The sequence below is a fragment of the Oreochromis aureus genome, linkage group 16, assembly GCF_013358895.1.
Source record: "Oreochromis aureus strain Israel breed Guangdong linkage group 16, ZZ_aureus, whole genome shotgun sequence".
Classification (NCBI taxonomy): Eukaryota; Metazoa; Chordata; class Actinopteri; order Cichliformes; family Cichlidae; genus Oreochromis; species Oreochromis aureus.
In genome coordinates, this window is record NC_052957.1 from 34,792,669 (window position 1) to 35,081,026 (window position 288,358).

General features: G+C 42.0%; 1 protein-coding gene and 2 long non-coding RNA genes across 3 annotated transcripts; 2 read left to right on the top strand and 1 right to left on the bottom strand.

The window, feature by feature from the left end:
* The first annotated feature begins 377 nt into the window (after nucleotides 1–377).
* On the top strand, nucleotides 378–1,941 carry LOC120433425. Its single transcript, XR_005608551.1, has 3 exons — nucleotides 378–418; nucleotides 510–578; nucleotides 1,539–1,941. It is a non-coding gene; the product is annotated as an uncharacterized LOC120433425 (long non-coding RNA).
* A 55,148-nt stretch (nucleotides 1,942–57,089) lies between these two features.
* On the bottom strand, nucleotides 57,090–182,141 carry cntnap5a (contactin associated protein family member 5a). The gene is made up of 24 exons (XM_039600461.1): nucleotides 181,810–182,141; nucleotides 155,265–155,375; nucleotides 148,195–148,388; nucleotides 135,598–135,745; nucleotides 122,959–123,162; nucleotides 122,378–122,562; nucleotides 119,709–119,852; nucleotides 112,949–113,216; nucleotides 108,775–108,918; nucleotides 108,485–108,650; nucleotides 104,595–104,701; nucleotides 101,339–101,458; nucleotides 98,257–98,457; nucleotides 94,268–94,424; nucleotides 91,318–91,445; nucleotides 90,320–90,490; nucleotides 88,439–88,657; nucleotides 82,403–82,642; nucleotides 76,129–76,350; nucleotides 69,001–69,134; nucleotides 64,630–64,717; nucleotides 64,336–64,530; nucleotides 62,584–62,658; nucleotides 57,090–60,125 (listed from the first exon to the last, which is right to left on the bottom strand). Exons 1-24 carry the CDS (start codon nucleotides 181,880–181,882, stop codon nucleotides 59,929–59,931), a joined length of 3,891 nt encoding a protein of 1,296 aa, XP_039456395.1. The 5' UTR covers nucleotides 181,883–182,141; the 3' UTR covers nucleotides 57,090–59,928.
* LOC120433705 lies at nucleotides 90,448–92,808 on the top strand. Its single transcript, XR_005608709.1, has 3 exons — nucleotides 90,448–90,567; nucleotides 91,262–91,404; nucleotides 91,924–92,808. It is a non-coding gene; the product is annotated as an uncharacterized LOC120433705 (long non-coding RNA).
* Nucleotides 182,142–288,358: the final 106,217 nt, after the last annotated feature.

A 288,358-nucleotide genomic window follows, 5' to 3' on the forward strand; every position in this document is an offset into this window, starting at 1 on the left:
GAGCCCCGGCTCCGACAGTCTCGGTCGCTGTGTCTTTGGGCAAGACACTTCACCCGTTGCCTGCTGGTTGTAACCCAGGTCCTAAAATCATCTCAAACAAAAAAAGAAGAAAAAGTAAAAAATGTTATGTTCATTGTTTCTGTTCTTACAGTCCTTGTTTAATGAAAGTGAAACAAGATCAGTATATTTATTTAAACAAAAAAGGGACACAGATTTATATATTTGTTTTGGTTGAACAAGGGTTAAGTTTCTCCGGGGGTTGATGAGCTCTGATGAGAGCCTGTTTTACTCCAGTCCTCGCGTGTCAGCCAATCGGTGAAGCTCTAGGCAGCTCGTCCCTCCTTAGTACCAGCTCCCAAGTTTTCAGTCTCTTGCTTCTACAGCCGAACAGAGCACACGGGCTAAAACTTTGTTATCAGTAAGCTGGAGAAATTAATCTCTAACAAGTTTTAAAAAACCGTTTAAACTGATATTGTTCACAAAGTATGGTTTTGCACTTGTTGTCGTAGAGGGCAGAGCGAAAACGGAGTTTACCAAGCTGTGGCGTCACATAAACGCTGAGCATCCACTCGACAGCGGTAAGCTAAATGTGGCTAATCAGACACGTGATGTGCGGAGTGTGGGTACAGTTGTTGGGTGTCTCTGAAACGCACTGTTGGCATGCTAGTTAGATCGTTAACCAAGTCATTAACCTGGGAAAAGCTGTAAATGTTTAAAGCAGCTGAAAATAAGTTTATGAGAGGCAGTTTATGAGAGAGATAATTGTAAGCAGACTTTATGCTGCTTCCTGCTTAATTTTTTGATGTCAGTCAGTTGTCAGTTTACAATGCTCAGTATTGAATACTTGGAGGTAATTTTTAGTGTATTTCCACTTGTACTAGTAGGCCTATGGTACAAGCGGGATTAAGCACACCTATTTTAATACTTCTATTCGTAGACTGAGTCCTTGTGTTTACATGTTATTGAAATTGATTATTTGCACTTTGTTCAGTTCTGATAAGCGTTTGTGTATTGCTCCATTTCCTAAAAGGGGTAATATACTTATTTATTTGTGATTATATATATGCAGTGAGTTTATACCTAATGGATGCAATGAATGTTTACCATGGAAGTGAATTATATGGCGACTATAATTCCTGAATGTTTGAAGCCTTGTAGATAATCTTTAACATTGCTGCAGGTTACAACTAAATTTTGAATACTGATACTGTGAACTTTGAACCTTGATATTTTAATGTTGTACAACATGACTGAACTGATGACTGAGTTGATAGCTGATAGAATAGAATAGAATAGAATTCAACTTTATTGTCATTGCACATGCACAGGTACAGGGCAACGAAATGCAGTTTGCATCCATCCAGAAAGTGCTTTAGCCGTGATATAGATATATTACAATATAAATTAGCAATAATAGAGATGTGTAAGTATATTATCTGAATCTGAATAGTAATTACTGCACTGTGACACTACTTTAGTTTAATTTGTGAGAGTTATGCTTAAATGGTTCGTGACATATATTTGACCATTGTTTATAGGTCAGGTTTTTATATGGGACGAATCCAAAGACCAGGTCAGCGTTTCCAGATCCCAGTGTATTCCAGTGTTCACTGGACGGTGAGCCAACCCAAGATCCTAGGGCCTGATATACATACACACGTTGATGGACTACAATCCTCTACTGTACAAGTAGTACGGTAGGACAGACAATTACACACACACACTCCTCATTGGAAGGACTCTATTGCAATACACCCGTTTGTCATGGGCCCCACCGGTACCATTTGGACTTAAAAAAGACTAATTGTTTAGTTGTGCACAATTTTATTTTATTCTATTTTTTTGCTACTTTGGGGGAAATTTTTATACTTGAAGTTCTGTTAAAACCTCTTGTAATACTGTGTTGTTTACAAAATTCTTTTAAAAGGCTTAACATCACTAAAGTAGTTTATGGTATTATATGAATTAGACATTAGAATCCCAGTCCTAGAGTGACGTGCAGCTTTTAGATGCATCCCTACTCCAACACAGCTGAATCAAATAGTTGATTACCAATTCGGCATGCCATCAAGTCTGGCAAAGGCCTGATAACGAGCCATTCATTTGATTCTTAGGTGTGCTGGAACAAGGACGCATCTAAAAGCTGCAGGGCAGTACCTCGAGATTACTGGGATACCAATGACATTAGACAGAGGTAGGTGACGTGCAGCCTGCATGGTGATAAAATAATAAAGATTATGAACTGGTCCAACACCTCTCAGATACTGTGGAGGAAAAGACTCTTAGATTTCCTGCCTCAGATGTGGTCAGGTACCTGAGATTACTGGTACCAGTGACTTTAACAGTGCATTGGTCGAACCTCAGGTAACCGTGTGGTTAAGATGATTTCTGAATATTGATCTTGAATTAACAAAGATTTTGAAACATTGTTATTATTGAAGTTCTAAGAGGTGTGTCTGAAGAACATGTAGCTTTGGGAGACACATTTGTCTTTTCTCTCATAAAAACCCAACACAATGCTCAGATTCAGACTCAGAAACAAGCAGCATCTGAAGACGTCTGCAGTAAAGTTCTAGCAGAGGGAGGAACCAGTGTGTTCGGTCATATCCATGAATTCATGACTTTAAAGTATTTATCACAGTATTAAAAACAACCTTCATATTCACAGTTAAGCTTGTCCAGTTACTTTCGATCCTCTGAAATTGTGGGATCGTGTATAAAAATGGCTGAAATTCCTTAAAACTTAATGCAATTTATTTATTGACTTAACTGTATGACACCCATCACACTGTATGACACGAGCTGTTCAAATCAGTATAAAATCAGTGCTCCGGATCTTAATGCGAAGAGGTGTTTGAAATCAGAGACATGGCTAGACAACAACATTTAGTGTTTATGGCCACCGCTCCTTTTTGATTGGCTCTGGCGATGCAGACTTTAAGCTGATTTGCTTTGATGTGGCCAGTTGGAAGGACGTCACCATGCATTATGCTGACACACAAGACAAAAACTTGAGTACTAACAGCTCTCTCAGCATTCTCATTACAAAGAACAGTGGCCCCCAGCGTGACCCTGTTCTCTGACCTCCTGTGTGACACAAATGCAGCACTTGCTGACAAAAAGAAGCGTGATGATGACTGAGGCATACTTGGGGCTTTGTGGGATGTGCCACATCTTCTTCTGTGTGTTCAGCTGGATTTTCAGTTTTAGGAAGTGGATGAAGTGATGAGGAAGGATTTTGTCTTTGTGTGGACAAACACATCAACTGTTTTCAGCTGGACAGAATTCAATTCATTTTTATATCGTGCCAAATCACAACAATAAATGTGTATCATACTGTAAGGTAATATATGTATAATAAGGTAATAATGTATTGCAACCTTCCAATGAGACATTGAAGACCCGTTCAAGTGTTCATATGACTGTTTATATTTCCTTTGGGGAGACTGACTCATTTTAATTTGTTAAGGGTTTGTTTGTGTGTGTCATTCCTGGTGTTAATGTAAGCATGACTGAGTTTTTGTATTAGTGCTACAGCCTGTGGAGCTCTTACCTGTCCAGGGTATACTCCACCCGTTGGCCTGTTACGAGCAGCCTCTTCAGTGGATACTTGAGGGTTCCCAAACAGTCAGTCCCTATAGATCCCCATGTTAAAATGCCTAACATTAGCATGTTTACTGCCTGGTACAAATAGTTGTTTTGGTCACTACAGATACTTTCTTTCTTCGGAAGAACTGTATTAGAGGTGAACTTTTGATACTGGAGTTAGGGGCGTAGTTGCTTTGACTGACACTTGTCCTGACATAGGTGACTGCATTAGAAGTGGAATTTGGTTGGTGCACAATTTTCTGACGAATAATAAGAATTGTTGTAATATACAGCACATCCTGTCCAATACATTTGTAATTAGTCTTTCCTTTGTACTAATTAGAAGCTCAATGCTCATGGCTCATAAGATAAGATAAGATAAGATAAGATAACCTTTATTAGTCCCACACGTGGGAAATTTGTTTTGTCACAGCAGGAAGTGGACAGTGCAAAAGTTATGAAGCAAAAATTAGAATAAAATAATATAAGAATAAATACAGTACACAACTGTACAGAATAGAATAAAATAAAATACTATATACAGTAGAATAAAATAGAATAAAATATACAATGAGATAAAAATAGAATACAAATGCTATATACAACTGAGTAAAAATACAACGATGCCAGAAAAGATTATTGCACTTAGTATTATTGCACATTTGTGGATGTGTGTGTTTGATCAGTTAAAGGCTTTATTGTGGAGTCTGACAGCAGTGGGGAGGAAAGACCTGCAATCTCTCCGTCCCACATGGGTGCCACAGCCACTGAAGGAGCTGCTCAGTGCTGTCACAGTCTCATGCATGGGGTGGGAGATGTTGTCCAACAGGGATGACAGCTTAGCCACCATTCTCCTGTCACTCACCACCTCCACTGGGTCCAGAGGGCATCCTAGAACAGAGCTGGTGTATCTCTTGTTATGGCGAGACCATTATCCACCATAACAACAGTCAAACATCAAAAGTTTAAGACCGCTTGAAAAATGGCACAAAATCATATTTTGCATGGTTGGATCTTAACAAAGTTCCAAGTAATTCAATTCAATTTTATTTATACAGCACCAAACAACAGTCGCCTCAAGGTGCTTTATATTGTAAGGTAGACCCTACAATAATAGTAGTAAGAAAAGTAGAGCTTCAACATGCAACAAGAGGAAATGGGAGTCAGAAAAAACTTTTTGTTTGAGCAATTTATTGAAAACAACACTTAAAGTGAAACAGGCTGCTTTACAGCTGATCAGAAGTTTAGGACCACATGCCTTTAAAAGGGCAAATCTGTGCAAAAATGTGGAATCATTGTCATTTTCTGTCTGGTAGTCACACTGTCATGATGCTCTGATGGCAAAGGCAAAAAAACTTTGACCCTTTGTGAAAGTGGTCGGGTTGTTGAACTGCATAATTTTTCAATTCAGTTCAATTCAGTTTTATTTATACAGCATCAAATCACAACAACAGTCGCCTCAAGGTGCTTTACATTGTAAGGTAGACCCTGCAATAATACATACAGAGAAAAACCCCCTATGAGCAAGCATGAGCAGGGTCTCTCACACCGCGCCATCGCTGCTGAGGTGGGACGCAGTGGAAGACCCAAACAAATTTCACCAGCACTGAGCCAGAGGATCCAATTGTCTTGTAAAAGGGTGTCAAGAAGTTCCTGATCTCCATATCAGCAACACAATCCCAACCATCCCAGGGACACAGCCTCCAAAAAGAACACCTGTGAGGAGTTAAAGGGTTGGCTGAAAGACATTGACAAGACAGGCCTGCTGAGGAAATTCAAGGCATGGATCTATCAACACAGAATTGTGTAAAGGGTATTGTGTCCACTGCTGCTGCTCGAGGAGTTCCCCATCGCCATCATCACAGAACTGAAAAGGAGATTCAGACGACGTCTAAGGGGATGGCTGGGCCTACCGAGCAGCTGGAGTAAGGTTTTGGTCCAGGCTGTCTATGATGCTCTTCCTAATCAGGTTCTGCAGTGCTGGCGTTTGGCTCAAACACCATCATGGTAAAATAAATTGGTAAAGGGACCCTCAAGACCACTACAAAGACCCCCCTTAGACCTGACATCATCACAGTGTCAGAGGCAACAGGAACATTGTCATGCTGGAGCTCACCGCAGCATGGAAAAAGCCGAGGAGGCCTTTGAGTTAGGTATAGTGCAAAGAATTACATGGTGACTGCCACAGGCATGCTGGAAGGCAAGCTTCATGCCTGTGGAGGTATGGTTCAAAGCTTCTGGAGGGACTGTACTGCAGTCGGCATCGCGGCCAAAAGGAAAAGAATGACCATCTCTGGCAGCACAGAGGCAGAAGAAAAAGCTGGCTCTGCATAAAGAGAGTAGATTTATAGGAACGTGCTGCCAGATGAGGCTTGATCAACCTCAGCTGGGTCACCTGAGCAAGAGTGTATAAGAAAGTATAAGAAAATAATTCTCTGAAAAGTCTCCGCCTTTTAAAAGCACAATTTTAAATGTTTTCCACAAGCTCAATAGCAGCCATGGTTACAGTGTACTGATATGTGTTATTATAATGTTATATACCCCTACACTGTCAGCTGGAAAATCACAGACCTCAAGTCTACACTTTGCTCAGAGATGAAATTATTTTCATTTGACAATACGATTTTGTAAAGATCTACTTACATTTGATTAATGCAAAAGAAAAACAATAACTGTAAATTAATTTTCTATATGAAAAGTTGTTATCTGTCAGTCACTCTCAGAGACAGCAGTATAATAAGCCAGGCCACTGATTACATTAACTGAAAAAGTTGGGAGCTAAATGTGAAGAAAACAGAAAGTAGTTCTTAGGGCACTCCAAGAGTTAAAAAAGTAAGAAATGAGCTCTTGGCTGACCTGGACTGTGAGCAGACAGACAAGGTCAGGTGCTTGCCAGAGGCTGAAAAGAGGTTGTCTCCTTGCATGCCCAGTGCCAGAGCATCAGGCTACTGAGACAAAAACAGTGTGAATAATTGACAGCACAGCAGCCTGGAGCAGTCACACTGAACTAATGGAGGGTGGAAAACATGAACTCTAGGGAAGGGAAGTAGGCACAGAATTCTGTCTGGTATAATGCAACACTGAGGTCTAATCAGTAGTGACATTAAGGAGTAAAAAACATGGTTTTTTTTTTAGAATGAAGTAACTCTGCAGACACTACAGACTAAACTGGAGGCAGGAATGTAAAGATATTGGTGGAGAACAACCTACAAACTGAGGAGTAAACAAATGAAATGTGACGTGCTGCTGGAAAACACAGAGTGTTCATGCACATGTTCCCTTTACAAGTAGTTACCCAGACGGCAGCAGCTTCACACAGAACCCAAAGGACACCACACAGAGGTCGTGTGTAGAAGCTGACGCAACATGAGCAACTTCCAGGCTGGACTACTGTAATTCATTATTATCAGGAAGTCCTAAAAACTCCCTGAAAAGCCTTCAGCTGATCCAAAATGCTGCAGCAAGAGTCCTGACAGGGACTAGAAAGAGAGAGCAGATTTCTCCTGTTTTGGCTTCCTTCATTGGCTTCCTGTTAAATCCAGAATTCAAAAAATCCTGCTCCTCACATACAAGGTCTTAAATAATCAGGCCCCATCTTATCTTAATGACCTTGTAGTACCATATCACCCTATTAGAGCACTTCGCTCTCACACTGCTGGTGTATTTGTGATTCATAGTGTTTAAAAGTAAAACAAGGCAGAGCTTTGAGCTCTGCCTCATATCTCCCTGAGCGTGGCTCTGCCACAGGTTTATTCCTCTTATTGTAGGGTCTTTACTTTACAATGTAAAGTGAACTGTTGTGATTTCGCACCGTATAAATTACTGAATATCAAAAAAAAAAAAAAAAAAATCAGACCCCTCATGGTCTTTATGAAAGGCAGCTATTCATAAAGACAGAGCCTAAAACTACATATTTATGAGAATTACAAAATGTTGTATTGCAGATGCACCGTGCACTTTGTACCATTAACTGATTCCTCTAATGCATCTGCATGCAGAGGTCCAGCTCTGGCTTCATGACAGTTTTTTGTGCACAGTTTTCATGCCAGCTGTTTCACTTGATGTTTGGGTCATGTTTCAGCAAGATAAGCAGGGTTACTCTCCCCAGCAACACTTTAAAGTTCTTCCTCGGGGATCCAGAGGCATTGCCATGAGATATGTAATCCTTCCAGCGTCAACCCCGGGGTCTTCTCCTAGCTCCACATGCCTGGAAAACCTCCAAAGGAATGCACTCAGAAGGCAGCCTAATCAGATACCCAAACCTCTCTACCTCCCTTCTATACTAAGGAGCAGAGCAGAGAGCTCCCTCAGGATGTTAGAGCTGCAAAGCTGGGGCCAACCACACTGTGAAGCAAACCCATTTCTTTGCTTGTATCCACAACTTAGTTCACTACTGGAAGAAAAACTGGAAGACTGGACGAAGAAACAAATATAAGTCAATTCATCTATTCTACTTTATTAGGAGCTGTTCCATATTTATACAGCACGTCACAACAGGTGAACCAAAGGAAGTCTGAGTGTATCAGAATAGCTGCTTGGCTCAGTAAACAATAAAATAAAGAAAAAGATCCAGTCAAAGACGAAAGAGAATACGATCTGCTTTTCACAGTAGTGGGCTTGTTGCTTTTTCAAGTAAAAATGAGGGAAAAGGCTGCCATAGTTTAAAACTTTTTAAGTGACCAAATACAAAATGTAATCTCTTCTAGTCTAAGAAATGACACCGCCAAATGATTCCTGCTGGGGGCTTGCATGATTTCCAGTGTAAAAGGACACGCTGTGGGTAACGACAGAGAGAAATCACCAATGTTTCATTTCAGTTGAGTTAAATCAGAATAGTTTGAGGGAACTTCAAAATTAGCAATGAATGGACAGAGTGTGATATCAGTCTCAATGCTTTGAAAAAGTGTTTCCAGAGTCCTGTTAATGTTGAGTATGACCAGGAGGAGTGGGCTAAAGGACGGACATAAAGGCCTTTCCAGTGCCAGGAAAACGTTTGGCTAATTTGGCTTTGTGCAGCACCTCAGATCGTATTAAGTCAACGATGAGGAAGACTGGATTTGACGTCGTAATTTGACGTCGTCCCACCAGGAGTACCGAGGTGTCCAGCTCACCCTCCCACTGTCTGATCTGAGTGAGCAGAGAAACTGGTACATGTCAGCCCTGCTGAGATTCCTGGTTTCTCTCAAGTGTTTGATTACTCGAAGTGCAAATGAGGAAATGTGCAGCAAACTTGAAGATAGCAGAAAAAAATGATTATATTTAAAAGACAAACTTTCAGAATCACCAAATGTGTCAGAAACAGTTCTCACAATCATTTTTTTTCACTGCAAAAGGTAAAAGGAGAGTCCAAAGTGAGAAACAGTGATTATTACCCAATAGAACAAGATTATATAATTTACCATATTAACAAAACTGTGCCTGTGTATTTAGTGCTCACACAAAACATTGGGTTTGATATTCAGCTTTGAGCTGAAACTGGCAGGGGGAACATATCAAAGCTACCTTTGAGCAGGATTCACACCATGTGAATGTGTTCATATATTTTTGTATATTTGCTGCCAAACACTGAAACATCAAATTTGGCAACAATCGCACTGTTTAAGGAATGATTTTGTTAAAAAATGAGAAAGGAACCAAAATGCCAGCAGGACATCAGTGACAGGAATCATTTGGTGCATTTTTGTAGATCTGCTGTAATTCCATCAAATCATTTGAAAACATTGTTTTTATTTAACCCCTGACAGAATCATAGATGTTGACTCAAACCTTCAGATGGCAGTTGAAATGGTATTTACTCCTATGTAAGCTTTTTTTTTTCTGTCTCTCTTTTGGAGACAGAGTATTTTGATAATTATGTTGATAATTGTTATGTTTGTTGTTGTTATTGCTTGTATATAGTGTCCTTGAGTGTTTTGAAAGGCACTTTCTTAAATAAAATGTATTATTATTATTAATAATTGATTTTGTAGCCTTGTTACATTCCCCTAAAGGGTCCAGGTGGTGAGGGGAAGTAACAAAAAGTGTCCGGGTCAGAAAAAGGAGACAAGGAGGCAAAAGGGTTAAATTGAAGAGTTTTATTAAAGTAGCTCAACTAAAAAAGACGGACAAGCCGCTATCACCATTTAAGGAAACAAAACAAAACTCAAGCGTTGGTCAATAAAGTAAAAAGTCAGTCAAAAAGAGAGCAGCTCACTAGCTGCAACCACACAGCTGGCACTCTGGCCCAGAGCTCACCTTTCCCTGGGCTTAAATACTCAGCTGTGTCAGCTGTGTAAAAGAAAGGTGGCACCTCAGGCAGAAGAGATTGTAGGACACGCCCACACAGGCACCTTCAGGAGGAGGCCCTGCTAGGGCCATAACACCCCCTCCCATAAATACAAACCCGTGGTTTGTCAAATGGTTTTACCTATTGCAATAACCAAAACAATTAATCAAGTCATAACGTTGCACCACCAAAATTGTAGGCTTTCCACCTACCAAACCCCATAGCAACGGTTAGGCATTGCCTGCGGAAGTTGCCAACCCCATCTCAATGGGTTCAAAATACTGACTGAGGGTGGCCGCAGATCCTCAAAACAATGTCCCATGTGATAGCCAGGGCTTTTTTGAGCCATCACATGTGAAGAACACAGCAGGCAGCCAGAAGACCTTACTGGAACAGTTTTCAGGTGGTTCCTCAGGTCAGGGGTACAGGCATGTTTGTTAGCAAGGGGTGCAGGTCTGAGTGGTGGTTTTATACATGATCTGTCCCCCTGCAAGTCATTTTGAGGACCTGAGAAATGGTCAGCCAGCGGCAGCTCGGGGTTAGTTGTCCTCTTACACTGAAAACAAAACATGACACTACTGAGCAATTATGCTCCAAGTGTAGCCTTTTACTAGACCTGCCAACTTCTTCAGTTTGGGAACCACGACTGGCTGTTCTCAAAGCAGGCCCTTTTTGCTTTGAGCGGGCTTTCGGTTTGAGTTGCAACTTCAAACAGTTAGCAACAAGGTGTCCAGGTTTGTGGCAGAAGAAACACAGCTTTGCTTTGGATCTTGAAACCACAACTGCATTAGCCTTGTTAGTTGGCCCACTCTTACCTCTCCAAGAGGGACTATGGCGCACAGGGATATCATGTCCTACAGCATTTGTTTTATGAGTTAGCTTAAACTCATCTGCCAGTATGGCAGCCTGCTGTAAAGTGGAAACCCTTTGCTGACTTAAATAACAAGCAATAGACTCAGGAACAGAGTTTTTAAAGTCCTCCACCAGCATAAGCTCACGTATGGACCCCACATCGTTAACCTGGCTTGCAGAACACCACCTATCAAAGAGCTTTGCCTTCTACCCAGCAAAGTCAAGGTAGGACTGACCCTGTGCCAACTTCAAACCTCGAAAATGCTGCCTATAGGCTTCCGGTACAAGTTCATAGGCTTGGAGGACAGCACCTTTAATCTTCTCATAAACTAGGCCGTCCCACCTAGACAGACCTGAACAAGCTTCCTGAGCCTTACCCGTCAATTTACACAACAACATCACCCCCCACACGTCTTGAGGCCACTGTAATGCAGTTGCTATGCTTTCAAACACACTGAAAAAGCTCTCAACACTGGATTCACAGAAAACTGGAACCAGGTGGATATTATTGCTTGCAAGCGAGCCTCTAGACACCTGTGCACTAATAGCTGTATCATCCATTTTGGGGGCTGGAGAAGGGTTAGAAAACACACCCTAATTAAGACACTACCACACCCCTCTGCCAACTTTTCCTCATCCTTAACCGCTGTTACTCCTCCATCCCTCAGAATTGGATACCCATACTCCCTTTTTATGCCATTCATCCTTCTAATCATTGACCAAACACTGTGTATTTTAGTCTCCCTCCCAACTGAGTTACAAAAACCTCTCCAGAAATCCCTCTTTGCTTTCTTAACAGTTTGTCTTACTTTAGCTTGCAACTTTCTGTATCCAACAAGATTCTGAAAATTGTGATTCCTCTTTAAAATCTTAAAAGCCCTATTTCGATGTTTAATCACTTCCTCACACTCCTTTGTCCACCAAGGTACAATCCTCTTTTCCCTTCCTTCTTCTTTATTGCCCTACCTGCCGCCTCTAATACTGCCTTACAAATAGAAACAATTAAATCATCCACCTCAACATTCATATCGATCCTTTGCAGTTCTTGATCACTAATTAATCTAAATGTATCCCAATTAGCATCACTGAAACACCACTTCTTGACACCTTTTATATCCTGTTTCTCAACACCCAGTTTTACCTCAATCATAATAGGATAATGGTCATATCCCTACAGTAGTCTCTTTCAATATCTCCCATGAACAAATGCCAAAGCTGCCAATGAGTCCGAGTCGACACAGTAATGTAAGATCAATGGCTGATTAACAGTAACCCTGTTCTAACATTTACCCAAGTGCCCCTCCTCGCCATTCAAACATACATAATTCTTTTTCTCCATCAATTCCTCAATCACCGCCCCATTCCAATCATTACTCTTTACCTCCGTTTTCAATGACCGAAAACGCTGTGTGCATTAAAGTCCCCACAAGCCAGATTACTCTCCCCTTAAAAATACCGCATCAAGTTCCTCCACTGCTGATAGTTTGTTAGCTGGATTATAAATCCTGTTTACCACTCTAATGCTGCCAGTTCCTCCCCATATTTCAAGAATGATAAATTCTAACTGCCTTCCTGTAGCTACAACTCTATATTGGATCCCTTGTTTCACCCCTGTTCTAATGTTTACACATCCTCCTCCATTACCAAACATCCTTCCTATCCCATCGGACACTATCATAACCTTTAATAAATCATTCCAAAATGTCGGTTTTAAGCCCCACACCAGATTACTCCTGTACATAGATTATTTCCACTGGTTTCTTTTTATATTGTCTAATGAATCCCTTAAACTCTTGACCATTAGCTATCAAACTTCTGGTGTTCCACTGTAAAATAATCATGTCATCCTCTCCCCTGAACCTTCTGCTTTCCCCTCCCCTCCAAGTCTTTTATTGATATGTTCCCAAGAAACATCTTTAATGCCAAAAAACCTCTCTGCTCCTTTAACAATGATCTTAATTTTCTCTGTTTTGTGTTTGACTTGGTCGGTGCAATTTATAACATAGGCAATGAACAAAATCATCTTCTCAACTGTCAGTCCTGGGTTAGTTCCATGCGGTTGCACCAGTTCCGATGACCGGACTCTTCCTGTTCCGTCCTGCACTTTCTGAACCCTCCTGACAGCCTCTGCATAACTTATGTTATGAGCTACTTTAACCTGCTCGACTTCCATGGCCTTCTTCCTTACCTCACACCCCCCATAACTTACCCTGTGCTGCCCCCCACAGTTACTGCATTTCTCCTGTACATTATCCCCACATTCCTCAAATCTGTGCTCACCCCCACACTTGGGGCACCTGTTTCCCTTTACAAACTGCAGCAATGTGACCGTACCTTTGGCATTTATAGCACCTGAGGGGCGGCGGCACATAGGCTCTAACAGGAAAACTCATGCATTCTATTTTAACCCTATCCGGCAGAACAGCTTCCTGAAATTCCAGTAAGACTGACAAGCTACTAACCCTCTCCCCATTAATTGTTTTCAACAGTCTTTTTCGTTACTGACCTCACCACCATTAATACACCGCTTAAGTTTGTCCAGATCCTCGTCCACCGGAATACCTGTAATCACCCCTCGTGTCACTTTATTTCCTCCCAAGATCCTTCTCTCTGCTACAGACTTCTTACAAATGCTTTCGGCACCCAACACCTTATTTTTCTGTTCTTCTGTCTTAACCACTATCAATAAGTTACCATCCCTGAGAATTTTGGCCAGCTGGACTTCTCCAAACTTCTTTTTCAACTCTCTGGACACCGCTATTGGGCTCAATCGCACATCCTCATCTTCCGACCTGAATTTCAAGATTACTTTAAATTCCTCTCTCACTGTCTTTCTCCGCACCACCCTAGACCCTTCATCCGAACTGCACTCTTCAACACTCCATTTACTGGACTGCGCCACCAACAAACAAGCATCCTCTTTCCTGCTTCTCCCTCTTCCTGATCTTCCCCCACTAGAAACTGGGGTCCATTCACCAAAGTCCATATCATCATCCTCACCCACCTGAGACGCCATTCCAGCCAGTCACATACCAGTTTATGCCAACCACCAAAGTCTGTGATCCAAATTCGTAATCCAAAGTCAAAAGCAATTCACTCAAACCGAAACTCTCCCACTCGTCTCTCCCAGCTGATAGTTCTGCCTTCCGCCCACTTTCACCTCTAGCCGTCGACAGGCCACTCCTATTTTGGTTCCAGCAACTGGTCCGTCAGCTTCTGGCCCAGAGCTCACCTTTCCCTGGGCTTAAATACTTTTAATTACTGATGTGAGTCAGCTGTGTAAAAGAGAAAGGTGGCACCTCAGGCAGGGCCTCCTCCTGTTGTTGTTATTGCTTGTATATAGTGTCCTTGAGTGTTTTGAAAGGTGCTTTCTTAAATAAAATGTATTGTTATTATTGTTATTATTATTATTATTATTGTTATTAATTGATTTTGTAGCCTGAAAGAAGATTATTTTGTCAACAGTAATGTCAGGATGTCTTAGATAAAATAGCCAGTAGGTTCCCCGTCCTACACTCTAGAAACTATGCTGTTGTTAATTTTTTAGCTAAAGCGCTAACTGTTGCTTTGTTACCATTTTGGTAAATTGTTACTTTTGATCTGAATATCGTTGTGGATATTGCGTTATACACGGATGTGTATTTATATTTGAAATAGATGATAAAAATGTAATCAATGTTAGAAGCATAAACACACACACACATATACACGCACATGTGCGCACACACACTCGTTTTCATATCTTAGTGAGGACATGTTATTATGTTATTGACATAATGATTTCCCAGCTGCTTACCACCAGAAATGAATGCCTGACTCTGACCCCAAACCTAACTGTAACTCTGACACTAAAACCACATTTTGAGGGGGGACATTTTGTCCCCATATGGGCTGTTGGTCCCCACCAGTATAGTAGCATGACAATTTTTGGTCCTTACAAAGACATCTAAAGATGGTATACACACACACACACACACACACAAATACAGACACACAAGTGAAAGTATACACTTAGTATACTTTCTGCCCTCTTGACGGGACCATTTAGCCTCGTCACCTTCCATTATTATTTACACAGGTGTATCCTAGGCTTGTCCTTCTTAGAGGCAAACTTGATGAACGATGTAGTTTCTGTAGTATCTTCACCTAACTTAGGAAGTCTCTCACATAATAAACATAACACAATTAATCATAAAAATGTACAAATGTAAGTTAAACTTAAGCCTCCTTCATTCTCCACAAAAAATAAATTAACTAGTCTTTGAAACATCTTAAATAAGGAGCTCAACAGTCTACATGAAAAATAAATCATACATAGCCACCGTAACATGAAACCTTTGGAGAAAGATAGAAGTACATATTAGAAGTGTAGCATTAGACACCAGACTACATCCCAAACCAGCTTTTCAATATGCTTTTGGTTTAAGCATCTTCACTGACCAATACTGTTCACAGAGATCTCCCTTTCTGTTTGTAAAGTGCTGCTGCTGCTGCAAGGGTGTCAAAGCAATGACAGTTACCACTGAGTGTGATGCAGAGATGGGCAAACATTATTCCAGCATTATGAAGTTTAGCCTTGATATCTTTGAATGGCCCGGGTTCTGTGTCCTCTGTCTATGACCCGACCCAGACAAACACGCACTCCTTTTCCTGAAAGTGGTGGAGTCTTATGAAGATGGATGCTGAGGCTGTTTTTGAATAACCTGTAGAGCAGGTGTAATGAATGCTCTGTGCAGCTTTTTTTTTCCTGATTCAGTTCAGTCGCCTCGAGGCATTTTATATTGATAAAGTTTGATTGTAACAGTCTAATGCAGCCCAACAGCATCAAGAAAGGATAGCATCCAAAGATGTAGTAGGGTATGTTTTCATTTCTGCTGCCAAACTCTCTGGATGATCCCAGGTTTGCACACTAAATATAGATTTGTTGTTATATTTTTAATATATTTTTAAGAATACCCCATTTGGAGTGATGCTGAAACTCACTGATCCACCTCACCAGGAGGACATCGGGATCTCATTCAACCCGGCAGCAGACGTTTTTGTGAATGGTTGTACTGTTAATGAAGGACCCAAGATGCAGGCAGCTTTCAGAGGCAAGTGGGTTTTATTAGGGAGGTGAAACAAAGAGAAATGCAGTGGGCATGAAACAGAACGTAAGGATTACCTAAACTGGAGAAAACTAACAACAACAGACCTGAAATAGAGAAGCAGGGAGCCTCAGGGAAACCACACAGGAAAACACAGGGCTTAAATACACACAGGGCAATCAGGGAATGGAAGACAGGAGGGAGACACGGCTGGGATTAATTGGACATAACGAGACAAGGGGAAGCGAAACTAGAAACACTGTCAAGAGAAACGGACCTTCAAAATAAAACAGGAAACACACCATCAAAACTCTAAACATGCAAACTTAACACAGACTGGGGAGACAGACCATAGGAACATGAAACGTGGAACAGGAGAGCACAGCGTTTGACCTTTTAGAATAGAATAGAATAGCTTTTTATTGTCACTGTTACAAGAACAGTGAAAGGCAGTTTGGCATCTCTCCATGTGTGTGAGGTACACAATAGCGTAAGTATTTACACAATGACAAATTTACATTTACACAAGAAAGATATGTACAAGTTATACATACACCTGCAAACATACACGCACATACATATATGTATATATACATATTTGCATCCATACATGCACACACACATATTTCACATACACGCTTACATCTATATACATAACATACTGCCATCTAACTAGCAGGTGCATTGAGAGGTGCAGATCAGTGATATTGCACATTGAGTGAGGGTGGGGGTGGGGGTGCTGTTGGAACTATACTAAATAATGTTATAATAAATACAGTTTAAAGAGGTAGGGGTGTTGCAAGTGTAGCAAGCTTTATTCCATTTATGCATCACTACAACAACAGCACAGCCACACGTTCATGCATAGAGCCCAGTCTAACCTGCCTATTTAGCAGAAGTCACACATACACAACAGCGGCTTTGTACATTTTATAGTTTCATAGTTTCATTGTAGTTCATGTTTACATGCACTGCTTGGATTGTGACAATTGTGAAATCTCTCCATGAATTTGAAAGCTATTAAAAAAGCTCTCCAGCTGATTAAAAAACCGGTTAAACAGGTAGTTCCTGACTTTCATCCCAGCCACTTCATATCTGTCTACAGATGACCACCGTATGGGATGAAGGCCATCTTTGGACAAATTCAATAGAATAACTTTATTTGCATAAAAAGAAGAGGCCAGATTCTGACTTTTCCCAACCACTTTTACCTAAAGACTCCATTGTTTTTTGTCCAAGCTGTTAACCTGTCGTTGTGTAAAGATATGCCAGAGCACCACCGGGTAGCAGAGCTTTCTAGAATATGCTTAAAATTATGAAAGAACATGTTTTAGCCCAAACCGCCATCATCTAACTACAACTAAAGAGTAGTTTGTGCATAAACGGAATCAAACAGTGATTAAAAGCTAAGATAGAAATGAGACTTGGACTTCTGGGATAAAGTTAGGTGGACTTGGAAAGTCCTGACAGGTTCAGAAACACTCTCCCATTCATTATGAATCTGCTTCTTTTGGCTCCTTTTAGAGCACAGCAGCAGATTTCACCCTGTACCTGATATCCTCCCCTGTCACATCTTCTCTGTGGGTTTCCTCTTCTCCTCCTGCCTGGCAGCCCCATTTGCCTCCTCTGTACATGTCCAGAGAACAGTCTTGTCTCCATACCACTCCACCTGAGCTGTCCCTCTGATGATTTAAAATTTCCAATTCACTCCCAGTTAGGGATGGGTATTGATAAGATTTTCACGATTCCGATTCCATTTTCGATTCTGTTTAACGATTCGATTCTTTATCGATTCTTTTTAAAAAGGAGAACACTAAGGTCGATTAGCTTAGAACTTTGTTTTATATCTTCTCTTTGAACAAGATAGAAATTTAGGAGTAACATGGCCTTACAAACCCAACAGTGAGATCTTAAGAGATCCACAGCCTACGGCTCTTCAATGGGGTGTCACAGGGTCCCCAGGAAAAAAAATTGTAAATGTAAAATAATAAAATAAATATTCTTCTGTAGCAACAACAAAGTATGACATAAATTATTCTGTAGCAATTACACAAGAATATCCAGTAATGTCCCTGCCTACAATTAAACACATTCACTTACTGAAAATCGGGGCATCTGCTGTGGCAAATGGGTGCAAGCCTTTGACCACAAACTTAGTCACTGCTCGGTGACATTCGTCTATCCTGGCCTGAAAGGAGACGCTACCGGTAGACTGCAGCGAGAACTGCCAGCCAGACTCTGTCTGTCTCATCATGGTCACCTAAATGCAGCGAACAGTAATGGCAGGTTTTGTAATAAGGCAGATCGCGCTAACATAATATTCACTGTTAGTTGATTATTTACCTGCCGCATTAACGGGAGGGACGTGCAAACGTTACAGCTGCTGCTGGGTTGAGATTCACGAGTCCGAGCGGAATTAAAAACACGACATTCATTTAAGGTTATCGTGTGTTTTGTGAGCAAATGCTTTTGCATATTCGTAGTGTTTCCTCCTTTAAATGAAATATCTACTTTGCAAGTATTGCAAGTTGTCCTGTTGTCATCCGTTCTCGTAAAGTATAACCAAACCTTTGAGCGTTTGAGCCGCTTTAGGCGCCCTGCCAGGTAAATGACGCCTCTGCAACGTGGTGACGCTCATTCGGGCGACTGGAATCGATAAGGAATCATTTGAAAAATGGCAAACAATTCCAAGGAATTGAAACAGTGGGAACCGGTTCTCAACAAGAACCGGGTTTCGATACCCATCCCTACTCCCAGTGACACATTTTCAGCTCCTGTCTTTTTTTTTAGCGCATCGTCTCTAAACCACACATCGTAGCAGGTCTCACTTCCATCTCGTACATCCTTCTGACACAAATCAGTCCTGAAACCCATCTCCACCCGCTCCACCTTGCTTTGTCTTGCTTCTACAAACTTTTGCTCCTCTTTTCCCCAGAGCATACCTCCACCTCTCCACTTCCTACTTTGCCTACATGTCACGATGCCATCTGCAAATCTTTCCCTGGAGCTTCCTGCCTAAGCTCATCTATCAACCTGCCTGGCACGCATGCAAACAGTAAGGGGCTCAGAGCCGATCCCATTGAAAATGAATCAAAAGAAGAATTTAGGAGACTTTAGATTCCTGTTATTATTCATTGGTCCAAGTTTGCACCATGAAGCTGATTTCCGGGTTTTGGAAGCAAACAGCGACTGCAGGGGCTTTGCCACATGTGAGGGATTTGGGAAATGACATCCCGCTGTAGCACTTCACTAAAAGCCGACTTTAAACTTTCATCTAAAACTCACAGCCTGCAGGATTAAAACTAATTTAACGCTGTACAGCAGGCTGATATTGAACATGTTGCTCCAGAAAGCAAATGTTGTTCTATAGAAATGTCTTGGGAAGCCTTGCAGTGAGTCAGTGCTGAAGCTGAGGGGAGATTACTGGTGCTGGGATTTATTTCTTGGCTTGGTTGGTTGTAGCTGCTCTGTGTGCTGGTGGCATTTGAGATGTAATCAGTGAGGCCATTTATCATTCATTAAGCCTTCCTACAAACCTGCCTAATAGAACTATTTCTTCATCATTATATCTGCGTGTCTGTGTATATGTAACACATAATAGTTACTCCTTTGAGTGATGGTGTGGATACACCAGATGGCAGTGTTGCTATCTGGATGTGAACTGGAGGCAGTCTCAGAAAAGCTGTTTCCAGCACGGCTACAAAGATGTGCTCCTAGATACTTGAGCTCGTGAGAACATCTTTGTTTTTCTGCTGTTATTATTTGATTTGGAGGAGGAGCTGTTGGCTAGAGAATGACTTCCCCTGCTGTGAGTCAACACAGAAATAAAGAGTAAGTGGATAGATTGAAAGAAAACGGGTTTTTTTGAAGGGCTCAAGATATGAAAATAAACATTTTATTAAGTGTTGTAGAAGACGGTGTAGATACAGTGGCTGCTTTCACAAATACAACACTATTCCTCCCTTACTGACCCATTTAATGATTCAAACTGCTGAATGCTAAGCAGCGCTTGGTGATATATATAGTTACTCCTCAAGGATCATACTTTACTTTTTTACCTTTCTAATTTATAATAAAATCTATTGTCTACTAAATAAAATGACGCAGTCCATCTCTTAGTACTTATCTTAGCTCTATGATGCTGTACTGCATGTACTGTGTATGGCGAGCCCATTCAAACAGTTGTGCGACTGTCGTATGCATGCAACAGGTGCCAGTGAGTCCACACGTGGGCTTCATGAGTTTTTGTGATACCCTGCTGCCTTTGTGACTAGATTTGTGATTGTCATTAGAATGTGACTGACACCATGGAGCAGATGCAACACGTTGCTGTTTGCAGCAGTTTGTGAAGGCTACGGGCTGAGGATGAGTAGGATAGGATGAGGGCTGGTTCTGCATCTACAGCCCAGAGACTGCAATGCTGTCCTCACAGTGCAACATCACAGGATAGTGTCAGCCTGGTGTCTTCTGCTGAACTATCCTCCACTATCTGAAATGGAGCATCTGAAAAGACTGAAATATCATTTGCCAGTATGATGAACTGACTTTGTGGCGATCGGGTGCTCGATCATGATGCATCTTGCACCTGGAAAACCTTTCTGCAGTTCTTCATGTCCTCCCCGCGTGTGCTTCAGCCATGTCAGGTCAGTTTTGTCTCTCTGAAACTTTTTCCTCTGGCTCCAAAACTGAAAAATCAATTCCTTAATGCAATCAGCAGAACTGAGGATTAAAGAATAATGCCAATGCTGAAGTGCCAAAAACTGTAGTTCATCTTAGGGGCTCTGAAACTGGCTCCAAAAGCAAGTCAGTCCCAGGAGACCTCTGTGTTAAAATGCCAAACTAGCAGCATTAAAAAGCTTCTTCTGCTTGTCGAATTTTGTTCCACTAAAAGGGTAAAAACTTGATATAAAGGAGCAGATGAAGACTAACCTCAAACCCTCATCAGCTGGACGAGGCTGATAAATGTTCGAACGTCCAAAGTTATGTATAAATAATGTTTCATTTTGCTTCCTCACTTTAAATATAAACAAATCTAAATGGGGCTCTTATCACAGCCCACAGTGCAACTTACCGTATCCATGACAACAAGTCACATTTGAATGCGACATTTTCTGAAATGAATTGTTAAAAATATTAAAAGTGCTTGAATGTGGGCTGACCGTAAGACTCCGGAGATGGTTGGTGCACAGTACGAGCAGGACTGATGCTTCATAAACAGCCTCCACTTTACTCTGTGCTCGCTCTATTTTTGACATACGAACGTAGTGAAGGCACCCCCGCTTCACACTCCACGCAGTCATCACAGAAGACACAGTTAATTTTAAATGTTCACACCTCAGCTGACACAGTGTGTGTGAATGTAACAAGATGAGCCATCTGTTCGGCTGGAACTAACAACGAGCTGTGTTTTCAGGATGCTACGGTGTGACACGAGGGCAGAGTTCTCTGTCATATCCCCCGACAAGTCATATAATAGGCTTATTGACAAGCTGTCACCTCTTGTACTTTATGTGTTGCTTGGGTTCAAGTGGGATATTTGAGTGAAAAGCGCCTCCAGTATTCACAGACGTGTCCACTGTACACTTTATTGATACCGTGCACCATTGATCTGACTGGTTATTTTCACCCCATATGGTTCCCTAAACTATTTTCTTCCTGTGGAATAGACGAGTCTAAAGATTTGTGTGGGCTTGGGATTGATTTGATAAAGCAGCTACTAGGTAAGACAGATCAGTAAGAGCTCATGCAGACGAAGTCTGATGAGTCAAAGCTGCACAGCAAACACGTCACTTTGCACTTCGATTTGAATAAGAGTGCTGCGAAGTTTTAATCAGTCTGTTTAATGAAATCAGTGTTTTCCCCCGTGGGCCACTGCTGCCAGTTCCACAGTAAAACATTCAGACCATGAATTAATAACAGTTTTTTTCTGGGTCTGTCACTGTTTTTGGCTCCGTGCCTGCTGCTGAGTAACAGTGGACTTCAGGAACAGGAACGGCGTGTTCGAGTGGCTCTGCAGGACGTACAGTATGTAGGAAGAATCTGCAAATGATTGTCCTCCTCTGTGCTGCTTCTCCTCTGCACAGTTTCTAACTCATCGACGTGTCGACTGGCTGTTTTCAAAGGGCTCAAATAAGACTTCCTGTTCTTTGTCTGTGCTGATTCCTCCTGTGATTTTTATGAAGAGAGAAGATGTGATTGCACTGATTGCACAGCATATCCGACACTCCAGGACTCTTCTTGGAATCGTTTGCCAATTAATTTGCCTGATAAATCTTGTAGTAGAATAAAAAATGCTCTGTGCTGTTCTGTAGCTGATACAAATGTTTGTGTTGAAATCTTTGTCTTTATAAAGCCAGTACATCACATCACAGTATCAGTGAACACTGTGCCTTTGTTTTTGTGTTTCTTCTTCATTCAGAATTCCTTCTCATGGAATACTTTGGCAGCGGTATTCCACGGAAGTTACAAGTGATTGACTTGAATAAGTGTCCTCTGTGTCAGCTCAAAGAACAAAGCAGTGCAAAGAGGAAGTGAGTCACCTGATTGACAGGGTGTAGGCGAGCCCTCCGTGGGGCTGCTGGAATTATCTTGTTGGAGCTACTGCCCTTTCTCTGTGAAGGAGAAGTCAAGTTTGGGAATTACGCTACACAAGAACATGCTTCATCAAGTTTTAGCTGCAGGAAAAAAAGAACTGTAGGTGGACTCTTCCTCACCATAGATTCAACCCAAAGTTTAACAGTATGGTGAAGGTGAGGAGTGGGGCTGACAGCAGGAACCGACCAGGAGCTGATGTGAATACACCTGAGGGAGGAGCATCTCTTAAAACTCAGTAAAATATATATATGTGTCCATTTCCAGAGAGTTCCTGTCACTGATTGAACCCCTAAAAACAACAACTGTGGTCGTCAGTGTTACACATTCACGTTTTTTCTCTGTTCAAATAATTCCTTCATTCCTCGAGAAAGCTCAGATTGCATTCAAGACTTTTGCTTCCTTTAGTAACCACACATCTATAAAAATGCAGATTGTTCCTCTCCACAGCTTCTTACAGCTCACTCTGACTCGAGTGAAACACCAAGTAGTGTCATAGGTGTTATGTCTCACTCTCCACTGTGTTAGAAACACAGTGGGAATAGATAACGTGAACATTTGACAGGATATGTTTTCAATTCAATTCCAAGGAAAACAAGAAGAGAAGGCAAACGTTAGGGTAAAAACTGCTGTTAGAGCTATGGACACAACTGGTGTCAGTGACTGTGGCAGGAGCTCTGTGGACAGGGGAACGCTGCGTAAGAAGCTCACCTTGAAGGTGAAGGAGTTTGCAGAACTTTTCCATCATCAGAGGTGGCAAAGGTACAGACACTCGTTACTTTAGCTAGACCAATCTATACTTTTAGTACAGCTCACTCTGAAACACCAAGTAGTGTCATGGTGTTATGTGTCCTCGTGAACATTTGACAGGATATGTTTTCAATTCAATTCCAGGAAAACAAGAAGAGAAGGCAAACGTTAGGGTAAAAACTGCTGTTAGAGCTATGGACACAACTGGTGTTTGTTTGATATAGGTGAATTTGCAGAGACTTCCTTCAAGCTGCAAAGGTACACACACTGTTCAAATTTCTTTTTAACCTTTTTATATACAAGCTTAAACCTCAGTTTGTTTGTTTACAATCAGGAAAAATATCCTCCCGTTGTACACAGAGCAGAATGTAAGCTTCACATTTCCAGGTTATCAAACCCCACTGAGCATCCTTCCTTTTAAATCTGAGCTCTCTTCTTCCTCTCCTGTCCGGTGGTGGTGGTCAGAGGGCCCGGTGGCGCCAGTGTCCGGCAGCCGCGCCTCTGTCAGTGCGCCCCAGGGCAGCTGTGGCTACAATGTAGCTTGCTATCACCAGTGTGTGAATGTGTGTGTGAATGGGTGAATGACTGAATGTAGTGTAAAGCGCTTTGGGGTCCTTAGGGACTGAGTAAAGCGCTATACAAATGCAGGCCATTTACTATTTACCATCCTCTGCACCTGCTTAGAGTACAGGGAGGGTAAACAAGACTGTGGCTCACCTATCAGATGACTGGACCATCTATCTGATTCAGTGAGTGTTTCTCTGTGACAGAGGTCTGACCTGACATGCCATCAAACAAAAGGATAAAACAGACTCAATAAAAGAACGATAAAACAAAGTTAAAATTTTGTGGTCAATGTGGAAATGAGCAAGTTTCCCAAGGCAATAAAGGTGCTTGTGACCCTTTTTACAAACTGATTTGCAATTCTGATCAAAGTTCAGTTTTTCATTGATTATGGATTGATTATATGTTTGCACTTGCTCTATTTTCTGACCTTTAATTAAAGTGACTCCGTGCCCATTTTGTTGTTTCCTAAAATCAATAACCATATCTTTTGTTTTAGATATGTTCAACTGGAGATAAGACTCCTCCCACCACTGAGCAAAGTCATCAATGACTGGACCATGGTTAGTTTCACCCTCTTTCAGTAAGATGACAATAACAGAGTCATCTGCATATTTAATGATGGCCCTGTTTTCATATCTGCTCTGACACATGTTTGTATAGAGAATGAATAACAAGGGTGATAAGACGCACCCTTGAGGAGGACCTGTGGAGGAGAACACTGGGTCAGACTGAACCCCGTTTATTCTCACTCTTTGTGACCTGTCAGTTAAAAAATCTAAAATCCAGCCCAGCAGGTTTTTCCTGATTTCAAACTGTTCTAAAAGTCTTTTAATTAAAATATGGGGCTGTATTGTATTAAAAACAGAAGAAAAATCAATGAAGAGAAGTCTTGCAAAAGTCCCTTTACTCTCTACATGTTTAAGAATCAGATTTAGTAAAGTCAAAAGTGCGTCCTCCACTCCTCTGTTGGGCCTATATGCAAACTGCATTGGATCCAGCTGATGTTCAATCTCTTTCATAATCACATTTCTGAGGATTTTTTCAAAGACTTTCATTACAACTGAAGTGAGGGCAACAGGCCTGAAGTCGTTTAGAACTTTTGGACAACTAAATTTAGGGACAGGAACCACGACTGCTTCTTTCCAAAGAGAGGGCACATGTTGTGTTTGCAAGGATTTATTAAAAATAACCTGAAATATAGGACTGAGTTCTTCAGCACAAGATTTAATTAGGCAGCCACTAATGTTATCAGGACCCTGGCTCTTCTTCACATTAACTGTTCACATTAACTGAGTATCTCTATGTTGCTGTTTCAGTTCCAAAATATCCTCGCTAAAATCATTAAAAACATATTTAAAGCATTTGCAAAATCTCTGTCTGAATTAAAACCATCTCAATTGATCTGACTGCTGTTCTGGGGATTTTGAGACCCTGCTATGGTTTTCATACAAGTCCAGGCAGACCCAAAATTTTTTGCAGCAAATTTGCTTTCAAGAAGGTTTTTGTAGCTCTGTTTTGGTTTCAGGATCTCGATTTTCAGGTCCTTGGTGGCTGTCTGAAAGTCAGTAACAGCCCCCTCTTTAAAAGCCTGTCTCTTTTTCCTTAAACAGGATTTGACGCTTTTGGTGACCCATGGCTTATTGTTAGTGTACACTTTAACGGGCTTACGGGGTATAATCATGTCTTTACAAAATACTGCATAAGAGCTAGTAACATCCACCAAAGCATCGAGATCATCTCCACAACTTCCCAATCTGTACACTTAAAACATTGCTGCAAGGTAAGCACATATGTCCATATGTCAGCATCCTTAGTCTTTGTCTTCTCTCATTTTAAGACAGTTTTATAGATGGGCAGAAGATGCACACAGTTATGGTCAGCAGATCCCAGAGGAGGAAGCGGGAGGGATTTATAAGCGTTCTCCACTGATCCGTAACAAAGGTCCAACATTTTATCCCGTCCGGTAGGACAGGATACATATTGATACAAATAACCCAAAGTTGATTTAAGACAGACATGGTTAAAGTCCCCCATTATAAAGTTTGGTACGTCAGGAGAAAGCGCCTGCAGCTTCTGCACTACGTCTGAGATGATGCTGCAGGTGGAGGCGGGGTGAGCCCTCGGGTGGATGTAAACTATGGTAATAAAAAGTCATGGAAACTCACGAGGGAGATAAAAAGGGCGCAGTGACACGGATAAAAGTTCAACATCTGGTGTACAAATACACTAACAGTCGCAGCGCTACAGTAACGTTTGTTCACATACAAGCATACTCCCCCTCCTTGGGATTTCCCTGTTACCCGTGCATCCCGATCCTGGCGAAAAGGAGCTCCAAAGCGGTCAATTGAAAAATCGGCGTCCTGGTCCAGCCATGTCTCGGAAAAAGCCATCACACAGCTGTCCCTGAGTAGTAACTATTGCACACTTTCTGTAAATCCTATAAACTTAATTTCACTTCTCAAATATCATTGTGTTCGTCTGCTATATTTAAATGAAATTGCTGATCCAAACAACCAATGATTTATGAAGAAAAATCACGAAAATTATCAGGGGTGCCCAAACTTTTGCTTACCACTGTATACACAAACAAAAAAAATGTATCTTCATTTTGTAATTTGTAACTGGGGAGGTTCGTGGTCATATCTGTATCAGTGGTAAACATCTGGCAAAGGTTACAGACCGGTAACTTCTTGAAACTCATCATTTCCTCATCTTTTCCTTATTTGATGTTACATTGTATCAGATACATCATGTATTTCAACTTAACCAATTTTTTTTTGTTAAAATGTGATTTGAGACAGAACGACCTTTTATATATATATTATAATATAATGTTGTTACATTTGATTCCATAGCAGAGCGACATCACCCTGACGTTGGTATAAAAACAGCAGAACACCTTATATTGATGCTGTTCTGTAAGATTACTGCAGTGTTGCAGATACATGTCTGTGTTCTGGTTTTGTTTGTAAATATTCTGAAATGTTACCAGTTGGTAATCTGTTGGCCGTGTTGGTGTCTCTTGATGTGCTGGTGGGTTGGCAGCTGAATGTATAAAGCTGATGGTTTTTTAAAACTAGTTTTTCTATGAGAACAGCTGTAGCTGGAGACTGTTTGATGGGAGGAGTAAAACTGAAACACTGAAAGAGCTGAGAGGAAATGCAGGGGAGAGTGACGCGATGTCTTTAATACGTTTCTGATTTAATAATCAGTATTGTTACATGTAAGTGTAGCCATTGTTAGCACAGGTTCAGTTACTTTTAGTTCTTCTTTCCCAACAAACAGTGTCAGTTGTCAGAGAATGGTGCTGGAGCTCCATTGTTATTCTGGTCTGCTCTGTGTCTGTGCCTTTGTCTGAGTTTCTCAATTTCTCACTTCCACTTGAGAGCAAGCTGTTGGTTAATTGGATTTTTCTTCCCTGGCTGGGAAGAGGTGGCATACAGACATGTGACAGTGGCAGGACACACGCACACACACACACACACACACACACACACACACACACAGACACACACACACACACACACACACACACACACACACACACACACACACACACACACACACACACACACACACACACACACACACACACACACACACACACACACACACACACACACACACACACACACACACACACACACACACACACACACACACACACACACACACACACACAGAATACCAAATCCATTAGTATCTGGCCCTGAAAATATGATAATCTTGATTACTGTCCACTCAATTCTTCTAATCACTGTCATTATGTTCAGCGAGTCGATGGAAGGTTGATGTGAGAAAAAGCAGATTAGAGAGGTGGAACCATCTCAGGCATACAGTCCTGCACATACAAATAAATATTAACACTGATTAATAAAGACATAATTATCTGTGACTGTTCTGATAGCGGCTGACAGCCTGTATCACCCACATTTCAAAGATGCAAGTTCAAACCCATAACTGCTGCACATGTCATTCGATATGCACAAACACAGGGGACACTGATACTTAAAAAGTCACATTTTAACATAGCTGCAGTTGATAAAACTGTACAAACTAACTGTAATCTGTATTATTCACATGTGGCACGAGTTTACCCACAAACATTATGCAGAATAGGCCGTATCTATGGGCAGATATCTGTGCCATCAGAAACTGAATTTGAATAAGTTAAATTTGAATTGCTCGGATTGAATCTGAATTGTAACTTGAATAAGTGCTTTTAAAAACTGAATATGAATTAGCCTAATTTGAAATTCAGTTTATTGGTTTGAAAATGATCATCACTAAATTGAAATTGAATTTTATTTTTGATGATGAATTCATTTGATTTGAAACTGTATTTTATCCTTTAAAAATTTAGCTCTTGAATAATTTCAGATTCGCTTCTCACCATTCAGTTTCAGTTCCAAAATTCAGTTTTTTGGGACTTATATCCGGTTCCGGTTCAAGAGTTCAAGAGTAGACTAACTATTCACTTTAGCTAAAGTTATTAAGTTAGCTAAAGAGTTGGGATGCTGTGTAAGACATAAATAAAGCTCAAATACAAAGGTTTGGACACTGTTTTGCATGTTTCCCTACTGTAGGGGTCTCTGCAAGCATACAGGGCTCTGACAGGGTACAAGATGACAACTTTGGAATTCTACTAGAAACAGTCGATCATATTTGTTTGTCAAAGCTAAATCCAGGGCAAACTAGGCTAAATTAGCGTTTTTAGCTAACAGCTACAATAAGCATAAAAGTTACTGTACGGCTATCAATTGTTAACATGACGCTTGTTCTTATACATGGAATACATTTATTACCAACCTGTGTTAGGAGTTGGGTTTTGGTTATGTGGTGTTTTTGTCTGTATGTGTTTTTGGTGCCTCCCTTTTTGTATAGGTAGGCGGGGCAGTGAGTCACTGAACCTGGCACACCTGTTACTCATCAGATGCTTTCTTCAGAAGTGTTCTTTAGGAGCTACCTGACAGAAGACTAGTGTCGGAGTATTGGCATTTTTGGAGAGCTGAAATTCTGCCCCTGCCTGTTGGAGCCCTTGGATTACTTTTTGGTGACTGTAAGGAGTTTTGTTTCCTCCCTAGGATTTTGCCTCGACTGTTTTGCCTTGCCTGGAGGTTCTGGGCTTTAAACAGTGCCAAGTAAGCTCTCCAACTCTCTGTAAAGTTTTAAGCTTTTCTCTTGTTAACAGGCAAGACCCTCCTAATTCTTGTCCCTCTCCTTTTTAGATCGAGTGCACTACCTATGTGTGTTTTCGTCACCAGCACGTCCTGGCTCCGCGTCCCCATTCATACACTGTTGTATATATGTTGTCCTTGTAAATACCTCCCCCCCTCACTGTAAATAAACTATCTTCACTGCAACTCTGCCTCCGTGCGTTCTGCTTCCTGGGTCCATCTGCATTTGTCATAACAACCTGAGAGTTTATCCGCTGGTCATTCGACATGACGAATGACTTCTGATGTCTTAATTCAGCTCAGAACGCTGTAGATTCCCGTCAGTAACACTTTCGGTCCACTAGTTAAACATAGTTCTATTAATCTGCGCTCGTTTACTCTTGAACCGGAACCGGATATAAGTCCCAAAAAACTGAATTTTGGAACTGAAACTGAATGGTGAGAAGTGAATCTGAAATTATTCGAGAGCTAAATTTTTAAAGGATAAAATACAGTTTCAAACTAAATGAATTCATTTTCAAAAATAAAATTCAATTTCAATTTAGTGATGATCATTTTCAAACCAATAAACTGAATTTCAAATTAGGCTAATTCATATTCAGTTTTTAAAAGCACTTATTCAAGTTACAATTCAGATTCAATCCGAGCAATTCAAATTCAAATTTAACTTACTCAAATTCAGTTTCTGATGGCACAGATTTCTGCCCATACGTATCTGTCTCTGCAGCTGGTACGTATGAAAGAATATTTAAAAAATGTACTAAAAGAAAATGTGGAGGTCAGTGTCCACTGCACATTAACCAGAGTAGGGATGCATCAGGGGTGACTCTTACAGAAAGGTAAGCAGAGGTGTTCACACCTGACTGGGCTGTGGGGAGCATGAGGGTGAAGCATTTAGTATCTCTGTGTCAGCTGATAGTTTTGTAGACATATGAAATGTTGGGTTTGATTTCTGTGGATGACTGTATAGCTGCTGACATAAATAATTTTGTTGTACTATGTAATAATTATGTAAGTATGTAAGCAGCTGTGTGGAACTGCTGTTAGTGAGTATGGTACATTCTCTGAAGAGGCACCATGTGACTACTCTGATTATAAGATAACGTTGCTGTTTGTGATCAGTATCAACAGTAATGCTTTCTAATTTACAGTTTGATCATGTTTTGAGATATTTTGGTAGCACAGTCAGTAATAAAGTAGTAATAGTAGGGTAACAAAGCAGAAGTTATTGCCACTGCCAGCAGGTGGCAGAGTGCTGCACTTTCTCTTTTATCCCTGGATAAAGAAACAGTATGATGACGTCTGGCTTGCCTCATAGATCCATGCTTGCATAAACCAGTCAGTTATAACACATTCAAATCCACATTCTAGCTCCTGCTGTACAACTGCAACTTAAGTAAAACCTTTATTTTTTACTTAAGTTATATTTAGGACCTTGTCTCATGTACTTATTAACTTAGACCACGTACTATCCGGTTGTTAAGTGATGACATATGGAGTCTGCTTCCAGGTCCAAGTGACCCTGCGTTTATTAAGGCTCTCTTTAATGTGTTTTAATGTTTTGTATCTTGTTCTGTTTAATCTGAACAAGCCCCTAAAAACAGTCAGTGATCACTGTGCGTGTGCATGTGGAGTCCTGCCTGTTCCCCTCAACAATAACATTTATTAATAACAATTTAGCTAAATAAAGGATCTGACTTACATCAGTCACATGGTTACCATTAACCAATGATCGCCCTTCACAGCAGAGCGCGCTGGTTATGAGCCGGGAACAAGCTCACAAAGAGTTGTGGAAGAAACACTCAAATTAATTGGGAGACGCAGACTGATGCAACTAAAACCAGTAAGTAGGTGTACAGTGTACACTGTAGTCTATAGAATACAGGAGTATGAGCTTATTATGTACATGTTGGTCGAACTGAAACGAATGTGTGTGCAACAGCACGACAAACATTACCTGTCCTTTTATTACCTGCACACGTAGTGCTGGTCATTAGCCGCTAGCAGCTAACTCCCTGCTAACTTCTAACTCTGCTAATTTAAAGTTCTCAAAACCAGGTGGACAGCACTGAAGACCTTTGAGCTGTTATTATAAAAGGTGTCTTGTGTGACATGAGGGACCCCCGGCACACAGCACTGCAAACACTGAACTGTTTATTCATAGTGTTTCAGTGATTCTGGTTAGGCAGCTGCTCCTCTCTGGTCCCAGCAGCATCCTCAAAGTGGAGACATGATTAGATAATGGAGGTCAGGTGTGTGAGTCAGCCTCCACTGACACACTGCTCCACCCCTCTCCTACATCTAAGCCACAACCCACAACCCACACCCCGCCACAGCTTTCCCAGCTTTTCAGTCTGTACGGCATGTTTGACTGTCCTTGGATACTGAAATACTAAGCTTCAGATATTCCATACAGACAGGGCACACAGGGCCAACAGGGGTCTCCAATTACCACATAGCAGAAGTCTAAATCACGCTTTAGTTGTAAGGTTTAAATGTGTGACTTTTACTTAAAATGACCACAGTGTGTTTTTCTGCTGCTGCGCCTATAAATACTTTATATTTTGTTTAATATTCAGTATCATATTCTATAAATCACATGTTTAAAGATTAAACAAAGTTCAATATGGAAGTTCTGTCTGCTTTCCCAGGCTGCTAGTGTATTCCTTTCCATCACTTCCACCTTCGACACTGTAAAACTCAATGTTGGCATCATCGCTGTGGTCCAATCATCTTTTTGCTTTCCTTCTTCAAGCCAACCAGCCTCCACTCTGCATACTTTAAATCACACTGCTCATGTTTCAGTTTCCCTCACAGAGTCCTTCATGCAACTCACCTCCTTCACAGGTCACTCCATCCAAGCCTCCATCTTATCTTCACCATCACCAGCGTCGAGTTCTTTGGAGCTGCCCAAATTTCTATCACTGCTGGGATCAGTGGCGTGTGGTGACTGCACTATACACACATAACCAAAAACGCCTCCCCTCACTATTTAGCAAATCTAGATACATTAGTTCAGATTCAAACATGTGCTGCCTGTCTGCACTCTGCATGGATGGCTTCACCTTTCTGCACTCGTTCCTAGCTGAAGAATTAATAAAGTTACGGTAATCATGTCAAATACTGAAAAAAACAGGCTTAGATCCCAAGAATTTTGATAATTTCCATCCTATGTCCAATTTACCATTTCTATCAAAAATTCTTGAAAAGATAGTCGCCACACAACTCCACTCATACTTAACCAATAATAATCTGTATGAACAGTTCCAGTCTGGTTTTCGCCCCTTCCATACCACTGAAACTGCACTAATAAAAACAACCAATGATCTTCTCATGGCTGCTGACAATGGTTTACTCTCCATTCTTATTCTTCTTGATCTGACTGCTGCTTTGGACACTATCTCTCACTCAATTCTCCTCAGTAGGCTAGCCTCCATCAGTCTCTCCCATATCCCACTAGCCTGGTTTAAATCATACTTGTCTGATCGCACTCGGTTTATTCAACTTAAATCCTTCACTTCTCAGCCCTTTCCTCTGGTTGCAGGCGTGCCCCAGGGATCTGTCCTGGGGCCCCTTCATTTCATTATCTACCTACTCCGCTTGGACACATTTTTCGTAAGTACAATATTCAGTTTCACTGTTATGCTGAGGACACCCAGCTTTATTTATCCACTAAACCTGATTCTGCTCTCCTCCCTCACCCTCTGATTAGCTGAACTAAATTCATGGTTCTCTTCCAATTTTCTCAAACTCAACAGTAACAAATCTGAGCTTCTCCTGGTCGGCACTAAACAAACACTATCAATAACTAATAGCTTTTCTATTACAATCAATAACTCGCTTCTCCGTTTCCCCATGTGTGAAAAGTCTGGGTGTCATCCTTGATGGTACTTTGCATCTTTTAACTCACACATCAATAACATCACTCGGTCTGCATATTTCCAACTCCGTAACATTAATCGCCTCCATCCTTTTCTCTCCCACATGCCACTGCCACTGTTCATAGCCTGGTCACTTCACGGATTGATTACTGCAACTCTCTTCTTTTTGGTCTTAGTCAAAATCTATCCATCAGCTCCAACGTGTCCAGAACTCTGCTGCTCGTATCATCACCAGGACCCCTCTATGCACACCACATCACCCCTGCTCTGCAGCAGCTTCACTGGCTTCCGGTTAAATACTGCATCAATTTCAAGATACTTTTGTACACATTCAAGGCTACCCATCATCTCTCGCCTTCATACCTCTCTGACCTGGTTCAGATCACCGTTCCTTCTCGGTGTCTCAGATCCTCCTCCTCTCTTTCTCTTTCCATCCCTCCCCGGCTGGTCACCGTGGGGTTTAGGGCTTTCTGCTGCTCTGCCCCGCCTTTGGAACTCCCTTCCTCCTGAGATAAGAAACATCACTTCCTCCCTCTTTTTAAGTCCAGACTCAAAACTCACCTGTTCACATTAACCTATTCCACAGAAACTTTTCCATCCTGGTACTTTATTTTATTTATTTGTTCAACATTTTATCCTCATTATTTTGTAAATTGTTATGTTTGTTGTTCTTATTGCTTGTGTACAGTGTCCTTGAGTGTTTTGAAAGGCGCTTTATTAAATAAAATTTATTATTATCATTATTATTATTATTATTATTATTATTATTAATAATAATATTACTTCTATAGGTAAATAAATATGGATTATATTAACAAAAATGATTTATTAGTAGCTAAAAATAACAAGTGCTGGAGGCATTTTTCAAACCATTCCTTTAGAAAAGAAGCAATAAAACACGATTAAAACACCTCAGAACACATAACACTATTACTGGACAATTGTGGATAAAATATCAGAAGTAAAAATGATTTTTTTTCTGAAGACAAATGCTCCCTATCAGTGTTAAATAATAAGAATATCACTGTTATACATTTGTAAGGTTGAGCTCATTTTAAATACTTTATATTTTGTTTAATATTCAGTATCATATTCTATAAATCACATGTTTGTGATGGGCGTTCTGTGAAGACCAGGCTTCTATGACGAGCTCAGGCCTTGATTTTAAAAGTATATTGACATATATTAATAATAAAAAATTAGCAGAATTAAAAGACTTAAGCAGACATTTCTGTCATATCTACAGGGGGATTCAAATATGAAGGAAAATGAAGACAGCAGTTTACAGCTGTCACACTCAGACACTCTCATGGATGCTAATGTGAAAGTGCTGCTGAGCCTACAGCTGCTCAGCTTCCCTGTTTCATTAGACCGGACATGGTCAGAGCCATCCCCACTCCATCCTGGTCAGCTTTTCTTCATAATGTTTTAAATAATTTATTAACATTTTTTCAGACTCCATCTTCTCTACATCACACATATTGGCCAAGGTTCTCTTTTAAAAAGCTACACTGTATTGGACTTCAATCAATATCAGTTCTCTTCTTCCTGCTAAATGCCCATCAGCAGGCTTCTTTCAGCACGTCTTTTTCCTTCACTGTCTATTTTTTGTGAAATGTGAAATGCAGAAGCAGTCCAGAAAACAAAATGACTCATGTTTTTGTATTTCTTTCAAAGGCACATTCTGGCATTTGGAATCTGTGTAACGCTCTTCAGATTTGATCACACATATCAGTGGAGATCTCATCTTTATCTGATTTACTCATATTCCATGTGAGTGATTTATTTCCCTCGACTCTCATCTCCCAAGGGAATCATGGGTTCAAGAAATTGCTTTATTGTTCTCCAGTATCTTTCATGTGAAAGTGCACAACCCAGTAAAACTAGGTTTAGTCTTCTTCTTCTTAATATTGATCTAAATGTCAGAATTTTTCTTCCTAAACATCCTGAACTTAAATTTAGTGACAGTCTGGTTGAAAGCATTGATGTTCTTGTCTGAAAGACATAGCACAAGTCACCATCAAGTGCGGGATCTACCAAGGAGATGCTCTGTCCCTGATAGGTTTGTAGCTTAAACCTATTCGCTGGAACGTTGAAGACAATGTAATTACACAGCAAAGCAAGACACGAGTAGGCAAAGTTCTTTATGTTTCTCGTGCACGGGAGAGAACTGGACAAACGCCGTCCCTTCGCTTGACCCCAGTTGCTCTCGTCCGCTCTCCCGTAACACTGCTCTTTTATTGAGGTCACATGAATATGCATAGGTTCATTAACATATGACGTATACATACACACAAAGAGTACCTTGCCTGTGCGTTGTGTAAGCATGCGTGTGTGTGTGTGTGTGTGTGTGTGTGTGTGTGTGTGGGGTCAGAGTGTGACCCCATAAAGACTTTCCCTAAACCTGCTGGTCTGGAAGTCCAGCAGTTCATCTAAACAAAAGGCACTTAGACTAAAACAGACATATGTTTATCCTACCATAAAACAATAAGAGAAGGTACGACCTCTCCCATGCTCCCAGGATGTGGGTGTGAATGCCAGAACACTCTGGAATGCACACAAAGTCTTTGCACACTATTAAGGATCAAACCTCTACCAACATGACATTGATTATACAACTCTAAGCATATATGAGTAGATATTTCTAAGCATAAATGACAATCAACAATACAAATCCAACAATTCTCCCCTTTGACAGTTATGCTAGAAAAGTCCCCAGTTATGATCACCTCATGTCTGACAGTGTCAATGCAAACATTTTTATACTCAGCATATGTCAATCACCCTAAATTACCGTAAACGTACACAGTTTGACAATTGTATTAGCAGTTATCCAATTTCTCATTAATCTCATTCAATGGCAAACTGCATCCTACAAGCAAACAAATGAATTGTTAATGGTCAAAAGAGAAATTAACATTTTCAAAAACATCCCAGCTTGGTGGTGCTCTTCCTCTCGACATGTAAATCACACGTCTCTCTGCAGAGTGGTTTAAGTTCTGCAGGGGGTCTCTTCCAGTTGTTTCATAAATCAATCTCTTCCAGTTGTTTCCATCACTGTCCATAGAACCAGAGTCCAAATGTATGTAGAATAAAACATTCAAACATACCAAGTTGGTTTTGTTGTTTTAACAGGAAGAAACCTCAACATGGGTCTCAGCTATCTGTTTGAAAGCTGCAGGTCCATAGAACCAGAGTCCAAATGTATGTAGAGCACAAACATCTTGGTTTTGTTGTTTGTCAGTTTCAGCTATCTCCTATGGCCTCTACCAACCCCATCACCTCACTTCAGGCCTCCTTGTCCTGTGGGGATACATATCCTCCATTGCCTCCATCTGTGCATCCTCTCAGGAAAGGGTGCTGGATCCAGTTATCTTACTGATGTTATGATCCCAGCAGTCTTCAGAGTGTCATCGTATGCACAGTACAGTGACACAGCATTAGGTGATGGTCATAGGAAACTACTGTCATCACCACCATAGCTTCTGGTTCCTGTGCTTTTCACAGAATCATGATGCCATCCTCGAACTCCCTCTGCGCTGTCGATGGAGCGTGGCATGCTCCCCTCATCCTTCAGGTGCCCATCTGTTGTCCACAATCTCCTCTGTTGGCCTCTGGAAAGCCCCCTTGGCACAGCTCTCATTCCAACGCAGCTTCATGGTCCTTGCTGTGGCTCCGGAATCTGATCTCATGATGGGCCCCAAACAGCTCGACCTTTGACCTCAACCACTGCCTGGGCTGTCAGCTATGCCTGGAATGGTTCTTGTTTCTCACTGGGCCTCTGAAGATTTCTCAGGAGATTCCTTTCAGCAATACTCTGACTGCTGCACCTGTATTTCCTTGCTAAAAGGAAAAACTTCTATTTGGAAAGCATGTAAACCATCATCAAACCACATTCTTTAGTTCAGTGAAATCCAACAGTCCCCACTGCTGTTCTGCATAGGCTTGAACCCCCTCAGTGAGATCATTGACAAGACTGGCTATGGATACCGACTATGGAATGGAGCAGTTGTCAGCCTCCTCCTGTACATGGATGACATCAAGCTGTATGCCAAGAGTGAACGAGACATTGATTCACTGATCCACACCACCAGGATATACAGCAATGATATCCTAATGTCATTCGGACTGGAGAAGTGTAGTCGGATGGTAACGAAGAGAGGGAAGGTAGTCAGAACTGAGGGGATCGAGCTACCAGAAGGCATACATTGCAGACATAGAGGACAGTTACAAGTACCTGGGGATCCCACAGGCAAATGGAAACCATGAAGAGGTTGCTAGAAAAGCTGCATGATCAGTTACCCAGCTGGTATAATAAGTTGGCCAAAGGAGGAGATAGAAGCCACTGACATAAAGACAAGAAAGCTCCTTACCATGCATGGAGGGTTTCACCCCAAGTCCAGCACCCTGAGCCTGTACGCTAAGCGGAAGGAAGGAGGCCGGGGACTGGTGAGTGTCAGCACCACAGTCCAGGATGAGACAACAAACATCCAAGAATACATCAGTAAGATGGCCCCAACCGACCGTGTGCTCAGTGAATACCTCAGGCAGCAGAAACCCAGGAAAGAGGAGGAAGACGAGGAACCATCATGGAAGGACAGGCCCCTGCACGGTATGTACCACCGACAGATGGCAGAGGTGGCTGATATCCAGAAATCCTACCAGTGGCTGGACAAAGCCGGACTGAAAGACAGCACAGAGGCACTAATCATGGCAGCACAGGAACAAGCTCTGAGCACAAGATCCATAGAGGCTGGGGTCTATCACACCAGGCAAGACCCCAGGTGCAGGCTGTATGAAGATGCCCCTGAGACAATCCAGCACAGTAGGGTGTAAGATGCTAGCAGGCAAGGCATACATGGAACGCCATAACCAAGTGGCCGGCATAGTATACAGGAACATCTGTGCCGAACACTGCCTGGAAGTCCAGAGGTCAAAATGGGAGACGCCCCCTAGCCATTCTGCGTGTCTCTAGCAGCTGGTTCATTTGTGCTACCAGACGCTCATGGAGTGCAGTCAGCTTCTTCAGCCAGTAGGCGTGAACCATGTCGGGGCCTGGTGCTGTCCAACTCTTCATACTGGAGACCCTTTCTTAGATGTTTGCCACGGTGATGGTTACTGGACCCTGTTCAGGGAGGTTGCTGTGGTCTGCCCTCAGATGCACTAGCCACTGAGCATTGCCGTTATGTGCTGAGTCCTTCTCCCATATGGTCTTCCAGTATGGCTCACTCTCCAGCCTGTTCTCAAATTGTTCCCCTGCCACTGAGAGTACACCTATACTAAATAAATAGTAAAGTATTTCAATTTCTTTGTAGAAAAGCCTGGGTTAGTGTGAACTACATTACCCAGCAGCCTCTCGGCAGTGATGGGATTCATGGGACTTCTGAGCTAGATGGTCTTAGTTCGTTCATGGGCTAACAATCGAGGAGAGAGCTGCTGGGAAGGAAAGCAAATCGCCCATCCTGTATTTGTTGGGGATGGTGTGCGTCACATAAACGTGAGTTAATGTTCCATGCTTAAGATGTTTACCCTGCTACTTGTGTGTATTGGTTTTAGTTACCTTTAGCATATGTGCTAGTTAGCGATAGCTATGGCAGCCCAGTTATTTGATTAGTTTGGGCTTGTTACATCTTTGTTTGTTCCCTGTGCCAATTTATGTGAATTTGTACACTGTAATATCGCTGTATTACGTAGTGGCTAAGTAGGGGGCTGACTGTTTACTAAGTGCATCAGTGTAAATAGGTCATCTCTTGTGTTGGAGTGCCCTCTTGTGGCGGCTTTTGGGTAGTGCCTTAGTAAATGTGAACACTGTAAGAAGTGGTATCAGACTGATTTGTGGTGGAGGAATTTGTTGCCAGTTTCCTTAATCTTTAATCCGTATTCATGTTGTAATGTATACCCGGTTCTTAATCACAGAAACCACACCATATCACCCCTCCACATCCTCCTACTTTATGCCATCCTTCGAGCCGGATGTGCTGCACCTGCATGACATGGCTGACTCCAGAGATCAGGATGATGCACGAAGTCCCCGTCCTAGCAGGATCCATCGAATCCCTGGACTTCTGGAGGACTATGAGTTGTCCTACCATACCCGTGGGCCAAGGCTGTCACCCAATCTAACAGACGAGGTTATGATGGCACCGTCAGACTCCCACTACACAAGGAGGCCGGATGTGGAGGAGATAAGATGGCGAAGAATGGAGGATTGTCTGATTAATATCCAGCATCAGATGCGATCTCTGCAAGTGACTGTAGCAGAGTCCCGCGACCTTAACAAACGTGTGCAGCGACTAGAGCAGCTCACCTCTCCAGTGCCAAAGGGGACATTAATGGAAGTGGAACCAATGGCTTCAGCTGTCCCCACACCAAATCCTACAGCCAGGGAGCCGAAATCAATTCAGGAGGGGGAGAGAATTACAGAGCCCGTCCGTGTGATGTCAGCTCCATTAGCCCTAGCCCCTGGCACTTCCACTGCACACGTTGGGCCACCCACAGTGCTCTCTATGGATAGATCAGCATCTGCCCCGACGCTTCACCACTATCTTCACCATCCAGCAACCCTGCTCCACCTGCTGTAGCCAGCTTCTCCACAGGCACAGATGTCTGGGCCTCCCATGCCATCGCAGACACCTCAACCAGACCCTCCCTTAGTGGCTCAGCTGGCCACTATGCAACCTTCTACGGCAAAGGAGGACTTCACTCGGGGTTTCCAGCCCTGGATCCCACCACTTCGCCCTCTGCCTCAACAGCCTCAATATGCTTCATTCCAACCTGTGCCATCTGCACAGGAGCTTAGGCCTCAGCCAGGTAGGCCCCCAGCAGCAAACCACACGAGTTCAGAACCCAGTACGTTGGAAATGGTGATTGCATCCTCCTCTGGCCTCCCTAAGCCCAAGCTCACTGTTTTCAGTTCTGGGAAGGAGAGTGACTTTGCCTTACTGAAGAAAGGACTGGATAGTGTTCTTGGGCCTCACAAGCACTTATCCGAGGATTATAAGTATCAGATCTTGCTAGATCACTTGAAGTTCCCAAGTGCATTCCAAGTGGCTAAACGCTACATCCATGACCCAACTCCATATAATAGTGCAATGAGGGCTCTTGAGCAGAAGTACGGTCAGCCAAGACAACTGGTACAGAGTGAACTCAGCGCCATCCTGTGTACACCACCCATAAAACCAGGTGACTCACAAGTCTTTGAAGCTTTTTACCTGTCAGTTGCCAGTCTAGTGGGGATGCTTACCACGGTGGATGGGGTGGCAGAGAGTGAACTCCACTGTGGATCCCACGTAGACCGATTACTCACCAAACTCCCTCTGAGTTATCGGGATAACTTTGCAGAGTACTGCCTTAACCAAGGGATCCTGCAGCCTGGTTCAAATCGCACTTATACCCTCTACGATCTAGCTGAGTGGTTGGAGCACAAGACCCAAGCAATGCAAGTCTCCCGACGGGCCACGGACCTGTATGCCTCAGAGAAGCCCTGGTTGGAGGGGAAAGTCAGTAGGCACTTGGAAACAAAACACAAACCCAAGTTGGCCTCTGTTTATTATGGACCTGAACCCACAGCCATAAAACCACCTGCTGTGGCCCATCCAGGTCCAAAGGCTGTTGCGATGCAGAAGAAAAGAGAACGTTTCAAGCCTTACTGCCCTTTCTGTGAAGGGACAGAGCATTACTTGAGTGGATGTAATGAGTTCTCCCGGCTGGATGTGGCTGCAGTTGTGGACTGGATCAGAGATAGGAATAAATGTTGGAGGTGTGGCCGGAACCATTCTGCTGACAACTGCACGCTCAAGAAACCCTGCAGCACCTGTGGTGAGCAACACCTCCTTGTATTACATGGCCTCGCCAAGGCTAAAGAGCAGAACCCCAGTATCTTGACCATGTGCACGGCATCCAGTGTCATCTATGTTGACCATCCCAGTCACTCTGGGAGAGTGATGTTGAAGGTGGTAAGAGTTCAACTCCACAATGGGAAGAAAACCATGGACACCTGAGCTGTGCTGGATGACGGTTCAGAGAGAACCATAATATTGCCTGCTGCTGTGAAGTTCCTCGTCCTTGCCCCGACAGACGAGGCTCTGGCCCTCCGAACCATCAAACAGGATGTCCTGCAGCTGCATGGGGGAAGCATATCATTGGAGGTGTCCACTAAAGCTAAGCCAAAGGTGAGGCATCAAATACTAAATGCATTCACAGCAGAACAACTGGCTCTGGCGGAGCAATCTTGCCCAGTGGAAACACTCAAAAGGAAGTACAGTCATCTACAAAGACTTCCCCTCACAGGTTTCAGCAAGGTGAAACCTATGATCCTGATTGGATCAGATCACCCGAAGCTCCCGTATGGGACACCTGCCAGTAGCAGGACCTGCGCTGCAGGTGCCAAGAGTCTTCCACATTCAGCGGCTGGACAGGCATGCTTGCACTCATCATTCATCCCACAGACATCAGAGCTCTCCAAAGATGTTGAGAGGCTGTGGCAGATTGACGTCCTCCCGTTTAGGAATGAAAAGGAGGTCACCAGGTCAAAGGAGGACCAGCAGGCAATCGACATCCTTGAATCAAGGACAGTCCGAGTACAGGTAGAGGGAGTCCACCGATATGCTACTCCCTTGCTTCGCCGCACAGAATTTCCTCAGGTGAAGGCACCTCAAGAGGCTGTCATGGCTCTTCTGAGAGCCAATGAGCGTCGGCTATGCAAGGACCCCATTGGCTCTTCTGAGAGCCAATTAGCGTCGGCTATGCAAGGACCCCAGCAGAGCACAGACATACAACGAGGAGATCAAAAAACTGGAGAAGGCAGGCTATGTGGTAAAGTTGACTCCGGAGGAGGTGCATGGTTCCACTGAATCCTGGTACATTCCACACCATCTTGTGCATCACAACAACAAAGCCTGCCTAGTCTTCAACTGCTCCTTCCTGTACCAGCAAACTGCCCTGAATGATCTCCTGCTGCCAGGCCCCACGCTTAGTCCCTGACTCCTTGGCGTGTTAATCCGATTCCGCCAGCATGCTGTGGCCATAAGCGGTGACATAAAGGCCATGTTTCATCAGGTGTGCCTGCTTCCCGAAGATCAGCCTCTGCTTCGCTTTCTTTGGAGGGATGGACAACAGGAGCGCCCACCTGATGTGTATGAATGGCGAGTGTTACCATTTGGTACGACCTGCAGCCCCTGCTGTGCCACTTACGCTTTACAGCGGCATGTGCGAGACAGCCAAGAGGGGAATGAAGATGTGTATGAGTCCGTCCACACAGCCTTTTATGTAGACAATTGTCTCCAGTCTCTTCCGACTCCCTGCCAAGCTAAACAGCTACTGGACAAAATGAGACAGCTACTGGCCACGGGAGGATTTGAGATACGGCAGAGGGCCAGTAATGTGCCAGAGGTGGTGTCCCACCTGCCTACTGCTGCCCGTTCTGACAGCTGTGAGCTCTGGCTGACCTTTAACCAAGCTGATCCACAAGAGTCGATGCTTGGGTTACGTTGGCATTGCCCCACCGATACCTTGGGGTACAAGCATTGCCCAGTCTCCCACGCAACACCAACTCTTTGCAATGTGTACAAGGTGCTTGCCAGCCAATTTGACCCTCTAGGGTTTATCATTCCCTATACCACTAGAGGGAAGATTCTCGTACAATCGATGTGGCAAAAGGAGATGGGCTGGGATGAACCTATCACCGGTGTCCTTCGTGCCGCCTGGGCAGAATGGGAAAAGGAGCTACCGTATCTGCAGAACATTACCTTACCGAGGTGTTATGTGCCACCTGCTACAGACTCTCCGAGTTGCACCTTTGAGCTGCACGTGTTCTGTGATGCCTCAGAGAAAGCGTATGGATCTGTAGCTTATCTGAAGACCACAGATTGCCACGGACATGTCAGCACTTCATTCCCGTTGGCCAGATCCCGAGTTGCTCCTCGGAAGAGATTGTCCATGCCTTGTCTCGAGCTCAGTGCTGCTCTCACTGGAGCGCAGCTTGCTAAGACCCTCCAAACTGAGCTTACCCTACCACTGCAGAAAATCATCTTGTGGACTGACTCTACTACTGTGCTGAGTTGGTTGCAGTCGGATTCCTGCCGGTACAAGGTCTTAGTCGGGACTTGAATTGCTGAAATCCAGGAGCTCACCAGTTCTCATCAGTGGAGGTATGTCACGTCAGCAGAAAATCTGGCTGATGACATGACAAGGGGGAAGGAACTCTTTAGTCTTTCACCAGCCAGCCGTTGGGCTCAGGGCCCCAACTTCTTGCAACAAAGTTCGGCACATTGGCCCTCCCAACCTACTGGTAGGGCTGAGACTACAGATGAGCTGCGCAAGGGGATGCTATGTGGGCTTGTCACAGTGGCACAGTCTCCTACTCCAGACCCTGGCAACTTCACATCTTGGGAGGAGCTTGTGAAAGCTACTTACCATGCGCGTCACGGGGCGGCTTCTCCTCCAATGACCGCCACTGATCGTGTGGAAGCAGAGATAGCCATTTTAAAGTCAGCTCAGTATGACAGTTTTCCGGAGGAGGTGATGGCTCTGATGAAGGGAGGAACTCTGGCCCTAAATAGTCAACTTTGTTCGCTCTGCCCTGAGTACGATCCGGTTACTGGCCTGATAAGGGTTGGAGGACGCCTGAGACGTGCCGAAGGTCTGGACTCAGACACCATACACCCTATTGTGCTACCTCCTGAACACACTAAGCTCCTTGTCAAACACTTTGACACGATTCTGTTGCACCCTGGTCCGGAGCGCGTCTTTGCAGAGATACGGCGCACTTATTGGATCATCAGAAGTCGACAAGTAATCCGGAGACATTAAAGACAATGTGCAGAGTGCCAGAAATGGCGGGGGAGGCCTGCTCCCACCAAAATGGCTGATTTGCCGGCAGCGAGACTCCGGATCCACAAACCTGCTTTCTGGTCAACTGGAGTTGATTGCTTTGGTCCCTACAGCATCAAGATAGGCCGGAGGCATGAGAAGTGTTGGGGCATAATCTTTAAGTGCCAAACCACCCGATGTGTACACCTGGATTTGCTGCCAAGCCTGGACTCAGACGCTTTCCTCATGGCCGTGCGAAGATTCGTCTCTCGTCGGGGTACCCCATTCGAGATATGGTCGGATCAGGGCACTAATTTCCGAGGGGGTGCTTGAGAGTTACAGGAAGGTTTCTCTATGATGAGTTGGGAAGATTTCAAAGGTCTTTCCCGGAGCAGATGGTATAGTGCGATCGGCGGAGGTGCAAGTAAAGGATCATACTTACATATGACCAGTGGTTAAGCTGGTCACCCTGCCTCAGACGCCAGAGGAAGAGACCACCGCATAGTACAACACAGACTTTTTGCAATGATGTGTATTTGTTACACAAATACAGGGGCGGCTGTAGAAAAGCCTGGGTTAGTGTGAACTACATTACCCAGCAGCCTCTCGGCAGTGATGGGATTCATGGGACTTCTGAGCTAGATGGTCTTAGTTCGTTCATGGGCTAACAATCGAGGAGAGAGCTGCTGGGAAGGAAAGCAAATGGCCCATCCTGTATTTGTTGGGGATGGTGTGCGTCACATAAACGTGAGTTAATGTTCCATGCTTAAGATGTTTACCCTGCTACTTGTGTGTATTGGTTTTAGTTACCTTTAGCATATGTGCTAGTTAGCGATAGCTATGGCAGCCCAGTTATTTGATTGGTTTGGGCTTGTTACAGCTTTGTTTGTTCCCTCTGCCAATTTATGTGAATTTGTACACTGTAATATCGCTGTATTACGTAGTGGCTAAGTAGGGGGCTGACTGTTTACTAAGTGCATCAGTGTAAATAGGTCATCTCTTGTGTTGGAGTGCCCTCTTGTGGCGGCTTTTGGGTAGTGCCTTAGTAAATGTGAACACTGTAAGAAGTGGTATCAGACTGATTTGTGGTGGAGGAATTTGTTGCCAGTTTCCTTAATCTTTAATCCGTATTCATGTTGTAATGTATACCCGGTTCTTAATCACAGAAACCACACCATATCACCCCTCCACATCCTCCTACTTTATGCCATAACTCCCTGTACCATCCATCTGACTGCCAATAAACTCCACCTGTGGTAATCTAATCCCTGGATGTCAGCCTCTCCTTCTGACCGAGGATAGTTACTATTGCAGCACCACCCACCATTAACTTGACGTACACCATTCTGTACATTCATGTCCAAACTTGTTAAAGACCCCTCAAGAAGCAGTGAGACTTTAAAATCTAGTGTAGACTGTTTGTCACTCAGTGATATTAAAGACTGGTTGTTTTCTGATTCAATTTTAAATCTACATGTGATTTCATCTCACACAACTAATTAACAATCTGACTCGTCCAAATTTTAAATGCCCAGAAAAATGTCCCTCATTGATTTATATTCAGCATACACAAATTATCATTCCTATATTACTGTTTTTTTTTCAGATGGTATTAATGACCATTGTGTCTGTTAGACAGGTGAACCTCTGAAATTTAAAACCCTAAATAACTCTGTAACTGTGCTTTCTTTCATTTATGGAACTGTGACTGGAATAGAATCAACCTCATTACCAGTGTGGAAGTAGCATGAATGGTTTTATGAAGCTTTTATCAAAATTATAGATAAAAATGATAAATTCTGCAACAGTCCTTAGTCCTCAGATGTCCAGTCTCCTTCAGGAAAGGGATGCTGTGTGGGCTGAAGCCAGGAGAACTACAGCTCAGGAATGGTTCAACCTCTTTAATGAAAAATTCCAAATTGGAATTTTACCTCTCCCATTAAATGTTTGTAAATATTCTACAGTCAGCGGTTAATGTTATTACAACAAAGTGGAAGCATTGTTTCCAATAAACTGCACGTTCAAAGAAATGTTTCATCTCACTAACATTTCTTCTTGTTGCATGTTGAAGCTCTACTTGGAAACTTGTTAAAATCCAACCATGCAAAATATGATTTTTTGCCATTTTTCAGCTCTGGTCTTAAACTTTTGATCGGGACAAAGCACAAAGCACCACATGCAGTGTTGTAAAGCACGATGCCACTGGACTCTAGAGTAGAGGAGATTTGTTTTCTGGAGGGATGAATCACACTTCTCTGACTGGCAATCCGATGGATGAGCCTGGGTTTGGCGGTTCCTATGAGAACGGTATTTGTCTGACTGCATTGTGCCAAGTGGAAAGTTTGGTTGAGGGAGGATTATGTGTGTTTTGAGAGTTAGGTTCAGCCCCTTATTTCTAGTAAAAGGAACTGTTAATGCTTTAGCATACTAAGGCATTTTGGACAATTTCATGCTCTCAACTTTGTGGAAGCAGTTTGGGGATGGCACTCAAAATGACTGCAGACCAGTGCACAACGAAGTTCCATAAAGAGTTTGGAGTGGAGGAGGTTGACAGAGTCCTGACCTCAGCCCTAATAAGGATGAATAAGAGTAGAGAGTGGAAGCCAGGCCTTCTCATCCAACATCTGTGTCTGACTTCAGGGGGTCAACATCATATTAAACCCTATAGATTAAGAATGAAATGCCTCTCAAGTTCATATGCACTTGAAGGTAGACGCATGCATGGGGAAAAAAGTGCTTCCATGTGTGACTGGGTTCATGAGGTTTGTCATGCAAAGTGCTCCGAGCACTCAGAGTAGAAAAGCATTCTTTAAGTACCAGTCCATCTACTAATTACACAAGAAATGGACTAAAAATCATTTGCAACTGGTTTCATGAAGTGATTAAACCGAGGAGGTCAGGAGAAGATCCCAACAGTGAGTGTGAATGAAGCTTCTGTCATGATCTATTGCTGCATTTCAGCCAGTGGCTTATCAAAGTTATGGAATTATGAATGCAGAAAAGTACTGTCAGATATTGATCCACCATGCAATAGCTTCTTGAACACGTCTGATTGGACCTGGTTTATTTTTTGATATGATAGTGACCCCAAACACATTGCTACACTGCAATAAAAGCATGCCTGGAGATAAACACACAGTGAACACAATCAGCTATGGATTGGCTTCTCTAGAAATCATTTTCTATTTTTACTTTCATTTTTACAAAATATGTTTGAGGTTTTTTGTTACTTTTGCCTGAGTTTAGAATATTTGAGACAGTCTCTGCTGCCCTCCTGGTCAGGCTCATTTTTATTTCAATGAGACTTCTTACCTACATAAATAAGGATGTACTTAGTTACATTTTGAGTAACATTTCAGATTCTAAAACAGTGGTTAACACATTTGCTTAGACACAAATCCCCTTTGGGGCAGCCGGTGTAAAACTGTCCTATCAAGCGTGCCGGGCTCTCCCTGTGTGACCCTTTGTGGTGAGGGAGCAGCTCTGCTTCAGAGTTAACTGGAGTAACATTTCTGATGTCCCTGGATCTCCCATGCTGTATCCTTGTATGTTGACTTTCTTTCATATTGGAGGCTGTTCATCGGCACTTGGGTCCGCTTTATTTGATTATTTGCAAATATGGCAGTTTTCTTGGGTGGTAATCGTTTTAAAGGGGCATTGGGCTGAAGGGGTTCATTTTTACTAGTGAAGAGCAAAGCAACTAAGTTGAAAGAATATAATCTTTTATGAACTCCCTCGTTACTCTCCTAATTATTTTTATTGTACCCTTTTGTCTGCTGTTGCTGTTAATTCATCTTTTGTATTTTCTTATCTCCGTGGTTTGGATTTGTCGTCCCACACTTCCATTTAGAACTACAATGTACAAATTAATTAAAAAGAAGACTGTTTAGCTCAGAGTAAAGCTGCACAGTGTAGTCCAAAGATTCATGTTATACTATTAATGAATGTCATTTGCAGCTCCGTGTTTTGCCCTTTACGTAACTCCATCACTAGAAGCGCCTGCCTTACTCCATATACAGTGTCCCATCCAAACATATACAAACAGGCACGTGGCTTTCACCAAGGAGACTGGCCTGAGAGTCTTATTATATTGTTATTATGTTTAGACTTGATTAATTTCTTATACCAATATTTTCAAATTTAAGCAACAGAGTTAATTAGTTTAAGGAAACATCATTCTTTGAGCTACATTGGGCCCTTTTATTGTGTTCGCCACATTAGAAGGTCTTCCTGGCATTAAGCCCTGGGGGCAAACTTTTCCAGACTGCATATGTGAGATTACAAAAGTGGAAGAAGCAGTAAACTACATTTGCATTGACAGCTTGTTGCATCTGCCCACAGGCAGCCAAGTTTGAGAGTTGTTGGAGGTTCAGTTTGGTTTTTGTATTTTCTACCCTGGAAACATTTCCTTCTGAAAGCAGCGAGGAGCTTCCTGGCACTAGCCTACACTCACTGCCATCTGTGTCACAGTGTAGCTGTGTGACGGCTCCCTTTATCGCTCTGTTCAAATAGCTTTATTCTCCTGTATTTGTCTAATATTTGGGGTTTTAAATGAATCAGCTCTTCCTTCTGTTACATGTTTTTTAATATACTATAATTAGTTTTAAAAGTCTGCCTCACCCTCAGCTCTGCTGGGTCATCGCCTGTCGGCTGTCATTAGATGTACAATGAGTACCTGAAATAATTGCCGACGAGGAGCATCCCTGCATTTCTGAGAGCCTGCTCACCTGTGTGAGTCACACACACACACACACACACACACACACACACACACACACACACACACACACACACACACACAGTAGTATAGCTGTGTTGTATGTGTGCTGGCTCATGGGGAGGCTCATGCTGTGAAAATACAGCAGCACTGCTGTCATTATACCCATCTTTACATTGAAGACACTAATAACTTTGCTTGCAGTCTCAGTCAAGTAGCTCTCACACAGGAAGTCAAAAGTGTGCATGAAAGCGCATTCATTGTGCCACAGCTCATTAACTCTGAAGTTTGGTGGAAAGGAGTCTGTCTGCCTTATTTATGTTAAAAACAGCACCTGTGCTCCCAGGAGTGTGTGTAGGTGGCCCAGAATCTAAAGCTGCTGAATCTAATAATGAAGCAGTGGAGGGGATTTTAACGACTTCATTGTATTTCTCAGGTTTGTTAGGGACAAGTGTGTGTGTGTGTGTGTGTGTGTGTGTGTGTGTGTGTGTGTTAGTAGCATGAATTTCAAATACATCTCGGATAACAGTTGGTGAATGGGACACATGTGATCTCATCTGGGATGATTTCAAATGAGTACCAGCTGTGAGACTCTTCCCAGCAGGGCATTGTTACTTTGTATCACACTGACAGAGATTCACTTTTCAAAATGTGTCTGGTACTGTATATTTTCTGCCCAATTTAGCATAATTAGTATGGATAATTACCAATAGAAACCTCTATAAACACAGATGGAGCTCTGTAAAGTTCGGCTGAGGTTCTATGATAAGCCCCTTTGATATGCAGCTATGAACTGGCCATTTGCCTTGAAAAGCTTATTTTTTAATATATGTAATAATATGAGAGCAGGAATGGAGACAGGAACAGTTTAAGTTCCTGCAAAATAAAGTTAACAGGTCAAAGGAGAATAAACTGTAGAAGTACAAAAAGAGGACAACAGCAACGGTCAAGAGGTGTGATTATGTGACAGTCAGTATGCAACCTATGCACTGATATGCTTGCTTGCAGTCCTCGGTGAATATTGTGACGTTAATGATGTGTCAATGGAAAATTGTACTTAGTAGTCAGTATAAGCTTTTAATGATATAAGTTTGCATATGATAGAATACTGTATGTTGACCTTTTGATGACTTAGACTGTTGTCCACTACAAGACTGTTTTATAAATTCTTTCTCACAGCGATAATAGCTGAACAAGCAGGAAGAGGAGAGCTGGACACTTTTATCTGCGCTCTCTAACAAGAAGAAGGGCTGCGTCCTTCTGAATCTCACAACACACACACATACACCTCAACCACTCTTATCTTCACTCCCTACGCACTAACATTCCTCTGCCTATGAATAGACGTATTCACTGTTGTCACCAGTGACTATAAATGCACGAATAAAGAAGTACACTGTGTGATTCTCACTTGAGACTTCACCCATGTACATGTGTTTAAGTATTTTGTCTCACTGTGTTTCTGTTTACAATTGGCAGATTTCTGTTTGGGATTTTTCCCTTAACATGATGCTATGCTGATTGGACAGAAAAACGAATGCATTGACCGCACTGAGGAAAAAGCACAAGAGAAAAAATGCCCAGAGTGGACACAGATCAGACGCCCTAACCACCTCGGCTGGTTTTCACAGGAGGGAGCAGTGAGTCCTGATCCCTCGGGAGCTTCTCAGCCTGTCTCTGAGACTGAGCCCACCACTCTTTGGAGCAAACTCATTTCAGCTGCTTGTATCTGTGATCTTATTCTTTTCTTGGGTCACTGCCCAGAGCTCATGACCATAGGTCGGGGTTAATGTACAGCTGGACTGGTCCATGAAAAACTCCACATTTTCACTCAGTTCTCTCTTGATTACAACTGTTCATTATAATTACTGATACTGTACTGAAATACATCTTCAAACTCCACCTTTTCATCGTTCATGAACAGTCATGTTTAATTAATGTGCGAGATGAAATAGCTGTTATCCAGGGAAATCGGAGGGTTTTATAACAAAACTAATCATGTGCATCAAACGTTCCAAACTATGCTAATACAACAGAGTAACAATGTTTAACACATATCTGTGCACGTTTCTTTACACCCTTGTGGCGGGGCGTGGTCTGTGGCGCCGCTGCGGGGAGGCTGACACACTGCAGCGGCGTCAGCTCATCACGCCTCCCTGCATTTAAGTCTGGACTGAGTCCTGAGTTTGTTGTTGTTGGTACTGGCAGCTGAAGAGCTGCAGCCGAGAGGGTTTGAAACAGCAACTGTAATAAAGAGTGAAATGTGGTCGGGTCTGCCATGCGTCGTCTTTAGCCATGAACTAACTAACGTTACCACTTAAAGTTACCCTCTGCAAGAGGATGAATCGACAGCAAGAGCAACTATGGAGACTGTTTCTCATCCCACTGAGAAACTCTGACCACTGGTTTAAAATGATGACATCAGGGGCCAGAGAGGCTTCAACAGTCTAGACACATTTTAGGTTTACCATAAAATGAATGAAATAAAATTTACATATAGGTCAATGTAAATGGATTCAAAGTGTTGTTTATAAAACGTTGTATGATGGTTTCATAACCAAATTAGTTATCAGTCAAATTTTGTTGGTCCAAAGAAACAACACATGCATTTATTTCTCCACAGCAATAATCTGATCAACAGTTCTTGCTTTATCTGATTTGTTGTACGAGGAGCTAACCTCAGCATCACTCTATCCTGATGCAGTTTTTGCTGCACAAGGTTCAGGTGGGCTGGGCTTTTTTGGTCTTTGAAGTCAGCAGGTAGATATGCAAGGAAAATGAGATCATGCAAAATGAGACACTGTTTCCTGGAGTAAAGTCAGTTTTGACACAGCTAGCTTAACTAATTAACTGTCAGCTGGCAGGTGTTTGGCTTTACACTTACTGTCCCAAACCTTCTGCCAATGCAGCGGTAAAGGGATGTCCTTCAACATGACAAAAGTCAGCGTGAAGCATCCCTGCATGTGTCTCATGAAACTTCTTGAGCTCACACTACTTTTTGTGCTGTAGACCAAAGTAGCAGCAATCCTTTCACTCACCTGAGAGAATTTATTTAGTATCCATTTATGAACAAGTCCTCATTAACAAAGTGAGTGATTTATGTTGTTATAACAGCACAGAAACCATATTGTTAATTTGCATTGAAGTTAATTGATATTTCTCTGCTCATCGTTTTCTTGGATCAGTGTGTTTTATGGAGCAGCCTCTTGCAATCAAACCATTAGCTGCTAGCTGATCAGAACTGGTTCAGAAGCACATTTCCTTCTGACACACAAATGAATGCAGCACATTAAAAGCATATCTGTGGTAGCTTTTATCCCTGCTGAGTTATCAAGTACTCTTCATATTGCAGGCAAAGCGACAAACACTAAATATTTTAAGAGCTCATGTCAAAAGTGGCCAGGAAACCGAATGTGAAATCTTTGCTAGTTCCAGACTTGCAATGAAAAAGGTTCATGTGTGAATGAAAACAGATGTATGCATGCCAGTAGAAAAATAATGACTGACTTAAATCCAGACTCTAGCAATCTAAAAATTCTCAACAGCAAAAATCAAATAAACAGCTTTTACATGTAACTTTAAAGCTCCATTGCCTCACAGCAAGAAGGCTTTGAGTTTGATTCTACCGTCAGGCCGGGGTCTTTCTGTGTGGAGTTTGCATGTTCTCCCCATGTTCGCATGGGTACTCCGGGCTCCTCCCACAGTCCAAAGGCATGCAGTTATTGGGGATAGGTTCACTGGTGATTCTAAATTGCCCACAGGTGCGAACGGTTGTCTACCTCTATTTGTTAGTCCTGCGACTGACTGGCAAACCTGTCCAGGGTGTACCAGGTGAGGTGAACTTAATGTAAAGCAACAAGGTCTGTGTGCAGAAACAATTAAAAATGAGGTTTTCATGAGTTAAGCTTTAATTTTTTTTTGTATTTAAGGGATATTGTCTTTTGGAAGGACAGTTATGTTATTGAGTAAAGGTTTAGTGGAGGAGGAAACTGTCAGCATAGAGTTGGACCCAGAAGAACAGGGTTTGAGTCCCGTGTGCAGCTGTTTTAAGCCACATTAATTTGTTGCCTAAGCCTAACAAAACAACCAGTAGTAACAGTGAGTTAAAAGAAAATGTATGCACATAATGATATTTTGATCATTCAGCAGTCATCCACTGTCTTTGCATCCTAAAGTTAAGAATTATGACTAGAAAAAAACGTCAATCAGTCAGTCAGTAGATTTGATTTCATGACTTTAAACTGATGACTTTATGCTCGATGACTGATTTTGTAATCGTATCACCAGACCTGCGGCCATATGTTCTGGACACTCGGGTAATGAGAGGGGCTGAGCTGTCAACAGTTGGATCAGGTGGCAGGGGAGGACGCTGGACAGGCACGAATAGTGAGGATGTGCTGGGAACACCTGGCAGAGGCCCCTGTCTGTAAGATCTTCAACGCACACCTCCAACAGAGCTTCAACAGCATTCCAAGGGAGACTGGGAACATTGAGTCTGAATGGACTATATTGTCGGGCGGTGGAAGGAATACTTAGAGGACCTCCTTTATCCCACTGGCACGTCTTCCATGGAGGAGGCAGTTTCTGGGGATGAGGGGGACACACCTCCACAATGTTGCGTGGAGATCAGGGGCGGTACCTCTAGATTGGCAGACCGGGGTGGTGGTTTCCATTCTTAAGAAGGGGGACTTGGGGGTGTGTTCCAGCTGTAGGGGGATTACACTCCTCAGCCTCCCTAAGAAAGTCTATGCCAGGGTGCTGGAAAGGAAAGTTCATCCATTAGTCAAACCTCGGATGCAGGAGGAACAATGCGGTTTTCGTCCTAGGTCGTGGAACACTGGACCAGCTCTTTACCCACTCAATGATATTTGAGGGTGCATGGGAGTTTGCCCAACCAGTCTACATGTATTTTGTGGACTTGGAGAAGGCATTCGACCGTGTCCCTTAGAGTGTGCTATGGAAGGTGGTTCGGGAGTATGGGGTGTCTGGCCCATTGCTACAGGCCATTTGATCCTTATACAGCTGTTGTAAGAGCTTGGTCCGCATGGCCGGCAATAAGTCGGACTCGTTTGGGTGATGGACTCCGCCAAGGCTGCCCTTTGTCACAGATTCTGTTCGTAATTTTTATAGACAGAATCTCTAGGTTTAGCCAAGTGGCAGAAGGCTTTCACTTGGGTGGTCTCAGGATCTCATCTCTGCTTTTTGCAGATGATGTGGTTCTGTTGGCTTCATCGGGTGATGGCCTCCAGCTCGCACTGAAATGGTTCGCAGCTGAGTCTGAAGCGGTGGGAATGAGAATCAGCACCTCCAAATCTGAGGCCATGAAAAGAGTGGAGTGCCCACTCCGGGTCAGGAACGAGCTCCTGCCCCGAGTGGAGGAGTTTAAGTATCTTGGGGTCTTGTTCATGAGTGACGGGAGAAGGGAACGGGAGATTGACAGACGGATTGGTGCTGTGGCCGCAGCAATGTGGACACTGTACCGGTCTGTTGTGGTGAAGAGAGAGCTGAGTGTAAAAGTTAAGCTCTCAATTTACTGATCGATCTACGTCCCTACGAGCTGTGGGATCTTTATGTGCTGAGAACATCAATATTGTTATAGTTTCCCACTTTTTGCACAAAAAACTATCGTTGGCACATATAGATCGTTGGAGAAAGTGTAAGCTGTTTATTTACACAGTGCTCACTAATGAGCATGCTAGCGGCTAACTTGCAAGTGTTGACACACCCACAGTGTCAGGGGAGAAGTCATAGAGGTGTGGGTATTTACCACACTGTTTCTCAGCAGTTTCTTCTTTTGCACAAAGCAACACTAAACTGTGAAAACACCAGGATGGCACATTTCATTATTATTCAACTTTTCTTTATTAGAACACTGTACATATAGAAATATTTGAGACATAATTGTGAGAAGAAGGTCAGATGCGTACACGGCTTTGCTCCAAGAGTGTTTCATTTATAATTGCAGCCCGGTGCCTGAAGATCTTATTGATCTAAACTTTGCACAGCCATTATCAAAATACTGGGGAGCACAGCAAAGTTGACACTTTCCTATTTTCTTGCTATGAACACTTTTGTACTCTTGTAAGTTGTATTTGCTTTTGCCTGTGCACACGACACGGGCACCTGGAGTGGCAGGAACAACATATACCAGACAGTTTATATAAAATATTTTTAGTGGCAGTTTTGAATCAATAAGCATAAATTTATTTGCATAAGTTTAGTTGCTTCACTCAGAGAGTCAGTTGGTTTTCTTGTAATGGCCACTTACACTAATTGTATACGTTAGTAGAGGAAATGTATTTTGTGTACTGCTCCAATTATACTGACCATTGCAGTAAATGAATACATTTTTAATACTGTTTGTGTATAATTGTGAATAAAACTCCAGACATTTGCAAACTTGGGCTTATATAATTCCAATGACGAGAGGAAGTAAATGCAGCTCCTACCCTGATCCTGTGTGCCATTTTTCACCAGTAAAGGTGCCAACTAAGTGAACAGCAGCCTCCAGGAGTTATTGAGCTGATTCATTGCTTTTTATCACCAGTTTTTAATATAGAGGTGTTTAATCCCCTCTGAGGATGCCTTCAGTGAATATTCTCAAAAAATACTGCCCCCCTTCAAAATTTGCATGTCTAAAATATAGTTACAGACATTTATATCTTACATTTTAATAAGGTACAAACAGTGCTGGGTGCCGGGTGTAGTCCTGGGCTTATCAACTCATAGCAGGGGGGCCAGCCTCTAGCAGGGTCAGCTGGCCCTTGTCTCTGGTCCTCTCACCCTTTGGCTTCCACCCTTCGGTCCTCTTTGGGGCTTCGGATGGTGCCGTTGTCCTGGTCCCATCTCTGTCTGCCTCCAGGCTTCAACATCGCTGCAGCTTCCCACCATCATTATCAAGTACATTTGTGAGAAAGACACAGGCACTCATACACTTGCTCATACACACTATAAGAAGATTGTTGATTCATGTATCTGTGTATTTTCTTAGTTTTTGTTCTCCAGGTGCAGCAGTCGGTGATAGATTGTGCATTTCTATTTGTTTTCTAACATGTAACTGTGCTGAATGATAAATGCTCATTTTTAATTTGATGGCAGGAACAATTTTCAGAATTTGGAACAGGGGCACGCTTCACACTGTGTTGCATCACCTCTTATTTCAACATCACTCCAAGTATGTGAGAACTGAGGAAACAAATTGCTGTACTTTTGAACATCCAGTGGTTTCCCACTGATGCTTGATATCAGATTTCAGCTGCAGTTCGCAGCCTCATTTGTTGTTTCGTAATACACCCATTTTTTTCAGTGTGCCACGGGTCTGGAAAGCAGTACACAATGTCATTTGCAATGTTTTTTCTGAAATAAGAAATCCAGTATAGAGTCCCTCTAATGCTCCCTCAGGGCCTGAAGATTGTAGCCATCTGTGCTGCTGATGCAGGGTCTCACAGAGGGCTGAGCCCCTCTCCATCCTCAAGTCTGAAAGACTTTCTGCTCTTTTATACACAAGCTTGTTACTAATTGACCTAATTGATTATCAGTCTTCCAACAGCTATTTTGTGCAACATTACTCAAATGTTACACTTTTGTTGCCAGTGTCCAGACATATAAATATACTTCATAAACTTCAAAATGCTAATAAGAAAAAATTGAGATAAGGAAAGCCTGTGTGTAATATCTGTTGAAACCTAGTGCCAGTTCATCAACAGAGTGACTGAAAGCTTTCATCCTTCTCTGAGGAGCACATACTGTGGACAGAACTGATCCAACTATCACTGTAGTGAGTTTGTATGTACTCACTGTTTCTGAGAACCTCCTTTACTGTTCCTTCCCGAACATCAACTTCCAAACAGCAAGCGACACAGTGCACCAAGCCACACTGCAAAACTGCTAAAGCTCTTCCTTGAAGCTGAGAATGTTGAGATAATCAAAGCATTATCCCAGAGTCCTCGTCTGAACCCAACTGGGAATCGCTTGAAGAACAAAGTTATAAGAGAAACCACACCAGTATGAGAAAGTTCTTCCAAGAAAACACTCTCTTAATTTTGTTTTTTGAAAGCTGTAACAATCAACAACTGTCATTAAACATTTTCATAAAACAAACAAACAAACACTATAGTGACGACTATTCAGCTTTGATCGGTGTGTTTTTCTGGAACAGTTCTCTATTCAGACCTGATCTTTCTTCACACTGTGAGAGATGGAGGCCTCCAATAAATTGACCTTGTGTGGTTGGGCACAGACAGAGAGATGATGCCATGCTGTACATCCTACTGCCTGTAATCTGTCGCTCATCTTGATCAATACTAAAACTGTGACTGAACTTTGTCCTTGTTAGCCAAAGGTACAGAAGCATAAACAGCTCAATAATCAAACAAAAAGCCTGTTCTCTATCACATCAAGACTATCTCTCCACTCCACTACGAGTGGAGAGATAGTCTCTCACTCAGAGAACCAAGGTTACAATGTAACTGTACGTTAACATTGGCTTCTGTAACGTCTTGACTGAAACTTTCAGTTAAGACGTCCAGATGTGTGCCGTCCTTTCTAGCCTCATCCCGTTTCCTTACGAGGCATTTTCCAGGCCCCTTTGTAAATGAGGATGTAACAGTAATGACCTAAAACCAAACTCAGACTGACTCACTGCACAGTGTGTTAGTGCTGCCCAGCCCTGTTTGATCCTCTGTGGATATCGGTTTAATGCAGATGTTTTGGGCATTAAGTTAAAGCGAGGTGTTAAACTACCACACAGGAAGTGACAAACATTACCTTTAAGGTTGAGAAGTGAAGCCATTTTACAACAAAACATAACAATATATTGACTTTTATTATTAAATTATACATCTATACAATAGATTCTTAATAAAACCGCAGCTATACAAATCATTAAGAAGTGACCACATGATATTACCCATTGCAGTGTAACTGAAACTCTCTGAGAGGTATGTATTCATTCACAAATATGGGAATCATCTTCAGGCATATTTGGAGGACATGCACAGAGAGGGTACACGGGCTCAGCCACACCGCTGTCCTTCATCACGTTCAGTCATCTTTAGCTGTTGCAGCTGGAGCTCCAGTCTTTGTATTCATCATTGCATTGGTCCAAACATTTTTACGTGAGGGAAATCTCACTGCTTTGTTTTTTAAACATTTTATTCTGACATTTAGATCCCAGGAGAATGAACACTTTAGTTCATGACAAGATGCTAAATAAACGGCCGTGTTCCTGTCAGCTTTTCTTTGGACTTAACCTTTACGTTTAGCCCGTTAAGTTCAAAGCATAACTGATGGTGACAAAGACAGGTATGCAGCCAGAGAGCAGCTGAGCCCAGCGGATAATGAGATCAGTATGATAATGCAGAACTGGCTCAAAAGGCTGCTTTTGAAATTTAGATAACGTGATTTGTTTTCTCTGGCATCTCCTTCGTGCCCACTAGAAGCAAGGATCTAAAAAAGCAAAGTAGTCTCCATTTTCATCCATCCTTTAATTTCCTTTTTCACATTTCCATTTGAGACACAGAAACGTACCATTTCACTCCCAGTAAATCTGAAAATAAATTAATTCCATCCGGTATGATATTGGCCGTCTTCTTTTATGCAAAAAGCTCTAAGCACTGCCGGTTAGTGCTCTAAAATACAAGCCAGATTAAACTTCTGCACTACAGGTTTGATGCTCCACAAGTGATGCTGCTATGAAAAAATTTCCAGACATTTCCCAGCAAAATTCGGACGTTCTCCTCCACGGGACGAAACCTCGCAAACGTGCTGCTGTGATTTTGCTCTCGGTTACTTTGATTTCTGTAAACCCAAAACTTGTCGTATGAAGTAAACTACTGTCTGTATGTTAAAGAACACAAGCTCCCAGGGTTGTAACTGCTGCTTCTGGCTGCCTGTGGTGTTTCACATGGACCCTCTGCTTGATAATTATACCCTTTAGTCTTGGCATAAATAACTGCTTTAAATAATACATTTCTCTCAGTTATTTTCTTATTTCTGCTACTTTTATGACACAATTCACACCCTTTTTACATATTGCATCTCCTTCATTATGAACAAAAACACTTGCAACACTCGCTGTTGACAGTCGGGGCCTCATCTATCAGCTTTTTTTGCATCCTTGTTAATATCAAGTTTGTAAGATTTGTTGTTGTCACATGAAAGTAAAAACGTCAGATAAAGATCCCAAATTCCACCGAGCCAAGCGTTCATTTATCCACATAACATGTAGTGTGGTCATGTTGTGGTCATGTTTATATAAAAGACTGAAGAGTCACGCAAAGGAAGATGTTCATTGTTGGCCAGCAGGGGGCTGGTCCTCGGGGCCTGGCTGCAGAGAGAAACTAGAAGACTGAAGTTGAATCAAACAAAGAATAAAACAGGGTTTACAGTGTGATTGATTGCTCAGTGCTCAGCATGAGGCTATCCAAAAGGATGCCATGGTGGCTACATCCATCCCTTACATATGTGACACGTCTGTGTGAGAAGTAGGACGGCTGTGGCTGTGAGCACAGCAGCCTCACTCTGTGCTGGTCACACCTGTGTGTGTGAAAATGGGTTAAAGGAGCTCGAGCAGCTCGTCTGAGACAGAAATGAGCTGAGAGGCTCCTCGATATGAATCTGGGAAAGTTTACAACATAACAGAATACAAACAGGGATTATTGTGGTCACTTCTTTCACCCATGTGGGTGTGTAGACCCCCGTCTATGTGCTGAGGGTAACTTCATGATGTGTTGAACGCTGTACTGTGGTAAAGACAGCGCGTGGGCACACTATCAGTTTTTATTATCATGGTCAGTATTATTATTATTTTCTTTCTGCAGATAAATGAGGCCCTCACTGTACATCAACAAAGACTCTAAATCTGTGGGACTGTTCTATCTGTCAGTTTCCACGCTGCTAACAACAGTGTAGTGGTAAACAGCCTGGTGAAAGAAATGTTAGCGATGGTCACCCATCGCTAACGGCCGCGCTCTAGAGACGATGAAATTCTGTGAAATTCCCATTTTCTTCTGTTTCCTGCAGCGTGGCTCGGAATGACAATGAGCTCTTTTCTAGGAAAATGTGCCTGCGTCTGTGAGGGTCACACGAAGAACTTTGTTCAAATCAAAACAAATATGCAAATTAGGCACTCATACAGTGTAGGCAGTATTGTCCCTTTGCTTCTGCGACATTCACCCCCAGTGGAAAAACAAATAGAGAGCAGCGGATGGATGCATATCTTACAGGCCTTGCCTACATTTCCTGACTAACAAATACAATTTAGTGAGTCCCACTGAAATGTGGAAATATTGTTGTGCACATTCAGGACAGTCGGGAGCTTCACGCTCGCCGCTCGTCCACGCCCCCACTTTCACCCCTCAGAACGAATCGACTTTTGCTTTACACATTTCGCAATGACGGAAACCACAGCAGCTTGATTCTGACAATTTCACCAACATCAAATACACTAAGAGCTGCAAAGATTCAGCCACTTGCTTTTACAGGAGCATTGAGAGTGGATTGGAGTCTGCTGACTTTTGCAGTGTCCCTGGGGAACTTCCAGGGCGGAGATATGCAGTGTTGTAAGAAATCCTGCGGCAGCACGTCCACCTGTGAGTCCTTTAGAAGAAAGAGGTAAGTTTGTGACATCGGCTGCACGCCGCAGTCAGATGTAGTATTCCTTCACGCTGTCTCTGACTGGGTTGTGGAGGTGCAGCTCAGTCCTGTAGTCTGTGTACATGCTGTGTCTGTGCTCCTCTTTGATGCTGCCGCTGCTCCTCTGGGCCCGCCGCTGCTGGTAGACCAGGCGGATCACCACAGCCAGTGCGCACACGGTTATGAAGACCACTGCAGTGACCACACCTGGAAACGACGCAGGGAAGGGACGTTAGATGATGGCGGTGTTGGTGGTCTCAGATTTAAGTAGTGTAGGAGTGTTAGCAGTATTCACATGTTTAGTCCTGCACACATGTGGACAGAGGAACACAGCCCGGCCACCATGAGCCACTTTAAAGGGTGGTTTACTGCACGTTTGGTTTCTGATTTAATGATTTCTTTGAACAGTTCCTTCCAAGGATGGAATAATTAAACCGCATTAACATTTAATGACTTTAAAGTATTGAGAGCACAAGATTTTCTCTACACAGACGTATACGTACACTCAAATATCCGAATAAGTGATGCTGAAGGTTCCAGTGTGTGAACACAAGGCCAAGGTCTAATGACTTGTTAGTGATCTCGACTGACTATTGTACAGCTGGTAGTTCATCTATGTTTATTATGGCAGCATAAAAAGGACTAGTTTGACACTGGATTGATCCCAAAGGTAACTCAGTGAATACATAAGGACAAAGGCTGTTTCTTCAGATTCTTTCTGCATCTTCAGGACTTCAGTTTCCAGCATCATTAGTTAAAACGACTTCACACAAGTACAACTTATTTGGATGTGTCCCCACAGGTCTGGGAGAACACACAAACTGGTTAGAATATTCAGGAAAAACCAAAGAACCACCAAGACTGCGAAGGACTGCTGGAACAGCATCCCTGTCCACAGTGAGTTTTACACCAAGAGGGCGCTGACAGAGAGAGAAGCCTGCTCCAAAATCAACAACTTTGAATCTGACTGGAATTTACAGCTGCCCACACGGACGAGCCAAAAGCCTTCTGGAGTCAAACAAGATAAAGATGATCATTTTCATACGCAGTGACACTGTACCAACTGCCAAGTCCTACAGCGTGATGCTGATACATCACGCTGTAGGACTGCTTTGCTACCACTGGTACAAAGTGGTGGGACTAACTAACCCACCTCAAACCAACTAGCTACTGTAGGCCTTCCCCAAACCCTGGCTGTGACCTCATTTTGTGCTTAAAAGCTGGGTCTGTGCCAGAAGACCAAGACAATATAAATAAGAAGAGTGGTTAAATGTCACAATGATCCCAGGAGCTTGTAGATGGTTAATCTAAGCTAACGCTACCTTGCGAACGGATATATGTATATATTTGAGCCTGTATGTATAGTCTGCATAAATACAAACTGTGTGGATAAGAGCCCCCCCCATCTGACCAAAGCTATTATCTGTTTATTTCTCAGCAAGTTTGGTAAAAACGATCCAGACACATTTTACAAACGATGGTGAAATTACTAAATTACTTTCCCTAAAACTGTAAAATAAGCTTTAGGTGAGTCCACCTGGTCTGACAATGAGTTTGATCATGAAGATATTTGAAAACGAGTCACTCTTTCACACATTTTGTGAGTGAAATTTTAAATGAATGAATTATAACTCAAAATAAGTAGCCAGACAATTCATTCAGGATTGTAGAATCCCCTTTGTGCCTTTGAAATGAGAACCAAATGAGACTGCAGTCCTCCTGTGACAAACTACACTGATTAGACATGATTTACAAAGATAATTAAAGAAAACAGGATGCATCATAATTTAATCTGCAGCCACAAGAAAGAGATGATGTCAAATTTCAAAAGAGCTAAACTAAACTAAAGATTTAAAGTTGAATGAAATAAATGTTCTTAACAATAAAGCTATCGTATCATTTATTGATTGGAGCTGACTTTACCTTGATATAATCCTCTGACTGCGATTGAATAATGTGACTTTAGTTGGGAAATGTACTGATTTGTCTTCTTGTCAAGAGCCTGATGAAAAGACTGCAACACTGTCATGTGTCTGTGGTGAATCTGAGGGCTCAGTAACACCTTGGAGTCTCTGATGGTTGCCTGGAAACTGGTCTGGGCCAAGAAACTGTCTCACGTTCACCCCGGGAGACTGCTTCCTTCACTCTTTGTTGGTTGTAATTTAACAGATCAGATAAAACAGGTTAATTAACAAAGTTTAAATTAAATTGTCCTTATTCCAGCCTTTATGTTGTTCTGTCTTCATATTTACCTTACAGATAGCAGAACAGATGCATATGAAGCAAACAAGCAAATGACAGAGGTGTTATCTGAAACAGGCACAGTGCCTCAGAGACTGAACACTTTGTGATCCTGCTAATTACTTAAAGATAATCACAGTTATAGGGCCTCTGATAGGCTTTATAAGTAATATCATCTGGAGACATGTAGATATGGATTTGAAATGCTTTCTTGTTCAGAAAGCACACATTACAGCATCAAGTTTCCTTTCAAATAAAAACAAGGTTTAAGACACGATCATGACAATAAGCTCGAGCTGGGGCCGAGTTATCGAGAGATAAGGAAAAGGCATTAAGACGGAGCCAAATGGAGAGAATGACAAATGGCAAACAGCTGGGACTCATTTTCAATTAAGCAAAGGAAAAACACGAGCACAGCACAGACCTGCTATTACAGCCAAATCCTTCTGGGTGCTGCCGGCACGCTGCTCTTTGTCTTTATTTGCATTTACAGCCTGATCTGCAGAGCAGAAACAAAGAGAAACATCATCATTTTCATACATGTCGACTTCTCTTTAATGACTAGCTGTCGTCTTCTCCTGTGAAGTGAGGTGTGCTGCAGTACAGTCCATGACGTGATGATTATATTTGGTTCATTTCAGGTTCCTGCCCCTTGATTCTCATGAGAGGCAAAGACAAACACAGTCTATTTAAATTTCTCTGCTTCTGAAAATGATTTTAAACCGCAGTACTACCCTGGAATTCCTAATTTACACAATCCAGTTAGCGAGCTTTCTTACTGTGATCATGTTCTGTTTGGTTTATAGCTCTTTGGCTTGTTGGACCGCTGTAACATCAGCCAACGTTTGTGTAACACATCCAGTCCAGTGAAAAGAACAGCTGTCTTTGTGCACTTCTGTCTGAACTTCAGGCAAACGAGAAACTATTTTACATGTGGGTTTGGGTCATTTTCTTTAAAACTGATCAGTGTGAGCAAAAAGCCGGCTCAGGAAAAAAGCAAATATGGAAACCAGTGCTACTATACTGCTCTTAAAGTTAACAAACCCTACAGAGAGGGTCCATAAGATCAAATCCAATGCTAATGCTAACCACATTGTGAATAAAATTAACCAGATTGTTATGGAAATATGATCCTAACGATCACAAAATGAAACAGTAACTCTTTAGCTCTGACCTGAGGCGCATATAAAGCAGAGGTTTTCCTGCATCCAGTGTCAGAACACTTGCAGTGCTTTGCTCGTGTCTGAGAAACGCTGACAGAAGAAGTTACGAGGGATTTGATTTAGTTGTTGCAGTTCCTCCTTTGCTTTATAGCACGATGGCTGTATCAGGATTGTCACAGTATCGCTCTGCATAATGATTTAATTGTTATTTGTAGGCTATGCACGGGACTGTAAAAGGCTACAGATGGGAATAAACTGCCCACAACAGGTGACATACTGGTGGTGAAGAACACTAGGACATCAGCTACTCAAGTTATAAATTGGTTTGCACGTCACTGAGAGAAACGAGTATGTGATCCCCAAGAAAAACACGACTTGGTCTGTGGTAGAAACACTTGTTGGAGAGTAACACATCTCTGACACACCGTAGGATGGATCGGGACTCTGGGGACGATGGTGTTGTTTGGCTCACACTCAGCAGAGCTCGGTTTTGGTTTCACAATACTTTTGTTCCAAGCCTTCTCTGAACCATTTAGATGTTCACTGGCAAACTTACGCTGTGGCTTCTTGAGGAAGGGGACTTTGTGGGGGCTGCAATATTTCCATCCATGACGCCGTAGTGTTGCCAACGGTGGTGACTGCGGTCCCAGCTGGCTTTAGATCATTACTTCTGTGTGATTTTGGGCTGATCCACTACGATTCACATGTTCAGTCTCAGCCCACGAGACAAGATGTTGATTCTGAGCTCCAGACCGAGGACAATAGATGGTCCTTTTACTTTTATTCCATTTACGAATAATTGCACAGCTGATAGTTTCATTAATTAAGGGAAAAAGCTATCCAAACCTTTCTCAAATCACTTTAGTTTGATTTTATTTATATAGAAACAAATCACAGCAACAATTTCCTCAAAGGGCTGTAAAGACTCAGCATTAACAGAGAGAAACAATCAGCTCGTGTGTTTGTGAGTCTAAATAAATAGATCATCAGTGTCATGGATGTGGATGTCTTACCTTGCAGAGTATGTGACTCAGCTAGCGCGCCACAATTTGATTGGACCAGCGGACCACGGATGGTGACCAATGAGCTTCCGCGATTGGTCAGCGCTACCTTCAGTGGTGCCACATGATTAAACTGGACTGAGGAAAGGCAGCCAATGAATCCTTTAGAAGCTCCTTGTATCACTTCCTCATCAAAATGCTCCATTCCTACAAAGACACAGCCGAGAAGTGAGAAATGCTTCTCGCTCGGCTTCATTTGGTAAATGCCGAATGAGAATTATTGATTACAGCTGCACAGTGACTTACTGGCGACTTTGCCTAACGTTAGCGATCGTATGAGGATCAGCTCTGCATCAGATGACAGCGTGTACTTCCTGTGGATGTCCTGGTTGATCTGGTTGGATAGAAAGAAATCAGATAACAAGGTGATTACAAGAAATTCAACCCAGCAGCTGCAAATGCAGCTCAGTGCAAGAGCGATCTCTGTGTTCACTGCAGCCTCACATGAAACCAGCTCTCCCTACAGGTAGCTCTGAAGTGAATTTGACCTTGTACCCCTGTGCCATCATGCTGACTCAGATTAATCGCTTAACATGGTGAAGTGCAATAAAAGTGTAGGATTTCAGTTTACTATTGCATGAAAAGTGCCTGCAGAAGCACATATGCAAACTGATGTGCACACCTTTCCTCTTTACATGAAGATGCTGAATAGTTCAATCCTGCTGTCTCGTCCATTTGTCAAACAATCCAGTCATGTTGGTTACATTGTTTCACTCAAATAGCTACAGTGCTGTAAAAAGTATCTGCCCACTTCCTCATTTCTTAATTTTCTTTTGCATGTTTGTCACACTTAGGTGTTCCTGATCATCAAATAACTTTTAACATTAGACTAAGATCATCTGAGTAAATACACAACACGGTTAAATGATGATTTCATTTATTAGGTGAAGAGAGCTATCCACACCTACCGGACCTATGTGAAAAAGTTATTTAAAACCTGACTAAGACTCAAACAGACGCCCCAGCCAGGACCAGCACCATGACGCAAGTTATGGAACCATGAATCTGCTCTGTACTAGAAAATCCTGAAGGATAATTGGGATGGGAATGTTCCACGGGACATTAGTTCGATTCCTTGGGATTGTCCGTCTGGTTGCCTGTCACTTCATCTCACTGGTTCCGCTTGCACTTGAGCTACAATCAGCTGAATCCCTTTCAAGCAGGAAAACAGTGGCGCAGCAAGCAGCATGGACTTTACTTTTTATTGCAGAAAAGAACGAGAGTGCGATGGTAAAGTGAAAACTGCCAATGCAACAAAGAAGAGAAATACCTGCAACATATGTACGACACTTTATCTACCTCACATCAATTACCATTTTAGAATTACCAGAAAGGAGGAGTCAGAGGAAACTGAAAGGATTCCCTACAGCAGCAGCCCCCAACCCCCGGGCCACGGATGAGTGGTTTGGTACCGGGCCGCGAGAGTTCAGGTTCGGGTGTGAAATTATGATTTTCAGGGTTTTTATCATTTTTTGCTTTTTTTTAAATCGTTTTTATCGCTAACTCAGTTTCCCTGGGTCTTTTCCCGTGTGTTATGAATAGATCTTCTACTTTTTTTTTTTTGGTACCAGTACTGGTTTTATTTTGTTGTATTTATCTGCAACACCATAAATATATTGTTGGACATAAACTGGTCTGTGGCGCAAAAAAGGTTGGGCACCGCTGCCCTACAGAACAGAATTTTTGGATGTTCAATTTTGTTCCACTGAACGGGTCGTTTGTAACAGCAGGCGACAGATACTGAACGTCTTGTGTTGATGTCTGCAGGAACTCTGTGTATGGTCTAAATGTGGCTGACCAATGATCAATGGGCTTTGATCAGTGGTTGTTGAACAATGGTCATGACAATTTGCATATTAATGAAACAGCCCATTGTCCCCTCAGTGGTGCTGGTTTCAGTCATTGTACAAATGTCCTGTTTCTAAGGTTGGAAACCTGCAGTCAGCTGAGACTGAAGACGTCACCTGGATGAGTGAAAACGGCCCGTCCAGATGAACAGAACCTTTTAGGATTTACTTACCTGGATGAGTGAGCACGCATTAAGATGACCTGATGGTTCAGTTGTTTTATTCAGTCTGGTTATTGATTGGTTCTCATCACAGCTGAAGTGTAGAAGTTTATATATTTCAATTATTAGCTTTAGATTTGCACAAACAAAAATTCAATCAGGGGCTCCTCAGTCAGTCAGTCCTTGGTCCATTACTTTCTAACCTTCACATGTGTCTGCTTGGTACAGCACTATCATACAGAATTCAAATTATATATTATATCCTTAGGCAGTTAAAAAACACATCATATTCCTCTGGTAATCTAACCTCTGTTCAAAGACTCATCAGTTGTATCAATAATATTAACTGTTGGATGTCTAGAAACCTTTAAGATATTATTGTTTATCACATATTTACCATCCCTGTCTCTTAAACACAGTGAGCAACTTTGGAATCAATACAAATATATCAAAAGTTAGAAAATGTAATTTCAAACTGACCTACAAATGTTTTCATGCCTTCGTGCCAAGCAGGTTACTCTACTCGCCTAAGACAACTTTTCTTACTCATACAAGGAAATCTGACCATATCACCCTGATACTGAAGTCAGAGAGTTAACTTTGAAATCCATGTATTAGTTGATGAAGCTTCCATCGGTGTGGCCTCAGCACATTATGGACCTGCAGTCAGACCTCTCAGGTCATCAGCTGCAGGTCTTTTACCTGTTCCCAGGATTAGATCCAAGTGTGCTGAGGGTGCTTTCAGGGCCCCTTCTTGGACGAGCACCTGCTGACCTGTGTAAATTACATCTGTGCATATACTCAAAAACATACTCCACCCTTTCTGTCCTCACAGGTCTCCACTCAGTAACTCTGGATGTGTGCGTGCACATGCACATGTTTAACTGGTATTTTAAAGACAAAACCTACATGTGTGTTTATCTTCTATGAAATGTTTATCACAATGAAATGTGCTGTATAAATAAAATTGCCACTGGATGCAAATAAACAGTGTTGAGTTCACATAAAGATGGTGTATGGTGGATGTTGCTGCTCTTTGAAGTTAGTTAGGTTTAGTCTTTTTCATTTTGGGGTCATATTGTATTTCATGGGATCCAGGTCACCTGCTCTGGTTTAAGGCCTCCCCGGGTAAATTTAATGTGTATTATCAAAAAACCTCTCCCAAAGAATATTGTATTTCACTCCTCACACTTATGAGTCAAACTGGGAGAAGATTCAGTGCAGTGGGGGGAATTACTCACAGAGTTATATGAGTCCAGTGGATTAGTTTTCTCTCTGGACAAGTTGTGATCAGCTAACCTGCACTGCTGCAGCTCTGAGGTTTGCTGCCCTTTGTGCATTTAGCCAAGTCAGGATACACTGAATTTGGTAAGTGATACTAACGAGCATCATCAGCTTAAATGCTATTTGATGAATGCTACTCTTGATGTAACAGAACAGCTAGCATGGATACAACAGACTGCTGTGCATCTTATCCTCATGTTAACTTTGAATAACACAAAATTTAGTAATTTATTGTAGAAAATAGGTCACAATATATAAAAAACCCAGATAATCTAAAACGTTTTAGGATAAGGAGTCACTGTACCTTTATCTAGCAGACAGACTGTGATATGTGATTGAACAGAAAATGATTACTACCATTTATGCAATGCTATTCTACTTTTAATGACCACTCAAAGCACCTAACACAAATCACCCTTAGCCCTATACTCACATCATGCTTATACACTGCAAGCACTTTACATACATCACAGCCACTGTCTAACCTCTTAATCTAATATGTGTGTCTTTGGAGTGTAGGTTGGAGTGCCCACAGAGAGCCTGCACAGGAGCAGGGAGAACATCCAAACTCCACCAAGCTTTTTGTTGTGACTCTTCCAGTTCCGTGTCATACCTGTGTTGCATGAATGACAGATAAATACTAAATCTGTAAGTGTCCATGAAGGCTTGACAGAGATAAGCATGGAGTAAAGTGAGGACTGTGCAGGCCAGATAGTGGAGAGTCATTAGTTCCTAAGTTGTTGAGTCAAGTCAAGTCAAGTTTATTTATAAAGCACATTTAAAAACAACCGAGGCTGACCAAAGTTGAAGAAACACAGGTACATAAAATGCCTCACAAATAAAACAATAAATTAAAACAATAGGTTAAACCTTGCTGGCCAGCAAAATAGGTGAGTTTTAAGAGAACATTTAAAAGTTCTGGTTATCTGATGTGAGGGGGTAGACTGTTCCACAGTCTGGTGCAGCCACAGCAAAAGATTTAATAACTTTAATTGTAAGGTTTGGAAAGCATCAAGTCTGCTGACCTCAAAGATCTCCTGGGGCAGTAATCATACCAGGTGCTTTAAAACCAGCAGTTTGTAAAATCAATCCTAAAAGCAACTGGGAGCCAGTGGAGAGAGCAGAGGACCATGATGTGGTCTCTTTTTGAGTATCTCAGTGTGAACAGGTTGAAGGAACACCTGGCTGCAGCACGTGAGAACTCACCTGGTTATTCCGTATGGTTCAGGACGTCCTGTGTGCTTTATTTGTACTCTCTACTATGCAACCATGCTCTATGAGACAGCACGTCCATATGCAGGACGTCCTGTACCAGTGTTACTGACCTGTACGTAGAGGTTTTTGCCGACTCGGTGGATTCTGATTCGATGAAGACGTCCATCTGCCAGATTACTCGGGGTGGGAGTGAACACGTCCGGTTTCTTGTCTGTCTGCAGGTGATACCAGATCTGCACACTCCCTGGAAAACAAAGCATAAAATGTCACAGAGCAATACGACGCTTCATCTTGTGCTCAGTGTTTGATGAAAACTTGGAATCTACAGGTCTAAATCCTGTAATCTTGTACATATAACATTACCAGGATTCAAATATGTGTACACTGCATTCTAATGGGTGATAAGATAAGAGAATACACCTGTCTGCTGCAAGAATGGGACTGCCTATTTATAAATACACCACTATATCCAAGCTTCTTCAGTTACTCTCGAGAGTCTGCAAATATTTATCTCATAGCTCTTTGCTCCGAAAACTGAGCAAGTCAATATGTGCTCAGCCCCCCTCCCCGGGCCAGGCACACACACACACACACACACACACACACACACACACACACACACGCACACACACACACACACACACACACACACACACACACACACACACACACACACACACACACACACACACACTCACTCGCTGCCAGATCAAAGAGTCAGAAAGCTATGCATTGTCAAGTGGAGCTAGGTCAATATTACAATTCCCAGTCTGTAAGTGAAGGGCTTTGTGTTGTGATTCATTTCAGATCCTGAGAGTGCTCCAACAGAGGAAGGTCACTGTGGATAAAGTGTCTCCCCTGCCCTTCACTGTTTACAGAGACCCATGCAATTTGGCTGCTCAGGTTTAACACACAAGAGCAGATTAGGGCTCTGGCTAAAAACTGCACAGAGGTGTCACTCATGCCACTCAATGTGGCACTCGCAGGTTAGGATGTAGCGTGGCTGTTAGCTTAAAGCTCTGAGGTCTTTGTTGTGTCTGAATCTGAAAAACGGAGACTCTGAGGTGATACGCTGTAACGTATGCAAACCCCTTTTCCTCCAGGAACCAAGTCAAACAGTGGAGCTCAGCTGGTGTCGCTGAAATGACTGTTCTCAGGCTAAAATATGAGCAATGTCTAATATTATCTAAAGCTTAAGCTAACATCATGTGATGAATGTTATACCTCATAGTAACATTAGTAGGTTAACAGTAACCATCCTAAATTTCAGTCTGTGTCCAGACAGCGTTTATTTCAGTCCCACAATTTATTTAAAGTGAATTAAAGTCGTACGTGATAAATAGCACTGCTACAGTAGATGTTAGGAGATCCTGTGGGACTTCCAGAAACAGCTGGGCAAACTGGTGACATGGGAAGCCCCCAGCAGCCTGTAGGCCTATTGCAGTGTAAGGAAGGATACAGTTAAGTAAACTGAAAGTTTTAAGCTTAATCTTAAAAGTAGAGAGGCTGTTTGTTTCCTGACTCCAATCTGGGATTTCACAGAAGAGGGGCCTGAAAGCTGGAGACTCTGCCTCCCTTCTACTTGTAGATATCCCAGGAACCAGGAGTAAACCAGCAGTCTGAGAGTTAGGTGCTCTGCTGGGTTTATATGGTACTATGAGGTCTTTAAGATAAGATGGGGCTGATTACTCAAGACCTTTTATGTGAGGAGAAACATTTCAAATTAAACTCTGGTTTTAAAGAAAGACGATGGACCTACCGGCCCTGCCATAAACACTACTGGTCAAATGCTTTACAACACCCCAATTCTCCCAGTTATTTATTGCAATTCAAGTTGTGCAAGTCCAATGAACAGCTTGAAATGGTACAAAGTGTTGAACAGCCAGCGGTTAAAAAAAAGGTAAGGTTACCCCAAACTGTAAAATAATGTACATTTCAGAATTATACACAAAGGCCTTTTTCAGGGAACACAACACGGGTTAAGAGTTTAAAGCTGTTCTGCAGTAATGGAGGCTGATCAGCCTATAAAGCTGCTGCTGCTAACTCCTACAGGTACAGCCCCCTCTGTCTGCATCAAAGCAGTGCTGGACACACTGTGGTACCATACTCTGGAGAGCATCAGCTGAACAGTACTGTACTGCAGAAAGTAGTGTGGTGTGAGAAAAAGGCGATTAACAATGGAAGAGAGACAGACCATCATATAACATTATATCATTGTGGCGTGGGTGTGGGTGTGGTCTCTGGCCGGCTTCAGAGGAGGGGTGACGCAGTGAGCGCCCGGGGCGGCGCAGGGGCGGGGTGAACAGGTATGCTGGGATGTGAATGTGATTGTGACTCTTTATATGTTCACAGTGACAGTCGGAGAGGGAGGAGAGCGGACGTGACAGCGGAGCGGGAGTGTCTGTGTCCCATTGTAAAATATCAGTAAACCAAATGTCAAAATAAAGAAGTGCTGTCACCACGTCCGTGTCTTGTACATGTGTAAAGGGTCCAACTTCACAATCATATCATCTGGAATATGATGAGAATACATTTGAACATGATGTGAAAATGTCACATAGAGCTGTCACCGCAGTGCCATTTGTTTACATTCCCTAATGCAAGAAAGAGCTGCACGTCAGCCTCGGACAATCATTCCAACAACCTCATTTGCAAAATATTGTTCCTACTAAAGGTGGAAAGAACGCTCCAACACTCAGCTGAGGAGAACCAGACTCACAGGGAGGAGATCCCAGCAGCTGCTGATGTGCCACCCAAATGTAAACAAATGACTCCTCAGAGTGTCAGTGGAGCGCTCGCTAGCTGCACTCCATATGACAGGAAGTGAAACGGGGGATGGAAATTAATGATGCAGTTACATATAATAGAAAAGCAGTACTTTAAACAGCTGCTTCAAAAGTTGGACCCAAGATTTAACAAAGATACAACTTCCCACATAAGCTTTTTATTATGTGACACGATTTTACAGACTCCTGATGAGTTACAGGGTTGAGTGACTTTAGTTATTGTTAAACTAAAGTGTTCAGCAGTTACTTTATACTTGTGTCACCGCTGTGGCGCCACTGTTAAACTATACTGCTGCTGCAGACAGTCAGGGAGTGTGTGACCAGTGACAGCAGCTAACTGGGAAATCTGGTTTCTGCATTTGCTGCCTACAAGCTGCAGGCATCACAAAGGTTTTTCTATATCTTCACAGATATTGTTACTGCATATTTGCGTATATTGCCCACCCCTCGTGTGCATGCTGTATGTGACCGGCCTGGCTCTGCAGAAGAGTATCGGGCGATCCATCAGCTGGTTGGCCGGCGCTGACGCCTGCTGATCTGCCGCGACTGCATTTGACTTTGTGACCTGCAGAAACTAATTATGTGCTCGACTTTCTGTTCTCATGCTCTGATCTTTCATCAAAAGCACCAAGCGTCAACGGCATAATCTACACAACATTCAACAAACAGACCTTCACACATTCATGCAGTGAACTGTTGCTGTGCACTAAACTGAAGAGCCCTGGAAATATGACTAAATCATTCTACTTTAGGCAGATTCTATTTTTTACACAATCGCTCTCAGCCTCTGAGTGAACTTGGAACCAGTTCACCGTCAAGGGAGCAATCTGCTGTGTAATTATGCATTATATCATTTGGTAACCATGGTAACAGGGATGTAGGAGTTCTCCCTGATACCAGAAAGGGGTTAAAAGAAAGGAAAACAGGTGTTGTGTAACTAACACCCTCCAATGCTGTGGGTAGGCGTGCTTAACCCCAACAAGCGTCACAATAACTGAGCTGCAGAGAGCAGAGAACCATCGTATCCACTTGTGGGATAAACCCTGTGTTATCACATAAGTCTTCCTACCTCTTTATTTTTTGCGTGCTTGTGTTTAAACACAGGTGTGGTGAGCTGATGTCCTGCTCCATAAATCCATGCATTTCTCCAGATCCTTTTTCTATAACGCCCCTACTATCATGTCTACTTTTGCAAAGCTTCAGCAGTTTTCGCTGTGGTTGACACCGCCTCCTTTACTGTTACCAGCAAACACCCATCCTCCCCACCCGGCCATCCTTCTTCAGATTCCTGACGGACTCAAATTAAGTTCCACAGCAGATACAGATTTTGGTTACGAGTGAGCGAGACACATGAAACAAACACAAATGGAGACCATAACAATACAGCGTAGAACAGGAAGTCAAAGCAATGTGGATACATAAGTAAATACTTCTGCCTACTCCTTTTCAAACAAATAATGAAATGATATTTTATAATGATTGCGAAGACACATGTTTGAAATGTTTGAAATAAAAATGAACTGAACTGAACTGAACATAAGAATTCTACTTTAAAAACATACGATACTGTAAGAACGGGCCTCGTGTACTAACACTGCCTACACACACAGCTGTGTGCAAATCACGAGTACATTCATGGAAAATTCTGGGAGTTATCCATATTTTCCTACCTGAATGTGGTCGTAGTGTAAAGTTCCTTGGACCATGGGTACAAACGACAGCCTGGCTGACTCAAGAATTTATACACAAGACTTTAAAATGATAATCATTGTTGTCATATTTGTACTGCAACACTGCACTTGTTCTGACTTCTTCCTTGGACGTCAGACGTGATCATTTAATTTTCTGTAGCCAGACTTCGTCCTTATTTTTTGCCTGGATGGTGCAGATTTCTCTCTCGCGACACTGTCACTACTTTCTTTGCGTCGCTTGGAGGGAAACATGTTTGCTTTTATAGAAAAATCAGGGCAGTATGCACATAGTATGCAAACTGAGTCTAAAAGGCTGTTGAATAATTCTGATTTACCAACATATTGGTGCAGGTTGGTGAGAAACAAAGATGGTTACACATGTTTGATAAATCTGATGGTACTTTGCATAGTGACTCATTTTTTAAAACCTGGAAACAAAAGACTTTCCAGTATCTGAACTCTGTGTGGGACCTTTTCCCTCCTTTCTCATCAGTGATGACACTTAAATCATCAGTAAAGTATTTCTGTGCTCAAATACACGACGTGGGTTAGAAAGCAAAAGTTACAGACAAACAAGCATCCACCCATAAATCTTTGAACTGCTTATCGAACTTATGTTTGTGGGGAGCTGCAAACAGGGATGTGCACCCTGGACTGGTCAGCAATAAATCCCAGAGCCACACAAACAGCCACAGTTGCAGCCAGTTTAATTTCATTTGTTAAACAATTTGTACTTAATGAGTAATTAGCATGTCTTTGGGCTGTGGGAGAAGCCAGCTCTGACTCCCATGTTAACAACATTAAACACATGTTTACAGACGGGTACAAAAAGCTGTTTTGGCCTCTATGAACACTTCTCCACTTCATGTATGGCTGATTACTTTCTCATAGCTCCATTTGGATACTGACAGTGTTTAAAGTTAGCTGGTGCTTGCTTTGACTGACAGGTTTGCCACCCGTGGGAGCTGTAGCTGCTAGCTGCCTGCTAGGCTTCGCCTCCGTTAATTGGAGTCAGTGAACTGGACCTCACCACTGTGTTTATGCCATTTGAGCCTTTTGGAGCATTTTTAATGGAATAATCTGACATATAATACGGCCTGCTATGAACTACAGGCCATCCAATAAGATACAGTTTTTATGAAATTCCAGCTGTAATCTGATTACTGTGCTACTTACCACTAATTAGCAGTTGTGTGTGTATTGTCCCCGTTCAGTTTATGGATTCAGTTTTCTAACTAAAACAGCTTTTTGGTGGCAGTTGTTGAGTTTCCCTTACAGTTGGACCCCAGACTGAGGTGGTCTGTGGGTCTGTGCCAGCCCCCCGGGGAATATTCTGCCCATATATACAAGCTGATTGCTTAGCACTCCACCCTGTCATTCATATATGCTTAATAATATAGCAGTGTCCAACACCAGTGGGTGACATGATGGTGGATACATCTGTGGCCAAGCGGACACGAGAAAGTGAGTAGGCTTTGACAGATACAGCTAAAATGTACCAAATAAATAAATAAATGTAATTTTGTTATCACAGTTATTGTTCTTCATGCTGCTGCGTGAGATCAACAGCACTGACAGGTTTATACTGTTTCCTTCAGCCTGCTAGGACCCAAACCTGCCCACACACACACACACACACACACACACACACTACAGTACACAGATATATAATGTGCAGTATTAGAACAGTCGTTTGCTATTCAGTATTATTTCTACTTCTTCTTCTTTTGAGTTCTCCCTTTAGGGGTCCCACAGCTGATCTCCTGCCTCCTCCTCCTCTTTAACAGCTCAGGAGGAAATAAAGGAGGAGAAAGCCTTGTTGCCGAGCACAGTGGTACGGTGTTTCTTGTCCCCATGTTTGCACACATTTCACAAAGAAAGTGTGCAAACCTTCCACTCCAACAGCTCCACCACCATTTTCCTGCCTCAAGCTGTGCTTTACTGTCCTCCCTGTTTTCCACACAGTGACCTGGTGGCAGCGCTCAATTCAGAACTGGTTTCATCAATAAAGGGCCCAAAAAGCCTGCCCCAGCATGGCACCATGGTTTTCTTCTCACTCCCATTAGTAACACTACATAACGCTCGACTCTCAGGCCTATTCAAAGTGCAATGCTTCTCTGGGAGGCACCAAGACAGAAGAGGCTTTGTGTCAGCACAAGTGCTGCACTTTTGGAAAACAGGTTGTTTTCACTGTAGCCTCCTCTCCCTCCATTACTACAGCTGATCCCCTCGTTAACTCTGGCAAACCAGCTGTTGTCTGAAAACAAGAAATGAACCATGTGACAGTTATACAGTGAAATCTAGAGAAATTCACCTGAACACTGAACTCACCCTTCATTTATGTCTCCAAATTCACCACCTGGACTGTAAAAGAAACATTTACTGAACTTTCTTAATCCACTAACTGTAAGAACCCCAGGATGCTCTGTGGTCAACAAATACTTAAAATAATTACACAGGGAATGCAAGTCAGAGGGCTACGGAGCCAGGACCAACTCTGATTCACAGCTGCCATCCTGATATAAACAGAATCAAAACAAAGAAAATGAGTTTGTTTCTGATAAATATTTCCTCTCATACTGTGAAAGAACTGCTGTTTTTCTTAAGAGAGAAGGATGTAAATGTTATTCAGCGTGGCTTCTTTGTCTAGGAGAAGCATGTTTCATGTTTTTAACGTTTGCATTCAAAGAAGAACATGATTACACAACTACAACAACATTACCATATATAATTACTGTAGATATTTGCGTGTTACACGTACCATTTGTGGCCAGGATGACAGCGATGTATTGCTGGCTGAAGGTGCTGACAGTGAGCAGCATGGCTGGTCTCTGGGAGGTGACGAAGCTCAAGGCCACGTCCTCTCTGGCTCTGCTGTCCGTGGAGGAGGTGGAGGCCTGAGAGCTTCTGTTCTGCATCACTGAGAAGGGCTCCTGGAAGGTGTAGGTGACTGAGGACTCTCTGTCAAAGGACACAGACACCTCTGTGCAGACACGGGAAAAGAGAAGAGATGCTTTTAGGTGCTGATTCAACCTTTAATTAAAGATAAATACATAAATAATCACCGAGACAAAATCAGCGAGCTCCTTCAGATGTGGAGTGGTTTATTCAGTATCAACTGGATTTCTTTGCTTACCTAAAAATAGCCCAGCTTTAGTGTCCATCCAGCACAGCAAGGCTGCAGCAAAACTCATTCTAGTATTTCATGATATTCGTGCTGTTTTCACCACTCGGGGCAATTTATCAGACTTCACACGGCTCCCTCCGTGCCCACAAATATTTTTTTCTCCCACAAATGCAGCCGTACTCCCAGAGACCGATAAACAACTCTGATGTGTAAAACTGTTGCGGTTCTCACACTCGACCATACAATCGTAAAACAAGCCTGCGAAGCACCGTGAGGAGGGTCAACAGCGTCCTTCCCCATGCTGACTTTATTAAAGCTACAAGCTGCAGACTTACAATAACAGTATAAAGGCTGCTGTAAATTTCACAGTGACTCAATGCTAGCAGGTAGCTAATAAGTACGCTTACATTATTATCATATTTTCATTTATATGAATTTTCATTTGCAGTGTAACTGCATTTGCATTATTAATACTAAATGTTCACTTACAGTATTATTTGATTTTCATTCAGTATATTCAGCAGCTCAGCTTTAAATGTAGTCATAGTATGGTCACTGGGTAACAGCTCATATCTGTGTTACACTTATTATACACAGGTCTGCCCAGTTCACCTCAGACCAGCTGGAAGTGGTTTTATTCCTCAAACTATGTTTCTCTTCCATCACTCGAAGAACCATCTGGTTCCTCTACACCAGTGTGCGGGTCATTACCTGAGGAACTGTTTGCATTAACTTCATCAAAGCTTCACTGAACTTTTATTGTTGCAGGAAATCTGGAATTTGAGCAGGTTCCAAAAAAGCTGTTTATGATCACATTTGCAATTTAACAGTTTCCTAAATACCTTCATGCTCTATGAAAACTGCCTACATTTCAATATAGTGTGTGTGTGTGTATACATATATATATATATATATATATATATGGGGGGTTTTTTTGTTTTGTTTTTTTATATACAAAACCACCCAGCACGCCCATAAGGGCGGTTTATCCTTCAAGCTCGGGTCCTCTACCAGAGGCCTGGGAGCTTGAGGGTCCCCAAGATTATGGAAGTACCCTCAGTATCTTAGCTGTTCCCAGGACTGCGCTCTTCTGGACAGAGATCTCCGATGTTGTTCCCGGGATCTGCTGGAGCCACTCGCCTAGCTTGGGAGTCACCACACCTAGTGCTCCGATTACCACGGGGACCACCGCTACCTTCACCCTCCACATCCTCTCGAGCTCTTCTCTGAGCCCTTGGTATTTCTCCAGCTTCTCGTGTTCCTTCTTCCTGATGTTGCTGTCATTCGAACCGCTACATCGATCACTACGGCCGCCTTCTTCTGTTTGTCTACCACCACTATGTCCGGTTGGTTAGCCACCACCATTTTGTCCGTCTGTATCTGGAAGTCCCACAGGATCTTAGCTCGGTCATTCTCCATCACCCTTGGGGCATCTCCCATTTTGACCTCGGGACTTCCAGGTTATACTGCACAGATGTTCCTGTACACTATGCCGCCACTTGGTTATGGCGCTCCATGTATGCCTTGCCTGCTAGCATCTTGCACCCTGCTGTTATGTGCTGGATTGTCTCTGGGGCATCTTTACACAGCCTGCACCTGGGGTCTTGCCTGGTGTGATAGACCCCAGCCTCTATGGATCTTGTGCTCAGAGCTTGTTCCTGTGCTGCCATGATTAGTGCCTCTGTGCTGTCTTTCAGTCCAGCTTTGTCCAGCCACTGGTAGGATTTCTGGATATCAGCCACCTCCTCTATCTGCTGGTGGTACATACCGTGCAGGGGCCTGTCCTTCCATGATGGTTCCTCGCTTCCCTCCTCTTTCTTGGGTTTCTGCTGCCTGAGGTATTCACTGAGCACTCGGTCAGTTGGGGCCATCTTCCCAATGTATTCTTGGATGTTCGTTGTCTCATCCTGGACTGTGGTGCTGACACTCACCAGTCCCTGCCCCCCTTCCTTCCGCTTAGCGTGCAGCCTCAGGGTGCTGGACTTGGGGTGAAACCCTCCATGCATGGTAAGGAACTTTCTTGTCTTTATGTCAGTGGCTTCTATCTCCTCCTTTGGCCAGCCTATTACCCCAGCAGGGTACCTGATCACAGGCAGGGCGTAGGTGTTGATAGCCCGGATCTTGTTCTTACCGCTCAGCTGACTCCTCAGGACTTGCCTGACCCTCTGCAGGTACTTGGTGGTTGCAGCTTTCCTAGCTGCCTCTTCATGGTTCCCATTCGCCTCAGTGCGGGATCCCCAGGTACTTGTAACTGTCCTCTATGTCTATGTCTGCAATGTTGCCTTCTGGTGTTCGATCCCCTCAGTTCTGACTACCTTCCCTCTCTTTGTTACCATCCCACTAAGCTTCTCCAGCCCGAATGACATTCCAATGTCATTGCTGTATATCCTGGTAGTGTGTATCAGTGAATCGATGTCTCGCTCACTCTTGGCATACAGCTTGATGTCATCCATGTACAGGAGGTGGCTGACAACCGCCTCCGCCCGTAGTCGGTATCCGTAGTCAGTCTTGTTAATGATCTCACTGAGGGGTTCAGGCCTATGCAGAACAGCAGTGGGGACAGAGCATCTCCTTGGTAGATCCCGCACTTGATGGTGACTTGTGCTATGGGCTTGGAGTTGGCCTCTAGTGTTGTACGCCACATCCCCATTGAGTTCCTGATGAAGGCTCTTAGGGTCCTGTTGATCTTGTACAATTCTAGGCATTCCAGTATCCAGCTGTGGGGCATTGAGTCATAGGCCTTCTTGTAATCAATCCAGGCTGTGCACAGGGTTGGTCAGTCTGGTCTTGCAGTCTCGACTGATTGTTCTGTCTACCAGTAGCTGGTGTTTTGCGCCTGGTATTCTTGCCAATCCCTTTCTGTGCCCCGCTCATGTATTGACCCATGTGCCTGTTCATCTTAGCCGATGTGATGCCTGACAGGAGCTTCCATGTAGTACTGAGGCAGGTTATTGGTCGGTAGTTGGATGGGACCGTCCTTCTTGGGGTCCTTGGGGATCAGGACCGTCTGACCTCATGTTAGCCATTCCGGTGTCTCTCGTTAACTAGCAGTTGGTTCATTTGTGCTGCCAGACGCCTGTGGAGTGCAGTCAGCTTCTTCAGCCAGTAGGCGTGAACCATGTCGGGGCCTAGTGCTGTCCAACTCTTCATACTGGAGACCCTTTCGTGGATGTCTGCCACCGTGATGGTTACTGGACCCTATTCTTCGATTGTCTGTCACTTCCTGTTTCAGCCAGAGTGTGTGGCTCCAGCCTCAGTTCAGCAGTCGGAGTATGGGAAAGGATGGTTGGGAACGGAGCCTTTGGTGGTGCTATGGTCTGCCCTCAGATCCACCAGCCACTGAGCATTGCCGTTATGGGTTGCGTCCTTCTCCCATATGCTCTTCCAGTATTGCTCCGTCTCCAGCTGGTGCTGTTCTCTTATTGTTCCCTTGCCACTGAGAGTACACCTTTGCTGGTTCTGTGGAGAACAGTTGGTTTATTCTCCTGCCTTCTATCTCTCTGCTGTACCTCCTCAAGCGGCTGGCCAAGGCTGTGAGTCGTTGCTTGCTCAGGTATGGACAGCTTGCTGTACTTCTTAGGCACCTTCTTCATTGTATATATATGTATATATAGTGTCCAAGTTTCATTTTAAACCTGTGTTTATTCATGACTGTGTGTTTGATATGCTGCAGCAAACGCATGAATGAACTGAACACCAGACTTGTTTTTAAATATTAATCAAATTAAGCTTAATTAAGCTTCCATTAACTGTCATTTACACTTAACTAATAATCAAATCACATAGAGTATTGGCTTTAAAATCCATATTTGAATGCCAGTGTGTGTGTTCAGCTGATTCTTTGGACCTGACTGCAGCAGCTGGTGCTGTTCCTGGTGCTGAGGCCACCTGAACAGGTGCAGATGCTACGCTGGTCACTTGTTTACTGTCTGGGTTAAAAAACCAAACCAAAAGATAATTTAACGTTCAAATGAAATGCGGATTTGATGTGTCGGAGAGTGGATGGGATGAGAGCCGCGTTGTGTCTACCCACCATCTCAGTGTGCTGCTGCTGCTGCAACGACACGTTAGCAGTGAGCGTGTCAGCAGTGCTACAGGCTCTGCTGCTAGCACACACCACTGAAGCAGATAATCTGTAGTCAGCGGCAGCTCAGCTGCATGTCATTGCTGGGTGCCTGGCTTTTAACAAAAGCATATACACCAAGTAAAGAGCAGAAGATGAAACTTGCTCCGTTCTGTCACATAACAACAGCATGAAGTAAAAGCAAAAGCACTTTAATTTAAATCTCTGCAACTCATGAACACGAATGCAACATGCACTCTATGGTAGACAGGTTAGATATGTATATATAAGATTAATCAATATTGCTACTTTGTATTCCATCAGTCTTTGTGCTTTAGGGCTAGTTCTGATTTATGTAACTGTGGTGATTTTGCAGTAGTTTAGTTTTGATTCCCAGTGTCATATCTTTAGGGATCATGTGTTGTAGAGGCTCAGGGAAATAAACAATTCTCCAAAAACCTGATTTATACATGTAAATATTCTCAGCTTCTGGTTTAAAGTCTTACTTAATACAACACGAACGTCACTTTGTAACTGATGGACCCTGGAGTCAGTGTGCTCTGTTGACCATGTAAGTGACGAGCTGTGAGGAGAGGGCAGCGTCACTTTGCTTCACAGTCAGATCTGCTCCGTGTCACTTCCTGTTTTAACACACCAAAATGATCTGCTTGAGGCTTGAAGACAGAACTTCACTAAGCGATGGGTCACTGTCACCACATCTATCTGTGGGATTACACAGTGGGCCATTACCAGGACAGATAAGGAGCTAAATGTAGTGGGAGAGAGACAACAGGACATCCTGAGAGAGCACAAAACTCAAGCTGCTGCAGTCACTACTCAAAACTGGCCAAAGCAAATACTTCCATGTGATCGGTAAAAGCTGTTACAGCCAGGAGAAGAACCTATTGGTTAGAGCGTCTCCAGCACGCACTGAAAGTATCACTATCACTGAGAACAGACGGGCATGTGCAGATGAATATGTCAGTCAGCTGGCGAGCACATGGAGATCCCGGTGCAGTTAGCTAAATGTCTGCTCTTTGTTTGCTTTCACTCACACTGCAGAAAGGAAAAAGCTTTCAGTGATAAACTGTTAGTGTGACTTTGTTCTCATGAACGTCTGCAGCACACGTTAGTGTGACTTATACAGCAATAGAGACACAATGGAAACACGGCAACATTAAATAATCGGGAATGATCCTTTCAGATGCAACATTCATAGTACTGTGTTTAAACTGTTTCTACAAGACAAAACTTTGAATATACAGTGCTTTAAAATCTGCCTTCAAAAGGCTCGTACTCCCACGCAGAGCGAGATGAAGCTCAGACCAAGCCTGCAGTCTACCACAGAAACAAACCAAACCACGGCTCGCTGTAAGAAACCAGCAACATCTTTGAAGTGAACAGGTTCCACCTTCATATTTAACATTCCAGACAGGAAGAAGAAGCGTAAATTGTACTCTGTGATTAGGCATATTTGCAGCCAGGCTTTTCATCTCTGTTCCCACAGAATGTATATTCAATTTGTTTCTTTGTACTGCATCCATATGCTTGTTTTCACAGCCTGCTCCTCTGCTATTTGTGCAGGCTGTTGATGGGTTTTTGTTGTGTTTGTGTCTGCTCTCTTCTCTGCTCACATACTGCATGAGATAATTTGTTCTAATGCATTTGAAATGTTCTTGGAGCTGGAGTCAGGACAGGTATTAATTGCCTTCTGCATTACTTGCATTTGCTATTGGTTCCCTGTAATGGAATAACCTCGACGGTGATCGATCATCTGTTTGTTAGAATCAACATCATTCAATTAAATGAATTACACAGCCTGCACGTTTTTTTCCAAGGACTCACCTTGGTTGCAGGTGGTTCCTCCGTAGGCAGACTGTGAGCAGTCACAGATGTAGCCGTTGCTTTTCTCCACGCACCTCCCTCGGTTGTGGCAGAGGCTGCTGGATCCGGTGCAGTAGCCGGGACAGCCGGCGCTCACTCCCGGTGTCATCTTGGCCCTCTCCTCCAGATCGAAGCTGACACCATTGACGGTCAGAGACCTGATACAGCCCAGGAAACCTCTCTGCTGGGACGCCGTTCCTCCTGAGACACATATTTAGGATGCACAGGTGATGTGGTGGTATAACGCCCTGCAGCAACTTTATAATCAGGGTTCATTTGAAAGATGAATCTTAAATCCACATCGCCAGTGAGCTATGCAGGGATAAAGTTAAGATGAGCTTGTCTTTTAGCCACATGCTAAAGAAGTACGGTTTCAGAAAGCAGAAAAAATGACCTTTGAAATAGCTCGGCTGTTCCTACGTGGATATGCTAGGTCGCTACACCCAGACAGAAATATGAATGAGGTGGACACAAACCTTACTCATAAATGGGTCACTGTTGATCTGGTGCATATTCAAAGGTTTGTTCCTGTGCGCGTTCAGGAAACATCACCAAACTGATATATAAACATATAATTTGATGGACGAGACGTTGTGGGGGAAACAAGAAAGAAGAAATATGACTCGTGACAAATTTCTCCTTTCTGAAGGTGGAAGACGGATGACTTGAGATTGAAAATAATTTATCTGAGAAATAAAAATACAAATGTGTGAATATAATCTCCTTTCATGATCCCCCGAGGCTGACAGATGATACTTGTTAAATCCTGTATTGTTCCACATCGAGTGAGGCTCTGCCTATATTTATATATAGCAGGCTCTGGTGAAATAACGCATGTTTGTGATAGTGGGAGCTGTGTGAGCTTTTGTGCACACGCTGACATCGTGGGACCTCGCACTCTGTGTGTTTGGCACACGGCTGACCACAGGATTCAAACCTTAAATTGGCAACAGTGTAACTGTTACACTTCTGGATGCTTTGTCTTATTTACACGTGCCAGCTCACCAGTGAGCAACAGCATCTGAAATAAATACAATTTTAGAAGCTGCCAAGTCCCTTACAGGGATTTTGTTTGCATACAGTTTAATAAAAGTGTAATCTGAACATGATAACATAAAAATAGTACTAGTATGTAAAGTACAGCCTCTGTGGAGCAACGGACATGACAAATGTTCAGTGAGTTTAGCACATGACTACAAAACAGAGCAACAATATTTGAGTGTTCTGAATCGACTCTATGGATCTCAGGTTCTTTAACAAACATATGACGAGTATCAGGTGCATATAAATACTTTCCTCCCTCTAAGCCATGCCTTCATTTTTTCATTTTTCTATCTGTGTGTGAAACTTGGGGTCGATTTTTCATTGGTAACATAAATTTGACATGTTTGAACCTTGAAGGCAACACTGCACAAACATCTACCTTTAAAGCTGCTGAATGGATAAAATAATGGAAAAGAATGATTACATGGACAGTGTAATATAAACTCATCTTTATATCAACTATAACTGCGGTCGCTTCTCCGTGGGATTAAAACCGTCCATCTTGGGAAAATATAAAGTCAAAATATCCACAGTTGGATTTTCAGCTTTGAAGCTAAATTCAGCAAAAACTTTGGCACACATGTTTTATGCAGAGCACAACTACAGTCACACTTTACACAAATAACTAAAGAAAAGTGATTATCAGCTTCATCTGACAAAAACATTAGCACCAGCTTCAGGTCTTTGTAACATTCAGCCAGTGAAAAGAGTGAGCTCTGAGCCAACTCTGGGCCAAACTTTAAAAAGTGTTTGGAGTCGAGCTTTGGGGATTTTGCAGGTCCATGAACTGAGTCAATCAAAGTTTTCACATGAGTTCTTTTCCAGGAAAGTCCACGACGTGCAGTGGAAGCTCACAGATGTTCCTGCGATGCCACATTCAACTCTTTCAGCAGTAAAACAGAGAATCACACACTGATGTTTTAAACAGGCTACATTGTTTCTTTATGATTACATACACACTGTCATTATATTTACAAAGCTTCTAATCAAGGCTGTTATTTTTGTCTGGAAACATCAACGCTGCTGTTTTTAATATTCATTCCAATATTGTCACTGTGAAGTTTTATTATCTCCTCTTCTCCTACAAGAGCAGGAAACGACATTTCACAGACACATTCACATGTTAGCACGAGACCAAACTGAACATCACTCCTGTGCCTTATGAAAATTAAATCTTCAAAAGATAATGTCTTTCTTGTGAGATCCACAGAAGATCGATTGTCCTTTCACTAATAAATGATTTCATAAGGTGAAAGATCCATTAGGTGAGGAAAAAACAGACTTTAATGGGATCTCTCTCTTTATTATTAAGCAGAGAGATTAAAATGTCAGAGTGTGAAAGGCTGCTGCAGAAATATGAGAGGAAGAGAGCAGACACGCTCCCTGACCAGGACCAATCATGAAAAAACAATAAAATACATTTGAAATTGGCTTAACACCAGAGCAATGCAGATCTTAATATAATACTCAGATGATGTATGTGTATTTAAAGAGGTTTTGTTGCTGTAATTACATTTCCTCTCCATCCTGGCTATGAACAGATAAATCCCTTCTGTGACTGCTCAGAGTGGACATCAAGAGGAAACACAGTGACGCTGCTGCAGAAGATCACCCCCCCGCCCCCCCACGCCGAGCTTCATGTTCACTTCAGCTCAACTTCATGAATGAATTTTGGGCCTAAAACTGTAACGATCCACAGGGTGCGGGCCCAAGTACAGGACACGAGACACAGCGCAAAATGCATTAACATCTGTCTGACTCAGACAGGGGAGAAAAATGGCAAGGGGCTGATTTGCAAGGATGAAATCCTTTTTGCAAAGATTTCACTAGAAAACACAAGCAAAACACAAGGAAACACAAGCAAAACACAAGGAAACACAAGCAAAACACAAGGAAACACATGCAAAACACAAGGAAACACAAGCAAACACAAGGAAACACATGCAAAACACAAGGAAACACATGCAAAACACAAGGAAACACATGCAAAACACAAGGAAACACATGCAAAACACAAGGAAACACATGCAAAACACAAGGAAAACACATGCAAAACACAAGGAAACACAAGCAAAACACAAGGAAACACAAGCAAAACACAAGGAAACACAAGCAAAACACAAGGAAACACATGCAAAACACAAGGAAACACATGCAAAACACAAGGAAACACAAGCAAAACACAAGGAAACACATGCAAAACACAAGGAAACACATGCAAAACACAAGGAAACACATGCAAAACACAAGGAATCCAAGGAAAGCTCAATGCCAGGCACTGCTAAGATAAAGTGGAACGTGACAAAGGGAACTGAGGGCGTATCTGCTTTGGAAAAAATGATTCATTGATGGCAGCAGGGGAAAAAAAATCAAAGAATTTACAGAAAAGCAAAAACAAGGGACACTCCAGCAAGCGGATAATTTTCACAATAATGCAAAAACAAGTTAAAGATAAGATTGTGTGATTGCACAGTCAGACTAGAGTCCAGACACCCATCAAAAATGTTCAAAAGGTCTAAATGAAGTTGGCTGGGTGGAGGGCAATGTCTGCAGCTGTGAGCAGCAGAGCCTGTAGGTCAGCGGTCCCCAACTCCCGGGCCTCGGACCGGTACCGGTCCGTGAGTCGTTTGGTACCGGGCCGCGAGAGTTGAGGCTGAGGTGTGAAATGTATGGTTTTCAGGGCTTTTATCGGTTTTTAGCATTATATTTTTATCGTTTTTATCGTTAACTCGGTTTTCCTGGGTCCTTTCACGTGTGTTATGAATAAATCTTCTTTTTTTCGGTACTGGTACTAGTTTTATTTTGTTGTATTTATCCGCGACACCTTAAAGGCCGGTCCGTGAAAATATTGTTGGGCATAAACCGGTCCGTGGTGCAAAAAAGGTTGGGGACCGCTGCTGTAGGTGACCACTAGAGAGTGACAAGGACGGATTTCCAGGTAGTGGAAAGGCTGAGGACCTGAGCTGTGAAAACAAGGAGCAAGGCAGGACTTGGAAAAACTCTGTGAACAGGAAGAACTGACAAGGAAACGGCTAGAACGACACTTCAAGTAGAGCAAGATCCACGGCAGAGTATACACACAGGGACAGGAACGGGAATGAAGCAAGAGATTTCAAAATAAAACAGGAAGTTAACAGAAACGCCAAACCATGACGCTAACAAGCAACATGGACGATAACGATGGAGAAATGACACACGAGCAAGTCAATCAACAGTTTTAGAAAAATAAATAAATGAGCAGATATAAAACATATTTATCCAAAAGTGTGTTTAATTACATATATATTTTTAATATGCATTAAAAAAATGCTCAGCAGCTACTAGCTGTGCTTGCACACACTCTTGATCAGGAACAGCACACAAACATGAAAGAGAACGTCACCATTACACCACCATGCTGCCTGGCTGCAGCCCTGGAGACGGGGTGAAGACTACCAGTTTCACCAACACTCAGCCCAGTCAGGTCAAAGTAAAAAATAAAACTAACATGATGAATGCAGCGTTTACTGTCAGCATCAGAGGCAGCTCTGCCCTCTCTGTCCTAATCCCCTCACACACTGAAGCACTGATATGCACACTTCATATACTGCAGTCCATAAACATCAAGCTGAAGTGATTCTTCAGCAAAAAGCTAAATTATTGGCAAAAGTTAACATTTGTGAGCTCAGAATATAGAAATGAATAGACGTAAAGTCAAATTCTCTGAGTATGCCACAGCACTAGCGACATGTTTTATCACACTTGTCTCTCTAACGATGCAACTTTCTGTCTGACAGCTCACATGTCGTGCCTTCTACAGCCAGAGACAATATCTGTTGCCACGTCGCAATAACATGATTTGCTGCCACTAAACCAGGTTTCCCACCTTCACAGCTGCACTTGTAGAACAGCCAGCAGGAACAATCTCCCTCTGCAGGATTTGTGCAGGATTTGAAAAATCCTAAATCAAATGCTTTTTAAGACATTTAAGACCTCAAGAAATAAAAATAAAGACTGAACAATGGCAAAATGAATTCAGGCTTATTACTAAGCTTAGGTCAGAGGTGTAAAGCTCCAGTCCTCGAGGGCCGGCGTCCCTGCTGCAACACACCTGAATATCATTAGCAAGCCTTGACTGCATGCTGAGGAGGCAGTCCAGCCATGTGATTCATGTTACAGCAGCTCATGAGTGAATGAACACGGTAAACACAAGCACTTTCTTCCAAGCACTTAAGATTTATTGAAATTTACTTGAGTAGGGTTACGGGTTGCCTCCTCAGCATGCAGTCAGGTCTCACTAATGATATTCAGGTGTGCTGCAGCAGGGACGCCGGCTCTCGAGGACTGGAGCTTGACACTGCTGGCTTAGGTCAAGAACAGCTGAACACCACAGCACAACACAGTTTTTATAAAGTGAAACTTCCCTTTCTCCTGTTTTTCCATCTCCCAGAGTTCTCCCAGTTTGCTGTTCATCCCAGAAAATCCCATCTTTACACAGAACCTGCTTATGGACCAGTTATTCCATGTTGATATTAGCAAAGCATTAAAACAAATAAGCAAAACAAGTGACATGAAGCCTCTGACGGCAGTGTAGTTCTATGAAACAAGAAGGTGTGAACGCCGTGTTTCCTCTCAGACTCTTTGAATAACGATATGCCCAAAGTTTGACCAGCGAGAGCCAAAAATGACTTCGTACCACAGCTTTACCTGAACCTGCTGACCTGAAACCACAGGGGTCACTGCTGCACTGCTGCAGGCTGATTGGATAATTGCATGTATGAGAAGTTAACATGTATTCATAATAAAGCACCCAGGGAGAGCATTTCTCTGGGTGTGTGTGTGAAGGGACTACAAAGGCATGCTGATGTGAGTCTGTGTGACTGCTGGTTCAGTGTTTACATGTTTCTGCACTGCCTGTTAAAAAGTCCTTTAATGCAGACCTGAGTAGGTGGACTGGGTGTGATGTCAGCCTACCTACGAACAGCTGGCTGCTGAGCCGTAAGCGGAGGTGTCCGTCGGCCGGAGCCTCCAGGAAGCGGAGGGGGAGCTGGTCGACCTGCACGGAGGCCTCCTTGGCGTTGCGCTCCGCCCTCACGTAGTGCCACTGCCTGTCATTCAGAGGGACGTGGGACTTTACGGACAGGACCGCCGGACCGTTTCCCACATCAAAGGAGAAAGTCACCACTGAGGGAGCTGGGAGCCACGCACGCACGCACGCACACACACACACACACACACACACACACACACACAGACGCACACAAACATGACATTCAGGTCAGACTGAATGCAATATTAGGTTTTTATGTTCTTCTCTATCCTGCCTTTCTGATGCAATCTGATACAATGCTGCTGGGAAAACCTGATGACCTGCATAGATTTATGAGGGGCTCAGCTGACAGTTCGTCAATATTTCACAGTGTCTCTGATGCTGCATTCATACATAATGGCTCCAAATATCCTCACCATTCCTCCAGATAGGATGTGAACGCAACACACTGCAATCAACAACCTTACCTTTAACTAATGACAAAGTGCTGTTGAGCTACATGTGATGGCTGGATATGCACTGCTTACTAAGGTAAACTAATATTCCTGATTTTTTAATGGAAACCTTTTTTCTTTTATTTTCCACAGTTAATCTGATTCTTTCCTGCTTCAGTGAATTCATCAGGCGTCACTGCACAGGTCATAAAGAGACTGCTTTGTGACAGCATGACATTACTGTTGAGTGTGTCATTAGGATTACATCATTCAGTGGAGTCCTCACACGGTGCTTCTCTGGGAAATTAAACTGTCAGCACGAGCTAGCATGTCTACCTGAGAGAGGACTGATCAGCAGGCTTTAGGAGGCGCTCTGTGGTAATACGTGGGTATAATACTGTTGTAATCACAGACTGATTAGTAACCAGGGTGGTTTATAAATAATACCAAGTTGGTCATGTCATGTTAACAAGTTGTTAATTTCACAAATTAAATCATTTTACATTTCTACAAAGTCACACATTTCTAAATCATTAGCAGTTTCAGACACTGCTGCTGTTTGCTGTAGTTTATTTTCAAAATGATCTACTTACCCCGGCTACACTTATTAGCACAAACGAGGTGTTAGCTGTGTATTTATGGATGCAGACTGCTAATCAAACTATTCCAATAATGAGTTTTCTACTTCTGGTTTTGATCACATTTATTCGTTTCTTTTAGTTTTCCCTCTTATTAAATATCTGTTACATCTTAAAAAGAAAACATGGCCTCTTCTGAACCCTGGAGCCATATTTGGCCCACTTGGATCAGCTCGTTATGCAGCACTCCATCCTGCATGTATACGGTGCTTTTGTAGTCTTACCGCTCATAGTCCCATTTTAACTGTACACTCATACTGCACTTTGTTCTACACACTTAAAGTCCATATGATGACTACACAGTGAGGCATGACTTCACAAACCTACACGTGTCATCACAGTGCTCTGCCTATGGTAATAACCTGCAGGCTGCAGTTTTATGCTTTAAGGTGTCGTTAAAAACAGCAGTATTATTTTCATTATGAAAAACAAGACATTCATAACAGCTATGTACACATGCATGTGTATATGTACATGCATGTACACATACACATGCATGTGTATGTGTACATGCATGTCCTCATGTCCACGTGCGTACCCTCTGATTTATTCCACTGTCTAAATGTTGTTTTGTGTTCTTAATCTGCTCCTTCAATACGTTTATACAAGGCAACAGCCGAGCCAGTCAATAAACCTTAACTTAATATAATATTTCCCAGTTATGACTGAACTGCTCTTGTTTGTAGTTTGTGTGTATTGCACCTCTCATACTGTAGACACAACGTGCACTCACAGCTAAGCTCGACTCTGATGAAGTCCTTGAGGCCCTGGTTCTCCAGAAACACTCCAGAGGGAGCGCTGGTCTTGAAGTAAAAGGAGATGTCAGATGCCAGCTCTGCCTGTAGGGTGGGGAAGTACAGGTATGACGACTCCTGGTAGAAAGAGGCTGCGTTCCATATCGACCCTGGAAGGACAGGAGGAAGCGAAAAGAAAGTAAAGATGACAAACAAAGTGAAGGGAGGAGGCTGCGCGCCCAATGAGGTGAGCGTCGTTTGTGGAGATGTTGTGTCACGCTGCATCTGGAGGACGTTTTTGTTCATGAATGTAAAACCTGTGACTTTTGTGGAGCGTTATTTCCACCAGGCAGCAGGTTTTCAGTCAACTGGAGCACATAAAAAAACTCAATAACTCTTGTTAGGAGAGTTCATTGCCGTGTGATGCTGCGCTGCTGAAATACTGAGATCAAAAATTCCTGTGAAAGAAAATCAGTTTCTTTTAAAAGATACTTTGGTTCTGCAGAGAAGATCGAAAAGTAAATATAAGATATCGGTGAACGTGCAGCGACCGTTCGTGGCACACATTACGAACAATAGGTGACATCACAGGCTTCTGAAACACTGTAGCTATCCTCTAAATAATTTATACATTACATGCATTATGCATCATCAGCCAGACGTTTGATGTGTTTAAGAAGCTTTGATAGCTGCTATTAGACTTAAAATAGACTTATTTGGAGGGGCGGGGGATGGGGGAAGCTGGCACGCTTAAATTCTAAGACAAGTAGCACAAAATCAAACCCCAGCCCTCTGCAACACCTGCAGATATTTACTAAAAACGAACTGAAATTTCTGTGATCCTGCCTGCACCACAGATGAGGTTTTAACTGTCGATCCAGCGACAAACATGAAAGCACATTCGCAAAGACATTGTGTGAACATTTTGTGTCTCTAATCAGCCTCCATCTGCAGCCAAATCTGGAACAGTAGCTTCAACAGTGAGGTGATCACCTACTGTCTCCATAACAACGCAGAGGGCCGATGTGGTAGACAGCCTGCGAGCCCATTCTGTCGGTGTCTCCGATCACTATCTGGCTCACTGGTAGGTGGTCTTTGTAGGAGAGGACTCCTGTGTCATTAGCCCTGTGACAGAACAGAGAAAAGAACCAAATAAATAGTAATACACAAATCCTCAGGGGCTGGATTCTTTCATGGGGGTCCAGATAAAGGCTGACTTTCAGCTCCGTTAGCACAGAGCGCGCGGTAAACACCCCATAAAGGGAACCATCTATCACAGAGCACACATTTGCCTGTGAAAACATGCAAACGGAGCTGAAACCAGGAAGGCTTTGGAGTGGATTAACGCACCATAAACAAAGCCATTGAGAATGTTTAAACTCCAACACAGCCTTTGTTTCTTCATTCATGGCTCAGAAACGATGATGAGTTTAATCAAAAGTGAAATATTATGTATGAGCTGTAATTAATCATTTTGGATTAAACTGTGCTATACGAAATTGTCAAAGGCATTTTCACACAATCCCAAACAGATAATGAGCTGCAGAAATTGGAGTGTGAAAATGACACTGAACAGTGTATGATCTACTCTTTTCATTTTTAGGAGACAAATTTCGACAAAATGCTGGAGCCTGAGCTGCTCGTGGTGTTAGCGTTCCCTCTGAAAGGAGCACAACGGCGACTCGTTAGTCACATGGTCTGTCTCACAGTCATCCTGTGGATTATCTCAGTTCATGGATAAACCATCCATTTATCATTATTTCATTCAAACTGTTGTGTTCTTCTGTTTCCTATACACGGCTGTGGTCTCACATCAGTGTGTATCAGATTATTACTGGCTCCTACAAAAAAGCGGCTTCTTTGTAAAACTCGTACGTCTGACATCAGCTAAAGAGACAACATATCCAATGTTAAAAGTGAGATTTAAACCCAAACAAGCTGAGAAACGTGCAATAAGAAAATAAATGTTGTATGATGGAGAGGCTGCTAGATACAAAGACGGGCAGCTTCTGTGAAATACTGCAAAAAATTCAGCTATCTATGAGAAAAATGCAGAGAATATATGAATGTTACATCATATTGATACACACTGGACAGAGCCTGAAAACCAATATCAAATGCTGCGGTCTTCAACCCTGCATTAAGAATAAACATGATTGTGGAAACTATGTGATAAAATCACTGCACAGACTCAGGAAGGCTTCTTCGTGCCACTGTCAACAAATGCAGTTCACTGTCCAGCCTCTGCCAAACCAAACACACTAACTAGATCCAGGAATGATTCTTCAGATCATTTCAGAAAGAATCAGGTGATGGGGATAATTAAGGAGAAGTCATGAAAGCGGATCCGCTGGATTAGAGAAGAGCGACCATGTGGCTCGTTCTCCGGTCTTTAAGTGATGACGTATGACCCTGCTTCAGGGTCCAGACTACACTGCGTTTATTGAAGCTGTTGCAGTTACATTTGTCCCTAACCATCAGGAACCCTCACGTTAACTTTTATAGAGTGGAAAAAAGTTAGCGTTCATCCTCCAGCTTCACTGTTTTTGTCGTGCTAACCATAGCTGTGTAGCTATACTCCACGTAGCACATCATTATATACCAGCTAGCCCAACTTCAGTAACTCTACAGACGTCACTGCTGTTTAGTTTTCTGTTGAAAGTGATAGGTACATTTTAATCTTTCAGTAATCTCTCAGTCAGAACATACTATATCATGTTTAGGTGGAAGCTAGTGAGCTAACTTCCTGCTAACTTCTAACTCTGTTAAATTTAATAAATTCTGTTTTCATGGATGCCTGGATGTTAAACTTAATTGTTACACCTGGTAAAGCAGCAACGCTGATCATTTTATTAAAGATGAAAGAATTCAGACAGTTTGTAACTCTCAGTGATGCCGCAGTGTGAGTTTGGGACCTGCAGCCGAGTTTGGACCTGGAAACAGCTGATGATGTAAGACTTAAAGGCCGGATTAACTCATAGCTCAAAATCTTTAATTATACTAAATGAAATAATCCTGTAAAACACTAATATTCACTAACTTGTAGAATAAACCTTGGCAGTTCTAACTTGCATTGAACTTTGTTTGCATGACTTCGTCAGTTATACTTTCATCGGGGTTTGTGTTGATTCATTATTGCACAGCTCTCTTAAGGTCCTGATTTCAGTCAGGCTGAGGTCTGAATTGTGACTGGGCCACCGTAACACTTTAAATCTTGATTGTTTCTGATGCTGTGTTAACACACAGAGCAGGAAGCTGCCCAAACACCTGTTTTTAAAGAGGTGGTCACACTTGCTGATGAACAATAAATCATGCGCATTTTTGATTAGCAGCAACTACCTGCTGCTTACTGTTTCCATTCCTATGAAGCAGTAAGGCCATACTTCTGTGGATACTTTCTTTTTCATGTTGATATATATACAAGTTTACACTCCAGATGACAACTTCTGTTCCTGACTGAAAACACACACACACACACACACACACACACACACACACACACACACACACACACACACACACACACACACACACACACACACACACTCCAGCTGCAGAGAGGGGTCTGGGAGTTCGACTGGCCCGTCTGCAGTCAACAAAGAAGCCTGTTGCAGTAAGTCCTTTATCAGAAAACCAGGGAGGGTCAAACAGCTTTCAAAGCCAGAGCAGTGATGTGAAACACATTCAGTGTTGGTCAGAAAGAAGCAACGATGCAAATGATGTAATTAAGAAGCAGAACGTCTCACTTCCTAAATCTAGAACGCTGCACTGGACTCTTTTAAATCAACGTGAGGTTTAAATGATTTATCATCATTTTTGATTGTGTTAGCTTTAACTTTTGGTAGCTGTTTAAACGTTTTTGCAGTAGCAGTTTTGTAATTCACCTACAGGATACAGAATGGTGTTCATGATGTGAATAAAAGCAGCCATGTGTGCACTGTCTGTACCATGTGTCTGTATCAGCATCACAGTTGCAGAAGTAGTTCATGTCAATGCAGTTCTCCTCCAGGCTGCAGGAGCACTGCTGAACCCCAGGCAGGAAGCCTCCCCAGTAGCTCCTCTTTTCTCCTTCCCGGTCCAGCCACCAAGAAAGCGGACTGCCATCTGCAACAAAACCACAGTCAGCAAGCTGCTGCAAAGGACTCACACAGTACAGCAAATACAAGTCACAAATAAAACCACTGGCTTTAAAAAAAACATGAAACCCAGAGACAGTTTCTTTATTTTAATTTACAACAACACCATCGAAAAGAAGTATGAAATAAAATAAGATAAGATATTATTATTATTATTGTTTATTTTAAATGCTATGATGATATACGTGATATAAACAGTGAAATGACGCCAAACTACTTGAAACCAAAAACATAACTGAAGGGTTAAACAGCTTCAATCAATGTGACCCTGCACTACACAGAGGCCAGCTGGCATGGAGAAGCCCATTAAGACACATGTCACAATGCATAATCAGTGTTACATGCTGTGGGGCTCTCATCCTGCAGCATACATTACAGGCAAAGATTTATGTATGGATACATGTCACAGCAGTGAGCAGTGGGGTCAGAGGCAGGAACCATCGCTGTGAAATTCACTTTAACATCATCCATCACTTTGGCAAAACTGGTGACACAAATGTTAATTGTATGCATAAGTGAGGAGCTACAGGAACAATGAGTATGCACCAACATTTGCATTACAAAGGATGGAAATAATCCACATCTTTATCCTGTGTATTCATCGCTGTCCGCTGCACATTTTAAAATAGTCCTGAGACATCAAACAGGAACACAAACCAGAACAGGCTACAATCAATACATCCTGCAGGAGAGGTCTCTCTAATCACTTCCTGACAGGAAAAAATGTTTCTTGTGTCCTTCACTGAAATGACTGAATGCCCAATGTATCACATGTATAGAATAAATATAGAATAAAAATATATCATATACAACAGGATACAGCAAAAACAAATGAGGATTTTGTTATAAGGGTTAATAAACATCTCAGTTCCATCTTCTTTGACGGTTTGGGTCTGACAGGATTAATATTCACAATCTTTGCACCCGCAGAGCTGAGGGCTGCTATTTAAGGGGGAATGACAATTTTAAAGTGCACACGGTGGGAACTACTAGGAAATGTGGTTGTGTGTCTGTGTGTGGGGTCAAACTGTGGGCTAAACACAAATAGCCCTACATTTAAATCAGTGTGTAAAGGTTTGTATGCAGTGCAGAGATGAGGGGCAGCATTCAGCTCATTAAATATACTCAGGTATATACACTGAGCTATAAATATGTGAGGGGGAGGGAATACATCAGTACTACTTCTTCCCACTCCTGTCCTGTAGTACCTATTGTACTACAGGACAGCATTATTCTTCTGTGTCATTTAGTCAAACTGAAATTTTGTATTGTTGCAATGGAAACTTAGTTTTTGTGGTTTGAAAATGTTTATCTAACTTAACATGTCAGATAAATTTGTCCTTAAGTAAAGATTGACTTCAAGTCAAAGGTTTAATAATTAATTAAATTAGAGTCTGACTAACACTTAATAACAAAGTAACATATTTCCAGTGTGTGTATATAGAAATACATGATTAATGAATGAGTGAATGAAAAGAAGACCACAGCTCTGGGTCAGAGAGGTCAGTATCATCCACTTCCTGCAGAGATCGTTCAGCAGCAGTGAAGCAGAGAAACTGAGAGTAGAGCTTGGGTGATGCTGCGTTTTGCAGTGGATGCAGATTTTAAGATAAAAAAATTCAATACACTGACCTCTGTCACTGTAAACTACTGGCAGCAATTATCCCAGAAAAAGACAACTCCTATGTGAACATGCTTCAGGCTTCATTAAGTTTTGCACCTTAACAGCCTGACAACTTTGTTTTGTTGAACTACAACATTCTCTAAGCGGTCAGCTCTCAGTTACTCTGGATTATATTCAAACCAAGTACACAGCCTGTTTAATTTCAATTAACTTTTAGGTCTCAGTTTGTCCTCTAGTCAAAATAAGAGAACAGACACACTTCTGTCCATATTATGTGTCTATGTTTGCACCTGCAGTTACCTTTTACCATTTTAGTAATCTTACAGGTTCACTGCAACTTCACACTGTTCACCATCAGTCTTAGTCATGTAAACTGTCTGATGGTTGTACCTGATGCTGCAGAGACACGTGGCTGTTGTGCTATTTCTTTCAAAACTATGTCCTCTTTGGGGTGGACAAGGAGGACATGGGAAGACAACAGGACAGCTGGAGGACACATAGAAACAAAGCTTCTGCTGTTACAGCTCAAATATTCTGCCCCACATGTTTTACACACACCCGGCAACAGGTGGCGCTGCCCCTATCGTCCATCCTGCCCGCAGTCCTGTTAAGCATAAGCGGACGCATGGACGGAGGACATGTTGTCTCCTTCAGTCTGGCATGATCTCTCTTCACAACGCCTGAGTGCATTCACTGTGTGCTTAGCTGTAATGCTGCAGGTGGTGCTGAGAGCCACACTGGAATCAACGGGTGATGACATCATTTTAATTAATTTGATTTTCTGCATAATGAAATTTTTTTTGTGTCAAATATAAGACAAAATATGTCCCAATATAAAGTTATGACGGTGAAACAGCTGGCAAACCAACTTTCACTTGGTGCTGTTTTCTATTTTCTATGAGCCACTTTAGCGCAGCTTTAAAAACAAGTGTTTAAAAAGCGAGCTGTCTGATGGAAATTCCAGGGTAAGTTCATAAAGGATGTATCCACGGGAAAATCTTGCTAGATAAAAAAGAAAATGTGAAAAGAACAAAGAAGACTGCAGAATAGGACATCAAAAAGACGAGTAATTAAAGTGCTGTTGTGAATGTTTAATATTAATTCACTGTCACGTTAAAAGCCACAGTTGCCTCAAAGCAAACTGAGTTCATTATGAGTATTTAATAAGGAAAAAACAACATGTTTAAAATGCAAATCACACCAGAGCTGAATGGTTTCAGTACGAGGACATTACATGACTGAACATCTGTGTTCAGACTGGCAGGAACGATGGCAGTCAGAGGACATGCTACACAGCAAAACGCCACAACTGGAGGTGAACTTCAGATGTTTTTGGCACGCGCTGCACCAGAAAACCCAGCGGACCCTTTGAACAGCTACTGCTGTTGTTTTTTTCTGCTAAATTAGCAGGATGAGTGGCATCTCGTCTAAGAGCGATTTGCATATTCTGTTGAGTAACACTGTTGGTTAAATGGATGCTGTTTATACCTGCACGCTCAGAGAAGTGGATTACAAAAAGACATTTGACCTTTTTTCCACGGGAGATACGAGCGTCCAAACAACAAAGACGGCCGTTACAAAACTCAGACTGTTTCTTCGAGTGTTCACGCAGCTATGAAATACGCTGTTCTGGCTCTCTGTTTGATGTCTGGGGTGATAATGAACTTGTTTGTTTGTGCACACATGCTACCCAGGGAACAGCAGAATCTGGGACTTCATGAATCTTTCATGATTTAAGCGCGAGTGCTCGGATGTTTGGAACACCATAGGTGCCAGAGATTTGAGATGAATGTACACCAAAAGATTGGACACAGCCTTTCAGGTTATTGTTAAACTATAACAAGAGCAGGGAAGCAGTGGGCGAGGGGATGTTGAAGGGGGCAGCAGCTACCAACGTGGCCCCGGGCTGACAGCCTGACAATGCAACACTACAAAAACACAACGTTCAACTGCTTCATTTGGATGAGACCACTCAGTCCCACAGTGGGGGGGAGCCAGGCGTGGGGTCAGCAAGCAAATGCATGTAAGAGCATATTCCTGGCAAACAGGTTTGCCCCGTATTTCTGCTGACGCACGTGTCCAGTGTCTACTCGTTTGCATACAGTGTAGCTGTTCTCAGTGATGTTGTACTGGTGACCTTAGAAATGACAGGACATGTTTTAGGACAGCCACTGACCTTTTGTGTTAAAAAGACGGGACTTCCTGCAGTTGTAAACCACTTCCTGTTGGCACTGTTCTGACCCAGATACGATGGCACGTAGTTGTTCGGCCGAAGCGCTGTAGTTGAAAATCATGACGTGAGGTTTCTGAAGGGAAGAGGTCTGAACTGTGACCGGAGCTGTGCTGTTGTGGGACAACACGGTCCACACCTTCTTCTCTGCAAGAAAAATGTTCCCCTGTTACTGTGAAGCCAACATTTGGACCTCCTGCACCAAGATCTCACCCACAATGTGTCTGTGTGCAACACAAGGTCATCGTTAAACACAGATTTGGACACATGAACGTGAACACTCTGCTATATTATATATAAAATAAACTCACAGTTATATTAACCCTTTAAGACCTACCACAGAACGCCAGAGCTTATCTTTATATTTTTACATGCTGTAGTGCCATGTTTGGGATTATTTCAAGTTGCTATACATCAATACAACTGTTATATCCCAAATTTTAATAATATGTATGCATTAAGTCCATAACTACATAAATTGCAAAAAAGTGGAATAAAGTACAAATAAATATGTTTTTTTTTCTACACATATTTCTAGTTAGAGAAATTTCAGAGGTTTATCCCTTAAAACTGTAAATACAAAAAAGTTGCACAAAATAGTTTCCAACCACAGGAAATTTATTTAGAGTGTCTTCATAGTTTTATTTTTGAGATACACGATTTTTTTATATACTGTAAGAAAAACAAAAATAAATTTTATAATGCAAATTTGCAAAAAAACAGCATGTGCATCAAAATAAACTATTTCCAACAGTGTAATTTAAGTTCTAATCATCCCAGAAACGATACAGAAAGGCATAAGCTCGGACATGAATTTTAAAAACACCAGCATATAAATGCCCCAGAGGAAAAAACTACCACGTTTCTGCGTTTCGGGACGGTAATGGCGGACATCAGATAGATCGCGCTGACGTCTGTTCCAAGTAGGAAGTGTTATGAACAGCTGATCAGATCGGCAAAGCCTGTTTCTGGAATATCATGTTTTTGTTGCTACAAATGCTTTTTACGCATTTTTTGCAAAGCCACATGTGGAAGGAAACCATGACCTAGGACAAGCTGAATGCATAAGATGTAAGTACAACTCGTCTGGTTTCATATGCAACAAAAATATTTGTGCTAGTTTATGTGGTTGCAGTTCCACCGGGATTTAAAAATAGTTACGCAAAACGGAGCGTGCCCACTCCGACCGGTCTTAAATGGCTAACTGAAAATGACTTGATTGGCAAAACTCTGAAGTAAAAAGCAAACAAACAAAGATGTGACATCATTTGTCATTGACGGCTCTTCACTTTACAGTATAAAGCATGTTAAAGCGACTGCTGTCGTGATTTGATGCAATATAAATAAATCTGACAGGGTGGAGTGATCCTGTCATATTAGGTTTATCCTAACGTGTCCTATAGTACGTGACCAAAGACAACACGTCACTTCAAACCCTACACTTTGAAAAACAACCTGATTTTATTCGTATCCAAATACGAACACAGAATATTTTGGATAAAATCAGACGATGTGTCCTACTTCATGATTATTCTCATCAGGTTGCCAGGCTTAGAGTTATTTACATCTCTAATGGATTCCTTAATTGAGGTCAAGTTGAGACATATTTGCTGCAGAACGATTGAGATTTTCAAGGAGACGACTGAAAAAACAAACGCTGGACGAGAGCAGCAGAGAATGCTTCGCTCTGTAATGTCATCACTGCTACATTAACCTTGCAGGGACGAAGCAGCTGGGAAAGTTGTGACAGCGCGGTGACGAGCACGGCCTCCAGAGTGTCAAAACTCAATATGTTTTGTCCTATATGTCATGCAGACTGTGGATCAGCTCGTGTCCCTCTGCCTGTCTGTCAAAAGTCACATCTCAGGTGACACAGAGCATATTGTGTTTGTGCCATCAAAAGCTCTTTCTGGCTTGTCTGCTGGGCGATGTCTCCCAAATCAAAACACCCACACTGGTGACATCAGTCTGCTCCCACAGCTCCCAAACACTAACACTAACCCTCTCCCAAATGCAACCTGGTGCCACGCGATCACTGTCGATATCTGTGCTGCCAACAGCCACATTTGTAATTATCGAGTTATCGACTCCTCTGCCTCGACGTCACTTTCCTTGTTTCTCCACGAGCAACAGATAACTGCCAGGATTTCAGAAATCAATGGGCAAATTTCTGTGAAAATGAATGTGGATATTCCTGTTTGCAGCACGGCGAGTGGTGCAGACGTGACTTTGAGCTGGGATCAGGTCAAAACCAAAACTTTTACCCAAGAAATGCGCAGATTTATGCATTCCTTCAAACGACTTAACAGTTTAAATGTTTTCGCGGCACCATTACTCGCCCTGCATCCAAAACATCCAGAATTACTGCGACCCTGTCATGAAATGCACTGTGCACACTAATGCTCCCGAGGGGATTAACCCTTGTTGACGTTAATGACCCCGAGCCTCTGGAGGCCACGGGGAGGGGGCTTAAGATCTCTAAGCCTGTCAAGTTGTAATCTTTTTTTAATATTTTTTTTAACTGGCTTTATTGGACGGATACAGGGAAGCGAGAGGGGCAGACATGCGGCCACGGGTCGGACTCGACCCCAGCCGGTCGCCCGCTCATCCGACTGAACTAACCCGGTGCCAAGTTGTAATCTTTTTGATTTGAGAAGCAACAAATCCCACATTTCTGCTCTCAGCCGTACTAGAGTGGACAAGATGACCTTTTAATTGAAGCATTATTCGATGAAGACACCATGAAAACTTTTCCCTTTAATTAAAGATCAAGGCAACAAAAGGCAGCGTGCTGCATATACATAAAGAACCAAAAGATTGGAAACAAATGAAAGATTAAATCTGTGTTTAACACACACTGAACATGCATTTAAAAACCCTCAGGAGGTCACCTAGACTGCTGCTGGGCTCTGGATCAATGCAGGCTAATCTGTAAGCCAGTGCACTCTTTACTCTGAGCTTTCTCCGTGTTCTCGGGTGATGTTGAATGGAGTAAAAGGTGACAACACGAGGTCTACAATGATCTCACCTGTCATGTTGCAGTATACCTGTGTGGGCCCCAAAGGACCACTCCCATCTGGATCAATGAAGTAGAAGCCCGATGAGCTGCCACTCAGCTTGTAGGCCTCACAGGAAGACTCGTAAATGGCTGCAAGATGCAGAGTGGGACAGAAATCAGTCATTCGTCCAAGAATCAGCCCACGCTCTGACGGCTCTCGATTGGATGAGTCATGAATACACAAAACCTATCTAAATGTATGAACTCTGTGCTGTATTATAGAAGTAAAGTACGCCCATGCTTTGGTTTTGGGTTTTTTTCTTTATGCTAATTATGGCACCAACATCCTGAACCAATGTCCTCCACACAAACCGATTCACATCGAGGAACATCTTAAACAACAGGCCTTCACAAAGATACAGACTAACAGAGGCCTTTGTTTGTGGCAGTGACTGTCATTTTAATGGGATGAAAGGACAACGACAGCAAACAAACGTTACTGTCTGCTGCTGGCTTGATAATAACTTCTGTTATTTGATGAAAATAATTAAGTTAAGTCAGCCTATTTGTACGCCATGTTTTTCAAAAATAGAAGTTGACGTAACAAACTGAGATAAACGGCAGAGACATCACAAAGCATTCAAATACAGAAAAGAAAAAAAACTCAAGGAGAACAATTAACACTACATGACAGCACAGTCCTTTGTGAGCTTCTCTAGATACAACAGGATCTGCTTTCAAGAGCCCAGATGAGCTGAAACGGTGCTGTGTGAAAGACTAATATGACAGCAGAGTTGTCATATTAGCATATGACTCAGCATATGACTATCCAGAGTTGGGACCAGGAAGCAGAGTTGCAGTCTTACACGCCTCTCTGCAGCTTCTCTCCTCCTGCTACCCCCAAAACCCATTCCATAGAGACTGTGTCAGCTCCCAAACAGACAAAAACAAACTAAAACCAGCAATAAACAACTTAAACATAAAAATCACAAAGAAAGAACAATACAGTATCCACATCTGAACCAAAGAGTAAAACAGTGAAATGTGGATTATTAAATATTAGGTCTCTCTCTCCAAGTCTCTGTTAGTACATGACTTAATAATTGATCAACAAATCGATTTACTCTGCCTTACAGAAACCTGGTTGCAGCAGGATGATTATGTTAGTTTAAATGAATCAACACCCCGAGTCATTCTAACTACCAGAAACCTCGAAGCACAGGCCGAGGGGCGGTGTGGCAGCAATTTTTCACACCAGTCTATTAATCAACCAAAGACCCAGACAGACTTTTTAATTCATTTGAAAGCCTGATGCTTAGCCTCGTCCCACCCCAGCTGTAAAACTCAGAAACCAGTCTTACTTGTTATCATCTATCGTCCACCTGGGCCTTACACAGAGTTTCTCTCTGATTTCTCAGACTTTTTATCTGATTTAGTGCTCAGCTCAGATAAAATAATTATTGTGGGTGATTTTAACATCCATGTAGATGCTAAAATGACAGCCTCAACATGGCATTTAATCTGTTATTAGACTCAATTGGCTTCTCTCAAACTGTAAAAGAACCCACCCACCACTTTAATCACACTCTAGATCTCTGTTTTAACATATGGCATAGAAACTGAACATTTAACAGTGTTTCCTGAAAACCCTCTGCTGTCTGATCATTTCCTGATAACATTTACATTTACAATAATTGATTACACAGCAGTGGAGAGTAGACTTTATCACAGTAGATGTCTTTCTGAAAGTGCTGTAACTAAGTTTAAGAATATAATCCACCCACTGTTATCATCTTCAATGCCCTGTACCAACATAGAGCAGAGCAGCTATCTGAACACTACTCCAACAGAGGTCGATTATCTTGTTAATAATTTTACCTCCTCACTACGCATGCGACTCTGGATACTGTAGCTCCTGTGAAAACTAAGGCCTCAAATCCGAAGTACCTGACTCCGTGGTATAATTCTCAAACACGTAGCCTAAAGCAGATAACTCGTAAGCTGGAGAGGAAATGGCGTGTCACAAATTTAGAGGACGCAGCCGTAATGCTCCAACAATCCATCAAGCGGTGCGGCTTCGTAGCTTACCAAAGTCGTACTAAAACATTTTTGACAGATTTTTGAGCGCCGTGTACCACATAAAATCGGTTCGAGGTCAGGAAGCACAACCAGAATTCATACATAAGCTGCAAAAAACTCTGTAATTAGCTTTTAGAAAGACACAAATTCTCATCTATAGATGCACAAACAAAACTGAGTTCACAGCTACACAGTCTGATTGAAACTGACCTGGGGAACACTTTGGGCAAAGACTCACACACACACAAACACTGCAGGAGGATCAGTGATTCTGTGGATTTTGGAAGGAAAGATGACAAATACCTCATCAGTCCTTTGGCCACATGAGCTAAAAATTAAGTCTCAAGTTTACTAATGAATGTTTCCAGCCACTGAAACTGTCAAAGCCAACAAGTCTCAGTTATGATGCTAGTGCCAGCCAGTATAACCAGGATGGTAAGGTGTTGTCCAGTGGACTGTTTTCTAAAACCACCCAGAGGGCAAAATGAGAGCTTTTTGTCACAGTCATGCAGTTTGAACTCAGCAAGAGAAGTGTGTGTGTGTGTGTGTGTGTGTGTGTGTGTGTGTGTGTGTGTGTGTGTGCAAACTCCACAGATGAAGCCAGACATTTTTGAATCACATTGAATCTGCTGAGTGTTTTCAGACTCTGTCAGGTTTCAGGTTTTGAGTCCAGACAGAAAAGTTGATTTCACGTGTTTACGGGGAAGTTGATGAAAGGCCCTATTTTTAATTCAGCAGATGATCTTATCTGCCATGTTCCCTCCATCAGCCAAACACGACTGTGTTTGGCTGCATATAAACAAGATATCAGTATTCTGGGGCAGGGGAATTTCACACATACTTTCCAACAGCCGTCTCCACAGCAAATATCAAGGCGATGTCATAAAATGACAGCCGTAAGGAAAAACTCCTACATGCAGAGTCAGTCTAAAGTCAGCCAGTCTAACACTATTTAGGGTGTAACGAAAAAAGATTCTCAGAATTTTGAAAGCGAGAATAGCAGCATCGGTTGTAAAGGTCTTGTCAGGTTGAAGCAGGACAGCTTTTTTTGCTCTGCACAGGTGAAGAAAGGTATGAGCGAGGCTGGTGGATGTGTGCCGAATCGAATGACACAACTCGGCAGACCGGGAATAAATGGGGCGGTGCAGCGGGTGTAATGGCGGCTTTGAGAGGAGGTGAAGAAATGAAAGTGAGACAAAGTGCTCACAGTTGTGACATGTCGCTCCAGCATAACCCGTCCCTGAGCAGTCACAGGAGAAAGAGCTCCACATCTGAGAACAGCGCGCTCCGTGTTCACACAGGTTAGGAAGGCATCTGCAAAGGAAAGCACAGTTTAGGAATCCACTCATTTACTTAGTGATTGTACCTGTATATATGGACATTTGAATTTCTTCACTTTATTTTCACAGTTTGAACCTTTGATCCAGCACGACGATATTTCGTCACACTGTATACTTGACTGTATGTTGTTGGGTTGACTCGTCGATAATAAGTCATAATGTGCACACATTGGGCTCGTTCACCAACAGCACCAACGTTTCACAATCTGGTGACTCATTAGCGTGTGCTTAACTTCAGACTATGCACATGAACGAACGGTGAACCCACCTCAGAAAATTAAAAACTCTACTCTGTTAATTTATTTCTACTAATAATAAATAATGATTTAGTATGTTATGCTATTTTTACATGAGCAAACATTTAAGTGGAGATATTATCTGAATCTCAGGAGCGGGACCTCATTCACACCCCTTCCAGCCTCAGGCTATATATGCCCCCTTCATCAATAGCTGCTGTTCTCATTTTCATGCCCCCCCCCCTCCTTCTCTTCTTCCTTTCAGTCTCCTTCGACATCTATGGACAGTCTGTCATTCTCTGTTCAGTGAGGCACAGCTTTATGTGTATATACACACATACAAGGAGAGGTTTGTCACAGACCTGACAGTCTTTTCAGTAATGACACTGACTTCACAGGTTCACAGGCAAAGAAAAAATGCTGCTGCTGTTAGCGTCTGCCATGCTATGTTAGCTCAAATGCTCACACAGAGCTGAGCTGAGCAGATCAGCCCTCTGTCACTGCTACCAAAGGGGTATATCGATGCATATATCTATGATTGATCAGCTCATTTCTCTTCAGACTGTAAGCAGCGATTTCAAAGTGAAGGACATGCAACATGCCATCATGTCAGAAACAACACAGAACAAAAGTTATCTCATTGAAAAAGCTGCAGGCAGAGATTTTCTGTCTTTTGACTGCTTGTAATTAATTGATTATCAAAATGTTTGCTAATTAACTTTCCCGTCCGCTGACTAATTGAAAAATCTGTAGTTACCTCCTAATGTGCCGAGCTCTTTCAAGCTTTCAGAACAACTGAGGCTTTAGGAGCTGCTCAGGATGATAACACTTTACTTCCGACCACAAAGAAGGAAAACAAACAAACCCACATAAATAGGCGGCTTCCAGGCATCTGCATTAGCGACTAACAGAACCAGTTGTTTTGTTGGTGTTTACAAAGCCGATCTTTTATCCAGCAGGTAAGAAAGAGCCGTGCTCACGTTCCCCTTTATTCGCTCCTGTGCTGTCATGAACACCAGCTTTGAAGTCCCCCAAAAGACTCATTTGCTGTTGATTCATGTTGTGCAAAGTAAAAATAAAAACAAGTGTGAACTGACGCTTTCTCACACTGTGCCCTTGTCTGAATTTGAAAAAGTGGAGCCGTGGCAGCGTTTCTCTAAAAATAAATGCATCTCTGTCACCTTCAGACAAGAATGCCCGTTAATAGGATTTCACCACAAAACGTGTTTCAGGGAAAATTTTAAACTGCACTCTTCTGATTAATAGTCCCGTCCTCGAGCCTCCTTCAGTTTCACATAATTGCCAGCCTTTCAAGCATGCATCTATAATTTCATGCACTTTTATCTCTCACCTATTAACTGCAGCGGCACGGGCCGGCCGCAACACGGATAAGGTTGCAGCCATCGGTTTAATTACCGTCTGGCTATTTTCTGATGTTGTGTGCACGGTTGACCTTACAGGTCAAGAAATGACAGCAGCTGGCACACCCAGGTGCACACGAACAATAAAGTGAGTCACAAAGTGTAATTAGAGCGAAAGCAAAGAAGATTCAGTCTGATGGAGTTCATTTCCTCGTATCGTCAAAGAAAAGTTTAAATCTCACGACAGCTTAAGGCTCAGAACAGAAAAGAGGAAGGTGTTCATATGTTCACCTCCCTCATGTTTTCAAATGATTTTTATTACCAGTTAATTTTCCATTTGATCTCATTCACCCAGTAAATATGTCCCAGGACCAAGCTCTCACCATACTGGTGAGAAATCAGATGTCACGGGTGAAGGTGGATCTCACTAAGAAACCCCGAGGCATCCCACTCTCGTATCATAGCAACTCGATGGCGTAAGCTAGCCCTGAAGCACAGCACGCTTTATCCACTTTCGTTTATCAGTTTTGATTCCAAGGAGCCATCTCTCCAAGAGATTTCCAGGACAAACGAGAATCATAAAAGGACTTGAAACGAGTGACTGACACCATAAACCCATCAGGACGGTAAGGTTCACTATACAAAGACACAGATCCTGATTGTCCTTAGAGATGCAGGTTCATGACATTTGGGGGTTTTTAATTTTATAATAATAATAAACATAAGCCTGATAAATTCATCTTTTTCAGGAAGTAAATGGTTATTCAGTGTAAAATATGTAACCAACCCAACACCAAAGGAAAGACAAACACAGTCAGCATGTAGATGAAGATGAAGGAGTTTCCCCAAGGAGCTGCTGGAGCCTAAATTAGAGTTCAAGCATAAAGGCGGGAGTACAGGCTGGCATGCTGTGAAGTGTGTGCACTGGATGATAACAGTGACTGTACACAGTGCAGCCCTCTGGCCCACATGGCACAATGTAACCAGTGGTACTGCTGTATGTGTCATCATTTGAATAAGAACAGGTTCCAACCAAAAACTAAAGGGTGTCCTGGCTCAGCTTTAGAGATGTACCAATGGTTGGCCTCTATAATAAAGTGACAGCAGAGGCTGAATGAGGATCTGAGTGATTCAGAGTAGAGCTGCTGTTCCCTCAGTGATGGTTCAGGCTTCCTGTGAGGACGCCTCCTGGATGCATCTAAGCTGAGTAATTCGTCCATCCAAGAGGAGGCCCAGAACATGAAGGAAATGTTTTCCAGCTCATTTGAGAACATCTCCAATTCAGTGTCCAAACAGAAGAGCCAGAGGAGGTGGCTGGGAGAGGGATGTTTGGACTAGGCTGAGACTGCTGTCCCTGTGCCCAGCTAAGCAGTAGAAATGGCTGCTTAGAACAGCTCGCTTAAAGAAAACAGAGGATGGCTGAACTCATTTGGGTGAACTTGTACACCACTGCAGTATCTGCACCAAGGTTTCAGCCATGTTTCATCAAATACAGCCTGACGGTGTTTGTGTAATCCTACTAGCAGACCAATGACGCGTCACACGCTGACCTGTCAGTTTGCTTCTTGACCGACGCCCTACAATAAATGAAATTACATGGAAGATCACCAAAAGCATGCTCCTGGAGGTGCCTGCTGCATCTCCTTCCTTCATTCGGTCACTTCCTACAGCGCGCCGTTCGCCTTACTGACACGGGAGACTCCCGTCACTCCTGTGTTTGCAAACGCTGGCTTAGACAGCAGACATGTGAAACTGAAGAAAAAAGCAGTTTGCATGTTTACTTCAATCCTGTACATGATCCACATGAAGGTGCTCACAGGACCCACAGCTGTGCAGGGTAATGAGGGAGAGCACGGCACACAGGACAGTAGGGAGGCAGCTTGTTAGCATAGTCCTCTGCCAGAGAAGCTACTCGCAAGTTTTCTGTTGCACTTTAATTGGACGATCCTGTCAGTTTGTCTCTATAGGACAAGATGTCAGTGACATTCAGGCTGTGCTGCAGGCAGCACGCTGTCATCCACAAATTAACAGCGTGGGCATGGATGAGTCTGTGGTGCCATCTTGGATAATGTTTGACATTCAACAATCACGTGTGTGCATGCTTTTAGCAGCTATACGTCTGAGCCATGCTCTTATTCAAACACATTCAGGCTACTTTACCTGTCTTTTATATTGCACGTGTCAAACTGAAGCTCGTTATAATTCCCCAGCAGTCCTTGCTGTACATGACTGAGATTCATCAGCTGGCTGTTGATGAATATGAGCTGCATGCAACCCTGGAAGGCTGGAGCAAAGCCCTGGCAGTCTGGAGCAGTCGCAGGACAGCCTGGATGGAAATAACACACGGTACAACCTTTAGCTTTTATTCCCAAGAAACATTCGGTTAGAGTGTAAAGGAGAACGCCTTAAGCTATGTTAATATTGGAAGCATGGTGTGTAAATCCACTAACCTCCAAAGTAAAAGCTGCCTCTTGATTGCACTTGTTCCCAAAGTTCAATAGTGGAGGAGGGCTCATTATCCACAGTCAGAGTGATCTGTAGGTTCCTGGCGTCGAGGCTCACAGAGTGCCACAGTCCATCGCTGACTCTCCTGCCTGATGAAGAACGGTTCAGTTTGGAAGTTTAAATGACAACAATATTTATTTATTTTACTTTAGTTAAAAATAGACTTTTGAGAGCTGCCAGTAAATTTCCTGTGCACACACACGCTTGTTTTCACGGACACCACGGGAGCTGCAGAGCTTCCAGCCTCTTCCATCACTCTGAGCCTCCAAACAAAAAGTCTGCCTCCTCCGCCGTGTCACTCAGCGCATATTTTATCATTTAGATGAAGTGAATATGGAAATGTGGAGAAATTACTAACGTCAGCTTCTTCCTGGTTCTTTATTATTGTCAACAAATAACGTGGGTGCATTACCTCCACTAATGTGAAGTAAGCACTGTACCGCAGTCGATCCTTCTCCATTCTTCACTTAAAGATGACACCAGCATCTTTGTTACAGTTTATCACCTACAGTTAGAAGGCTGTTTGCAGACATATGAGCATACACACTCTACTCTGATTAGCTGAAAAATGTTAGTACGACTCTGCAGACCAACATCTGGAATATCTTCTGATATGTGTCAGTCAGATTCTTTGTTCCCTTGTTGCTGAGTCTGTTGATGATGACTGAGAAGGTTACTACAGCGACTGCTGCCTACACTGCCTAACCCAAACCTTTAACCTGTAAGCCACCAAGCGCTTCACCAAAATAAAAGTGGCTGTGACAGATCATCACAAAGCTGGAGGCTTCAGGAGGACTGACTGACCCACGCCTCTGTTCCACTCACACTCAGTTAGTCCAACAGTGCCTGTGACTTGCAGCAGATCCCTGCATCCCAGAAGAGCCTGAGGGCTGCGGGCAGTTTTGTTTCCTTCTCTCCGTTCACAACAACAGACAACATTAATCTGAGTTTCCTTCCCTCCTTTCAGGTCAGATATATAAATCTCACCATGTGTTTGCTGTCTCGTTGCTGGCTAGTCAGTTTGTGTGGCTGCTGCTCATCTTTTAAAGTGTTAGAGTGGTGAAGACTCACACTAAACATGGCCAAAGAGTCCCTGTATGTACAGCTAATGCTCCCTGTGAGCTCAGAGTTGAGCCTCCTTTAAACATTCAGGTTGAGGCAGCTTGTGTTTGTGTTTCATGTCAGCTGATATCTTCACAACGCTCTTATCGTTTTCACATCCAACCCGGGGCTGATTGTGTTCGAGTGCTACAGCACCAGTGTTCTAGTCAGAGCCACCGTGGCGGCTCACAGCATCTCCTCAGCAGAATAAGGATCATAGTCAAGAGCCACAGCCGTGGCGAGGACTTCACAGCATCTCCTCAGCAGAATAAGGATCATAATCAGTCCAAGATGGAGGAGCTGGAGTCTGACAGCCAGGTGACCCTGAATCACTCCTTTCAGTTATGCTGCAAACTTTCCTTTTGCTAAAGCGTATAGTTAGGCTGGACCGGTGACCCTTCCCATGATGCATTGAGTTTTTGGGTGTTTCCTTTCCAGTCACCTTTCTCACTCACTATGTGTTAATAGACCTCTCTGCATCGAATCATATCTGTTATTAATCTCTGTCTCTCTTCCACAGCATGTCTTTATCCTGTCTTCCTTCTCTCACCCCAACCAATCACAGCAGATGGCCCCGCCCCTCCCTGAGCCTGGTTCTGTCGGAGGTTTCTTCCTGTTAAAAGGGAGTTTTTCCTGACCACTGTCGCCAAAGTGCTTGCTCATAGGGGGTCATATGATTGTTGGGTTTTTCTCTGTATCTATTATTGTAGGGTCGACCTTACAATATAAAGCACCTTGAGGAGACTGTTGTTGTGATTTGGCGCTGTGTAAATAAAACTGAATTGAACTGAATCACTGCTCCAAAGTGTCAGTGGCAGCCCCGTGTCCACACCAATCTGTGTGTTCATGTAACATCACATGTTGTGTGTCTCCTGACTAGAGTGTGATGGAGATCACTTCTTAACGAAATTCTTTTCACATCAAGGTCCCAGTGCACGTAGCTCCCACGTTTTCAATCAGGGCCCATTTTCATCCTGCCAATGCTCTTCTATCATCCAGCTGAACAAGGAAGCAGTGTGAAACAGTGATGTGACAGTGCTAATGAAACTGAAGGGAAAAGTTCAACTTTGGAGAAAAATGAAAGTCTGGAGTTTAATGATTACACTGAGAGTGATGCTGCTTGGTGTCCGACATTGTTACACTGTTCCAGCAAAGTGGTGAGAAAGGTGAGAATCTGTAGCTGACTTTAATTAAAACCTGCAGTTTGACAAAAAACTGTTTCCATGTTTATGATTTATTTCTTAAGCTTCCGACGATCGCTGTAACCGACGCTCACTCAGCACGCTGCGCTCATGTTTACACACCGGGGAGTCCAGTTTTCTCTGCGTGTCTCTTTGGTCCCGGCATCATAGAGAAGGTGTTCAGCTAACAGAGCATCACACATCATCTCCATATGAGGAATGTCCTCCACCCTGCATCTGTGCTTGGTGCAGCATGTTCCCACAGGATGGGTTTCCACACATCAGAGATGAGGACCTGGGGATTGTCTCGCACTGCGTTTAATATAATAATGTTGTTTGCTGCTTATAGATGCTATGATATGCTATATATAATTTCAGTTTGACCTCCAAAAATCGACGAGAAAGACGAGGGATTCTGATGACGGTAACACGAACAATAAACAGATCCCTTCCTTTAACTATGGTAAATGTATTGTTTCTGCATAACTGCAGGACTCGAGGTCATGGGCTTCATAGGCTGCAGCTCTAAGGCTGATATGTCCTTGCGCAGATGTTTAATTTAATGCACCATGAGGCAAATTATATAAAAGGGAATACAGTCCCTGAGCTGTGGTTTTCTTCTCCATCTATATTTCCCTGCAGCCATCCAACTGCTGAGAGCCTGACTTCCCCCAAGCAATCTTACTTATCTCTGTTATTTTTGCTAAGGAATCCTATACAGATAATTAGATGATATTTTCCCTCAAGTAACCCTCCCCCCAAAAATTATATTTTCGACTTTCTTGAGGATGAAGGTGATACAAGTAAGAGATTAAATTGGTTGCTGAGCACAAAACAAGCACCTTGGAGGACTCAGCAGTGCAAACAGGCTTTTTTGAGGCTGGTGTTCTCCGATGATGCTGTCAATAGAAATGTGATTCAAAAGCTGAAACTGACCTAACCCTGTGTCAGTCTGTGTTCATGCTAAACTAATTCATCTAGTCCTTCTGCTAAGCTAGTAGTAACTTCTTAGTAGACTCACAAATAGAATAAAACAACATTAAATCAATCAAATGTGTCACACTGCTACAACCACACACTGTAAAGAAAAATGACTAAAACTCAGTGAAACACACACATACATATTTTCTAATTAACAGGTTAACCCTAGAACACTATCGCTATAAATAGTAACACAATCACTAATGCCGGGTGATTTTTACCCGATATAATATAACCAATAAAAAGTAATCAAATATATCAAAATATGACAACACATGACAAATTAGAGTGGTCTCCTTTTACTTTCAACTGTGCCGTGTCTAACAAAATGAAAAAAAAAACCCTCCTAAAACAAAATAATGACTCTGGAAAGCTGGTCTTTGGTCCACCCATTCCTGGGAAATTTGAGACTTCCCTGGTGAAGGCACAGGCTCCTCGACACGCAAACAGCTGCAGGAGAGAGAAATCATGTAAATGTATTTGCTCGGGTGTAAATCACCCGGCGATAGTGTTCTAGGGTTAATCAAATACTAAAAGTGTACTTTAAAAACATGAGCTGTTCCATCCTCCAGGTAGTATTACGTGTATTAAAACAGGGTGAGTGTGCACAGGTCCAGAGCTGTGAACGTTAGCTTCATTTTTCATCTCTACAGGTTTCTGCATTGCTCGAACAAAAATGACCCACAGGGCCTCTCCTGGTGTCCTGTAGTTTCTCCTGCTTGGACTTTGGCTCCTGATCATTGCATGAGGATCATTTCTGTAACTATATTTCATGTTTCTTGAGTTGCTATTATGTATTCACTATCAGGAGTGCACAGTAGAATCAGGGACACATTAGTCTGTTGTGTGGACTCACCGGCTGAGACCTCTGATTTCTGTCGTCCCGAGCTGTGGAGGGTCAGGCGTAGCCAGCTGTTGCTGATCTGCAGCCTCAGTTTCTGTGGATCTGGGTTGAGTTGGACGGAGAGCAGTAACCCCTCCGGGTTCCACGTCCTGAACTGGAAGCGAACGGAGAAACCCCCCGCACCAGGCGATGCTGATGGGAGCGACAGGAAGCTGCTGCTGGAGCTCACAAAGGTGCAAGCCACCAGCTGGGGCTGCGAACACGAGAAGGTCACATTGCCCTAGAGGACAAAAAAGCCGAGGATGCAGATTTACATGCATCTTGCACAATATGTTAGGTGTCATGGGAAATAAATGTCATGTTGGTATGCACAAACAGGGAACAAATGGTAAGCGAACTGACACCAGAACCTTATTCTAGTGTCAACCACAATATTCATTAAACTGAATTATTTGGCATCAACAGCAAATTATTCATCAGTACCAATTTGTAGTACTTGGAACAGAATATAAATTTATAGTAACGCTGTAAAAGAGCCGACACATTTTGCAGTGTGTCAAATGAAAATTTAATCAAATAACCTCACACTGAGAGAGAAAACTGAATGTCAGCGTTTCTTCATAATGGATTTACTTTGTTTTTCACTGTTTTCCTGTTTTCTGCAATATACGTAGTATTACAGTGTTACAGTGGTGGACACTCTCATACCACAGGGATGGTCATTAAATGATCCATTTAAAAAGCAGGCTCTCTTATCTTCACAGAATGGGTGAATAGCTGCCAGTATTTCTGCATGAAGTGCATCTCAAATATTAAATATGGGGTCAGCAAATATCCAAGTCATGTCTGGGAGGCTAAAGCTTCAAGCAGTTGTTTATTCTACTGGCTCCTATTGGCTGCTAAGAGATGACTCTAATATTGGCCTCATTCAACCCTGCCCCACCCAGCTGCTGTTAAAAATATTATATTGGCTGGGGACAGCCAATCAGAAGTCTCCATTAAAGCGTGTCATTAAAGGAAGAGGAACTGGAAACTGGTTGAATTCTCTGTATGCCACAGAAATGTGTTTCAGTGCGTTCTTTATTACCTCCTTTATGAGAGGAAACACTGGGACCATTCTTTATGGGAGGAAAGAATTGAAAGACTATTCCATCCCATAATACACAGCGACACACCATCAGACCATCCATGGAGACAATCAGCAAAATGGACATATATTTTTAATACACTGTCTCCTCTTATTGCAGCTGAAAATAGGGTCAGTGGTGTAAATGTACATGTGGACACACACGCACACACACACACACACACACACACACACACACACACACACACACACACACACACGCACACACACACACACACACACACACACACACACACACACACACACACACACACACACACACACGCACACACACACACACACACACACACACACACACACACGCACGCACACACACACACACACACACACACACACACACACACACACGCACACACACACACACACACACACACACACACACACACACACACACACACACACACACACACACACACACACACACACACACACACACACACACACACACACACACACACACACACACACACACACACACACACACACACACACACACACACACACACACACACACACGTACATTTATGTAGAATAGATTATACATGACTGTTTCTCTGTTTCTGTCTTTGTTACAAAGACAAACATTAAGGTCTCGATCCAAGATGAGCACACAAGTTTAAACTGATAAAACCATCCATGGAATTAAGTAAAGGAATATGGCAGAGCTGGATAAGTGCAAACACAGACAGTGGTGTGTGCTGAGGTCAGAGTCCTATCAGTCCTGCTGCCTGCAGGGCAGCATGGAGCAATCACAGCTCTTTGACTTTCAATATGATTCCCTCCTATCAACCTCGGGGAGATTGTCCCATTGAAATTCCATTACAGCTTCCATCATGCCAGCCTCTTTCCACCTCTGCTTCTGTTGTCAGTAAAGACCTTTTAATGCAGCAGTCAGACGTTAAGGCAGGGGTGTCTCAGATGAGACCTGGCTTGGTGATTGGTGTAGGTGGTGACTCTCAAACAGCACTTGGGCTTAATCACAATGGATGTAACGATTGTCACTTGTTCCTCAGTGTCTGACAAGACTCGCTTAAATATGACTAATCAAATATCTCACAAATCAGCAGAGAGAAAATTGGGAAACGACGCAAGTGAGCGCCTGCCTTTTCCAACAGCACCATCGCTTGGCTTCGTGTTTATTCACACATATTCACACTAAACTCAAATTCCTCTGTCAAATATGTTTATTGGCAATAGAAAATACATAAGGTTGTACTCATTTCTCTTTTATTCGTGGACCTCCTGTTCGCATGTCTTGTAAAAACAACAACACGAGAAAAAAAAAATTGTTTCTTCCACATTACATGTCTCACCGTGTCAAAGTAGAACTGCAGTTTTTCTCACAGTATCAAAATTATTTTCTTTGTACTTACTTTGAACCTCTTCATACAAAGTAGGAGGGGAAGTCTGTGCGCTCTTTACTTTGTTCCATTGAACACCAGAATTGGCAGATCTGCCACTGGAGTGTTGGGCTTTTCCCAGATGATTTTCCCATTCAGCGTGACCAGTTTGGTGGGTCACTGATGGTCTGTGAAGGCACATCCATGGAGGGATGCACAGACCTCTACAGTCAAGGCAAAAGCACCCTGACTGCCATTAGGGCGAAATCTTTGGTCCCATTGTCATGTGGCAGTTCCTGGAGGATGAAGGAACTGATACCACTGACTGACCCTTACACTCACCTGGCATAAATACAGTAGAACACGTCTGGGACGATATGTGCTGGTCTATCTGCACTTTAGACTGTCTAGGAGCTCAGTGCTACCCTGGTCCAGATGTGGGAGGGGAGATCTCCCAGGACAACATCTGGCATCTCAATGGGAACATGCCCTGACATTGTCAAGCAGAAGCATGTGGAGGTCATACAAACTTCTGAGTACCATTTCTGAGTTGGTGGCAGGACATTTTTGGCAAAACGTAACAGCCTGCTGCATCATTTTTATTGTGACTTTCAGGGTAACTTTGAATTTAGCCCTGTGCAGGATGATCATTTTGGTATTTATTAAATGGTATCCATTCATTCCTCACACATTACCCAGTCCATGCCAGTGTAGATATCCAAAAAGATTTTATTTCCAACCAACATCTGATGTGTGTTCAAAGTGTTCCTCTGATTTGTTTAGCAGCGTATAAACATAAAGCCTTCTTCTTTCAGCATCAGGATCACTGAGGATCATCTGCCTTTATCACACCCTGTAACTCCTGCCTGGCAGCTTCAACATCTCCACTATCCCTCCTCTGTCAATGTCCATCTCAGCCTGAGCGGTCCCTCTGTAATCATTTCTAATCTGGTTCATTCTGGTCACTCTCAGTGAAAACTTCAACCCTGACACCTTCACCTCTGCTATGTCTCCAAATCATACAGCATAGCATAGGTCTCACAACCATGACGAGCTGTATCACTTGAGCCCACGTGGACTAGCACCTGTTTTGAAAGGAGACACTGGAGCAGAGCTTATCCAGGATCACAGGGACTATGGTTCCCATGAAACCGTGCGTGACGTGCGCTGAAGAAGCAAATGTTCCTCAGAATGGAGTCTCCCTCTATCAAAGTGGTTGGACGAGCAGATAAAGGCTGTGTGACAGAAAGGAATCTCTCTCTGTGTGTGGATCAAAGTGGTGGTGAGGGCCGCCAGTGTCAGATAAAGCGCCCAGGGCAGCTGTGACAGCGTAGCTTGCCAAGGAATGTGATCCTCACAATGTGTGTGCGCTTTGTGCTTAGGGACTTAAAGCGCTATCAGCATTTACCATTTACCATGAAGCCTAATGGCTGCTCAGGGATCGCCACCGCTCATCTTAACCTAGCTTCAACAACTAGCTTCATGGTCTCATCCATATTATCCCTCTGCAGTTACTGTATCTCTGCTCATCAGCCTTGTTCTTGAAAATCACATCTCCATTCCTCACTCCAAACACTAATACCTCACACCAGATTCACCAGTTTCCTTCAGATGTACTTTCCCAGTCATCTGGACCTCTTCCCTCCTTACACTCTGCCTTTGTCAAATGTAATCCTTACTTCCCACAGAATACCTGATGCCGCTTCGCTACATTCTCCAATGACCCCACCTTCCAGTCTACCATCTTTTTCAGATTGCACCATCAGTATTAGATGTGGTCCACCTGTGTGCACCTTTCTCCAGTCTTATTTGTTACCCTATCTTCACCACAGCCATTTGGCCTTATGCATTTCTCTCTTTAACACCAGACCTACCCAACACTTCCTTAATCACCTCTGTTCCCTTCACCTACATATCCACTGAAATCTCTCCCCCCAGAGGACATGCTCTAAACTTCATCCAGTTTATACAGAAATGTGCAATCAATCCACGATTATTTACATGTGATAGTTTTCATAAAGTTGTCCTTCAGTCCTGACGGAGATACCGCTCCAGGCTGTTGCCTCACACTCCTGCTAAACCTGACTATAGAATTACTGTACTGCAATATATGATTACCAAATTAGACCTTTACAGTTTCACTCTCTCCACTCGCCCACTTTCTTTTGCCCGCCTACAGATGTACTCTTCCTGCATTTTTTCCTACCTTTATAAATATCATTACATCAGTTTCAATCCCTAATAGAGATCATCTGTGCTGTGAGGATTTTTCACTTTTGTGAGCTTTTACAGTTTTTTCTGAATGCTTAAACCCTAACTGTGATTCTTATAGCACAATTTCTAAAACTATTAATACTTATAGCAAAACCACTCACTGAGTTTGCAAAACTAAAAGCACAAACACTGCTTTGCACTCAGTTTGCCAGTTTGTAACACACACTTTGCAAAACTGTAGCTACAATCCACTGCACAGCACTCTTTTTGTGGAACTGTAAACACAACTCACGGCTTTACACTCAATTTCCAAAGGATCAACACACTCCTAGCAAAACTATACACATTTATGGCCATTATTTACACTATTTTGCCAACTGTCTGGCACACTGTCACATGTGAAAACTGTGTTAGATAATTAGTTCACTTTGCAATCAGCCTAAGCACTATAAATAAGCTACAGGTAAGCTGTCCATGTGGAGTACAATGGAAGGAGCAGCAAGAGTGAGAAGAGTGAGAATTAGAGGAGGCCGAGGAAGAGGACGTGGAGGTGAAGAAGTAGGACGAAGAGGACGACAGGGACAAGGAGGTGAAGTTAGAGGAAGAGGACAAGGAAGAGCAAGAGGAGGACGAGGAGGGGGAAGAGGAAGACGAGGAGGGGGAAGAGGAAGGGCAAGAAGAGTAAGAAATAGAATTACTGATGACATCAGAGCTACAATAGTGGACCATGTAATCAACCATGGAATGACCCTGGAAGTGCATACTGTAGTGCTGTGCATGTGCCTGCTGTGCTGCATTTGTTTTGTCTTGTCCAGAGAGTGATGGAGCTAGAGGCAGATGGGTCATGAGCAGTTTGTTGTGGATGAGGCTGGTTTTCACCTCACTAAGATGAGGAGACGTGGCAGGAACATTATTGGACACGGTGCCATCATCAATGTCCCAGGACAACGTGGTGGTAACATAACTATGTGTGCAGCTATAAGTCAAAATGGTGTTGTTCACCATCATGCAACCCTGGGCCCATATAACACTGCAAACATTATTACATTCCTGGACACCTTGCATGACATGCTCACTGTTCAGAGACCAGAGCAGACCAGATACGTCACCATATGGGACAATGTTAGTTTCCATAGGGCTGCTTTGGTCCGCAACTGGTTTACAGATCACCCACTCTTCACTGTACTCATCCTCCCCCCATACTCTCCATTCTTGAATCCAACTGAAGAGTTCTTCTCTGCCTGGCGCTGGAAGGTCTATGACCGTCATCCCCATCAGTGCATAGCCCTTTTACAGGCAATGGAGGAGGCATGTGGGGATATTGACCAGGCATCATGTCAGGCCTGGATACGCCATTCATGAAGATATTTAAGAGAGATAAGATAAGATAAGACTTTATTGATCCCACGACGGGGAAATTTTTGCGTCACCTCAGCTCAGGTACAGATATCAGAAGGAAATACAAAAAAAAAATTTTCCCCGGTGCCTTGGACCAGAGGACATTACATGTGATGTAGATGAAATTTTGTGACCGGACCCAGAGAGACGACACGATGTAGACTGATTTCTTTTTTTTCCTCAGTGAAATTACTATTTTGTTTGGACTTGGAAATAAACACTTGTGTTTGTTTTGATGTGTGTGAATAAACACCAGTACTTGAGGTTTGGATCCCTCTATGCTTACGGATCTATGACAAAAGTATGAGCTCAAACTGACATAGCCTACCTTGTGCACAGAGAAAGCAAAAGCCAGATGTGTTTTTATTCATACCATCAGTGTGTAGTTGGTGCATTGTGTGCTTATTAATGTGATGACTTGTGTTAACTGTTTGATATGAAAATGCCATTTTTACGAAGGTTTGGAGAGTTAAGCAAGAGTTATTAGCTTTTGCAAGAAAACTACAATGTTTTGCTGATTTGGTGAAGGGTTTTCTTATTTGTGTGTAGAGTTTTGCAAAAATAGCCAATAGTTACAAAAAATTTGCTTAAGCCATCAGAAAAAACTGTAATACACAGCAGACTCACTAAGAACACATGCAGCACAGTAACTGTGGAAATCTATGCCACTCACCACGCTGTGTATCTGCGGCTTGCGTCTCTTTGCCAGATCTATGACATTGATCCCGTTGTAGTAGAGGTTTTCCATGCAACCATTGAAGTTCTTCCTCAGAAAGGTGCCGGGCTTACCCGGCAACGGGATCCCTCCAAAGCTCAGCTTTAAAGAAGAAAATACAGAAGTGGAAAAACCTTTATCACCGGAAACCGATCCACCATGATGAAGAACAATTAATGTTTTTAACAAAAATGATGTGAAATTAAATTAAGAATCTGAATCTTTTATTGTCATTGTGCCAACGTAACAACAACCAAAGTATATGCAAAATACCAAACACAAAAAATAAATAGATATGTACGTGTGTGTGTGTGTGCGTGTGTGTGTCCGTGTGTGTGTGTGTGTGCGTGTGTGTGTGTGTGTGCGTGTGTGTGTGTGTGTGTGTGTGTGCGTGTGTGTGCGTGTGTGTGTGTGCGTGTGTGTGTGTGCGTGTGTGTGTGCGTGTGCATGTGTGTGTGTGTGTGTGCGTGTGTGCATCTGTGTGCGTGTTTGTGTGTGTGTGTGTGTTATTTATTCATATCTATGGCAGATACTGTATTCAGTGAGTGACAGAGTAACACTCACAGCCTTCAAAGCTACATCACACCTATTACATGCTGTATACGACTCCCTCGTGGTCTTATTGCCACAGCAGTTTAGGGAACACTTTTTCCTTTGTTAATGTAACAAAGGAAAAAGTCAACAGATTCTGACAGAAATCTGCAGATTATCCTTTGAAGCACCGCTCCTCTAAAACAGCAATAAGGATCATTATTAGGCCATATGTAAATAACAAAATAACTTAATAACTTAAAGCAAAATTGGGAAACGTAAAGTCTGAAGTCTTTATATTAAGGGTCATCAGTCAAACAATACTGTTTGCTCTGGGTCTAAACAGAGCGCGTTGTGTGTGACGTCTTCTTTTGCACATGCGGGCCGCTTTGAGCGTTCACACTAGAGCGCGTTTGCTGTCGCATTTTATTAGTAGTGTGAACAAACAGACAAACAAATCAGATTTGATCAAAAAATCTGAACTGAGCATTAAGACCTGCAGAATTGCACATGAACATGTTTGGATTCATGGGAATTTGCCTCACTGCATATTCCTCGATAGCATTTATCTCTTCATGCCAACCCTGATCTGTCCGTGTCTGACCCTGAGCGTCCCAAGCCAGTACTGACCGAGCCACAGGGTCCCACTCAGCCTGCTGTGTTCAGTCCTGCTCTGTCTGAGCCAGAGCCTGAGCTAGTAACTCCTCGCTGTGGCGGCCGGCCGCCTGTGGAGCTGCCGTGGTGTCCCATCACTGTCACCGCTGGCTTCCAGAGAGTCTCCTCCATGCATGCCGTTGCCGACATTCTGCCCTGGGCAAAAGGTGGGGCTCCAGCTCAGTTGCTTGCCTCAGACACTGTATTAACCTGTCCGAGTGGCTCCATTATCTTCACTGTGGCTGTTGTCCTGTCCAGTCACCTGGACATATCAGTCTGGCATGGACTTGGATGCCAGACTCCATCCAAGCCACCCGAGGGTGTCGGCGGCTGATGCCGGCTTCCGTCCATGTCAGCAGAGGGTCTCCGTCGCAACGCCAGCCTCTGTCCATTTCTCCATAAGAGTCCCGTCTCCTGCCATGTCGCCTCTGGCTCCCAGCCAAGCCACCGGAGGAGTCTGATCTCTTCAGCCATCTGTAGTCTCTGGCCAAGTCTCCGGATAGGCCACGTCTTTTCCATCAAGAGTTCCTTCATCTCTGCTGCTGGCCTCCTGGTCAGCCTCCTCTGTCTCCAGCCTCCTGATTAGTTTTGTCTCAGCCGTTTTCCACCTGGCCAACACCCTCATGTATGGTTTTTGGTTTTGTCCGAGATGCATTGGGGCATACTGCATTTCTGTTCATCAATAACTTGAATGGGTTTACAATAAATAAAGTTAAAATCACTCAACTCCAGTCCGCCAGTCCCAGTACTGGGACACAGATGTATCTCTTGTTAATACACAAACCAAACCAAGTCTGCACAGCTCTCCATATGCTACAATAATAAGACCCCCTAGTACTGCTGTGATTAAACCATCAAATCTGGCAGAGCTAAACTTGAGCTTTTTTCAAACACACTAATAGCATCGATATTTTCTCGGTCACTGTCATAAGGCTGTTGTTCACACTTTAATCTTAATAAGACTGAAGTACAGTTTCTGGAGCTATTTGTCTCGTATCCCAGAGGCCAAGGTTGTATAGTTTGGTTGCAGAGTTTTGAAGCTTTTACTGACTGAATCTAGGTTTTTTTTTTTTGCTAAAATGTATTCAAGGTCTTTTGGGGTTAAAGCAAAATGTCCATGTTTCCACAGCATACAATGCAGTGTCACACAATGTTAAATGCTGTGTAAAGGTCTTCAGAGGCTGCCAGTGTTCTTGGCAGGCAGCTGTTCATTTGAGAAATCAAAAATGACCCGTCTGCTATTTCTGTTTCTCTCTGTTTTTCAAATTATTATTTCAAATAAAGCCTCTTTCAGGACATACATAGACTAGACTCTGTTTACCACCATTAATACAGCTCATCAGTGCTTTAATAATGACAGGGTTATCTCATCCTCAGCAGCTAAATTCATTAACTGCTGTCTAACCTCCACTGTCTGTAATTCAATCAGCACATGGACTCACCTCGTAGTCCACCTCCAGTGAGTGTCCTTCCCCTTTGGTTTGGAAGCGCTGTGTGTAGGAGTCCACTGTGAGGTTAACCTGCTTGTTGAAGCGCTCTATATGAACTGAGTGCCAGTGCTGGTCATCCAGCAGACTGCCCACAGTGACAGGAACACGATGGCTGCTGAACCTCGCTCTGCTATCATCTTTACAAACACAACGAGAAGACCAAGAAGACAGTGAGCAGAAACATCTCCAGTAATGAAGCTGTATTTGTGTATGTTAAAAAAAGTACATTGGTAAGTAGGCACTGCTTTTTTTTCTCAACAAAACCAAGCTGGTTCATACCTTTCAGTATGCTCAGTTGTTTGTTTGGAACAGCACTACTCTTCATATTCAGTGAGTTTATTATACATTCAGGTTTAGCCATTTGAAGACTTTCTGCTAAAAACAACTGGAAATGATAACTTAATCGTAAAGACATCCTCCAAAATATATCTCCTCTAAAGGCTCCATATCCCCTCGATCATACTCACTCTCTGTCTTCATCTCTAACAATGACACGTCAATGATCACAAGGACACTGGAAAAACAGAGCTCACCTAAGTTGAGGTAGAGGTCCAGTCTTCCTCTGTGAAGTTCTAGTGTGATGTAATCTCCTCTCTGCCCTTCTCCATGCAGTAGAACGCCCTCGGCCTGATGGCTTTTGAAGCGCAGAGAGATCACGTCCTTGACCGTCGACATGGACTTCTGGTTGAACCGATACAGCAATGAGCTTCTGCCGTCAAAGTCTGCCACGTATGACTCTACAAGAAAAGGATCAACTCTAAAATCAGTATTACGTCAGTGACTGTAAGTAAAGAACAATTAAAGTGTGTCTAATGACTATTTGGTTGTCTTAGCTCATGTGCATGTTGCAAATCACAGTGCAGATACTGTCATATTTTTAGCATAAACTGGACCTGAAAGACTCAGACAACTTGGTGGTTTAAAGGTTTTACTTAAAAAGTGGAATCGATACGACAGGCCATTAACTTGGGAATACATTTTCCCAACTGGTGCCAAGCAGGGAGGTCATCAGAGGATGTAAACAATGGCAAAAGAGGTATTAGACCTTTTTTTTTTATATCATTTTAGCTTTGCTTCTGACACCTTGCTTGTTATTTTCCAGCAGCTTTGAACGGGCAGCAGACAGTTAAGCAGCTATCCAGAAAAAGAGCGAGTGGTTCATTGGAGTGTGGGCAGAAAACTGGAAGATAATGACTTTATTTAAGAAACGTGCAAGTTTGGGTGATTATCATGGATGCAGGTAACCTATTATTCTGTCCATTTCAAAAGGCGCATCAAAGGAATGTCCATCGATGGAAGCCAATTGTTCTGGTATGGAAACCCTATGCAGACAGGGTTCTCCTCCTGTCTGCAGGGTGGCAATTTTGTTCAGCAGTTCGAAGAAGAGCTGCCTGCTTCCATGCATATGTTGGCAAAGATAGTGTTAAACCGATGGCACAGTCACTGCCTTCCAGAATGGGGAACAATGGAAGCTTTAAGAGGCTTTAGAGGCTTTAGAAGAGCAGTGACCAGTTGCAGAGGAGGTAAATGTATTATGCAGATATTCTAACCAGGCCAAATGAGAGCTCCCGGACCATGAATCTGATAACATCATACACCATAGTGCTGTTTCTAGTTGCGTACGCCATTTGTCCATTAGATTAAGGATCAAACTAACTTTAGCTTGCAAAGATTTTTGAGACCTGAGAGACAAAGAGGGGACCTCCATTAAATGCCACAAGGAATGCCATAAAGCTGGAACACATGATTAACCAGTTTGGCTGTTTCAATGGAAGTAGGTGTTAGGTTGAAATTGTTACATGTTGCCATTATTGTACTTAAATTTGTAAGCCTTGGTTCAAACTGTATGATCAAAGACATTCTTCTCTTTTACTTCCTGCCCTTTATGGCATCACCTGTGCTTGTGCATGGTGAGACTGTTAAAAAAGGGGTTGAGCCATATACAGGGTGAGGGGAGATGACCCTTTGTGATCAGCAGGAAGTCACACAAATGCACCCACATCCACACACACTCACTCATGTCCACATACATACACACACATGGATCCACACACACACCCATGCTCGCACATGCATACACACACACACTCAGTGCCTGAGTTTTATGACACACCACAGGGGGTTTTTACAATGGGTGTTTGTGTAAACTGTGTGTCACACAATAAAAGGCTGCAGGGGAAGCTGTTTTTTTCGGGTGGTGTGAGACTGAGGGCAGAGGTGCTGCTCTGAGATCCTCCCCTTGCTAGCAAGTAAAAACTGGTTGAACTGTTTGTCTCGCTTTCTTCATGGGTGATAAGTCTCTGAACTACCAGGCCTGCTGAAGCGCAGACCCAACAGCAGATCTCTTAGAAATCTGTATATCATGGCTAGTATGACTTTGTTACATCTGATAGACGCGGGCCACAAAAAATCTGAGGTCTATAAGTGACAAAACGTTCCAAAGAGGAACAGTTGCAACAAAAAACCCAAGTTTGACGGTTCTCTGTTTAACAGTTATAGACGAATTTCAAAACTACCATTCATTGCTAAATGTTCTGGATGAATACAGCATTCTGGGTAAATTCCATTCGGCTTCCATAGAGCTCACTCTACTGAAACTGCACTTCTTGGACTGTCCAGTCATGTCTTGATGAGATGTGATGCAGGAGAATGCTGTTTTGCTGATGTTGGACTGACCTGTGCCTTTGATACTGTGGATCATCACATTTTGTTAGATAGGCTGAGGCACTGGATGGGTTCCTTTAAGCCCCAAGATGTTTCCAAACTACAGATTTTGCATAGGTGCATAAACTCCATTAGAGGTTGGATGACTGATAACTTTCTTCAACTTAATGAGGAGAAAACCAAAGTCCTTGTTTGTGCTCCTAAAAAATTTGTGCCCAAAGTTATGGAAAATTTAGGTCCTCTTGCTACATTTGCCAAATCCTCTACTAGGAATCTTGGAGTGGTTTTCAAAGATCTTTTAAATCAATACATCCCCAGCAGTTCCCCGAGGTCATGGGATCAGGGCTTGCTGGTTGTCCATCATACGAGGCTGCCACTAAAAGGTCACAGAGCTTTTGTAACTGTGGCCCCCAGACTCTGGAACTCACTTCCTTTGAGCCTGAGATCTGTGGACTCAGTCGTCTCTTTTAAAAAACAGCTAAAAACTCATCTTTTTAAACTTGCCTTTGGTTAATATTTGTTTTTATGTTTTAGCTTCTGTAAAGCACTTTGTGATTGTTATCGTGAAAGGTGCTATACAAATAAAATTTTACTTACTTTTACTTACTAACTGACCAACAAGTCGTTGAGTGCCAGTTTTACTCCTGGCACAGATAGTACTGTACAGGCTAAGATATATTCTATGGCACTGCAAGAGTGAGGAAGGATTTTGGTTCAGAAAAGCTGAAATCTGTGGAGCTTCAGGTTAATATTTTGGAAACCTGGACAGTACGTGATTATGAAGATAAACCAACTAAAAAGCAACTGGTACCTAGCCTCTCTTGGGTTCAGGCATTTGGCATTCTGCAAATAAAACATGTTTTTTAGTATGTGTCCACACAATAAAAAGCTATCTCAGCCCCATCCATCTAGTTCAACTGAACTCTTTCAGCACCAGAGAACAAAAATAGTAGGGTAAAGACCTCGAAGAATAGAGAGTAAATCCCAATTATCAGAGGACCCTCTATGAGCAAGTATTTGGCATCAGCAGAAACGAAACACTCCCTGTGATTGGTCAGGGTTGAGAGGAGGGAGAAATGACAAAAGACACACTGTGCAAAAGAGCCACAGAATAATAATAACTAATGATTAAAATGCTTTATAAACACATAAAAAGTTAAAAGAGGTAAATGTTTTTTGGAGTGCATCGAAGGAAAGGTTCAGGGTCGCTTAAACCTAACTTTAATAGCTGACAGGATGTCTGTCTCCCCAATCCAAACTGGGAGCTGGTTTCAAAGCTGCCTTCCTTTCTACTTAATACTAAATATTACAAGTAAGCCAGCAATCTGAAAGGAAACTGCTCTATCGGGGGTGATACGGTACTATGAGGTCTTTAAGATATGATAGGACCTGATTAATCAAGACCTTGTATGTGAGTACTTTATATAGGATTTTATATTTCATTGTAGATTTAACAGAGAACCACTAAAGAGAAACTAATATGAGAGCAATATAATTTGGATTTCTCTGTCCCTGTCAGTCCTTTTATTGCAGTATTGTGAAGGCTTTACATGAAGCTGTTAGAACAAGCTGATAAAAATTATCAGCTTGTTCTATTATATATAATAGTACAAATCTAGACGTAATGAACTTTAATGAACTGTTTTTAGCAGCACTCTATGACAGGATGTTCCTAATTTTAGGGATTGTAAGGAAGGAAATATTATTTTTCTGTTATTTTTATTATTTCCATTTATTATTTCATTTTTATTAATTCTATTTTTATTATTTTGTTATTACTGTTGCATCATAATCATATAACAAGCATTTGCATTGACGCATTTATTGAAGTATTGATATTGTATTCATAGGTTTAAACATATTGGCACCCAATTAATTAGTCTTTATTACAGGTCCAGTAAGAACCACTTTAAACTGTGGAGTTGAATCTATAACCCGAAATGCTTTTGAATCTATAATCTTAAATGTTTATATGCAGACTGCATTGTGAAAGAAAGTATACTCTGTGCCAAAATAAGACAGGAAATAAGACAGGAAACTACATGTTTGCAGGGCATGCTTTCTGCAGAAGTGAAACCGAAACCAAAGTCTGAGTGCAAGTTATTTTGAGCAGGTTATTTTGTATTATATTTTATTCATTTATATCTTTTGATTAAGCTTTCAGTAGAGCGAGCGTGGCTCAAGAGTTGAGAGTTCGCCTTGTAATCGGAAGGTTGCCAGTTCGAGCCCCGGCTTGGACAGTCTTGGTCGTTGTGTCCTTGGGCAAGACACTTCACCTGTTGCCTACTGGTGGTGGTCAGAGGGCCCGGTGGCGCCAGTGTCCGGCAGCCTCGCCTCTGTCAGTGCGCCTCAGGGTGGCTGTGGCTACAATGTAGCTTGCCATCACCAGTGTGTGAATGGGTGGATGACTGGATGTGTAAAGCGCTTTGGGGTCCTTAGGGACTAGTAAAGCGCTATACAAATACAGGCCATTTACCATTTCTTGATTAAAACATTTATTCAACATATTACATTTACAGTTCCAGTTAGGTTATTACATGTAAGGATGAGCCTCTGTTCTGGTGAAAGGTCAGAAGTGCAACGGGTGAGATGAGAGAGCATTCAAGGACGAGACACACATACAGTTAGTGGGTTCATTTATAGGTAAGAGTTTAATCATGTTTTGCTTGCAACTGCAAAGTGTGCCTGCAAAAGTACCGTTTATTGCAGAACGTAGGCCTGATGTTCCAGAGAGATAAGCGAGCATCCGGTGACAACAGGAAGACACCTGGGATGGACGAGGCGATGTTCTTTTCATTGTGTCACAAGTTGTCAAATAGAACATTTGTGGTTTTGAAACTAATGCATGTGACTGACGTAGAGAGGGCGTCAGTAAAAATATACCTCGACGGGATAAAACGAATGCTGTGTCGTTGTTAAGATGAGATCTGATGCTGTCTGCGTACAGTGTCCATCTCCCACGCTGCGTGTGTTTCATTAAAATCATTGTTTGACTCCACCTGACAGGGTCAGTGTGTTATTCCGATCACCCCCACCTCTCTGTCCTCAAAATGAACCTTAACATTTGGGGGCTCGTCCGGGATTGAGGGGGATAGTGTGTTTGGAGGTGTAGACGGAGTCGGACGGGCAGGCATTGGTCAGTGGTCGAAAGTGAGTGACAAGCCGGCACATCTAGAGGTAAGGCACCACCTGTTGAATTTCAAAGTGTGCCAGATTGGACATTACAAAATTGTGTAAATATAAGAAAGCATCCCTGCATATTTGATATGTAGGGACATAGCATGGTCAAAAATTACTCCAAGATTTCTCACATTGTTACTGGCTGCCAGGTAATAAAATGCAGAGTAAGTATGTGGTTAGCCACCATGTTTATAACGTTATTAGGACCAAATACAATAACCTCAGTTTTATTTTAGAAGCTGAAAATCAGAGGGCATACAGGTCATACTTTAATGCAGGGGTGGGGAACTCCAGGCCTCAAGGGTCGGTGTCCTGCAGGTTTTAGATGTCACCCTGGGTCAACACACCTGAATCAAATGATTAGTTTATTACCAGGCCTCTGGAGAACTTAAGACATGTTGAGGAGGTCATTTAGCCATTTGAATCAGCTGTGTTGGATCAAGGACACATCTAAAACTTGCAGGACACCAGCCCTCGAGGCCTGGAGTTCTCCCACCCCTGCTTTAAGCTATTCCTGCAATTTAACTCATTTGTGTTTGTCCTCATAGATAGACAAAACTGTGCATCATGGCTATCATGTGGGTATTATTTGCATAGTAATAGAAGTGTATGATATGCCATCTAATAATACTCCCTAAGGGAAGAATAATATAATGTAAATAGAATTGGCCCCAACGTAGGATCCTGTGGAACTCCATAATTAACCTTTGTGTGTGAAGGTTTCCCATTTACTTGAGTAAACTGGAGTCTACTAGATAGACATGATTCAAACCTTTACCACTGGGACCACTGTTACCTTCACCCTCTGCATCTTCTTGAGCTGTTCTCTGAAGCATTGGTACTTCTCCAGCTTCTTGTATTCCTTCTTCCTAATGTTGCTGTCATTTGGTATTGCTGCGTCTGTCACTGCAGCCATCTTCCTCTGCTTATCCACCACTACTATGTCTGGTTGGTTAGCCACCACCATTTTGTCCATCTGTATGTTGAAGTCCCACAGGATCTTAGCTCAGCCATTCGCCACCACCCTAGGGGGCGTCTCCCGAACATCGAGGACTGTCGTTGTCTCATCCTGGACTGTGGTACTGACACTCACTAGTACCCAGCCTCCTTCCTTCCACTTAGCATACAGTCTCAGGGTGCTGCCTTTGGGGTGAAACCCTCCATGCGTGGCCAGGAGGTTCCTGGTCTTGATGTCAGTGGCTTCTATCTCCTCCTTTGGTCAGCTTATTATCCCAGCAGGGTACCTGATCACGGGCAGGGCGTAGGTGTTGATGGCCCGGATCTTGTTCTTACCGTTCAGCTGACTCCTCAGGACTTGCCTGACCCTCTGCAGGTACTTGGTGGTTGCTGCTTTCCTGGCGGCCTCTAGGTAGTTTCCATTTGCCCGTGGGATCCCCAGGTACTTGTAGCTCTCCCTAACATCTGCAATGTTGCCTTCTGGTAGTTCGATCCCCTCAGTTCTGACTACTTTCCCTCTTTTTGTTATCATGCGGCTGAATGACATCCCAATGGCCTTGCTGTATATTCTGGTGGTGTGGTTCAGTGAATCGATGTCTCATACACTCTTGGCATACAGCTTGATGTCATCCATGTAGAGGAGGTACTTGACAAAATATACAGTCCCAATCAAAAGTTTAAGACATCTTGAAAAATGGCAAAAAATCACATTTTACATGGTTGGATCTTAACAAGGTTCTAAGAAGAGCTTCAACATGCAACAAGAAGAAATGGGAGATAGACAAAATATTTTTTGAGCAATTTATTGAAAACATTTAAACTGAAGCAGACTGTTTTATAGCTGATCTAAAGTTTAGGACCACACCTTCAAAAAATCCCATAAACCCCCCAACACAGAAATCAGACTTCCAAACATGAACTCAGTAATGAGAAGCTCCACCGTTATTGTTGATCACTTCAAAAATTTGTTGCGGCATGCTTGACACAAGCGTGTCCATTAAGATGAGTGGGAACATTTCTCCAAGTGGTGAAGATGGCCGCATGAAGGGCATCTACTCTCTGGAACTGTTTTCTTTTTTTGTAAACTTCCCTTGTGTCAATGGAAAATTGTACTTAGTAGTCAGTATAATCTTTTAATGATATAAGTTTCCATATATGCTTAGAGGTGTATCGATTGTGTAGTGATAGGATGTGTGATCTTTAGTAGGCTGCAAAAGGCTTTGTGTGCATTCCAGAGTGTTCTGACATTCACACCCACATCCTGGGAGCATGGGAGAGGTCATACCTTCTCTTATTGTTTTATGATAGGATAAACATATCTATGTCTGTTTTAGGCTAAGTGCATTTTGTTTAGATGAACTGTTGGACTTCCAGACCAGCAGGTTTAAGGAAGTCTTTATGGGGTCACACTCTGACCCCACACACACACACATACACACACACCCAATGATGTATAAATAAAGACCAGGGCAGTGGCACGGCGCAAGTCTCTGGACATCTCTGGACATAGCCAGCAGTTGTTTGATGCCCCTGCACCTCCTGAAGCTCCATTGTTCCACTGAAGGAAAAAGCACCCCCAGACCATTATGGCGCCCCCTCCACTGTGGCGTCTAGAAAACATCTCAAGTGGGACCTGCTTGTCATGCCAGTGATGTTGGAAATCATCAGGACCATGAAGGTTACATTTATTCTCATCAGAGAATAAAATTTTCTTCCACCTTTCAGTGTCCCATGTTTGGTGTTCTCCTGCAAAGTCCAAACAGTCAGATCTGTGGCATTCAAGGAGACAAGGCCTTTGAAGACGTTTTTTATTTTTGAAGCCCTTCAGTCTCAGATGGCTCCTGATGGTTATGGGGCTGCAGTTGGCACCAGTAAGTTGGCACCGGCCATAATTTGGGTCAAGGATTGTCCACTGTCTCGACAGACAGCCAATTGAATCCTCCGGCTTAGTGCTGGTGAAATATTTGTTGGGTCTTCCACTTGACCTTTTTGTTCCATAACCCTCTGGATCATTTAAGAAATTCCAAATGAGCTAGACAAGTACCAAGGGCTCAGAGAAGAGCTCGAGAAGATGTGGAGGGGTGAAGGTAACAGTGGTCCCAGTGGTAATCAGAGCACTAGGTGCAGTGACTCCCAATCTAGGCAAGTGGCTCAAACAGACCGCAGGAACAGCATCCGAGATCTCTGTCCAGAAGAGCGCAGTCCTAGGACCAGCTAATTACTGTGCAGGACCCTCAAGCTCCCAGGCCTCTGGTAGAGGACCTAGATCCTTCAACTTGGTGAAAAGTTGAAGTTAGTTTCCCCTGCCGGAGTCCAAATGATACAGGGTTGTGTGTAGCAGCTGTGATATGGCATGTGGAGTGGTTGTCCAACCATGCCTTCTGATTCAGAAATGTACAGATGATAGTTTTTTTTCCACTGTGTCATCCATTAGTTTCCCAGTGTATCCCACAGTCACTTCCGTAAATATGTCAATGTCATCAGACCTGTGCCGGAACATCTCCCAGTCTACGTCATTAAGCCCGTCCTACAGTGCAGCCACTGATTGGTCCGTCCAGTGTCCGATCTCCCTCGTGACTGGTGAAGTGTTTGATGCTGTGTGAGAGCCTTGTGTAGCTCCCACAAGGCAGTGTCCGAGTCTGCATGAGGCGAAATGTAGACTGTGCAGGCTATGACTGCGGAGAAAGATAGAAGGGGCGACATTTAATGATTAAAAGTTCCAGGTTGGGTGAGCCAGAGCACATAAGGGGAGAAATGCCAGGATTGTTGCACCAGTTTTTATTCACCATCAGGAGGCTGCAGTCCCGAATGTTTCTCTGGAACTTGACTCTGGCCCTGAGGTTGTCAAGCTTGTTCTCGAAGGATTGAACATTGGCTAGTAGGATACTTAGCAAGGGTGTGTGTAAACCCATAGCCTGTTCCTGATGCTGGCTCATTTCCCTCATGTCCTTCGCTTTGGGTCATGTCCTTTGTTCTCCCGCCGACGCTCCCTTGGCCAGGTTGGGTCCAGAGAAACACGATGAAATGTACGTATATTATGGACTGATAGAAATGAGAGTATCTCTGTTGTATTGTAAATGTGTAATTACAATAATGTCCATAATGCAAGATCAGGCAGATAACAACAGAAAATAGTAAAAATAAGAAAAATACGTTAAATTAGGGTCGGAGCATCCAGCACGGCAGCCGACCTCACCAGCATGATCATGATCATGGAGGGAGATTTTATGGAGGAGTTATGGAGGAGTGGTGGGAACTGGTATTGCTTTGACCCCACAGGACCTGGGCTTTTTTACTGTCATTGAGTTGAACATGAACTCCTCTTTATACTAAAGTATTCTAGTGTTAGATGTGAAGCCATCTGTCCAGCAGCTAAATAATATCGTGTAATGCCATGTTTTGTTCATCTGAACCTGGCAAGCAGCACATGGTTTCTGTTATTTTGGATACATAAAACCTTAGATCACTGACTCAGTGTCAGGAGAATAATGCACTTCTATAAAGAACCACAGACAATGATAAAGCATGCGACAAAGCAACCGGTGCCATTTGGCACAATTTATTATAATTTAATGTCACCACAATACACTAGAATAACCCATGCAATATATAAACTGCACAGTGAAGTTTCACACCATATTTCATAGAAGTAAAAACTGGTGGAAATAATAATATTAATAATAGTGATGTGATTCCACTGTAGTGAGCCCGTTCCAGAGATCTTGTCCTGTGTAGCTTTTGGAATCTCTAATTCCTTACTGCTACACTCATCCAATTTTAATGATTCAGAGTATTACAGTATGAAAAACTGCAGGAAATACAAAATGTCTGGTAAGGCGTTGGATCATCATGCCCCACATGAACAGCTTCCTGTGCAATGATTCTCTGAAGGTCTGCAGGAGGAAAGGAACATTTCTACAAAGACATACCATTAATTGGTGTTCTGATGATGGTAGTTACGGTTGTCTAAGACATCGATCTAAAATCTTCCATAGGTCTTGAACAAGGTTGAGATCCAGTGAAAAGGGAAAAAGGTAGACCTAAATTATGCAAGCAAAACGTGTGGCTTGGATCCAAAAGTGCATGTTTTCAGTTTACAAGGCATGCCGCTCCACCAGAACCACTTACCTGCAGGAGTCAAATCTTCAGATTTCAACTTTAATTTGTACTGTGCTGTATGAGGCAGTCACTTCTCCAACACTACTGTGAGGTGGTCGGGTATCATAAAACTATTCACCATGACCTGTTCTGATGGTGTTCCACTGTGCAGTAATTCACTGGCTCATCTAGTTAGTGCTGCTTCACAACGTGTGGGCGAGGTACACCAGTGAATCCCCATTACATGCTTTTTATTCAGTGACTGTTCAAGATATATAAAATGCACTGTGTTCATTTTTGCTTCTATTATAATCACAAGTTATTGCTTGCTTTGCTTTTAAAAGACTGTTGCTTTAACACAATGACTATATGTCAATAACACCAATAATAGACACGATGCCTTTTCTGTCCAGACGCTTTCATTAGTGTTTTCTTGGCATGAGATATTATAAGCTGATGCAGCTAAAAGCACCAAGTTTCACACCTTCTCCCAGGGGTGGTGCTGCCCTGATATCATACTTAGTGTGTGTTACAGGTTTAAATGTTACAGAGCGTTTGTCCCATAAAGCCCACATTGAGAGACACAACAACCTGAAAACTGTAAGATATTTGAACTCTTACAGATGTTTTGTTTGGCTTTATTTCCTTTCGTGGCCGTTCTTTAATGTTGCAGATGCAGAGAGTTTACGGTGGATCCGTATAAGTGCAGGACTGGGTTTGATGATACTTTGAAGTACTTCTTTGTTACCAGCGTTTTTGGGGCGTAGAACTGATTTTTATTCTATATGCAATTTCACAGCACTTATTTTCAAAGAAATACTCAATCTCATAGTGGAGGAGTGATGAAGTACAAATATTGCGTTACTGTCTGTAACAGAATGAAAGATGGACACAGCTACCGTCATGTCACCCATTGGTTTGTGAAGTCCTGTTTTGAAGCCACACAGTGACTGTATCCACCATCGCCATGTTGGTTGCAATAAACCAGATGGTCTCTCTGTTCCAGTGGAAGCTATCACTATCTGGCCTTCAGACAGAACAGAGGTTTAAGGTACTATCACACTGGCTTAAACTTTGTACTTTTATACCCTCCATTTGAAACCAAATATGTCTACGTCCTCTTCCCTATTTTATAATGAGCACTTTTGCTTTAGAGCATTTCAGGGAGTAATCTCACATCACTGCAATGATTTACACAGAAATGGAGAAAACACACTTACTGCTGCTTATTGCACACAAGGAGATTAAAAAGACTAACAAACATTTATACAACATTTATAGCACTTATGGGTTCGAGCAGTCCAGAATGGTGCATTGACAGGTCATCAGATGCTCTACTAATGCCAAGGTTTGTGGTTCGATTATTGGCTGCTCCAGTCTGCACGCCAAATATCCTCAGGCAAGATACTAAGTACCAAGTTGCTCTGCGCTGCGTCCATCGGAGTGTGAGTGTGTGCGAATGTTAGATAGAAAGCACTTACACAGAAAAAGCATAGAAAAAAGTGCTTGTACAATATGAATGTGTGATGTAAAGTGATTTGAGAGCTCAGATAGAGCAGAAAAGTGCTATATAAGAACCATTCCATTTACGATTTACTACTGCATTGGAGATCTCTGAGTGCTGCCTTCTCTCGCCCATTGGCAGGGCGAGGTATGTTTGTCTGGCTTTGTGATGACATTTATTCACATTCATGCATTCCAAAACCTCTTAATCCTAAACAAAAGGGCAAAACCTTATCACGAAACACATGCACATTCAGTCAATAGATCCACATAGTGGTCCTGTTTAAAAAACAGCGAGTCTGTCTTCATGTGGTGCATTTAAACCTTGGAAACTTCTGTAAATTTAAGCTACAAAAACATGGGACACTCCTCATTTTCTGAAAATGTGACAGGAAAGCCAAATTTGGAAAAAGAAATTTAAACTGTCAAACTTGTGAATAGAAGAACTAACATTGGCAGCAGACCAAAGCTGTACAGGGCAAAGGTTTAAATCATTGGTTTGTACACAGGTCCCAAAGCTCCATAAAGTGTTTTCACCTTTTTGAAACTACTGATGCTTTTAAAATGAAATAATTACAATGATGCTCCTTGTGCTAGTAAATACTCCAAGAATCCAGCATCATAAATTTTCCAGTATTTGTCTGAAGTGTCACCCTACGCTACAAAACCAAGTGTATAAATAAATGAATCGATACACGCAGTGCGACTAGAGAGGGCTGATGTGCAGACTTTGATACCATGAGATTAACTGCAGGCTGAGTCTTACTCACTGTAGGAGCACCCGTACACCTCCACCCTGAGGCCCATCCAGCCACTGGGGTTCCAGTCAAGAGGGACGAATCGCAGGAAGCGTGTTCTCACAGGGTGGGACAGCTTGTTCTGAACGATGGTCTCCGAGTTCCCATTCCCGACAAACCTCTGCGGGTGAGAGAAGACAGACTCTGGTTGAAACAATTCTGATGTGAATCATAGAGACAGCACGTGACCTCATATCTACTGTGAGGAATCAGATTTTCACCAGGACATAGCAACGTTCTTCTTTCACTGCACACTTCAAAAATAAAAAGAATAAAAATCTAAATCCCAGAGGAGCCCCGACAGCAACAAAGTGCTGACTAGGATAGACCAAGGGCAATATCTTCTTCCTATCCTTCAACATATTATTTGATGTAAAGTGATAAGAATCATTGGTGTTCTGTGTGAGACTGAGATAAAATGACCACTGAGGCAGCCAGGGGCAAAATAAGGGTTCTGATATTGTGTTTTCCCCCTGCAGAGCTAAAAACAAAAACCTCTCAGTGCCAATGTGATATGTCATTCTTCTTTTCCTCCCTCACGTTCAGCCTGCTCCAGACAACGCCAGGGGACACAAACAAGAACCGAGCGAGTGAAATATGGAGATCGAAACACAGACAAACAACTCCTCCTCTCAAATGACTGATCGTCAGCTTCGTCATAACCGATTCGAGACAGGTGACATATCAGATCAATAAGTACAACAAAGCACCAAAAAGACAGATCATTGACAGGGAGCTCCGGGCTTCTGCGGATAGTTGTGCACAATCAGACGAGCCAATCATTCGGCTTTCCACGACTACAGAGAAGCGCCGACCTGCACTACAAATGACCGTCCGACACTTACGGAGCGCCACACAGCAGAGGCGTCATTAAATACGCTGCGATGCTGCTTCGCAGTCGATAATCAAAACAGCGGTGAGAGGGTTCAGGCTGTTGTTGTGATTTATGCAACCGCTTTCTCATTTTGAGTCGTGCACCGAGGGGGGCCTCGTGGCTGAATGTTAAAGCAGGTACACGATTGGCTTATTTACACATGCGCGTAACTCACATCAGCACGAGAGGGATTAGCAAATGGAACTGGGGCTCACACATCTGGTAAAAGCAGATGTGTTACCTCAGCTTGGCACTGGAAGCTTCTGGAGGAAACAGAACAGCCACAAGAATGTATGTCAGTAAGATGCACACACTCGCACAACTTTGCTTTTCTAAACGCTTTCAGCTAGAAACATGAAACCATGTTCGGATGTTCTTTGTTTTATCAGGTGTGTTCATCACACAGCCATCATCATGTGAGGCTCTGAGCTGCAGAACACAGTTACACTGCATTCAACATCATTAGCTTCTGAAAGAATATGGATATCAAATATTTAGCATCACTTAATAAGGTATTCAATTCACTATTGACTACCCACTTATAACCATACAAGTAAGTATCACATACAGATTAATAGTTATAAGGCCTTCTTCAGAATTACCAGAGTAAGAAATTAAATTAAATTTTATGAACAGTCGCCTGTCAACATTATAAGGTAAAGACCTAAACTTCCAACAATCAGACAGTCCCCCTCGCACTTGGCAACAGTGGGAAGGAAAAGCTCCCTGTTAACAGGAAGAAACCAGAACCAGCTCATATAAGGGGAGCCATCTGCCATGAAGTACATTGTACTGTATCTTCTAATCACTTCTAACTACTGCTTATTAATGATAAATGAGAAAGTTGCTATGTATGAATAGTTTTGCTCTGCATGGGCCAGTATTGCAACTACAGTGATTTTTCCCTACATAACAGTTAATTATGAAATATTCTCATTCATTAGAGCCCAGCGATATATCAGCAGATAGCAGCCTGTCACAGATATATCAGTTTGATGAAGTTAGGCAGTAATATCCTACACACAAAAACACTCTCAGTGTTGTGTGGAGCACGTTTGTAGCATCACAGCTGAACAGACAGTGCTAAGGAATCAAAGCGGTGTCTTCACACTGAGCTCATAACTACTTATAATAATTGCTCTAGTAAACAATGACCCATCATCTCCTCTTATCAGTACATCACTGCTAACATGCTCCTCGTCATTTTGGGATTTCGGTTCTGTTTTCTTTTATAATCCTGTTTATTTAAACACTTTTCTTATGAGTTTGGGATCAGTCCGTTAGTTTGGGCCTCGGAGGTTTCATGGCAGCACGTGACTAACCCAGCCCAATACAGCCATCAGGTGTCCTCTCACTGGTTCCTGTGCCATCACTACTTTAGGTCCTTTTTCATTTTTGGTTTTACATCCAATCAAAGAATTATTCCACCCAGTAAAAACATTTCCTGTTGTCGGTGGCCTCATTGCTTTCTGTCTTCCATAATCAAGCTTTCCAAGAGTTTCCTTGTATTTTTGTTCTAAATTCATTTGTTGTATTTTCCTGGTTTCTTTAGCTCACATGGGCTTTGGAGCAACATAAGCCATCAGCTGTCATCCAGCTCTGCTTTAAACACACGGCATCACTTTATGGCATTTTTCTTTTTTTATAATTTAGTGCCAGTTCACAGTGACAGTCATCCTAAGATATGTTCTAAGACCTGCAATGTTACAGAAAAACATGATTCCCTGAGAGCGAGCACATGGAGAACAAACCAGGCATTTACACTGGAAGAAACAGCTTTATTTGTCCTAAACAAATGTCTCTGCACTGCATGATGCAATGCAGCTGTGAAACTCCCATATGGAGAATATAATTAAGACAATACACTCTGATTTAGACTGCATCCTACTCGTTCGAACCATTCATTAGCTTCGACAACAAGGCGCAGATGCACGTCAGCATGTCTCATTAGTATTCAAGAGAAACACAACAGTAAGAGCACCTCTGAGACCGTCCTGAGCTATGACGTTTGTGGTTTTCCACTCTTTAGAAAACCCGACCACGGAACATCCTGTGTGTTCCAGCTGGGAGATGAAGTCTCTGAATAAAGGCCTGAGGGTGCACAAAATTTTCCATAGGCCCAAAGCATCAAGGTCCACAAAACAGCCGTAACCCCACAGTGACTTCATTATTTCTATTTATGTTTCTGTCACTGTGGAACAGTCTCCCCCCCACTAATTAAGACTCTTTACTCTTCCTCTCCGGTGATGAGCTCCCCTGTGTCAGTTTTCCTTTTTGTTGCATACAGAACGGCACATACGATTGTTTTAATCAATTCACTGGAGGGAAAATCTTGCTGTTGGCGCTGAAGACGCTCGAGTATGCTCCAAAAGGTCACTACCAAGTTAAACAGCCTAAGGGAATGCATATTGAAGAGGAAGCTACGAGTACATAACCTTGCCATGAGCGAAAACACTATCGTGATCCCTGATTGCCAGGCAGAAGTCTCCTGACCTGGATCAGCAAACATCTTCCATATTTCCTGAGTATCTTAGCTCATAGCACAGAGTCTTCAAAATCACTGCATTAATTATAACATTTGATGGAAATCTCCCTTTTATGAGAAAATGAATGTAAGAGAGGTCGTATGAAAGGCAACATTGTTTAAACTCGACTTGCCAGAATGTGACTAACATGCAGCCTAGCCCACAGCCAGGGTTCTCCTGGTTATTCCAGTATATAATGGAGTCTTGCATGTTGGCTGAGAGTGGGTTCATTCTTCTAACCTGACGTGTTTCTCATGATGTGGCTTTTAGGAAACAATGTGTTAAAAAAAACTGTGCTTGGCATGACCTCAGCAAATACTGCAGGCCTGCTAGAGCTTCCAATACATAAATAAAAATAATCATTTTTCTAAGAAACATTTTAAGCATTTGTTTACACTCTGATTAGCCACCTGGAACAACTACTTTGCTAAATCCATTCGAATATTCATCAGTGCAGCTTCATTGTTCATTTGTCAAAACATTCTTTCATTTCATTTTCAAGATCCAGCCAAGGTCCAGCGAGTACTTGGAGGATATGGGCCAGGACTAAACCTAAGTGGAAAATTACCACATTCTAAGCTGTTGTTCCTGAGAGTAATTAGAGTATTCAGGTGGTTCATGTTTACCTGCCTGTTCTATTAACAGAGTTCTGCCCAGATTTGTTCATATGTAATAAACAAAAGTCCTGTGAATCAGCCTGTGAGACCTGCTGCCTTCTTAGAAAAAAGCAAATTATTAGCAGAAAATGAGTCTTCAGCATTCATGCAAACACATTTTAATCCCTATTAGATTCCCATCTACCTGAACCGCTAACTTGCAAGAAAATTAATGCGTAAATTCCCCCCTTAAGGAGGAGAATTTGTTTCACACATTTATTCAGAGCTGCATTAAAAAGAGATTTTTAAATAAGGCTTTGCAAGGATAATGAAGGATAATGTGGACTCCCTGCTGGAATATATTCCTTTTCCCACCTTTGAATATTTGCAAAAACCATGCAGCTAATTTACTGAGGAGCAGAATGCAAATATCACAGGGATTTAGGTTAAAGCAGGACTTTAAACGGGGGTGTATCACTTTTACATTACATGTGCCAACAAGAACAAAGCTAATTTTTAACAGAAGCAAAAAAGAGTAGGCACGTGTGAGCGCGCTGCTGTTTTTGTGTTACAGCACGTGACTAAAAAGGCCAAAAAGCTCCAGCAGACAGAAGTCATTTTCACAGATTTTCTCCTCTGGCTTGTGCTAATTGGGTTATTATCAGCTCTTAGAAGAAGCAGGCTTTTCTCAGAACACTCCTCAGACAGGAGACTGACAGGACCAGATGGTGGTGTCATCACTCTTACTGAGGTTCACAGAAGAAAACAAGAAAGCGGATCATTAAAGACAAACCAACTTAAACAAAGGGGGAACCAAACTTTTGACTTTTGGCTGTTTGTGTAGTGCTCCTTCATGACTACACAGGGTTAATAACAGTGCTGACATTTTGGCCTAATTCATTGTTCTCTAACATTTCCTTCTAGAGGACCATTTCATTGTAGGACACCTTTTAGCATGACATCACAGGATAGCAATGACAGGCGGACTGTAGCAGCGCCTGTCAGTTTCTACACTGTCACGCCTCGGGTTTGACAGTCTGCTCTTTATGACTTTCTTTCTGAACCATATTTGGACAAAGGGGCACAGGTTGGTCACTGTAAGGTCAAACTGCAACAGCTGTGTTATCATAGACTGACTGATTCTGGGTCACAAAATACTGTATTAACACCTGTTTGGATCCAGACGGGATCACCACTGGAAGATGAACCTAGCATCAAAATGTCGGTAAGACCCCATGTCTTATTTTGACCAGCGATATGCTGATGTGACCTGTGAAAGTTTGTCTGTTTCACAGAATTGAATGATCAAAACAAAGAAAGAATAACAGATATGAGAAGCTTAGCAGGCAGCTAACAGCTGCAGCTGTACGCGTCATCATCAACCAAAGCACAACGTGGTCACATCTTTGAACATAATAACTTTAAGCTTTAATAGAAAAGTTACCACTTAGACAGAACTGTTTTCATGAAGGAAGAAATTAGCTGAGTCTTGTACCAGAGCAGCCTAGCATGCTGCTGATATACAGGGAGTGCAGAATTATTAGGCAAATGAGTATTTTGTCCACATCATCCTCTTCATGCATGTTGTCTTACTCCAAGCTGTATAGGCTCAAAGCCTACTACCAATTAAGCATATTAGGTGATGTGCATCTCTGTAATGAGAAGGGGTGTGGTCTAATGACATCAACACCCTATATCAGGTGTGCATAATTATTAGGCAACTTCCTTTCCTTTGGCAAAATGGGTCAAAAGAAGGACTTGACAGGCTCAGAAAAGTCAAAATAGTGAGATATCTTGCAGAGGATGCAGCAGTCTTAAAATTGCAAAGCTTCTGAAGCGTGATCATCGAACAATCAAGCGTTTCATTCAAAATAGTCAACAGGGTCGCACAAGAAGCGTGTGGAAAAACCAAGGCGCAAAATAACTGCCCATGAACTGAGAAAAGTCAAGCGTGCAGCTGCCAAGATGCCACTTGCCACCAGTTTGGCCATATTTCAGAGCTGCAACATCACTGGAGGGCCCAAAAGCACAAGGTGTGCAATACTCAGAGACATGGCCAAGGTAAGAAAGGCTGAAAGAGCGACCACCACTGAACAAGACACACAAGCTGAAACGTCAAGACTGGGCCAAGAAATATCTCAAGACTGATTTTTCTAAGGTTTTATGGACTGATGAAATGAGAGTGAGTCTTGATGGGCCAGATGGATGGGCCGTGGCTGGATTGGTAAGGGCAGAGAGCTCCAGTCCCACTCAGACGCCAGCAAGGTGGAGGTGGAGTACTGGTTTGGGCTGGTATCATCAAAGATGAGCTTGTGGGGCCTTTTCAGGTTGAGGATGGAGTCAGCTCAACTCCCAGTCCTACTGCCAGTTTCTGGAAGACACCTTCTTCAAGCAGTGGTACAGGAAGAAGTCTGCATCCTTCAAGAAAACATGATTTTCATGCAGGACAATGCTCCATCACCGCGTCCAAGTACTCAGCGTGGCTGGCAAAAGGGTATAAAAGAAGAAAAACTAATGACATGGCCTCCTTGTTCACCTGATCTGAACCCCATTGAGAACCTGTGGTCCATCATCAAATGTGAGATTTACAAGGAGGAAAACAGTACACCTCTGAACAGTGTCTGGGAGGTGTGGTTGCTGCTGCCGCAAATGGTGAACAGATCAAAACACTGACAGGATCCATGGATGGCAGGCTTTTGAGTGTCCTTGCAAAGAAAGGTGGCTATATTGGTCGCTGATTTGTTTTGGTTTTGTTTTGAATGTCAGAAATGTATATTTGAATGTGGAGATGTTATATTGGTTTCACTGGTAAAATAAATCATTGAAATGGGTATAATTGGTTACGTTGCCTAATAATTATAAGTAATAGTCACCTCACTGCTATTCATCCTTCATGCCTAATAACGGATGCTGAAAAGTGCACGCAATGTTGATGGTCAGAAACACTGAGCTGGGAGTGTCTGCGCTCAATAATTATGCACAGTAATAGTCACCTCTAAAATAGCTCAAACTAAAAACTACTTCCAAAAACATTCAGCTTTGATATTAATGAGTTTTGGGTTCATTGAGAACATGGTTGTTGTTCAATAATTAAATTATTCCTCAAAAATACAACTTGCCTAATAATTCTGCACTCCCTGTATATCAACATATATATAAAAACAAAAACAGCCAGCAGACTTGTGAGAAGAACGGCCAGCCTTTAGCCCACGGTTTTTCTAATTCTTCTATGAAGTTAATTTGGCTGAGAGCTAGCAGTCATCCCAACAGCTGCTGCTCACTCATTAGTTCAGCTCGGTTCAGTTTCTGACAGTAAGCTGTTACCTCTGAGCTTCCAGACGGATGTGAGTTGGTATCTGCCAAAAGGTCTCGGTGAAAGCTGCAGTTAGTCAGCCTGGGTGAAAATTTCATCAGAGGCTGTAGACAAATTGGCTGCTAATCACTGCTATTCATCCTTCATACGGATGCTGAAAAGGAGCTGGGAGTGTCTGCGCGAGTCTGCATTTAATACACATCAGCAAATATAAAGGCTATTCATGCCTGGTTCAAACGCCTGCCAAGTTTCAGAGGATGTCGTCTGTTTTGGCTGCTGTGGTAGACTACGGCGCTGCATGCCCGGGTTGAGTGCTATTTGGATCTCTGAAATTTTGAAAGGAATTCAGCACCTCCATTTCCTCTTTCATGAGTCAGTTATAAAGAGTGATAGCTGCAGGTCATGTCAGTAATGTTTATGCATATTGCCTTGTCTTCTCACTGCACAGCAGCTTCTCCCCATTTTTCCTGGCACAATGAGATGAGAAGTGACAGCGAGTGGAAAAAGCTGTGTGCTGTTTAAGAGCATATTGCACATCACTCTGAACTACACCATATGTGATATTATTTTTCAGGAACTGTGAACTTCTTTTTCCTTTTTCAGCACTAATTAAAAACTGAGTTGTGTTGTTTTGTTCTTCTTCACATCAACAAATGAATCTTCCCATAAAGTTTGCAGCGGCTTTTTCCAAAGGGTACATTTAATCTACGGCGTTAAGTCTCAGTAACAGCACAATAAGCTTCTTCTTTAGGGGACAATAAAACAGGCTAATTTCAGAGTTTAAGTACTATTTGTTCCATAATGAAGAGTTAAAAGCTGTTTAGGCTGTTTGTTGTAATAATTTTGACACTTTCTTTAATGTGGATCTGATCAGTTTGTCTTCCTGTTTCCATCATATGTAATGTTCTCATCTAAATCCTCATTTTCAGATAGTTTTCATAAAGAATGAACAGTATTCCTACTTTGGTTATCTCAGGTAGATGCTATATATGTAATTATACAGTAGACAAACTGAGGGTCTAAACAAAGCCCATGAACTAGATAAGACAGGATTAGTTGCTAAACTATGAATCAAACAAAGGTGCTCTACTACAGTCTAAGAGTAGAAAACGGGAGGTTTGTGTAGAAATCTCTATTCAATCATAAATGTAAAGACTTTTTTCTAGAAATAAAGACATCACAGAAATCCACTGTGAGTAGCTTATAATACTTTTTACTGACTTACAATTGAAACAAGATGGAGAACGTTCCCAATAATTGGTGCTCTTTAGCTTGCACTCACAGTACTCTGGAGGGTTTTTTCAGAGGGTTAACACCTGTAATGACACCGATCTCAGAGGGTTGATGACATGGAATTTATTGGTTGTTATTTGTTATTGTTATAGTGCATCTTTTGATTTGTCTCCCTATAACCAACCAAAAACAGTCATGGCAGATGGCTGGCCCTCATTCAGCCTGGTTCTGCCAGGTTTCTTCCTGTTTAAAGGGAGTTTTTCCTTCCTACTGTTGCCAAGTGCTTGAAGGTTGTCTGATTACTGGGATTACTGGCATTTTCTCTATATTAGTTCACAGATGATACCACCGTGGTGGGGCTCATCTCTGGGGGTGATGAGACAGCGTACAGAGCTGAGGTTCAGAGGCTGTCAGATTGGTGTGCAGACAGCAACGTGGGCCTCAATATCACCAAAATGAAAGAGCTGGTAGTCGACGTCAGAAGGAGGAAGTCCGAGCTGCAGCCCATCAGCATCAATGGGGAGTTCAGGTTCTAGTTCCTGGGTGTGCACATAGATACGGAGCTCAAACACCTCGGAGGTTTTAAAGAAGGCCCAACATTTCGTTGTACTACTTCTTTCTTTATTATCAGAAATATCACTATTTCAAATTTTCTTGAAATAATCAGATATAACTTTGAGGCTATGTCACTCACACTCAGTGCACTACATCACTGTGGTAGGGCCTTACTGATCACTGAAAGGGCTTCACACTACAAGCACATTTAATCATTCATTTATGCAGCATTTATTCTACACACACTGAGCATCACTGACTTTGAATTCATGGCCAATTCAGAAGTTGGAACATCTGAATAAGATCCATGCAGGATTTTACACATAAAGGCCCAGGACAACCAGGAACCTTCTTTCTGTGAGAGCTAACCACTGCATCACTGTGCCGCAGGGTAACAACGTATCACTGAATACTATGTACTTTGCAAAGGGCTGGTGGAGGAAAAGTTCGATGTTGAAAGTGTCCAGGACTGTCATTTAAGAGCATTGTAGATAATGAATATTTAAGTATTTGAAGAAAGATATATTATTTAAAACAGAACTAGACATATTGTTCACTGCCACACATCATTGCCCTTTTAAATTCAACACAATATAAAGAAGATCACTTTGCAGCAATGCCACACCAGTAGGCAGCAACACACTCTGCTAATTGGACTACCAAATAAGAAAACGCTCTGAAATACATTCACCGTCTTGTTGGCAGTCTTTGACATAACTGGGGCAAACACAATAAAGAATTAATGGCATGTGCCAACATGGGGCTATTTTCTGAGACTCCATGTAGTGGCTGGCATAATATGTTGCAACATTACAGAGGGGATAAAAAGAAAAAACTGCACTGACACCAGACCCACACCTGAAACGTGTCAGAGTGAGAGGATGTTAACTGACACTGACCAGCAATGCCAGGAATAGATGGTCCACAAAACACAAGAAATGAACACAGAATGAAACCTTATGTGACACAAAGCTAACTATAGCTATGTTAGTGTTTAAGAACATACCAGTCCTGGAAAAGCAGTACATATCCAATGGTGCTATGTGATTAACCTTGTGACATCCAACAAGCTACGGTGTGTCAATCAGATTTCCTTTTAGCCACATATGAAATGGACAAATTTAAGATGTTACATTTCCATATTACAGGGAGTGCAGAATTATTAGGCAAGTTGTATTTTTGAGGAATAATTTTATTATTGAACAACAACCATGTTCTCAATGAACCCAAAAACTCATTAATATCAAAGCTGAATGTTTTTGGAAGTAGTTTTAGTTTGTTTGTAGTTTTAGCTATTTTAGGGGATATCTGTGTGTGCAGGTGACTATTACTGTGCATAATTATTAGGGAACTTAACAAAACAAAATATACCCATTTCAATGATTTATTTTTACCAGTGAAACCAATATAACATCTCCACATTCACAAATATACATTTCTGACATTCAAAAACAAAACCAAAACAAATCAGCGACCAATATAGCCACCTTTCTTTGCAAGGACACTCAAAAGCCTGCCATCCATGGATTCTGTCAGTGTTTTGATCTGTTCACCATCAACATTGCGTGCAGCAGCAACCACAGCCTCCCAGACACTGTTCAGAGAGCTGTACTGTTTTCCCTCCTTGTAAATCTCACATTTGATGATGGACCACAGGTTCTCAATGGGGTTCAGATCAGGTGAACAAGGAGGCCATGTCATTAGTTTTTCTTCTTTTATACCCTTTCTTGCCAGCCACGCTGTGGAGTACTTGGACGCTGTGATGGAGCATTGTCCTGCATGAAAATCATGTTTTTCTTGAAGGATGCAGACTTCTTCCTGTACCACTGCTTGAAGAAGGTGTCTTCCAGAAACTGGCAGTAGGACTGGGAGTTGAGCTTGACTCCATCCTCAACCCGAAAAAGGCCCCACAAGCTCATCTTTGATGATACCAGCCCAAACCAGTACTCCACCTCCACCTTGCTGGCGTCTGAGTGGGACTGGAGCTCTCTGCCCTTACCAATCCAGCCACGGGCCCATCCATCTGGCCCATCAAGACTCACTCTCATTTCATCAGTCCATAAAACCTTAGAAAAATCAGTCTTGAGATATTTCTTGGCCCAGTCTTGACGTTTCAGCTTGTGTGTCTTGTTCAGTGGTGGTCATCTTTCAGCCTTTTTACCTTGGCCATGTCTCTGAGTATTGCACACCTTGTGCTTTTGGGCACTCCAGTGATGTTGCAGCTCTGAAATATGGCCAAACTGGGCAAGTGGCATCTTGGCAGCTGCACGCTTGACTTTTCTCAGTTCATGGGCAGTTATTTTGCGCCTTGGTTTTCCACACGCTTCTTGCGACCCTGTTGACTATTTTGAATGAAACGCTCGATTGTTCGATGATCACGCTTCAGAAGCTTTGCAATTTTAAGACTGCTGCATCCCTCTGCAAGATATCTCACTATTTTTGACTTTTCTGAGCCTGTCAAGTCCTTCTTTGACCCATTTGCCAAAGGAAAGGAAGTTGCCTAATAATTATGCACACCTGATATAGGGTGTTGATGTCATTAGACCACACCCTTCTCATTACAGAGATGCACATCACCTAATATGCTTAATTGGTAGTAGGCTTTCGAGCCTATACAGCTTGAGAGTAAGACAACATGCATGAAGAGGATGATGTGGACAAAATACTCATTTGCCTAATAATTCTGCACTCCCTGTAGAATGTTTCTGTGACAACCTCGCAAACAGGTGAACAATCTATAAAACATGTAGGCTGTTAACCTAACTGATGATCCACTTTAACCTGTGACATATTTAATCTAAACACTACGGTCATAGTCAGTGATGACCTCGACCTCATTGCGTTATGTCACTTAGGCTTAAAACCACAGCACAGCTGGACTTCCACCCCCGTCCCCTTGGTAAAACACCCATTCTCTCCAATTCATCCAGCTCAACCTGCTGAATCAGTAGACTTCATTGCTCTGTTCCGTCTCTCCTGGTTTCCTACGATCTCTCTGACAGAAACTCTGGCAGAATGCCACTAGCCTAAAACAGAGACAGTGTCCCCTAAGCCAAGAAATACCTCCAGTGTGTATTTGCTTCAAAACTAAACTTGATATTGCTGCTTGTTTCTTTATGGGTCACATACACAAGTTAATTAGTGACCTTTGGAGCCTGGCTAGCTTTTTGCTCAGCTTCCAGTCTGAAAGCTATTTAACTCCAAACTCATTAACAAAGCATATAGGCATATTTCCCAACTGTCAACATTCCAGGATAGGCCTTACACTGTTTCCCTACAGCTGAACATATTAGTTGTTGGCTAGCTGGTTTCAATTCAACTCAATTAAAATCTCAACAACAGTCATCTCAAGGTGCTTTATGTTGAAAGGTAAAGACCCTACAATAATACAGCTGCACTGTACTGTTGTATCAGCTTTAAATCAGTAACAAATTGAAGGCAGGTAGGTGGAGAAAGCTGATAAAAAATACTGACCCCTACGCCATCCTCATGTCTGTACTGTTTCCAAGCCCGGCCTGTGTCACTGTAGAGCAGCAGGTAACTGCTGACCCAGTCCCAGCTGTCATAGCGTCCCTGTGTGGCTACAGCAGTCACCTCCATCTGCTCCCTGAGGTCCACCTGGAGCCAGGGCTCTTGGTCAGTTACCATTGGAGACCAACCTCCTGCACCTGAAGAAGAGCAGAAAATACAGGCAGAGGGGCTGACACATGCACTCTGTCAACAACTCTTGATGTGTACGTGAGGGGAGTTTATGTGAAAGGCTTCAAGGCTAAGTTCCACTCCAGCAGCCACAGTGAAAGCCCTTGTTTCTGTGGAAAACAACTGATTCATTTTATGCGCTGTATATGCAGTATGTTCAAAGTTCCAATAAAGAGCCCAATGCTTTTTATTCACTGGCAGCTTTATTTTACCTGAAAGGCTTAAGTTCAGTGGAATGGAAAAGTGGTATGACTGAGGGGCGAGTTAAAGATAGAACAGTTTCCTGCATCATATTCAGAATAAAACAAAATGTAGCCACAACTCTTGCTTTGCCATTTTCCTAACTCGATCTCTTATGATGATGGAACAATGAGGGGCAGGGGCACCTGCCTCGGACCCACAGATCACCATCACTGCACAGAGAGTTTGGTTATGGCAGACAAGGTGGTTGATCTGCCCCAAAGAGCCGATGACAGCCCAAACGTAAAACATGTTAGCGTTTCGTTGTTGTAAGTTTCTGTTTGGATTTTTCATATTTTAGTGTTTGTTTCTTTTTACATTTGGTTCCTGTTTTTATGTCTTTCCATCCTATCATTGTTTAGCCTCAGTTTTTATTATATTATTGTAGTTCTGGCTCCTGTTTAGTTTTTAAGAACTTTTTCAGTTTTTCTAGTTTTCTTGTCTTTGCAGTTCTAGTGTTAGTTCTCAGTTCTTGGTTTTCAGAACCAATAAGTCAGCTTCAGTCCCTGTTTTGGGATTGTTATTCGTGGTTTAGTTCCCTCTATTTTTTCTTGTATTCTGTGTTGCATCTGACTTCAACCATTAATGTTTCACTGTTAAGTGTCTTCTTGTTCCCGTCATGATTGCTGTTTATTTCTCCTTTTATGTAGTTTTATTTGGGTTTAACTTCCTCTCTGGTAATTGTTTTTACTCCTTTTGCAACGTGCCTTAGACCTCTTCTGTTTCAGCCTTTTGTCTACTTTTGGTTCCTCTGCAGGCTAACAGTGGAGGTTCATGCCCATTTCAGCTGTAGCAAAGATATGTGGTTGTTTTTTGGGGGATAATTGTTTTCTTGGCTTCAATACATGTATTAATATAGTGCCTGCTCAGAAGCACTGAAGGGAGATGCTGACTGTGTCAGCACTCTGGTCTTAAATTTAAATTTTTAACTTATGCTGAAAAATCATCTTTTATAAACTAAGATTTTAATAAGAGTTAATAGATATAAGATTTAATTAATTAATTAACATATTTATTTTTGATTGGCAGTTTTATACTGCTCTTTTAATCTCTGCTAACAAGAGTTCAAATGGCCACCACTCACATCCTGAAAAATGTACGAACGCATCTGTGATACAGCGTTTTGTTACTTTTTTTGTTACGTTTTGTTACTTGGCCTGTTCTGTGGTCTGCTCTATGGTCTGCTCTGTGGTCTGCTCTGACGTCTGCTCTATGGTCTGCTCTGTGGTCTGCTCTGATGTCTGCTATATGGTCTGTCCTGTGGCCTGCTCTATGGTCTGTCCTGTGGCCTGCTCTATGGCCTGCTCTATGGTCTGCTCTATGGTCTGCTCTATGGCCTGCTCTATGGTCTGCTCTGTGGTCTGCTCTGTGGTCTACTCTATGGCCTGCTCTATGGTCTGTCCTGTGGCCTGCTCTATGGCCTGCTCTATGGTCTGCTCTATGGCCTGCTCTATGGTCTGCTCTATGGTCTGCTCTGTGGTCTGCTCTATGGTCTGCTCTATGGTCTTAATGTTGTATTCAATAAGAATTGACTTGAAAGTAGAAATTCAGACGATTGACATAAACTGAACACTCGACTGTGGTCTGCTCTATGGTCTGCTCTATGGTCTTAATGTTGTATTCAATATGTCTGTGAAGGTTCTCAGTCATCCAGGTCATCGTAGTCAAAGGAATTTGCAAAGAAAAGCGTCTGGACTTCTTTGAGTTGCTTGAAGACGTTTCACCTCTTATCCGAGAAGCTTCTTCAGTTCTAAGGTCAAATGGCCGAGAGTCCCAGATTTAAACCCAGTGGGAGTATCCCCCCAAAGAGGGACAAAGGACCCCCTGGTGATCCTCTAATCACATGAGCCAAGGTGTGAAATCCTCGAAAGAGTGACCTTTGTCCTTTAGATGCAGATGGACTGCTGAGTCTTGTCCTGTGGAGGTGGTTGTATTCAATAAGAATTGAATTGAAAGTAGAAATTCAGACGATTGACATAAACTGAACACTCGACTGTGGTCTGCTCTATGGCCTGCTCTATGGTCTGCTCTGTGGTCTGCTCTGATGTCTGCTCTATGGTCTGTTCTGACGTCTGCTCTATGGCCTGCTCTATGGTCTGCTCTATGGCCTGCTCTATGGTCTGTTCTATGGTCTGCTCTGTGGTCTGCTCTGATGTCTGCTGTATGGTCTGCTCTGATGTCTGCTATATGGCCTTTTCTGTGGTCAGCTCTATGGTCTGCTCTGTGGTCTGCTCTGACATCTGCTCTATGGCCTGCTCTATGGTCTGCTCTATGGTCTGCTCTGTGGTCTGCTCTGATGTCTGCTCTATGGTCTGTTCTGACGTCTGCTCTATGGCCTGCTCTATGGTCTGCTCTATGGCCTGCTCTATGGTCTGCTCTATGGTCTACTCTGTGGTCTGCTCTATGGTCTGCTCTGACGTCTGCTCTATGGCCTGCTCTATGGTCTGCTCTATGGCCTGCTCTATGGTCTGCTCTATGGTCTGCTCTGTGGTCTGCTCTATGGTCTGCTCTGATGTCTGCTCTATGGCCTGTTCTGTGGTCTGCTCTATGGTCTGCTCTGTGGTCTGCTCTGATGTCTGCTCTATGGTCTGCTCTGATGTCTGCTCTATGGCCTGCTCTGTGGTCTGCTCTATGGTCTGCTCTGTGGTCTGCTCTGACATCTGCTCTATGGCCTGCTCTATGGTCTGCTCTATGGTCTGCTCTGTGGTCTGCTCTGATGTCTGCTCTATGGTCTGCTCTAACGTCTGCTCTATGGCCTGCTCTATGGTCTGCTCTATGGTCTGCTCTGTGGTCTGCTCTATGGTCTGCTCTGATGTCTGCTCTATGGCCTGTTCTGTGGTCTGCTCTATGGTCTGCTCTGTGGTCTGCTCTGACGTCTGCTCTATGGTCTGCTCTGTGGTCTGCTCTGACGTCTGCTTTATGGCCTGTTCTGTGGTCTGCTCTATGGTCTGCTCTATGGTCTGCTCTGTGGTCTGCTCTGATGTCTGCTCTATGGTCTGCTCTGACGTCTGCTCTATGGCCTGCTCTATGGTCTGCTCTATGGTCTGCTCTGTGGTCTGCTCTATGGTCTGCTCTGATGTCTGCTCTATGGCCTGTTCTGTGGTCTGCTCTATGGTCTGTTCTGTGGTCTGCTCTCTTTCTCCCAGATATTCTTCCAATATTGCCCAGTCTTTTCTAGGTAGGTTTTTCCTTGTACTATTGTTCACTTGAAGCTGATAGCACAACCCTTGTGGATGTTTGGAGAAAATGGCCTTCATACTCTTTGTCTCTGCTTTTCTCGTGTTTCTTTTCACCCCAGTGGCCAGAGCTGTTTGTTTGGCCTCACTTTTGCCTTTTACTTGTCTGCCTTCAAATGCATATGAACTTAATGTCACGGTACTGGGTGGTGTGACCCAGTGTCTGAGTTTTTATGTATCTTTTGTATTTATTTGTGTTCCAGTTTAGCTCATCTAGTTAGTTTCTACATTGCTGTTTAGTCCTTTGTTTCTTAGTTCCTTTTGTCATCTTCCCTGTACTAAGTCTCCCTGGTTCGTACGTCTACCTGTCATGTTTCATGTCTGTGTGGTTCTTGTTGTGAGGTTCGTGTCATGTCTACGTCTCCATGTTTCCTGTTTTATTTTGAAAGAGTCTGGTGTTCTTTGTTCACTGTGTTTAGTTTCACTTCCCCTGTCCTGTCATTAGGTTCATGTGTGTCAGCTGTCCTCCCTGTGTTTGTGTGTTTCCACTTCCCCTGTTCAACCCTGTGGGTATTTAGTCTCTGTGTTTCATTCAGTCTGTGTCGCGTCGTCTGTGTTCTTTCCCACACCTCAAGTTAAGTGTTTTTCAGGATGTTGTTCAGGTCATGTTCATGTTTGTTAATCCTTGCCATGTAATCATAGTATTCATGCACCCGCACAGAGTCCTGTTCACAGTTGTCTTAGTCACTCCTCATCATCGCTTCTAGTGGTTTATAGTTTAGGTTTTAGTTAAACCTTAGCTTCTGTTCCTGGCATGTTATTTCGTACAGTCTTGTTATCAGCCAAATAAAGGCTCGCCTTATTTTTGAAACTTAGTTTGTCTCCTCGCCTGTGTCTGCTCTTGGGTCCACCAAGCCCCCCATGGTCTGCCCTTCGCAGCCCGTGACACTTAAGTCCCATCCCATTCTTAATCCATAGGGTTTATATGAACTTCAACTCTTTTGGTAAAGCTTTCCTCAAGATTTATGAGTGTGTTAATGGGAAGTTTTGACTATTCCTACAGAATTGCATTCATGACGGCAGACACTGTTTTGGATGAGAAGGCCTGGCTCACAGTCTCCACTCTAACTTATCTTAAAGGTTCTATCAGCTTGAGGTCAGAACTATATGCAGGTCAGTCAACCTATTTCACACCAGACTGGCTCATCCATGTCTACATGGACCTTGCTTTCTGTACTGGTGTGTAGTCATTTTAGAGCAGGAAGGAGGTGTCCCCAAACCGTTCTTACAAAGCAGTGACTATGAAATTATTCAAAATGTTTTGGTATGCTGAAGCATTAAGAGTTGCTTTCACTGGAACTAAGGGGCGAAGCCCAAAACAGCCCACAATATAATCCCCCACTCCACTAAACTTTACACTTGGCACAATGAAGTCTTATCTTCCTGGCAAGTTCAATCCCAGACTCATCTATCAGATTGCCAGATGGAGAAGCATAATTTGTCACTCCAGAGAGCACATCTCCACTGCTCTACAGCCCAGGGGTGGCATATTTATACCACTACATCCAATACTTTGCTTTGGCCTCAGTGATTAAGGCTTGTGGGTGCAGTTTGCACTGTTTTTGAGCTAATCTGAAGCCCACATCAAGTTTGGAGGTCCGTAGCAATATGCTCTGCAGAAAGTTGGAAACCTCTGCGCACTATGCTCCTCAGCATTCGCTGCCCCCACTCTGTGATTGCACATGATCTACCACTTCGTTGCTGGGTTGCTGCTGTTCCCAGTCGCTTCCACTTTGTTATAGTTCCACTAATAGTCGACAGTGGAATATTTAGTAGTGAGGAAATTTGACGACTGGACTAGTTGCACAGGTGGCATCCTATGGAAATCACCATTGTTTCACAAATGTTTGTAGAAGCAGTCTGCATGCCTAGGTGCTTGATTCTAGACACCTGTGACCATGAACGTGATTGGAACACCTGAATCCCGTGATTTGGATGGGTGACAAAATACTTTTGGCAGTGTAGTGTATATTTTCTTTTTTGCTGTGACCTATCTCTCATGACACTTGTCTGCACCAGTTGCCTGACTAACAAACTTCCCAGCTACCCAGATTCTGGTTTCCAGCCATACTAGCTTAGCACAGAAAGTAGGGAAATTTGTTTTTGGTCAGTTATGTCTTTGTTGTTCTGTTGCTCAACTCTGCTATTCAACCAACAAATGCATTTTCCTTACAAATTACCATATGGCACCATTTAGGGGAAACAAACAGACTTACCAACGCTATATATGGTTTATTGCAAAGAAGCTGTGTTAAGCTGAAATAACTGACCAAACAGAAATGTCTTTACTTTTTGTGATAAGTTTAAGGACTCGCTGGTTTCAGTGATACTGGGAGGGGTAAGTAGAGCTTTGGGTCTAGATCTGATGGGACTTTGTCAGTGAGCCAGGGGAGTTGTGTTCTTGGGTGGATGGCTACTTTGAGTTTGGCCACAATATTCATTATCAGCTCTATAAATGCATCTATTATCTTTATTGGTGACGTTTGCAGATGGTTCAATTACATTGCTCTTTTCTACCAGGGTTGAATAATTATGCTAATGGTAAAGTAAATGGATTGCTTCTTTTACAGCGTTTTTCCACTCAAAGCGCTACTACAAGCCTCATTCACCTATTCACACACCAGATCATACCAGCTCTTTTTCCCTATGCTTCAGTACTTTGTATCCAACATTCCCACTCTGATGAATGCATTAGTGACCCAAGGATACTTTGGCATTCAAACTGTGTTGACCAGGTGACCTGCTCCACCTTCTGACAGCCTGTTCTATTGATGTTAGTTGATGATTACTGATGCTTGGTTAGTGTGTGTGCATGTACATACATACATACATACATACATACATACATACATACATACATACATACATGCATATATATGATGTTCATGATGAAACATGAACATCATAGTTGCCCAACTAGAACAAAAACAGTATACTTTAGTGTTGTAAGGATGTATAGGTATGCAGGCAGGCACTTGCAATGCTCCGTTTCAAGTCAAAATGCTGACCACTGAGTGATGTCACAGTGGCCACATACATCTTTTACATACAGTTTGTGGCAAAAAACATCCAGTCAGTGCCTCAAGTTGCCATGGCGACTGTGCCCTGTTGAATTTCTCGGCCCACTCATCGCTGCTTCCAATAGAGGGGCCATCTCTTCCAAATAGGTAAACAGAACCCTTTATATCGCTAGATGTGATACATTCAGAAAGTCTTAAGAGCTTATTTGTCTGTGCCTTCCAAAACAACCCATAAACCCACTATAAAAACACTTCAGCTGAGTGTTTTCTGCTCTGTTACCTCTATGGTTATTGTTAACTACAAGCATTTAGAAATGCTGAATAATGCAGGAGCATTCACTGTACTCACCATCTCTTCTGTTGAGCTTGGCGTTGTAGGCAGCATAGCTGACGGAGGACTCAGAGGAGCTCTGAAAGGATGAATGGGGTAGCGCTGATACCAGAGGACCGTTGCAATTATCTGAGAATAAAAGACAAAACACCACCAATTCAGACGCTGCATCTGTAATATCGTATGTGTGCTTTACATCTTGCAATGCCTATATTTAACAGGCAGTAATAATGGAAAATGGATAACGGCAAAGTTAAACATTTCAGGTTAAATTGTACCTCCGCCTGTCAATAGAGAAGTTTTAAAGCAAGACTTAGAGAGAAAATAACATGGCTGCCTCACTCCTCAGATGCCTCAAACAGTCTATTAACCCCTGCAGTGACCCTCGAAAGTTGCACAGAAAACGGTGGGGCTCCTTTTGTGTTTGTGCGTGCTCTTTTTAATCCCACATTGTGAGATTACATCACATCCGACAGACAGGAGCAGATTAAGAGTCCAGTGATCTAAAGCTGTCGGTTCTGTCTTCATCTGATCCACCCGGCTCGCCAGAAGAGCCCCGAGTCGCACAACAACAGCCTCTTTTCCAAGGCTTGCTTTGCTCGAGTGCTGCATTAAGACCTGCGGCTGAGAACGTAATGAAAACTGGCACTAGCCTGATTGCAATTATCCTTTCACTCTTTCAATCAGTGTGGCACTCGCTCTTCAGAGTGAGAGGGAGGCCCTTTTGTTTTTGGATGTCATCCTCCTTTGTGCTCAGATGGATTCGAAGCACATCTGGAGCTGCAATTGGCTATCCATCTGGTTGAAAACAGCACAGCAGAATTGACAGCATGAGCTCGCTCTCTTTTCGGGTGTCCCACTGAATTTCGACTGACCTGATTTGACTTCTCTCAGATCACTTGCCAAGAGATTTTTCTAATCCTGATTTCAAGTGTGACTAAAGTGGATCACGCGGTTTTGTCCAAGACTTAAATTATGGCTGAGCTGCAGCACATTTGCACATGTTCGTTTGGGAAATAAGAGCAGCGGCTTGGCATCTTAACTCTACCACGAGAACTGGGGTTATTATGCAACCCTATTTGTCTTCATCTATCAAAAGTCTCCTTGATCCTGCTGGATTCCTACTAAATAACTCACCTTTCTTCCAATCTGTATCCATCCTTTCCTCAACAGTTGCTCTCTTTTCCGGCAAAGGAGCAGAAAACTTTAAAAGCCCAGTCAACTGCTCTGCTCCGTCATTCAGGCTTCACATTTACAATGAAACCTTGACAGCTTTGAAGATGCGAGACAAACCAACGATACTTTGATATTCTGACACATGTTCTCAAATTGGCAGGTGATGTGAAGTGCTGTGTGAGTGCACAGAAAGTTTCTCCGTGTGCAAATTGTGCATCTCACAGACTCTGCTGTTGTTTACAGATTTTGGTCCCGAGCCAAATGCCCAGCTGTCAGTCGGGAGACTTATGGATGGAGGATAATTTGTCTGCAAAGCTGCTCCATGGCTTGGGATAACTGAAAATCCTCTGAAGCTGACTCACAATCTCTATGTAAGGCTCAGACGCTCGAATTTTATAGCCAAATGAACCCTGACTATAAACACATCCAAACAAGTGCGAGCAGAGAAGGAACACTTAATCTGTCTTGAAATCAAAATTACATCAACTGCCATAGACCAATAGTTGTCAGCCTTAGTCACAGAAGTGCTCCGACGACGTGTTTCTGTGCAGACCAACACAGAGCTGGTAAAGATGAGTAGTGTTGTAGGGCTGTTCGATATAACGATATATATCGGATGACGATATAAAAACGTCTATCGTTTCATTTTACACTATCGTTTGTTTCGTGGTGTCGCAAAATAAACTGTTTACGGCAACATTTTTTCATTATTTTGATGGTCACTGTAGTGGCTATATTAATTTCCTAAAGTTCTCTCTTTCCCTTATATTTAATATAACAACAGTACAGATGGACAAGCACCTGTTGTCGTTAGCAACAACAACGGTAAAACCATCGCGTGTCCGCTTGTTTATTTTCCACATAAACCTTTCACAATAAAGCTCAAGATCCTGTTGAGACTTTTCAAAATAAACTGAATCACGTGAAAGATGCAGAGTATTTACGGATGAGAAGCAAAAAAGAGCCGCCAGGTGCTAAAAATAAACCTTAGACTCAAATGTTAGAACAGGCTTTTCCCGCAGCACGCCGTGTAATAAATACAAAGAAAACGGCGGCCGTTACAACTTATGTCTAAAAATGTATCGTTTCATGCATCAGTTAAAACACTCGACTCCAGGTACGCAACGCCCAGCTGGAAACACTTCCCGCAAGTCGAGCTGCCCGAGATTCACAGAATTTACAGAAAATGTTACATTTTTGTGATTTATATCGTTATCGGACGATAGATGTCTTAATATCGGGATATGAGATTTTGGTCATATCGCACAGCCCTATAGTGTTGACACTCACAGGCTTAAGGTGCCATTTTCTGTGAACACTTGAAATATTTGCACATGTGCAGTGTTTCCACCTGCAGTTCAGGTCAGAGGCTTACATACTGTACACTAACCACAGCCATCAATCATATAGTTATTTTAGATTTAATGTTTTCTTTAAAGCATTCTGTTTCCAGGGTGGAATACAGCAGAACTGGGTCTCTTCCCTAATCCACACAGGGTCACGAGTATACATAAAGGCAAATATATACATACGACCCAGTGAAGATTTGGTTTAATGTCCCCAAACAAGAGAAACCCACCAATAAACCCAAAGTGACGTCCACATTCATTACCACGATGAACGTGCTTGCATGTCTGACCACAATAATTAAATAGGAATGTGCGTCCATCCGATTTTTTATTTTTCATCCTCTAAAGACTTTAGAGAAAAATGAAGGGTGCAGGTAACTTTTGGTTATGATGTAAGTTTTGTTTGTTTTTAAAGGACATGGTGGATTTATTCTTAGCTCAGTGCTTTACAATATTCCTACATTCAGTGTACAGAAACAATGCTTTTCACCCCAGACATACTCACTAAATGTCTTTAACCATGGGGATCTGAAAGCTTTCCATCCTGGCTCATTTGCCAACACCCCCTAGTTGTCAGTGATCACAACAAATGTCACCTTACACAATGGGTGCAGCAACAAAAAGCATTGCTTTAGTAAAGAAACCAGGCACTAATTGGTCTTTTTCATTTTGTGAGCAGGTGCTCTCATCCAGCAGCTAACAGGGCGTCTTGCTCCATTACTTGCTGTATTACCAGCTGTCCAAAAATGATGAAAATAACTTTTTGCATACATAGTTTTGATGAGCAATAGCAGTAAGTGCTTAGCTCTCTGACAAATGCATTTCATTTACTGTGCATAGAATATAATAAAAGTCAACTTTTTCCACTTAACCCTCTAAGGTCTAAGTCAGACGTGTCAAACTCGAGGCCCACGGGCCACATTTAGCCCACAATACAGTTACCTCTAACCCACAATATAATTTCATATTTCAATTATTAATGGCTAGGGGGCATGTGGCACCCACACCAGTCATACTACAAACCCCATAATGCAGCGCAGCAGTTGTTGTCCCTGCAAGCACCAATCACTTCTTTCCCCTGTCCACTTCAACCAGTCAGGGCCAAGCAGATGAATGCAAGTCTGAGTTCACTCAAAGCAAACCCCTAAAAGGAATGACCAATAAAACTGGATCTAGAAAACATGCTGGGATGCAGACACTGCTGGTAAACCTGTGTGCTTTGTTTGTGGAGCTAATGTGGTCATAGTTAAAGAATATATCACAAGACGGCACTGTGAGGACAAGACAAGTACAAAGTTATGGGAACAGACCAAAGATACACACACTAATAGTTATGGGAGAAGACGGAGTTTGAGGGAAGGGTCTGATTTACAACACAGTTGTGGGAGAAGCTGCAGTGAAGGGTCTGATTTTACAGCACACTGAGAATGAAGCTCGGCTCAGCATATGACATCAGCGTGTGACGTCTCGTGCTCTGACAAAAAGCAGGCATTTTCAAACGTTTGACTAAGCTCACATACACAATCACTGCTGCTGATCATGTACACGAGCGTGCCACTGACATAAAAGCACAGTTGATTTCATTACACACTCCCTTGCTGTGGATAAGAGCACTCACTGATGCTTCACAGTTGGTCATTTTCATCCATAGAGTGGACTCCACTTTATGTGTTACAGAAGAACTTTTGAGGATTCAATCAATGTGTGGAAGGACCACAGGAAAAGAGATCTTTGAAATGTACAAAAGACATGAAACTGCCTTTGGACTTATGATACTAACAACAGACAGAGTGGGTGTGATGCACGATGAAAAAACAAGATGCTGGGAAAAGATGCAGAGAGAGAACCGTATTGGTTAGCTGACGTCCAATCACTGCATCATAAACCAGGAAACGCTATGCAGTAAATCCCTGAATATTGAACATTTAATGAGCAGGACAACACTCACGGTTAGCTTTATCAAGGGCAGTGGTTTAGATCACCACTCACTTCAGTCTTCTCTGGAGGCCCACTGGGTCCCTATCATACTGAGCTGCATGAGGAAAGTAAAGGAGAAGACTCAACAGTGCAAACTGCTCAGTAATCCACCTGAGGTGATCTGTAAAAAGCACCTGTAAACATCCAGATGGAGCTGATGGAACTCCAGTGTGGTGGCACGCTAAAGCTAAAGCACGACCCTGTGGAGCCCACACACTTCCTCTGCTTCAGCCTCAATATGATACCCCAACTATGCCTCCAAGTCGCTTAAATCCTCAGTGTGTTAAGTAGTACATATTTATTTAAGCAGCTTTTCTCAGTGACAACATCAAACAAAAGGCCTTCCCCCGATGCACATGTGTACTTTATTCTTTCCACAGCTCAGGACAGCCTTTTTCAAAATTAATATTTCTTCATATCTGAAAGTTCTTCATTTCGACCAAAGATATTTTAATAGAAAACCAAATTATTTTGAATTGTATTTAAGTTATAGAGGAGACTTATAATAGTCTGGCTGTTTCAATTCATATTCCTGTCCAAAACATGGTTACTTTGTCTGTACAGTAAATGTCCATCATGTTTCACCGACAATTTAAAGAGTGTTCTGAGTTTTTGGCCATTTCTGTGATTGAGTTTCAACCTGTGGTCTAAGCCCTTAAACTCTTAAATGTGATTTTTGACTACAATAAACATTCATATCATTATACACATCTGGAAACTATTTTATTTCTTTTGCATTTATATCATTTTATTTTTCTATTTTTCTTCTTTCCATGTAAGACTGCCAGAGTCCTGGGCATTTACAACCCCTCGAGCTTCCGTTGCCCCTGACTGGCCTACGTGGGGTCAATGGGAAATTAGGATTCAAACACAAGTATATCAACCAAACAGTCTTAGAAACACTGTGTCAAACATTAGCTCATTGTTTATTGAGATTTTGTGGGAAATCACAACTTTATTTCTCTTATTTTGAAGGCAACCATTTCCTTTGTTGTTAAATGTATGCATGTACATATATAGAAGTGAAAGCAGCTTCACTGGAAATGTGGTGGAACCAATGTTATGTTGTGCTATACCTGAAAAAAAAAAAGTATTTCTTGATGTGAACTTTTAAGTATTTACTTACCGTCAGAGGTGAAGCTGTGTGCTGAGAGCAGATAGCTGCGTTTAAGGATTATAATTTGAATCACCAGAGAACCAGAGAAATACAACAATTTACTGGTGCTGAGCATGAATGGACATTTGAAGATTTGCAAGCAAAGCTTTAAAAAGAAAAGAAGAGTTTTTATAAAGATTTACACAGCCAGAGATGGAGCACTCAAGACCAGCTTTGTGATTGCCAAACAAAATTGCATAAAACAATAAGCCATTCTCTCAGGGGGAGTTTACCACAGAGTGTTTGGTGGACTCTGCTGTGCTGACACGCCCTGAGACAACAGAAGCCTTTGAGAATGTTCCCCTTTGCAGACCAACTGTAACAAGATGAATCAATGGAGCTTCAGCTGAAAAACAAACAAATAATTTGGACTTTTTCTCCTTGCTCTGGGCGAGAGCTGTGATGCCCACAACATGGCTCAGTTACTTATCATGGGTTAACAAAAAGAGTTTGACATCACAGGAGAGCTGGCAGCAATGCACTACATGAAAGGGAGAGGCAACTGCACGCTCAGACAGGCAGGGGGTCAAAACGATGCACAGTGGGAATGTTGATTAAACAGTAACAAAGGTTTGTATTTCATATTTTTACTGCCTAATCTGTAAAATCTTCTCTTGCCAGTAGCACTTTAAAAAGAGATAAAATTAATATGCAGCAAAATTGAGTTCAACTTATTGGTGCGATCCACCACAACGGACCCAGTTTCTCTTCCACAGCATGTCTTTATCCTGTCTTCCTTCTCTCACCCCAACCGGTCGCAGCAGATGGCCCCGCCCCTCCCTGAGCCTGGTTCTGCCGGAGGTTTCTTCCTGTTAAAAGGGAGTTTTTCCTTCCCACTGTTGCCAAAGTGCTTGCTCACAGGGGGTCATATGATTGTTGGGTTTTTCTCTGTATCTATTATTGTGCGATCTACTGTACAATATAAAGCACCTTGAGGCGACTGTTGTTGTGATTTGGCGCTATATAAATAAAACTGAATTGAATTGAACTGAATGTGGCCCCATGGGAAAATGACTTGCCCACGCCTGCTACGATTCATACAGTTGGAACCAGAAATCCAAAAATCAAAACAGTGAGTTCACTTCATGGTTGTAGTATAAAGAAAAAAAGCAGGCCACACCAGGAACACAGCTACATACAAGGATGAATGATGCTGGCTACTGTAACTAGTGACCATAAGAAAATAAGTAGAACAATTTATCAGCTAAACAGCTAAAATGTTGTAAAGTCATAATGTTTTTACTTTTTTCTTGAGACCTATACTACTGTATGTCATTGTACATGTGTATAGTGACAATAAAAAGCATTCTATTCTATTCTATTCTGTTCCTGTGACTCAGTCTGTTTCAGTATTGCTGCTCTCAGAACTCATTTTTTTAGAGTGCAGAGCTGTGTGCATGCACGTGTGTGTATCTAACATAAGTTAAATCATAATGATAACATCAATAATAATACTGAATCAGAACGATACATATTTAATGCATTAATGGAGAAACACGTTCACCAAACGTTCACCTAAGCTAAGCTAATGAATCACCTCCATGATCTCATCATCCTGTTTATGGCACGGGTTAGAACAGCAGAGCAAACAAAAGAAAGACAAGTTTCTGTCTCATTCAGAAGGAAGTGACCACAGCAGAAGGATTCACAGAACGTGAGCCTGTGAGAAATATCTGCCTCATTCTGGTCTCAAACTGTAAATGAAATCGTTATTTAAAGACTGCGTTTTGTAATGATTCAGGTGTGTATTTGTTCACGGATCAGCACACATTGATGAGAAGAGGGCTACTGCAACAAGCCACACATGCATAAAGACCGACAATATGGGATTGATGGAATGCTACGAGGCCTGCCAACCCAATCAGAGGGGTCATATGCAACACATGTTGAAACCATGGATGAGTAGAAAGCCAACATTCACACTGACCAAAACGTACCTGCTAGCCCAGTAAAATAACATCAACAGCAGACAGCTACTATTAAAGCTGGAGACCCAGAGGCTACAGTGTATAATAGTAAGCAGTATGAACATAATGGTCCAGCACTCGTGTAACAGAGCAGTGTAAATGAACTAGATGATGCCCCGCCTCCTGAAATGACAGATGTCTCTACTGGGCTGAAAAAAGAGGTGTGGCCAAACTCGAGGTAGCCACCCAACCAGGAGCACGACTGTGAGCAGATGCTTTTAGATGTAAGCAGTGTTCTAGCCACCATTCTCACTGCCACTATCACTGAAACCATTGAACTCATAGATGCTACTAAAACAATAATCTTAGAACCATATAGGACCAAGGATGCATGCAGAGGAAGCCCCCCTGTGGAGAAGAAAGCTGGAAGCCAAAATGAGGGGAGCCCACATGGATGGTACCAGGGTTAACTGAGGTGTAGAAAGCACTCATGAGAGACATGACCATGAAAGAGGTCAAACAAGATAACTGAGGCTCACAGCTCAGGCTGTAGACGTATACACAAGAGAAACACAGGCCATGAAAATAAATGGCATGATTTTCAAAAATCCATCCAGGGTGTGATCTCAACTACAGGGGAACAGTAGCACAAGAGCAGACCCACCCACAGCTGGATTTGACAATACTGGAAGGACATCTGGGAAGCAGACTAAGCTCAGCCCTGCCTGGACAGACTGTGGCTCAGGGCCACACACACGTATGTGGGAAAGCTTGGCACTGTGCAGGACTAATAGTGGTCTAAGAACATTCATCAGGAACTCCACGGGGCTGTGGAAGAAAACTTTAGAGGTCATCATCAAAATATACCAAGGTGACTCTCTGTGCTGTTGTTCAGTGACAGAGTTTGATTTAGTTCAAGTCACACCATTTTGTTTTACATCTAGATTGTTCTAGTTTTATTCTAGTTTTAGTTGATTAAATATCATTACAGTACATTAAATCTACATTTTATTCAGTTAACTCAAATTTAAGTGTAAGAGTTTATAGTGTTTTTTATGGTTGAAAAAAATGTCATATTTTCCTTGCCATCAAATACAAAACGTTTCCACATGTCTGCTCTTCCTTCCAAGCTTTGACATTTTCTCACATTAGAAACACTGAGCAGAAGAGCCAGTTATTCGTTTTCCAGAGGCAGATTGTCTAACCTTACTGCACAACGACCCGCCCGACTGCATCACCTGTCCCATCGTTCTATACAATGTAATTAGTCTGATTGGATGTAAATAATAATTTCATATCATTGTTATTCATTAATGAAAGAGTCAGTGCATGTCATCATAGTTTCTGTCCTCGCGCATTAGTTTGTTCTTGTCAGAGAAAGAAGGTCGCTGATGAAAACTACGATGGAAATGATTGGTCAACAAAATGAACGCTGTTACACTGGCCTCCACCCCAACACCAGCTCATCACTGCGTGTGGGTACAGATGTAGATTTAGGAGTGGGCGACCATCATCCACCTGCTTTTCATGGATGACATTAGGATGTCACTCGGACTGCAAGTGTGGCGAACGGTTACAAGATGCCACTGATGTCAAGACAGAAAGTTCCTCACACTGCATGGAGGTCTCCAGCCAACATCTCGAGGCCCTTTGAGCTAAGCAAAGAGGAGGGCGAGGATTAGCGAGTGCCAGAAGACCAATCCAGGATGAAACATGGAGCATCTGGGAATACATCAGGAAGATGGTTCCCCAGCATGAGCTGCTCTAAGAATTCCTCAGGCAGAAGATAGATGGTGATGAAGAAAAGGAGGAGAAACTATCATGGATGACCAAGTCTGTGGGATATTCTGTCGACAGCTAGAAAAAGTAGTACACATCAAAAAATCCCACCAGAAGTGAGAAAAGGCCGGCCTAACGGAGGAGGCTCTGCTCACAGGTGCAAAGGTGCACCGGGGACTTTCCATCACATTGCTGCAGGATGCAAGATGCAAGCTGGGACAGCGGACACTGAGAGGCACAATGAACTGGGTCACCAGTAAAACCTTTACTGGAAAAAAGCTGGGGGGAGTTTTTAATCCAACCAACTGTTCAATCACCTCCAATGTGAAGAGAATTTATAGCTATTTCCATCTACTGCCATTTATTTCACTCAGCAAAAAATGACATTAAAGCTACTGAAGTTTAAATTAAAAGCATATTTTTATATATCTGAAATGTTAACTTTGCATCATCTTCTAATTCGACTGTTTGCTGATGCTGCTGTGCACTGTCACAATCATACCTGCAGCAAGGAGGGCACAGGAGGTACACACCATATTTAGTTTGAGGCTTTAGTAGCACTATCTTACATATTAATTCATATAAAATAAGTAATACAAAAAATACAAACACGTGCACAAAAACTCATAAACATGAAGACACACCACACAGAGACACCTCAACTGTTTTTGTCTCGGCTCATATTGATGTAAGAAAGCCGTCCAAGAAGACAGAGCAAAGACTGTTTTATGCTTTAGTTCAGTGTGTGCAGCGTATTTTATTAGTGATTATATTATTGATTTTACTGAGAGATCCTTTTTCTGTTTTTGCATTGAGGAAAAAGTTCTCTTTAGAAAACAAAGCCAGTGAAAGGCTCGGCTTTGTTTTTATTTTACTAATATTTCACACACGTAGATATTGGATGCAGTTAAACTATCACAAAAATTCCAACCCAATAAGCAGAAGAGTTTAAAAGTTTTTGTCTTTTGAATATTTAGCATTGCTCATTAGTGACACAGATGTATCAGAGCTGACAGAAAACCCTCTTACTAAAATAATTAATATCTGCAGCCCTACTTTAATGCTACATTTATTCAAATAGTAATTAAATATTATCATGTAACATTTAACTTAAGGCTTGTCTTTACAGACTCAGATGTTAGTAGCCAAGAAACAGGTGTTTGTGTGAATAAGGCATTTTGTATAAAGTGCTTTGAGTAGAAAAGCACTACATCAGAAGCAGTCTGTTTACCATCTAATAAACCAGCTAAACTATGATCACATGCTAACAAATGCATAAACTTTACATATTCAAATGTACAGCATCATGAGTAGTATCTCTTCTTATTCATCACTGGATCGATACCTGGGTCATATGAAATTACAATCTGTAATTAGCTTTGCACAAATCTTTTTAATTCAAGACGATGTTTGTTGCAGGATTCACTTTAAAATGAGATCATAGCACAGATTCAGTGTTTGTGTGGAAGTAACTCGTGCATACTGTAACTGCTGCCCTTTCCTTATTACAAAGAGAACGCAGTCTCACCCATGATAACAAACTGATAACACCATTTGTTGGATAATTTAAACTGACCTGAGGATGACAACAAACATAGCTCCCCACCTATAAATAATATGGACAATATCTGTAAAAGGAACTCAAAGAGCTGAATGTGAAAAAAAGCCAAAGGGATATCCTAAAAATAGAAAATGTAATAAAGACAGGGGAAGGGCAGAGCAAAGTGGAGCACACATTTCAATCTGGTCTGATCCATTTTACTTGGTGCACCAAATCCATGTGATTAAACCCAACAGCTGCCCAATTACATACACAGCTTAAAGGAACATCATGCACAACATGTTATTGAAGTCTTCAGAGACAGCAGAAGGTGTCGGGTAGACAGAGAAACACTCAGGTTTAATATCTGCTGCACAACTTTGATAACAAAGGTAAATAAGAATCTGTGTTTCTCACTGGGACACACTCTAATGTGTAACACAACATCAGGCTTAATTTAAATATTTTACTTTGTAATATATGAACATGTATTTACTGGACTGGTATTCATAACAAAAATAACAAATGTCCCGTCTTCCTGCCCTCACCCCCCAACCACCCGCAGCAGACTGCTGCTCCTCCCTCAGCCTGGTTCTCTGGAGGTTTCTTCCTGTTAAAAGAGAGTTTTTCCTTCCCACTGTCACCAAGTGCTTACTCACAGGGGGCCATCTGAGACCCCCTGTGAGTAAGCACTTATTAAGAAAAAATGTTATTCACCTAATTTATTTGCACTAGTTTCAGTTCAGTCTTTGTCACAGAGTATGCATCTCCTACTGCAGTCTGCTGTCGACTCCGTGTGAGTTACTGTCTCCTTCTGTGTATCTGTGTGTGAATGTCAGATGTATGAATGGGTTTGAATTGGTGAATAAGGCATGTTACATAAAACCCAAGTAGAAAAGCACTATATGAGAACTACTGCACACTGTTTTCTTTGGGCTATTCTTTTTTATTGATGTTAGTTTGTCTCAATTTAGGCATGCACTGATCATATTTTACTGATTATACAAATGACATATGTGTGTGTGTGTGTGTGTGTGTGTGTGTGTGTGTGTGTGTAGTTATTTAGTCATTCTATTTAGGCTGTGGATGTGAATGTAATTGTGCGATGACCCAAGCTGTCGTGCCCGTGCTGTTCTTCTGTGCTTTTTCTTTTTATTTCATTTGATTTTTTTGTCCATCTGAGACAATCGTGTTATCCACAATCAGCTCACAATTGAATAATCCTCTTATTATTGTGGAAGCAACGTGCTATTTCAGCAATCCTTTATATGGGCTGCTTCTTGAAATAGTCTGCTTCATCCTGAGGTCATACACACAGTTTTTCATTGTCTTGGATTACAGCTGGACACAGTTTCTTCTTCTCTGAAGTCTAATCCATGCACTGCCACGGTGATCTTGCAGAGAGTGTAGAGCAGAACCAGAACTAGCAGCTGGAGTCCAAAGACACTGATTTACAGTTTATCTATAAAGTAAAAGGCAACTATATTATACTGCCCAGTTTCTTTAAAAGTAGGCTAATTAGGAACTTATAGTGCTGAGTGGTATACTGGTTTTAATTTCATGCACGACATTAATTTTTCAAATACAGCTGCACCAGTGAAGAGATAAGACTGTGTTTGAAGCAGCTTTGATGTACTGTAATATTGGCCATTATTAGCAGTAAAGAGCATGTGGGGAGGGGGCTTGTATTAAACGAGCACACTCCTAATCATGTGACTCACACGTATTAATTAATGAAAATAGTTTAATTCATTTCAAACATCATGAAGCATTGACTAAATTACACTGTACATCAAACTGTGAACTTATGCTGCTCAGATCAGCTCAGATACATAAGAACCAGTCAGTTTACCAGTTTGTTTGTGTCCATGCTAAGAATCAGAAACCTCCAAACTGGCCTGTTTATCCCTCTATAGGATTTCTTTTTCTTACTTGAGCATCAGCTCCACTGACACCACGCTCCATGTTCAGCCTCTTTTCTCATCAAAACACACAAGTGACAAGGACATTCACTTTATTGCTCAGGACATGAGGCACTTTTCTTGTGTACACTGGTCAGTTTGTTGTACACAGTTCATTATAACTCGATTAACATGATCTTACATGTTGCAAATATGACCTGCAGGTACAATGCAGTCAGTCTACCATAAAGATTAAATCAAACCACAGATAATGTGCATATATTTTGACATTGAACAAATCACATGTCTGTAAAATTCATACAAATATATACTCTTTGTTTTAGTGTAGCCCCAGCACAAAGGCAGACAAAGTAACATTACATAAAGCTTGAAATGCGACAATGTGGCGAAACAGATCAGTGTCTAAACACATTGGACAAGTTACCACAGCCTATGTTTTATTAAAAGGCGTTCTCAGACGGTCCACAAACACTGTTTTAATCTGCATCGCTCTGAAAGAAACTGTATAAACTGAGTTAAGCTATTTATCAAAGTTGTCTTCTACTCTTGTTCTCGGAGTGATTATTTTGATTTATTCTTTCAAGAAGAAAGAACAAAGTTTGCACGCCACAAATGGATTATTGACGAGTCTCCACTCCTGACACTGCTGCAGTAAATTCAGCAATTACTTTAAAATATGCAGCCAAATCCCAGTCCGCTGTTATAATCACATTACATACTCCTCTCGATGCAATGCACATCCAACACAGCCTTCCATTCATGACGGTGTATTTACACTCTCACTGAAAACCCCACTTCCACCGTAGCATCCGCATGTAGGCCACTCGCCTTTTCCCACAACAAGAACTTTCTACTCTGAGCTTAGACACACAGGCCAGACTGACTGTGGTTCTGTCAAAGCTGCCTTTGCTCCATGGACATGCACTTACTGGGGTCAGCTTAACTGGTGATTCTAAATTGCCCACAGGTGTGGATGTGAGTAGGAATGGCTGTCTGTCTCTCTGCGTTAGCCCTGCATCAGGCTGGCAACTTGTGTAGGATGTACCCCGCCTCTTTCCTTATGGTAGCTGGGATAGGCTCCCATGACCCTGATAAGGATAAGCAGAGGAGGATGGATGGCTGATAGGCTTTAAGAACAAAGGAATGTTAAGATAAATATTTGTATCTTTAGTAAATCAGGTTTACATTCGTACAGAAAGTGAAATAGCATGTGAACGGAAAGGATTCAAAAGTAACTCGACAGACACACAAACACAATCACGACAGCGTGTGGAAAATTCTTTGCACACGCGTTGTTTCTTCCCTGTGATGGCTTCACAGGGTTTCGTCAGTGCGTGCTGCTGTGAGTCATGTGCTGCCAAACCTATTTCAATTAAAGCTGTGACATGGCAATTTAAAACTGATCTACTGTGTTTTTCCTCTTTTTTCTGTGAAATATATCCTGTCATAATGCTAGACACTCATAATAAATATGCCCATACATTTCCAGTTATGATGTTAGCAAATTATTCAGACTGCTACAAAACCTCAGTTTCATGCTGTTTCTACACTCGTTGATCTGGTTGACGTCAACAACAGGGGAATTCCTTATTGCCTCATATGCTTACAGAATAATCTGTGGTCTGAGAAAACAGTGAATCTATATATACAGTAGTTGTACATGTGAGGCAGGTTCCTCATCTACGTCTTTCCACACCGTGCTAACTGTTGTTAGTTAATGGGAGGCTGTGTGTCACCTCGTGTATTCTCACTCTATTCCTTCTGATTTTCATGTTTGCTCTTCTGTCTGCATCAAGCTTTTATGTTGTAGGACGATTCTCAGCGTCAGTCATTTCCTGTTTTACTTTGGTGCCCGGTATCTCGGTCTAGTTTTGTGTCCTATCTTTGGTTTGGTTTTCCTTGTCTGTGTGTTATTTTGTACTTTAATAAAACTGCCTTTGAGTTTATCCCTTGTGTTTCAGAGTCACAGCCACACAGCCAGCACTTGACTTTACAAACATTTTTATATATAGTCCCTGAGTTTTCCCAGGCTCAGAAGAAACCAGACAATTGAGGCAAGCAGCTTCATGGCCAGGTAAGGCCTGCCCCTTCTGGATAACAGATTTGGGCTTGATTCCAAGTGGTGACTTTGAATTTGTAGGTGGTAGCTGTTGACTACAACTCTCATATGAAATCTAAAGAGATTCTGACACCAGTGAAGCCTGAAAAACTCAAATAAATCTCGAAGAGAGATGGAAAAAACTTACAGATATTTGCATTAACTAATAGTTAAACAGGTATACCTGCCATAAAATGCCATATGTATAAGACGTTTAAACGAGTTGTAAATCAAAGCAAAGGTGGTCCAGAGAAGGAGGTTGCAGAAGTTAAGCCAAGAGAAACCACAGAGTCAATAATATGAAAAGACACAGTGATAGTATCTGGTGACAGAGTGGCCTCAGACCTCTCTGTGGTATTGATAAAGCTTCATATGATAGCCTGCATAGACTAACAGGCTTTGGGGCTCAGTGACCTATGCTCAGCAACAGCCAGTGTACACCAGAGATTGGCTAACAATTAGTTCCACGCTCCGGCTGAATACAGGGATGCTCATATTGATGCAAATGATCGAGGAACATGGACTGTTTTACTGTAGCGATTCACGTCTGTGAACACTGGATATAATCTGGAGGGAGCGCCGAGCATTTAAAGGCAGCCTGCAGCATGAGTTATCGACAGTTTGAGTGATTATATGCATCACATCTGCCAAACATTAATTATTCAGCGCCCATTCAGGAATGTAGTGAAACAGGAAACGTGATACTTTTCTGTTGGATTATTGGATTTCTGGGAGCATCTGCTATAGACAAGGTGATAATGGGATAATATCTTGTTGACAAAAAGAGAACAAAGGCCAAAAAAATTGGTAATAACAAAAGATGCAGTAAAAGATTAAGCAAATAAAACGTGGGTATGAACAGCTCTGATGGCACCTGTCAACAGAAAATTAAAAGACAACAGTTATGATGTTATTTCCAAAACATCAGTGTTTTCTGTTTATTGCAAAGAAGCATTGCAGAGCGTTCCTCCAATGCTCTACATGTATGAGGATTTTTTTTTTTTTTTTTTTTACATTAAACCTTTTGTATCGTTTATTTTGGTACCTAACGTTCTGTTGATTTTAACCTTTGTGACTGCCTGTCTATGAAAAGCGCTTAATAAATAAACTTTACTTACTTACTTATCATGGAAAAATAATGTAATCCATCTAACCCACTAATTTCCTGGATGATTTTCAGTCAAATGTTTACAAATACTATGACATTAAGATGTTCTGGGAAAATCCACAAACATTATATAAAAGATGGACGTACCCTTCTGTCCTCTGTGAAGCGTAAACGGGCCGTAGAGCTGCAGTAGGCCACTCTTCTGGTTTATAAAGTGAGTCAGGTTGAACACAGGAGAACAGCTTCATCGATCAACTCACTAAACTAATCTGTGATGAGTTTACAGTTTCAATCATGAGTTTTGAGTCTTTCTGAACGCTTTTCCTCGATTACAGTAACAAAGGAGATAAAGCAGGGTGATGTCACCGTGCAGTTTCCCTCACTCCTCACTCATAAAATACCAAGATGGTGACGGTGATGTCACAGTGAGACGTTACACTACACCCATCATTAATATACAGTGTATAGCTCAAAAATGGTACGTTTGTTATGCTACAGAGTTTACAAAAGCTTTGTGCAGATACTACACAGCACATTCATCGTAGTGCCTGTTACTGCATTCAACAGGACAAACTGCAACACTGTAGCACTGTGGCTGTGGTGCCTGCAGCTGCTCTGCCCCGCTGCACTGGCTTATATTCATATACTTGATATGAGGCTAAGGATATGTGTGCATCAGCCACACTTTAGTGTTTCTATCAGGAATCAGCAGAGAAGTCATTGTTTAGCCACCCAGGACTTAAACTTTAAATACAGCGCTCTGTTACCATTGCACTGCAGAGTTCAGCAATGCTGAAGCTTTAATTAACACTCAACAAAGCCACGTCAATTAACTGCACATATTATAAGCCACTATAAACAAACAGTCACAGTAATAATCAGCCCTCTACTCACAATTATAGCCATAGCCAGTCTTAATCAGTCTCAGCAGCAGGCGGTTGTAGCCTAATAATATATTCTAAAGAGCTGGATTAAGTAGCTTCATTTACTAGCTCTAGTTAAGTAGCTACATTGACCCAGACTTTGCACTAAGCAGTCAGAGCTGAGGCTGTATGGACCCATGCCGTGCTTAAAAGCACTGGCCTTCTTCTATGGATCAGAGGGAAGAATGCAACATTTATTGCAAAGCAGTGAAAATCTAGCGTGCAAAGCCAAAGCAGCTCATAAAAGAATCAAAGATGCAACTGCAAGTTTGAATCCAGATGAATCAGGTTTTCTTTCCTTGGCTCCCATACATCACGATCAATATTCAATAACATTGCATGCAGTAGCTTAACACAATAACAAAACTCCATAAAATACTAAGCTGGAACATAAAGAGTTTGAATTTCTGCAGCGTCTATTTTCCTTTAAATTTATGACTTTTTTTTTAGTCTGAATGTTCAAAGTAAGCTTTTTTTCTTCTCATATTTCATGATTGTAACCGTCCCCAATGATTTGTGCATCCATTTTATTGGCAGGGTGGGTGTTGATAATCCTTTCTAACCCTCTGCCAGTAACATGGAAACAGAAAGCGAGTGAAACTTACAGCGTATTCATTGCAGTCTATAGATCGGGGACTGGTGCAGCATCGCTCTGTGACCAGCGTGGCTGGAAATGGGAAGATGTCTCCTGGCGCCGTAATCGTCACTCAAGACGTGGCAGAAATTATTTCTCTAAATAGTCTGATATCACATATCAGCATGTTTCCTTCATACTTATTGCAATCAGAAAGCACTTCATTCTCGATCTGCACAGATGAGAGCGTCAGAGGAATCAACTCTGACAGGACATATAAAGATAAATAATAAGATCTGATGTTCGTTTGTTTACTGTCACAGATGTTTCTATGGTGTGACATCTATCCTTAATTAATGAAAACAATCAATGAATGGTTTTCTAAATGTAGCTGTTATAAAATAGTTATAAATGAACAGTTTTTATGGACTCCACAGTGACAGCAGAGCAACTTTGCTCACCAACCTCTTTTCATGCATGTATCGGAAACATCCATGTGTGAAGTTCCCTGTATCGTCTATCATTTCCTCATAAATTATTTAACAATGACAAAGACGAGATAAAAAAGTCTCTTTATTTCACGCCTTTGACTAATTCTGACGTGTCAGAGATCTTACAGAAAGACTGAAGTCTGGCCCTGCTGATATCTGTGGGAGTTATCGATATACTGGTGGGTCCCGTGTGTTAGTGAGAGGAGACACGATGGCTTCAGTATGTATGAACTATCCTGTAGTAGGGCTGCCACAAACGATTATTTTGATAGTCGACTAGTCAACGATTATTTTTGCGATTAGTCGACTAATCAGATCATGCATCCATTGGACGTAAAACTTACAGCTTATTGCACCAGCATGCATCTGCTCTTATATAACTATCATTAGCTTACAGCTTTAAGTGTTTAAGGTGCTAACTAAAAATAAAGACAAGATGATAGTTTATTACATTTTAATGAAATTTGCAGATTGTTTCGGTGAAGTTTAATAAACTCAGCCGTCTGCTCCTTGCTATCTAAAATATAACAGGACACTGGAGTAAACTCTCGAGCATCTCACACTTCTGTTCAATCAGTTTCCTGTGTGACGTTTGTGAAAACTATAACTTTAGTCTCAGCCAAACACATTTACTCAGGAACAAATAAAACACTGAAAAAAGCCAAACAATAACATTTTATCTAACTGACTTATATATCATGTTTAACCTGAGCAGCGAAAGACCGCAGAGGGTCTGAAAACGATGTGCTGGGACTGTTCTCGTCAGCTCTAGTGAGCCTTGAACCCCGGCTCGCTATCGAGCTGGTGGGTAACAGACGTCTCCGAAAACGTCGGAGCGCTTTTGAAAATATGTGATGTCTTGATAAACCGAGCAGATATTTGAGGTTTACACAGCTACATTCTCGCCTGAAAATATGTTAAATGTTTATTTTGTGACCCAGAAAGATTAATAAGAGTAATATTAAAACTAACTAGCTGCCGCCATTGTTGGAAACTGAGCAGGGCCGCGCTATGAATTCTGGGACACAGCTTTTTCTTCTTCGGGGTTTAACGGCAGCTGGCATCCTTGTACATGCAGTGCTGCCATCTACTGTTTCAGTCCGTCATTACACTCTTAAATCCTACTACTTACTCCTGCGTCTTTTGGGATCTTACAAAGCTTCAAACGACGCGTCGACTATTAAATTAGTCGTCAATGATTTTGATAGTCGACTAATCGTGGCAGCCCTATCCTGTAGTATATTTCACTAGTTGATAAACTCATTTGTTATTGTGAAGTAAACAACAACTATCTGCTACGTGTGCTAATAATGAACCAGTCCTGATGCAGATACTGACTACTGCCCAAACCAAGGATCAGTGAAATTAATACACCAGTTGGTGCTGAATCAGTAAAGCAATAAACCAAATCAGGACAAAGAAAAGAATAAAAATCATGGTATTCACCTCATTTACTGACACTAGTTTCATTTCCACTCAGTGCAAAAGGATTTAAGTGAAGCCTGATTTTCTCTGAAGGCCAACAGATGTGGATCGCTGTGACACGGGTTTCACCTTTGTAAATATTTTATTGCTAAATGTATGGACTCACAGACAGGCTTATTTCTTGTACCATCTATTTTTTGGTCATCTTGTATGTTGCTGCACGTTCATTGGCTGACTTTTTCCATCAGTCCCCACTGCCTGCTCATCATAGTTTGTTGGGGTTTTCTCTCTTTTACTGTACAGTCTTCACCTTATAAAGGCGACTGTTGTGATTTGGATACACCTTAGAAATAAACAGCAACATTATTTTATTGAAATCAATAAAATAACCGACTTCAGTCTCACTACTCTGTCCAAAGGGTTCTCTGCAGCATTTCTGTCTAAGGAGCTCAGAAAAAAAAGCATCTGGACTTCTTTAGGTTTCTTGAAGATGTTTCACCCGAGAAGCTTCATCAGTTCTAAGAGCAACTGGTGGAGAGTCCCAGACTTTAAGCCCTATGGGAGTGTCCCCAAGAGGGTCATGGACCTCCTATTGATCCTCTGCCTAATCACACGAGCCAAGGTGTAAAAACGATGACCTGGATGACTGAGAACCTTCACAGACAATATTTTGTCTTATTTGCAACAGTGTTTCATTTTACAGTTTATTTTTAATGTTATTTACAGATTTGTAATCACCATTTCATCATCATTATTTGACAGTTCTGACTGTTGTAGAGATTTGTGCAGAAGAAGAGTCCCCTGGATATTCACTATCTCTGGCTGGGTTTGGGTTTTTATCGAACTAACTAATGCAAAAAGAGCCCGACTGTGTTGAAATGGATTTAGTGTTTAACCCAAGTCTGCATGTGTTTCAGAGGGCTGCTTTTCTGGGCCTAATTCAACGCACCAAGTTTGAAATTCTTCATTTAATACTTTGGTTTTGTTGTTTCGATTACAATAAGACTTTCCCTATTAACTACCAAAAGTACAAAATCATCCTGAGAAGCGTTATGAGTGACAAAGAAACTTTGAGTCTAAGTGAGACCAAGCACTAATCCTTGTGATCATATATACTGGCACAGCAATCCCAGCATCCAGTCAAGTGGGTCCCTCTTGATGATGAGAGCGCACCTTCCTCCCAGTTTGTTTGTCTTGCAGAAGAACTGTAGTATATGTTTAAACATGAGGAAAAGTGGCGGCGCTGTCACGCCACAGCGCTCTGCCTCATTTACCTTTTGATAAATTCATCAGGCCTTGAATGCATACAGCTGTAGGTGTTCCCCGAGTGCCTGCTTCACATTCATTAGCGAGCGAATGTGCAGCTGCATCGGCTCCGGCGCGCACACCCCATCGCTGCTCCTGTGAAGCTGCGTGCCATCTCTGCTCCGACGTGTTTCAGGTGCTTCAGATGCGATATAATTAGTTTTGAAGTATCTGCTCGCTGAGCTAACTTCAAGCATGAAATCTTAAGTAAATATGTGTGTCCGCTGCTTTGCCACACTGCTGATTCAATCTTACAAAAACTGGATGCCTGGCGAAGCGGTCTCTGCTCGTTGCGAGGGGATCACTTAAAGCATAGCAATATTCCTCCCACAGACTCACACTGAAGAGTGTCATAACAGCGGGTAATGAAAGCCTTTTTCCTGCCAAAAGCAAATTCCTTCCATCCCTTCAAATCATGCCTCACGCTGGCCTGTGACGAGCCCTTGGGTGGCCTTATTAAAGAAGTTGAACCAGATAATGATTATGAATTATGCCACAGCGCTACAAAAATAGTTCAGCCAAAGTGTGCTTTTGGAAAATAACATGTACTTAGCAATGCAAAGTGTGCTGGTAAGCATGTAACATGGTGAAGTTACAAATATCAGACAGCCCTGAAACACAAAGATGAGAGAAAGTTAATCCTCAGCTCTTTGGATAATTAATTAACTTGTAGTACGAGCGGCTTTTCCAATATTGCTCTCTCTCTCTTACGTTCTCCAGTAATTAAATTGTCTCGAGAGCTGATAGGACAAAACAAGCAGTACTGAGATATGATCTGGGAAATGTTATATGTTTGTTTTTTTGATCACAAAAATAATAAATGAACAGCAAACAAAAACATTAGAGATACATTAGCAAAGCTGCACCTGGATATTTCAGTTCTGGGTTCTTTGTGTCAATTTTTTTTAGATATTTTTGCTTTTACAACCCGTCTCACTCACAACACTGATCATCATGCTTCACTTCACTCTCCAGCTTTTTCACTACATTTACAAACTCGTCAGAGCATTTTTATTTCAGAAATTGTGATTTTTCCCTGTGATGAAATGATTAAGTGAAATTATGGTTTTTAATGCCATTGTATTTGTTCGCTACTTGTAGTTTTGTGGCCTGTGTTTTTCCCATCCCATAGTGGGTTTTTTGTTTTTTTTCCCAGTATAGCATCAGGATTACCGATGAGTAAAAACAATAAATTCTTTCCATTAATTTTGTCAGCAGCTCTATCTGAAAATGTATGGACGTGAACCTGTGGAAGGATTATTAACAGATGATGACGGCCTTGTGTCGAGACCTCAGAGTGTGTCTTTGTCCAGCTCTCCGTTCCTCTCCACCTGTCAGCAGGCACACATGCAGCAGACCCTGCTGGCATCATTAATTCATTCAATAAATGCATGTTTGTTAATGAAATTTCAAATTAAATAACCCAGATTACAACTATTAACCAAAACTGTGATGATTCCCGCGGCAGCTTTAGCCTAGCCTGGTACAGCTCTGTCTGTGCTACAGTAACACACATTCTGACAGAACAAAGGTTTACTCATGAAAAAGCCTTCGTTTATATTCAGTCTGTCATCTCTCCACACTACCTTTAAACATCGAACACAAAACTGACAACATACTGAGATTGATAAATGTCATTTTATATATCATTAGGCCACCAGCACCAGCATTTAGCCAAAACACACACACACACACACACACTGTCAGAGCATCTCTAGTCTGAAACAGATGATTTTCAAAAACACATAAAACTGCATTTATGTGTTTGTGTTTCTTTATTCTTCCAACTTTAAACGTGAGTGCCTTGATTTTCCTTTCTGACATCATCAGGCTTTCTGATTGGCCCACATGTCTGTATAGTTAGGGTTATATAACCACCTGTTGCTTTGACAGACACCACTTAACACCAGTTTTTGCATTTTTTAAAGGAAAGGTTGAAAGGTTGTGGTTTCCTAAGCATTAAGCTGTAAGCCTAAAGTTTAGAATAATGACCGTCAACAGCCAACAGCCCCATCTGACCACAGAGTGCTGCACCGCAGGAGGTGTAACACAAACACCAAGCAACGCTAAACTGCTGTATGCTCCCTGTTCATTTTTATTGAGCTTTAGCAGGTTGGAAAGTAGGTGGAATGTAGTTAATGAACTTCAAATCCTTTACATATAAAAAATTAATATTATGGTTCAGTCTTTCCATCACACCCATGTGGAGCTAATAAAGAGTCCTTGTCTGGTGAAAGTTTGCTAACATGCTTACAGGAAATGCAGATAAATACGGGTGTTTATATTTTGTTCATGATCACATGAACATTTTTCCGCCTTTTATTTTCTATGCTTGCTAGCAAAAACAACCAAGGTATGAACCAAACACTGGTTGTGAAGATGTCGTACAACTGAACCTTCTGCAATACCAGGACCATGTTAATCTGCATGGTCAGCCAAATGTCCAAGTCACCAGTAACAACATATAAAAAGCCACACACAGATACAGCCTGCTTTATCTCGGCTGATATATAAATGTTCTTGAGTGGTCCACACCAGCCTTAGTCATTAAAAACCACAAAGCCAGCTGGGGAATTGTGCAGTGAGCTCAGTACATTTAAAAGAAAGCACTCAAGCCCTACATGATACACTGATAGCACTGATAGTGCTACTGGAGAACACGCTGTGGTTTCTTATTGTCAGCACATATTTCCACTACAGTCAATAAAACCTGATTTTTACTATAATAATAAAGTAAGTGTTATTTCCATATATTTGTGAATGGGTCCTGTTGCCTGTATGCAGCGTTGTTGGACCAATAAGCCAATAACATAAAACAGAAGGCGGGCACATCGCTGTGTCTTTGTGCAGCCAAAGGACGCACACACAGGCCTCTCAGAAGAAAATGGCTGCCATTAACTCTGTCACCTGATAAACCAGCGATGATGCATCTTTCTTCGCTTCCTCGTTTCCCAGCGGTAAGTATAAGAGCAGCTCTTTGACCTCCAGGAGGAGCTCGCCATTTCATCAGACCACATGTGTCAAACCTGATCGCAGGTCACGTTTGAAAACGCATCACTGTCACAGGTGACTAATGCAGCTGTCATCTGAGCTCAGTTTCCCACCTTAACACAAACTTGAATCCTGACACAAACCTCAGAGCGCAAAGACAGACGAGCACATGAAACGACGGCGTGCCCATGGTGAGTTCTTTCACTGCTGAAAATCACTTTTTACACTTTCAATATGACAAGAAAGGACAAGAAAGGTTAGGAAGCTCCTTTTTGTACACACACCATCAACATATCAGTTCAAACAAAAGCTACACTGACTCTGCTAGTTCTTAAGACACATCACACTCTGTTAGGCTGCAGCTAAAATAATATAGATTTAGATCCAAATCTAAATTATTGCGTAAGAAACTGACGTTTGAATTTGAAATGATTCATCTGTTCATTCTGCCTGATAGATTCACGGGAACGTGTCCATGTTCAAACAGCCAATATTTAAATAATGAGGTTAGCATGTGAGGCTAAAGTTCAACACACAGTCTAAACATAATAATAACAATGTGGTCATCCTCGCAACTCTGACTGGAACCACAGAAGCTCCGCCCACCTGGTGTTCAAACTAGTATACTAAATTCACTTGCATAATTAAACATTTAAAACAGAGAGTTTTTGTGACATTTTTGAACATTTTGTTTCCCAAACTGCAAAGAATGCAAAGCTGGAAAGTTATGAGACACAGTGCTGCTATGGGGCTTAACAAGCTCCGCCCACCCACAGTATCACATATTGTGTGCTGCAGTTGTTGTGAGGAGAAAGACCCAAAGAAACAGACCAGTGAATGACTCAGCTTACTGTAATTAGTCCGATAAAGTGTGAGGATAATAAGTGAACAGCAGCAGGTAAACAGTGCAGAGTCACAACATTTGCCTTGTTTTTATATTTGTAAGAAAAAGGTTAATGGTAGCAGCAGGATAATTACATGCATTACCCAGCTAAACAGGTGTGTCTGTCTCTAAACAAATAGCTTAAAGAAATATTTAGGGCCAGAATGAATTATTATAGGCATGAAATAACAGAGAACAAGAACCAACCAGCTGGACTTCAGATAGAGAGGCTGACGTTGTCTTAGTGCCTTGAGTTATAACTTTGGTCAACATAAGTGAGAGCTGTGGAATAACTGCACTGACTGAGCCGTACGAGCAGGCTCGTTACTAAAGGTTCATGCTCAGCACGTCCCTGATGGTTTCCTCTGTTTCCAGTTGGAGAATAGACAACTGTTGTTCCATATTTGTCAGAGCTGAGCTCACTAAGGGCACCCACAGGCCATCCCATTTCATTTTTAATCTTTAATATGTAAGACATGGAAACATGTTTGTTTTAAATAAACAGATTTATACAAGCAGCCATGCTTTTATTTGTTTTGGTTTGCAATAGTCAGAAGAATATTTTTGCTTTGTGTTTTAAGACAAAATCTTTGTCCGTTTGGATTCTGCTGAATTTGAACTCCACTAGTTCAAACCTTCAGTTTGTAAAGTACAGCCATTTTGGATAACTTCAGACAGAGAACTGTGCTCACTGACCAGAACAGTTCCAGCTACTTCACTTTTAAAACAAACATTCATGTGTGCAACAGCTTCTGTACAGAACAACCAATGCAAAGGACACAAGCCAAAGCAGATGAGTAGATAAATGAGACACAACCATGCAGGAGTAAACCTGCACCAACCGGCCCTTAACCCTCTGGGTTCACCTCTGGTCAGTCATATGTCCTCTTATGTTGCCAGGTTGGATTGTTGCCACATGAAAATATAAAGAATGAACTCTTATTTTTATTTCAGGAAATAAAAGTGACGATCTTACATTTACTGTAAAGCCACCTATGAAAGCCAATTACACAGCTACTGTAAGTTTACCATGTAACACAGATTTGTATCTGTTTCTGTTGAAGTTGGTGTGAGACATCATCTTGAAGGACACACATTGTGATGCTGTTGAATTGCACATTATGGGACTTTATAATATGTTAACCTCCTGGTTTGCACTTTGTCATTGAGTGAATTCCACAGTTCACTGAGATGTTGGATCACAAACACTCAGAATTAATGATTGCTTGTTTTTATCCAGCCACGAAAACAACGATGGTCAGTTTACTGTAGAAACGAAAGACAGCAGAAGTCCTTTATCCTGAGATGAAAACAATTCATTTTGCTTTTACAAAACTCAGATAGCCAATCAAGATTTTTAGGCCTATTACTGCGCGCAGTAATGCAGGTAAATACAAACGGCGTCAAATCACGGTGTAAAAGTCTCTTTCTGGAGTGAAAGCTTTTGCGGGGTGTATGAGGGGGCTTGTACGTAGGAGTCGACCAATACCAGCAGCCGTCTGAGCAGCACATCTGTGGCCAGTCAGCACTTCTGGTTCCCCAACACACATCAGCAAAACACGACCAGAGACTGAGACTCGTAAAAATCCCACATGAAAGCGCCAACTAAGGACGAGCACGGCCACTCCGCAGCGCATCTGCCTCGAATCAAAGGAAACGAACCTGTTCGCATGACCTTCATCGTGCAGTCCGCTCTGTTCAAAGCAAAACCACAGCCAGGAGACATCGACAACTTGTTTATGTGCTCGAAACCAAAAAGTGAAGTGAGGAGAGCCGACACCAGCACAGCGGTGCCGCACAATAATCACGATGCTGCTTCTGCAACAATAGGAAGGCTCAGCTACGAGGCGCGCGTAAAACTCCGCCGGTCTGATCAGCCCCTGATTCAGGCGCGCCGCCAGCTGTCCGCCCGCAGAGCAGAGGCGCAGACAGGTGAGCGCACTGAGGTGAAACACTTACAGTGAGTGGCGGCGGATGCTCCGCTAAAGACGCTCAGCGTGTAAAGGGTAACCATCGGCAGCAGCAAAACCATTTTCTCAGCTGTAGTGCGCTATTATCCGTGAGTCCGCAGAGAGCAAAGCAGGACGGCGGCTCCTCCTCGGTCCTCCGGCTTGGAGGGATAGCAGAGGTCTGATGTGGAGGAGCAAACCGCTCCCACGATGGCACTCCCTCACTGCGAGGTACAACCCACCCCCGCTCCCCTCTCTGCCTCTCTCTCTCTCTCTCTTTGTCGGGTTCACATTTTATTGCCGAGCATTGCTATAAAAACACAGAACAATAGCAAAGATCCGCAGAGAAAAGCCGCAATCCCTGCTGTATATTGCTCCGTGTGTTCAGACATCATAAAATAACACACTTGGAGCAGGCTGCTGATGACTTCATTTCACTGCACAGCAAAAGCTGCTGTGGACGTTTCCAGAAAACACTGGGTTCAATTTCCAGACTCAAGTCCAACGCGCTTACTTCAACACCGATGAAAAACGTTTGGCTGTGTTGAAGTGGGAAATATGAAGACCATTTTACCCGGAATAAACAGTCACGGCACTTTGTTAAAGCCTATGGCAGCTATTACAGGAGATACTTCTGTTACTTGTTTCATCACAACAAAATATTTGATTTTACTTAATACCTCATTTATTTTATTGTATTTACTTTGACTTAAGATTATATTTGTTTTGTCAAGTTGAATTTTATTTGATTGAGTCAATACCAGGATATTATTTAGACCATTTTGTTACAGATTCTTCTGTTGTCCGTCTTTAAAGAGCTAGACAAAGTTCTTTGTTCATATAACTTATATAGTTTATTTATTTATTTATTTATTGTTATTAACACTGTAGCTCTTTCAAAGTTGATCTTTGGATGCTTGCTGTTGTTTCATTCATTTTAGTCCAGGCTTTGTTCACAACCATTTCTTAAAGGAGTGTTTTTGTGTTTCTTGTCCTCTTCATACTGACCTATGAGTCCATCTTAAAAAAGATTCCTAACTCAAGGGATGAACCAGTTTGTGTCTACACGTAACAGACAACTTAGCAAAGAACCATTTTAATATCATGTCTTTAGGACATTGCCACTAACAGCCAGTCACATGAACACAATGTTTGTTCTGTCTGATTTTGATCCAGCATGTAAAAACATCAGGAGAGCGTTTGATTGGGACAGCTTCTCTTTTTCAGCATAGCATCTCAAACACACTGCCAGTGCAGTAAAAGCAAAGCTCATAGAAGATCACATTATGGACCCCCCACCCTCCCTCCCCATACCCCAGACCTCAACATTATTGAAGCACTGTGACAGAAAATATAACAAAAGGACGCCAACATCCAGAAAAGAGCTTTCATATGGAGGTTTTGCAGATATATGACCATTAACCACATGATCTAAACTTGTCCATCATGTTGTGTGTGTCACAGCCAGAGTGACATTCTTGGATTAAAATGAACAGGGCCCCAGTCATGGAGACAGGACTATCTGGCAACCATTGGCCATGAGGGGAAAAAAACAACTGATTGGTTTGGAGTGGTTTGTTGGAAGTTGATGATAGTTTATGGGGAAATGAAAAATTAAGCACCTGTCACATAGGCCTACAGACCAGTCAGAGACCATCAGGCAACCACCCGTCATTAGGGAAAAATATATGTATTCCCCAGGTGGCAAACGCTTGCATGTGATGGCTTTGGTCATCAGCATATTGCTGCGGTCATGAATGGATGTGATGGACTTGTGACTGCTCTAGTTCAGGAGGTAGCGCAGGTCATCTGCTAATCACAAGGTTGGTGGTTTGATCCCTGGCTGCTCCAGTCTCCATGTTAAATATCCTTAGGTAAGAAAATAGCCCCAAGTTGATCCCTGATGCATCTGCTGGAGTATGAATGGGAGATAAATGCTTGTGCAAATGAATGTTTAAAGAGCTTTGAGTACTCAAGTAGAGTAGAAAAGTGAATCTGTCCAGTTACTCTCCAAACAGTAGTGAAGCTGTGAAAGGTCACGTATAAACCAGAATCAAAGTAAAAGTTGGAGTTACACAGCTGAGGAGAACTTTAACTTTGAAGGCACACCATCTCCATTTCTCCTTTCCATTGCACTTTTATTTCTACCTGCTCAGCTAGTATTTACATGAACATCTATAGGCAACCAAAGCTTTCACTACAAGGTTTTCGGTGCAGCATCTTCTGTGACAGCCGGCAACCTCCAGAAACCAGAACAATCAAGTCAGGAAATACACGTTTCTGTAGCAGCTGGTGATTATGTCACATCCAACATGGTGGAGAGCGCTCGACCAATCTGCACATGATACGATGTGAAAAACCTCTGTAGTGATAATAATAATAATAATGCAGAAACATATGTTATTATATTAATGTTTGGAAATCTGAGGTTTTCATCTGTCAGATATTAGTTAATGTTAGCCTACAAGCTAAACTGATACCCAACATAGGAGCGATCCAGGGAAACATGGCTGCCTTCTTCATAACGTCAGTAGCAAAAGGTTTGTTTGTCATTTTGTTCTTTGGAGTTTGTGTTTTTGCTGCGAGCAAGTTATTTGTTATTAACTGACTCTGTTCCTGAGCAGGTTTGCTTTTTCTTCATATTGGGAGTGGAAGACGAGCATGGAGGCAAGCCACATAAGCAGTGCACACCCCAGTCATTCGTTAAACTACATAGAACACTATTAATAAACTGTGTGAATGCATTTATGCACCCAGCGTGTAGGTACAGTCAAATGCTGAGACAACTGGACTGCAGGAAGCTGTTTGGAATACACAATGACTGAACTCTCATTGGGAAGCTAGCTATTAGAACTTGTGGTGGCGTGATGTATATAGTACATTTTTAATGACATTATATTTCATTAAAAAGTTATGATATTCCAGTCAGGAGAATAATATTCTATTATATTCTGCTGTGGTTATTCCTGATGTCTTTACTATGTTTTTTTAAAACTCCTGCACGGTTGGCGTGCAGCATTCATACATCTACACTGACAGTAAAGGGCTATTCTGTTCTATATTCTATTCTGTTAGTTGCTACTATAGTTGCTACTACTAACAGCACCATTACACCTTTATAAACTGTGATAATAACAGCAGATCAGGTCACTTACATAGGATTAACCTCTGTGAGGCAAAGTGTAACACCTACGTGTGATGATAGATATTCGGAGACCACGCTCATTAAAAGTTCATTTGTTGCTATGGTAGTTTATGCTCTACTCCCCCCCAAAAGCTTTTGTTTTGCTCTGAGAGTGTGTCATGCTGTGGCAGTCTGACTTTTATTTTGTTAAAGACCTTGGTTCTTCATGCAGGCTGCAGTTCATCATTGTGTTCTGTCGCTACATCGTGCTGCTGGCAGCACTGACTCAGTCTGTTTTCTCAAAGTTGCCAGGTTTTCTGTGACAACTTGTCTCAATGGCCAATTTGTGGTCACTCAGCCTTTTTGGAATAATGTCCCTGATTGCTCATGCTGCCCAGTTAATCTGCCACTATATATTGGCTGTTCTGTGTTAAAACAGAGCTGAAGTTTGGGCTTCGTGCTCAGTGCGCGCACTTTCTTTGGCTTTGATTTGCTGGTCAGAGGCTGAAAGTGAGGCTGAGCTTCAAGTCCAGCTGGTTTAGGAGAATTCTCTGTTTTCCTCTCCTTGTACCACCGAGATCTTGTGTTTTTCACTTTATTTATTTGGTGATGAATGTCATATAAAACAACGTATGAACCTTGGCTAAATTTCAGTGCCTTTTTCTTAAATAGGCTGTGATAAAACATGCATAAAACAAAACGTAGGATGGGAAGCAGAGCTTTCAGCTATCAGGCTACTCTCCTGTGGAATCAGCTTCCAATTTGGGTTGTGGAGAAGGGCATCCTCTCTGCTTTATTTATTTATGTATTTTTTCCATTCGTTATTTTGTCTCTTTGACAGCATAAAAGATGAACAGGAATGGGACAGAGACATGAAAAACACACATCAGGGTAGTTCTCAAACATTTAAGTCAAGGTCTTTATATAGTGTCCATTTCCACCAGTTCCATTTGAAGGCATCAGTTTGATTCGTCATAGAAACTTCAGTTTATCTCCTCCATTATTTCACTTTCAGTGACTCCTTTTTCAGCCATGATCAGTTCTTGTGATAACTTTCTTCACAGCCACAGTCATTATTTTAAACAGGTAGATTTTCTCTTTTTTAATCATACCTTCTGGGATCAGACCAAGGTAAAAGACCTAGGAAGTTCACACTGACAAACTCCATCTATCAGCTCGGCAACATCTGACCAGAATAGTTGTAGTTTATCACATGACCAACAGACGTGTAGCTGATTGGCTTTAATGTGACCACATCCTCTCCAACTTTGTTGTTTTGCTTTAACTTGAGTTTATTATCAACGCTGAGAACTGAAACTGGTCGATGTGACTCACAGTAATCTTTGTTCCTGCCTTCTTTTGGAATCACAGAGATGACGTCTTCGCTCCACGAGGGAGCAGTAAAGAGGAGATTTCCTGTTTATAGACCTTATGCCACTCGTCTGGGAAACCGTCACTCCCGGGGCTTTTATTTGTCTTCAGTTTGCTAATAGCGCTGTCCAGTTCATTCTTACTTGTTGGAGATGTTAAAGCTTAGCTCAGGTTTGTGTCTACTGTTGGAAGGTCTAATTTCAACAAATAGTTTTGGATTTTGGTCACATTACAGGAGCTGAATGGATGGAGGTCCACACAATGAGTTGGTGGAGTGTACAGCATCTCATAGTAACTTTTAAAGATTGTTTAAATCATTTCTGGGTCCAGTGTTAATTCATGAGTAGATGGGTCTCTGATTTTATACATTGTTTAATTCTTTGTGCTCTAAGAATTTTTATTGCCTTTGATCCTGATTCATAAAATGTTTGTTTCATGAATCCCATTTTTCTTTTGCAGTTCTTCACAGTTTTCTGTCCTGATTTGTTTCCTATAATCCCTCTCTATGGTCTGTTTGGTGTTGCCTTTCTAGTTCCCTCAACTGCTTTTGTAAGTTGTCATATTTGAGTCCTTCCATTTTTTTTAAATATAAGATGTTCTAGAAGTGAGGTTACCGCTCATTACAGCCTTAATCATATCCCAGACTATTGTAGCTGCCACCTCATCATCTTTGTTTAAATTAATGCACTCTTGAATTTCTCTCTTTATTTTTTGCACTATTGTTCTTTTGTTCAGTCTCCATTGGGTCTCTTGTTTTAAGTCTTCCAGGTGAATAGTGCTATGATCTGATAGGTCAGCTGTCCCAGGTGCACAGTCTAAGACCCTCTGTCTATCTGTAGTGTTATGATTCAGTGTCATGGATATTTTTTTTTTTGTACTGTGTTTTTTGGTCTGCCACACCAGAGGGTGGCATAGTTTGTGTCCTGTGTTATTGCTGCTATGTGAGTTCCAGGTGGAGGCTGACCATTGGTGGAGGACTGAGAGAGGCCGGCTATAAATGAGGACCCTTTTCAACTGGCACGTCCCGCCTACTTCCTGTTCCCAACGAACTGTGCATGTGGCTGCGTGTGAAATTGTATTCTGGAAGCTTTTGCCGTGTTGTAAATAGTTTGTTGTATATAGATGTAAATAGTTGTTGATACTTTTTTTTACTCGGTAGCTGTAGGGGTGAGAAGCCATTTTTCTTTGGGAACCTTTTCTCCTGTTTTTGGTTAGGGAGGCAGGTAAGACACCTGTAATTTTCTTTTGGGGTTTTCTGTGAAGGTAAGCCAGCTGCATTTCATTTCTAGAGTTTTTGTTTGTTGTTTTGGCCATGCTCACCCTGACGCCCGCTACCTTTTGGGACTTAATAAACTGACTGGCTGTTGTGAAATCCGTGGCAGCTGTCTTCCTTGAGAGCAGGGAAAGTGGGGGCAGTTCTCCTTATTTTTATTTTCCTTATGTTGCACGCCGGTTTTCCCTGGGCTGGGGTGTAACATAATCAGGAAATAGTCACTGTGTGAGTTGCAGAGTGATGTGTAAAGTCCTTTTTGTCTGGATGGAAATCCCTCCACACCTCAAATAGTCCATTTTCCTTCATTAAGTTTTTCATGTTTTTAGATACGTTGTGCCTGTGCTGTCTAATGCTCGCTGTATGTAGATTAATAAAATATTCCAGTCTCCTGCACAGACCAAAATACCTTCACTCAAGGAGATTATTTGATCAAAACAAGCCTGAGATATTTCAGGTCACTCTCTGGAGGTGCGCATACATCGAATAGGGTGACCACAGCACATTGATTCTGCCTTTAACAATGACATATCTACCATCTTTATCGACTTCCCCTTTCATCATTTCAAAAAGGACGTTAGATATTAGTGTAATAACGCTCCCCTCTCTCTGCTACTCTTACATGAACTGTAGAAAGAGTTTATAAAGCCTAGCTTTTTCACCTTCTCATCTTCATTTTTTGACAGGTTGACCTGTTTCAGTTCTACAGTGACTTTACTGGTTTTTATAGGATTGCCAAGACCATTAACATTCCAAGACACTACATGAATCCTATGTGACATGATCATGAAAGTAACAGTCACCCCTACAAACAAAGAGTCCAGAACTGTAATAGAACATCTAACATGGAAGAAGAACAAATAATACCATGAACTCCAGCGTTGGGGAAGAGAACGGTCCTCCTCCATGAGCCTGCTGGGTCGTGGGGAAAGGCCTGTCGTAGAGACGGGTCCTACGCAGGAGGCTAGTGATGAAGCAAGCACCATCCTGTGTCCAGCATTCTTAATTTCTAAAGCTGCTTCCAGGTATGAACATCTGAAGGTTGCTGTTCCCACACCTGCTCCCATAGTCATTCCGAGAGGCTCCTTTGGAATCCCTGGATCTCTGGAGTTTTTCTTTGGCTCTCCCTGCAGCTGTAGATCAACCTTCCTTCTGGCTCTTTTCCTGCCGCTGCCATTCTAGTAGCTCCTTCAGTCGGGTCGCGGCCGAGTCATCCTCCTCCCTCACAGCGGGTACCACCACACTGAAGCCACGTCTCTTTAGTTCCAGCCCTGCTTCGTGTGCCCTGCTGTAGGTTCTGTTGTTCCAGTGGTTTTTCATATTAGTGTAGGGAGTCTCGAAATGAATGCCCTTTTCCTTTATGACTTTCTTTATCCCATTGTATTCTCTGCGTTTTGGAATAATCTCCACTGCTCAATCATGGTTGAAGAACAGCGTTCGGTTTCCAAGCTTTATTTTCCCCTTTTTCCAAGCCTCCCTAATCACCAGTTCTGTAGTTGCAAACTCCTGAAAGTTGCCAATAAGGGGGCGTGGAGGGGCCTCGGGCCTTGGTTTAGGGGCAAGGGAGCAGTGGCCCACTGAATTTTTAGATTTTCATCCGCAGTTATTGGTAATTCACGCTTTAAAAGCTCCAACACAAAGCGTATAGCAGAACTTCTCTCTTCACCTTCAGGCACTCCAAAGATGAGGATGTTATTTCTCCTAGACCTGGACTCCAGGTCCATGAGTTTCTGCTGCATCTTCTTCTCCCGCTGTATGGCTGTTGTCAGAGCTTCAGAAACCTCAACTGCCCATCCCTCCACCCACGCCAAGCGAACCTCCATCTCCATCCATTCAGCTCCTGTACTTCCTCAGTGAGGATATCCAGCTTCCTGCTCATCTCTCGACGTATGGAATCCATAATCTTTCTGAGTTGCTCATTGTCCCCTTTGAGGTCGGACCTCAGGTCTTTCAGAAGGTCACTCGGTGTTACGTCAGTCCAGGGTAGCCTTACAGTTTCAGGTGGGCTAGAGTTAGCTTGTGGTGCTGCTTCACTGGCTTTCGATGTCATGCTGATTTTCTCTTGATATTTTGGCATTGTTTGTTTATAATATTTGCCTCTTGTGCTTCTGTTTGCCTTTTTTGTTGTATCATTTTTCCCCTTTTACGTCGGTAACGAGTTTTTAATATAAGACTATTGAATGGATCACCTCGTCCACACATCTGCCTACTCAATCTGCTAATCCAAGTCCATTTATTTATTTGAATTAGCCTTGAAACGTTTCTTTTCGATAAAGCTTATTGTTAGGGCTAATGCTGAACCAACTGTTAGGTTTGCTGCTCTAAGCAGCCGGGGACTTCCCCTGATAAACCTGTTCTTCACTCCTTCCTTTGACTCCTCGTGTATTTATATGCTACTGCTGCGTGACATTAACTTTTGTCTCCTGTAGTTTGTGTTTTATCTTTTTTGTTGTTTGTGCTCTCTCTGTGCTCTCCTTTTTATCTTCTCTTTACTCTTATTCCCAAGAAGGGCCTCCTCCTCCCCTAACCTGGTTCTGCTGGAGGTCTCTTCCTGTTAAAACTGAGCTCTTGCTTATGGGCGACTTTGTGATCGAGCCTCGCTCTCTAATATTGTGCTGTACGATATATAACAGCTCTCGGTTGGTAGATATTAAAAACTAAATATCCCTCTCTAAGCTGGTCTCAGCACAGGTTAGTGTGGCAAATGTGTTCTTAGAATGATTTTAAGCATTTTTCATATTGTTATGATTTCAGTGAAACCACAGAAAATACCACTGTACACAGTATGATGTATACGATTCATTCATATACACAGACGCTGCACGTCTGTGTGAAGTTTAACAATGGCTCTCTGATAATGAGAGCCTAATAGGATGAAAGGAAATACATTGGGTAGATTTGAAGAAACTTTCTTGTGTTGTGCTGCTTTTCCCTCAGGCTCTGACACATATTGCTCCTTCACTTTCACTGTCAGTTTATTCCCTGGGCACATGTTGAATTTAGTCTTGGTCTGACAGTGTCAGACTTCCTGTACCTTCTAGCAAGCCTCTTTCAAATTATATCTATATCTATCTATATCTATATCTATCTATATATAGTTTCTGAACGACCACAGGTGCAGGCTGTGTAAAGATGCCCCTGAGACAATCTAGCACATCACAGCCTGGAGGTCCCGATGTCAAAATGGGAGACGCCCACTAGGGTGGTGGAGAATGACCGAGCTAAGATCCTGTGAGACTTCTACATACAGGGAAGACCTTCAGTCAATGCATGATCGTTGACCTAACTCTCCATGACTAGTACTTACCTGTTTCTCCTTTTGCACACCTGGTCTGATTCTGAGATTAAGGCCAGGTCTGTTTGTGTTGACCCAAGCCTGTGTGAACCGAAATCCCTTCCATTCTGTCATTTATTCTGTTATCAGTAAACTTTGAACTTTTGCTGAGGAGAGCTACTCAGTCCAACAGAGCTGATAAACTCAGTTATTTGTGTTTACACAGAAGGATTTCATAGATTAATGCTGAAGTCTCCACAAACAAAACTCAACTTTTTATTAACAATAACATACATTTGAGACCGTTCCTATTAACGTATCAGTGACAGTACCCGGTGCTCTGTATACTTAACTTATAGTTATACTTTTTGTATTTTTTTGTTGTTATTTCAAACATAACAACAAACAACGCATATTTAAAACTTTGACACTGGTAACACAGTCTGATATATAGAGCCACATCATCCACAGCATCACTACTCTTTTTAGTCCTGTTTGTTGTGGATAGGTCATACCTTTCATTTCAACCATGCATCTTTTAACTATATCACAGAAACTGTAACCACTTTGTGTGACTTTAAATAAAATTCATATCAGAAGTATCAGAAGTTCCTATTGTTAGGATGCCTGGGTCGACCCAGAGGTTTTGAGTTTGTTATATCATTTATCATTTCTAGTCTCTGGTTTCTTCAGTTCTCTTATGGTTTATGTCTGTTCTCTAGTTGCTCTGTCTCCCCTGTCAGCTGTATCCCTTTGTCAAGTTCGCGTCTCTGTGTTATGTTTCCTGTTTTACTTTGAAGGTCCGGGTCTTATGTGAATGTGTCCTGCTTTGCTTCCTTGTCTCGTTAGTTCTGATTTCTCCCAGCTGTGCCCTCCTTCTGTGTCTCATTCCCCTCGTTACTTCCCAGTGTACTTAAACCCTGTGTTTCTTTGAGTCAGTGTCGTGTCATCCCTCATGCTGTGTGGATCTCCCTGTGTTTCCCGTGAGTTTGTTGTTTCCCAGTTTAGTTTAGTTTAGTTTGCTTTGCTTTGTATGCTTGTTTTCCCGTGCCAGCAAATAAAGCTGAGTATTTTGAGTTCATCCCTTGAGTCTGAGTCCTGCATTTTGGGTCCACCACTCCTCCTTGCCTGCCTGCCACACAGCCAACCTTAACACCTATATTGAAATGAATTCTTAAAAACTTCAGGTCAGAAATTGTATTTTATTTTGGTTCCTGTGTAAAGTATCCGTACTGATGATTTATAATTTGATAAAACTCTTATGTTTGCCACTGTGGAAGCATCTTCCACCTCATATTCATGTCAAATCCCATATTTACATGTCCATATTATTGATGTTTTAAGTTGTCTAAGCTAAACAGTACCTGGGGACCTCTGTCACTTCAGCTCTCTTACCGTGATGTCTTTGGCCTCCCTTGTTGTCCAGTTTAATTTCATCCACACTTTACAGTTTATTTACACTTACTGGCATTAAGTTTTGTTTCCTGGCCTTCCTCACGATGTCAGAATTCTTCTTTGTTCAGTGTTCATTAACAAATGTACCTGTTTCGCTTATCCCTTTGGTTTGTCATAGCAGATCAAATTTGGCTTTTCTGTTCATGACACAGATGGTAATCACTGATTTTGCCTCACTGTGTTTGGTGAGGCTGAAATGGCTTTGCTGTCAAAAGCAATGCCTCTGGAGTCAAAGACTGCAGTACCTGTTGCTCCAAAGATTGTAGTGTGTTCTCCTCAGCACAGATACCTGCTTTAAATATAGCCTTCAGTATGAACAGTGTTTAATTCCCTCAGAATTACTTGGACCAATCTCGTAGATTGCTCCAGTTCATCCACACGGCTGTCAGGAAACTGATTTCAACACACTTACTCCAATAATTCAACAGTTAAACACATAATTCATATTTTTTTTCTGACATGAACGAGTGCAGTGGACCACTCCAATCTGGGCTGAAGGAGAGTTGCTGTTATAGGAAAGTTAGACCAAGAGATAACCAGCAAGTAAAGGTTGTGCTGTACACCATGCTGGTGTCTGTAGTTAAACAGGGATTCATGTGCAGCCAACTCGAAAGCAGACGGTTGGTTACGGTTTCCTTCAGGTTGTTTCTAGTTTCATTTCCTTGTTTTTACCAGAGTTTAGTGTCATATTTTGTGTTTTCTTTTTATGTCTTGCAGCTTGTATCGGCTTCCAGTCTGTGTGATATTATTTATTCAGGGTTGCTGAGCTCAACTTCATTAAGGGCCAATTCTGAGTGTACTTATAGTATATTACACTGTATTACATAAACCCCTGTAGTACATTCCGGTTTTCTCTAACAACTTGAAGCATCAATGCTTTGGTTATTCACTTAAAGCATTTCAGTTCATTGTCCTGTAAGCTCCCTTTAACAATATTAGCAACTAGGATTTATTTACTGGCTCTTTGAAGCCTATTATAACCCATACTGATCACGTATCAGTATGGGTTATAATATGCATGTATCATTTACTGATGCATGTCCTTCCTTGTTAATTGTTCACTTCAGGTTTTTCCTCCTCATTTCTGTGGGATTAAGGTCAGAACTCTGTTCCAAACCATTAACTGTGTTCTTCCGTAGAACAACTTGTGGATTGTGCGTCGTCGTCTTGCTGCATGACCCACTTTCTCAAAATATTCATTTCACAGACGGATGTCCTGATTCCATAAGTTTCCATAAGAAATCACTGCTATAATTCAGAATCCATTGCTCTTTCAATGCTGACGAGCCTTCCTGGCCCAGATTCAACGATATAGACCCAAACAAGGAAGCCACAGATGAAATAAAGGTCTTATGTTGGAATGCAATATTTTATTTGGACTAAACAGAATGATTCTCTTTCAAAGCAAAAACATCTGTTTTGGTCTCTGTGGCAGGGGTGTGGTCTGCGACTCCACTGCAGTGAGGGGCGTTGCAGTGGGCTCAAGGGTCTGTGCCAGGAAGGCTTATGGTGCAGGTGGAGATGATTGTGTTAACAAGGTCTCCTTCCTTTTAGTGACACTGGGGACCTGAGACGAGACTGTGTGGAGTGTGGAGTCAGCTGCAAAGTCGACTGCCAGGAAAAGACACCTGTGCCAAACCACACAGGAACATTTCTGTGCACTAACTAAAAGAAATCAAAACAGTCACCTGAACGCTGTGTGGGGTCCAGATCATTTACAATCTCATCTCATCACATGGATTGACTGGAGACACTGTATTTCCTTTAAATTGAATTCTAATCTTAAACAGATCAGAAGAAGATGTTTAGTTTTGGATAATTTCACCCCATAAATACAAACTTAATTTAAATAATAGTCTCATTGGTTTAATCAGATTCTTTGTATCGAATGTCAGAACCAAAATCCGATTATTTAGGTCATTTTTGTAGAAATACAAAATGAGGCTTTACTAGCTCAAAAATGAGTTAAACACATAACTATTAAAAAAAAAAGAAATCATATCATATATTATAGAGTGCGATAAACAGCAGTTAATGTGGATGGTGTGAAAAATATATGAGAAAAGCTTGTTCTTCCTTTCAGCACCACAGTAGTGGACAGCTCCCTCTTCACTCACAGTGGAAAAGAAGGTTCCTTAGATATGGAACACCTTTGAAAATGAGGGATTTTTTTTTTGTATTTCCATTAATAAAGCCTACTGTAACACTGTAACAAAGATTCACATTCCAATAATTTCCTGCGATTTGAATTGATATGGATTGTAAATTCATGCGAAGTTACTGGAATCGACTCATTTGAAGCTGTGAAAACTGAGACACTGTCCAGATGATGCACTTCCAGGAAATTAATTCCAAATAGCTGCAGTGCACTTTTGACACTCTGTAGCATATTTAGCACAGAGTCAAAAAATGTTGTTTCCAGGCAGGGGTGTGTATATAGACATCTAATACTGTAGAGAGGAGTTTTTAAATTAGCATATTCACTGTGCCTGTTTAAATGAAGCAGCTCTACAGGCTTTAGCTGCTTGATGGTTCCCTGTGATTAGCAGCTGTCTGGGGCTGAAGACAGCTGCCTGCTGCCAGAAGATACCAGCTATGAAGGCCTGAAGCAGTCACTTTGTGAAGCATATTAACAAAACAGTGAGTTGAAGGATATATTACAACTTTGGAATAAAAGACTTTGGCACACAATCCACTGTAGTTTTTGTTCACCTTGGGAAAAACATTTTGCATTTCATTTTGCAGTTTTCTTTCCTTCAGTTATCTTTGTTCCCTTAATTAGAATCAGGTAAAGATGTATCTTTGTGCTGGTCTTGTTTAACAAGTGAATAGGTGGAGCAGGGAAACACTACAGTGATCTCTTATATCTCTAGTTTCTTATAGAAGAACAGTTCTTATTTTTCCTGGGTAACTCTGTCCTCAGAGACTCCAGACATGCATGATGCCTGTACCAAACATAGTTCCATTTCAAGTATATTTCTTTCAATGTCACACTTTCTGTCACGAAAAAAGTACATTGGCAAAATCCATTTCATGACTATTTAATCAGACTGATGCACTCACCTCATGTGGATCTTCTGACTGTTTCAAATAGGAGCAATTGTTGTTAGTAGGATATCTGAATAGTGTGTACTGAGCTTTTCATCGGTCAGCCATGTGCAACAAAAAGAATAACAAAGAATAATATAGACTGTTCAACTGCACCACATCAATGAAATGTGGACTTTTAAACATTAGGTCTCTCTCTTCTAAGTCCCTGTTAGTTAATAATTTAATAATTGATCAACATATTAATTTTTTTCTGCCCGGTTAGATGATCATGAATATGTTAGTTTAAATGAATGGCACTCTCACAAATGACCTGGATGTCCTCTAATTTTCTGCTTCTTTAGTATTCAGTTGATCCAAAATGCTGCAGCAGTGGTACAGACTGGGATTAGAAAGAGAAACTGTATTTCTCATTCCATTGGCTCCTGTTTGAATCCAGAATCAACTTCTGCTCACATACAAGGTTATGTATAATCAAGCTCCATCTTATAGTACCATAATACCCCAATAGAGGACTTCACTCTCAGACTACTCACTTACTTGTGGTTCCTAGGATATTTAAAAGTAGTATGTAGTATATTAATCTCTGGCCCTTTTCCACAGCATGTCTGTTGTCTTGTCTCCTTCCCCTCACTCCCAACCAATCACAGCAGATGGCCCCGCCCCTCCCTGAGCCTGGTTCTGCCGGAGGTTTCTTCCTGTTAAAAGGGAGTTTTTCCTTCCCACTGTTGCCAAAGTGCTTGCTCATAGGGGGTCATATGATTGTTGAGGTTTCTCAACAATCATTATTGCAGGCGCTTTACCTTATAATATTATTTGCCTTAAGGTGACTGTTATTGTGATTTGGTGCTGTATAAATAATTGAATTTCCCAGTTAACTATAAAGCTCACGTCATTTTTGAAACTGGGCTCCGAATCGATCTTTCCGAGTTAACATTAGTAATAATTTTCTCCAACCTATCAGAATGTCTATTAGATTAGATTACTATTAGATTATTCTTATATTATTAGATTACAATTAATTGATGCTTAATTTAAAAATCTGATCAATCTATCTTTATTAGACTAGATGCCATAGGCTTTTAAGGCTGTGGTAATTAAGGGATTACTTAAAAAGTCTTTACAGTACTTCACACAGCTGTGTTAGCTAATTATAGGCTGTGTCACAGTTTAATACCAGTTTAAGTTATATTCTTGGATTTGTTGTTCTTCATGGTTTTGGTTCTTTTTGTTGTTTTCTGCTTGTGTTCTATTTATAGTTCCTAGTCTTTAGTTTTCTGTCACTGTGCCTTCCCTGTGTTAGTCTGTCATGTCTCCGTGTCTGTGTGTTCCCTGTTCGATCGGTCTCCCCTGTCAGCCGTGTCTCCTTGTCAAGTCTGTGTCTCTGTGCCTGTGTTATGTTTCCTGTTTTACTTTGACAGTCTCGCGTCCTTTGTTAATGTTTTCAGTTTGCTTTCCATCTCGTTATGTGTGATTAGTGCCAGCTGTGTTTCCCTTCTGTTTCCTGTTTCATCGTTACTCCCCGGCGTATTTAAGTTTAAGTTTTCCTCTGTCAGTGCTGTGTGTCGTCTCTGTCCTCCTTGTAACTTGTTTTCTAGTTTGTTAGTTTTGAGTTCCTAGCTTCTGAGTTTCCAGTTTCCAGTCATCTTTTGTTTGAGTCCTCATCCTGCCTGCCACACAGCTAACCATGCCAGGCTGATTTCTAACTTTCCTTTTATTTGTAAAAGAAAATCTTACAAGAGTAGCTCTAAAACGTCTTAACATTTCCAATTTATTGACAAACGAATGGTTTGTTTGAGTGTTTCAGTCATGATTTAGAGTTCATCATAACACAGAAACAGCACTGGATGTTAACAAAGATCTTCTCATAACCTCTGACAGTGGATTTATCTCAGTGCTTGTCCTACTAGACCTCACTGCAGCATTCAGTATTGCACTAACAGAGATGAGAACACACTGTTTAAAGGAACTGTGCTGCACTAATGTGAACAGGGAGCATTCCTTTGTAGTAGTAGTTTCAGAGACAGGGTTCTGTGCTGTGACTAATTCTACTTAGATTATGCTCGATAATTTCCTCCTTGTAATATCAGACAAAACGCAGGCATTGTGCTTGTCCCTAAAAATCTTAGAAGCAGACATTTTCTTTGGATTGAATATTCTGGTCTCCAGTAACACTATGACGACTCTTGGAGTGCGTTTTCATGAGGCTATGCCCTTCAGCCTCCACATTAAAGAAATATGTTGGACTGCTTTCCTTCATTTAGGCAATATCTCTAAAATTAAAATGAGACACTGTCTATGAGGGAAGCTGAGAAACTAGTTCACACATGTATTACTTCTAGCTTTGACTATTGTAATTTGTTATTATCAGGCTCTAAAAACTTTCAGTTGATCCAGAATGCCACAGAGAGAATACTAATATTTATATTAGATAAGATAAGATAACCTTTATTAGTCCCACACGTGGGAAATTTGTTTTGTCACAGCAGGAAGTGGAAAGTGCAAAAGTTATATAGCAAAATTAGAATACAATAAGAATAAAATACTGTACACAACTGTACAGAATAGAATAAAATAAAATACTATATACAGTAGAATAAATAGAATAAAATATACAATAGGATATAAATAGAATGCAAATGCTTTATAGAACTGAGTAAAAATACAACTATGTCAGAAAAAGATTATTGCACTTAGTGTTATTGCACATGTGTGGATGTGTGTGTTTGATCAGTTAAAGTCTTTGTTGTGGAGTCTGACAGCAGTGGGGAGGAAAGACCTGCGAAATCTCTCCGTCCCACACCGTGGGTGCCGCAGTCTCCCACTGAAGGAGCTGCTCAGTGCTGTCACAGTCTCCTGCATGGGGTGGGAGATGTTGTCCAACAGGGATGACAGCTTAGCCGCCATTCTCCTGTCACTCACCACCTCCACTGGGTCCAGAGGGCATCCTAGAACAGAGCTGGCCCTTCGGATCAGCCTGTTCAGTCTCTTCCTGTCCCCAGCAGAGATGCTGCCGCCCAGCAGACCACACCGTAAAAGATGGCTGAGGCCACCACAGAGTCATAGAAGGTCTTCAGGGTGGGCCCTCCACTCCCAAACGACCTGAGTCTCCGCAGCAGGTACAGCCTGCTCTGCCCTTTCCTGTCTGAGTTATGAGTCCAGTCCAGTTTGTTGTTCAGATGAACACCAAGGTACCTGTAGTCTTGAGTCAGTCCTCTGTCCTTGTCGTCCCCATCAGTGATGAGGCCGACTATTGCAGAGTCATCAGAGAACTTCTGCAGGAAGCACTGGGTGGAGTTGTGGGAGAAGTCTGCAGTGTAGATGGTGAAGAGGGCGGAGCCAGAACCGTTCCCTGTGGGGCCCCCGTACTGCAGACGACCCTGTCCGACACACAGCCCTGAGTCCTCACATACTGTGGTCGGTCGGTGAGGTAGTCCAAAATCCAGGTAGTGAGGTGATGGTCCACTCCAGAGTTCTCCAGCTTGTCCTTCAGGACCGTGGGAAGAATAGTGTTGAAGGCACTGGAGAAATCAAAGAACATGATTCTCACAGTGCTCCCAGCGGTCTCCAGGTGAGCGAGGGAACGATGTAGGAGGTGAATGACGCCATCATCCGCTCCAATGCCAGGCTGGTAGGCAAACTGAAGTGGGTCCAGTGATGAGCTCACCAGACGCCGAAGCTGAGCCAGGACCAACCGCTCCAGGGTCTTCATCAGGTGGGATGTCAGAGCCACCGGCCTGTAGCTGTTGAGGTCCTTGGGGCATGAAGTCTTTGGCACTGGTACAACACAGGAGGTTTTCCAGAGCTGTGGGACTCTCCCCAGCCTCAGGCTCAGGTTGAAGAGGTGCTCCATCACCCCACACAGTTGGTCTGCGCAGGACCTGATGACCCTTGAGCTGATGCCATCTGGGCCCGCTGCCTTCTTGACTTTAATCCTCCTCAGTTCCCTCCTAACCTGAGTGGTTGAGAGAGACAGGCTGGAGCCTTGTGTTGAGTGTGTATTGGATGCTGTTGTTGGGGGTGGGGAGGAGTGAGCAGGGTAAGTGGAGGAGGTGTGAAGTGTCTGAGGTGTGTAGAGATTGGAAAGATATTTTGCTGCTATATTTATAATCATCATTACCATTGTATTAATTATTAATAGTGATATTGCATTCAGATGTTCAAACATATTGGTGTCATATTAGCCTTTATTACAGGTCCAGTTATAACCACTTTAAACTGTTGAGTTGAATCTATAATCTTAAAAGCTTTTGAATGTTTTTTATACCCTTACACTGAAGTCCAGACTTCAGTGTGTGAAAGACTGAGTTGCAGGCTGACAGGAAATGCCATGCTTTCTGCAGAAGTGAAACCGAAAGCAGAGTCTGAGTGCAAGTTTAATTTTGAGCAGGTTATTCTTTATTATCTTTTATTTATTTATATCTTTGATTAAGCTTTTAGTAGAGGTTCTTGATTAAAACATTTATTCAACATATTACATATATAGTTCCAGTTAGGTTATTACATGTAAGGATGAGCCTCTGTTCTGGTGAAAGGTCAGAAGTGCAACGGGTGAGATGAGAGAGCATTTAAGGACGAGACACACATCCAGTTAGTGGGTTCATTTATAGGTGAAAGTTTAATCATGTTTTGCTTGTGGCTGCAAAATTGTGCCTGCTGTAGAGACGAGACGATGATCTTTTCAAACTGTGTTAAAAGCCATTGTGGTTTTGATTTGACGTATGCAAGTATTGTATCTGCTTAATGCATGGAGGGGCGCTGTATTACCCCGACCCTATAAAACCTTTGTTTTGTTCATTGTTTGAGAGATCCACCTCTGATGTTCTGCAGGGTGCATCTCCCACGCGTGTGTTCATTAAAATCATCGTTTGACTCCACCTGGCAGGGTCAGTGTGTTATTCCGATCTCTCTCTCCTCAAAATGAACCTTAACAGGTGTCAGAGGTGGAACAGCAGCAGTGGGGGTGGGTGAGTCTGCAGCCGATGTTGGAGACTGCCTCATGGCTGAATCAAATCTGTAGAAGAAATGATTCAGTTCATTTGCCCACCTCACATCCCTCCCAGGCAGAGAGTTCTGATGTTTGTGGCCTGAGATGGTTCTGAGGCCTCTCCAGACTTCACCAACGTTATTTTGCTGAAGCTGGTTCTCCATCTTCTGCCTGTAGCTGTCCTTCCCATTTCTTATCAGTCCCCTCAGCTCTCTCTGCACCCTTTTCAACTCCTCTTTGTCTTTGGATTTGAAGGCCCTCCTCTTCTGCTTGAGGACAGCTTTAATTTCTGAAGTAATCCAAGGTTTGTTGTTGGAGAAACACCGTACAGTCCTGGTAGGTACGGTGTTATCCACACAGAAATTAATATAGTCAGTAATGCATGTAGTAAGGCTGTCGATGTCCTCTCCGTGGTCGTCACAGATCACCTCCCACACAGTCGACTCAAAACAATCCTTAAGAGCCTCCTCGCTCTCCTCCGACCATCTCTGTACTGTGCGGGTGGCTGGTGACTCCCTGCGCACTAAGGGCTCATACACAGGGACAAGGTGCACCTGTCCCTGCACTGGCATACAGTAAGTCCAGTGCTTTATTGTCTCTGGTTGGGCAGGTCACATACTGGGTGAAGGTGGGCAGTGTGGAGTTCAGTGAAGCATGATTAAAGTCCCCTGATATTACGAGAAGGGCTCTCGGAGATTGTGTTTGCAGTCTGCTGACCACAGAGTGGAGAGAGTCACAGGCTGCATCCGCGCTGGCTGGGGGGGGACATACGCTGTTAATGCGATAACATGCGAGAATTCCCGGCGCAGGTAGTACGGACGCATGCTAACGGCTAACAGCTCAATGTCTCTGCTGCAGAGTTGTTCTTTTACAGTGATGTGCCCGGGGTTACACCATCTGTCGTTCACAAACACTGTCAGTCCCCCTCCTTTCCTCTTACCGCCGTCTCTCGTCCTGTCCGCCCGCAGCAGCTGGAATCCCGGTAGTGTCACGCTCGTGTCCGGAGTTAGCGGTGTTAGCCACGACTCCGTTAGCATCATGATGCTACATTGCCGGTACTCCCTCTGTGACCAGGTTAGCGACGTGAGCTCATCCATCTTATTGGGCAAAGATCTTATGTTTCCAATAATTACAGAAGGAAGAGATGGTCGATAACGTCTCCTTCTCGAGCGACGGCGCTCCTTCCCAGCACGACACCCCTGTCTTTTCTTCCTCAGCTCATTGGGAATGTCGAGTCTGTCCGTCGGCAGTACCGCTGCAGGACGCAGCGCTAACAGCTGATCCTTACTGTAAACAAAGGATCCCTGCTCTGGGTCCCCAGACATGGGTGAAAAAAGTAGAAAAAAACTAAGAAAAACGACCAGGACTAGCACAAAACGGTAGAACAAAACGGTATTTTATAATAATATCATAAAATATTATTAGAATAATAACAGTATAATATTTTTAGAATACCACATTTTTCCATGGTAGCTCCTTTTCAGTGGCTCCCTGTTAAATCCAGAATTTAATTTGAAATCATTTTCCTTGCATAAAAGCTCTTGAACAATAAGCCCCATCACCTCGTAATGCTCTTATAGTACTATACTGTCCCAACAGAGCACTTTGTTCTGAGATGGCTGGTTTACTTTTGGCTCCTAGGGTTTCAAAGTGGAATGGGAGGCAGAGCTTTCAGCTAGCAGGCCTCTGTCTTCTGGAGCCAGCTCCCAGTTTGCATTCTCTACTTTTAGATTAGACTTTGATAAAGCATACAGCTAGGGCTGGATCAGGTGAGCCTGAACCATCCTTTACTTTTGCTACAACAGGCTTAGGCTGTTGGGGGCATGATGCACTGAGCATTTCTTCTTCACTCACCTGTTTTCACTCTTCAGAATTTATAATTATTGAACTCTGTCTCTCTTCCACATTGTGTCTTGTCTCCTTCAACCTGAACGAGTTGTGGCAGATGGGGTGGCTGCAGCTCAGGAGGTAAAGCAGGTCACCTACTGATTGGCAAGTTATTGGTTCAATCCCTGGCTCCTCCAGACTGCATGCCAAGTATCCTTGGGCAAGATACTAACCTCAAGATGCTCTCCGATGCATCCATCGGTGTGTGTGAATGTCATTAGAAAGCACTCAGTTTACAGATCGTGCTTGTGAGAATGCATGTGATTGGGTGAATGTGGCATGTTGTATAGAGCGCTTTGAGTACTCCGGGAGAGTAGAAAAGCGCTATATAAGAATCAGTCCATTTACCATTTAGATGACACCGCCGCTCCCTGAGCCTGGTTCTGCTGGAGGTTTCTTCCTGTTTAAAGGGAGATTTTCCTTCTCACTGATACAAAGTAGGGGTTCATCCGATTGTTGGGGTTTTCTCTCTAAATTTGTAAGGTCCTTACAATATAAAGCGCCTTGAGGTGACTGTTGTTTTGACTTAAAACTATACAAATAAAACTGCACTGAATCGAACTGAATAAAATCCTCCTGGGAGGAGACCCTAGGGCAGCCCCATGACATGCTGCAGAGATTATATCTCTTGGCTGGCTTGAAAATGTCTTACTAACAACCCTGAAGAGAGGGAGAGAGGGGGGCATTTCTGCTTACACTGCGGCCCCGGTAACCCAGACTGAGAATATGTAGAAAAATTACGGACGGATGAATGGATGGATGGCTTGGTACCTGAGGGAGCCTAATGATAAAGTACCCTCTTGAAAACAGGAAGAGATTTTCATCACCGGTAATAAAACTGCAACTTCCTTCAGACTGTTTTCTGGTTTGCTGGACTGATTGTTAAGTAGAACACTTCACTCAAGGACATGATCAGCAGAAGTGCTGAAGCCTAAATGTGAGACTTCTTTGCATGTGAAAACTCTGGCTCATCTATCATCTGCAGGAGTAAAACAGTGCCTGTATGAGAGAAAGAATCCTGACAAGGCTGCCTTTAGAAAGGTGTCACAGGTTTATGGGCTGCATCCACTATGCCCCACAGGACAGCCTTTACAAATATTTCACAGCCCTCACACAAAAACTGTACAAATCCAGCATCAGAGAGGGAATTAGACAAAGTTCCTCTGTCCACATAATGTGAGCATAACTCCAGTACAATTGCCTACGTCTCGGATGTTCCTCTGCTCTGTGCTGAGCTCCAAAGAGTCATTAAAGGATCAAAGGAGCTGAGCATGAGCAGTCCAACAATAGCAAGTGGAAATAGCCAAACAAAATTGTCGGGCACTTCTAGTTAATTGGAGACCATTTCCAAAGATTTCATGTTTCGCTGTCTTTCACGTTCTATCCTGCTTTATTGTTCCCCTCAAAAACCAATTTAGTCCCTTTTATGCATTCATTTGAGTCACACTGCTCATCTAGTTCACCAAGAAAAATGCCCACATTGTACAAGTGTTCATCGTCAGTACCTAGACTGGATGTAAATTGAACAAAAAAATCCAGATTATATCATTTTGAAAATAAGTTTCTTTCAAAAACTGTGCAAAACCTAATGCTTTTTCTAAAGTGATATTATCTTCTTGATATTGACAGACATTTCCTCATCTTTCTATTGTAACCAAACTAACCCCCTTAATTTTATTCTCTAGAAGCGACACTATCAATAGCCAAACCAAGAAAATGGCCTTTGGAGGCGTCTGAACACATATCAGATCCAGCCTTGCAGCTACAACAGCAACGTGAGCAAGAAGCAGCTAATAAAACAACTACTCAGGTACAGAATGAACAATAGAGCATGGGAAGCACAGCACAAGAGAAAAGAGCGTATTAGGACGACAGCAGCACATTTTCACCTTGGTTGAATGAGCTGAAAATAAAATCAAATGTTTGTTCTTCTCTATAAATGTCTACAGCATGCGGTGTCTCTACAGCCCTCTGTGGGATGGAACTGAATCAGACATCACACAGCAAAACAATATTTTTAAAAAGGGAAAAGAAAACGATGTAGTCAAATAAAATCAGTCTGAATTGAACTAAATCAAAAAAGATGACTTGGCCCGAACAGCTAGCATCTTTATCCACTGCACTTAGTCACTGCTTATGACACATTCATGGCTTCTTTCTACTGTAATCATGCTTTGAATGCAGTTTGGGAAAAATGCCTGAAATGAAGAATGTAGTTATGATAAGCTTTCATTTTTCATTCTATGATATAAAATGATCCATTAAATGCATGTAATCTGCTCATTCAGCTCACACTCAAGGCACCAGAATTCCCACCTTTCACACCTACTCCGTGTCTGCTGGATTCCTTTATTGTTCCAGTTATGTGTTGGGCTTGTCCTAACAGCCCAGTCTGGACTCACATAAAAGCTGCACTTCATCTGACGTTTAATAATATATGAGGAACCTCCATTAATATTTCTCTACTCATTTCTCACATCTTTCTGCCTTAACTTCCTCTTATCATTTATTGCCATTAAAGCCTTTTGTTCAATAAAAACACACTCTAGTGCCACATATACAACAGTGCAGTTCAGTCACAAAGCAGCTCATTAAAGGGACTCACACCACGCCCCACTTACATTCTTTGCTGTTGGGATTAAGACATTTTTTAAAATCTCTTGTTCCTCTGACCCTCCCAATAAAAGAACCATGTCAGTCAATAATCTCTGTAAAGGGTTTTCAGTTGTGTTCCTGCTTTTATTGTTAAAGCAAGGAGCAATGCTTGCAAAGTTGTGCCAAAGGTATAACGTGTGAAATCTTGATGCTTAATATCAAATAAAAAAAATCCTGCTGTTTGGGCTTTGCAACAATTTGCAAAGTATTTCAACTCCATATCTCAAAGGTAACAGCACACAGCTCTAATAGCCCATGAGATAAGACTAAGACCTGAATAAATGTCATCACACTAAAATAAGTACCTGCTCCATGCTCCTAATTCTGCCTGGGAAGAGAAACAGCTTGATCTTTAACAAACTCAAAATGAACATCCAGGTTAAATGTTTTCATTGACAAACTGATGCAACTTTCTTTGCTGACTGTGATTCATAAAGTCATGAAAAAAATCCCACCAGTTTAAAGTTTCTACTTAGTCTTATTAGACTGCACAGTATGAGCCTTGTTAAAAAGCCAGTAGTATTAAGGGCTGAGGGACCAGAACACAGGAATGGACCCAAAAGACGATCTGAGGGACAACAAGACTGAAACAAAGCTTTATTATATACAGGGACATGGACTGGAAGGATGGAAATGTAGAGGGAGTCTCTGGTAGGGAGGCAACTGTGAACAGAGGGAGAGGGAGGTTAATGCCAAATGGGGTAAGGTTGATAGGAGGTGAATCGTGAGTTTGGGAGAGAGAGCTCCGGGGGAGGTGATCGAGTGAGTGTCCGGCTAAGTGGCGAGGTGAGGTGAGTAGCAGATCCCAACCTTTAAGCCTCTTTTCCATTAGTACCTACTCAGATCGACCTACCACGGTTTCCAGTGTTTTCCATTAGGTCATAGGACTCGACCGGGGTTTCAAGCGATCTGAGCAGGTCCTAAAATGTGACACATGCCACCGATTGGCTGATCAGTGGTGTCACTTGGTGAGTCATCATCATAATAATACTAATACTAATACAGTGTATTTGTTGGCACCTTTCTGAAACCCAAGGTCACAGTACAGATCATGAAAGATAAACAGTGAAAAAGATAAATGAAAAGCATTAGACAACAATTGGATTCAATGTTAAAAAGCCAGTTTAAACACATGGGTTTTGAGTTTTGACTTGAATAAGGAAACAGAGCTGGTATTCCTGATATCAGGAGGAAGTGAATTCCAAAGTAGGGGAGCAGAGCGGCTCAAGACTCTGTTCCCCATAGTGGTGAAACAGGCAGTAGGTGAGTGACGGACAAAGACCTAAGGGCAGCAATGTTGAGTAAATCACATAAGTAGGGAGAGTCCTGGTTAAGTCAAAGTAGGCGGACTGTGTGACATGATTAATATGAGACTGAAATGACTAACCTGAGGGGAGAGAAGGATGGAAGAGTTGCCAACGTTAATGGAAAACTTTTGGGAATTGGTTAGAGTGGAAGCTGTGCCGACGAGTAGAACTTCAGTTTTATTACTAATGAGTTTGAGAAAAATGGGGGAGGAGAACCCTGATTTAACCTCCATGAGGCAGTCATAGCGGGAGATGGGTGGAAGGGTGAAATTGGGTTTGGAAAAAATATACAGCGGAGTGTCATCTGCGTAACAGTGAAAGCTAATATCGTATTTCTGAAACATGTGACTGAGTAGAAGAATGTAAACAGTGAATAAAAGAGGCCCCAAACCTGAACTCTGGGGCACACCAGCAGAAACAGAAAATGAACTTAGAGTGATATCTGAGAGATATGTGGTGAAACAGGCAAGGGGGGTATAATGGATGCAAGTCTCTTCTGAAGGACAATGTGAGAAATCGCATCAAGGCCACACTCAGATCGAGAAGGACGACGATAGTGAGTAAACTAGAGTCAGCTGTCATCAGGAGGTCAGTGGTCATTTTTAATAATGCTGTTTCTTGCTGTGGACGGACACCAGACTGGAACTGTTCACAGAGATTATTAACACTGTGTGTGACGCTGAGAGGTGACAACTTTCTCAAGGATTTTAGAAATAAAGGGGAGGTTAAAATTAGTCGAAGATCATTGAAGTGAGCGCGTCTCGTTCACGAAAATCAAAAACACAATTTTTTAAACCTGGCAATGAGGGAAATGGCTACAAAAACAACGCCGTGTCTGACAAAAGCCACAGACCGAGCAGCAGGTATGTCGTTGCCTCCACTTCCACCTTTTTTGTAGCTTTTGTGTCGCATACTAATTACATCAACAGACGTTCAGATGCATTGCTATGACTCTATATATTTAATTGTAATGGAAAAGCAGTCAATCTGAGACAAGTTGTAGTGAGCTGTAGCATCGATCCAAGTAGGTACTAATGGAAAAGGGGTTTTATTTCCAGTAATCTTGAACTGCAGAGGTGGCAAAAGTGCAGACATTCTGTACTATCTGCACAATTACAGCTACTAGTGTTTAGAGATGGCATGATACCACTTTTTTATGTCCGATACCAATACCGATATCATAAATTTGGATATCTGCCGATACCGATATGAATCCGATATAGTGTGTTTTTTAATCAATAAAACTGTTTTTTAATATCTTGCTGCATTTTGTATAAGTTCATACTCAAGTTAAAAACAAAACACTAAAGCTATTCTGTTATACCTGTATGTAAAAAATACACTGCACCCAAAATATTTCATAGTTCAGCAACACTGATCAGTCTAATAAACTTAAACCTACTCCATCCTCCCTATTCTGGTATTTTAAAGAGTACTTAGAAGAAATATTAAGCAACCTAACTAATAGGGTTGCAAACTCCCAGCAAAAGAAAATAGGGAACCACCCCCCACCCTCCACCTCATGATGCTTAATCGATGTAATCAACTTTAATTTGATGCAGTGTGGAAAAAATGCACAGAAATAAATTATTTTCAAGAATAATTAAATAGATTCAACATCTTTCTTCAAAGGAAAGGAGTACTATAGCTTTTTCCAAAGGAAAAAGTACTATAGCTTACTAGGGTATATTAGACTTAACAGTTACTATATACAGTAATGGACTTCTATACATTTACATCAGATTAAAACTTTGGGTGTAAGATTCAGATAATTATTTATTAAAAGCTAGACATTTTAAATGAGAATAAGAAAGAAAAGTATGTCTTTGTGCCCCCTTTTCCTGTTCATGCCCTGTCGGCCCCCTGGCTACACTTTGCTAGATCCGCCCCTGCACAGTTACCAGCCGTCAGCTACGTAGAAAAGGATCCTGGTCTAGAAAGTAATATTAAATACATTCTAACAACAGCTTATCAAGCTTAAACGTGCTGCTGTTGTTCAGCCGCTGGTTTCCTCTTTCTGGTGCAAAGTGGGCCAAAAACAAAGAAGAGAGACGGACTCGCGACAGAAAAGCCGATCAGCTGATCATTGATCAGTTTCATGATTGAAGTAGCAGCAGGAGAGGGAGGGAGAGAGGGAGAGAGAGAGGCAGTCGCTCCATATATCGGTTGTTAAGCTTAACATGGGAACGCTTTACAAACATTCAGAGATGAACTTACACACTTGCTTTACTTCTCTCTGGGATAACTTCCTCGGAGATGAAATGCTGGTTTGGTAGCGAGGCTACAAATACACACAGCTGCTCTATCACGTGAGCACACTGCTCCGACGTGCTACGGTTATGAGCCGAGTTACGCCGTGTCACAAGTTTTGTGAGATGCTTTTTTGATATTTAATGGATCAGATTACATTTTTTATTTCTCTCCGATATCCGATCCAGTAATTTACGTCAGTATCGGACCGATACTGATACGTAATATCGGATCGGTCCATCTCTACTAGTGTTAAACAATACTCTGGTAAAAAGTCGAAGAACTGATTGAACTTCTTTACTCAAGTGAAAAAGTACCAGCTCTGAAATGTAAGAAAGTAAAAAGCAACTTTTTGGAGGATGTTTCTGCTAGTTATTTTTGTGCAAAGCTAGCTGACTCTTGTGCTGCATTCAATAAATAAATAAATATTACTAGACTTTTAATTCTAATTTTAATTCTAATTGTACTCACCTTGAATCAGATAAGTAGATCATGAACAGAGACAAAGGAAAATAAAAAAGTGGCTCCATTTTCTACTCTAAAGGGTGACTTTGCCTCTAAACAGGAAAATGAGCACAGTCAGGGGTTAAAGTGGAATTCAGGAGGCCGGGAACCCTAAAATTTGTAGTAATGGCTCAGCATGGGGAAAAGAACAACTCAATAGTTTCTATTGAGAGCTCCAGTAGATTTTCTTAGTGTACAGGGTAAGGTGAAAGTGGAAATCAGTGAAGTAATTTAAGCATCATCAGCTTTAAATTCCTCTGTGCTCCACTTGTTAAACCAACTCTGACCATGAGCAGCACAGACACTCTTCTTTACTTTAAATCCATCAGAGTGCAGCCTGTTTATCCTGCACTAACCTGCAGTATATTCATCCAACCTTTAAATAGTCTGTTTGTTTTTCAGCATGTGTCACATTCTGTAAAAAAACTTAATTTGTTTGTGATATTGTGTTACCTTTTGTCAGATAAATATTGAACCGTCAGTGAAGTGAGTAATCATGAGTCAAGTTCAAACACTGCATGGAGCGGCCCAGATCTGTGGGTCTGGGATGAGGGGCTTTATGAAGTCCATGCTCCTTCATATAGCTGGTGACCAAAACATAGTTTGCATGGCATCAGACTCTGGACGTGTCCAAATCATCTGGACACGTCAGATGATTTACTTACTGCTTATTAGCAGAGTCAGAGTCATTTTTTAACTGCACATATATATGTACTAATTCATGAAGACACGTTTCTTTGTGTCTATGTATTAAAAAAAATCAGTCTACATTTACAAAGAATTGTCACAGAGCCCACACAATGTTTAGAAACTGAGAACCAAAACTAAGATTTGGAGGTTGTTTTACAGCTTATTTTGTTTGATTAATGACTAAAAATTACTGTATTATTTATTTAATATTATTTATGTACTCTTCAACCAAGTAATGAAATTATGGATAGCTGGTTAAAAACAGTTTGTAATAACAGAAGCGCGGTGTTCTTTGCTGCTTTATTCAGTACAACATTTAATATTGTCCCTATGCAGCAGACGTTCCTCATTAGAAATGGACACAAAAATCTTTATAACATTTCGCCTATTACAGAGTTAAACATGTAACTCTGTTACATATAACAATATATCTGAGTGTATAACATAACATGAAGTGAATGGGCATGTTTAGTGTGGATCTGGTCAGGAACAAGGTTAGGGAGACAGTAACTGGGGACAAAGCAAAAAGTGGCACTTTGAAATATGTGTGACTTCAGCTGGGCCTGATAACTTAGCATCCCACCTTCTCACCAAAACATGGTCAACTGTAGCTCCAAAGAAAAGCCAAAGTGCTAATTAGTGGACTCAGGTGAAGGCAGGAGAAAGTTTGATCAAATATAGACGGCTTGTTTTTCAGGAATGAGCTTAATTAAAACATCAAAACATGGCCTTTCCTAAACTGAACCACAGCAGATGACAACACGTTTTAATTTCTGCAGTTTTATAAGGAAGCAAACTATTGTTGCCACTGGGAACATCTGACGAGATTTGTGCCAATCTGGAAAACTATTGGACCATGTGACCAATTTAGTTTTTTATTCTGGAGGACTTGCTTTGTATCCATGTGATCACCCAGTGTCATGGGTAAGAATATCACTGAAGAACCTCTCCAAGATGTTGTTGTGATTAAAAGGAACCCTTTAATGAGCCATTCGAACACTGTATGCATGATCTTTACTGGACTATGCAGATTTTGTCTCATCATGGTAATCTCTTGACATAAGACTCTTCTAGTCTGTTAAAAGGTGTTCTTTATTACACCTGGAAACACCAATCTTGTGATAGGTCTGAGCTTTTCATTCATTCAGTCATTACTTTCCTTTGTTGTAACTCTGTTGTCATTTTAGTCTGTTCCTCTATTAAGAGTTCATTCTGGGCCTTGAAGTGTACGGAGCCAATCAAGCTGAGACCTCCCTGAAAAGATGTGCCTCTGTCTGCTTCAGACAAAAGAGATTTAATTAACCAACAATAGGATGTGATATCACAAGATATGTCCCTGAACATGTGACAACCATAGAAAGAGTGGAAAAAGCTAACTGTGCTCACAAAGCAGACATAGAGGCTTACAAGTATATTTTAGGTATACCTGAAAAAAAAAATGCAGAGAATGTGGAGAACACCACATAAAACCAAAACATGAAGAAGTAGACGAACACTTCATATTCAGCTTATAACTGTAAATATCTGCAGAGCAGCCTTCATTGGACATCATCAGACAACTTAGGAAGTCCTTGTGTATTAATGTTTTCATAGAAAAGATGATTTCCAACGTGTTATCCAGTGAGGATGAAAATTTCTTTACTTAGCAATGAAAAAGCAAAAATTTGATGATTTACATAAATTCAGTTTTATTTATAAAGCATCGAGTCACAGCAACAGCTGCCCGACGATGCTCAATATTGTAAGGTAAATTTACATCTCCGAACACTACACTTCACCAGTTAATAATAACTTACAGATCATGTTATGTGTCTGTTATGTTTAAAGCTTTACAAGCAAAGCTGGCTGTGACTGACTGTAGACTATATGCACTAAGATAGATGTAACCACCAAGAGGTCATACTTTGAACCCTTAGCGTTATGGCGTTACCTTGTCTTCTGTCAGGGCCAGAAGTGACTATATTTGGACAATTGATGCTAGCTAGCTTTATTAGCAAGCTGCATCTTTAAACTGTACAGATGCAGTTTGTGGACACATATCCTTGATAAGAATGTAAGTATGTTATTTAAATACTAGGCTGTCCCTCAGTAAACTAAGGCGATGTGTCACAGGTCCAAGAAGTCCAGTTCTGACTGGACTTGGTCAAAAGGTAAGATTAGCAGACAGCTGTGAGTCCATGTGATGGCACACCTGTCAAAGAGACAACACTGCTAACTTTGAGCTTTTATAGTATCCAAGTTATTAAAATGCTGCCAGATAATCTGTTGGTAGCATTCAGTTCCTGCCTAGTCCTTGTGTTCCTTTTGAAATTGTTATTGGTCCGTCTTTCTGGCTTGGGTTTGCTTCCACATCTCCACCAATATATACGGTGATTTGCCTGGAGGCCGGGGGGAGAAATATGACCTGGGACTGAATGATTACTGAGACTGGTGATTACAAAACCGCTGAAGGCCAAAAAAAAGGGTTTATTGAGTGATCAAGTGAGCATGAAGAGAATTAGTGAGTCAAATTCCACAAAGCACAACATAAGTGAAACAGTCAGTAGCTAACCCTTTATCCAGTCATTGTTCTTGAAATTCAATTTTAGTTTATCCAGTAAGCAGATCTGCCCAAGGTCATGTTTCATTCCAATAACAGCAGCTTTGGAGGGAGAAGAATAGAATAAATCAATAAACATCTAATAAAATGACCCTTAATGGTGGAGCAAATAAGCTCTTCAATTAAAATTTGTTTGGACTTGAAATTGTAATTGTAACTGAAAATCCTAACATAACTCATTACTATAGCCACTGTTATAATGGGACTGAGATTTGGATTATTTTAAGCTTCAACAATATCCACATTCCTAGTTAAAACGAACGCCATATTCATGACCTCTTCCATTCAGGAGAAATTGTCAATTTGTGAAGCAGATAATGGAAGAGGCAGGTGGACACAGCTGCTGGAATCAGTCTGTGCCACAAGGCTCCTTTCCAGCACTGTAATATATTGCAAGCATACTCTCATTTTGAGGGAGATTTGTCATAATATCAAATGGACCAGATGCTTTCCCCCAGTTCTAGAAGCTTTTCCTTGCCCACTGGGTCATCCTGTCAAACACAGGGAAATATGCTCTATGTCATACTCCCACCATTCGACATTACAGAGAGAGAGGGGATGGAAAGAGCTTGGCTGAAAATCACAGCACTGAGCAAGTTGGACCTGCAGATTTGGTTTGTGCAATCAGTTTTATGTGTCTCATTATGTATATTTGTGTGTAGTTTCAGATTGTAGAGACAAGAATAAAACAAGAACAACAGCCCACAGTTGTCCTTCCACTGCCAACTGAATGGTTCCTTAGCTAAGAGTCTTGTCTCAAAGTTAAAGAACGTAATGAGCTAAAAGCTCAATTCACAATGTGTTGTTGATAGAAGGAGAATTCAAAGTACATATTATACATGCATGCATAATATGGAATATGTATTTGATCCCGAAGCAAAACATGACTTAATACTTGGCTCAAGAAACTCTTGTTGGTAAGCTTGGCGTCGGTTGGCCAGGTTTGGATTTAGGATAGATTTAGGCCTGCTCTAGTTTACAGAAACAACTGTGGGGATCATATTTTTGGGTCCTATCTGTTTATTCAAGTCTCTGAGGAGTATTGATTGTAAGTTGTGTGCTACATGGGTACACAGTTAATCTGTGTGAGCCAGAAATATTTCACTCATGCAAATGAATTCATAACGTTTATAAAAATGGTCTTATAGAGCATGTCTGATGTCTTGTCTCCTCTGCTTACACCCAGATGGCCCCGCCCCTCCCTGAGCCTGGTTCTGCCGGAGGTTTCTTCCTGTTAAAAGGTTTTCCTTCCCACTGTCGCCAAAGTGCCGTCTTTCCAGTTAAATTTAGTGGGGGATCATTAGGAACAATTTTATGTTGGTCCAATTGTATAGTAAATTGAACTGGTATACATTTTTATTTTAACAAGATAAATTATTCAATATGCATCAAACAAAGCCCGGAAAACGTGAGGGAAGACAAACATACCATTCACACACAGCGGGCAGACGGATATTACAGCACGGGGGGGGGGGTGATGCCACACAAATTATTTGTGCCACTCCAAAAAATAATTTCTGTCCACTATGAGATAAAGGAGAACAACAGCCTGATACCTGCAGGCCTGACAGCAGGAGATGTATCACTGCTGTAACACCTGTAACATTCAGCAGCCGTCTCATTGTTCTGACACACACAACAAAACTACACTACACACTAACTACACACTAACTACACATTAACTACACAAGATTTGTGCTAAACATCGCAAATCTCTCACGTCTCAGAACACCGCCGTCACTCCTAAAACTTCCCCCCTTCCTAAACAACAAAAATGCCATGTTTTGATTGGTCGACATGGTACATTTTTCGACCAATGGGAAAGGGTGGGGTTTTTTTGGCGTTGTTTTTGCTCACAGGTGGAGAGTGCTTTCCTTATAAAACGCCGTTTTTACCGTTTCTTCCCGCAGTCAATATAAACAACGATAGTATTCAGGAAGAAAACCAAACATTGCAGATATTTTTATCATAACTCTGGTTTTACGTGGCCGATCAACACAATTTAAAAACTGGTATAAAGTCCACACTTTTCCCGTCAGTTGTTCCGTCTGTCCTGCTCACATCTCCAATGGTTGGACACGTTGTCATTAACGTGGCTTCACTGCACATCAGCCACGCCGCTTTGCTAGCTAAAACACCGGTGTTGGCACATAAGGACGCTGTCATAGCCTGTCAGCGACGTTGATTGGCTGCGTATATACGAATGTGAATCGCATTATTGGCTGGACTATAGGATAAGGTGGCATCGTTCTAATCCCATACAGGAGCAGCCAGTCACTCACTGACTAACACTGCAAAACAGAATTGTTAAAGTTTTAATTTTAATTTCAATTCAGGTTAGATTTTTTTTTTGTGCACAACGCAGATTTTCTGTGCGCAGAGACCGTGCCAGCAGTGCGCAATTGCGCACGTGCGCAGCTTAGAGGGAACATTGGGGGGGGGGGGACCTAACATCACACAAAGCCTAAAGAGGAAATCATTTTAAAATTGTTTAGCTTAAATAATGAAAGGAGAATCACATATAGATGTGGGAAAAACAGGAAAAAGGAAAACACTTATAAATACAGAGATACATACAAAGGCAACAATTAAGACGGAAACATGACTTGTGAAAAGTGAAAAGACTTCCAAACAGGAAGCAATTCACTGGTCATGCTTTGTTTTATCACTAGCAGGTCATTAGCACTCGTCCTAGGCTCCTGTTGCCTAGGCAACGTATTTCCTTTCCTGTCAGTCACTGGCATCCTTTGTCCTCAGTGTTGGTGACTTCAGTCATTCACCGAGTTCAGAGAAGTTTAACTTGCGACCTGCACACTTCTCTCTGCCAGTGATTACTTTGCTCGTCTACTTAAACTTGTCAAATGTTGTTGATTTCTATGATGAATGCCACCTCAGCGAAAAATCATTTCCTTTTTGGATGCTCCCGTACGGAGTCATATTTAACCATACACCACTTTATTCTGTACATTTTAAGCACTCTCATCCACAGGCAATTTAGAATCACCAATTAACTTAACATGCATGTCTTTGAAAAGTGGGAGGAAGCTGGAGTACCCCGAGGAAACCCACTCAGCCACAGAAAGGATGTGCAAATTCCACACAGAAAGGCCCAGGCTGTAGTCTGAACCAGCTGTTGAGAGGCAATAGTGGGCAGCGCGGGGGTTCAGAGGTTAGCAGGTACAAACAGAGAGCTCATTTTATGTTCAGTAAAACTGGAGCCGAGGTGAGGACGCGGTCATTACAATTTAGGAACAATTTGATTTGAAAGGAGAATTACAAGAATGGTCAATTCTCTGTTTTTTCTATAAAACCTTTAAAATCATTGCTTTAATACAAGCTGCTTTAAACTAGTGTTTCTTGTTTGCAATTATTAAACTAGTATTGATTACTGTAACTCTACAGAAAGCAATTTAAATCACAAATATCCATTAAAAAAAGAGCTTTTTCAAATTGTAGGAAAAAGTCCTCACTGAAAATGGATGAGTATGTCTGTAAGTCCTAAAAACTTAAGATAAAAATAATAATGGTAATTTGTTAAATCCACTGATTCAAAAGTAAAAGTCTGCACTTCAGTCACATTTTAATTGTGTCATTTAAAATCCACTGTGATGGTGTACAGAGGCAAAATGACTGATAATCTTTATTAATGCTTCTTCAGTCAGCTTTCTTGCATTTGGGTAAACTTTTGAACTGCAGAAGCACAAGATCCACTGCATTATGTCTGTGTTGGGGGGGGGTGTAACGCCAGCCACTTTAAAACAGAAAGTGGCTGCCTTTTACTAAATGGCACTGGAGTGAGGCTGCCATCGTCGGTCTCCGGTATATTTACATGTCACATGGAAAATTACAAGTCACAACAAAGCCTCAAGCAATTAATATGCAATATACTACTACTACTACTAATGATAACTACTTCAGTCTATAACTAATAATGATAATGATACCACAAATAAAATGGGATCCTGTCTCTTTTTGCTCTCTTCTCTTTCCCTTCACCTCCAACCTGTAGTGACAGATGGCTGGCCATGGTTCTGCCAAAGGTTTCTTACAGTTAAAAGTGTGTCACAATAAGATCACTCCAAAAATAGTTTCTGTCGACCAGGAGACAGAGGAGCACATCACAGGCCTAAAAGCTGCAGGCCTAACAACAGCAGGTGTATCACTCCTCCTGTTTCCACCTGGAGACAGCGTTTGCAATCTGCCTTTTTGGCCTTTTCCACTGTGACATTCAGGACTGTCCTCATTGTTTTGACACACAAACCAAAGCAAACAACCACACTACACACTAACTACACAAAATAACACAATAACTATACACAGGCTGAATGTCAGGAATCACTCATGTCTCATAACTCGATATCGATATCTCTCTCTCACTGCGTTTGCACTTCCAGAACTTTACCGTCTGCCTAAACAACCAAACGCCGCATGTTGCCACATAATTGTCTGATTTTTCCACACTGTACATTTTTCCACCTGTAGAAAAAGTATGGCATTGTTTGTGTGCTAGCGAGCGCTGTCCTTAGAAAATGCTGTTTTTACCGTTTCTTTCCGCACTAAACGTAACGATAGTTTTTAGAAAACAGCATTGTGCATATTGTTTTATCATAACTCTGTCTGTTTATCATAAGTCTGCACTTTCAACAAAAGTTGGAGACTCGGCTGCATTTTGTTGCTATGTCATCTTAAATCAGTCATGTGATCTGGAGGTGCAGCGCGTCAGTCGACCCCGGAGTGTTTACAACACTCACCTTCAGTCCATTTCAGACTGAATCAACACTGTGGGCATTTCAGATTCCAGCACAAGTGGTTGGTTGAGACAAAATGTGCTCTGGCACACTTATAGCCGTCGGTTGCTATTGACAACAAGAAATAGAGCTGTTTCATCTCTATGGGCTGAACCATTTTTTACGGGGGATAGAGTTAACTCTATGCAATATATACAGTTTTAGAATTTATATTATATAACTTATATTTATATATTAATTGTAGCTATGCTCAAAGTGTTAATGACAGCTTATTTTAATAAACCACACTGTCATATGCAAAACTACGGTGGCACTAATGCTAGCAAGAGATTATTTTAGGGTGGAACATGCCACCCCGTGCCACCACAATGCATCCGCCCCTGGAATTTTTACTGGACAATACAGCAACTGAAATAACAGATTTAAATCTCACTGGGATAAAAAAGGAGAATATATGAACGTGAGACAACTGCCATGACAGAATAAACTTTTGCTTTCTTTAAAGCTCATTGCATTTACTTAGCAAAGGAATTGGGACATGCAGTTTTGTTCCAGTGAATGGTTTTGTTTTGTAATGCCAGGCTACGTCTTTTTTTTTTTCACATCTACTGAACGACCAGTGTTGACGTCCATACGACATCTGTCTCCGGGCTGTTGATAGTCTAAAATGTGGTGCTTGTGTAGCTCTGTTCAACGTCAAACTTTGACTCATTTTAGATGCTGCTTTTATATGACTTCTACAGGCTCTGTAGTTCCATGTTTTCTTTACAGAAACAGTTAATGCAGAGCGATCAGTGGACATCTCCAAGATGGCGCGAGCTCCTGATGCTAAAACAAAAGTGAGCAGCTGCACGGTGGATTTCGGGCAGAAATGTCCGAAGCTTCTCACGGGCTGTTTGGAACATGTGCGCATCGACAAAGACTGTCGAGCAGATAGTTCACTTCACACACACACACACACACTTTCCCACATACTTTCTGTCCACCTACTGATCACAGCCACATTCACTTCATCTTATAGTCACGAGCTCTTCAAAATAAAACAGGATACTTATAAAAATTAACCTTTTTAAAGTTTATTAAACACATTGTTCTCCTTTTAAAAGGAATTTCTACATTTTTCTAAACCATTATTATTTTACATTTTAACCTTAATTTCAATGTTTTTAATATTTCAACACATTTTAATAAATACCCGTTTTAATCTGGTTACAAACAATTAAGTTGATGAATTGAAATAAATAAACCAGTGAAAGAAAAACAGGAAAATGTAAAATAATAACAACAAAAAACCAAACAAACCCACATGTACAGAATAAGGCTAACACATAATAAATCTATCTGAATAATCTGTATTCATACGTATCATGTTGATAACAATTATGCTGATATTTGTAAATAAAAAAATATTACATTTATTAATCATGTAAATTTCCTGCACAGGTCACATGACATCCAAAAATATTACCCCGTCCAAAATTCAGATGTTGGGTTGGGTCATGGTTGGCGTCACATAGATGCAGGATTGGTCATAGACCGACGGGCCCAATATAGACATGATCTGCACGTCTATCTGATATCCAATGTTCAGTGAGGAGGATGCATTCAAATAAAATATTTGTCCTTCACTTGCTAACTGCCTTTCAAAAATATCAAACTGTCCTACGTTTAGCTTGGTGGGATCTTGATGGTGTGTTTGTGCATCCATCGTGATGGGTTGGCTCGTATATTTTCTTGAATCTTCCATCTTTATTTCTTGAGTTTAAACTGAATGACAAGCAGATGAAGAACATGAGTGACAAAAACACACTGAATCTGTTTTTTAAAAAGCACAAGAAGAGCTTTAAATGTCTGAATAGAGAAGGGAATTGTACTCTGTATGCACCGTTATCTGGTCTGCAAAGGCCGAGTGACCCGTCCTCATTCTGTCAATTAAAGAAAATGAAACACTAGCGTGCTCAGAGACTCACTTGCTGATGACAGCTTTTCAGATGTATGGTATTATGACTGGATAAGGAACTTGGTTTCCTATAATTTACGGCACTTTTGCAGTCTTATGTTATACTGGCATAAAATAAAATACTTTTTAGTGACACTGCAGCCTTTTCATTATAATTTTCTCTGTCTCTGCTCGAGGACAGGAAAGAGGTCATTGTGAGTGCACTTAGCCGGTGGCAGAGCCACAAAAGCTTCACATAGAGGCTAATTCACAGTGCAGCCCTCCACCATCAAAGTGCTCGGCTGTGGATTTAATTGAGAGCAGCTAAGCTCCCAACTGGGGATTCTACAGTACGGCCAGCTGACATTGGCAAATCAAACTGCCTCTTCATATCTGGAGCTCTCTTTCTGCTGAGACAAAAAAAGAGAGTTTATACTTACAATTACTCATGACCAAGATAATTATTCCCTTCTGAATACCACCGAAACTGCTGTGCTGCTACAAACCACACTGGCTTTGTGTTCACATGAAGAAACTCTTTTGTCATCCTAAAAGCTTTTTTTTCTCTTCAGTTTCTTGCTTTAAGCAAAAACATGAAAACAACAAAAATCCTGGAACACTCAATAACAGCAATATTGATTTTGATAAGATATTGTACATGGATCCAGACTGCAGCGTTGTTTTTAAAAGAGCAGCAACATTAATAATTTACTAGAGCCATTCAACTGAACGTACTGTAGCACATACAGTCAGGGTAAATCTGTCATGTTTGCATAGAAACGTGGAAGATTCAAAAATTAATAAACATTCCAGTAGTTCAAATATTTCACACTGTGCATTGTTCTCTAGTCTAGCACACTGACTGGTGTCACTGACCATGTTAACTTGAAGATGGTTTGCCTTGGGTGGCATGGCAGTTAGCAGAGGTTAGCATTGTCCCATCGTAATAACAAGGCTCCGTGTTTGAACCTCAGCTGAAGCTTATCCCAGCTGTCATAGGACAAAACACAGGGTACTCCCTGGACATGCTGCTACTGCCAGGTCGTACTGTGATAGTAAAACATCAAAACCCGAGTCAATCACATTGTTACAGAGAGGTTTTCTCAGGATAGAGACTGAAAGTTTCAGAGCATGCAGCTTTGCATCACTGTGGGAACTGGCTGAGTTGTATCCAAAGCACGATCAGGTATACCAAAAGTGAGCACACATAAGAAGATCGATACATCAAGCTTTGTTCATCGACAGATACACACGGCTGACAAATTACAGGAGAAACTATTACATGAGTAAAGTGCAGGGCCATGGCAGCAGCTTCACTGTGCTGATTCTCCAGTGTCTGGAAGTCCAGGGGATTCATACAAAGCATACATCCCTCCATTCATGCTTTGTTGGTACTGATGGAGATGACTGTTTCAGAGTTAACTGAAGTCATCATTTTCCTTTTTTATTAAGTAAGTCCATGCACCCAGTGAACAGAAGCTGTCAGACTGTGGAGTTGAGCCTAATGCGAGCACTTGGGACAGATCGGAATACAAACAGCGCTGGGAATAACAAAAAACTTAACCTGGACATACCTGGAACATGACTCATGGAAACATAGGGAGGTGAGCAGACAATCAGGCAACAAACAGAGGAAGACAAAGGGCTTCATCACACAGAGGGATAACGAGGGAATGAGACAGGAGGAGAGCACAGCTGGGAGTAATCACACACAACGAGACCAGCAGGAAGCAAAACTGAGAACACTGAACATGGGACGCAAGACTTTCAGAGTAAAACAGGAAACGAGACATTCACAAAGACACGGACTCGACACTGAGACATGGAGACATGACAGACTGGGGAAACACGGGACATGCACGAACACAGAGACGGTGGAGAGTACGACGTGAAACGTGGAACACAGGAAGGCCTCGTAGCTGAAACCTGAAGACCAGAAACCAAGGATCACAGATGGAGAACAGTAAGGAGAACCAAACCGTGAACACTAAATCCAAGGATATGAATTTAAAACTGACCCACTACTGTGACAGAAGCATCCTGATTAAAAAGCAACCAAACCAAAAACCCTGCTCCCATTCGGATGTTTGATCACTAATAAAGATGATTACTGAGTTTGGATAGGCCTGCAGGTCCACTTCTCTTTATCAGGTCAAATAAACCCAAATCAAAATGTTCCCATAAAAACAAAGTCACCACATTTCCTCTGTGAGCACAGTGTTTGATACAACATCTAAAATGTGTTTGCATTTCATTCATTATGGATTTTTACAGGTTTTTATTGGACTAGTTTCTGAAAGTGTTAAGAACATCAGACCCATGAGCCTGCTTCTTCCATTTTCATTTCCTGATATCATCATCTTAAAACACCACAACCAGCTGCTTCTCCTACACAAATGGAAGCTTCTGTTTGGGTTTCTACAATTTTAGAGTCTACTTATTCTTGATTATGGATGCTGTCAGCGGAGCGTGTCCTGATGTAAATCCCGACTGGTCTGATGTATGAGCAGAAAGCTCAGCTTTTCTGGACATATTAGTCATTTGTTTCAGAAAAGGAAAACTATCTTGGACTCTATATGGACTGAGGGCAAATTGGATGATGCACTGACTTATCGTCACCTCTTAAGGTCCAAACTGGCATTAGGTAAGGGTACAGGCCTGCAAAAGCTGAATAGCTGCTAACTTCAGCAGATGCGTGAACGTCTTAAACATCATGTCACAGGTGTTAAATCTCAGTTCATTTTGTAAACAGTTTTTAAACTAACACTTTCAGCTTTCAGCCTGTTTGACTGCTTTACTATCTGGCATATTCAATGATCTGCAGGAATCTTGCAGCATGAAAGATATTGGTCAAGACTTCAGTCAACGATTCTGCACAGCTGCCCTCGGGCCTCCTGTCAGTAGCTCCACCTCTCAAATATCTGTAGAGACGTGATGGGGAGTGAGTTCTCATTTATTTGCACTGAAGCAGCAGAATTAAAGCAGCTTTGTTGCATGTAGTGGTGTGTGTCTGTGTGTAGATTGGAGTCGTCCATTAATAACAGATTTTTAATGTCTTTATTCACTCAGAATTTTTCACTAATAAATTATTATTCAACTTTGTTTAGCCTAATAAAGCTGTGACTGTGACCCATGACCTGAAAAACTGATATTTAAAGGATGCTCATTTTTAATGCAGCCATGTCAAAGTGCTCATTTGTTCCAGCACAGTAGCTCTGCCAGCACGAGTGTGAGGCGCTTCAGTTGCTGTGAAAAGCTTTAAAAATGTTAATGTTATCTTTATATTTTTGGATTCCAAATTGTGATATTGTGGGTAAGAGATTCTGACCAGCTGATTGAGGAGCCTGACACTATGGCTTCATGTCATCGTAGAAATAATGGTGTTCCCTTCAGCACAGGGGGGCATTACAGGATAAATGAGAGCTGTGGTTGCCTGAGGACATCTCTAATCTGGTATCTCACCTCCTGCAATTTGTTAATGCCGGTGAAAGCAAAATCTCATTCCCACAAGGCATGGTGTGGACTGTAAATGTTTGGGGGTGTGATATTGCCAATAACAGCTCTGTGCAGACAAATAGTTTAAGCCCCAGTGTGATTATGTTCTACCAAAACTATCAATGATATCTAAAGTGTGGAGACACACTGGGAGCAGCTGATGGGAGTAAAGTTTATCTGTTAACCACGTCTCAGTGATAGTATTCACAGGGGTCGTGTTCAAACCAGGAGCTTTCACCTAATGCACTGCTCGGTCCCCCCGAATAAAAACATGTGGCGTCATACTGGGATAAACCCCTGTCCACACCAGGTTAGCATCAACACCAGTTTAATTGCTCATTTGTACAAACTCGTCAGTTTGAGCCTTCAGGCTGTCACATATTTACTCTCCTCAAGTGTTTACATGGCGTCACAAGGAAACGTGTCAACACCAATTCCAATGTACATGAAGAAAAATAGCAAACAGTTACAGAACAGGTGGTGCCAGGTGGTCATGAACAACATTTAATCATTTCATCATCGTATATCAGCTGCAAAGAGGTAAAAACAAAACAAATTATCACATTAATATACCACGATAACTGGATACAGAACCAGCATGAGCTCGGTTTTACTGAAATCTGACAGTACTGTAGAGTTTTTACATGTTTTTATTTCCAGTCTGAACCTAAAGCCCATTTCACACCAGCACTTTTTCATTCCTGGTCACATGCGGACTGCAAATGGCAGTAAAAACAACAACTCTGCAGCCCTGCTAACAACGTGAGGCTATATTTAGCACGGTTTCCTTTGAGGTCCATGTTGTCAGCATGAGACATGACAAACCTGGTGCCTTTTCCACAGAGAGGTGTGCTACAAAGTGAGATTAATGGGTTAGTGAGTTTTCTGTGTAACTGAGGTGACTCTTTGTTAACCCGAGTATATCACTTATGCATGGTGGTAGAATGGGGCGGGGCAAGGGGGGTGTTATTTCCCACTTTACAGACAAAACCAAACTAAACGTAATGTTCACACGTTACAAAAAAGAAAATGTGGCCTACCCTAACCCATAATTAGTGGACAAATATCAGCTGACCATATAAAAGAGTAACACTGTTTCTTTGTTCATTTTTTAAGCTTTTAACAAATTTCTTTCCTTCATATGTGCAAATAGTCTAATAGTAATAGTAATGGATGAGATACACAAGATACACTGTTGTGTGATGGTTCCAGTGATTGTTGTTTTAGCATGTTCAGTTTAAACTGATCAACTTTGAGGTTAGGGACTGTCACAATACACATAAATGGCAACATTAAACATGGACTGAGTGGTAGAATAAATCTCCTAATCACATTGCTTACTGCCTTCACTTGCTCTCTTGACTGCCAAAGGCAACACTTTATTGGTCCATTTTGCACGGAGAAAAGTCAAACGACACGTCAAACACTCAGTTTATTGGAATGTGCACAGCTGCTAAAGAAGAAAAGCTGGCTTAAAATAGGAAATGCATTTATTCCAGCAACAGAAAATATATTTGGCATCTGGACTCTGACCTCACTTCCTGCAAATGCGATACATACAACAATTGGAAAGTGGGTACTGTGGAGGTGGAGCAGCAACAGCAGCTCTTTCAGGGGAGGAGAAGGGATGTTCCAGGATCATATGTGTATGAAATATGGAGAATGAGGCATGTTACTGTGTAAAAAGAGTTTCCTGTCTGAAATAGCTCTTCATTTGTGATGCTATGACCAAGTAACAGAATATTGACAAAGCCTATGTCATGTTCTTTGTATTGATCTCTAGTTTTCTCTTCCTTTTAATGTTCACTTTACTCTGGACCTTCTGTATATATCTTAGCTTATCTTATTTATCTGTACGTGTTAATTTCAGCTTATTTCCTGCTTTATGTGAAGGGTACTTCCTGGTGTAAGAAGTAAGAAGGTAGGAGGCTTCCTCCTGTCAACAGGTTTGCACACATCTCAGGAGGGATTCTGCCCCACTCCTCTTGAGAGGAACTCTAAATCCTTCTTACAGGACATTTGTGCATGGATCTTTTCATGGTGGAAACGATCCATCTTCAGTGTTCTGGCTGAGGGAAGGAGGTTTTCCAAGAAGCTTTAAGATTTTACAGTACATGGCCTTGCTCATTGGCCCCTCAGTGCAGTGAAGTTGTGCTTTTCCCTTGAAAGAAAAAGAGTCTGCAAGCACAATGTCTCCATCCCTGTTCTTCACTGTGGGGGTGGCGTTTTTTGAGTCATACTCAGCATTTCTCCTCCACCAAGGACCAGAGTTCATACCAAACACTGTGGATACTACAGTGGTGGTCCTGGTGACTGTGGTCCCAGCTGACTTCAGATCACTAACAAGCTCCTGTTGTGTAAAACTAAACCCAGAGAGCGTTCCACTGATCCTGCAGTGAGAGTGCTGACAGGGACTAGAACAAGAGAGCACCTTTCTCCCATATTGGCTTCTCTTCACTGGCTCCAGTGTTCCAGGTTAAATCCAGAGTTCAGTTCAAAATCCTGCTCCTTAAATACAAGGTCCTGAATTATAAGGCTCCATCTTATCTAAAAGATCTCATAATCACCCCAACAGAGCACTTCACCCTCAGACTGCTGACTTACCTGTGTCGCCAGGATAAAAACACATGTGTAAACTAGCAGGTAAACAGGAAACACAACGCAGAGGCCACGTCTTTGTAGGCTGTGAAGAAAAAGGATCACCAACGAAAACAAACATATGTGAACATGTTAACTTCATGTTGGTGAAGCTCACAAAAGTCACACTGCAACAAAATATCATGAATATCATATCATGAATCATGAACGTGTTTGAACAGATCAAAAATCCAAAAATCAAATGTAGAAAAAATAAAATACTTGATATTGCCTGACAAACCCAATATCAAACAAACTGGGATGAAACTGTGTCCCAGTGTCCACAATGATAATTAACATGGAAAATGGCTCATAAATAATTATGTGAATCCTTTAGACCTTGGTCCTCACTTTTACCAGGACATTAATCAACAATGCTGTCATTATTTAGAAGATAATTTTACAAGAAATGCTGATATGGATGGAGTATATGAATTCATTTCAACAGTAGATATCTGCGCAAATACTTCTGAAATATTCACAACTGAATTATTATCATACATGATTTTTACCGTCATTGCTGTCTCTGATGGCTAAACGATGAATAAACAACTACAGCTGAGATCAGTGGTTATGGACTGCTGTAATGAATTTACATATGATGCAACCCCTCCTTTCCTTATAATAATTCTGAAAACTAAATACAAAGATACATTTCTGATAAAATGACATTTAATGTAAATAATGTGGTGAGTGTGTAACTGTAGAAATTAAGTTGGAGAAATCAAAAAAATATAATTATAAGCTGTACATACAGAAAATGACAGGTTTATGTGTCAAGTCTGTGGAGACTTACTGATTTAATGAATTTATTATATGAAGTTGTTAACCCCACGTATCGTATGAGTTTGTTTCCTACAGTTTAATAACAGTAGATAATGTGACTGATGTGACCATCTGCCAGTGTTCTCAGGTGTAGACATTTTTTAAGTGAAAAAGAAGAAAACTAATAGGATAACAAGTTTTACAACTGATGATGGATTAGAAAAGTTTAACACGAATAAACACGACTGGAACAGAGTTTATTAAGAAAATACAAAAAAGGCATAAGAAATAATTACTGTCTGTCCAATAAAAATGGGCCCTTAGGAGAAAAAGTGCACAACACTGAAAACACAGTAAGCCTTGGTTTATGCAAGGATTACAAAACTGCATCACTGCAAGAAGAATTCATAAAACCTACAACTAAAGAATCTAAAAATAAATAAATACATTACAAAAATAAATTCACGTGGATATCAAAGAAAGTAACATATTATAGTAATTTCTTAAAAAACAGCAAAGACGTGGAGAAAACCTGGGGGGTGTTAAAAAAGTGAAGGATATTAATATCTTCTTTATTTTATTACAAATAACCTGAAACCTAAGAAAGTCTCTGTAAACAGGGTCAAAGCTACGACAAAACACTCAACAATAATGAAAAGACAGCAGATGTTATAAATACAAGTAGACGCAGTCTGTTTCTCAAAGGAACAGAAGACACAGATAATTAACAGCCCACAGATTAAAAAGCAAAAACTCTACAGACGGGATTCAACATGTTGGTTATAACAACATATGAACACATGTCGAAGCCACAGTTATTCAGTCTTTGTGCACTGAAAGCCTTTGCTTTGGGTCATTAAACATCTATTCTTTAATTATACATAAGTTTCAATTTTCTGGCAATTTTCCCTCTAAGATTTTGGAAAAAAATTTTTGTCAAAAGAAATGAAATTGTAAACAAACATGACCTTCTGCATGAACAACAACAGCACACTGACTGTTGTTGATTTTGTAGGAAAAATATCAGACAGTATACAAAGAAAATTTATATTTACATTTATAAGTGTTTACTTCATATAACTTAAACAGTTATTGAGAAGATCAGTAGGTTATTAAGAGTCACATGTCCTGAGTAAACTCGGGATAAATGAAACTGCAAACGGATCCAAATCTCTTTAGTGTATTCTTAGTTTGTTCTTAGTTTGTAAACATAAGTTTAAAAAGTTCAGATAAAGCACAACACAGCAAAAATAGCGAAGACCAAAACAACATAAACTGTGCTGCTGTGTCACCACATCACTCCATTACTCCATAAATATATAAAAATATCCTCTGTCAGCGTTCCTACGTGACATACGGTGTTAAAGTCATATGAATAATCACCAGCTCAATATTACAAAGAGAGATATTATAATAGTGGGCAGAACAAATTATTATGATGCCGTTAACTCATTATTTATTCTTCTGAATATTTTAAGATTTCCTGAATTAAGAGATTTCACTATTATGCAGATTTAGTGTCAAATAAAAACTCATCACTTACTGCTCGGTGTTTAGGATCTGTTCATGCTGATAACAACAATTATGAACTAACAGGAAAATTATTTTTATTTTAAAAACCTAAGATAAGAAATCATTTATTAAAAAAAGCTCAAACTATTTTTCTATTAGTCAAGTATATTTATGGAATAATTGAGTTGTGTGGTTGAAGTATAGTATACAAATACATTTCAACTGAACTGAACTCTGAGACAGACTGTTTTTATGTTTGTCTTGATCTGTATAATCTAGCTTCATGGAGAAATAAAACTTTATTATTTGCATAACAATGAAAATGAATGGCTCCATTTATTTATTTATGTTACCTAAGGGAAGCAGGGAAACCTCTTAATGTAAACAGTACTGGTCCCAGACTGGAACCCTGTGGTGATGACTGTGTGTGAAGATGACTTTTTTATAAGCACAAACTGGAATTTATCACATGATGTACTGTAACACCTCACGCAACCTCTTCCAAAACGAAAGAACAAACAAACAAACAAACAAACAAACAAGGAAACAACCAACCAAAAAAAAGCATATGTGAACAATCATTGAAATGAATGAAGGTTACTTTTGATAAAAATCTGTCTATAATTAGCTGGTTTAATAACCAAACATCTTAGAAACATCTGCTACATAACCTGTTAAAAGATATATTTATCATATTTAAATTGAAGCATTAATTAATAATGAAACAGTCTTATAGACATGAGTCTGAAAGGTTCATGGTTCACACAAAAACATTGTTGAAGTTTACTCAGACAGATCCATCAATCAGACAGATGAATATCAGCTGTTATCAGAGTTTCTGTATTTAATGGTAAATCTGTGGGATGGCTGTGAATAAAAGTTTTAAAAGTTAACATTTTATCTGTGAAGACATTCGTAGGGTGATTGTTAGTTAATGTTACAGGAATGATTGGCTGAGCTGGAAAGAAACCCGGGCTTGTTCCTGTTTTTGGTGATCAGTGACAGAGGGAATTTTCCACTCTCCAGGGTGTATGCAGTGTGGATGTGACACTATTAACAAGATCATCGACCTCTGGGGGAGCAGAGTTCAGCTAGCTGCTCAGCACTGTGTTGGCACATTGCATTGAAGAAGATGATAGTGGAGAAATGACTTAAACCTGGTTACAGCACTTTCAGAGAGACAGCTCGTGTAATGAAATTTATTTTCCAGTGCTGTGTAATCTATTCCTGTAAAATTAAACGTAATAAAAAAAGTGGATTTTCGGGAAATACTCTTATTTGTTCAGTTTCTATGCTACATGTCAAGAAGAGATCCAGAGTGTAATTAAAGAGGTGGGTGGGCTCATTTACATTTTGAGAGAAACCATCCATTCTGTTCCACTTCTCCTTATCAGGGTGGAGCTGATAAGCACAGGAGACTGGAGCCTATCAAGGCTACCACAGGGCAAGAGGCAGGGTGCACCATTGACAGGTCACCGCTCTTACACAGGGATGACACACAGAGACACACAACCATTCACACTCACACCTGTGGGGAATTAACCCAAGCCCACTAACTGCATGTCTGTGGACTGTGGGAAACTCTACACAGATGGTGGGGTCAGCTTAAAAAGTTCGACTGAATGTTAAAATGGCCTAAAATAAGTGTTTTATCAGAACTGAGCACTAAATCAGTAAAAAGGACAAACCCGACATGGTGAGTCAGGAGGACAATAAGATCTTTATAGTTAGGTGGAGAAGATTAAGAGTCAAATGAATTCAAACTGCCTCTGCACATATTGTTCTCATGTTGCTGTGAAGTTTGAGGACCAGCCATAAAAGTTGAAGGTAATATAAAGTTTTTACTGATTTTCACACTTGCTGTGACCTTGCCTTGATTTTCAGCGGCAAGCTTCTGATTACACGGCGAACTCCCAACTCTTGAGCCACGATCGCCCCTATCCCTAACCCTAACAAAACTGAGGTGCTTCATTTAGATATTGTCAGGTCAACACAATCACGGGCACATTCTGCATAGTTTTAAACTTGCATAGTTTACTACATTAAGATATATATATAATAACAGATAATATGCACTAAATGCTCATTTTAAAACAAAGCAGATGTGTCTGTGTAACCTTTGAGGGACTCAGGTAACGACATGTAAGAAGCAAAAGAAGGAACTGGTCCTTCATAAAAATATGGAAAAGAGCCTCAAACATTAAGCAGAGAGAACATGTGGAACAACACTACTGTCACACAGACATTCCTCGTCCTCAGACAAAAACTGGTTCCTGCGACAAAACAGCCAAACAAAAGCTGAACAGCACAGTGTCTGCTGATGCAGTACAGAGTGCTATAAAACAGACCAAACAAACACCCCAAAGACATGTGGCACAACATAGGAGACTCAGCTTTTAAACTTAAAGAGAAGAGTCAGTTTTTTGAGAAAACAAATGTTCACCTTTTGGATGGCTTGAGAGGTTAAAGGCAGGCATCTATGACCACCTGGAAACACCATTACTGAGATCTCTTCCCAAGGGGATTCCCACTAATAGTCTACATGGTTGCAGGGTGGGCTAACAAAGAATTCACACCTTGGGTCATGTGATCGGAATGACGATGCTGACACAGTGTTTTAACAACTCTAAAGACCACCTCCAATGTGACAGCCATACTAGAGTCTCCTCAGCTGTTGGAAGAGAACTGAAATATCTAGAAGAACCTAAAGAAGAGCCTTCAGCTTTGGCGCAGGTATCCTGGACCATCTTTACTAACTCTTTAAATACTTGTTGAGCTCAGCAAGGATTTGTCTAACACGTGAAAGCTCTCTAGTGTAAAACTGGGAGGACGGAGAAGCAACTTAAAAAATCTGTAAAAATCTGCCACATCAAATATGCAGATTCACCTGCTGTGGGGACCCCAAACTTAATGTCACAATTAAAAAGTCAAATGTAGTATTCATAGCCTTGGTGTTGTACTGCACGTGGTGACAGAGCCCGTAGCCCCTCCCTCCTCATGGAGAAAGGAGATGTTGAGAACTCCCTTTAACCCAAGACACAGATCTGGGTTTCTCCAGTAGGCACTAAGAAAGGATGGCTGGAATTCCTCATCCCCCTTTGATGTCTTCTTGTGATGAAACATAAAGCCTGATGGTAGTAACAGACCTCTTTGTAACAACAGCAAAGGCACAGATAGGCCAACCTTTCATAAACAAGGTGCTCCCTGGCGTGGAAGAGGCTTCAAGGCTGCTGTTGCTGAGCTTGGTCACGCAAGGAACTTCACTGCCCTGTAGGAAAGCAGGTATCACTGTTGTCTTAAGAGTAAACATGTGTTAATAACGCCACTGTCCTTATTTAATGAGCACAAGCTCAGTGGCAGTAAACCTGTGTGAGGTGTTCCTGTTTGTGGGGTTAAAGTGGGCCAGAAAGATCCACAACAGTGTTCCAGCATTATTTATGAATATATATGATATATAATAACAAATCTGTTTGGGACTTTAATACATTATAATGCTCAGCAAGTTTGTTTTCCATGTGGTGATGAGTTGATCAGTCCGAGGATAAAGGTGGAAGAAAGAGAGCAGAGAAGAAGAAAATGAGCGATAATTTCCAAGGGTAAGGTCTAATCAGCATATGACATTTGATACAATGGAACAGATTAAAACCTGTACAAGTATGTAAAGTATAACACCGATATTAGACTTGTTTTAATCTGTAGATGGTGTATTGTTAATGCTATCTTGTTAATTCACATTGTAAAGTGCTGATAAATAATTACAGAATAGTCATTTTTGTTATCTGAAGGCTCAGATATTAGGAAGTGGGAGAGTTTACAGCATCAAACATGGGTACAGTACAGGATGTGGAAGCCTATTCACAGTCACTGCTGGGTTAGGCTGAGACAGTGGTCCTTTTCACAATGAGTACCACCTCATAAAATATATGGCTCTTGAAGTACCACCCTTATCACCGACATTAAAGTACAGTAGTGTAGGCCTGTTTAACACTATATACAGTTTACAGACAATTTTATTTCTTATATGAATGTTATTTATTTTAACTGTCATAAACAGGATGTGACAAGTGATAATAATAACAGCTGTGCTGCATTAAAACATTCACAGCAGGTGGGATATCCAGTCTTGAAGTGATGAAGTATGAACAAATAAGGCTTTAATAAGGCTGTTGTGTTTTAACATGTTTTAATGCTTTGTATCTTTTTTTATTTAATCTGAACAAACCCCTAAAAACAGTCAGTGATCACTGTCGGCCTCTCTTGCTTTTTATTACCACTGTTCATTTTAAAGCTCAGTTTTTAAAACCAGTTTTTAAAACACTGCCAGTCTTCTAGCTTGCTTACTTGCCACAAGTGCACTGTGCCACCTACCAATAGAAAGGAAAAAATAATGTGCACATTTCCACGAGAGAAATCCCACGCCTGGATCGTCGTTGACCGCCGCCATGATTCTAGCCTGCTTTTTACATCCAACACAAAAACTGCAGTCGTGGTGCTTTTGATTGTACTCAGAACTTGGAAATTCTGCCTTCTGAATAGGAAGATGTAGGTAACACCAGACTGCAGATGAGCTGCATACAGAGCTGGACTGGGACAAAACAATCGTCCGGGCATTTTGACTAGAGACCGCCCACCATTATAGGAAAAATCATAAAGCCTTTGAATGAAAACAAACACTGTTGTGACAGTGATGTACACTGTTCTGATGGTATATATGTATCAATCTATCAATCGTTTGTTGTAAGCTTCAGATAATTATTTTTTTAAAGCGAGACATTTTAAATGAGAATAATAAAGAAAAGTATTTCCTTGTGCCCCCCTTTCCCTGTTAATGCCCTACCTGCCCCCCTGGCAACACTTTGCTAGACCCGCCCCTGCACAGTTACCAGCTGTCAGCTACGTAGAAAAGGATCCTGGTGTTATTTGTCTCTCAGAAACAGCTCATAACTTCCCTTCAACTCATTCATGTCACCTAAAAGGTAAACCTGTTTCTCCATCACCTGTTCAGCTCTGATGATTCAGTAAGAACATCTCCTGGTTTCATCTTCATGTTTCCCTCTCACCAGATAACCAAACCGACATCATGACCAGCAGCTTTACAGCTGTGGCTCCAGCAAACATCAGCTGATACTAGAAATTAATATTAAATAAATTCTAACAACAGCTGATCAAGCTTAAACGTGCTGCTGTTGTTTAACGCGACATCCGCTGGTTTCCTCTTTCTGGCGCAAAGTGGGCGATAAATAAACAAGAGAGAAAAGCCGATCAGCTGATCATTGATCAGTTTCGTGATTGAAGTAGAAACGGGAGAGAATGAGAGAAGAAGAGGCAGCTGTGCAGCTTCAGCTTTGTGTCTTTTCATTGTAGCTGAAGTCCGGGACAAACTGTGTTCCTTTTCACCTCAGTGCGAAACGCGTCATATTTTCTCTGAATACCAGACGATTCTGTTTTTACGGGACGGTTGGAAACTCTAATAATTAACCGTATGAACAAAATAAAGTTCAACATCAGTAACATAGCACCCACCCAGCTGTATAGAAACTCCGTCATGCTAGCTAGCACGCAGTATGAAAAAGTCAGCACAACGAAAATAAACTCCACCTAAACTTGGTTTATATCTGACCCAGATAGACTGCAGGTCATAACTTCTTACCTGAAGTTCAGTTCACCTGACACGCGGACCGGCGGCCGCTCGGGTCTCTCCTCTTGCCTCCTTTTCCTTCATCCACCTGCTGGCCTCCACCACTTGCTAATGTTACTGAATCTGTGGAAGCTCCGCGATATCCACCACACGAAGTAACGAGTAACGAGCCTATCTAAATCCCAGTAACGAGTAACGCGTTCCTGGTTTTGGCATAATAACTAGTTACCGTGCTCGTTACCACAATAATAACGTAGTTACTGTAACGCGTTACTTAATAACGCGTTAGTCCCAACACTGGTCAGAACATGCTATATTATTATATCTGGAGACTTCCCGCGTACCACTAGAGGGAGCCCAAGTACCACAGGTGGTATGCGTACCACAGTTTGCGAACCAATTCAATTCAATTTTATTTATATAGCGCCAAGTCACAACAACAGCTCAAAGCACTTTATATGAACCACCGGTCTAGGATTTTTAATATCATTTGACTCCACTCCTATTTTACAGTCGTGGTTTGGAAAGAAGCTATGATCATGTTGCATCTTCAAATATCTTGTAGAATACTGTCGGCTAAATCCATGTGAGTATACAACTACACTCACAGCTCACAGTGCAGCTCTGCCATTTTTGAGTTTCCTACATCTTTGACTATATAGTGACCTACTTCTACAATCTAAACTCATTTGGAAGCAATATGGTCAAAAGGGCATCGAATCTTGTTTTCGATGACAGAACTCTGGAGGAAGTTGTTTAGCCATCTGTTTTTTTGGTGCTCTGTTGGCACTATTGTTTTCACTGTACAGTACTATGAAAAGTCATCAGCTCACTTCTGCCAATGATGACATCAGGAGAATGAGGAGCAGGACTAAAAATCTTAAAAACATATGAGTGAGTGAGCACATGTGAGTGTGTAGAGGGAGGGAATTTTCCATAAAGAGATGGCCTGGAATAATGGGCAAGAAGGTCAATTCCTGAAAAGACAGAGTTCCAGAGAAACAGTTTCAGTCTTTTGCTGGGACACACGTGAGCAGGGAGATCAATGAAGGATCTCGAGTACAGAAGTGAACTGTGGAAGACATTAAAGAATGATCGTGAAATCATGTGAAAGAAAAAGCTGTATGATCTAAGAGTGGGTGCTTCACGAAAACTACAACAGTGTAGAAGCTCACGTATGGTTGAAGCACTCGCTTACGTCAGATAAAGTCTCTGTGATTTTAGCAGTACTGTGTTCCTGACTTCTTTCCCATTCTGCTTCACCTTCAGTTTTCACACCTCCTGTTGTGTAGCATCTCTTTGTACTGAACATTTTATACACAAGACAAGCTTAAATAAATTGTTCTAACCTTACCTGAATGGAGTAAAGTAATTATTGTGCTGTTACTGCTTTAACATCTCTTTGTTGAGGCTGTACAGTCAGGTTCTGAATAACATGCAGTAATTACCATATTTTCCCTATATGTGTACTGCTCATTATATTATTTTCACATTATTTTAGTTATTTATTTATTCTAAGTAAAAATAAACCCCATAACTTTGTAATCCCCTTCATTGTTTTAGCAATTCAGAAACGACTGAAAGGCATTAAAGACAAATGTAAGTATGTAGCTGCTGCAAAATCAACCTGTAAATTCAGTATTTGCCCCAAGTCAATGTCATTAAACCAGATTCTGACATTAAGTGTTGGTCATGTGGACGAGCCTGCTGTATGTGGAATATCTGCAAACAGTAACATGCAGCGATCATTGTACAAATGTCTAATTTTAGCTGAAACAGACACTTTTTTTATTTAGGGTTTTTCATTTTGCAGAACTCGTCATCTGTAATCTTCACCCAGTGGTTTGATCAGAGTGATGCTGGAGGTTTCATCCTGTTAAAGGGGAGTTTTTCCTTCCCACTGTTGCCAAGTGCTTACTCACAGTGAAGTGTCTAATTGTTGGGATTTAGCCCACAGTGTAAATGACCTTCGATTTGATTTTAGGGTTTTGCAAAAACACTGTTAGAGATGATAATTAGAGAGAAGAAGGAAAAATGTTTGTACCAGTGCAAAACTGGTGGGAGAAAAAATACATGAGATCCACGATTTGGCTACTGTATCTTAAAATTCCAGTGCGCGTGTGTAAACAACTGAAAAAATGTTATTAGTGCCAAATAAATATTGAATGATGAAGTTTTTCTATCTGTATAAATACAGAAATTTAGTCAGTAACAACACTTTTACTGAGGCCAAGAAGAACGACCTTGGACCCTGTGAATGAGGATATTTTAAAATAAAACCAGTAAAAATTGAGCACCCGTCTTACACCTATCAAATTATGAGAACAGCAGTCAATTAATATTTTTTAGGAATCAACACAGAACACAAGTCAACATGAATACGAGTGTGCATCTCTGCATGTGTCTGTTGCTAAATTTCAAGCACATAAATAGGTAACTGTTACTCTATGTCAGGCTAGTGTCATGAAACAGATTTTGCATTCAGACACAATTTAGATTATTTAGATCATCTATCATCTATTGCATTGGTCCTCGGTCTCAAGCCAACAGGTATTTATCAGAAATCAGTTAACAAACTTCAAATTTTTCAAAATGCAAAATAAGACTTCTTACAACAACGGAGAAAAATAAAGATATTAAATTAGTTTTAAGGACTCTACACTGGTTGCACATTTCTTTGAATCTGAATTTGCTCTTTTTAATAAATGTACTTTTTGTTCTTGTGCTGTAAATTTCCCTTGTACAGTCTCCTATTTTACTGTTTTTAATTTTATAGTCTTTACTTTTGTGTGAATCTGCATGCTCCATCTGCCTGTCACTGCCGGAACACATGAATTTCCTCAGTGAGGGACAATAAAGGATTATTCTATTCTATTCTATTCTATTCTATTCTATTCTAGCCTGTTGACAGTTATTGCTTGTGGGTTGGAAATTACATAAAGCGAGAGCTTACTGTGAGAGGTGGAGGTACCCGATTTACCTCTGCAGGTAAGCAGACAGTCTGGTGAAAAGTTGCTACTCCTTGGTTGCTGGCTGATAAAGAACAGGTGAGTATAGTGAGATGCAGGACCCCATATTGATCACTCAGAAACACAAAATCATCCACCACAGTAAGGGGGCATTGTGGAGGGAGGGGCTTTCTCCTTTGCATCAAAACGAGGCACTTGTGGTGGTTGATCAACTGGCTAGGATCCTCCTGGGTGCGTCCCAGGTGAGGTATTCTTGGCATGGCGGGAGGAGGACCCAGGGTAGACCCACGGCATGTGTTGGTTGTCTTGAGAACACTTCAGTCTCTCCCCAGGAAACGTGGAAGAGATAAATGGGGAGAGGTTGTTTGGACTACTACCGCAAAACCCACACCCCAGTAAGTATTAGAAAATGGATTGATGGCTAAAAAAGATATCAAACTGAATGTATTTGCAACAGCAAAAATGAAACAACTTCTCACACATGGATAATCATTCCCTGTTTCCTAGTTGATTTGGCCATTTTCTTTTTTTTTGGTGCTCCAAACTCCGCCCACAGCCTTTGAACTGCAGGAAAAAGACGTGTCACGGGATTCTAAATTTGCTTTGCATGTCAGACAGATAAGGTACTTTTTGAACGGATGGTTAAAATGTGACGTGAATGGTCAATATGACAAGTCCTCTACCTAACATTAATGTTTGCATTTCCTTTATTGATACATGGAAAGGCAGAACAAATATCAAAAGGCAGGCCACATTTGGTGCACTGAATGTATAAAACTGCGTCTATATCGCAGCGACATATAGAGATGGATTTTATGATGTATTATGTGATCTAATCGAAGGTTTTGTTGCACAGTTCAGCACTCCCAGCATTCAGCGAGAATTACAAGTGCCAAGAGTACGGCCCTCCCCAACTCACTGCCAGCTGTAACTGTGTCACAGCCACTTGCTATGTCAACAGGCTTGCTTTCCACCATCAATATTTATCAGAGTGTCTGTACACCGAGGGGATTGCTGCTAGCCTCCTACAACACCCAACTCATACGTCTACATATTGTAACTTCATTAGAGGAGTCTCCTGAGCTAACACTACACGCTGGTCATGCAAAACGATTTTCCAGTGTCCGACATAAGGATGATTTGTGCATGCTCTAAGTCTTACAGACTCACGTTCCACATGACCAGCCAGAGGCAAACAAGCACAAAACCTTTCAGAGCTGATGAGCTAATTGACAAAGGCAAGAACAAATTGAATTACATGAAATAAATAACTGTTTTTTTTAACGTGGAAAAAACTAATAAAAGCGTCCATTTGATGAATGTGATGTAATATTTGTGATATTGTTGTTTATCTGTGAACCATCACTGTTCATCACCACAATGTGCTGCTAAAGCACGAAGATTTTGATCATATACGTGATATCTATCATCAAACATATAGCTTTTAATTACCTACAGCTTTTAATGGGTTAATTTCACAAATCAAATCTAGTCCATAAATTGAGTGCAACTCTCCTTTCCTGTGTCCTTCCTGACCTGGATCTGTGAATGCTGTCAGGCTACATTCAAGCTGTTCTGTTCATGTGCTTGGAAGACTTCGGAGAAGCTGGCACTGCGGCACCAATGAGCAGATGTCTGGGAGAATAAATTGGCCTGAGAAAGTTTTTCAGGCACCTGTTCAATCCGTCTTAGTAGGAGATATCAGACAAGACAGTGCCCAGCCACATTCACAGTGACTGACATTCAGAAATAGGACAGGATGGTTAAGCTGTGGCTGTGGGTTGAAGCTTTTGTGTTGTGACTCACAACTTTATAAATGACAAAGCAAAGCAGTAATTAAAAGGCAGGTTTGTGTCTCTCGGTCTGGACCAGCATCTCCGAGGCTCTGCTTGTTGTCGGGCCAGTTGGCCTTGCTAAGAAACATTTGGTCACATATCTCAGATTTCTTTATTATTTGTTGTTTTTACAACGGTCAATGCTTTTCTTCTACTCCCCTGAAAATGTCTTCAGTGAGAAATCAATGTCATAATTGGTGACAGCTGTTATCATGCTGGCGGACTGTATGACACACCCAGACTAAATCTACAGAGTAAAGCCGAGGAGAAATACCTCTAACAAGTGTTCTTTGTAGTGGGCAGCAGGGGGGCAGCTCCACTGGTCAGAATAAAACATTATTTTTTGTGTGGGGCAGTAAAATGAATATATTAATCATAACTTCTATCAGTGGGTGTGGGTAGCATTGGTGAGATGGATACCTCGATAGTTCTGCTTTCTTATTGTTGAAAGGGCAGAAATCAGAACCAGGCTCAGCCTGCTGGGCTTCAGCTCTGACAAAAACACTGTGGACGAGCGAGGGTTAAAAACAAAAGTCTTCATGTGAAAGTGAAACTCTGACATTTTTCTTAAAATTAAGATCAGCCATAAAGGGAGAGAACTATAATGTTTGTCTTCTTGATTCTTTTCAAACATGTGTCTCCTGTTGATGACATCAGCACCGTGTGGTTGATGTTTGTATGAAGGCAGCTTCACAGAGTATATCGCAGTGCTGAATCCTGTCCTACAGGCTTTGTTTGTTTTCATGGGGAGGTTATAAATATTTGATTAAATGCAACATGAGACCTATTATGTCATTCTTATTGATGAATTCACTGCCGTTATTCTATCGACTAAAACCTTTTGAATCTATGATATAATAAGTACTTGTTCCTTAAAATAAAGATTTGTTGTGTAACACTTCCTTTAAGGTGGATTTCCATCCTTTTCTTCTGTCTCAAGCTTCCTTCTTGTTTTAGGCTCTTTGGTGTGTAATCATTTCTGTACATATTTAACAAATATGATGTAACTGTGTCTATCAAAGTGCCGCACCTCAGTGATTGTGATATCTTGTATCCCTTTTCAAATGCTAAATTGATTTCCGGGGTTGTTCAGACTCCTATCAACGCTCTGTCCTTGTTGCCATGGTTACAAGGGCCCTCCTGAAAATTAATCTCACTACACAGCCTGCAGAGTGTAAACACTAACTTGGCTGCCTTTGTTCTGTAGGGTAAAGCTGTAGTGAAGCCCTCTGGGTCGGTAGACCGCGGCGCTGACGAATCCGAAAAAGCTTTAAGGTTCTGAAAACTTTAAATATTATATGTGGAACAACTTACATCTATGGTCTGTTTTCTTATCATATGTGAAAACAGCTGGTCACATATCTGCCACCTCACTCCCACAGGAACATCCCATCAGCACAGTTTACTGTCTCCTCAGGTGCAGCTGTGTATCTGAGCCTCAATGAAAAATGTGTCACAACAATGCTTCAGGAGTTTATAGCTTTTGAAAAGGCTTTCTCATTTTTACTTCATTTCAAGCCAAACATATTCTTCCATAACCATTTTCCCAACCCTTTCCTTAAACTGTAATTTCTTTATTCTATGTTCACTGATTGCATGCACGTACACCTAATAACAGATTTTCATCTGACAGATTACAGTAATATTCTCGATAAATAAGTCTTTCCTCTGCAGGTGATTAGTTAATTCAACTTTATTATACAGCTGCTGTCTCAAAGTGCTTTATATTGTAAGATAAACACCCTAGAGATCAAGATAGAGATAGAGGGAACCGTTCCAGCATCCCCCCAAAAATCTGAAAACATCCTTTGAGGGAAATGTTGGCTAAAGTGGGAACAAAAACTCACAGGAAGAAAGCAGAACCAGGCTCAGCCTTCATCCTTCTACTCTGACTGGTTGGGGATAAAGGGAGAAGTACAACAAACACAGAAAATAAAAATGACTAATCATTGAATGCAGAGTGCTGTATAAACCAGGGGTGGACAATCTCAGTCCACGAGGGCCGGTGTCCTGCAGGTTTTAGATGTGTCCTCGAACCAACACAGCTGATTTAAATGGCTAAATTAGCTCCTCAACATGTCCTGAAGTTCTCCAGAGGCCTGATAACGAACTAATCATGTGATTCAGGTGTGTTGACCCAGGGTGAGATCTAAAACCTGCAGGGACCCCGGCCCTCGTGGACTGAGATTGCCCACCCCTGGTATAAACACATAGTCACCACCAACTTGGGCGTACTGCCCTGCAACTAAGGGGGGATTCAGGGTCCAGCCCTAAATATTTGCTTTGTCAAAAAGGAAAGTTTTAATCCTAATCTTTAAAAAAAAGAGGGTGTCTGTCTCCTGAATCCAAACTGGGAGCTGGTTCCAGTTAAAAATCTGCAAATATCTACACATAGAGTCTCCAGGCTGGGGACCTCACCTGGGTGAACAAGACCCATGTCCAGTGCTGAGGAAGCGCCAGGATAGACTGATGAGACGTACGTCCATTTACTGTACACAACAGATGCTGGGGAGCCTGAGGTGTCTTGGAAAAAAGGCACACACACACACACACACACACACACACACACAATTAAAACAAATCATATCCTTTAGCAACGTGTTATCATCCAAAGTGAATGTAATTCTTTTGTTATTCAAACATGGACTTAATTGTCTTTATAATTCAAATTTCAAGTGACAACTTAACTTACCAGCTTACAACAATATTTTGTCACAGTCGTGGTGCTTTCACCTAAAAATCTAATAATTTCAGGTAATTACACATAATTTGTACCATTGTGTGACACTCAGACTTCTTTGGTCTGTTTCTAACACAGATCTCTCGTCCTCACAGGGCAGTTAGAGGCCAGTTGTTGGTCTGAATGGAAATAAAAAGTCAGGTCCTAGTATTTCTCTCATCATGACTGATGAGAAATGATGACTGATGAAAGCATTTCTCCAACTTGTCTTTATGTCTAAACGGTTTTGAAAACAGGGAATCATTACAGTTACAAACCTTATGTTGTCTGTAGTACTATTACTACATGTAGTGGAGATAAAGCTTGCACAAAAATCTACAGACAGCATAATCTTATTGAAGATAACACTTTAACACACCGACGTGTGCAGATTTTTGAGGGCAACCAACCAACCGTGCCAAAAACAACCAACGAGGCGCAGAGATAGCATACGACTCACTGATCTTCAAGATGGTCAAAGCAAGAAATGAAGTTCTTTGACAAATAGCTTCCAAAGATTCTGGACCAGGAGACCAAGTGAGAACTAATGCAACACACCTGTTATTATCAAATGCCCAATGTCAGTGACAGTGACTGATATCTGACTGATTCTTTGTACTCCAGACGCCATTTTAGCAGGGCATGTAGGCAGCTTGTGAGGGGGCTTATCCTTCACCCATCTTATCCATCACCCTCTGTGGAGAGGACCTTATGCTTTGTCCAGATGAACAGAATCAACTTTTCGTGATTTCCTTACACGGATGTTCGGGTGTGCATCAATATGTTAAGGAAGTATCATTTTTAGAAAATGCAGTTTTCAAAGTGGGATTTAAGAAGTATTTGAATGGCTCTGGTGTGCGACAGTCTTGTCATGATGATCCTACAGAGTTCTTGTGGTTTGTCTAGATTAACTTTGAAGGCCAGCTTGGGGGTGTCGGGTGCTAACATCATTAGTGGATAGTGTTGGGGAGTAATAGAATACATGTACTGCCGTTACGTATTTGAAATACAAAATACGAGTAACTGTATTCCATTACAGTTCCTGTTTAAAAAGGTGGTATTCAGAATACAGTTACTTTGCTGAAATAAATGGATTACACGGCGGTCTTTCCTGTTTCATATGTTCGGCTATGCCCTCTCTATTTTTGGTAATTCCACGCCGGTGGAAACCCAAACAAAACAGGCATTGAGAATCTCTAATGCCTGAGTCTCAATCTCGCGGCTCATGTCACCTCTACTTGCGGCCCACATAATGACGTGAAGAAATATTTTATAAAATTATTGTTCAAAAAATGAATTAATATGAAGGCAATAGGCAGAATATTACAGGCATAGCCCTAAAGAATGTAACATCATGGGCAGTGTAGTCCGTGCTGCAGGGAGAATGGACTGCCATACTCGTTATGTGTCTGTGAGCGAGGGAGGGAGAAAAAGGAGAGTCGAACAGTCCGAGTTGTCACCGAGCAGAAACGGGAGATGGAAGCATGTAAATATAATAATAACCACTGCAGCCAAAAAGAGTGCCTGACGAGCCCAGCTGTAAGTAAGCTATTAAAGATTCGACTGTACACTGTGTTTGTGTTTTCCTCTGAAACAATAAGTTCCATTGGAGCCTTTCAACGCCTCTCTCTGTCTCTCGCTAGCAAAGTTGACCCAGACAACAAAGTAAAGCTAGTTTTCAGCTACAAGCCCGACACGAACCCGACGTATCAGCCAGAGGTCCCTTTACTGCGGTTCGGAGCCGCGGACCTGTTTCATATACGCGCGGAATAGTTTTCTATACGAGATCACTGCAAAAAGTGCAGCCTTACCTAATGTCCACCTACTGTTACTCATTTATATTAAGATTTAAACATCTAGTTGGTATTGGTATGGTGCGTAGCCTTCAGTAACAGTAATAAATCACACAGCAATAGTACATTCATGTAGCTGTAAAAAGCATGATAATATAAAGTAATCCAAAGTATTCAGAATACGTTACTCTCATTGAGTAATGTAATGGAATACGTTACAGAATACATTTTGGGGCATGTAATCTGTAATCTGTAATTTGTAGTGGAATACATTTTAAAAGTAACCTTCCCAACATCGTTAGTGGGGTGTGTCAGTTGGTGGGATGTTGTTCTCGCTGTGTGGTGGAAGGATGGCCCCTACCTTCAGTATGGTTGTAATTTCTTATTTGGTTCTGGTTTGTGTTGAGTTTTGTTCTTTTGTTGTAAGAAGGGTTACTAGCGACTGTTATCTTTCTTTGTATTGCATGTGTGGTATGCTCCAGTCCCTATGTATATGATTACTGGACCCACAGTCACACTTTCACCTGCATATGTTGCATTCATGACACCTATCAACCCTAACATGCTGAACTCAGTTTTAGAATGTATGTGAGGGATTTTAAAATTATATCAAAATTAAATACATGTAAGGAACATCAACCATGTGTCCAAATATCAAGAAATCTTGTGTTTTCTTAAAAAATATGAAATTACGGCAGGTGGGCTAGGTGTTTAAATTATTATTTAGTAATTATACAACACAAACAAATAGGGGAGTTGCTTTTCTCCTGTATCACTGATTGAATTCTAGTTTGAATGGTGACTTTAACCATAGTTAACATCACCATTCACATGTCAGACTCTCCAAGAAACGTCAGACATGTGAATTCCTTGATGATTCGGCATCGCGTGATGTCTGGAGAGTGCTGCATCTCCTAGAAAAAGAATACTTATTTTCTACACCCCTCACCATGCTATTGGGGAGGACAAGTTGGTGCCCAGTTTTTCTCTGACCAGTCAGTTTAATCAGTTTAATTATCTTCCCTACTTACCATTCCAACTGGCAACCCTTCTTTACTAAGTCATCATAATTTTCTTGACTATATTACCACAGAATTGCAGCTTTACAGCAAAACTTCAGACATCAGCCCATCCACCTTGTAAAAGGCATCAAGGCATATATATATATATATATATATATATATATATATATATATATATATATATTATGACAGCGTGCTCAGTGAATACCTCAGGCAGCAGAAACCCAAGAAAGAGGAGGAAGGCGAGGAACCATCATGGAAGGACAGGCCCCTGCACGGTATGTACCACCGGCAGATAGAGGAGGTGGCTGATATCCAGAAATCCTACCAGTGGCTGGACAAAGCTGGACTGAAAGACAGCACAGAGGCACTAATCATGGCAGCACAAGAACAAGCTCTGAGTACAAGATCCATAGAGGCTGGGGTCTATCACACCAGGCAAGACCCCAGGTGCAGGCTGTGTAAAGATGCCCCAGAGACAATCCAGCACATAACAGCAGGGTGCAAAATGCTAGCAGGCAGGGCATACATGGAGCGCCATAACCAAGTGGCCGGCATAGTGTACAGGAACATCTGTGCCGAGTATAACCTGGAAGTCCCGAGGTCAAAATGGGAGATGCCCCCAAGGGTGGTGGAGAATGACCGAGCTAAGATCCTGTGGGACTTCCAGATGCAGACGGACAAAATGGTGGTGGCTAACCAACCGGACATAGTGGTGGTAGACAAAGCGGAAGAAGACGGCCGTAGTGATCGATGTAGCGGTTCGAATGACAGCAATATCAGGAAGAAGGAACACGAGAAGCTGGAGAAATACCAAGGGCTCAGAGAAGAGCTCGAGAGGATGTGGAGGGTGAAGGTGACGGTGGTCCCCGTGGTAATCGGAGCACTAGGTGCGGTGACTCCCAAGCTAGGCGAGTGGCTCCAGCAGATCCCGGGAACAACATCGGAGATCTCTGTCCAGAAGAGCGCAGTCCTGGGAACAGCTAAGATACTGCGCAGGACCCTCAAGCTCCCAGGCCTCTGGTAGAGGACCCGAGCTTGAAGGATAAACCGCCCACAGGGGCAAGATGGGTGTTTTATATCGTGGCTCAAGAGTTTGGAGTTTGCCTTGTAATCGGAAGGTTACCGGTTCGAGCCCCGGCTCGGACAGTCTCGGTCGTTGTGTCCTTGGGCAAGACACTTCACCCGTTGCCTACTGGTGGTGGTCAGAGGGCCCGGTGGCGCCAGTGTCCGGCAGCCTCGCCTCTGTCAGTGCGCCCCAGGGTGGCTGTGGCTACAACGTAGCTTGCCATCACTAGTGTGTGAATGTGTGCGTGAATGGGTGAATGACTGGGTATGTAAAGCGCTTTGGGGTCCTTAGGGACCATAAAGGCGCTATATAAATACAGGCCATTTACCATGTGTTAGAATGGCCCAGTCAAAGTCCAGATCTAAATCCAATCGAGAATCTGTGGCAAGATCTGAAAACTGCTGTTCACAAACGCTGTCCATCTAATCTGACTGAGCTGGAGCTGTTTTGCAAAGAAGAATGGGCAAGGATTTCAGTCTGTAGATGTGCAAAGCTGGTAGAGACATACCCTAAAAGACTGGCAGCTGTAACTGCAGCAAAAGGTGGTTCTACAAAGTATTGACTCAGGGGGCTGAATAATTACGCACACCCCACTCTTCAGTTATTTATTTGTAAAAGATGTTTGGAATCATGTATGATTTTCGTTCCACTTCTCACGTGTACACCACTTTGTATTGGTCTTTCACCTGGAATTCCAATAACATTGATTCATGTTTGTGGCTGTAATGTGACAAAATGTGGGAAAGTTCAAGGGGGCCGAATACTTTTGCAAGCCACTGTATGTTTAGATTCATTCACTGAATTCCACCTTCATTCCAGCTGTATAGTGTCTAGTATAACAACAGTATAAACAGTGTAGTGTCAGTGTAAAGGAAATCAGCCAGGACGACTCATGAAACATCTGCTCACATCTGGTTGAATTCAGTTGTGTACATCCACAGAGAGCAGCAGGTCAGCTGATCTACTGGAGCTCTGAGCACCAGTGATTGTGAGTTTCCCCACACTGAGCCATTAGTCCACCTGCTGAATCCACTTTAACCTCGTCGCTTCTCATTTTCCTGTTAGAGACAAAGTCATCCTCTACAATGTAGCAGCAGAAAATAGAGCATGTTCATTTTGCTTCTTTTTCTCTGCTCATGTCCAACTTCACTGATTCAAGTTGAGGACCTTTATTAGAATTCAAATTTGGACTAAAATAGAGTTTGTATTCCTATCTACAGATATTATTTTATTATTAGATATTAATATAGCACATAGTACAGTTAGCTTTGCACAAAAATAGCTGGCACCTTGAGGCAGCTGTTGTTGTTTGGCACTATATAAATAATGAAGTTGGCCCTGCGACAGACTGGTGAGCTGTCCAGTGTACACCCTGTGGTAGCTGGGACAGGCACCAGCCCCCCGCGACCCTGAAAAGGAGAAGCATTCTAGGTCTTCTTTTAACTGGAGCATAGACCGAGAGAAATTCAGCTTCCACAGGTCCTTTAAATTGATCTATATTTACATTTCCATATATGTAAAATAAAAAGAAAGTCGTCCGTCGACTCTGCAGATTTCCTAATGGCATCGTTTCTGATTTACTCAAACTGATCTTATAAGCAGAGATTTACATTCAATGGAAATGAAAGGCAGAGTAACCATGATTAACAGCTCAGAGGACAACAAAAACAACTGCTTTGTGCTCCACATTCTCCATCAATATTCCCCACACATCAATACATAATGTAATATGTTCAGCTACTGGCTCTGCTGTTAAGCAAAGAGGAGTGAACTAAGCGTGCATCCTTGCTGGTATGTTGTAATAGAAAAATATTTAACCCTTTCATGCATAGTGGTCACTACAGTGGATACAGCTATTCAAAGGCTGTTTCTTGTATTTGTGTCAGTGTTTGTGGTATACTTATACATAAACACAACACACAGCGTATATTCTTTATTCATTTTTCAAATTCATAACTCAAAAAATATGTTGTCTACCTAAGTGGACATGTAAAAAACTCATGTAAAAAAGTTAAAAATCTTTTTTTTCATGCCTAAAGATGAATAAAAATCCTGATTGAGGTTGTCGTTATTCATGCAGGAAATTGTTAGAGTGCTGCCCATTTGTTATAAAACTGGCAGTAGGTGAGAGGTAGATGGTTTGGATCCATTTAAGAAAATCTCCCCCGAACCCAAAACTCTCCAATATATTAAACAGGCAGGCCGACCTGGCCATGTCTGGACAGCATGTTGTTTCTACTGAGTAAACATAACATCATCATAACATCCTATTAGCGAGGCTTGAGCACACAGTTGGCATTGGAGGTGCCGCCTTAGATTGGTTTAAGTCATACCTCTCTAATAGGTCCTTCTCGATTAATTTTGGCCCTTATTTCTCCTCTGCTGCACCTGTCTCCTGCGGCGTGCCTCAAGGATCTGTCCTTGGCCCCCTGCTCTTCTCATTGTATATGCTGCCCTTAGGCACAATCTTTGAGAAGTATAACATCGCACATCACTGTTATGCCGACGATATACAGATATATTTCGAGCTAACTGATGATCCCTCTATGTCTCTCCATGGCTTCTTCGAGTGCATGCGTGAGGTCAAAAATTGGCTCGCAGGTAACTCTCTTATTCTAAACGACAGGAAAAGCGGAAATTATTGTGTTTGACAGTAGAGTCCCCGTGGCCAACTTTGTGACGCCTCGGTTCCTTTAACAGTTTCCTCACAGACACTGTTAGTGACCTGGGTGTATTTTTTGGATAGCTCGTTTAAGTTCAATAAACAAGTGTCTTCTGTTGTTAAATCTTGTTTCCATCAATTGCGTCTTATTAGCAAGGCCAGACATTATATTCCACATAGTGACCTTGGAAAGCTTATCCATGCCTTTGTGACATCTAGGTTGGATTATTGCAATTCACTTTACTTGGGTCTTAACTCTACTCTCCTCCATAGACTTCAAATTGTTCAGAGCGCAGCTGCTGGGTCTCCTTACTAGTAGTGGGCGGCGTGTCTCTATTTCCCCTGTCCTTGCTGATCTGCATTGGCTTCCCGTTAAGTACCGCATTCAATTCAAAATCTTGCTGCTTACTTACCGAATTGCCAACAATATAGCACCAAGCTACCTTACCGAGCTACTTAGATCATACACCCCTACTAGGCGTTAAGATCATCTTCCCAGTCACTCTTGGTACTCCCGAGATCCCGGTTGAAGACTAGAGGTGACCGCACGCGTTTGCCTTGGCTGCACCCGTTTTATGGAATAACCTCCCCATCGCTATACGCGAGTCTGATTCCATCCATTCCTTTAAATCGCGGTTAAAACCCACCTATTTAGCCTCGCCTTTTCTACCAGTTAGTCCTTGCTTGATAGTCAGCCTAACGCTTTTCTTATCTTCGGCTTATTCTTAATTATTTTAAATTCATTTTTAATTTTGACTGTTTTATCCTTCACATTTTGTTTTGCTTTCTTTTATGCTTTTATATGCAATTCTTTTGCCTTGTGTGTTTTAATGCCATTCAACCTGCCAGCTCGTTTTGGTACCTTACCATAGTCCTCATTCTCCCTGTTATTTCATCTCACCCTTTTGAATGTTAAGCACTTTGGAACACCACTGGTTTTTAAATGTGCTATATAAATAAAGTTTGTTGTTGTTGTTGTAAACTGCACAATATTCAAAGGTCTTCTCAAATTTCTGAGAACAAAATATCCATAAATAAAACATTTTTAGTTTGAGTTTAGGAGAACTGAAAGTATCTTTTCCATCTACCTGTCAAGAAGTTCATTATCAGATGAGATTAAGCTTATGGATCTGTAAGAACCACATGAATGAGGGGGCTTATTTAACTTCAGGATGAAATAAACAAACTACAAAGAAATTGTTTTTGTTTTCTTACACATTTTTCTGGTTACAGAAATGTCAAAGATTTAAAACTGTAAATCCAAAAACGTTGCACAGAAAGGTTTCCAGTCACAGGAAATGTATTTTGAGTGTCTTCATAATTTCATTTTGAGATGCAATGCTTTTTCTAAACTCCACCCAAAATGAAAATAGATATTATTGTGCACAATTTGCAAAAACACTGACAGACACAACAGTACCCTGGAGCTCTACAGAGAGGCACAAAGTCAAACATGACTTTCAGTAGCACCAGTGGACCTTTGAAAGACCTGTGAAAATGGCATCACTTCCGGTTTCTGCAGGTAAAGGCAGACATGTGATGGTTTGTGCTGACAGCGTGATGACATGTTGAATGAATGATGTGAGTAAATCTCCTGATATCTCCTCTTTGGTTACAATTCTGATTGAAAAATAGTTACGTAAATGGGATCGCAGGCACTCCTGTGGGCTTTTAAGGGTTAAAGCAGTCAGAATGCATAATAGTGAGGGATTAATTATTATACAATTAATTATTTTTTGTAGAATTCATAAACAAAACTGTCTGCTCATGGAGCTTCTTCCTTGTTAATTGTCCTGCGTAAGTCTTTTTTTCCTCAGACAGACATTATCCTACCGGGAATTTTTGTGCTGATCTCAGCAGAAGGCATACGTTCTAACCTGTAAAGATCTCTGCAGAATGATTTCATTGTTTATTTCAGCAGACTGGAAATGAGAGCAGATCATGCTGATTTAGCTGATTTCATCCAATCCCTGTTTAGGTAGGGGACCAACGAGGGGCACTGAACTGGAGTGTGGCAGCTGGAAGGCTGCACAAGCAAATATAGATATATATATATATATATATATATGGATATGTTTTGTTTTAAACCATTCCATTGTTGCCCTGGCTTTATGTTTAGGGTCGTTGTCCTGCTGGAAGGTGAACCTCCGCCCCAGTCTCAAGGCTTTTGCAGACTCCAAGAGGTTTTCTTCCAAGATTGCCCTGTATTTGGCTCCATCCATCTTCCCATCAACTCTGACCAGCTTCCCTGTCCCTGCTGAAGAGAAGCACCCCAGAGCATGATGCTGCCACCACCATATGTGACAGTGGGGATGGTGTGTTCAGAGTGATGTGCAGTGTTAGTTTTCCGCCACACATAGCGTTTTGCATTTTGGCCAAAAGTTCCATTTTGGTCTCATCTGACCAGAGCACCTTCTTCCACATGTTTGCTGTGTCCCCACATGGCTTGTGGCAAACTGCAAACGGACTTCTTATGGTTTTCTGTTAACAATGGCTTTCTTCTTGCCACTCTTCCATAAAAGCCAACTTTGTGCAGTGCACCACTAATAGTTGTCCTATGGACAGATTCCCCCACCTGAGCTGTAGATCTCTGCAGCTCGTCCAGAGTCACCATGGGCCTCTTGGCTGCATTTCTGATCAGCGCTCTCCTTGTTCGGCCTGTGAGTTTAGGTGGACGGCCTTGTCTTGGTAGGTTTACAGTTGTGCCATACTCCTTCCATTTCTGAATGATGGCTTGAACAGTGCTCCGTGGGATGTTCAAGGCTTGGGAAATTTTGTAGCCTAAGCCTGCTTTAAATTTCTCAATAACTTTATCCCTGACCTGTCTGGTGTCTTCTTTGGACTTCATGGTGTTGTTGCTCCCAATATTCTCTTAGACAACCTCTGAGGCTCTTCTTCTTCTTCTTCTTCTTCGTGTTTAACGGCGGTTGGCAACCAACGTAAAGGAGCATTACCGCCTCCTACTGTTCCGGAGTATGGATCAGACAGCAAGCTTACAATCTGTATCCAAATCAAACAAACAAACAAACAAACAAAAAAAAAAAAAAAAAAAAAAAAAAAACCCTTACACTCTGTCATAAACACCTATAGCCTTCAAAAACCCCACCAATTCCCTCACCTGTGCCCTACTACCCTCCAACACACTCTTCAGATTAAAGTCCCCGATTCCCCGCTCCCTCAATCTATTCTGCAGAACCTTCCTCTCCACATCATAACCCTTACACCGCAGTATTACGTGCTCTACCGTCTCCTCCTCCTCCTGGCACACTCCACAAAGCCCCGTCTCATGTTCTCCTATCATCTGTAGTGTTTTATTTAATGCACAATGTCCCAGTCTAAGCCTGGTAATGACCACCTCTTCTCTCCTATTACCCCCATACAACCTACACCCTGCCACCTCCTTCTTAAAATGATACAAGTGCCTGCCCCTACTCCCTGAATCCCACCGCTCCTGCCACTCCTGAACAACCTGCCTCCAAACAATACCTTTCGCTTCAGATCCGCTGCTTTTAATTTCCATCTCAGTCCTATGTTTAGTCAATGCTCCTTTTGCCAACCTATCCACCTTTTCATTTCCACTGATCCCTACATGAGCTGGCACCCAAAGAAAGTGAACATTGCCACCACAACACCTTATTCTGCTTATAGTCTCCAGAATAGTAAACAGCATACCCTGCCTTGTCTTCGAACAAAACGATTGTAGACTTGAAAGAACAGCTGCTGAGTCAGAACATACTACTACCTGCCTGAGTTTTGAACACTCTACCCATTTCAATGCCACCAAAATTGCTACCATTTCAACCGTGTACACTGCCAGTCCATCCGAAGTGCGTCTGTTCATTTCAATATTTTTGGATGGAACTACTATTCCAAACCCTGTAATTCCAGTATCTGGACTTTTAGCACCATCCGTGAACACATGAATATACCCAGGGTATTCATTCGAGCTGTGAAAATGAAATGCTGAAACAAGATCGACTTTTCCTTTCAATTTCCTCTTCAGATCCAGCAAGTACCAGTCCACAGGAGGGGTCTCCAATAACCATGGAGGAACCACAGGGAACACAACTGCAGGACAGAGTTTACGGTCATACACATGACACTCCTTAGCCCACTGATTCCCCACCTTTCCAAAATGATCCTTCTGACTTCTGCCATACTCCCAGCACTCCAAAAGTACCTCCTTTGTAGGATGTGCGTCCCCATGCCCACCAAGATGAACCCAGTAATTCACTGATACTTGCTTCCTCCTAAGATCCAGGGCATTTCTCCCATCTCCACCTGTAGGGCACTGACTGGAGACGTTTTAAAAGCTCCACAGCACACTCTAAGGGCTTCCGATTGCAAAACATCCAAACGTCTCAACACAGAACGAGCTGCTGAACCATATGCCACACACCCATAATCGAAGACAGATCTAATCAATGCCTGGTAAGTCTTTTCAAAGCAGAAGAGCTTGCTCCCCAACCCCTCCCAGCTACACACCTCATAACATTAACAACTTTTTACATTTGGTTTCAATCCGGTCAATATGCTCCTCCATGTCAGTCTTGAATCAAACACAACACCTAAGTACTTAAAAGAGCTCACTTTCCCAATATCCTCGTCATACAGTTTCATTGTCAAAGCCTCACTCACTGTTCTTTCAACCTCTGAGGCTGTCACAGAGCAGCTGTATTTGTACTGACATTAGATTACACACAGGTGCACTCTATTTAGTCATTAGCACTCATCAGGCAATGTCTATTGGCAGCTGACTGCACTCAGACCAAAGGGGGCTGAATAATTACGCACACCCCACTTTTCAGTTATTTATTTGTAAAAGATGTTTGGAATCATGTATGATTTTCATTCCACTTCTCACGTGTACACCACTTTGTATTGGTCTTTCACCTGGAATTCCAATAAAATTGATTCATGTTTGTGGCTGTAATGTGACAAAATGTGGGAAAGTTCAAGGGGGCCGAATACTTTTGCAAGCCACTGTATTTAGTCCTCTGTCTTCCTCAGTCTGGTGTAGATTGGTCTGCTGTTCCCTGTGTTTCCAGGTTTCAGGTTTTCTACTTCAAACTTTCAGGTTTCTTGTTTCGGGTATCTGTTACATTCAGCTTTCCCCAGTTTTGGTTCTTGTTAGTTCCTCTCAGTCTTGCTTTGTTTGTAATCTTATTCAGCTGAATGGAGGGATGCTTTTAGTTACTATCCACTTCCATCTCTATTGTCTGCATTTTGGGTCCGCATACACCTTGTTCCACGCCGACGTGACAGTTATTGTCCCAGAATGTAATTTTTTTAATCTGTCCAGTGTCAGAAGTAGCGAGTCACATTGGAAAAATAAATATTAAAAGTCCATATTTGAAGTGACTGCAGAGGGACTGAGTAATTATGTTACTCACACCATTTCACATTTTTATTCATCATTTGTCTTATTTTTTTAAATATGGTATTAATTCAAATCTTTCAAATACTTGCATTAAAGATAAATTGGTTAGGTTTAGAAAACTACAGGAGTTTCGGTGAAAATACTCAGTACAGTACACAGAAAAGCTAACTAATAAAAAAACTGCTTTTTGTTTTCAACTATACCCATGCCTGGTACACTTGAAACACCCCTCATGACACTATAAAGCGGCCTAATCAAACGTCTTGCTTTCCTTGCCATCAAATACAAAACGTTTCCACATGTCTGCTCTTCCTTCCAAGCTTTGACATTTTCTCACATTAGAAACACTGAGCAGAAGAGCCAGTTATTCGTTTTCCAGAGGCAGATTGTCTAACCTTACTGCACAACGACCCACCCGACTGCATCACCTGTCCCATCGTTCTATACAATGTAATTAGTCTGATTGGATGTAAATAATAATTTCATATCATTGTTATTCATTAATGAAAGAGTCAGTGCATGTCATCATAGTTTCTGTCCTCGCGCATTAGTTTGTTCTTGTCAGAGAAAGAAGGTCGCTGATGAAAACTACGATGGAAATGATTGGTCAACAAAATGAACGCTGTTACACTGGCCTCCACCCCCAACACCAGCTCATCACTGCGTGTGGGTACAGATGTAGATTTAGGAGTGGAGCGACCATCATCCACCTGCTTTTCATGGATGACATTAGGATGTCACTCGGACTGCAAGTGTGGCCGAACGGTTACAAGATGCCACTGATGTCAAGACAGAAAGTTCCTCACACTGCATGGAGGTCTCCAGCCAACATCTCGAGGCCCTTTGAGCTAAGCAAAGAGGAGGGCGACGATTAGCGAGTGCCAGAAGACCAATCCAGGATGAAACATGGAGCATCTGGGAATACATCAGGAAGATGGTTCCCCAGCATGAGCTGCTCTAAGAATTCCTCAGGCAGAAGATAGATGGTGATGAAGAAAAGGAGGAGAAACTATCATGGATGACCAAGTCTGTGGGATATTCTGTCGACAGCTAGAAAAAGTATTGGACCAAAAAAAGTCAATGATAATATTTAATGTCGATAAATAATTTTATATAATTTATTTAAAAAAGCCTCTCAGAGCTTACACATATTTAATTTATAAAACACAGAACAGCAACTGAAATATTCAGTTACGTTTCTTTTCATTATTTTTTTAAATTGAGATTATTCAGAACATTTAAAAGTTATTCATTTGAAGCGTAATAGCAATAATAACATCGGAGGATACAAGTATATAACAATAGCCTAATACACCATCAAAAAGTTCTTCATTCACCCCCTCCCTACATCTTTAACATCAGTCATGCACAGTGGTGGATAATTCAGTTATGACCTCCACCACGAATCACAGATGGAGCAAGAACTCCACTGTTCCCCAGCCGGGACCTTGAATACCAGTCATCACAAACAGGACACTGAACATCGTCAGTGTCCCCTGTATGCTTCTATACACAGGACACTGTGCAGACACCCTGGATGCCCCCAGTGTTATACCCAGTTGTTGGAGGTGGTGTGTCCAAGTCAAGAGAACCACCTCATTCTCCTGAAATGAATTTGTTCAGCTGAATTCATGCTCTGTAATGGAACCAGCCATTACTATTAGTTGTACCAGCGGACCTTTGATAAAATAGTGCAAAGACAAAATATTACAATAGCATTTTCTTAGTAGAAATAATAATAATAATTATTATTATTATATTGCATGTATGTGCATCAAAAGTAGCATAAGGATTATACAACATGGAGTACTCAGTGATCAGCTGATGCTGTTAAACTGTATGAGTGCATCAGACAGGTAGATACATGCTAGTGCTAAGTAAGAGGCTAAAGACATATCACATCCAGTAAGTTTGTGCTCAGTAAAAAACAGTAAGCAGAGACTTCTTGGACCACAGAGCACACCAATATTTGTCACACATTTCATTGAAAATGTGTCAGAAAGTAGAGACAACAGGATCAACAACTCAAATTAGTATAAATGTGTCATGTGTATCTTCTGTCCTCTTAGTCACCTGTACATGACTAAGAGGACAGAAGATAGAATTACATATATATATGGGAATTGTTTGAAATTATAAACAGGTAAGGAATAACACATGGATGAAATCAATACAGGTGAAACAATCAGGCAGGTGTTTAGCAAAACCCTCCAATGGCTATTGGAGGAAGTGCAGAGGCACCTCCACCTGGGCTTCCTTTTTCAGCTCTGCAGGTTTCAACTTTTTGCCATTTGGGGCACTTGTCCCTACGTGTCCCCAGCTTTAGTGGCATACAGAGCTTAGTGAGCTGTAACAAGCCAGATGGCCCAGGCATAAATCACAACCCATTTTCACATCAGTGCTGTCTGTTCTAAAAGCCTCACTGCAGCTGTTTCTTCTTCTTTTTCTACTTCACCAGCTTATTCTTTTTAGTCGTTATTGTGTTTGGGGTGGGGAGGGGCTCTTTTTTCTAAGCATACCTTATAATAAAATGCTGATAGATACATATACAGTCAGATCATTGCTATGGTGCAGTTACAAGAAATATGCAGCAGTGCCACATAAAGGCACGTTCCACAGTGGCAGAGAGCCTCAAAGAGCTGCTGCCACTATGTGAAGGCCTCTGCTTATTAGCTATTAACTCAGTCACGAGTATCCAAAACGACAGCACAAAGAAATACCTGTTTGAAATGTAGTCGACCCTGAAGTGGTACTTTCTAGTATGAATAGCCACATTGTAGCTTCTTGTTCTTCTTCTTTGAACGGATAATTCTTCAAATAGTTCCACGTCTTGTCTTTACCAATAAAAACAAATTTCCCACCCAGCTGCTTCATCTCTGTTCTTCAGGCTTTGCAACAGTAGAGTGTGTGTGTGTGTGTGTGTGTGTGTGTGTGTGTGTGTGTGTGTGTGTGTGTGTGTGTGTGTGTGGAGCATGAATAATGCAAACCTGTCAGTGTTGTGTCTGCTCTGAATGCTTTAAATGGTTAGCCCAGTTTAAAAAGTCAGCTTTGAGTAATCTATAATTTATTGTATTACTCCGCTTTTGTCCTGAACTCTGCCGAATGCTCTTGTCACATTTTCAGGAAATGTTTTTGAAAATATGCCGCCTGGTTATTATGCTAATCCTGACAGCCTGTGTTCTGCATTTTGACGACTGTGCTTTGAATACAAATACAAGTTGTGCTTTAGATCATTGCCACATATGCTAATACAATTAAACCTGAATAGCAAATTGAAAATAACTCGTGAATGAAACCAGAGTTGTCAGATTGCATATAATCTGCCTTTTCAATATGACAGGCTTCAACTGTAGCCTTTAAACCATCTGGTACCTCTCCTCTGCCCTATAATCTACCACTCAGCTGATACAGAGTAGCCACTCTGTCCATGCCCTGCTGCATTTAGTCTCAATAATTACATGCTTTCTGTCTGCATTGTTATCAACTCCGTGTTATGCCACCATGGAAATTAGACTGTCAGGCTGTAGCCATGCTGTGACCACATAGTCACCCTTGGCTTCACTGAGGCTGACAGAAAGGTGCAGCCGCTCCCACTGAGGCATGCTGATGCGATTGGTCAGATATATAAAGCCACAAAGCATGACACTGAAGTGATTGAGCTAACCTGCATAGCTGCATTTCACACCTTTGAATCTACACACACCTTTCACGGCTCTTCGAATAATAAATGATTCAGCATATCAACGAATCATAATGAAGGGAAAACAAACAGCAGTTCGGTCTAATTAAAAGGTTAGGACTAGCACTGATTTGGAAGTAGGTGATAGAAAGACACCAGATGAATCTGATATAACCGTTCTAACAGCAATGTTATTTTCAAAATCATCACAAATATTCTGCATGAGCATGCAGAGCGGCATTTGTACTTGATGTTGTTGGTGGCAGTGTGGTTATACTGACAACAATTTTACATTGGCACTGTGTGTGTGTGATCAAGAAGTTCTAGGATTGCAAATGAAAATCAAAAGCTTTATCCGATCTAAATCTCTGGACTGTTTTCAGTGGGTCTGCTATTTTCAGACCACTCAGGAAATCCTGCTCTGACTGCTTGCACTTGTGTCTCAAAGTCACAGGAAGCAGTGAGTGTTGGTGTAGTCAGTGTGCTGCCACAATGCTACACTTTCGCCACAGTTCATGTTGTTTCTGCAGAATACCCTCTCACTGCTTCCTGAGGTTAGGACACCTTGGAACAGTAACGCCTGACTGATGGTCATGCATTCCCATCCAGTGAATGTTGGAAAGAAATCAGACAAGCTTATGGTCTTTTCCTTAACTGATGTGCCAACTTTAGGCCTAGAAACCATAAAATACGTATCTGAAACCTGCTCGCCTGTAGCTTTAGATACAGCATCAACACCTTTTGTGAAACAAATAAAAACAGAAGATGATCTTGAATAGAAGATCCAACCTTTAAAACATGCATAATACAGTAAATAAACATTACAGAAGGTATAGCCAATCAAATGAGTGGAGACAGGTCAGCTTTTTGGACACCATAATCTAATGACAAAGAACGTGTCAAAAACAGGAAGGTGCAGTCCTGCAGGAGTTAATGACATATACTTTATTAAGAGATAACTGAAGACAGACAGTCTTGCTTTATAGAGTTTCAGTTAAAACAAACAGTTAATATTTACAAGGATCAGATTTTTAATCATCAGGTCTGACTTTTCAGTTCTGGCTCAGTTTCTCAAAACTAAACACAAACAGAAACGAGTTCACTGCTTTGTCATAAATGTAGGACTTTTATGTCTTAAAGCACATTTACATGTTACCTGTTTCACATAGGATGTAGCCAAACTCAGTAATCTTCGCCTATGTAATGTAAGTACAATGAGAAAACAAAAGAACAAGCTGTCTTCTGCTGCCTGATATTCATCCTCTTACAGTTATTCTCACTCTTCTTCTTCCTGCTCTTTCTTCCTGTAGGAGTCACTCAACACATGACAGAATTGTTCTTCTCAAAATGACTGAGACTAATTGGTGATCAGTGTGTGCTGCATTTTGAAAGCCTGTGTTACTAGGTGAACAAAGTCTTCTAAATGATGCATTCAGATTTGTATTCAGAGACTTGCAAACACATTTGAGAGAGATCAGTGAAATGATACTTGGAGTTTAGTAGTGTGTTGTTATCAGAGCTGTGTGCATAGCTCCATTTGTGTGTGTGTGTAAAATTAGAAAAAACTATAACATGAAAATAGAGAACAGTGCAAAAGTCTTGAGTTCTTTATATTTTGTGAAAACATAGCAAAACAGGGAAACAGGTAGAGTTATTTATTGAAATGTGTACAAATATAAATGTAAGTACAGTATATAAAATAGCATAGAAGTAAAGTCAGTATTTAGTATGGCCACCTTTACTCTTCAACACAGTGTTCATGTCATTTATTCAAGTAATGTTGAGGAAGAGTTACGCAGGTCTCTTAAAGGACAGTCAGAAGCTCGGCGTGGGAGCTTATCTGGGAACTTTGGATGATGATCCCAAGATTATATGTTCAGTAAAGGCAAGTCCCTAACTGACAGTGTTGCGTGGTTTTTCCATTCAGGTATGTGTTTGCTGCGTCGGCAGTGTGCTCGGGATGATTTTCATGTCGATAAATTGAGCTGTTGCCAACCAAAAGTTTTCAGATGGTAATGCATGGAAGATCAAAATCTGACAAAAATTTTCCGTGTTCATAATCAATTTTGACAAAACAAAAAGAAGATGCACATTCTCTGTCATATGGGCCTGCATGAATACACTTTCTGAATCCTTTATCATCCGCAACTGAAAATAGTTGTGGATGATTACTATACCTTTCTAATGTGACGCTGTTGTCCCTGGCTGTCTTCCTCTCTCTCTCCCTCCCGCTCTGTTCCTGTGCTACTGTGAGTATAACTACCGCCCCTCCCCCCTCTGCCCAGAGCAAAGCACAAGGCTCACGTGCGGAGTGAAGCGGAAAAAAAGTGCAAGAGAGAGGGTGAGAGAAAGAAAAAAAACCCACGGCTCCTAATAATGAGCCGGCTCGCGTCGTTCACTTCAAAGATCCGGCTCTAAGAGCCGTTTCGTTCGCGACCGACACATCACTAGACGAAACGTTTCTCCCACTGAAAACGCTATGCCCAGATGAACTGAATCAACTTTTGGAGATGGTAGTTCACAGTTCAATATCTTGCCTAAGATCTGATCTGATCTAAGAGCTGGATGTAGAAACCACCAAGCATTAACTGAGTGACCACCCTGCTCTACTTGCTGAGCCCTGTAAATATAAGCCATCAACAGGGTTCCTCCTCTTTCCTGTCATTTGATGTTTTTGGTATGGTACCAGGTGTTTCCAGGTCACTTGGTGTCTTTCTGGAGATCCTGTTGGATGACCTTCCTTTGTTTTTTCCTTAAAGCTTGTGCTGACACTGTTATTGTAACATGTACCTGATCCATGTGTTTCCATTTATGTTTGCTGCTTCTAACTGTGGCGTGCTCACCTTTACGCCAAGCTTGTCTGACCAGTGGATATTAGGAATGCTGCTGTGGATTAAAGTTTGCACTCTGTTGAGTGTCAGAAAACATCTGTCAGGCAAGTATTGTATGTGACGAGTGCGCTGGAAGCATCTTTCTTTAAAACAAATGCCATTTGCTTTGACATTCTGTTATCTAACCTGGCCTGCTGAATCAAAGTCCAGACTCACCTTTTCTGAAGCAGCTAAACGCTCCACTGTATCACCTGACTGCCAGTGTGGACAGCTGGTAGAGCCTTTTACAGAAGACATTTATCTGCTATGAAAGAACACAACACTGCACTATATTAACTCCAACTTCCAAATTATTATTCTCATCTTATTTTTCTACTGAGTGTTAGAAAAAAGTTGAGTTACTTACAAAAATCAAGTTTAAGAAGTTTAAGAATAAGTTGTTAAGATGTTTGTTTTTTAAAATAAATAAGAAAGGTAAGAGGAAATTATACTGTCTCTGTGTACATTTATTGCAGTATTTGCATTAAATGTAACTTTTAAATGTGTGTAAATACTAGCTAATATGGCTGAGAAGACCAGTTTAGTCCAACTGAAGGACTGAGATTCACACATGCACATACAAAGACAGAGAAACACACACATATATATATATATATATGCATGCACCTATCGGTCTTATATAAGACCCACTGTAACACTCAGCAGTATCTGTGCACACAGTTGTGCTCTCTCATTAAATCCTGTTAGATTCTCACATTAGCAGATGATTGTGCTAATGTTCTATATTGTTGTGACAAGAAAGTCCCAGCAGTGTTTTTATCGTTCTCATGCTTGTGTTACCAAAGGAATATGAGATATATGAGCCACGGAGATCTACTGCTGCTCATCAACAATTAATATTTCAAAACAGACTCTAAGAATAAATATAAATGAGCCGTACTGTTACTCTGACTGGTCATTAATTATGATTAGAGATGGACCGATCCGATATTACGTATCAGTATCGGTCCGATACTGACGTAAATTACTGGATCGGATATCAGCGAGAAATAAAAAATGTAATCCGATCCATTAAATATCAAAAAAGCACCTCACAAAACTTGCGACACGGCGTAACTCGGCTCATAACCGTAGCACATCAGAGCAGTGTGCCTCACGTGATAGAGCGGCTGTGTGTATTTGTAGCCTCGCTACCAAACCAGCATTTCATCTCCGAGGAAGTTATCCCAGAGAGAAGTAAAGCAAGTGTGTAAGTTCATCTCTGAATGTTTGTAAAGCGTTCCCACGTTAAGCTTATGACTGCCTCTCATTCTCTCCCCCTCCCTTCTCCTGTTGCTGCTTCAATCATGAAACTGATCAATGATCAGCTGATCGGCTTTTCTGTCGCGAGTCCGTCTCTCTTCTTTGTTTTTGGCCCACTTTGCACCAGAAAGAGGAAACCAGCGGCTGAAAAACAGCAGCACGTTTAAGCTTGATAAGCTGTTGTTAGAATGTATTTAATATTACTTTCACACCAGGATCCTTTTCTACGTAGCTGACGGCTGGTAACTGTGCAGGGGCGGATCTAGCAAAGTGTAGCCAGGGGGCCGATAGGGCATTAACAGGAAAAGGGGCACAAAGACATACTTTTCTTTCTTATTCTCATTTAAAATGTCTAGCTTTTAATAAATAATTATCTGAATCTTACACCCAAAGTTTTAATCTGATGTAAAATATATAGAAGTCCATTACTGTATATAGTAACTGTTAAGTCTAATATACCCTAGTAAGCTATAGTACTTTTTCCTTTGGGAAGATACCATCTGTGCAGTCTGCAATTCTGTTGAAGAAAGATGTTGAATCTATTTAATTATTGTAGAAAATTAATTGATTTTGTGCATTTTTTTTAACAAGTGCATTAAATTAAAGTTGATTACGTTGATTAAGCATCACGAGACGGGGGTGGGGGTGATTCCCTATTTTCTTTTGCTGGGAGTTTGCAACCCTATTAGTTAGGTTGTTTAATAGTTCTGCTAAGTACCCTTTAAAATACCAAAATAGGGAGGATGGTGTAGGTTTAAGTTTATTAGATTGATCAGTGTTGCTGATATGATACCCACTAATGTGTGATCACATTCATGTGAATTAATTTAAGTAATTTTACTTTCAATGGAAGTGATATTTCCATTTGGGAATGCCCTAAATAACTACAGTAATTTTAACAGGAAACCTGGTAACTACCCTGGGATATTTGTAGCGGACGCTCTATTTTTGTACCAGTAGGTGGCAGTGTGAGACCATGGTTTGACCAGCCTGAAGCACATGCTCCGTGCTGTTTTCTCATAACGGCGGAGTATTCAGGAACGGCAAGCCACGTCTCCCTGTCTGATCATTTCTTTCCTGTTTACAGGTTCGTATCGCGCCCAAAATAGAGTATAACAGCAATCACATCCATTATATAGTATAGATTAACCATTATGGTTGGAAACTGAAAGCGTACAGAAAGTGTAGTACAATAAATTAGACTTTTGTAAGTATTTGTTTACGGCTTTAGCAGCATGCTATGGTTAGCATGTTAGTTTGGGTCACACACCTCCAACGCTCTGTGATGTTAGTGATCGGCTCCACCATTATTGTGTATTGTTTTAGTCCCTTGTTTTCTGCCATAAAGTCTTTCCGTGAATTCAGTGCACATGTCAAGATGGTACTGATTACACCATTCTTCCAAACTAGTTGAGATTTATCGATTTGTCTTGTTGGAATTCATTTTGAACCAAGTCTCACAAGAAAATTGGTCATGTTTATGACATTGGAATGTGTTAATTCCCTTTTGTCTAGTTGGTAACAGAATACATATGGAGAATTTGTGAGCTATGTTTAGGAATAAGTACATACACAGTTGTAATACTGTAAAAGTAATAAAAGGAGTGCATAACTGTGAATTTGAATAAATAATGGCGGAGTATTCAGGAACGGCAAGCCACGTCTCCCTGTCTGATCATTTCTTTCCTGTTTACAGGACACATGTATAGCTGTCTACAGGTGCTGCCACCCAGTACCTGTAACACTGAACTATGAAATACTTTGGGTGCAGTGTATTTTTTCCATACAGGTATAACAGAATAGCTTTTGTGTTTTCTTTTTAAAAACTTGAGTATGGACTTATACAAAATGCAGCAAGATAATAAAAACCAGTTTTATTGATTAAAAAATACACTATATCGGATTCATATCGGTATCGGCAGATATCCAAATTTATGATATCGGTATCGGACACAAAAAAGTGGTATCATGCCATCTCTAATTATGATACTAAACATTTGCACTGCAGTCAGTGTCACACACTCTCAGCGACTGCTTTAAATGTTCAGTATTCACACACAGCTGAATATAGTGCAGTATTCTCCTGTTTTACGTCTCACTGCTGTCCAACTAAGTAATCACTGAAAGTCAACATGCTTGTATCTGAGTGCCAAAATATGCTAATATATGGACTAAGAAGTTGTAGATTTTTGATGCTTCCAGAGGGTTTAGTGACACAAATGTCTCCATTGTTAGCTTTGAACCTTCTTTCTACATTTTCTGTCCCTGATCTAAAGCAGTCTTTAAAAAACTGACTGAGATCCTTTCACAGAGCTAATTTCCTGCCTTTCTTTACTCCGTAAGCTCTCATGACTCAACAGATGCAGCAGGTTGTTTGTTACAAAGAAGTTGACCTTACTCCATTTCTTTTCAGCCCCTTTGACAGCGACTGACTCAGAGGGAGTTGAACTACATACTGTGTTTTTCACATACTTTCTTTCTGCACAAACCGACTTCAGCACCATTCTGTCAACTCTGGAAAACAAATGTCACCTCATCAGGTCCAATCAGCATGTGCCAAAAACTTCGACTGCCTCTTAGTATTTGGAGTGGGTGACATTAACGGCGGTGGCTCCAAACCTGAAACTGACCTTTAAGAACATAAAATCCTATTAATGAGTTTTGAACTTTTCTGAAATCATTTCGACCCCATGTTATTACAACAGTGTTCAACTGAACAGCCAAAGCTGAGTGCTATGATCTGCTTCATGTCTCTGGTTGCTGGGATCCTTAGCTTTCACTGTCATAACATACTTTATTTATCCCCAAACCTGGGAAATTACTCTGGTTTTGTTAATACCCCCATTATTGTCTTTATTGATTTTACCTGAGCCTTATTATCCTTTTCCGTGGTTCGGTTTAGTCTATTCTTTGGACCTTATCATCCTGTTTTTGAGTCCTAGTAATTTGTTGTGGCTGCCTGATTGCAGTTACTGCGGCCATGCCACCTTAGTGCAGTATTATCTGTGATGCTGCAAGTTTAAATGAAAGGTCCGTCTATATTTCCACCAGCCTTGAGTCCTGTGGTATCAGCTACTGTAACATCAGCAGCTCTCTGATCTGTGAGAATGAGGGCATTTCTTCGCTGAAATAGAGGGACTGTAGGCTGACATGAGCACAAAGATAAACGGTCGATGGGATAAATCTGGTGGTTAAATGTACACGGACCTGTCAAAAGTACTGTGGAGTTTCTGACAAGTAATAGTACTATGGAGCAATGCTTTTAGAAAGAGTTTTTCTTCTGTTCATTCTTGTAGCTGATACAGTAAAATGTTTTACATCTAATCTTATGCTATGTGGTGACAAAGGTCAACAGGCAGATGAGGATTTCTTCCTCTTGCTCTGTGACCTCAGTAAGCACTTTCCTCTACGTTATATGGTCATTAGTTTACATTTTCATTGAATCACCAGGATGTAAATTCATACATTTTGCCATCATCTTCTTCCACTTCCAAGAAAGGATTCAGACCCAGAACATTTAGCTGAGTTTCAGTTCTAACCACTCCACCATTGTCTGCTTTATGCTAGCCAAAGAGGATGCAATCTCTCTCAGTTTTAGTGGTGCCCAGTGTTCATGATGTCTGGTTTCAAAAATATTAATCTCACCAATAGTTCCAGTGGTGATGTCCATCTTTTTTTATGTTCTTTGTTTACAATATCAGATTTGGCTACACAGTTATCACGGCCAAAATGACTCAAGATAATACCAAAATATTTGGTAATTAACCTTACAATTCACTATTGCAGTGGCTCAGTCAGGCCAGCCAGCCCAGAAACATGGGCATGTATTGATTTATGCTCATGTGCAGCCCCGTGTTCTACACGTTTATCATGTGAAAACTATTTTAAACCAAGGTTTTAATAGTTTTGCAATTTTCATTAGTTTTTATTTTTATTTAGTTTTGACTTCAGATTTTCAATTTTATATTAGTTTTTAACTTGGTGCTGCGGCTGCAGTGATGCGGACGCTGCACCGGTCCGTCGTGGTGAAGAGGGAGCTGAGTGTAAAAGCGAAGCTCTCAATTTACCGGTCGATCTACGTCCCGACCCTCACCTATGGCCACGAGCTGTGGGTAGTGACCGAAAGAACGAGATCGCGGATACAAGCGGCAGAAATGAGCTTCCTCCGAAGGGTGGCTGGCCTCTCCCTTAGAGATAGGGTGAGAGGTTCGGCCATCCGGGAGGGGCTCAGAGTAGAGCCGCTGCTCCTCCACATCGAAAGGAGCCAGCTGAGGTGGTTCGGGCATCTGACAAGGATGCCTCCTGGGCGCCTCCTGGGTGAGGTGTTCGGGCATGTCCCACCGGGAGGAGGCCCCAGGGCAGACCCAGGACACGCTGGAGAGATTATATCTCTCGGCTGGCCTGGGAACGCCTTGGTGTTCCCCGGATGAGCTGGAGGAGGTGGCTGGGGAGAGGGAGGTCTGGGCTTTCTGTTTAGGCTGCTGCCCCCGCGACCCGACCTCGGATAAAGCGGATGAGGATGGATGGATGGATGGATATTAGTTTTAATTAGTTTTTACCAATTGTTTGCTAGTTTAGTTTAGTTTTTATTTTTTTGAAAATCCTTAGTTTCAGTTTAGTTTTGATTAGTTTCAGTTATAGTTTTAGTTGTGTTTGCAATAATTAAGTGTAACAAAATCCCAGTTTCATCATATCAGTCATTCTCTTCTGCTTATCCTTGGGTATGTTGCTATTCCAGCTACCATACCCTGCACCCTGGACAGGTCGCCTGTCTGCCGCAGGGCTAACACGCAGAGACAGACAACTCACATTCCCACCTATGGGTTCTTTAAATAAATAAATTAGGGCAGATGAACAACCTGCTGATACCAGGCAACTATAAAATGTATATCTTGGCCCCAATGAGACTATTAACTCTTGCAGCACCGGTGTTCGTAATTTTGGTTCAAGTGAATTGATAAACTTTTTGAAGGCAATTGACTCACACAGTTATGTAGATATCCCAGTCCTGTTGTCTCGGGATGCATCACGCTGCCTTGTCTGGGGTTAGCTTCTGTTTCTAGGGATGAGGGTTGAGTGTGCTCCCTTACCTTCTCCAGGTAAGCTGGGTTAGCCTTCTTGTGTGAGCTTTTCAAGTGCACTTTAAGGTTTGTGGGATTTTTTTCCCTTTAGAAATGTCCCTCATAATTTGTCTCTTTCCACTACAAGTGGACAGACACAGCAAGAAAAAAACCTGGAAACTAAACTTCTTTTTCACCCTTGACTATTGTATGACACGCACACATCAACGAAAACTAAACACATTTTTGCTATAAATTCAGTTAATTTTAGTTAGTTTTGTGAACACTCATTACAGTTTTAGTTAGTTTTCCTTTTTTTGTTTTTATTTTTATTTCCGTTAACGAAAATGTTTTTTCACTTCTAGTTTTCGTTATTTCGTTAGTTTTCGTTAACGATAATAACCTTGTTTTAAACCTCATTTTTTGTTGGGTATTTATTATTTTATTTGTACTAAACTCAAAGTTTTAATGCTAACTAAATAACTAAAAATTGCAAAAATTATGTAATCAAAACATATTCAAATTGCCTACATTAAATGTACTCACTGTGTAGAATAGTAGTATTTCCGGATCATTGCAGGTCTTAATGATTTGTAACTACTTATAAATGCTCGGTAGCTTGATCTAATATATCGAGCTAATATATTATCTTATATATAATTTATGTGCAGAATAACAAGTAATAAAGGCTTTAAAATGGGGGGCTGCAGCGACGGCTGTTTGAGCCTAATCCTAACCCGTCTGGGGCCCTCCTCAGATCTTTTCTAGGAGGCTGGGGCGGCTGCCCCTCCGGTGGTCCTCCTTGGGCTCTTGTGCTCTGGGGGACCTCTAGATCTCTGGGGCCTGGATCTCTTCCATGCCTGCTTCATGTCCTGGGGGGCGGGGCTATGGCTCCCCACACCCACTATCAGTCAGTTACATGGAGAAACCTTGTGAATACAAGTGCGCCCACACACACAGGTGTGCACAGACACACACTACTCTCATTGGTTGCAGCCTCTAAACATATGGTCCTGTTGTCGGTCTTGTGTTCTGCTCAGTAACATTCAATATTTATTACTTACGCTTATGTTGGTTGCTGCTGTGGTTTCCTTGCTGTGTTGTTCTCTTTTTGCCTGTTTTTTTTCCTAGCAGGTGATCAAACTGATTTGTAGTGTCTTTGCTCTCTGTCTCTCTTCTTTTTTTGAGCTTCTTCCCAACTTCTCTTGTCGTCGCCTTTCCCTTTCTTATCCCCCGGTGCTGTCTGTTCCGATTGTAATAAGTTAAAAGTAAAAAGTAAATAAATAAATAATAAAGATAGCAAAGCCACGATGATCCACTTGAGAAGATAATCTGTTGGGCATTTTTCTTGGCCTTCAGACAATAATTGTGATTGCTACGGTGTCGGACAGGACAGGCAAAAAAACAAAGAAGCTTTAAAATAAATACTAAAAAGTACAATAATTGTATTCAGTATGGCAGAGTAGAACCAGCACGTTCCATAACATACATACATTAAACTTCTACTGACTTGTAAATATACAAAGTTAATTTCCTATTGGTCCCTTTTGCTCCCTTCCTGTGGTGTTGGACAAAAGTTAACTCTGGTCCAAAGGGATTGGTGGAGGGGGAGCAAGGGGGCAAATCATATTAGAGAAGGGGCCAATAGTACCTTCGAGACACCCCCCTACTCAGAAAAGCAGAGAGATGGTAAATGGACTGATTCTTATATAGCGCTTTTCTACTCTCCCGGAGTACTCAAAGCGCTCTATACAACATATCACATTCACCCAATCACTTTATCTGTACTTAGTGCTTTTTCTAACTACATTCACACACATTCATACTCCGATGGATGCATCGGAGAGCAACTTGGGGTTAGTATCTTGTCCAAGGATACTTGACATGCAGACTGGAGGAGCCAAGGATCGAACCACCAACCTTCCGATTAATAGGTGACCTGCTCTACCTCCTGAGCTACAGGATTTCAGAGAGGCTTCAGAGAGGCTGAAGAGTTGAGAACATCTGTTTGTCTATAGCAGTTTACTCAACATTAGCCTACAGCCTGGCAAGTTTTTCTGTGAGAGACGTCACTGCAGCAACAGGAAGGTGACTGTTGTTAGCCATCCCACTTTAGTCAGCCAAAACGTGTGAAAGAGGAGAAGTCGAGGCTGTAGTAACTGAAGGGGAACAAAATGACATTTGATTGTAATGTTATTCCCTACTACTGCTGGGACAGACCCCAGCTCCCCCTTAGTTGGTGAAGTTGTTAAATGGACGGATGGATGAAAGGATGGATGGATGGATGGATGGATGGATGGATGGATGGATGGATGGACAGACGAACGGACAGACGGACGTTCAGATGGATGGATGGATGGATGGAGGGATGGATGGATGGATGGATGGACAGATGGATGGATGGAGGGATGGATGGATGGACAGATGGATGGATGGACAGACGGACAGATGGATGGAGGGATGGATGGAGGGATGGATGGATGGATGGATGGACGGATGGATGGATGGATGGACGGACGGACGGACGGACAGATGGATGGATGGATGGATGGCTGGACGGATGGATGGATGACGGACAGATGGATGGACGGACAGATGGATGGATGGACGGATGGATGGATGGATGGATGGGGGCATGGCTGGATGGACGGATGGATGGACGGACGGATGGATGGACGGACAGATGGATGGACGGACAGATCACAGTAAGTCCTGTAAATGTGAAAAGAGACTGCGTGGCTCAGGACACCATTAAACCTGCATTATTGGATTTGGGGAACAGCAGCGCTACTAGAGCATCAAAATAATCTAATAGACAAACTCCTAAACTATCTAAACTCCAGATTATTTCCTGATAAAATTGATGTGTCTAAAACAACTGCTCGCTAAAATAACAGAGAAAATTAGCATTTCGCTTAACTGGTTTCTCTCTTCATATGTGCTTTTTCCTTAGCTTCTCTTCCCAGCTGCTGATTTTTTTCAACCGTAGGTAATTAATTCTCATCAGTTTTATTCTCCACCAGTTTGCTTGCAAATGAAAAAGAGTCCTCTGGCACTGAATAAGCTGCTCAATAGCAATATTAAAGTGATTCAGTACAAACTTTTGCTTGTGAAAGAAGTGTGGTGTTAATTAAATCAGTAAAACCGGCAGTTAAAAAAATTGCCACCAAAGCATTGGAAACGTCCATGACCCAGTGATCGTTAGAGGAGGAGTGCTCAAAAGCAGATGCTTGTGAGTCATTTATCTCACTTGCACTTTGACACCAAAGCGGTTATTGTCTGGCATCTGCACAGAACAGCTCAAGCCTCTCACATCAAGGCAGCTGCACCAAATGACTCGTAAATGGAGCCATTTTCAAATGATTTATGAATATTTGTTCCACTGAAGTGCAGAGAAAGGTCTTTACATTCCACAAAGAAATAGCCCATGAAGACAGAGGAGAGCAAAACTGACCAAAGGACTCACACTTAAAATGTTAGATAAAAAACTTTATTATTATAACTGATTATAATTACTGTGTAAGTATAGCAATTTTATGACGATTGAAATTGTGCCATAAACCACTTATTATCTAAATGACATTGAGGGTGTAATCAGAGTGACTCTCTTTCACACCATGAACACATTTCATAGCAATGAATGAGAAATGTGCCTGGGAATGCTATTTGCTGTGGAATTAGGAAAGTCTCGCTGGGCGTCACAGAGAGTAGTATTAAGGCCAGTTTCATGATTATAGTCTGTGGGATTTTCTGCTTTGGCATGATTAACTCACACACTCAATTTGTTTCCAAAAGATACACACATTTTTATCTCCATTGATTATGTAAACTGGTTAAAGCATGCAGTAGTGTGCACAGATCATCAATGTTTTTACCAGGTGACTCAGGGAAAAATGGACCAAAATATTGAAACTGGTAGAGAAGCACTGATAGCAACCACACAGGGGACAGATCAGCAGCTTCAGCTGTCTGATGCATTCAGTGCTTGCATAGCAGTAAAACAAAGATGTCTGACTCCCAAGGACAGAACACAACAAAGACAAAGTGAAACAAACAGAATGAAACAATGACGGTTTGTTTGCTCATGGGCATTATGTTGACGAACATAAAGATCCAAAAACATCTCTTTTATTCAACTTGAAGAAAACTTGGAGTTCTTATGATTTCATAGTAAGTTCTGACATGTAGAAATATTTTCACTGCACACTCTTTGCCACTGGGAACCATTTAAAGTTCACTGTCTTCCCCAAGGACCCTTAACCATGTGGAAATGAAGAGTTGAAAAACCACTTAGTGTTGGGCTTTGGTTGCGTTCAACCGGAAGGTTGCCGGTTCGATCCCCCTGCTCTCTCTGTCCTGGTCGTTGTGTCCTTGGGCAAGACACTTTACCCTACCGCCTACTGGTGTTGGCCAGAGGGGCCGATGGTGCGATATGGCAGCCTCACTTCTGTCAGCCTGCCCCAGGGCAGCTGTGCCTACAACTGTAGCTTGCCTCCACCAGTGTGTGAATGTGAGAGTGAATGAATAGTGGAATTGTAAAGCGCTTTGGGTGCCTAGAAAAGCGCTACGTAAATGCAATCCGTTATTCAGGAAAATGCTTTAACAAGCACTGCTTTTGACTCTGGATGTTACCTTTTAAATCAAGTCTCTTACATTCATTTTGGCCTCACGGTTTCTTTGTGATCATTTCTCATTTGGGCATGTCAAATGGGTAAAGATTCCATATAAACCTCGATTTACTCTGCCTTACAGAAACCTGGTTGCAGCAGGATGAGTATGTTAGTTTAAATGAATCAACACCCCCGAGTCATTCTAACTACCAGAAATCTCAAAGCACAGGCCGAGGGGCGTGTGGCAGCAATTTTTCACACCAGCCTATTAATTAACGAAAGACCAAGACAGACTTTTAATTCATTTGAAAGCCTGATGCTTAGCCTCGCCCACCCCAGCTGTAAAACTCAGAAACCAGTCTTACTTGTTATCATCTATCGTCCACCTGGGCCTTACACAGAGTTTCTCTCTGATTTCTCAGACTTTTATCTGATTTAGTGCTCAGCTCAGATAAAATAATTATTGTGGGTGATTTTAACATCCATGTAGATGCTAAAAATGACAGCCTCAACATGGCATTTAATCTGTTATTAGACTCAATTGGCTTCTCTCAAAATGTAAAAGAACCCACCCACCACTTTAATCACACTCTAGATCTTGTTTTAACGTATGGCATAGAAACTGAACATTTAACAGTGTTTCCTGAAAACCCTCTGCTGTCTGATCATTTCCTGATAACATTTACATTTACAATAATTGATTACACAGCAGCGGAGAGTAGACTTTATCAAAGTAGATGTCTTTCTGAAAGTGCTGTAACTAAGTTTAAGAATATAATCCACCCACTGTTATCATCTTCAATGCCCTGTACCAACATAGAGCAGAGCAGCTATCTGAACGCTACTCCAACAGAGGTCGATTATCTTGTTAATAATTTTACCTCCTCACTACGCACGACTCTGGATACTGTAGCTCCTGTGAAAACTAAGGCCTCAAATCCAAAGTCCCTGACTCCGTGGTATAATTCTCAAACACATAGCCTAAAGCAGATAACTCGTAAGCTGGAGAGGAAATGGCGTGTCACAAATTTAGAGGATCATCATTTAGCCTGGAGAAATAGTTTGCTGCTCTATAAGAAAGCCCTCCGCAAAGCCAGAACATCTTACTATTTGTCACTGATTGAAGAAAATAAGAACAACCCCAGGTTTCTCTTCAGCACTGTAGCCAGGCTGACAAAAAGTCAGAGCTCTACTGAGCCAACCATCCCTTTAACGTTAACTAGTAATGACTTCATGAACTTCTTCACAAATAAAATTTTTATCATTAGAGAAAAAATTACCAATAATCATCCCACAGATGTAACATTATCTACAGCTACTTTTAGCACCATCAATGTTAAGTTAGACTCTTTTTCTCCAATTGATCTTTCTGAGTTAACTTCAATAATTAATTCCTCCAAACCATCAACGTGTCTTTTAGACCCCATTCCTACAAAACTGCTCAAAGAAGTCCTGCCATTAATTAATGCTTCAACCTTAAATATGATCAACCTATCTCTAATAATCGGCTATGTACCACAGGCCTTCAAGCTGGCTGTAGTTAAACCTTTACTTAAAAAGCATCTCTAGACCCAGCTGTCTTAGCTAATTACAGGCCAATCTCCAACCTTCCTTTCATATCAAAAATCCTTGAAAGAGTAGTTGTCAAACAGCTAACTGATCATCTGCAGAGGAATGGCTTATTTGAAGCGTTTCAGTCAGGTTTCAGAGCTCATCACAGCACAGAAACAGCTTTAGTGAAGGTTACAAATGATCTTCTTATGGCCTCTGACAGTGGACTCATCTCTGTGCTTGTCCTGCTAGACCTCAGTGCAGCATTCGATACTGTTGACCATAATATCCTATTAGAGCGATTAGAACATGCTGTAGATATTACAGGTACTGCACTGCAGTGGTTTGTATCATATCTATCTAATAGACTCCAATTTGTACATGTAAATGGAGAGTCCTCTTCAGACACTAAAGTCAATTATGGTGTTCCACAGGGTTCAGTGCTAGGACCAATTCTATTTACATTATACATGCTTCCCTTAGGCAGCATCATTAGAAGACATAGCATAAATTTTCACTGCTATGCAGATGACACGCAGCTCTATCTATCCATGAAGCCAGGTATCACAGACCAATTAGTTAAACTGCAGGAATGTCTTAAAGACATAAAGACCTGGATGGCCGCTTAACTTTCTGCTTCTTAATTCAGATAAAACTGAGGTTATTGTACTCGGCCCTGAAAATCTTAGAAATATGGTATCTAAGCAGATTCTTACTCTGGATGGCATTACCTTGGCCTCCAGTAACACTGTGAGAAACCTTGAGTCATTTTTGACCAGGACATGTCCTTCAACGCACATATTAAACAAATATGTAAGACTGCTTTCTTCCATTTGCGCAACATCTCTAAAATTAGAAATATCCTGTCTCAGAGTGATGCTGAAAACTAGTTCATGCATTTATTACTTCCAGGCTGGACTACTGTAATTCTTTATTATCAGGATGTCCTAAAAAACTCGCTGAAAAGCCTTCAGCTAATCCAAAATGCTGCAGCAAGGGTACTGACAGGGACTAGAAAGAGAGAGCATATTTCTCCTGTTTTGGCTTCCTTCATTGGCTTCCTGTTAAATCCAGAATTGAATTCAAAATCCTGCTCCTCACATACAAGGTCTTAAATAATCAGGCCCCATCTTATCTTAATGACCTTGTAGTACCATATCACCCTATTAGAGCACTTCGCTCTTGCACTGCAGGCCTACTTGTTGTTCCTAGAGTATTTAAAAGTAGAATGGGAGGCAGAGCCTTCAGTTTTCAGGCCCTCTTCTGTGGAACCAACTTCCAGTTTGGATTCGGGAGACAGACACTATCTCTACTTTCAAGATTAGGCTTAATACTTTCCTTTTGCTAAAGCATATAGTTAGGGCTGGACCAGGTGACCCTGAATCCTCCCTTAGTTATGCTGCAATAGACGTAGGCTGCCGGGGATTCCCATGATGCATTGAGTTTTTCCTTCCAGTCACCTTTCTCACTCACTATGTGCTAATAGACCTCTGCATCGAATCATATCTGTTATTAATCTCTGTCTCTCTCCACAGCATGTCTTTCATCCTGTTTTCCTTCTTTCACCCCAACCGGTCGCAGCAGATGGCCGCCTCCCTGAGCCTGGTTCTGCCGGAGGTTTCTTCCTGTTAAAAGGGAGTTTTTCCTTCCCACTGTCACCAAAGTGCTTGCTCATAGGGGGTCATATGATTGTTGGGTTTTTCTTTGTATTTATTATTGTGCTATCTACTGTACAATATAAAGCGCCTTGAGGCGACTTTTGTTGTGATTTGGCGCTATATAAATAAAATTGAATTGAATTGAATTGAATAAACAGGTCCTAGCTTTGTGACTGCCAACGTGGCGTGCTTATGGTAAATGGACCTGCCTTTATATAGCTGCTAGCTGCTCTACCTCCAGTCTTTAATCCTGTCACATTTCAACCAATTTGCAATCTAACACGCCATGATTAGGATCTTTGATTTAAGATTGTGGTTGTACTTAACATTTATTGATAGCTCACTGGAATATGAAAATAATCACACTGGGAAAATAAAATCCTGTACCTTTAAGGATGTCACTGGATCTATACCTTTAGAGGTGCTGCTGAAACAACTTTAACAAAAAATATTCCAAATTACATCCAGGCTTAGTTATTGATTTGATATATTTACAGGACCTTTGGGCAAAGGTGGTCCTGTTTACCCTGTGCTCGAAAGCAGTCTATTCCTGGTATTTTATCCTTTTTCCATATATAAAGACATTCACATGAGGTTAACAGGCGATTGTTAGATGGCTGTAGGAGGGGATACATGCTAAATGAGCGTTATTAATTGTAAAGGACAAGATGAATGTGGCTTTGAAGCACTTTCAGTGATCAGTAACTGAAAACAGCTGTGACAGTCGTTTGTTCTCAGCTGTCATAATGTTTTAAATGATTTTTATTCAAGTGAAAAAATGAAACAAAGCACCCTAAAAAGCAGACTTAATACATTTGCATTACTTTGCAATGGCAGGGTTATATTACAACCCTGGTGTTTTATGATGTTGTTATTACAACATGTTGACGTCAACCTGATCCCATCAATAGTTTTAATTAGAGATGGACCGATCCGATATTACGTATCGGTATCCGTCGGATACTGACCTAAATTACTGGATCGGATATCGGCGAGAAATAAAAAATGTAATCCGATCCATTAAATATCAAAAAAGCACCTCACAAAACTTGCGACATGGCGTAACTCGGCTCATAACCGTAGCACGTCGGAGCAGTGTGCATCACGTGATAGAGTGGCTGTGTGTATTTGTAGCCTCGCTAGTAATCCGGCATTTCATCTCCGAGGAAGTTATCCCAGAGAGAAGTAAAGCAAGTGTGTAAGTTCATCTCTGAATGTTTGTAAAGCATTCCCATGTTAAGCTTAACAACCGATATATGGAGCGACTGCCTCTCTCTCTGTCCCTCACCTTCCTGCTGCTACTTCAATCGTGAAACTGATCAATGATCAACTGATCGGCTTTTGTTCTGAAGGCAGGACTGTGATGCAGTTTTCTGCCTCGTCACTAGAGGGCGCGGCCGTTTTGTGAGTAATGTTTTGACTGGGATGGAAAATGGTGTTCATGGAGGCAGTGTCACAAGTTATGCTCGGGAGCAGTTTATGTGGGTTCATTGAGAGTGTGCGTCCATAAGACTGAACCACACACACACATACACACCTACCCACGCTAAATCTGCCATTAAAGAGCTGAACGATCATCCCCTGTCCTCGTTATTGTCTGGAGGGTCATAGTGGCACTTGACCGGTGCACACCCTGCGATCACCACCGTAGAACTGAACCTCATATCAGAAATCATCATAACAAATTGGTCCTTCGAGCCGGATAAGGTGATTACAGAGTGAAGATGGATTATGACCCCCCGAGAGAGCAGGTGCACGTCCACGGAGGGCCGTGCGACCACCAGGATGGATGACTCAGTATGAAGGCTACACACTGCCACCCACTGCTACATTGGAGCAGCAGCAGACTAGAGAGGGATACGCTAAGATGACGCCCCTCACCCAGACTCCTGGTTCTATTGGAGCTGCAGGACAGACCCCAGTGGCATCCAGCATTCCACCGGAGTTCATGAACATTGTGCAGCAACTGCAGGAGGACAACAGGCAACTTCAGCTGATGGTAGGAGACATAAGGAGGCAGATGGATCGCAATGTCACCACGTTGGAATCCACCCGCCACGTTCTGCCCAGCAGCCAGGGGGCTACATTTCAGCTGATGACACTTGGGTCTCCACACCTCTAACCCCACAGCCTTTCCCCCTGAGACCAGAGCAGCACAATATATCCTACACACAGGATGCAGCTGAAGAATGGCCAGTACCACCACCTCCAGTTTTTCTCCCGAGAGATCATCCTGATCTACCAGAGGTACAGTCTGTTCCACCTCCACCGCTACCAGCCATTGCACAATAGCTTAGCCAACGCTTACAAGAGCTACAGTTACAGCAACCCTCAGCCACTGAAGCTCCTGACTTTCAGCCTCGTGCACCACAGTCCACCCCTTATCTCGACCACTAGCTGGACCTAGTTTCGACTCGAACATGCTCCCCCCAGAACAAGTGTTGGCTCCTACTACAGCCATAGCTGTAAAGGAGAAGACCTACAGAGGGCCATCTCCCTCCATCCCAGAGTTCACAAAGGGTGATCCCAGGCAGTTTGCTAGATTAAGGCTTGCCCTAGACAATATTCTCCCCTGTGATGCAACCGAGAGGTTCAAATATCAGGTCCTATGTGACCACCTTAAATTTGAGGAAGCTCTTTTAATTGCTGACTCCTACAGTAACTCACCTCACCCCTACTCTGACACGATGTCCTCGCTCACTAAACATCATGGTCAGCCGCACCAGCTGTCACTGCAGAGAATAGCAGAGCTTATGGATGAGCCCAGCATCCGCCCGGGTGACACAACTGGATTCAGAAGGTTTGCACTGAGAGTCCGTGCTCTGGTCGGCATGTTAGAGCAACTTGGGGAAGATGGACACATAGAGCTGCAATGCGGGTCCCATGTTGCTAGACTGACACGAAAGCTACCCCAAGACCCACGTGCTGCTTTCGCCGCTACCTTTACCCACAGAAAGATGGAATACCATCATTGAGAGACTTTGCAGAGTGGCTGGAGTATGAGCTGGTCATTCAAGAGGGCGGAGATCACACAGAGAAGGTAGAGGAGAGCTCGAGAGACAGGAGCAGCATGAAAAGAGATAAAAGAGCCACCAAAAGGACTACCACCATGCTCCATGGTGCAACACACAGCAGTGCCCCCCAAAGGTCCTCAGCCACAACCCCTTCCACTTCTGAAGTCCAAGACAAGCCCACAGCTTATTGTCCGTATTGTAATAACACTCTGCACTTCTTAGATCAATGTGTCAACTTCAAGATGCTGACTAAGGGGCAGAAATCAACTTGGATTAAGTCCAACAATCGCTGCTGGCGTTGTGGGCGGCACCACCAGGCCGCTCAGTGTCGACTTAAAGTGCAGTGCAAGACATGCAGGGGAAAACACCTTGAGGCCCTGCATGAAGTGAATCTCAGACCTGCTGCACCCAATCCACCAATGGAACACGTCGCTGAGCTGGGGTGTAAACCATCTACTGAGGTACTTTATCTAGACCGGCGTGCTGGCTGTAGCCAAGTGCTTCTGAAGATAACCAAAGTGCTGCTGCAGAATGGTGAGCACACCCTGGAGACATTTGCCATATTGGATGATGGATCTGAGAGGACGATCCTTCTCCCTGAGGCCACTCAAAGACTGCAGTTACAGGGCACGGCGAGACAAGGATTGAGAACCTTGCATGGCGCATCAGTGACAGTCAAAGTCTCCCCTACCAGCCAACCATCCAGAACATTCACCATTGAGAGAGCCTTCACAGCTGATGATCTAGGCTTAGCTGAACATTCATACCCTGTGAAAGCACTTCAACAGAAATATAGACACTTGAGAAGGCTTCCCTTGCAACCCTTCACAAATGCCCAGCCACTCCTTCTGATCGGCTCTGACTGTCCTCACCTAGTAACGCCCATCAAACCTGTGTGCCTAGGCTTACCTGGAGGACCAGCTGCAGTCAAGACTAGACTTGGTTGGGTACTACAGGGACCAATCCCCTCCCTTAAGCACTCTGCTCAACCGCAACAGTGCCTCTTCCTTTCAGCTGCCTCTCCTCAATCAGAGCTTCATAGTCAAGTAGAGAGGCTTTGGCAACTCGACACTCTCCCATATCGAAGTGAGAAACTAGTGACACGGTCTCGGAGGGAAGAGCAAGCTATGAAGCTTTTGGAGGCAAAGACAACAAGATTGAATGTCGAGGGAGTAGAGAGATATTCAACTCCCCTTCTGCATGTCAGTGATATGCCTGCACTCCGGGTGCCACCTGAAGCAGTACTCCCCAATCTACGTGGCACGGAGAAGCGCCTCAGTCGAGACCCAGAGAAGGCTAAAGCTTATCTAGCGGAGATGACAAGGTTGATAGCAGCAGGCTATGTCAGAGAAATCAGTGAAGAGGAAATTAGGGCCTCCAAAGAATCATGGTTCATCCCCCACCACATGGTGACACACAACGGAAAGAACCGTGTGGTGTTTAATTGCTCATTCACCTATAGGGATCAGAACCTCAACGAGCTGCTTTTACCAGGCCCGAACCAAGGGGGCCTCTCTTCTTGGTGTGCTGCTACGTTTTAGAGAACGCTCCATCGCAGTTAGCAGTGACATCAAGGGGATGTTCCACCAAGTGAGACTACTGCCTGAGGACCGGCCGCTACTACATTGCATCTGGCGCGATCTGCAAAGAGACACCCATCCCAAGGTGTATGAATGGCAGGTGCTCCCCTTTGGGACAACATGCTCACCATGCTGTGCAATTTATGCACTCCAGCGACACGTCCATGACCACAGTGACCAGGGAGATGACGTACGTGACTCCATTGAGAAGAATTTTTATGTCGACAACTGGTTACAGAGCTTCTCTTCTCCAGACGTGGCCACAGAGGTTGTGGACAATCTACGGTCACTATTATCGGAGGGAGGATTTGAGCTCAGACAGTGGGCCAGCAGCACCCCAGATCTCATCAGCCATCTACCACAGGAGATAAGATTGGAGAGCAGCGTACAGTGGCTGAATCGAACTGATATGGACCCTCAAGAACCTGCTCTAGGTCTGCTCTGGATGTGCTGCTCTGACACTCTGCACTACAAGTCCAGGCAGTTGGAGAGTAATCCTCCTACCATGAGGAACATCTACCGGGTTCTGGCGAGTCAGTATGACCCACTAGGGTTTCTCGTCCCCTTCACAACGAGAGCAAAGGTACTAGTCCAGCAGTTGTGGGACAAAAGCGTGAGTGGGATGACCCCTGTTACCAAGTGACCTGCTCTCTGCATGGAACGAATGGGAAGGTGAGCTGCAGCATCTGGACAACATTAGTCTACAACGTTGTTATGTAAGCCCGGAGCTGGACAAATCCGACAGTAGGCGTGAGTTGCACATCTTCTGCGATGCATCTCAACAGGCATATGGAAGTGTTGCCTACCTACGGACGGAAGATGCTGCTGGAAAGGTGGAAGTTGCTTTCCTGACTGCCCGCTCTAGGGTGGCCCCTAAACGGCAGATGTCCATGCCACGTCTGGAACTATGTGCAGCCTTGACTGGAGCTCAACTCGCTAGCCTGCTGACCAAAGAGCTCACTCTACCACTATGCAGAGTGGTGTTATGGACAGACTCCACCACTGCCCTAACATGGATCCAGTCAGAGTCCTGTCATTTCAAGGTGTTCGTGGGAACTCAGATAGCTGAGATCCAGGAACTGACAGACAGCCAGTCTTGGCGTTATGTGACAACATATGAAAATCCGGCAGATGATCTAACTAGGGGTAAGAAGCTACAAGACCTCACAATCCAGTCCCGGTGGGCATGTGGGCCCCCGTTTCTGCAGCTACATCGAGACCAGTGGCCAGAGCACCCAGCCACACCATGTACAGACTTTGCTGAGGAGCAGCGTAAACCAATAACTTGCTTAGCTGTGTCTACTGACTCTATCTCCCTGCCTGATGCACAGCAGTTTACCAGTTTTAGCAAGCTATTGGAAGAAACAGCCAGGTGCCTTCACGGGGCGGCTGGTGACAACCTCACATCAGAGAACTACAAGGAGGCTGAGCTTATTCTCCTGAGAGCTGCTCAGAAAGACAGTTTCCCAGATGAGATCCAGTGCCTGACCACTGGGAAACCAGTTCACTCATCCAGCCGTCTGTTTTGCCTGGCTCTGGAATTTGATGAGTCGCTCCTACTCATACGAGTAGGTGGTCGTCTCAGACGGTGCCATGATTTGGAAGCTGCTGTGATACATCCGGTAGTATTGGACCCTAAACATCCAATCACCAGACTACTCATCCGACAGGCTGACAGTGATTTGAAACACCCAGGAATAGAGAGATTGTTTGCAGAGTTGAGAAGGAAGTACTGGATTCTTCGCGGCCGTGAAGCTGTAAGAAGTGAACAGCGCTCCTGCCCTGAGTGCCAAAAATGGAGAGCCCAACCTGTCAACCCAAAGATGGCAGACCTTCCCCTTGCATGCCTACGATTACATCAGCCAGCCTTCTTCTCAACAGGCATTGACTGCTTTGGGCCAATGCAGGTGAAGGTTGGTCGGAGAAGTGAAAAACGCTGGGGCCTGCTCTTCAAATGCTTGACAACTCGTGCCATTCATATTGAGGTGCTGTCTAGCATCAACACCGACTCATTTCTGATGGCATTAAGAAGATTTGTCTCTCGCCGTGGGAAACCAGCTGAGATACTATGTGACCAGGGAACAAATTTCCGAGGCGGGGATCGGGAGCTCCAGGAAACTTTCAATGCCCTGCATCCCTCTTTACAAGGCAAGTTAGCAGAGCATCAGATCAAGTTTCGATTTAACCCTCCCAGTTCTCCCCACTTTGGAGGATCCTGGGAGCGAGAGATCAGGTCCATAAAGGCAGCTCTGGCCTCCACATTGGGCTCGCAGGTTGTAAAAGAGGAAATCCTCCAAACAGTGCTGATCGAGGTCGAGGGAATGCTCAACTCAAAACCTTTGGGGTACGTGATCATCAGACGTGGCCGACCCAGACCCCATTACCCCAAATTTGTTGCTGATGGGGCGGCTAGACCCTTCCCTACCCCAAGTGATATACCATGACTCAGAGCTCATTGGACGACGACCATGGAGGATCTGTCAGGTGTTATCTGATCGCTTCTGGACACAGTTCATACGCCACTACCTGCCTACACTGCAGACACGGTCAAAGTGGCAGAAGGACACTGCTCTGATCCAGCTGGGCACTGTGGTAATGATAGAGCATCATGGCCTGTTGGGAAGATCAACAGGGTATTCTCCGGAACTGATGGTTTGATCCGGTCTGCAGAAGTGAACGTAAAGGACCGTATCTACGTACGCCCAGTGAGCCGCCTTATTCGACTACCTGCAGTACCAGGACAAAATGGACAGTAAACTACATTCTGCAAACTTGCGAGTGCAAGTTTGGGGGCGGCTGTTCTGAAGGCAGGACTGTGATGCAGTTTTCTGCCTCGCCACTAGAAGGCGCGGCCGTTTTGTGAGTAATGTTTTGACTGGGATGGAAAATGGTGTTCATGGAGGCAGTGTCACAAGTTATGCTCGGGAGCAGTTTATGTGGGTTCATTGAGAGTGTGCGTCCATAAGACTGAACCACACACACACACACACCTACCCACGCTAAATCTGCCATTAAAGAGCTGAATGATCATCCCCTGTCCTCGTTATTGTCTGGAGGGTCATAGTGGCACTTGACCGGTGCACACCCTGCGATCACCACCGTAGAACTGAACCTCATATTAGAAATCATCATAACAGCTTTTCTGTCGCGAGTCCATCTCTCTTCTTTGTTTTTGGCCCACTTTGCACCAGAAAGAGGAAACCAGCGGCTGAACAACAGCAGCACGTTTAAGCTTGATAAGCTGTTGTTAGAATGTATTTAATATTACTTTCTACACCAGGATCCTTTTCTACGTAGCTGACGGCTGGTAACTGTGCAGGGGCGGATCTAGCAAAGTGTAGCCAGGGGGGCCGATAGGGCATTAACAGGAAAAGGGGCACAAAGACATACTGTAGCGGGCCAGGGCTGTTCGGGGTTTTGTTATTGACATTTATGTTCTGTTGCCATGGTTACAGGTGACGCTCTCTCTGCAACTGTGTGTTTCCGGGTGAGAGAGCGCCTTTTTGTGTTGTTGTTGTGCTAGTGCTGCTGAGCAGTTTGCTAGCGGCAGTGTGCTCGCCTGTCGAATGCCAATAAACGGCTGTGCTCCCTGGCCAGCTCGCGGGAAGCAAGACCAAACAATACCTCTGTCTCCTCCTTGTCTGAGCTCGCCACAATACTTTTCTTTCTTATTCTCATTTAAAATGTCTAGCTTTTAATAAATAATTATCTGAATCTTACACCCAAAGTTTTAATCTGATTTAAATGTATAGAAGTCCATTACTGTATATAGTAACTATAAAGTCTAATATACCCTAGTAAGCTATAGTACTTTTTCCTTTGGGAAGATACCATCTGTGCAGTCTGCAATTCTGTTGAAGAAAGATGTTGAATCTATTTAATTATTGTAGAAAAATAATTGTTTTCTGTGCATTTTATTTCACCCTGCATCAAATTAAAGTTGATTACATCAATTAAGCATCATGAGGTGGAGGTTGGGGGGTGGTTCCCTATTTTTTTTTGCTGGGAGTTTGCAACCCTATTAGTTAGGTTGCTTAATATTTCTGCTAAGTACTCTTTAAAATACCAGAATAGGAAGGATGGAGCAGGTTTAAGTTTATTAGATTGATCAGTGTTGCTGAACTATGAAATATTTTGGGTGCAGTGTATTTTTTACATACAGGTATAACAGAATAGCTTTAGTGTTGTTGTTTATTTAAACTTGAGTATGAACTTATACAAAATGCAGCAAGATAATAAAAAAACAGTTTTATTGATTAAAAAACACACTATATCGGATTCATATCGGTATCGGCAGATATCCAAATTTATGATATCGGTATCGGACATAAAAAAGTGGTATCGTGCCATCTCTAGTTTTAATAGAACATTTATGATCACGTCAGCACTGTTAACATGGAAGTCTGTGTAGTATATTAAGCTTTTTCAGTATTACACACTAACATGGTGTGTTTTATGATCTTCGTGACTGAAGCAGCCTTTGGCTTCTGTAAGCTTTTAAAAATATTCATGGAGTGTGTGATTTTCCAAACCTTTATGGCATCATTGTGACGTTGCACAGCATTGTGTTGAAAAAAATAAAAAGTGTGTTTAACAGGTCTCTCCATACCTGTTCATTTATGATTTATTATACTTAATTTGATTTCTCCTAAAATGTTATTTCAATGTCACTTTGATCTTGGGCAATAGTGATGAAAGTCAAAGTAATGCTTAGTCAACCTAACTACTCATTATCCCACAAGGCCCAGTATAGTGTTATGAAGTTATGATCCATAAACAATTGTGGGAAATATGATGGGAATATAAAGTAAATAGATTTTCCCATTTGGTGTGACCTTGGCCTGATTTTCACCAAAACTAAATGAGCTTGAACTGTTGCTGGTGTCTACAGTCACAAAAAGCTTGAACATGATATCTTTAAAATAAACAGACACACAAACAGTTTGAAGTGAACACACACTCCCTGCAGGGGAGAATAAAAAAGCCCGAATACATGTTTAGATATTCGATTTGCACATTTTCATAAGCAATATGCGCCTTTATTACTTTAAAAATGTGTAAATTCCAGCAAAGAGCCCTATGGGACATTTACTATATCCCAGTCTTTCAAATGCATTAACAGGAGAACAGCCTCTTGTTATTCCTCTTCCACCACAGCAGTTTGGAAGTAACATGCATAGATGGATGGTGGGTTGTGTTTGGTGGACAATTGTGTTGAAAAATAAACAAATATATGAGACTCAAAAGGTTTTGGTAGCATTGAAAAGCCCAGTCAAACTTAAATAACAAAGTCATAATATGAAGAAGGCAATATGTGCATATGATAAACACATAGAAGTGCCATCTGTGACACGAGCTGAGATCTCTGTTATGCAGCTTAATATCCCTCCTGTGTACTCGGGGGACTTTGGCACGACTCCTGCTGACTCAGTGAGGGTTTAGGGACGTCCCACTGTGAGTGTTTGAGGCGTCCGAGGGCTCAATCGCACATTTCACTGTGAGAACTCTGGAGATTTGTCTGCAGGAAAAAAATACAGCATGAATAGAGTTTTGATGTTAAATGTCAAAACTGTGGAACTAAAAAGAAAATGAAATAAACACAAAGAGAATGAGATGGAAATTATAGCTACAGCTAAAAGAAATTTCATCTCTATTCTGTTTCCATACTTACTTTTAATTGTTCAGGTTTTCATACAAAAGTGATTATTGTGGCATAAAATGCAGTTTTTTGTTGTAATTTCTGTATTTTATTGTTTGGGGAGGACTGAGGCGTCATCCTCTGTGTTCATCACAGGAGCTGTAGACTCTGTCTGAGACAGAGAAACACCTGACCATCACATTTCAGCTGACTCACATTTTATGCAGAAATCTTAAAGGTACAGTACGCAATTGCTTTGGGTGATTTAATTAACAAAAACATATTGTAAATATGCACTCATGTATTTACATATCTTTAACATCAGAGCGAGGACCGCTTCATGGAAGCTGCCATCTTGCCCTCCAACTTGCATACAGTGGATAAGACGAACATCCCTGCTCCACCTAACTGTGTGTTACACCAACCAACCAGCTACATGTGTAACACGCCTGATAGGTTCCTTTGCATTTAAAGATCTGAAATAGTTTTTTCAAGTTATGTATCATCATTTAACATTTGTACATGCATATTTTCTTCATCTATTATGTCTTTGAAGTAACATAATAAGTCAAAGGACACTTATTGATGCGATTTATCCATTATTCAACAACTCAAAAATATATAAAGATTAAACCCTGCCTCTTTATTGTAGCGTGCATCTAAAAGCTATGAAGCACCAATAATACTCCACTGTTTGAACAGGAGAACAGTGCCCTACAGCTGAGGACGTGAACAAAAGAATGACCCAGATCTTCCTGGTTTAATGCCATTCTACCATAACTGCCAGGGACCAGTGAAACCTACCAGAGAAAATAGCCAAATTATACATATGGAACAACAGATAGACATATTTGCAAATTTGCATTCATCGTCTTCTAATGTGCTGTATTTAGTGATTTGCCATGGTTATTAAATGACATGGCTTTAGGGATAGCTAAGTCTGTCTCTCAGTTCACTTTTAGTCCAAAATGAAATCTTCATAGCTTCCATTCATGGTTCCCAATAAAAATGATTTACTTTAATTTCAACACGACCTAGATCTTTCTCACCTTGACATTTGCTGTAAATACTGGAAATGTATATCTAGGAAATGTTTTACCTGTTCTTTGGTTTAAAATTTTAATAAGAAGAGATTTATTGACAGAACTGATCAGAGTCTGACTGGCCAACAGAAACAGAGAGACACAGAGAGAGAGTTTTGTCCTGAGCTCATTGGCCAGACGACATAAAATCCATCAAAAATACCAAAACCAAACTGATCATAAAAATAAAATGAGATCAAATATTCTATTAGTTTGACTCCAGAATGAAAGAAGACTTTTGGACTAGCAGAAAATATTTTTTTTATGCTCTGACAGTAAGTTAGCATGCATGTATGTGTTCATGCGTTCGTGTTTTACCACTTGAAGATCTTGCTTACTCTGTAAATACAACAATGGTCATGCTCTAATTATCAAGATATTTAGTAAATTATGCCGTTTTTGTGCACTTTGTGGTACTTACAATAATTGGCTTTGCCAGGGAAATAACAGTGTTTGAGGGTGTCTTGATGCATGCTCAATCCTCCAGGTAAGTAAATCCCAAAAATTCGACTCTGTTCATCTGGATGTTTTCAGTGGGAGAAACATTTCGTCACTCATCCAAGTGACTTCTTCACTTTCAGCTGACTGCAGGTTTCCCCAAACTTCAAAAAACCCCTTTGCACAAGTGTGTTTGAACTGTGTCTTCATTCCACCTATTTCACATACAAGGGTCAGTTCTACAGGCAGAAACATGGGTGTGCCATGGGCTCCCCAGTTTCACCCATCATGGCAAATTTGTACATGGAAGAAGTGGAAAAGAGGGTTTTGCTATCCTACTCTGGAACACCACCAAGCCATTGGTTCAGGTATGTGGATGACACCTGGGTGACAGTCAAAGCTCAGAATCTTCAATAATTATGAAGCGAATCAGTGTGTTTGTTAAACTGCCTTAACAGCTCAGTAATACCAGAGCAAATACTGGGAAGTAAATAACAATGAAGTGTTTAAGGTTATTTCAAGTTCACAATACTTTAGTATACACTTGGATAGTAACATATTCTGAATGTCATGGTTGCTGATTTGGCTGTCATGTGTGGCAGGCAGAGTTGTGGACTCACATGCAGGACTGAACCCAAAAGCAGCTTTACTGCTGGTGTTGGAATTGATAATTTTATATTGTCATTTGTGCTTAGAAACATATAATCATCGGTATGCTGATAAAAATCATATCCTTATTAGGTCTGATAAGAGTCTATGTGCACTGGTGTACCATGAGATGAGAGGAAGCAGCCTCGACGTTATAATTTCCATTATAGCTTTAGGAACTAGACTGCTCTGTTTCTTTAAAAGTGCAAGACTTCACACCTTTAAATGTTCGTCTGAGACATGACCTATTGCAAGTTCCTGTTCTTATCATTTAGCGAGACGCTTACTTTTGCTTTTCTGCATACCTCATACACACAGTTTAAGTTCATTGAAAGGTCGTATGTCTATGTATAGTATAGCTCGAAATATACACACACACATGCACCTACACACACAGAATACAGACACTGATGTTGTTTAGATATGCCTGCTTAAGAAGTCACATGTATTTGTAATTGCATATTCAAGAATGATTGCTTGCTGGCAATAAAAAGGGCTGTGGCGAAGGAATCAGTCGAAGTTGGCTAAGGACAGGTGAAGGCCTGGGCTGACTTCCCTCGTGAGCCACAAAGACAAAGAGCTCTGTCTTGTTTTGTTTTGTCGTGCAGTTATTGGTTTCGTGTTCCAGCGGGGTTTGTGCCTAGATAAACCCAACAGCTGGACTTTCAGGAAACAAGAATACAAGAAACTACACAGGTACTTGCACATGCTAGCTAGGAAACACAGAACAGACAGGACACTCGAGATAGATGAGAGATCGCCAGGAGAAACTGAAGACTGAAGACCCAGGAACGTCTGACTGAAGGAGCACGATGATTGCGCAGAAAAGGTTTTTATTTACAAAGAGTAAATGGTAAGGTAACACAGGAAAAGCATAAGTGACAGTTATGGAGAGTCTGTCAGAAAGGTTAGGGAGAATTAGTGTAGATCACATTGGGCCAGTAAAGCATATATTGGAATAAGAGACTAGAGCCGGGGCGAACGTGGCTCAAGAGTTGGCAGTTCGTCTTGTAATCGGAAGGTTGCCGGTTTGAGCCCCGGCTCGGACAGTCTCGGTCGTTGTGTCCTTGGGCAAGACACTTCACCTACTGCCTACCTACTGGTGATGGCCATAGGGACCAACAGCTGTGGCTACAACTGTAGCTTGCCTCCACCAGTGTGTGAATGTGAATGTGAGAGTGAATGAATAGTGGAGTTGAAAAGCGCGCAGCACGGTGGCACGGTGTTTAGCACTGTTGCCGCACAGCAAGAAGGTCCTGAGTTCAATTCCACCATCAGGCCGGGCTCTTTCTGTGTGGAGTTTGCATGTTCTCCCCGTGTTTGTGTGGGTTCCCTCCGGGTACTCCGACTTCCTCCCACCGTCCAAAGACATGCAATTTGTGGGGATAGGTTAATTGGATAATCCAAATTGCCACTAGGTGTAAATGTGAGTGTGAATGGTTGTCTGTCCCTGTGTGTTAGCCCTGCGACAGACTGGCGACCCGTCCAGGGTGTACCCCGCCTCTCGCCCTATGACAGCTGGGATAGGCTCCAGCGACCCTGAAAAGGATAAGCGGAAGCGAATGGATGGACTAGAGCCTTAGTTGAGGTCTGGGAGCCAGAAGTTGGAGGAGGTCTGGTGTGGAGTGGAATACCCTATCACAAAACAAGAATCAGGGATTACTTTTCATGTAAGTACAAGAGACAAACAAACGAGGAGATCCAATTTACCATCAAGGGTGACGGCACATCTGGCAGAGAACCACAGCCAAGCCTAATACACAGAAGGCATAACCCCACCCCTCAGGTACAGGTAAGCCTACCAACCCATCTACCTGCAAAGGAGAAAAAACCCATCTCCAGCCAGCCTGAACCCTGACACGATAGTATTGTATTGATTTCAGCAAAGGGGGCTTTTGTTTATCGTTTGGATCGGAGTATGCACTTGTACAAATGTCTACAATGACACATAAATCATTGTAGACATTTTTAAACTTGTGGATCAGCCTTTAAATTCAGTCCACAGTTGTATACACAGCCCTCTATTCCGTTAAGATCAAAAGCTGACTATGTGGCCGTTTAATGTCCATCTCGCACTAAGAAAATATTTTATTCATCTCTGAAAATTCTTTAGTTATAGCAGTTAAACACCACCAACATAGCTCAGCTTAAATAAGTAGAATAGTTGCGACAGCTGGTTTGAAAAAGTCCCGAGTGTTCATTGCTGGACTGCACTCGCCCTCTGGGCAAAACAAACACTACTAGCATGTACGTGTAATCTCTAGAAGACAGGATAAGGCTCACAGGCCGGGCGTGCTAGAGGCTGCAAGCACTGATGCAGCTGTGACAATACTTGTAAATGTATCCATCAAACTAAAGTGGAGCAAATTTCTCTATGACTGAAGGTGTTATAAGTACTGTGAAAAGGTTGGGCTTGACTAGTCTGGCCTAATTGCATAAGCCTTGGCCTTTCTCCAGGGGCCTCCCTTTACCTTATAAATCATACCAATGTCTGTTTTATACCATAGCACTGCAGTCATTGGTCATTTCTGCTGCAGGTCCTCAATCCTCAGTCCTCCAATATTACTTTCCTCTCCACCTAATAATTCATAACTTCCATCAACCCTGCAGGCCGATAATCTTGCTCTCTTGATCGATTCAGAGGACACAGCCACTGAATCATAATCATGGAGCAGGTTGCTCTAAGTTGTACACAAAGTTAAAGTTGCTGCAGATTCACAAAGGCAGGGGACCATAGTGAACAAAACCACTGGCTGTTAGAATAGCAGAAGTGATGGCTATTAATCCAGAGCTCAGAGGCCTGCACTGGTGAGGGGAAGGGAAGGGATGTCTCCTTTAATCAGTGAATTCCTCACATGCCTTTC

Bases quoted from the DNA above. Each gene is read 5' to 3' on its own strand.
- cntnap5a (XM_039600461.1), bottom strand. From the start codon at position 181,882: ATGGTTTTGCTGCTGCCGATGGTTACCCTTTACACGCTGAGCGTCTTT. The intron at 155,376-181,809 runs GTAAGTGTTTCA...TTTTATTCTCAG, and splicing joins AGCATCCGCCGCCACTCACT to ATAATTGCAACGGTCCTCTG. The intron at 62,659-64,335 runs GTAAGACATCCA...TCTGCTCTGCAG, and splicing joins TGAGTCACATACTCTGCAAG to ATCAGGCTGTAAATGCAAAT.